The sequence below is a fragment of the Peromyscus maniculatus genome, chromosome 1 (assembly GCF_049852395.1).
Source record: "Peromyscus maniculatus bairdii isolate BWxNUB_F1_BW_parent chromosome 1, HU_Pman_BW_mat_3.1, whole genome shotgun sequence".
NCBI lineage: Eukaryota > Metazoa > Chordata > Mammalia > Rodentia > Cricetidae > Peromyscus > Peromyscus maniculatus.
This window is the reverse complement of record NC_134852.1, coordinates 117,822,614-118,110,971: the sequence shown is the minus strand read 5'-3', so window position 1 is coordinate 118,110,971 and position 288,358 is coordinate 117,822,614. Positions and strand designations below refer to the sequence as shown.

The window sequence follows — 288,358 nt, the reverse complement described above, 5'->3', positions numbered from 1 at the left end:
CATTAACTAAAAGTGTGCCATTGCTTGCTTTATAATAGACATTTCTGGATGTACAGAATCCTTGAAAACTAGATGTGTTCATATGAATTGAACTACTCAATATTCACTTGAGGCTGTGGTCATGTTCCCTGTTGGATTTGAATTTACTTTTGAATTTCTGGCATCTTTAGAGACCTATCTTCAGTCAAGCATTATAAAAGATGGCATGGCTACCATATAATAATAACTGTAAGATGAATGAATTCTTTTTTCAAGAGGTAAGATTTGAGCTTTTGTTTACCACTGAAGAGAACTATTCCTTCAAAAAGTATCTGTATCTAAAAGCCTTCCTTTAGCAATAATGCAGATAATAACAAGCAGTTAGGGAGAAAATAATTTCAACTGGGGTAAGTTAAATTTCCATCGTAGAGTGCACATGGACAAACCAGTGTGACCAGTTTTTGACCCCTAAGACCAGAAACCACATGGTCTCTAACTATGTAAATGTATCATTCTGCCATAAGCCTAAAATAGTGAATAATTTTTAAGCACTTGGAATTTACCTTTAGGGAGTTTCTTTTAGGACAACTTGCTTCCTTTATTGATTACACAGATGCTCTAGCATCCAAGACACCAAACACTTTGGGAAAAATAAAAGAAAATAAAGCCAAATTGTGGTGGGGTGAGGGTGGAGTAGCAGGGATGAGATTCAATTTGGACTCTAGATGAATGAACCTGAGTATGCTTCTTGACATATTAAAAGATTTGTTTTTATTTTATGTATTTATGTGAGTGCCTGTGTGTATGTATGTGCAACCATATGAGTGCCTGGTGCCCAAGGTGGTCAAAGGAGGGACCTGGAACTTCTAGAACTAGAGTTACAGGCAGTGAGATATCCAATCTGGGTGTAGGAACTAACCCTAAGTCCTCTGCAAAAACAACAGTGCTCTGAACCACTGAGCCCTCTCTCCAGAGCCACGTCTTAACTTTACAGGCTGGAAGTTTTATCATCTGCATACTATGTTAAAAATCATATTTAATTCCATCATACTTCAATTAAAACATTGTTACAGTAGGAAATAGTTTGGCATGCTTGAATAAAGCTTAATAGTTGTATTTGATTATTAGTCATGTGATATTTAAGATGATTTCAGAAAGCTATGGCTGAATTGGAAATATTGAAGTATTTTTTAAATTTTAAATAGTGACTTCATTTGTAACTTTGAAATCCTCTCTATATCTTCCTTGTTCTATGAAAGATATCTGACTTCTCAGTTTAATATTTGTCCTAGGACATAGTCTTGCTTAACCAATAAGCATTGTGAACTAGGCAGCAAAGGAGGCCCCCTGTGCTGTTGCATCAGAAAGCTGGGGAGTCAACCAGGTACTCCCATTTTTCTCAGCAATATTGTGACTGGTATTTACTTGACTGGTATTTACTTGATTTCATTTACAATACAATTACAGAGTGAATGAAATGAGTTCAGCTTGCCTGCGTCTGATTCCCGATCGCAATCTGCTTCCTGTATAAATTGATGTAAGTAGCTTAATATTTTCAACCTCAGTTTTCTTGTCTGTAGGATAGAAACAACAAAAGTACTTAATATTACCCCCTGAAAATTAAAATATATCTACATATGAATTTTAACTTCTAGGCTGGTAATTTAGTAAGCCTTCAGGAAGCATGACTGCTTCCTCTAATCTTTATCACCTAGATTTAGATACTGTAATTATTTTTGTTATACTTATGATTCCTTTTTAAAACCTTGTCTTTAAAGCTCTTTGAGCACATTTAATAACATTTAATTATATACAATATTATATATTTCATATAAATACCACTTAAGGGAATATTTTCCTACAAAGCTGTATCTACAGAGCCCACTTGAAACAAATTATCTGATGTTGCTGTTAAAAACAATTTTTGAAATATAGGAAGATTCATTGCAAATGAATATATAAATTCTAAAAGTGTGGAGTAAAATAACAGTTAAATAAAAATTAGTTTAAGTTTTTCTTCAATGAGTTTTCTTGAAATGTTTTCTTAAATGACATATTTGTTTATACTAGCATCCATATATGAGTTAATGAAAATGATGCTACATATTTATAAATCCTTTCCTGTAATGTCTCCATCACAGCCTGGTTCTGGCAGCAGCTACATTGACCCATGGCTTTCCTGGAGGATGGGAACCACACTGAAGTGACAGAGTTCATTTTATTGGGCTTAACAGATGACCCAGTCCTCAGAGTCGTCCTCTTCATCATCATCCTGTGCATCTACCTGGTGACTGTGTGTGGGAACCTCAGCACCATCCTCCTCATCAGAGTCTCTTCCCAGCTCCATCACCCCATGTACTTTTTTCTCAGTCACTTGGCTTCTACTGACATAGGGTACTCATCTTCTGTCACCCCCAATATGCTGGTCAACTTCCTGGTAAAGAGAAATACCATCTCCTTCCTTGGGTGTACCATTCAGCTTGGCTCAGGTGCTTTCTTTGGGACACTTGAATGCTTCCTTCTGGCCACCATGGCGTATGATCGCTTTGTAGCAATCTGTAACCCACTGCTTTATTCAACCAAAATGTCCACACGAGTCTATGTCCAGTTGCTTGTAGGATCTTATATAGGTAGTTTACTTAATGCTTCCTCCTTTATTATTTCCTTCTTTTCTCTTCTCTTCTGTGGACCAAATAGAGTCAATCACTTTTTCTGTGATTTGGCTCCTTTGGTAGAGCTCTCCTGTTCTAGTGGCAGTGTCCCCATAGTTCCTGCCTCATTCTGTTCTGCCTTTGTCATTATCGTCACAGTGCTTGTCATAGCTGTCTCCTACACTTACATCCTCATCACCATCCTGAAGATGCGCTCCACTGAGGGCCGCCACAAGGCCTTCTCCACCTGCACCTCCCACCTCACTGCAGTCACTCTCTTCTATGGCACCATCACATTCATCTATGCGATGCCCAAGTCCAGCTACTCCACAGACCAGAACAAGGTGGTGTCTGTGTTCTACATGGTGGTGATCCCCATGTTGAATCCCCTCATCTACAGCCTCAGGAATAATGAGATTAAGGGTGCTCTGAAGAAAGAAATTAACAGGAAAATATTCTCTTAAGTGATGTCTGTTATATTGTACAATTTAATATAGTAACAACATCCTACAGATAAAAATAATGAAAAAAACTAAATGCCTGTGGCTGAAATATATGTTCTGATACATATAATTAGCCACTTGGAAGCTTTTTAGTAACTGAAGAGTGTAGATGTTCAGATATTAAGTAATAAACCATATTTTATAGTGTTACACTCAATAAATTTAAATACACTCATAATTAACAAAGTAATTATTTTTATAAAAAGTAACTTCGTGAAAATATTTTTCACTTTCAGTCATTTGTTTATAAAAATAGTTATCTGCTATAAATTACAATCATGGAACATGCAAATGATTCAAATGATTAAGGGTGACTGCATTTCAACAGTAGCTCATTCTGCAATGTGCATGGTAAGAATAGTAATTTCTGGGTATACATTTTGAGAGAAAATGACAAAATTCCTGGAGTTGTTTTTAGATTTATTTTATAAGTGTTTTTCCTGCATCCTTGGAGTTGTTCTTCCTGGAATACAAGTGACTGCTGGGAATGGGTTTGTGGACTCATAACATTCTGGTCTTGATCCCTGCTCTCTGGACTGGGATAAGAAGCAGGCTTCTCACGGAAGAAAAGGATGAAAGATCCCTGATTAACCCACTCTCCTGAAAAATCTTTCATTTTCCTTTGTAGTGCTGGGAATGAAGCCCAGTGCCTGGTACTTGGTTACCAAGGTCTATATCACTCAGCCATATCCCCAACTCCTCCTGAGAGTCTTATCTGGGTTCATCGATGATCACCACTTTATTTATCATTCTCCATCCTCCCTTTCACTTCCAGTAAGGGACTCTGTGATTCAATCCTTTTATGGATTAGAAGCATGAGAATAATTTATTTATCTTCCTTCTCTGCACTCCTACATTTGGTTATAAAATTTTGCATGTTTGCAGGCCAAGATTTATTTACTTCTCTCTGTCTTCATTGTCAATGCCTCTGCTTCAGGCTGACCTCTTTCACAGTTAGTTTATTGTCGGCAGCAGTAAGTTTGCTGCCTTAATCTTAAATGCCCTTTTTTGTCCTGTCCCAGTTAAGTTGTTTGTGTGAAAAATGTGCAGTTGGGTTCCAGAGGGTGCTGGGGATCAGTTCCCCTGTGGTTTTTCCTGTTTGGAAAACAGTGTCCGGCTTGCCTCTGGATACAGAGTAACCATTCCTTGACTCCTGCTGTTAGAGGAGTATATAAGCCCATGTTGGTATGAATAAAGAGAGCTGCTTCCCTGACGAACTGAAACTGGGTGTCTAGAGTGCTGTTTAACCTCGGCGGCCCTCGCCAGGTTTGGTGCTCCAGCTGCACAGGTTGAGGCAGTTTATCACAAATAGTTCCAGTGAAATGGTTAACTTTAGCTGTCAACTTGATAAGGGTGTGGTGCCCAGGTGCTTGGTCAGACACTAGTCCAAATGCACCTTTGATGCTATTTTTTAAAGACATGCTGGACATTTCGACTAACAGTTGCCAAAAGAAAATTCCTAATATAGATGGTTCTTGTCTAATCAGTTAAAGGCCTTGAGAGAAAGCCTGAGGTCCTCCAAAGAGGAAAACCCTTGAAGCTCTAGACCTCTAGGCTGCTGTTTCAATTCTTGCCAGTATTTTCAAGCTGTTTGCCTACTTAACAGACTTTGTACATGCATATATAATTTGAGAAAAAAATTATATATATAGCACCTTTACATGTATAATTAAAATGAAATCATGCATATAAAATATGTAATATATATTGGAATAAATATATGAACATTTAGTAAATATGTATATAAGTATGTAAATGTTAATGTCAATGTATTTTTGTGCATATATACATAAACAGTTGTCCTGGGGGAAGCTTAATGAATACAATTTTTAATGAATTTTCCTATCTTTCCATCTTCCAAATCATGCTGCATATAACTGCCACAGTCATATATCCAAATAAATTATTTTCTTCACCAAAACTCCAAAAGATTCTAGCCTCTAACTTGGAAAGGGCCCATGAGACTTGGGGTAAATGAGGTTTTAAGAGAATGGGATGGTGAAGAACAAACTGGAAAGAAGAAATTGTGGCCCAAAGGATACAGTGGGGTAGGAGGAGCCAAGGAGATACAGGAGGACAGAGAAATAACCAACATGAAATATGTATGAAAACCTGTTACCTTGTTAATATTATTTTCAAAATATAAATAAAATATTTTAAAGACCTTAGACATGGCCTTTCCCCCTTCTCTCTCTTGTGCTATTTCCTTTTCTTTCAAAATTTTGAGCATGCCCACAGTCTTCTTCCTCAAGACTCTCACACAGCCCTGCTTGCAATGGCCTCTTCCCTTCACTGGTGCAGCACCTATTTAATGTTGCAGACACCAATACACGCTTTGTTAAGCCACTTCTAAAGAGCCTTACTGGATCTCAAAACCTAAGATCACCACTATACCCCACAGGACACTGTGTATTTGTTTTCTACTCCACTGGTAATTATAAAGTTAGGGTTTGATTTTCACCTGTGGATATTGGAAGCTTCTTATAGAGAGCTAAAGTGGTGCCCCAATGTCTAATTGTTACTTGGATCATAGAACATGGTAAACTTAAATGCAAGTTTGATACGAGTGAAATAAAATACCTAATAAATTAATGGGTAGATGAATGAAAGCTTCGTCTTATTTGAACTGTTGGTGCCACTGGGTTCTAAGCCACATTTGACAGTGGCTGTAACTGAGGCACACACAGCAAATATCAGGATTACAAACACAACTTTGAAACTGTGAATCCTTCTTTTGAAATTAGACAAAATGTTTAATATATCATGTTAAGATAGTCAAGTTTTAAATTTTTAACATCAGAATAGAATTACTAGATACCATTGTGATATTTTCTAACAAAACGTTGTTTTGAGATTCTTTTTGTCCTGTATCTTCCATTCCTTGTTACTTCTGTTGCCCCTTATAGCCCCAGCTACTGATTCTTTTCCTCTTTTGTGCCCCATCTGTCTTTTTTCCAAACTCCTTCCTCATCTCCTGAGCTGAGCGCCTTAAGAACATCTCACCACTAGGGGGCTCTGTTACAAAGTTCTTTCTAGCAATCCTTTTTATTTCTAAGTAAGCATAAGAGTTCTCCATGTCAATGTATTCTATGGTATAGACTATGTGCAAGGAGCCTAAAACAGAGTTGAGATCATATCTATGTCAAACAATCCATTGGAACTTCCTAATATTAAGGGAATTCATAATTTTCGACATCATACAACTGCTGTGAAAATTTAAGTGTTAAAACAAGGTATTTGGGGAAACTAAATTCTCTGGATTCAAATAACGGTCCCTTATCTTCTAAACAGAATCTTTGTGGGTTAGCTACTTACTTATGTGGGGCCTCAGGTTATTTATTTTTAAATTAAAACTAATAGGACCTACTCATTGGGTTGTTTTAAAGAATGGATGAACTAATGAAAGTAACATGCTGAGAATGATTTCTGATACATTGTTAAGTACAGATTATTGTTGCTAAGTAAACTAAATAAATACAGAGTGGATGGCATCTGAAGAAGGTCAATAACAGTAATTACAACTAGTTCAGATCGATAGATAGGTACGTACGTACATACATACAGAAGGACAGACAGACAAAGATGCATAGATAGACACATAGATTATAGGTAGAAAATAAATAGATAAATAGATGATAGATACAAAAATACATAGGTACATAGATGATAGATGATAGGTACAAAGATACATAGATGTATAAATTTTAGTTAGATGATAGATACATGCATACATATATACATAGATGGTGGAGAAAGAGAGAGAGAGAGAGAGAGAGAGAGAGAGAGAGAGAGAGAGAGAGAGAGAGAGAGAGAAGAGATTGATGAATGGATAGATCTCATTGCCTCCCAAATAGATAGATTACATACATTTGAAACTGAAAATTACTTTGTGGGGGTGACATACACCTTCAATCTCAGCACTCAGGAGGCAGAGGCAGGTGGATCTCAGTGAGTTCTAGGCCAGCCTGGTCTACAGAGCAAGTTCAAGGACAGCTGGGGTTAAGCAGAGAAATCTCATCTCAAAAAAAAAGTGAGAATTACAACAAAGAATGTTCTTAATTTAAAGAACCACATACATATCAATCGGCAGGTCAAAAGGATGATACTAGTATATGAAAACTTTAAAGGTTATCTTCAATTCAAAGAACATAGCCTATGAATGTATTATAACAGTTGCCTCTCTTAAAACCTCCTTTACCTCTTTGTTCTTTGGGCTGTAGATGGGGTGATTCAACATGGGGATCATCACTATGTAGAACTCAACCACCTTGTCCTGATCCACAGAAATGAAAGCAATCAATTCATAGTAGAAAATGACAGCAGTGGGGAGAGAGGGCCATCTGGAGAAAGCCTTGTGTGGCTTTCCTGTGGATCGTGTCTTCAAGGTTGTGATGAAGGATAGAGACTGAAGAGGGAGAAATGGAATGCTGCCCACAATGTTGGAGCCAGAAGAGATAGAGATGATAATTTCAGTAATGGATACACTGGAACAGAAAGGTTTTAATGAAGGAAAGGAGCCACAGAATAAATGAACTATCTGATTGAGACCACAGAACAGACTCGATAACGACACTAGCAACTTTTTTTTTTTTTTTTTTTTGGTTTTTCGAGACAGGGTTTCTCTGTGTAGCTTTGTGCCTTTCCTGGAACTCACTTGGTAGCCCAGGCTGGCCTCAAACTCACAGAGATCTGCCTGGCTCTGCCTCCCGAGTGCTGGGATTAAAGGCGTGCGCCACCACTGCCCGGCTAAATTTTTTTTTTCACTAGCAACTTTCTAAGCATTCATAAACCACCCACAGAGGAAACCACCTTGGGATACAGACCCTATAGGATATTCTTGTAGAGTACAGGTGAATAGACAGCTGCTTGATCAAGGCCATGGCAAGGAGAAGGAAGCACTTAGGTAATAACTCAAACATCACAAGAAACAGAGTTGGGCTTCAAAATGCAGAAGATGCTAAAACTGATAGAATTAAAGTATTTTTATTAAAAGTAATGCTGTGATGCCTTTCAGAAACCATGATAACATTTTAAAAATAAAGAAAAAAATGGTAAAGATGTAGAAGTTTCAAACATTATTTTAATTAATCCCACTGAAATATGTGTAGTGTAGAACTTCACAATATCCAGATGCATGATGATCCTGTGAAGGAGTTGCCAAGAGTTTCTGAGACAAGTTCCATCAACAGTGTCATCAATAGAATTGAAAAAGAATAAATGGCACTTGCCAAGATGATAATTAACATTTTTAAAAATAAAATACTAAATAGAAAGTAATCTGTAATCATGGACTACCTAAATAACAGAATGAAAGAAAGAATAAGTCTACATCATCCAGGTATCAAAACCATGAAATAGATACATTTAATTTGAGTCCAGATTTTAGTGCAAATAATCAATTTTATTAAAATCTTAAAAAGTACTAAGTAAGTTTTCATTAATCAGCATAATGCCACTGTACATTTGAGAGTCTTTTTTCATGTAAAACATGGCAAACAACTTGTAAATATTGCATATGTTTCCTTAAAAAGTTCATTTAAGTATTTATATATGCACATTGAATATTGTTCAAAATGAGGAATGTGTTCTTGCCATCAATTTCCTCATGGCCTCTTTTACCTCCTTGTTCCTCAGACTGTAGATCAAGGGATTCAACATGGGGATCACCACTGTGTAGAACACAGACACCACTTTAATTTGGTTGGGTGAATGGCTTGACTCTGGTATGACATAAACAAATGTAACTGTCCCATAGAACAGAGTGACTGCAGTGAGGTGGGAGGTGCAGGTGGAGAAGGCCTTGCGCCTGCCCTCAGTAGAGCGCATTCTGAGGATGGAGTGAAGGATGTAGAGGTACGAAACAATGATGATGAATAGGGTGATGACTATGATGGAACCTGCTGAGATGGCAGGAGACATTTCAGCAATGTAAACATGAGTACAAGAAAGCTCCACCAGTGGTGGGAGGTCACAGAAGAAATGGTTGACTTTATTTGGTCCACAGAAAGTCAGGCTCAACAAACAGCTAGTAAATGATGAAGAATTCACACATCCACCCACATAGGAAATAACCAATAAGATGAAGCAGACCCTGGGAGACATGAGAGTGGAGTAGAGCAGGGGTGAGCAGATGGCCACATAGCGATCATAGGCCATGACAGCCAGCAGGAAGCACTCAGCAGTTCCAAAGACCACATCAGAGCCAAGCTGGACTATGCAGCCAGCCACAGGGATGGTGGTTCTCCCTGTCAGGAAACTCACAATCATGACAGGTGTGACTGAGCTGGAGTACCCAATGTCCACAAAGGCCAAGTGGCTGAGGAAGAGGTACATGGGGGTGTGAAGCTGAGGGCTTCTTCTGATCAACATGATTATGCTGGCATTGCCCAGTACAGTGGTGAGGTAGACCCCAAGGAACAATACAAAGAAGATTGAACAAAGGGTGGGGTTCTCAGTTAGCCCCAAAATAATGAACTCTGTTACCATTGTGTGGTTTCCAGTTTCCATCTTTTCTGAGATGATTCCTATTGAAATAAAAACCAGTGGCTATCAGAATACATTAAATGACCTCATGATTGATATACTCCACTCTACATTTAGCCCATTAAAAATAAATATGGATCTCAGTTTGGTTTCATGCTTATTCTTCCCCAAGTGTTGCCTGATTTCAGAATACTAATCACCCTTTATCTTAAGGCCACAGATACAAACTGGACAGTGACTCAGATCAGAACACAGGACTCACTCACTCACAGATATGACATTTGACCAAGTCAGGAGTCTGAATGAATGCATAGAACACTGATGTTCTGAGATCCCAAATAGTTAAATGAATGCATAGAACTCTGATGTTCTGAGACCCTCAGTTGGTTGAAATGATGTTCTTATATGCTAGCATTTACAGTATCTAATTCAATTCCATTTTTCAGTCCCTCGGAGGCCACCCTTCCCAGTCTTTTTGTAGATATGTGCCAATGTGGGCATGCCAATCTGTTGTGAAAATGAATGTGTGTGCGTTTTCAAAATTAAATTAGAGTACTCAGACAACTCCCTCTTCCTTTCCGTGGTAGCATATTTCACATGCTACATCTACAATATACTGGCATCTTTTACCAGTCTGCACTTCAAGTGTCAGAACAGGGAATATACGGTACATACAGTGGAAAGTGAGACAAAGCTATTCTGTATTAGCTCACACTATGTTCCCAGGGTTAATTTATTGGGGCAGCTTAACACCACCTGGTTAATATAATTACAGATCATTAAAATGGAAGTTTCACATAGAGATTAATCCTGAGAAAAGCATGACAAAATCTATTTGGGGGTCATTATTTGTATCTTAAGAACTATATAGTAATGTTATAATCTTCTTTATCTTAATCTTATTTCGGTAAGGTAATACCTTATGTTAAGAAAATGCTAAATGTTTATAATATGCCAGTCATGTCAGACCAAGAGTAGGAGTAAACAAGTAGTAGGAATACCAAGAAGTCACTGAGAAAAAATTAATTAGAAGAATGAACAGGTAAACAAAATGAAGGCAATAGTCCATTTAAACAATACTGTCAAGAAAAAATATTCTAAAATATTTTAATACTTATACTATTAATTTATGTACTAAAAGTATGAAAAATGTTCAACATCTATAATCATTATAGAGATGCAAATTAAGTTAACAGTGAAATAGTACCTCACCTATCTTAGAATGTTATTCTAAAATGATACCTGCACAGAAAATATTGTGCTGTCTTAAAAGGAAGGAAATCTCATCATTGTAGTAATATAGAAAGTCCTGGAAGACACTATGTTAGAAAAATTAAGGAGAGAAAAACAAATAATGGACAATCCCATCCATATTCTGAAACTAAAGAGTCCATTTCATAGAATAAAGCAATATAAAAATGACAGAGCAGTGAAGTGGGGGGTGTGGTGAGCAACTTGATTTAACCTTTCTACAATGAAGATATACATCAAAACATCATGCCATGTTGTACACCATAAATATACACGACTACTATCTAATCACTTAATGATTTGATTTTTTTATTTAGAATTCAGAAATTGGATTCAGTGAAAAAAAAAAAAGACATTCTCACTGGGAGTTGATCACCAGCATTAAACTGGCTACAACAGAAACACGCTATCTAGAGATGTGAGCCCCACTCCACAGCTGAGGATCTGTGCTTTGATAGCTGTGCAGGCACTGAAGGCAAGAATGTGAGACAGTGGGGCATGGAGAGTAGAGGCTCCCATGCCTGCCTCCACTCCATATCTACTGAAAATGCAAGAATACCCCCATTCAACCTCAGTGCAAACATCCCCTTACACTAGCCAAGGAGGAAAAGGAAAGTTTTCTACCTCATCCCTTGGTCAAAAACAAACCCAAATAGAAAATAACAAATCCCTATGTGTAGTCCCCTCTCCTGAAAATTTTTATACTGATTTATCCTAATATAGGTTTTGAATTTGAATTTGAATTTACATTTCTTGTTTAGTCTAAGTCCCCAAGCTTTGAAGTATCTGAAGTAATAATACCTTGGTAATAATTGATTACTGTGGTGTTGCACTATAGATATTATAGATTATAGATTTATCTGTGATAGATGAAAAGTGACTGCAAATTTTGTTCCTGGGACATGTATTCATCAATAACAAAGACTGAATATTACCTGTAGCTACACATTATAAGAAAAAGCTTCAGGAATTATCCTCGTACTGCTGGGCTTTCTTATGCAGGACTCAGGCTCATTTGCAATGTAAGACCATAAGTACCTCACCACTAGACAGTCTCTGTCTGCTAGCATCTTACTGAAAGTCCAATGGGAGAAAGTTTAATGAGACTGAAAATTGAGTGTGTTTTCCTTTTCATTTATTATTGTGCTGACCAAATCCCAAGGGCTTTATTTATTATCTTCAGTACTACAACTTCAATGACCTAATTAATTTTGAGATTTGATTTGTATAAACACAATTAGCATGGGCTAAGCTGTGATCATTTGTGTCGTCTGTGAGAAATAGCCATCACCAGGTGCCTAGAGAACAAGAGGACAAAGAGAAGGAATAACATTTAAAAATAAGTAGATTTATTTTAAAAAAAAAAAAAGGAATAGATCAGAAATATAGATCAAGAAGTTCAGCATAAAATAGTCTCTTGAGAGTAGGAATGGTGAACTCACACTAAGTAAGATACTTGTAGGGGGAAGGGGCCTTCAGAGAGAAGGGGTCCTCTATGTACCACCTCAGCAAGTTCAGCAGATCTTGGGAAACTAGTTCAATGCGTTTCAGAATGCTTAGTAAGTTTAAAATGTCATAAATAAGCCGGGCGGTGGTGGCGCATGCCTTTAATCCCAGCACTTGGGAGGCAGAGTCAGGAGGATCTCTGTGAGTTCGAGGCCAGCCTGGGCTACCAAGTGAGTTCCAGGAAAGGCGCAAAGCTACACAGAGAAACCCTGTCTCCAAAAACAAACAAACAAAAAAAAATGTCATAAATAAAATATTATGTGGTATTTCATGAATCGGTGAAAGGAAATTTTAGTTTAACAATGCTGTCTCCTGTTTTTGTGTTTTTATTGGCCCCTCATTGTAACTGGAGAATTTCTTTTCAGCTCCTGTCAAGCCCCTCCAGTCTTGGAGCCCACTTATAAAATAAACACACCCACTGTTACATTATTTAAACTGTTTGGCCTAATGGCTCAGGCTTCTTGCTAGCTGTTCTATATCTTAAATTAACCCATTTCTATTAGTCTATAGTTTGCCACATGGCTCGTGGCTTACTGGTACCTTACATCTCGCTTGTCATGGCAGTGGCTGGCAGTCTCTCTGCCTCTGCCTTCCACTTCCCAGAATTCTCTTCTCTGCTTGTCCCGCCTATACTTCCTGCCTGGCTACTGGCCAATCAGTGTTTTATTTATTAACCAATCAGAGCAACACATTTGTCATACAGACTATCCCACAGCACCTCATCTTGAAAAGACTCATTCTGAATTATAGATGAAGTAATTTAATATCTATGATTTGTTTCTAAATAACAAATTTATGAAATGAAGTGTTGAGAATATCATAAAAGAAATGAGATGGGCTGAATGTAACTGTTGAGGTCAGATGATGGGTCCATAGAGGTCCTATATTCTACTCTCTACCTTTGTATTTTGTATGGGATTTAACTTGGTCATCATGGTTCATAATATTGTTATGTCCTCTAGTCTGTGCATAATTGATTGTTGTTGTCATTCCTCAGGCATTTGTTGGACTTCCTCATTCTTTTCTGAGCATTTAAAATTTCTTTTTCATTTTTGGGCTATCTCCACCCCAACCTTCACCAGGCTAATTCCTACGATCTATCTTCCAGCTCATTTGTTCCCTCTTAATTAATGTCTAATCTACTATTTATACTATCTTTCCAGAGTATGTATTTTGTGATTAAACTGTCTCTGTTTGTTTTGATTTGGGTTTTGTTTTATATATGGAGTATTTTGTTGTAGGTGTGAATGTGTTGGTTTGTTTTGTTTCTGTTTCTTTTCTTTTTTAAAAATAAATGACTACTACTTCTGTGGAAGAAACATGACCTGAGGGAGTAAATGTTACCTCTGTGAAAGCCCTGTACTATCCAGGACCGACAGCCCTCCACGGTGAGATCCTTCCACAGAAATTTCTTAGGGAAATGAGGATTTCTTTCTTTTTTTTAAGATTTCTTTATTTATTATGTATACAGAAGAGGGTGCCAGATCTCATTACAGATGGTTGTGAGCCACCATGTGGTTGCTGGAAATCGAACTCAGGACCTCTGGAAGAGCAGTCGGTACTCTTAACCTCTGAGCCATCTCTACAGCCGTGTTTCTGTTTCTTTATTGGAGTGTTTGTCCTTTCATTTCCTCAAAAGTATTAACAAAATATTGCATCATGACTATTAGATTTTCCGTTAGTTAGCCTCCATAATGATCTAAGTCTTCTCTCTGGCACACTGGCAAATATTTTCTTGGTTTAGTTTTTCTGACAACTGCTTTCTATCATTTGCTCAGAATAAATGTTGATGTCAATTCCTCTAGGAGATTTACAGATGTGATTCTGGCTTTAGAGTCAAGGATATAGAAAGGGGGTTATGGAATCTTACTCATAGCTAAGGAGAGCTCTGAGACAAGGGGTGTGGCAAGGGTATCCCTGCATAGAGGCCCAGAAAGGCCACTGTGTGAAAACTATGAAGGTGAAGCCTGGATCTCATGGGAGAACCCAAGATGTTGGAGATGCCAGAGTAGTGAGATACCTACCAAGGAGAGCTGCGTGTAGAACCAGCCAAAGAGAGAGAAGTGTGTTTCAGTCAACAAAGCTGAAAGGAGTTGGAAATCTGAAGAATCCATGGACATCAGACATGGAGATGCAGAATTTGGAGTTTGCCCAGGTGGTTTTCAGTCTTGCTTTTGTCCAGCATTTCCTCACAGCCATCCTCCCTTTTGGAATGGTAATGTATATGCTGTGCCATTGTATATTGGAAACGTGTGATCTGCTTTCTTATTTTGATTTTACAGAGGGTTACAGTTAAAGATTGCCCTAAGTCTCAGAAACTTTGAACTTTGGACTTTTAAACAGTGTTGAGATTGTGATCAACTCTAGGGACTTTTGAAGTTGAACTGAATGCATTTATGCATTATGATATAGCTACTAGCCTATGGGGAACAGGGAGTAGAATGTGATAGTCTGAATAAGAATGGCCCCCAGAGGCTCATATGTTTGAATGTTTAGTCACCAGGGATTAAAACTCTTTGAAAGAATTAGAAGGGTTAAGAGATGTGGCTTTCTCAGAGGAAGTATGTCACTGAGAGTGGAGTTTGAGGTTTCAAAAGCATATGCCAGGCCCACCCTCTCTGTGTGTATGTGTCTGTGGATCAGGATATAGCTTTTTGCCAGCACAACTCCTGCCTGCTGCCCTGCCTCCTGTCATGATCATAATGGACTAAGCCTCTGAAACTGTAAGCAAGCTCCAGTTAAATGCTTTAAATGCTTTCTTTTATAACTAGCTGCCTTAGTTATGCTATCTCTTCACAGAAGTAGAACACTAAAACAAAAATGTATCCCCAAAAATAAGAGCACCAAATTCTCAATTCTCAGCTTCATGTTGTACACGAGTGTTGATACATACTCATAGCAGAGTGTAGATATATATTCAATGTGTTGACAAATGAAGGAATACATAGAAGCTCATTACAGTGTGTGTGTATGTGTGTGTGTGTGTGTGTGTGTGTGTGTATTCTTACATTAAGAGATGAAATGTTTAATTTTTAGCCTATAGTTCAGTTCATTATCCTATGATCCTATAATGAACAGTAGGTCACAGCTTATAGATCTACTTTAGGTTCCTCAACTCTAAGCATTCCAGGCCCAAGTCACATTTTTCTGAACTTTTGGCCATCAGCAGCACAAAAAATTTAGGCAGAATGTAATAGCCTTTGGAGTCAGGAGAGCTATGAGCCAACTTACTCTGGAAAGGAGTTGGAAAAGCAACCTTCAATAACTCTTGTTGGAAAAGAAAGATTGAAGTTTGAATTATGGTTTAAGCACTAATTGATTGCCTTTTTCTTGGGGTGAATATCACAACCAAATTAACAGCCTCAAATTCAGCTTCAGGATTAAGGTATTTTGTGGACAAAGCTTCAATCAGGAATTTCATTTTCCATCTTTACATAAATATTTCCTAAGTATATAACAATTGTAAATTTGAGGGGTTAAATATTCTTTTTGCTCAGCCCTAAATGGAAAATATATGCTTCACCCCTCCTCCAAAGGCTTGGGGCTCATTGTGGAAGAGAAGATGGAAAGAATACAGTATCCAGAGGTGGTGAGTGACAAAAAGGAAAGTGTCTTCTGGCCACAGCAGAAGAGCTGCACAGATGAACTCATAGCAGCCATGACAGCATGCACCAGACCTGTGCAGGCTCAAGCCAGACCACGCCTCATATGCAAAGGGAAGCTGGGCACGAAGTCCCACCTCTAGCAGAGGAGTCATTGGCAACCGATAGATGTTAGAAGAGGGAAAGTCAACTTTCTCTGAGAACATAGCCCCTAGTAAGTTGACCATGCTCCAGAAGAAAGCCATATGCCCAAGAACATTTGTGCAACACAAATTGGTCTTGATTCTAGAAGGAAAAAAGGACACAAGTTGGGTGGAAAGGGAAGTGGGGGTAGAGCTGGGAAGAATTTGAGGGGAGGGGTGATGAAGATGATCAAGTTCTTAAATAACTAATAAAATGTTAAAAATTTTTAAAAATATGATTGCATTGCTTTATAGAGAAAAAAATCAAATTAATAAAATTAAATTTTTTGAAGAAAGAAATTGTCATTTTGCATTCATATTTGTGTATGTGTGCACATTGGTGCATAGATTTATTTTGTACAACTGTAAGTTTTGTCATAAAGGGGTTAGGAGACTTTTAATTTGTCGTTTTCTATTTTTGAATACATAATTTCTAGGAAGCTCACAGAAGCATTTCATATCTCTACATGGTTATGACACTATCAATCAATATCCATTTATTGCACTCTATGTATGTCTTAGTTGAGATTTCTATTGCTGTGATAAAATACCATAACTAAAAGCAACTTGGGAAGGAAAAGGTTTATTTTATCTTACAGCTCATAAACAGTCCATCATCCATGGAAATCAGGAACTCAAGCAGAAACCTAGAGGCAGGAACTCTTGCAGAAGCCATGGAGAAGTGCTGCCTACTGCCTTGCTCTTCATGGCTTGTTCAGCCTTTCTTACACCATCATGGACCACCTACACAGGTATGGCACTATCCTCAGTGAGCTTTGCTCCCCCACATCATTTGTCAATCAAGAAAATGGACTACAGACTTGGCTCTATGCAAAGCTTATGAGGCACTTTTTTTCATCTTTTTAAATGGCTATAGCTTGTGTCAAGTTGATATAAAACTGGCCAATACAACATGCCAAAAATTTATCCAGGAGAGAGGAAAATATGGAAGTAATTATAGCCACTTTTCTGTGTCTAGACATCTACCAGGTGTAGAAGTGAAGACTGTTTGCCTTCTAGAATATATTTTTAAATGGTGGAAAGTGAAGATTCACAAAACCCCAGCAGACAACATCCTAAAATCCTAAAGGAGTGTCTAGCAGTATGCTTTATGGAATGTACTATCCAGTTAGTTTTTTTTCTCCTTTTCCTCACTAACACATGGTAATAATAACTGTGCAGTTACACTTGGAAAAGAAGAAGAGTAAAGTATTTTAGTATATTATGGTGGACTATTTGTAAACAGCTAAGAATGTCTACACTTGCAAAGGGACAATGTTGATATTTGTTGTTAGCAAATTCTTCTGAGATAAAACATTCTATCATGGAGGGAAATTCCTTAAGACATAGGAATCTCTAAAGAGAGGATGGTTAAGGCTCAAGAAGTAACAACACAAAGGCTTTAGGAAGTCCCTGAAACTGACCAGATTCACTAGGCCCCTCCCATCCAAGTGTATGTAAGCAGTAAAGAATGCTGAAAGACACTCTCAGAGCAGCTGAGCTGTCTAGAAAAGGCTCAAACCAATAGGCCACCTACAAAAGACTCTCTCTAACTTGTCCAACTGTCTATAAGCTGTGCACTGTGCTCTAGGTTTTCATCTTTTGTGAGTTGTCAGCCATGCTGGGGTGGGATTTTGGTGGTGCAGCTGTCTTTGAGTCATTTCTGCTCTTGTGAGTAACCCCTCACCCATATTCCCGTAAGTAACTCCAATAAAACTCATTGGTCAACCAAGTTGGGCATTGGTGGTATTCTTACTTTAGTCTGTCATCAGTTCCCTATCAAGAGTAAGTAAACAGTTGTTTGCATCTCCCCGGGAATAGTGTCACACACCAATATTCAATCCTCTTATAGAAAAAGGAGCAAGTAACAATTGCAAATGAAAACCTCAGACACAAACCACTTTGCTAAACCAGAAACACTAGAGGAAGCAATTTATTGCTGTAGGTGGAATAGAATATGTTATGCTGTTCAACCAAGACTTTGCTTTTGTAGTTGATTCCCCACATCTTACAAAAGACATTTCCAAGAAACCACATTCAAAAACATCTTATGGACAAGGTTGAATGCCTCAAATCTCAGTTAATAAGTAAGCTTGTTTTTTATTGCTATTCTTCCAAAGCTTGCCACCCTTGTTTCCTTTAGCCTCTCTTCGTTTCTGGGAGAAGCTGTGAATCTCAACATGCCTATAAGCAAAGATAAGCTGATTTTAATACTAGGAATGGTCTGTTTGGAACAAGGTAACTCTGCAACCCTTTCTTCCATCAGAGGTAAGTTTCAAATTAACTCCATAACTGCTTTCTTTCTTTGTCTGATGGATTCACTCTTGCTGATTCCACTTCTTGTTCATGGGAATATAAGAGAAGCAAATTTTTTCAGAAATGTAATTGGTTTTCAAAAATATTTCTTTGGATTTTGCTCCTGTGCTAAGCATATAAAATTGAAGTGAAACATTTATGAGTGGGTGGGTAGTAAGTATTTTCTCTTAGTTTTACCAACTGATCTGGAATATCTACTTATTTGAACGCATTACACAATCCTGTATCCTTTTATGGAGAAATTCTGGGGATCATCACAGGTTTGGAAACATTTCAAATCCTCAGGGAAATTATCCTTCTCAGTGACATATAGTGTAAATCATTTTTTGGCCTTGATTATAACAAGCTGAAAACAGTTGTTGGCAAACTTCTCTGTAGTCAGACTTTGCCAGCCTGGAGAATCAACGTCTTTTCTGTCTCTGCCTCAGTGACTTCAAGGAATACTGAATTTTACGTCTAGCAGATTTATGACTCAGCTAAAGCAGTTGGAAAAGCTTTTGATCATACCTGCACTGGGTTCAGAATGAAAAGACAATTGGTTATTTCATGCTCTGTTTTCGTTAGCTACGTGTCTCTTTGATTTTTAGTTTTCACATCAGCCACATGAAGGTGAAAGTGCTTTTTTTGCAGACAAGATGTGGGGATTAAGCAATAAGTTTTATGGGTGAGCTTGTGTACTTTAACATTGATCTAATTAGCTGTCCTCATGGGGATATATTCCAAGGGAAAGTCACTTGTGCATTCATTCATGCTTTTCAAATGCAAGGAGTTGTGCTAGACCTTAGAAGTGCAAATACATAGGAACCACATTCCTAAGTTTCTCACTCAAGAAGTGGTCCTCCAGTGACTGAAGCTAACAATTAACTCTCACAATGTAGCTTAGAAAGAACTTTTAAAGGATGATGGAGAGTCAGGAGAGAGAGTGCTATGCCATGGGAGAGATCCAGAATGCAGTTTGAGGAAATCGAGGAGGATGTCTCAGTTAAAGTGGTAGGTAACGAGTAAAGAAGCTGAAGGATGATGAGGCAGAGTCGTATACGCCCTCCTGAAAACCTCACGGAAAAAAAAAAAAATCACTGAAATTGCCTAGTGCAAGAAAACAAACTTAATCTAGCCCCTTATACAAAAAGTCAAAAGCCCACATAAATACACACATATTGAAATGTTTTCAGGGGCAAAGTCTTCTTGTAAAGTTATTTCTTCCCTTTACCTGACAGGTATCTGTCTTAACACTGGTATGTGAGTTGAAGCTGTCTTTATGCCACTATCCCAGAACAATCTGTTTTCTGGCCTACATTAAATCTAATTAGATTTATTCGTATCTGACTGCGTGACAGGCACCACAGACCATGGTCTCAGACTCAGTCTCATGGGCAAAGCAGAGGGAGATATGTGGAAACAATTACAAACTGAGGCAAACTACAGTATCATCAAGTTAACCAAGCAACTCTGTACATCAGGACTTGCAACACCCATTGTGCATTTGCTAGATGTGGTGTTTCGTACCTGTAATCTCAGCATCCCAAAGGCAGAGGCAGGAGGATCATGAACTTAAAGTTATCCTGAGCACCATAGTGAAATGAACTTGTCTCAAAAATGAGAAAAAGGAAGAAAGGAGGAAGTGGAGGGAGGAACTGAGGGATGGAGAGAAGGAAGGAGAAGAAGGGAGGGAGGGAGGAAGGGAGGGAGGAAGGGAGGGAGGGAGGGAGGGAGGGAGGGAGGGAGGGAGGGAGGGAGGGAGGGAAGAGGAGAATATTAAATCCCCATGTTTGTGGAGTCCATAGTCTAGCTGGGTTGAAAGCCAGAAACAACTGCCTTGGTACACTGAGTGTCAGAGGGCAGAGAGCACTATGAAGAATCTTTTTTTTTTTTCAGAGATCAGAGAGCTCAGAAAGAAAATAGGCTGCGTTCCTGACAACCCAGTAGCAACCTATCCCTAGAGCCCTTAACCTTCACATTCGAAGTCATTCCTTGTTCTGGGGAGATGGTTCAGTCAGTAAAGTACAAACGACTGGGCTCAGTCCCCAGAAACCATTTTTTTAAAGCTGATATGATGATGTACATACTTCTGGGGAGGCAATGACAGACAGATCCCTGGGACTAGCTGGCTAGCCAGCCTAGGCCATTTGGAGAGTTCCAGGCTAGTGAGAGGCCTTGTCTCTAAAAACAAGCAGAAAGCAGCTGAGGAAGACTGTCCAAGTTGACCTCTGGCCTTCATATGTACACATGTGCTTGTGTACCCCCCCACACACACACACATAAAATAGAAATTGTCCCGATAGTGTGCATCTTATATGTGACAAAACCTGAGTAATCTCTTGTTTTTCAAAACACAGCTAATCCCAACCATTAACTTAAAGCCATGTTATAATTTTTCTATATATTCCATATACTGCATTTTGTTCTTGTTCAGAAGATTTTTCCATATATCTTAGTCCTAGAAACTGAACACTCAGTGTCTGTCTTGTCTTTTCCCAGCTCCTAACTGTGGGCAGAGTCTGGTTAAACCGCAGTCTCAGAATTACTTTAGCCTTTTCAGTCGCATTGTTGGGGGAAGCCAAGTGGAAAGGGGTTCCTATCCTTGGCAGGTGAGTCTCACAAACCCTTCTCTGGTGGGTGAACTATGATGTCCCAAGCTTGTATCTCCCCAGATCATATGCTACCTCTATTAGGTCACCCTCTCTGGAGGAAAAAATAAACTAACAACACTCCAAAGCTGTGCTTTCCTAATCTTGAAAGAAGATACTTCTCAACCCAATTAATCAAGATTAATATTCGTGGTTGAATTTTTGTTTAGCAGGTTGCCTGACTGTCTTAGTTAGGGTTTCTATTAAGAGAGACCATGACCACAGCAACTCTTATAAAGGAAAACATTTAATTGGATGGCTTACAGTTTCAGAGGTAGTTCATTATCATCATGGTGGCACATGGTGGAATGCAGGCAGATATGGTGCTGGAGAAGGAGCTGAGAGTGGAGAAGGAGCTACATCTTGATCTGAAGGCAACAGGAAGTGAACTCAACTAGGCATAGCTTGAGCATAGGAGACCTCAAAGCTCACTGCCATAGTGACACACTTTCTCCAACAAGGCCACACCTGCCTCAACAGGGCACACCTCCTAATAGTGCCACTCCCTATGAGTTTATGAGGACCAATTACATTCAAACGACCACAATGACTGTCATTGATAAACTTTACAAATACTTGTTTGAATAAATAATTGGTCACTTGATCAATTGGTTATCTGCTCAATTCAGAAGTTCATATTCAAATCATAATGGTGATCCAATGGCTTTTCTTTCATGGTTTTTTGTTCTATGTCTTCTATTCTTAGCCTCCTCTCAGTGTCCCTCCTTTTTCATTGCTCATTGTTTCTTTGTTTTGGTTCAAAGAATCTAAGCTAGAGCCTAAAAAGCTCTAAGCATTCACTGTACCACTGAGCTACACAACATTAGCAGTGTCACTTTGTGTTTCTTTTATTTTTTTTTCTTTTCTACTGTTCATAAATAATTTTTGGTTAAAAGGTGAAAAATTCTAATCAACTGCCTTTTTCTCATCCAAAAATGTGAAGCTATTCATTGAAAATATTTACTTTTCTATTATAAGTCACCTTAGAATCAAATCAAATATCATGAATAGATTGAGTTGAAAAAAGAAAGTATGTTTATAAGGGTCAGAGAGACATTTCAATGAGTAAATGTGCTTTCTACTAAGCCTGACAACCTGAATTTGATCCCAGGGACCTACATGGTGGAAGGAGAGAAATGATGTCCAAGATTTGTCCTCTGATCTCCACATGTGTATCATGCATGCATACACACACACATGCATGCACACATACACACATACAGAGAGAGAGAGAGAGAGAGAGAGAGAGAGAGAGAGAGAGAGAGAGAGAGAATACTCAAAGAGGAAGGAGGGATAAAATGAATAAAATCACTCTAAGTATGTTGAAGCAGAAAACTAAAGAACAGACTTGAAGTTCTAGGGGTCAAATAGTTCATTAAGCATGTGAGAAAACAGTAGACCCAAACTACTGTCGTATACATTGTCATAGTCCCTGACTCATAATCACTGTGGTTAAGCTATATGTATCTGTCTTTCATAATATGTTCAGATGTAGGTTTGTGGGGAACCCCACAGCATTAACTTTCACCAACTTAAATCTGTCATCTAGGTGTCTCTGAAACAAAAGCAGAAACACATCTGTGGAGGAACTATCATCTCTTCACAGTGGGTCATCACAGCTGCTCACTGCATGGCTAAAAGGTAGGAGGAAGTTTGGCTCATGGAGGAGGACCAGGTTACCCCCGTCCCCTTGGAATCAGAATCAATTACTACTCTTGTAAAACACAAGGAATCTTCCTAACTGGGTGTCACAAATGAGGCTCTGTGACATTGTAGGCTGGTCCTCATCTTAGGAAAGGATTCTTTGCAGAAGTAAAATGCTGTATTTACATAAATCCACTGAAGTCAACAAAGAGTAATGTCAAAAGACTGACTAGTGAAAGTTTCCTACTAGTTTTGGTGAAATATTTCAGTGAAAAAGCACTACCTGGCTCATTATACATCTTAAGAAGTAGATAAAAGAAAACAAAGACAGACCAGTAAAATATAGACTCTCAAGTCTTTCTTCCTGTCAGTCTTGCTTCTCTGATCTTCAACCTAAGAACTTCCATTTTTTTTATCAGCTTTCTAGTATGATCCAAATACTCTGCTGTCAGTGTCAGAACATTATCGTGGTTACACCTGGCTGTAATCAAGATAATTTTCCCATAGTTGTCTTTTCAATTTAAGTCCGAAAACATTCTTAGGATGCTCACTTACTGCCAGCTGCTAGTGAGTACCAAAGACACAAAAATTACTAAGGCATGATGCCTCCCAGAGGGTCCATTGTTTAAAAGGAAATTAGCCTGGAATTTGGTGCACATCTGTAGACACAGCTACTTGAACAGCTGAAGCAGGAAGAATGCTTGAGTCCAGGAATTTGGGACCAGCCTGAGAAACATAGAAAGACCCTGTATGTTGAGTAAAAATAAAAATAAACAATCAAACAAACAAATGAGTAAATAGCTGACGGTGTCCCTACAATATAGGTAGGTAGTGGTAACCTAGAGAGATATTATGTACTAGATTAAGTAGCTAACATACCCAAGATTTGGAAAAACATTCCAAGAGAAATGATGCCCTTTCCAATAGTATATAAAATATCACCATTGGAAATGAAGGGTCCCAAAGAATAGAAAGCTCAAAATGCTTACTCCATCCTATCTCATCCTATCAAGTTTCTTCTAGATAACACTGACCTGAAAAAATAGCATCTTTCTCATTTCATGGGAGAACTATAAACTACAAATATAAAGAATGTAAAGAGACATCCCCACTTTCCATTGTTGGAATTGGTGCCAAATCCTTGAGTATGTATACTCCCTAGAACATCAGAGTTAGGGTGATGTCCTTCATAATACAAACGCCACATGAGATTTAACACTAAAGCCACATCCTTACTGGGAATCACAAATAATTCACAAAATAATTCACTGGTATTATGACTGGGACAGTCTAATTCAGTGGTTCTCAACCTTCCTAATGCTGTGATCCTTTAATACAGTTTCTCATGTTGTCATGACCCCAACCATAAAATTATTTTTGTTGCTGCTTCCTAACTATAATTTTGTTATGAGCTATGATGTAAATACCTGTGCTTTCTGATGATCTTAGATGATACCTTTGAAAGGTTCATTTGACCTTCCAAAGTGGTCATGACCCACAGATTGAGAACCACTGGCCTAATAAGATAGTTGAATAAAATTTCATATATATTTTAGCTCCCTGAATTACAATGCATGTGTATCTCTCTAGCTAATTACAAATGACATTGACAAATACTAACGATATCATGTCACTATCTCTACACTTTACAAGCCCTCCCCTGGAACTCAGAGTCTCTGTGTTTTGTTTTTCTAATAGCAATGGGCTCATTCTCAGTTGCTTTGCTCGGCAATCTCATGCCTCACATTATCCACCCATGTCAATTTGAAGAAGCCAATTTGCCAGCATTTACAACCACACTCAGAGGCTCATTAAAACCCCATCTCTTTCCTTCTCCCTTTTCATAGAAACATTGCATTAACTTTGAATGTTACTGCTGGAGAACATGACCTGAGCCAAGCAGAGCCAGGAGAGCAAACACTAGCCATTGAAACCATCATCATACACCCGCAGTTCTCCACCAGAAAACCTATGAACTATGATATTGCTCTTCTGAAGATGGTTGGAACCTTCCAATTTGGTAAACACTTGTGGTGCACCTGATCGTCCACCCTTTTTCCCCCATAACCTTTGACCCATACTATATCCCCTACAGATCATGTTACACAGCCTGAAACCAGTTCTTCTGGGTCATAAACTGGAAGGCAGAAATTTTTCTGGAGGGTCCCCTACCTAAAATGCCCCCTGCTTATGGTTCTGGAGGTAGGGTTATATGGTGTCAGGAGAAGAAAGCTGACAAGTGACACCTGAAGACACCAGGCTGATATACCACAAACCTTAAGGGGGTTTGGGGGACCACCCAGATGCCCATAGGTGGGCAACTATGGTACCCTCTCCTGCATGAATGAGCCTAGCCCTGCCTTGATCTTTTCTTTAGGCCAATTTGTGAGGCCTGTGTGTCTTCCAGAGCCAGGAGAACACTTTAAGGCTGGATTTGTTTGCACAACTGCGGGCTGGGGTCGATTGGCTGAAGGTAAGGGCCCCCGCCTGACTCCTCTTAATCCAAATTCAAACTTTCTGGTGCGTAACCAGAAATCAGAATTTTAATTATTTTTTTAAACAACCAGGCAAGCATTCCAAAAGGCAGAGAATTTCAGTGCATTTAAGAATCTTGCCAGGCAGTAATGGCACACGCCTTTAATCCCAGCACTCAGGAGGCAGAGCCAGGGAGAGCTCTGTGAGTTCGAGGCCAGCCTGGTCTACAGAATAAGATCCAGGACAGGCACCAAAACTACACAGAGAACTCTGTCTTGAAAAAAACCAAAAAAAAAAAAGAAAGAAAGAGAGAAAGAAAGAAAGAAAGAAAGAAAGAAAGAAAGAAAGAAAGAAAGAAAGAAAGAAAGAAAGAAAGAAAAAAGAAATTATCATCTTTCCAAAAAGACAAAAACCTACATCCAGCTGCTGTTGTTGAAAGGACTGGGCGTCTTCACCTCTGAACAATAAATGGCTTACCTTGATGGGCCAATCTCTGTGTTCCAGGTGGCAGCCTCCCACAAGTCTTGCAGCAGGTGAACCTGCCAATTTTGACTCAGGAGGAATGTGAGGCAGCTCTGTTGACCTTAAGGAATCCTGTTACTGGGAAGACATTTCTCTGCACAGGATCCCCTGATGGAGGAAAAGATGCTTGTCAGGTAAGTGGCAGCAGCTATGCTCCAGGCCCAGGAAAGTTTATTAGCAGGGAGGAACCTAAGAATGCTGATTCCAATTGAACCTAGAATCTGCTTTTCACCAAAAATAATAGAGGTGGTGCCAAGGATAAGGTGTGCCAGGTTCTCCCACACCTTAAGGATTTCTCTTCTTATATTCAGGTTTCTAGATTAGGGGTGTTGGGGATGCCACTTTTCAATTCTTGGCATTTATGAAAAGTGCAGTCCGTTGTATCACTAGGCAAAACATCTCTGAGTCCACAGTATGAACAGGAAAGGGAAGAAATACTCTAGCCAGGGGTGGAGAGAAGGAACAGCAATGGACAGACTTTGCTGTTCAAGGATCAAATGGAAGCTATGCCCAGATGTTCTTCCAGAGCCCCATGTCTAAATTACTAGAGGTTGGGACATGTTATGCTTGGCATTGGCACCCTCATGGGGGAAGCGTGAGCACTTTGAGGCACCTCCACCAACAATCATGGTAACAGAGGTTTCCTTCTTCCTTCCTCAGGGAGACTCAGGAGGGTCACTCATGTGCCAGAACAGGAAAGGGGCCTGGACTCTAGCTGGCGTGACTTCTTGGGGTTTGGGCTGTGGTCGAGGCTGGAGAAACAATTCGAGGAAAAAAGAGCAAGGATCTCCTGGGATCTTCACAGATCTTAGCAGAGTGCTTCCCTGGATCCACGAACACATTCAGACTGGTAATGAAGCCATCCTGCAAGCTTAGAAAGCCACAGGTCTACGGGTAAAGAGCATCAACAGGCTAGACAAGTTAAGACTGGGGAAGGGCCATTTCTGTTCTTAGTGTAACACCTGAGGATTTTGAAATGTACAATCTAATACAAGAGCAAAACATCATATATATCCAAGTATTAAAATACTGAATGAAGAATGAATACATTCCTTATAAATTGCTTTGCCAATGTTGGAAACTCTGTTAACAGATGCATCTCCACCTACTTTTCTACTGTTCTAGCAAGATTCAGCAAGCTAAAGCATAGCTCAGTAATGATCAATTGATAATCCAACCACCCAGAGAATGATACTAGGAACTATTTTCAGATTTCTCAGTTAAAGAGAGGACACCAGCACCTAGTTGATAAAGATCACGGGAGCTGCTAAGCCACATATGGTACATCAGATAGTCCCCACCAGGATGCATATTCTCACTTCAAATTAGACAAAGATTTAGAGACCCTGGTATAGAAGCAACTGTGGTAAATCTGAAGGGTGGAGTCTACATAAACTTTTTGTCAACCAGCCAGGAGAAAATTGCAACTTTGTTTTTAACCTCCAAATTCAACTGTTTCCTTAACTGGTGTCTTCCAGTCTCAAATTGGCTTCCATCATTTCCCAACAGGATTAATTAAAATTAACTCATAATTGAGGGATTTTTTTTGAGAGTATTGCACAATGGTGGGTATCTGATCCTTGGTGTGTGGCTATTCAAAATTTTCATGGTGGGAGGAAGGTTATTTCTCTCTGGCCTCTATTCTCATGCTTTCTTGCCTCGTTTTGCTCTGTATAATCTCCAAGCTAATCACTGTTTCTTCATTAGTAAGAATAAACTAAGTGAAATCATTTCAAAACGCCAGGACCCCTGTCCTACTTTGTCATTTTATCCACCCTGCTGTTCCTTTCACAGATTAAATTGTCAGTATTTGCATATTGACTTTAAACGCTCTACTTTTGAGTCAGTTTTTTGTCAGGTACCACAAGCTTTGAATCGCATCTTTCTTTTTGTTTCTCAGGCTATCGGAGAAAGAGCACCAGAGGTGGGTACTCCTTGCAGGCTGCACTTGCAGGACCATGAATTAACATCCTAACATTTCAGAGTGTCAGTTCTGGTTATCATCAAAAATCTTCCTCTGGTAGTGTTTCTGTGGTCACTTGGTATAAAACTCTGAAGAGCACCCACAGATATCCCTGCCAGTCTGCCAATTCCATGTCCACAGAGCTCCGTTCCCTTCCATGTACCTTCTTGTCAAGCCATAGCTTTGTCTAAGTCATCAGACAGTAATTGACAAATACTCACTTTCAACTAGATAATAGAAGATAGGAGGTGGTGCAGAACTAGTTAATAAGCTACATACCCTCCCCTGAAAGTGTCCCTACTTACACAGGAGGCTTATCCCTGCTCACTGTGACTCTTCGGCGAATTCACTCTGAGATCTGGGGCAAGCTCCTTCCTCAGTTACATCCTCCATAAAGAAAGGAGATTGGATCTTAGCCTAACTCTTCACTGTGTCTTTGAGGCTGTAGTATTCTTCCTCAAAAAGCAATATGGCAAAGTAGACTTCCCAGAGCTAGGCTGATCGTAGATATAAAAGACCAATGTTGCAGGCTTTGGAGCAGATACATCCTTATCCAGGATAGACCACAAAGGATGAAGAAGGAAAAATATGGGGTGCAACCACAAGTCAGCCAAAGCAGCTCAAAGATAGGATGTGGAATGGATTCTCACAAGGGAAATGAATAGAAAGATAATTTGCAATCAAATTCTGGGAACTACACATTTCAGTCAAAAAGTAGGCTTCATTGGACAATGGGAAGTTGATTATTTAGAAAGATACATTATAGCTATACTATAAGAATATAAGAACAGCATAAAGGAGGTTAAGGGAAGAATAAGTCATGGGGAATTTGTTTAGATAAAAAAAAAATGAAGGATTAAAATAGAGTAAGGGCCAGAGAATGAAAAGGAGTTAGAAAGGAAAAAATTTTGAGCCAGTTTAGTAAGGACTGAAAGTAAAGAGAGGGAGGAATCCAACTTGACTCTTTATATCACCACAGCTTTGAACATTAGAGACTGAAAGCATACACATAACCAAATCAGAAGTAGCTGCAGTTTTGCTCATGAAGGGAAATTCCACTTGTACCATGTTGAGTTTTAGGGGAGATAACTGGACATTAGTGTAAGTCTGACCTAAAGTCCAGAAGAATAGAGTTAAGAGCTGAAACTGCTAGTATGACTAAGCTGATGCTAGGGTCCCTGATAGAAAGAGAAAAGGAAGACTGCGGTAGAACCTGGAAAATGCCTGCACCCACAGAATGAAGTCACAGGGTCAAAGTGAAAAGGGAAAATAGGTAACGGCATCTCAAAAGTAAGCCGGGCATAAAAAAGACAAAAATTCAAAACAATAAGGCATCATAGGAGCCAAGACAGGAAAACAGTTCATGAAGAATGAAAGTGTACAGAAAGGAGAATCAGTGGCTCCCCGTCCTCAGCTTCTGGAAGGTTGTAACAGTGGGTAGCATTGGCTGCCAGCCCTCATGCTGTGGCTTTCCCTCTCAGCTTCATGCAGTGAGCCTGATGGTCTAATCAGTGGGTCTGAGGGAGAGCTGCACTTCCCAGAAAGCTTCCACCTATACTATGAGAGCAAGCAGTGAGTACTCCCTCTGCTGTCCTCCCCCCGGACTCTGCCTCCTGCCTGCCTGTGCCCATTAACAGGACCATGACTGTCACTTTCTGAGTAGAAGTAACACCCTTTCCATGTATCTGCCTGCAGACTGTGTGTCTGGACCCTGCTGGTTCCAGAGAACATGCATATATTGTTCAATTTGTCCCACTTGGATGTAGAATCTTGTCACCACAATTACCTGGCAATGTATTCCTTAGAAGAGAGGCTCGTGGGTGAGTGGTCCTTCACACTGTCATATGGAAAGTCATGCTAAGTGGACTTAACAAGGTCTGGCTACAATATGTCTGGCCTTGAGCCATCTGTAAATGCCACATTTTCCTTTTCCAATTTTGAGAGTCTGCTCTAAAGTGGGGAAGAAGTGAGTCTAAGACTGCTGCGGGTACTTCAGCACCTGCATCCGATACTTGAAAAGCCAGGCTACCTGACCCAATTAGGAGTAAAATTTACATGTACTGCCTGGTCCCCCAGTCACCCCAAGCAGAACTCTGCTTAACTATGTGTGCAACTGGTTTTTACCTGCCTCGGTAGACTAGGAAGGATGGCACAAAGATGTAGCCATGGGAGGCAAAGCTTATTTACATCAGAAGCAGAAATGAAGCCAGACATAGTGGCACATATCTGTAACCCCAGAATTTGGGAAATTGAGGCAGGATTGCAAGTTCACGGCCAGCCTGGTGTATATAGTGATATCATGTCTCAAACAATCAAAATACAGAAATGGAGTAGTGTTTCTGTGATTCTCACCCTGAAGTAACTTTGCCCACCCCATTGGGAGATAGTTGGCAGTGTCGCAGAAGTATTCTTGACTTTTGCAACTGAAGAGAATATAGGAGATAATATAGAATGTAGGAGAGCCTATTATAAAGAATGAGACATTTAAAAAAAAATCCTCCAAAAGCCAAAAAGCAACATGAACACAGAACATTCTGTATCAGAATCCCAATCATGTAGAAGGTGAAAAGCCTAATTAAACAATATTTAACTCCCAGGACAAGATCAAATCTCCTTGGGGTATTCATATGGTGCCATTTTCCAGACTCTGAACAAAGACTCTTCTCACATTACAGGGAAATTCTGTGGAGAAAGCCTCCCTTCATCCATTCTCGTTGGCTCCAGTTCTGTCAGGCTGAGATTCATCTCTGATGCCACCGATTATTCCACTGGGTTTAATCTCACCTATAAAGCTCTCAAGCCAAACTACCTTCCTGGTAAAACCATTTACTTCCAATGCTTACCATCTAGGCCCTTTGCAGAAGTTTTGACATCACAGGAATTGGGTGAGGGGCTAGGGAGACCCTGCCTGAGGTCTGCTGGCTCCATAGTGGAGAAGGCAACTTGGCCAGCTGAAGGATGCAGTCTCTCCTCTTCCTCTGCCCTGAAAGTTCATGGTGATCACTGACTCAAGTGAGCTGAGAGGGCCTTAAGAGTTGTAAAAGCTAGTGTACAAGACTCTCCTTCAGTGTTGGCTCTGCCGAAAGGTGTAGCTTATCACTTGTTAGAGACAGGAGGGAGATACAAGAAGTCTTTCTTTGGTGGTTGCATTTGTTCTGCCCTCCTTTGTTTTAGATTCTGGCTGCACGTCTCTAACTATCCTCTTTGAAGAAGGCACAATACATAGTCTTCACTATCCTGAAGACTACAGTGACATGGCTAGCTGTACCTGGATTTTCCAAGCCCCCAACCATTGCCTCATTAAGGTATTGTGTTTGTACTAAATTAGACATGATATAGTCATGAGATACCTGACAGGCACTGTGCAGACAGAGGTTTTTATCTGATTTGTTTACAGCCATACATTAGTCCTCAGTCAGTACCTGGCACACTACACAAAATATTCAGATAAAGAACCAGCCTTGTTTCCCCTGCAGCCACCACTAGATGGCACTTACACTCTTTAGCTCTTGTTCAAAACCATGCAGTTTCCTAATCTTTAGACCTGATGACTTTGACAAGTCTTTAGCTCCCTTTAGAAATAAACAAGTCTTTATTATAAACTCAAATTAGAAAAAAAAAATACATTATGACTAATTAAGAAGTTGATAACAATCATGTCAGTGTCATTAAGAGCTCTAAACAGAGAAGACACAGCAAAGAGGAGCCAGCACAGGCCAACGCCAGGTAGTATCTGATTCAACAGAGTTATAAAGGGGACTTAGAAAGAATAAGGGAAAGTGAGGCTGAGGCCAAAGTATAGGCCTTTGAATACATACAATAAGAAGTTTATTGCACATTTGACCTCAGTAGGGTAAAAGGCCATTTGTTGTTGCCAAGTGAACACCAATGGACCCTCTGCGGAGATATGTCACTAGGTAGGTGAAGGTAGGTCAGCAGTCAGGATAAGGAGGAGACAGGCATTTATGCATCTTTCTCCTAAAATAACAAATGAACAAAAGCATGTGAAGAAAAGAAAGAAAAGGAAGAGAAAGGAGAAGGAGTAAGAGGCAACCTAACCCCCCAAACTCTTGCACAGTTGATGTTACTGGTCAAACATCTGTATTAGTTATTTTTCTTATTGCTGTGACTAAACCCCTGACAAGACACAACTGAAGAGAGGAAGGGTATGTTGTGTTTTAGAGCTGGAGAAGACGTGGGCCATCGTGGCAGGGAAGGCAGGTTGGCATTAGCACGAGGTAGACGGTCATATTGTGTTAGTACTCAGGAAGCAGAAAGGAGACAGGAAGTGGCCACAAACCCCTAAGGCCTGCCCGTTAATGACCCACTTCCTCCAGTGGGACGCCACCTCTTCAAGGTTTCACAACCTTTCAACACATCACCATCACCTGAGGATCAAGTATTCAAATAAGTGAACCTATTGGGGAAATTTCACATTCAAACCATGATATTATAAAGAATATTTACCTAAACTAAGGTAAGTACATCACTAGGCAGTACAATCAAGGAGATTGTCATCTTATGTACAGGCCTAGTTAACCACAGCATTGTTATTGGTGTCTAATTGTACCTGAGGAGAAAAGAGGCCTGGGATACATCTGATGAGTCCTTATGACATATCAGGAAAGAACATGGAGCCTTTAAAACACAAAGCAAACCAAACAAATAAACGGGTGTGGTCAATAGTTTGGGTTTATCACCAAAGTTAGAATTTAGAGAGAATTAGAATTGAGAATTATCCAGTACCCAACCCAACCCACCCCTTAAAAACAAGGCAGAATAATATGACTGAACCCTTGATTGTTTGAGAGAAGCTAGAAGCTAGGACTCGTAGAATCTGGGACAACAAATACAGTCAGAGGTTAGAAGCCTAAATAAATGAGATCATGCTGTTTTGTTGTTGTTGTTGTTGTTGTTTTGTTTGTTTGTTTGTTTGTTTGTTTGTTTTGGTTTTTCGAGACAGGGTTTCTCTGTGTAGCTTTACGCCTTTCCTGGAACTCACTTGGTAGCCCAGGCTGGCCTCGAACTCACAGAGATCCGCCTGGCTCTGCCTCCCGAGTGCTGGATTAAAGGCGTGCGCCACCACTCGGCGATCATACTGTTTTTAAGAATGAGTGAAGATGCAGATTGCAAGACAGAGAGAGCATCTGCCATGATTTCCAGAACTGAACCAGTGTTTTGACTTTATAATCATTAGTGCTGAGACTTATCTTTGCAAAAATACAAAATGACAGAAATACGTTTAGGTCTCTTTCAGAAATTACTGGAAATTTTGTCTTAATCCCAAGCCAAATTTCTTTTTAAAATAATTCAAGTCAGCAACTCAAACAGAAGTTCTTAAATCAAATATTTTAACACAATTTGATCTAAATTTGTGATTTGACTGATGCTGAGGAATGATGGTAGGAAAATATTTGAATCTTTGTTTTCTATAATAAAGCTGTTCTGTTTCTATAAGAGCAGGAAACTTTGTATGTGCAGCAAAAACTCCTGAGTTCATAACAGGCACTGGGCTTGCATCTGAGCTATGGTATTTCATGCAGCATTCACAGGCATTGCATTAGGCAACTGCATGCTTAGTGTCAAGTGTACATGTTATATGTTCAGAACCAAGGCTGTAGTAGAGTCACATGATACAACACAGGCAAGAATACCACAAACACTGTGGATTCATACTGTGAGTTAAATTTTGGTCATTGCTCCTTAAGAAAAATATACTGATGCCAAATTGTTCCCAATCCCTTCACCCCCGCCATATGAAGTCACAACCCACAGTTTCCTTGCTCTCCCTTCAAGTGCTTCCCTTTGTCTGTGTACTTCCCCTCCCTTTTCCTAATACAAAACAAATACCCCATATAGAAACCAGTGCAGAGGAAAGAATATAATTGCATCAAGATGGCTTCTGACACAGTTTTCAGATCACACAAAAGTACCATCCACAAGCAGAGAGGTAAATGAAACCTGCTTCCATTTAACATCAGGATCACAGAAACTGTCATGATTTGTTACTAGTAAACTGCTGGGGTTTATATTTCAGCTCAACACTCAAAAGCAACTGTCTCTACCCTTCACTAAGATTTCTGCTTAGAGCCATGAATTCTCCAAGTTCACTGTTCTGATTCTGAGTTCCTTTTGCAGATGCTTCCTGTAGCTTCCAGGCAACGCTTTGTTTGATAGCAGCTATTACGTCCATTTGTAACTGAGGCACTGGTACACATTGGTAGCAACAGAGAGTCAATGTGATGAGGAGACAGATACATCTTCCCAGGTAGAAAGACTTAACTTGTGAGAGATACAACTACCTTAAGCTTTCAGTCAAGTGAACTGGAAATTCACAATTAAATACCAAGAACAAGGGTTATAGTGTAAGATCTCTAGAAAAGCAGTTTGTGTCCAGACCAGCATTTACATGGTCAAGCAGCACAACCCAAAGTGTCCTCCAGAGAAGACAGTCTCTATAGGATGGTTCTTCCATCCCCTACAGCTGCTAGGGAGCTCAGATATTTACAGATCCCCATCCTTACATGCAGGCTGTTTGGTAGCTTCTATGTTTCAGTATTTGTAAAGAGTCTACTGTCTTTTCCTAAGTAACTTAGCCACTCATGAATATCTCTAGAACTTTCTCAACTAAGTTCTTACCCTAGAGCAGTGGTTCTCAACCTTCTTAATGCTGCAACCCTTTAATACAGTTCCTCATGTTGTGGTGACCCCAACCATAAAATTACTCTTGTGACTACTTCATAACTGTAATTTTGCTACTGTTATAAATTGCAGTTTCATATCTGTGTTTTCTAATGGTCTTAAGTGACCCCTATTTGAAAGGGCCATTCAACCCGAAAGGAGCCGTGACCCACAGCTTGAGAACCACTCCTTTAGAGCAAGGTGAGTAACCTAGAGTTATCTGCTCACTACTTGAGCTTCTCTAAATGTAACCAGGAGTCTTCTCAGCTGTCATTTCAGAGCCTAGAAATAGAAGAAAATGGGGACTGCACTTCGGACTATGTGACTGTACACAGTGATGTCGAGAGGGAGAAGGAAATAGGTTCGTATTCCCCTGAAGCCCTGGCTTCCCCTGGTTGGCTTTGGACTTGGTCTTGAGGTGAAGAATAAAAGGATTTGTCTTAATTTTCCTGTGTTCCCTGAACCTCCTCCATCTCTCTCTGTGGTCTCACCACCACTCCTGCTTTTGTGTAGTGGAGCAAAGAGCAGGGACCAAATAACTATTTAAACCAAAATGTAAAAGGCCCTAATGAAAAAGAATCAGATAGAGACACGCCTCATGGGCTGGGGAGGAAGCTCTGTGGTAGAGTGCTTGCCCAGCATGCACAAGGCCCTTAGTTTCATCCCTAGCCCTGGCACCTCAAAAAGTGTCTCAGTAAGTCTTGTGGCTAGAGGCAATTCCCTTAGCAGCACTTTGGGAGTATTTAGCAGATGAGACAAACCTGAAATGCTGGTGGGGTCAAAACACATTTTTGAAGAGGCAAATCCCTTTGTTTTGAAGAGGAGTTGTGGCACTTGTCAGAAAAGCTTGTCAACAACTATCTAAAGCACATTTGTTTTCTCTTTCTTTAATGTTGTATCTATTCACTTGGCTTCACTTACCTGCACGGGGGTCTCACAGCTCGCCTATGTGGCTATGTGGTACCTGACCCTGTGCTGAGCACCTCCAGTGTGATGCTCATCAGCTTCCAATCAGATGAGAATGGCACCTCCAGGGGCTTCCAGGCTGAAGTCTCCTTCATTTCTAGAGCAGGTAAGAAGTTAGAGGCATCAGCTCTCAGGTTCCCAGCTCTAATTATTAGTAAAGGGCAATCTGAGCAGTACAACATGGGTACCACTGATGCCCTTATAGCAATTGCATCCTATAAGTTACCAAGAATGATGAATATGGGACAGTAAACCATTTGATGTTCCTATTAATGGATGTGGTTAGGTTTTACAAACCTCTGGTGTGTGTATCGACCAGTCAGTATATAAGCTTCATTAAATCTACCTTATTTAGTATTATTTTTTACTCATTAACATTAAATTTATGGAGAACAGCATTATAATGCATGTCTAAAAGAAGCTTATCTAGCACATGTATTTTGATTTGTTGTTGTTTTGAGACTGGCCTAGAATTCAATGTAACCTCAGAGTCCTGCCTCCTTCCTCCACCTCTTAAATGGTGGGATTACAGGTTCTTACAGTCATGCCTAAGTCATTCATTTTTTTTTAGTGTGTGTGTGTGTGTGTGTGTGTGTGTGTGTGTGTGTACCTATGCACACACATGTCACAGCAGGCATTTTGAGGTCAGAGGACAGCTTGCAGGAGTCTCTTCTCTTGTACCACCATGTGGGTCCCAGGAATTGAACTCAGGTCATCAGGTTTGGCTGCCAACACCTTTACCAGCTGAGCCATCTTGCCTGCCTCAAGTTCATGTATTTTCTATGTGAAATATATTATGGTCTTCTTCTTGCACTAGAGAACACTTCAGCCCTATGCTTAGGAGCTGTATCAAACAGCTAAATCACCAATAAAAAACACAAAAGCACACACACACCACCACTACCACCATCACCACCACCACCACCACCAAAATGTCAGGGCAATAAATAGACTATGACTAGGACTTTTGTTTGTAGCATAAAAGCTGGAACAAGAAGACAGAATGAAGGACTGAAGAGATGGAGGTTGAAAACACTTTATACTTTTGCAGAGGGCCCAGGTTCAATTCTCAGTACTAGGGCAGCTTGTGACCATCTGAAACTCTGGTTCCAGGGAATCTAGCACCCTCTTACGACCTCCACAAACATCAGGAAGACACACAGTATGTATGCATGCATATACAAGAAAACATTAATACACATAAAATAAAATAAGTAAATTTGGGGGAAAAGGGGAGGAGGAGGTGGCAGACTGTGCCTTGTTCCACCTCAGCTGGAAATATGAGCATCAAATGTTCTACAAAAGCACCACGACTCTTGCCTGTGGGATTATGTCTTAGTTACTATTCTATTGCTATGAAGAGACACATGACAAGCAATTAAATGGGGGCTTGCTTCAGTTTCAGAGGGTTAGTCTATGATCATCATGATGAGAAGCATGGTGGCAAACAGGCAGGCAAGCAGGCATCGCGTTAGAGCAATACCTACGAGCTTACTCCTGATCCACAAGCACATGGTAGAAAAGGAGCATGACTGGGCCTGGAGTGAGTGTCATAGTTAATGTTCTATTGTTGTGAAGAGACAACATGACCAAGGCAATTATTAAAAAATAAAGATTAGCCGGGCGGTGGTGGCGCACGCCTTTAATCCCAGCACTCGGGAGGCAGAGCCAGGCGGATCGCTGTGAGTTCGAGGCCAGCCTGGGCTACCAAGTGAGCTCCAGGAAAGGCGCAAAGCTACGCAGAGAAACCCTGTCTCGAAAAACCAAAAAAAAAAAAAAATAAAAAAAATAAAGATTAATTGGGAGCTTGCTTATAGTTTCAGATGGTTAGCCCATTATCACAGTGGTGAGAAGCAGACAGGCATGGCATTGGAACAGTAGCTGAGAGCTTTACATCCTGATCCAAAGGCACCAAGCAGAGAAAGAGGGAAACTGGGCCTGGAGTAGGCTTTTGAAACCTCAGAGCCCACTCCCAGTGACACACCTCTTCCAACAAACCGATACCTCTTAAGCTTCTCCAACAGTTCCACTCCCTGGTGACCAAACATTTTAATATATGAGTCTATGGGGGCCTTTCTCATTCAAACCACCATAGTGGGCTTGTGAAATCAAAGTGCACCCTTAATGGCATACTCTTTCAACATGGTCCTACACCTAGTCCTTTCTAAATAGTTCACAATCTAGGAACCAAATATTCAAACATATGACCTACTCTCATTCAAACCACCACAGGTTACAAATAAACTTTAGTGGTTAGGCAGTCTCATATATGGACTCCACAAAGAATTAAATTAGGGTGCATGTCTGAACTTTGGCTAGTCCTTTCCAGATGTATGGTCTTAAGAATGTCATCAAGGACTCATTATTTACAATCTTATAATGGAACAATAATTCATGTATAAGAGTGGAGTGAGGAGCGGTGATCAGTGGTAGAGTATCTTCTTAGCATGTATGAGGCCCTAGGTTCAACTCCTAGCACAGCTAAGAAAAAAAAACAAAGAAAACAAAACAGAGTGAGAATAAGGGTTGAATCAGAGAAGAGTCACTTGGCTATGAGCAAATGTGGAACACATACCCAGTGGAAAATGTCATATATCACCTTCATCCATCCCAGGCCCTGGACACTTGTGCTACCCAACCTCCATGTCTTCACTTTCATGATTCTTCTTCTGTATGGGAAATCCAAAGAGCCAGTTATCTCCTTCCTGAGCTTCCAATTTTGTTTAGCCCTTAACAGCGGCTGAAGGGGAAACCAGGTTGAAGTTAAAATATTCCACCTCTCTAAGAGACCCATGTAGCCCTGTTTATTGAGGTGTCTCCACAATTCTGATAAGATCACCATAAATCATTTTTTGATGTTCCAAACTCGACAGTCTGTGAGCCACACAATTATATTATGTTTATACTCAGATTTCAATATCTCCATATCAGAGGATGATTCGGTGCTTCTGGAGACATGGGATGTGCCACCTGGAGCAATGAAAGCTTTCTGGTAAGCTGCTTTGAGGAGTTTGACTAAGGGCTCAGTAAGTGCTGGAATAAATTAATGTCTTCTAAAGTGTGCTGGAATCCTAAACTGCAGTACCTGAGAAGGCGACCTTATATTCGGAGATACAATCTTTATAGAAGCAATTGGCTTAAAATGAGGTCATTAGAGCATGCCAATCCTATATCACTTATATCTTTATAAAATGTGGAAATTTGGATGCAGAGAGAGACACACATAGAGGAACACCCTGTGAAGATGAAGACAAACATTGGGGGAGGGGGACACCAGCAACTGACAGTGACCTACCGAAGCAAGGGGAGCTGCATGGAAGGCATTGAGAAGCATTTCAACCCTCAGAAAGAATCAACCTGCTGACACACTGACCTTGGACCTCCCTCCTCCAGAAATGTAAGACAATAAACCTCTGCTATTCTAGCCACTGGTGCAGTTTGGAGTATTCTTTTAACAGTAGCTTTAGCAACTGATTTCATCAGAAAAGGCTTACACATTTGTCAGGGCTGACTAAACATCCACATCACTGACAATTAGGAAGGAAAACCCAAGGAAATACCAGAGTCCAGGGCTGAAGTTGTTCCCCACAGGAAGCCCCCTCTCTGTATGTCTCTCTGTATCTCTCTTTCTCCCTCTCTCCATTCGAGACAAGGTCAAGGATGAAGTAAGCAAGGATGATCTTGAGTACCTGATCCTCCTGCCTCTGTGTCCAGTGTGCTGGAATTATAAGGTGGGTACCACCATACTTGGTTTGTGCAGTGCTGAGTATCAAATCCAGGGCTCCAAGCATGCTGGGCAAACACTCTATCAGCTGATCTTTATACCTAGCCCTCCCAATAAGGGGGAACTTCAGTCCTGACTTTGAAAACTTTCAATGAATCAAGCCAAGCCAACCCAGATAGTCCAGGATGGTCTGTACCTGGAGTTAATAGGTTAGGGATTTTAGTTACATTCACAAGATGCCTTCTCAGCAACTCCTGCATGGGTGTCTGGTTGAATAACTACAGGTGGTAGCCTAGCCAAGTTGACATATGCAAAAAGCCATCACAGAGCTGTGTGGTATATAGTAGTTGTCCTTTCTGCTAACAACAGCACAAAAATATTTCCAGACACAAGAAGAAGAAAAAAATCCGATCCCAAGTTTGGCGAGGATGGTTCACTGTGTGTCAAGTGGTGGCCTGATTCATAAGACCCCTGCACTGAATACTATTAGCTGCTGTTGTGAGGGACTGGTCCTTTCTTTTATGTGGTTTCTCCATGACACCCAGGAACACATGTGTACTGTTCTATTTCATATGGAAGATACAGATACAGTAGAGAGGAAATGAGGCAGAATATGGAGGTAGGGAGGCTTTTATAGTTTGCCATTCTGATATCTTAGACAGAAACAGAGAGAGGTGAGAGAGGGGGGGGAGAGAGAGAGAGAGAGAGAGAGAGAGAGAGAGAGAGAGAGAGAGAAGCACATAGTTTTTATTTTACTTGCTTGTTGTTAGTTCTCCACATTCTTTGACACAGAGAGTCATTGGGTAATATAGTGTGGAGAGTGAAGGTGCTTTTAATGAGAAAGGATTTGAGTAACCTGAACCATTTTTTCTGGTGTCTTTGGCATTGACCTCTTGATGTGGAGAAGATACCCAGGGTAAAGCATCAATTGCAGTGTTTTCTTCTCTTGGCCACCAGGGGGCACATTCAGCAAAACCATTTTAGCATCCTAAACCAAAAACAGTATTTTCTAAAGTTGCATTACAATGATGAACAAGACATTCATCATTTTATTCCAACAGACTACTGGGATGCCCAGAGCAAGTTGGTGTCAAATAAAACTTTGGTAAATAAAATTAAATAATCCACAAATAGCCCCTGAAGTTAAATTTCAGTGAGAAGCTTTCCTGACTTTTCTCTCACTGAGCTCAAACCTTCTTCACAAATGTCTTGCTTCACATAAGCATGACAAAAACTTAAAAATAATAAGAAAAAATTTGCATGTGTCCTATTTAAGCCCCACATATTATACAGGTAAGGACCACAGCAAGGGGACAAATAGAAACTCTGGACCCTTCATCTGTTACCCAATGAAAGCATGCTTTTGACAGTTTTGCCATAAAACTCCAAATTAGGCCACAATGGCAGAGCGCTGGGAGACTAGGCAGTCCTTATAACTAGACTGAGATAAATGACACACAAAGAAGAGAAAGAAATTCCTGTAATATATTCTCAGCAGTTCTTAGAATCAACTCAGACATCAAGTAGTCTATCAGAGCAAAATCACAGTCCCTTCAAAATGAATCTCTCTCCTGGTGTTATCAGAAGCCCTCAAGCTTCATATAGTCCTAGGTAACAAAATCACTAAGCATGGAAGTCACTTAGCTGAGCAATGCATTAGCTTCCCACTAACTTTGCTGTAGCAACCACCTTTAACATGTGCATCTGGTAATGGTTCCCAGCTTACCATTTAACGTGTGGATCTGGTAACAGTTCCTGAGTTACCCTTTAACATGTGGATCTGGTAAATGTTTCCCAGGTTACTTTGCAGACACTTGAAGTCTTTGTCCACAACAGTAACACTTCACTAGAGCCTAAGATACTCAATAAATGACTAAATTGAAATGAAAGGCCCAGCATCTATGTATTCACATTATATCGGCCCCACTGCTCTCTCGACCCTTGGACTGGATTCTTCTAAGCTCTGTGTAGTGCACATTTAAATTGGTTTTACCAAAACTACAATAATTTAGGACTAACTTGTTGGAGCTGGTGCATGTTTCTCCTAAACCACCCCTATGCCTTCTCCACAGCTCAAACACCTAATGTGCCTCAACCTTGTAAACTCTGGGACTTAGTCCAGAGCAATCCATGAGGTCAGGCTATTTATGCAAAATAATGAGTCATTCAGCAGTTATTGGATTAAATCACCACCTGTTAGCCTACAAAGCCCTAGGCCAGAAAGCTAGCTCACAAGACACAAACATCTTCTGAAACTCTGCCCATTACCAGTAGATAACTCTACCAAACTTTAGCCCACCCAGAGAATCAACAAAAGCTTGCTGCTTCTGTTGCTCAGCATGCAGCTGTTTGACCTCTCTCCATCATAGCACCAGTTCACATCACTCTACTCCCTATCATCCCATCCTGTGGTAAGGCACCATGGAAACAACCAGCGGTTGTCCCTGTGCTTTGCATATAACTTACAGGTCAAGAAAAATAAACAATGCACTATGTTATTAGCATATATGAGAATAACACATAAACAATAATGAAGTCGTGTAACTTTATGGACAATACCTATCCCTTGAAAGTTTGAAAATAATTGTCTCAATTTCCTTCACAATCACTGAATTTTTATTTACAATTTTCTTCAGACAATTGGGATAATTTATCATCTCCTAGTGAGAGTTGCTCTGTTCAGGTTTTCCTATTCATTGCCTTGAACTGCATAAAACATTCCTTGTTAGTCAATCCCTCCTACTTTAGAGATAGTGTCTACCTTATGTTCCCAGTTCTATGTACTTTAAAAATACTTTTTGAAAAGTAGACTAGCTAATGTTTCTATCACTAATAAAGTTTGTTTGCTTTTCTTAGAAAAATGTTTCTAAATATTTAATAATCCTAATTCCTCTGACTGTGCCCTGTTAAGTAATTCCAGTTGACCTGAACAGGTAGATTGAACAAGGGCAGGGACAGCAATGCTGAGATCTTTTCTGTACATGGCTGACAGGTGCAGCTGTAATCCATGTTGATCTTAGAAGGAAGCTCAAAACTTGCTTGTGTTTCTGTTGGAGCTCTGAAATCTGTGTGTGGTGGCACACAGTGCCTGCTTCTGAGGCTCACTCTCTCCTGTACAAAGCTATAGTTTCAATGTCCTATCCAAATCTGCTATTAAATTTTTACTCTATTGTAAGAGGATTGAAAAGTGAGACCTCTAAACAGAGTTTGGGTCCTGAAAGTTCTACTCTCAAGAACTCATTAATAAATGACCATCAACAATTCTAACACAACAATTTAACAAAGGAGGAAAGACTTTGGTTCAGACCCAAAAACAGATTTTGGAGGTGTCAGTCCATCATGAGAGGGAGGGTGGACAGACAACTTATATCATGGTGGCTAGGGAGCAGAAGAAAGGGCTCAGAGCAAGAAGCCATAGCCAAAATACAACCCCAAGTTCAAGCCCCCAGTTAGTCCTCATCCTACAAAGCCATATTTCCCACCCTTCACCACTTTCATAGCTTAACCCACTGAAGATTGATTCATTCATTAGCTCAAAGTCGTCATGATCTACTCATCTCAAAATGCTACCAGAGATAGCACTAGAGGTAGATTGAGGATCCTAATCTCCTAGGAGTTTCTTAATTCAATCCAATTGATAATTAAGATTAACTGTCAGTATCACTTCATGATCATGGAAGTGATTTCGTGGTAAATTCTTGGGTGTTTGGGCCCCTTCCCCTCACTTGCTCACTCTGTCTCTTTCTGTCTTGCTTGAGCTCACTGGCCCTTCTATCTGGAAACTTTCCCCAGATTAAAAAACCATGGAACCATTATAAACTTCTGTTGTTTATAAATTACCAAGAGACTAGCCTCTGGTGTCTGTTGTAGGAATAAACACACATAAAAGACAGTCATTGCTTATAGCCCGACTGGGCTGCTGGAAGAACGGGCTGTACTTTCTTTGTGAGCATCAAAGTGGTGGATGGCTTACTTTCCCTATAATGCTAGAAGTTTTGAGACAGTCACCTCCCCTGTATATTTTAATGAAGGCTTATCTGAAAGTCTTTGTCTTCTCACTTTCCTTGGGCAGACTGCAGCTACCTGTGATCTGACTGAAGTTCTCCAAGGCCAGAGGACTCAAAGCCCTCCATCTCTCCAGCTGCCTTGTTCGCCAGCTTTTCCCTGTGACTGCTGAAGTTTCATTAGCTTCTATGTTTCCAGTGTTCACCAAGGCTGAGTCTTAGATGTTTCTGGAGTGACATGCAGGACTTTAACTGGGTTTGCTTTTTTTCCTGGTGTAGGTAGAATTTGAGTGCCAAGTCCAAGTTTGTCAATTAGCCTATGCTGAAATACAGGGGTCCTCTTCCTTCCACTAGGTGACTCTCCCTTTGTTTTTTGAAAGTCCACAGAACTGGCAACACTCACTTAGGAAACCCTCCCTGAGCCTCACCTTCTGCCTAAGGTGAGGTGGGGCATTTGAACCTCAAGGAGGAGCCAGGCATCATTCCCTAGAGTAGCACCAGGTACAGATACTGAAAGTTGGTTCACCATCAGAAGAATTCAAACAACCCAAGCCTTACATCCTTCAGCTCATCAGTGGGTATATTTAACACTTCTTCATTTTATCATAAAAGGTTTATCAAGCATGCAATTATCCACCCCGCCTCTGATAGCAACACCATGGGCTATGGCTTGGTACCACAAATCTAGCTGACCCATGTCAGTGCAATCAGCACACTCATCTGGATTGTCTGTCTGGGAGGAGCCCTGGGCTGCCCATTTTCCAGATATGTAGGGTCACAGGTTGGCTGTCCTCCAGGCCTAAGTCTTTCCACCATGTCCTTGGTACCTGACTTCACAGCTCTTCACAAACTCAATGTTTTAGTGTCATTTTTCTCTGGTTCCTTCTAAAATTTCTTTCACTGGTTTGAAAGGTGAGGATAATTTTCTTTATGTCTAAGAAAAGTAGATGAGCTGGTTAGATTGCTCAGTGGATGAAAGCACTTCCAGCCAGCATGATGGCCTAAGTTCAATCCCTGACACCCACATGGTAGAAGAAAACTCCCAAAAGTTCTTTTCTCACACACATACACTACCACCATTACCATCACCACCACCATCACCACCACCACCACCACCACCACCACCACAATGAATAAATAAATAAAATACAAAAAATTAAAATTGGGAAAAGAATCAAAGACTTTGTTATGGTTGAGATACAAAACCACTTACAAATTCTTGTGTTGAGGCTGGAGAGGCAGCCCAGTGGTAGGAGCACTTGGTACTCTTACAGAGAACCTGAGTTTGGTCCCAGCACCCACATGGTGGCTCACAAATGCCTGTAACTCCAGTTCCTGGGGATCCAAAGCCTTCTTCTGGCCTCCAAGGACACTGAATATATAAGGTGTATAGACATATACATGCAGGCAAAATAGTCATAAATATAAAATAAAAATACATACATCTTTTTTAAAGAATTCATTATTGAAGGCTATGTCCCAAGCTGGTGTGTCAAAATAATCCTGCCTCCCTTAAGCTGTTTTCTTAGCTTTGTCATAATGATGAGAAGTGACTAGCATAGGCTTGTATATGTACAGAGTGACACAGAGTCACACAACTGCTAAAAGTCAGCTGTCACTGGCTAATTCAAATGAAGCTCAATGATCTTTCCTCTGCCCCCAAACTACCTGCTCTAGGCAATATGACCATAACTCTGCCTGATTCTGACACCACCCTCCCCTCCCCTATCTGAATCCAAGCATGGATCACTTGGTGCATTCATTCTTTCACTCACTGCTGTGAAAATCTCCACTGAGTGCTATCTTCTTGACAGGGATCTCTCTTAATCATGGAGACACAAACACTAATAAATTCCAACCCCTGGTTTCGAACACCCAATTTAAGAACCAAGTGCAGTTGCCCCCCTAGATCAAGATGATGAACTCATAGTCTGGGAGTGTTAGGAAAGGCTTCATTGGGGGTCGGGGGTTGACATCTATCTGTGCTGTGTCTTAGAAGATCTTCAGGTTAGCAAAAAGGAAAGGCATGCAGGAGAGCTGGTATGAGCTAAAGATAGAAAACACCTTTTTATTTTACCTTATTTTTTAATAAGAAAAGGTCTCTCTATATAACTTTGCTGACCAGGAACTCATTATGTAGACCAGACTGGCCTCAAACCTTAAAAGAGAACTCTTTTTACTTTAACAACAAGAATTCCTTGTCTCTAAGTCCAACAAACTATAGTGACTTAGAAGTCCCATCATTGCCTCTAAAGCACACTGGAGATGTTGTATTTCCTCACCACGGGGATGCTTTGGAGAGCAGTAGTAGGTACTGGCTTCACTTTTGAAGGAAGCAAGTATCCCTGCTAAATAACCTGGTCATTAAGAGTCTTTCTTCACACCCATAATGCTTCTGGGGGCAAGAAACCCTCACCTGGTAGCTTGAAAAGGCAGCCTTTGGGTAGAGGGCCTATGACTATTAAGAATCTTCTTGGTGCCTGTGATGATTCTTTGGTCCCAGCAATTGGAGGGTAGACATATGTGGTCCAGACTAGCCAGGGCTATGCAGACAGATTCCATCTCTAAAAAAGAAATCTTCTCTATCTGTAGAGACACATTCTAAATCATTTTAAGAAAAGTATTTTAAGAAGTGAATATACCTCAGGCGGTGGTGGCACACTCCTTTAATCCCAGCACTCAGGAGGCAGAGCCAGGCGGATCTCTGTGAGTTCCAGGAAAGGCACAAAGCTACACAGAGAAACCCTGTCTCCAAAAACCAAAGGGGAAAAAAAAAGAAGTGAATACTCCAGTGTAAGAAGCTTTGTGTCAATATTTAGAAACCCCACTTTCAGTGTGAAATAAGGGGGCAAGTCCTCCACTTCTAATTTCAGGAGTTTGTTTCCTTCTTGATTCTAAACTGGTATTGGCCATGTATAGAACAAGGAACAAGGCAGGAAACCCAATGGCCTCTGAGGATCTCATCTTACTTGAGAAAGTAGAGTATAATCAATAAATCCCACATTAGTCATTCCTTCCCAGTACTTACCACAATGATTACTAACATCCAGATTAAGAAGTTAAGTTAACAGATAAAATATATTACCATATTCAATCTACAGCTTATATATATCAAGGTTAAAGACCCACAAGTCCCCAACTCATTAGAAAAGCTTGTCTGTTTTTCTTCACATTCAGGAAGCTCTGATGTTATCATTTCTGCCAAGTGTCCAAACCCTTCAGACTCCTAGCTATATCTTACTGTATCATCTTTGGGTTTGATTTTTGGGGCTTTTTAAAATATTTGTATTACATTTATTTACGTGTGTGTGTGTGTGTGTGTGTGAGAGAGAGAGAGGGGGGGGGGGGGGGGAGGGAGGGAGACTCACACATCACAGTCAGAGGAAAACTTGTAGGAGTCAGTTTTCTTCTACCATGTGAATCCTAGGGATCACATTCAGATCATCAAAGCTTGATAGTAAATGCCTTTAGCCACTGAACCATCTCATCCATCCTTGTTTTGGTTTTTTTGAAGCAGAATCTCATTATGTAGCATAGCCTGACCTAAAACTTACTATGTGCTCCAGCCTAGCTTTGCCTTGCAATCTTCCTGCTTCCATCTAGTGAGTGCTGGTATTATAGGCATGTGCTACCATGCCTGGATTACTGCATCATTAGAGGGACAATCAGCTGGAGCTTTGGCTGGGTACAGGTTCATACCTAGTTGCTTCCAGTTGCATCCATGCCTTTGTTGACTATTTTGGTTTGCATCTTCATGGCAACAAGACTTTAAAAGAATATGTTTGCTGCCAGGCAGTGGTGGTGCTCACCTTTAATCTCAGCACTCTGGAGGCAGAGGCAGAAGGATCTCTGTGAGTTTGAGGCCAGTCTCATATATACAGCGAGATCCAGGACAGCTAGGACTGTTACACAGAGAAACCTTGTCTCCAAAAACAAAAATGGTTGCTGAATTGATAAACTTCCTTCCCATAGTGTCCACTAAAGCAGCCCTTCTCCCCACAGGTGTCAAAGAAAGTCTTAGAGACTTCAGTTCTGAGGGAAGAATTCATCTCTGGTCAAAGTTCATGTGATACTCTGCAGACTCCTTTTCAGAAGAGATGAGCTCATTGGTGGAGCTAAAATGATGTTTTCTATCTGTTATATTAATAACCTAAAAATGTTTCAAGTAAATATTTGGAACACAGCAGATGATCCAATAACAGGAAGAAAGGCAGAGGAAAGGGGATACACTTTCTATTCTTTCTGAATTCTCTTCCACCATGGCAGCAATTCAACTTGTTTTTAACAAAGTCTAGGCTGTACAATGCTGCAGTCTCAACTCACATTACCCAATTATGGTCCTTTTTACAAAAGTGTCATTTAGCATCTGTCTCTAGGCCCCAGCATGTAACCATCCTTTCAGGAACAAAGATTGGGAAAGAGATTTCCCCACAGTTTTGACAACTTGTCAGACCACCTTGCAGGAAGAACTGGAGCTGAGACAATGACATGCCATGCATGTGCCACACCTTGACCAGGACTGCTTAATTATACATTGCCTCTTGTCTTCTTTTTAAATGTTAGCCTCATGTCAGGAGCTCCAACCAAAGATGAGCCTCTTTGTTTCTCTTCCCAGTATAGCCACATTCATTATTACTGGTTTCTTTAATTGGTCTGCTGAGGATAGGTTATTAGAACTGCCAGCCTCTGATAACAAACTATCAGATGAAAAATGAGGAAGTCAACTCCAGCCAGGGAAGCAGGTAGGCTAACTGCAGATACTCACCAATCTCTCTTTATTCCTCCAAATCAACCCCCACCCCAGTCTCATGCCCAGTTCTGCAACAGAACACCTGCTGGAGCCTTCCCCTCCTGGCCCCACCCCACCCCCTCAACCCCCAGCTGGTCCCACAGCTCTCCCCATTCATTGCATTATACCAGAACCCAAATCCAACAAGTGCTCCCTGGGAACCCATGGGTCATTCCTGCCAGGGAAGCAGGTAGGCTGATTGTAGGTCCTTCCCTCCCCCTCCATTCTTCCAAGTCCAATCCCGCACTCTCATCCTCAGCTCTTTCTTTAGCAGACTTTCTGCTATAACCTTTTGAAACTCACTGCCCCCATCCCAGAGGACTAACTAAGCAGATCTTGATGGAACACGAAGCTTTTCTCTCTCTTGCAAATCCCCTCAACTACCCTCAGGCCATCCCCATTCTTAAATCTCAAGTTCCAATACCCAGAAACACATTTTACCTGGAACTTCCAGTGGCCATACCTACCAAGATTCCTGAAGATTTTCCTATAGGCAAAACACAGCCATCACATTCTCCAAAATCCAGAAAGGAAACAGAAACTAAGGAACAAAACACCCACCCAACAAAAACAAAACCAGATATCAGCACCTAGAATTACAATCTTCCCAATTATAGATGCCTAGACACCAGCCTAAGAACACAATCAACTCAGCCAGGACAATGTGTCTTAACTAGAGCCCAACATGGCAGGACCTATTTGACACATTTTAATATTTGACACATTTGAAGCCAAATAGAAGACCTTAAAAAGCCTTTAGAATACACTAGAAATCTTTAAGGGGAAAACAAATAAATTTCTTTATGAAAACAAAAACAATAGAAGTGAATGAATAAAACAGTTCAAGATCTGAAAATGGAAATAGAATCAATAAAAACCCAATATGAGGGAAAATTGGAAATGAAAAATTTAGGAACTCAAACAGGAAACACAGAGGGCAGCTTTACCAACGGAATACAAGAGATGAAAGAGAGAATCTCAGGCATTGAAGACATAATAGAAGAAACAGATACATTGGTCAAAGAAAACATAAATCTAAAAATCCCTTGGCACAAAACATCCAAGAAATCTGGGACACTAAAAACACCAAATATAAAAATAATAGGAAGAGAGGAAGGAGAAGAAACCCAGCTCAGAGGCCCAGGAAATATTTTCAACAAAATCATAGAAGAAAATTTCTCTAACCTAAAGAATATTTCTACCAAAATACAAAAAGCATTCAAATATCAAATAGATTGGATCAGAAAAGGAAGTCCTGCACCATATAATAATCTAAAAACTAAACACACAGAACACAGAAAGAATATTAAAAGCTGCAAGGAGAAAAGACCAAGTAACATTTTTTTTAAGCAGATCTATTAGAATTACATCTGACTTTTCAATGGAGAGTCTAAAAGAGAGAAGGACCTGGACAGATGTACTGCTGAATCTAAGAGACCACAGATGCCGGCCCAGACTATTATAACCAGAAAATCTTTTGATTTCCATAAATGCAAAAAATAAGACATTCCATGAAAAAGCTATATTTAAGCAATATCTACAAATCCAGCCCTATAAAATGTGCTACAAGGAAAACTCCAACCTTAACAGGTTAACTACAACCATGAAAACACAAGGAATAAATAATCTCAGACCATCAAAGTCAAAAGAAGGGAAGCAACACACACACACACACACACACACACACACACACACAACAAAATAACAGGAATCAACAATCACCTACCATTGACATATCTCAACATCAATGGACTCAATTTCCAAATAAGAGGACACAGATTAACAGAATGGATGGGATTTCAGGCTCCATCCTTCTGCAGCATCCAAGAAATATACCTTAACATCAAAGATAGTCATCACCTCAAGATAAACGGTTGGAAAAAGACATTTCAAGCTAATGTATCTAAGAAACAAGCTGGTGTAGCTCTTTTAATATTGACAAAATAGACTTCAAACAAAAACTAATCAGAAGAGATAAAGGACACTACATACTCATCAAAAAAGAAAGAAAAAAAAGCCTCTATCAAGAGGACATTTCAGTTCTTAACATCTATCCCTCAAACACAAATACATCTAAGTTCACAAAGAAACACAACTTTAGCTTAAATCACAAATTAACCTCACACAGTGGTAGTGGGAGACTTCACACCCACTCTTGCCAATAGAAAGGTCATCCACACAAAAACTAAGCATATAAATGCTGGAGCTAACCAACATTATAAAACAAATGAACCTAATAAACACTTCAGAACATTTCACCTAAACACAAAAGAATATACTTTCTGTCAGCCCCTCATGGAATTTTCTCCAAAATTGACCACATACTCAGACACAAAGAAAGTCTCAACAGTACAAGAAAATTGAAATAACATCTTGTATCCTGACAACCACAGATTAAAGCTGAATATCAAAATCAACAGAAAGTTTACAAATTCATGGGAACTGAACAATTCATTACTGAAGGAAAAAATGTGTTAAACAAAAATAACGAAGAAATTAGAGACTTTCTAGGGTTGAATGAAAATGAATACACAACACACCCAAACTTATTAGACATGATAAAGGTTGTTCTAAGAGGCAATTTCATGGCATTAAGCCCCTACATTAAAAAAAAATTGGAGAAATCTCATACTAGTAATTTAACAGCAACCTGAAACCTCTAGAACAATAAATAAAGAATAAATGACACTCAAAAAGAATAGGCATCAAGAAATAATCAAACTTGGAGCTGAAATAAATAAAATAGAAACAAAGAGACATTAATAAAAATCACTGAAACAAAGAGTTGGTTCTTTAAGAAAATCAATGAGATTGATGAACATTTACACAAATTAACTAAAAGTCAGAGAGAAAATATTCAAATTAATAAAATTAGAAACAAAAAAAAGTGGAGGACATAGTAACAGACAGGAAAGAAATCCAGAGACTCCTAAGAATATACTTTAAAACCCGTACTCCACCAAATTAGAAAATCTAAAAGAAATGTATAATTTTTTTGATAGATACCACTTACCAAATTTAAATCAAGATCAGATAAACAATTAAAACAGACCTATAACCCATAGTGAAATAGAAGCAGTCATTAAAACCTCCCAACAAAAAATAAATAATAGATGATAGATAGATTGATGATAGATAGATAGATAGATAGATAGATAGATAGATAGATAGATAGATGATAGAATTTTTAAAGGGCCCAAGGCCAGATGGTTTTAGCACAAAAATCCACAGCTCTCAAAGAAGAGCTAGCACCAATACTCCTCATATTATTCCACAAACTAGAAACAGAAGGGGCATTGTTTCATCACAGAGAGGCAGGGATGGTTCAACATATGTAAATCAATAAATGTAATCCACTACACAAACAAACTGAAAAACAAAAACTACATGATCATCTCATTAGATGCAGAAATGGCCTTTAACAAAATCCAGTACCCCTTCTTGATGAAAGTCCTGAAGAGATTAGGAACACAAGGGATGTACCTCAATGTAATAAAGAGAGTTTACAGCAAGTCCATAGCTAACATGAAGTTAAATGCAGAAAAACTCAAAGCAATTCCACTAAAATAAAGAACAAGACAAAGTTGTCCACTTTCCCCGTACCTGTTAAATATAGTACTTGAAGTCTTAGCTAGAGCAATAAAACAACCAAAGGAGATCAAAGGGACTCAAATTGGAAAGGAAGAAGTCAAAGTATCTTTATTTGTGGATGATATGATATTATACATAAGTGCCCCTAAAAATCCATCAAGGAAATCTTACAACAGATAAACACATTTAGCAAAGTAATTGGATACAAAATTAACTCACAAAAACCAGTAGCCCTCCTAAAAGGTGGATGGACTGAGAAAAAAAATCAGGGATGCAACACCTTTCACAATAACCTCAAATAATATAAAATACCCTGGGGTATCTCCTACCAACCAAGTGAAATACTTGTATGATAAAGCCTCAAGTCTTTAAAGAAAGATGTAATTAGTTCCCATAATCTCATAAGGGAGTGACACTATTAGGAGGTATGGTTTTGTTGGTGTGGGTATGGCCTTGTTAGAGGAAGTATGTCATTGTGACAGCAGGCTTTGAGGTTTTCCTGTGCTCAGGATACTGTCCAGTGAATCAATTGACTTCCTGTTGCCTGCAAGATATAGCACTCTCAGCTTCAGCATCACATCTGCCTGCATGCTGCCATGGCCCCTGTCATAATGATAATGGACTGAACCTCTGAAACTGTAAGAAAGTCACCTCGATTAAATGTTTTCTTTATAAGAGTTGCCATGGCCATGATGTCTATTCATAGCAATGAAAACCCTATGAAAAACAATATGGAAAAAAAACACAAAAAACCTCAGGATAGCTAAATAATATCCTGAATAATAAAAGAACTGCTGGGGGTTTCACGTTTTACTGTAAAGCTGTAATAACAAAAACACCATTGTATCAGCACAAAATCAGATACATTGATCAAATTGAGGAGTCAGACATAAATCCACACACCTATGGACACCTGATTTTTTTATGAAGAAGCCAGAAATACACACTAGAAAAAAGATAGCATCTTTAACTAAATGGTGCTAGTCAAACTGGATGACTGCATGGGGGAAATGTAAAAGTAGATCCATATCTATCAATCTGCACAAAATTCAACTTCAAATGGATCAAAGACCTCAACACAAAATCTGATACACTGAACCTGATAGAAGAGAGAGGGGAGAATACTATTAAACTCATTGGGACAGGAAAGGACTTTCTGAACAGAATATCAATGGTGCAAGCAGCAAGATCAACAACTAATAAATGAAATCTCACAAACTGAGAAGCTTCTACATAGCAAAGGACACTGTTACTTGGACAATGGCCTCATACAGAATGGGAAAAGATTTTTACCAACTATACTTCTGATAGAGAGCTAATATATAAAGAGCTCAATAAATTAGACATCAAGAAAAAAACAGATTTAAAAATGGGGTACACATCTAAACAGAATTCTCAATAGAAGAAACTCAAAGGGCTGAGAAACACTTAAAGAAATGTGCAACATCCTTAGCCGTCAGGGAAATGCAAACCAAAACTACTTTGAGACTGAATTTTACACGTCAGAATGGCTAAGATCAACAAAACAAGTTAAAACTCAGGCTTGTGAGAATATGGAGAGGAACTCCCATTGCTAGTAGGAGTGCAAACACACAGTCACTTTGGAAATCAATATGGTGGTTTCTACGAAAATGGAAATCAATCCACCTCAAGACCCAGCTATACCACTCTTGGGCATATACCCAAAGAATGCTTCATTCTACCACAGAGACATTTGCTTTAATCATGTTCCTTCATAATAACCAGAAATTGTAAACAACCTAGATGCCCCCCTCAATGTAAGAATAGATAAAGAAAATGGCACATTTATACAATGGATCATTAATCAGCAACTAAAATAAATGACATCATGCAATTTGCAGGCAAATGGATAGAACTAGAAAAAGAATCATCCTGAGTAAAGTATCTCAGATCCTGAAAGACAAATATGGCATGTATTCATTTAAACATGAATATTAGTTTTTAAGACCAAGCTACAATACATAGAACCACAGAGGGTAGGTATAGAGTAAGGGACTAGAGGGAACAGATAGGTCTCCTTAGGACAGGGGAGTAGAATAGCTATTTGTGGATGGGTGAGGGGATCTGAAATGAGATGATCAAGTGAGGATGGGAAGGGGTGAGGGGAGAGTGGGAGGGAATATGGGAAGAGCTAAAATTAAGGGATATTTGAGGGGTGGTATAGAAACCTAATACAACAGAAACCTCCTAAAATATATACAAATGTGAAGGCAATCTAAATGAAATTGCCAAATGATGGGGGAGACAGAGACCCAACTGGCCATCTCTTGTCACCAAACAACCCTTCCAGTACTGAGTTTGGGTTACATCTAATTGAGTTGTTGGCCAAAAGGGCCCCACAGGAATCCCCAAACAACCCAGGCTGTTGCCAAGACTATAGATTGCTCGACACAAACTGACAGCAAGACCCCGCTGCAGAAGACAATACCTGAATAACTCATTGAACATGAAAAACTGGATCTACTGCCTACTTTAAGCCTTCACCCCTACATTCCAGCATCTTTGTTACAGGAGAATACTCTGCACGCTATCAAAAGAGAAACATAAACACCAAGCTGGCCATAAGCCCTTTATCTACAACGGTGTCCTAACTGCAAGATATGCCAGGGCCAGTGGGACCAGGATTTATCCCTGGTACATAAACTGGCTTTTTGGATCCCATTCCCTATAGTGGGATACCTTGCTCAGCCTTGATGCAGTGGGGAAGGGCTTGGACCTGCCTCAATTTGATGTGCCAGACTTCATTGACTCCCCATGGGAGGACTTACTCTCTTTGAGGAGTCAATGGGGTGAGGAAGGTTGGGGGAAGCAGAAGGAGGAGAGGGAGGAGGAGCTGTGGTTGGTATGTAAAATGAAAAGAATTTTAAAATAAAGTAATAAAAAATAAAACATTTTATGTACGCTAAAAAAAAGACATGCCAGGACAATATTGGCACAAAACTTGTGGGAGTAACCAAACAATAGCTAATTTGACTTAAGGTCCACTCCATTACTGCTTGGGTAACCAAGAACCTGAGACTAGATAGCCCAGGGACCTGGGGTAAAACCAAATAATCCTGGTCTTAAAAAAGAAAAAGAAAAAAAAATGTATCAATGAATAACTCCTAATGGTATTCTCCTATCATGCATCAGTGCCTTCCTTGTTCAGTCATCATCAGAGAAGCTTCCTCCTGCAGCAAATAGGAACAAATATCACAGCCAGACATTACTCAGAGAATGAGAGACCTTGGAACACTAAGCCCTAAACGGGATGTCTCCCTCAGAGCTCAAGGAACCCACAGAAGAGTAGGCAGAAAAATATAATATGATCAAAACATATTTAAATTTTAAAATTGTTTTAAATGATAAAAATATTAAAAATAAAATAAATTTTAAAAGAAAAATAAAGAAGTCTTAAACTAGAAATCAAGAGTCTAGATTATAATTATAACAGAAACCATTTTGTTTGTATATTTACTGCTTGACAGGATGATGTGGTGTAAGGATGTTATGATATAGGGATGCTATGAAAAAAGGATGTTGTCATATAGAAATGCTATGACATAGAAGTGGTATGATATAGGGATGCTATTATAGGGGTGTTATGGTATAAGGATGCTATGGTAGAGGGATGCTGTGATGTAAGGATGCCATGATGTAGGCATGTTGTGGTGTAGGGATATTGTGATATAGAGATGCTGTGGTAAAGGGATGTCACGATGTAGAGATGCTATGGTAGGGGGATTCTGTAGCATAGGGATACTGTAATATAGGGATGCTGTTGTATAAGGGTGCTATGGTATAGGGATGCTGTAGTATAGGAAGACACAAGCCTGATTCAGAAACTTGGGAATGCGTTCTAGCTTTGGTATTTGACCTGAGAGCTAGCATAGAATCTCTCTGAAAATCATCTTTTAAAATCAGGCAGTAGCAGGAAGGTTACAGTTTCTTAGTGAGGCTTCACTGTGGAGTCTGCACCTCTATGGAAGTAAAGACTTGCAAATTCCTCTTAGAATTGTCTATAGTCCAATTTGCTGTGTCTTCACTTGCTCTTGCCTTTAAGCTCATTTCTGAGACAGATATTGTCCTTACAACGAAACTTTTTTCTGAAAATCTCCCACATCTGTGCTTTTAAGAGATGAAATAAACACTAGGCTAGAGCTGTAACATCTCAAGTGCGAGGAAGTAAAATATCCTGCTCTATACATATTTCCTTGGCATATGAAACTACAGATGGAAATAGCTCTGAAAATGTCCTTTTTATGAAAGCAATTTATATCTATATTAGTAAAGTAAGTGGAGGATGAAGGCAAAGATGTGTCCTCTGAGATGCACGTGCTTGTCTATCCTGGAAAGATCTTTTCACAGGAAGAACAGATGGGAATCCTAACACCTGCCCAGTAGAGATCACCACAGGTTTTCCTATGAGAGTTGCTATGTGGGTAACTGCCTTAGAAGACAACCACTGGAGTCTTGTGTTGTGGGAGTTTTTAGGATAGAAGCCTAACAAACCCAACAGGCTAGACTTGGATAGTGAGCCTCAACATGCTAACAAAAAAGACACCTGATAGTGAAAAGCAGAGAAAAGTGATTTAGGGCAGCCACACTGGGAAGAACAAGTAAGGAGATCCAGTAACCACCCAAGTCCAATTTCAGGGCCCTAACATGAGGTTTAGGTTTAAATTGAGGGTACAAGGTATGTGTAACCAAATAGTCATGGTCAAAATATAGTCCCATCATTGACCTGTTACTGTCTCCTAGCTCCATGCCCATCCTGCAAATTGTCACAGTTGTGTGAAGTCTCTTTAAGAGACAAGCTTCCTTTCTAGATTTTCCTTCCCCATCATGGCACTCCTGGAGAAATTCCATTTCCTTGAAGTCAACTGTATCCATAGTCTGAGAGCCAAAGCATAGGTGTCTCTCTCCAGAATGTCTTTCCTCTTGCCAGGACAGTTAAACACATACTTCTTCACTCTCCTTTTTAAAAAAGAAAAAGGTTTAACTGTTTTAATTTTTATTGTATGTGTATGAGTGTTTTTTGCCTGCATGTATGTCTGTGCACCACATGCATGCCCGGTGCCCAAAGATGCCAAAAGATAGCATCGGATCCCTTGGGACTGGAATTTGAGATGGGCACTAGGAATCCAACCTGGTTCCTATGGAAGTGCAACCAGTGCTCTTAACCATTGAACCACCTCTCCAGCCCCACACTTCATCCCTGACTATCCCATAGCTTGTATTGTCACCTCACCACCTCAAATAGTCCCAAGACCCTCTTCCTTTGAGTCACATATAAGTGACAATTGTCTGGCCCTTTCCATGAGATTCAGATTTTGTTGATAGTTTCTGCGTTTCTGTAAGCTTTTTGTTACCTATTGTGTGTCTCTTTATTTCACAGAGTGTGGGAGCCAGTTTTTAGGTTCCTCGTGGCTTTACCCAGCAGGTCTGCATAGAGGATGATTAGGGCCACAGACCTGAGTGCAGGTGTCTGAGATGGTCTGCACTTGGCTGTGCTGGGGGAAGAGGTCTTTTGCGCCAACTCTTGGTATCTCTATAAAAACCCTGGGCCAAAGACAGTCGGGGCCCCTTGGAAAAGGTTCCAAGCTCTCTCGAGGCTCTCCTTTATTTTATATCTATTTATCTCTGCAATCTAAATCCTTCTATCTAATATTTCCTACTGCTCGCACTCAAGAAAACTCTGGGGAACTGTGGAATTGGTGGGTAAATGCCCCACAACAGAGTCAAATAACCTGCATTATAGGGAGAAGAGAAAAATGTTAAGTTTTCTACACCAATTCCAGCTGTATTGAAGTGGGAGTTGGGATGTATCCCCTCATTTCTCTTCATACATCATCCCCCTTCCTCCTTCTCAGCCTCCCCACCCCTTGCTCTGACTGACAGCCTGAAGCTTTCATTCCCAGATGGCACAACCCTGTGCAGGTGGCAGGTTCCCCTAGGAACAACATTTGCTTTCCCATCGACTCCCGTTGCTCCAAGCTGTGAACTCAGTCACTACCTTCTGGAGGCTGGAACTCAGCCTCTGTCACAACAGATGCTGTTTGGGAAAAGTTGAAGCAACTGCTGTAAATATTGGTGGAGAGCTTGACTAGCACCGTCGGCATAACTCAGCAGACATAGCTGTTAAGGAAGGAGATCCCTGGGAGTGGGAAGGACAACAGGAATAGGATTCTACAAGCTGTTCTTTTCACTCTCCGCAATCTCAGTTTCACACAAACTCTCATCAGTCAGGAGTCTCAATCCCCTTTGCCTCTCTGCAGATCGCTAGGGTTGGTCCCACAGAAATGTGCAAAGTTTTCCATCGCCACCTTCATTTTGTTTTGAGATAGGGTCTCCTGTATCCCAGATTGGCCTTGAAGTTATTACATAACCTAAGGTGACTTTGAACTTCTGATTCTTCTGCCTCCACTCACTGGCACCACAGCTATATATCACCATACCTGGTTTATGTAGTTAGTACTAGGGATCGAACCCAGGGTTTCATGTACACTAGGCCATCACTCTACCAACTGTGCTACATCCCCAGCCTACCACAGTCACATTTCTGTGTGATACTATTTTATCTGTGCTCTAACAAATAAAGCTTGCCTAGAGATCAGAGTGAACAGCTAGCCACTAGTTGACCATAGAAACCAGGCAGTGGTGGCACACATTTTTAATCCCAGCACTTGTGATCTCGTGCCTTTGATCCCAGTACTTGGGAGGCACAGGCCTTTAATCCTAGCACTAAGGAGGTAGAGACAGGAAGTGATACGGCTGGGCAGAGAGAGGAATATAAGGCAGGAGGAGACAGGAGCTCACCCCTTTAAGCTGAGGAGTTGGCGAGGTAAGAGGTATCCGTGGCTTGCTCCCTTGTCTCTCTGATCTTTTAGCATTTACCATGATATCTGGCTCTGGGTTTTTATAATTAAGACCAATTAGGATTCATGCTACATTTCTGTTATGAATATCTAGGTTGAAGACATTTCAAAAACTCAAGTACAGCCACAGTTCTATCCCCATCTGCAGTGCTCAGTGGGGAATTCTGGCCAGGCAGCCAATATACTTTAGTCCCAAATCCTTAAAGAAGAAACAAGGGGAAAATCCAACCCTACCTTGGTCAGTGTCAGAGCCTAGAGTAGTCTAGGCTATCCATGTGTCTCATAAAGCTTACTCCAGTCAAATAAACGTGGCTGCTGCAATTCTTTGTCCTGAGTGACATTTTAGCAGAATACACAAAGGATGGGCCCACGCCAGGGAAAAGAGGAAAGCTGCTTATGTGGCCTGGCAGAGACAATGAGCTGGAGTTGTGACCAGGCAGGAGGCAGCTTTTGAGAAAAGAGGTTGGCCATGAAAGCAACTGGGGCATTAGGAAAAGCAGAAAGAAACTTCTGAGACAAAATATAGGAAAAACACTTTTTAAATATTTTAAAGATTGCAAACAAAGAAGTCCATATAGATTAAGAAGTCGATAGAGATTAAAAAATAGTTCATTTGCCGGGCGGTGGTGGCGCACGCCTTTAATCCCAGCACTCGGGAGGCAGAGCCAGGCGGATCGCTGTGAGTTCGAGGCCAGCCTGGGCTACCAAGTGAGCTCCAGGAAAGGCGCAAAGCTACATAGAGAAACCCTGTCTCGAAAAACCAAAAAAAAAAAAAAATAGTTCATTTAATGTATTGCTGTCATAACTAATTATTATAAACTTCATGGCTTAAAACAACATAAATTTATTCTCTTACAGTTCTGGAAGCTAGAAGTATAACAGTTACTCAGGATAAAGTGAAGGAGCCAATGGGGTTCATTCTTCTACCAAAGGTTATAGGAGAAATTTCCATTTCCTTGAATTTCAGTTTCTAGTGACTACCTAGACATCTTGGCCTGTGGCCACTTCCTCCATCTCCACGGTTCATCACTCCACACTGCTGCTCTCTTCTCACTGCCCTGACCTTCCACTGTCTTCTCTGAACCTCATATGTGGACCCATTATCTCAGGCTCCACAGACAGTCTAGGCAAATCTCCCTGCCCCAGCATTCTTCATCACAGTCTGAGACACAGGAAAGAAAGTCAAAGTATTTTTACTATCCCCCATTCAACAACATTTCATGCTGTTGTAGAAATATAATGTTCAATTATAAAAAAAAACAAAGAATTATTATTTTTACACCATCATTCACATAGTATCAGATCAGATTCTCTTTGGGGCTGCATTGTGTTGCAGGGTTTGCTTTTTAAAATTGCTGTTTGAGGGTGGTGGTGGCACATGCCTTTAATCCCAGCATTCAGGAAGCAGAGGCAGGCTGATCTCTGTGACTTTGAGGCCAGCTTGGTCTACAGAGTGAGTTCCAGGACAACCAAGCCTACACAGAGAAACCCTGTCTTGAAAAACCAAAAATAAAAAAAATAAATAAAATTGCTGTTTGAGTTACCAACTTGAGTTTCATAATATAGATGAATTTTGGCTTAGGACTGGGACAGAATTTCAAACAATTTCTGACAGGCCCTAAATCTACTTTTGTCTTTTGTCCTATGTATTTATGAAAAGTTGAGTCTCAGCATTAACAATTATAAAAAACTTCATAAACTCTGAAAAATGTTTAAGATGCTTCTGTTACCTCATGTGGAATCAAATATTCAGCCAAGAGTTGCTTCTTCTTGTAAAAATCTAGCCTTGAGGAAAATTCAGCCTCCCCAGCTTGTTAACACCCTGGCAAGATGGAGAAAGGGGTTGCTGTAAACTCATTTACGGTGCCAACTGAAGAAATGAGAGCCACAGCCTAGAGGAAGAGCACTACCGTGACTACATGTCTAATTTAACATGTCTCCTGAGCTGCTACCCTGAGCCTCCCAGAACCAAGTGTTGGCAGGGTGGGGCTGACTGCAGCATGTCGTGCCCTCACTAGTTGGAGACAGGACAAGAAACATGTTGGGAGAAAACCTTTATCACTCATCTGACAAAGGAATTCTGTCTGATACACATATAAACCTCTTAAAAATGGGTGTGATGTGGATAACTCAATGAAAAATTGAGCAAGAGTCCTGTGCTGTCATAACTTCGTAAAAAGGTAGGGACACCGAAGATCAAAATAGGCAAGATATCCCTCGACAGAGCATATTGTGCAAAGCACAATCCCTTCATGAGATACCATTGTACACTCTGGATATTTTTTCCCCTCCATACTAGAGACTGAACTCAGGGCCTCACACATGCTGAGCTAATGGTGTCCTGTATCTTCCGCCCTTTTCTTTTTGTTGTTGTAGTTTGGTTGGGTTTTTTTGCTTTTTGTTTGTTTGTTTGTTTGTTTTTAAGTTTTGAGACAGAGTCTTACTAAGTTGCCTTAAACTCACTCTGTAGCCAGACAGGTCTTAAACATTTGATCCTCCTGCCTCAACCTCCTAAATAGCTGGGGTTTCAGGCAGGTACCACCAGCCCTGACTTTATATTTTAAACACGTAAGCTGTCAAAAAATCAAATTATCTGGCAATAACCTGAGGGCCCAGGAAGATATCATGGAAGATGTCAATATGTGTGCCTACTGCAGCATGGTGCTTGGGGTGGGGGTGGTCTCGTGATGTGAGCTGATTTCTCACATTCCTACCTTACACCCTAACTCCCAGCAACATGTCCTCGTTGGAGATAACTGAAGTAATGAAAATAATCCAGGATGCCTGAGGTCTTTATTACAAGGGGAAACTTGAACACAGGAACATGCACAGAGAGGGGAGATGAATTAAAGAGGAAAGCTCAGGAGAAGGGCAAAAGTTCTCTGTTCCCCAACAGGCGCCCAAAAGACCACAGCTGGTCCATTCCTTGATTTGGGATTCTCAGATCCTTTTGCCTAGACAGTCTGTGGTCCTCCATTATTGTGGCCCTAGCTGATAGGGACCTGCTTCTTGGCCTCTCTGGCTCTCTCAGGTGGAAATCAGTTTACTTTTGCCATTGGCAAGAGTGGAAAAGGAAACCAAGGTTCTGAAGTGCATTGTGAAGAATCTTCATAAGCTGTACTTCTCATCCTGTCTCCTATAGAGTCTTACCTGTCTCCAACTAGTGAGGGCACGACATGCTGCAGTCAGTCCCACCCTGCATACACTTGGTTCTGGGAGGCTCATGGTAGCAGCTCAGGAGACATGTTAAATTAGACATGTAGTCACGCTAGTGCTCTTCCTCTAGGCTGTGGCTCTCATTTCTTCAGTTGGCACCGTAAATGAGTTTACAGCAACCCCTTTCTCCATCTTGCCAGGGTGTTAACAAGCTGGGGAGGCTGAATTTTCCCCAAGGCCACTGGGATGCGCAGGGACACTTAAAGATACAGAGGGAGCCCTATCATGAATAGGAAATCTGGAGGCCAGTATGCAGTCCATCCCCACAGGGCCAGCCGCGGAGGCTCAGGGCTGGACCGGTGCCAGAGTCACAGTCAGGAGACACAGAAGCCTGAATATGTCAGATCGAGGATTTAGTTGGGCATCTGGCTCCTGGTGGGTTCCGCTGGAAAGGCGCCGGCAGGAAAGAATCCAAGGTTGGGGGCAGCGGCAGGCGATGGCTTCAGCAGGACTCACAGGCGGTTTCCCAGCTGGTGGGAACCCTTGGCCTTTCGGCCAGAGGACTGGGCAACAACGGACCTTTCTGGAACAGGTCCGGATGTGAACAAACTGGCCTTGTTAGGGAAGGGGCGGAGTTGAGGGCTGTTGTGGAGAAGTTGGCCACACCTCTGGCAGATGGGTGTTGGCCTACATTGCCAGCCCTGGAAGGTGCTGCTGAGTCCCAAAGGCACTCAGGACTCCACTACAGCTGCATCTGAAGTGAGTGGGAAGTCTCAGGAGAGGTAAGCCCTGTCTCCAGCCTTGTTGTTAGCCACAACCACCTAGCAAGGACAACACAGCTATCTCTCAGATGGACCTGTTATAACTAATGTCATCACTGCTCCCCATCGTTGGCTGTAGCCAGGATGGAGGCAGGTGGGCAAGAAGGGCCTGAAGAGACCAGCACTCTAGTCAGGTGTCAGGCCTTGTCCAGGAGGCCTGTTGGACCTACAGCTAACCTCTCGTCCTCTGGTCCCCACAGGCAGCCTTCTGTGTTAATACCTTTCCTTCTGTTATTCCTTTGAGACATAAGACCAGCCATGCTTGGAGTTGTCTAACCCAGGAAGGGTGAGATCTGAGGTCTGTACTCACATTATGTCTGCTAGGACAGGTGCCTGCTGTTGGCCCTTGGTGTCGTCAGTGTCACTATGATTCTCACGATCCTGAAGCAAATAAACTTAAAGAAGAAAGGTCGCATCACTTTACAGGACCCTGAAGCCGAGTACCCTCTGCCCTTGATTGAGAAGGAGGTAATGGGTCACCTAAACTTTCCCCTGGTTAGGTGAAAGAGGACAGGGGGGTGAGAATGCTAGCTGGGAAGGTGGGGTGAGCAGTCACCTCGGAGACAAATGGATCAACTTTCTAAGATCTGGGCCACACAGTAAAACTCCTAGAGAGCCAACAGAACCTTTTTTTTTTTTTAACTAGCAAATCAACCACAACACCCGAAGGTTCCGCTTTGGACTGCCCTCACCGGACCATGTCTTAGGGCTCCCTGTAGGTGAGCAGTGCTTGGTGGCAATCCAGGTGTGGGTCTTTGGGATGCTCAGTTCCTATTAGAAATGGATTCTCATTCTCATGAGATACGGAGGATACACTGAAATAACCCTGGATCACATGAATGGAGGGAGATAGGCAGAAGGACTTAAGGACAGTGTCTTCATTGTTCCATTTGCCTGTCATAAAATTAGTATCTTGAGGAGAACTGAAAAGAAGTAAGCCTAGAGTCAGAGGTCTAAGACTTTATTCTGAGTTGTCCCATTTTTCGTTTCATCAGTAACTACTCTAGACAATGAGTCCACTCTCCTGAGGTGGAAGACCTAAGGGACAGGTGTGGGGCAGAGAAGCCTTGTTGCCTGCCTCTTAGTGGACAGTCTGATTGATGGCCTACTTTTTAAAGAAAGTCGTGACTGCAACTCTGATAGGTGATGAAATTATAACACAAGGAAGCCTGTTGGCCTTCACTGCTCTGTACATGAGAGTGCTATGTCACTGGGCTTTCTATTCCTCTACTTTAGCCTGTCACCATCCTGTTGGGGGACAGTATGAAACCAAAAGCCACTTGAGAAATAGAATTTCTAGAGACTTCTCTGAGCTACTCTCCCTTCAGCCCCAGTGGAAGCAGCATGGTCAGTGGGACAAGGCAATGCAGTGGCCTCTAAGAGTATGCCAGAAAAATGGCGAATGCTTCACAGTTCAGCTGAAGTGAAGATAGTTATAGGTAGGGCTCTGGGTCAGGAACACAGCTCCATTCTGCATAGGGATGCAGTAACTCACTTCTAGGTTCTCAGTTTCAGGTGAGCTTTTGGAAGGAAGTTGCTGCTTTGGGCCTGTGTTGTCAAGTGTCCCTGGTGTCCAATCAGGCTATGGCTATTAAGTTTGCACCTCAGCTTCCAGGAACTCCTCCAAGACCCAGATGAAACTGCTTAACATCTTGAACTAGCTACTCTGTCCTCAAGCACCCCACTCCCCCTCCTTCCTTTCTGCCTTCTCTTCATCTCTGTCTCTCTCAGTTTCCACTTCTAGCTGTATTTCTAATTTTCCAGGCATACTTAATTTCTACTCCACCTGAAGTAGAAGCCTGGAGCCTTCTTTTGCCTCTAGTTTTTAGCATCCCTTGATGCAGCTCCTCCCCTCAGTACTAATTGCTTTGGTCTTTGAAGTCTGGCCTTCAATCTGGCTCATTATCTGACATTGGGCTACAATCTCAACTCCTAAGTCTTCAGCCCTCCAGGCCCATAGAATTCTACTCTGGACAGGCAAACACACAGTGTAAATGTCCCTGTTGCTTCTCAGCAGAACCAATGGCCAGGATGGAACACATTGTTGCTTTATTTGAAACAGAACTGTCTAGGTCTTGAGACCCTGCAGAACCCATAAGGCTAAGCCCTGTTCTAAGCTGAGACGGAGATGGGATACTGGTGACTCCCTCCCAGACTTCAGGTTAGGAAGAAAAAACTTTGTGAAGACTGTAGTTTTCTTTAAATGGGAAAAAAAAAATTCTGATTTCTTTTGTGAGACAAGTTCTTGCTCTTAGCATAGATTGGACTGCAACTTACAGCCCAGGTTACTTTTGAACTCAATTCAATCTTGTCTCTGATGCCCAAGTGCTAGGATTATAGGCATGAGCTACCACACCTGGCTCCTTTCTGATATTTTTAGTATCCATTTCCATCTTTAATTAAGTCTTACTCCAAGAGTTATAGTGTGATCATAGCTAGGCAGCTGTTATCAAAGTGAATCTTGGGGGATTTCTGGGTTCTATTTGATTATCAACATTTGATTTTTTTTTTGTAGGTAACTATGTCCATTTCTTGGCCCAAATTAATGATCAATGGGTAATCAGGGCTTACACTCCTGTTTCTAGTGATGATGATCAAGGCTTTGTGGACTTCATTATAAAGGTAAATAATGCCCACCTCTTATCCAGCTATCTGGAGCCCCCAGGTATCCTTAGGGTGGTAGAATGGAGAGTAATACTTTTTCTCTGAGAGGACTTATGGCCTGGACAGCACTTTCCAATAGTCTAATTTATCAGCAATGCTACAATTAACCCTGTAGTGTCTCAAAGGATTGCTGTGGTTAGTTTAATAGCCAACTTGACACAATCTAGAATCACCTGAGAAGAGTCTTAATGGGGGACTGTCTATACCAGGTTGGTCTGTGGAAGTGTCTTTGGTGGATTGTGTTGATTATATTAATTGATGTAGAAAGACCCAGCCCACTGTGGGTGATACCATTCCCTAGGCAGAAGACCTTGAACTGTGTAAGCATAGAGAATAAACTGAGCATGACTAGGCATGCATGCATACATTTTTTGGATGTGATGTGGTGAGCTGCTTTAAGTTCCTGTCTTGACTTCCCTGCAATGATGGACTTTAACCTTGAATTGTAAGGTAAAATAAACCCCTTCTCCCATGAGTTGTTTTATTAGGGTATTTTATTGTGGGGACAGAAATAAAACTAAAACAACTGTTCACAGTGAGTGTGGCAGTGTTCACTTGCATGACTTCTGAAGGCAAATGTACTTTCCAGCTGTGTGCAACCATAGCCAAAGGCCTGGGAGCATAAAGACCTGTGCTTGCTTTTCAGATATACTTCAAAAACGTGCACCCCAGGTATCCTGAAGGGGGAAAGATGACTCAGTACTTAGAGAACATGGAAATTGGGGACACCATCCTTTTTCGAGGGCCCACAGGGCGCCTGTTCTACCATGAGCCAGGTACCAGGTGCTGTTCAGTGGGATCTCACAGTTGGGCAATTCCTCTCAAAACTGGGAGATTCCTGCAGTGATCTTACTGTGGTCTTCCTCAGCCCTGGAGCACATGGGCTTGTACTTCAAGTCTTCACACATTCATTCACGTGAATGCATTTATAATGACTTCTATCACTGCTCATATTTATTTCACAAGCTTTTATGCTTCATCTAGAATGTCCTCATTACTGTCTCTGGCACAGATAAATGAAAGGTGCCTGCTGATGTAAATGGTGGAAGGACTCCACATTGATTGGTTCATCCAGATTTTCCATTTACTCACTCCTTCACCATTGTCATGGAGGAGGCTCTACAAGGCTCCAAGCTTGCCTAAGAAAAGACCCAGATAGCCAATGGATGCCTAGCCTCAGTTTCCACTCTGTACACTGGTGGCCAATGAAGATACTGTGTCTGATTCTCTGGCTTGGAATGCTACAACCTTAGCTGATCTTGCCTCCTAAGAGTCAGAAGTCTTTTGTAGGCAGCCAGCCAAAGGCTATAGAAGTCATAAACATCCTCTATGTTTCTAGGTTCCCTTATAGTCAAAGTAGACGAAATGAGTGAGCCTGAAAACAGACTGTTTCATCACCTGGGAATGATTGCTGGGGGAACAGGTAAGAGGTTTCTGGGTTCCTCTAAGACCATTCTAATTTGGGAGTCATTTGACCCTATGAGAGGTGGTACAAGCAATTGCTCCCTAGCTGTGGTAGTGTCAATGTGGCAACAGATACTGACTCTGACCTTGTTCCTCTGCAACCATCATAGTGACTCCCCAGGAGCCATGGGAACCTTTCTTGAGAAGCCAGGCAGGGCAGGCTTTGCTGGGTGGTTCCTAAATAGTGGAAGATCAGTTCCAGTCTGACTCTCCAAATCCCTTGAGAATGAACCCTCAGGGATTAATAACCCACAGGGTGTTAGGCACCATCACAGGCAATTATAATACTATCACATTTACTGGCCATTAATTCTATTATGTAAGCAAGGACAAGAACTAACACACAGAATGTTTTTGCCCTCTTGCAATAGAAAAAGGGCTGAGGATATGGCTTAGTTGGTAGAATATTTGCCTAGCACACACGAGGCCCTGGGTTCCCCAGCACCACATAAAAACAGGCATTGGTAGCACATGCCTGTAATCCCAGAACTTGAGATAATCAGAAGTTCAAGGGCATACTTGGCTACACCGTAAGTTGAGGCCAGCCTGAGATATGTGAAACCCTGTCTCAAAAAGGGGGCTTTTGACCTTCTGCTGCATTAAAAAGGAACACCAAAATGAAGGTTCTTCCTTACTTTGGGTTTTGGGGAACAGAAGGGAAAATGGTAGAATCGGGGTTAAATGATATTGCTAATCTGCTGAAGGCCAGAAATGGAGGCATTGGAGATGGTAGAAAGCTGGCCTGCCCACTGTTTTCCAGGCATTACTCCCATGCTGCAGCTTATTCGCCACATCACAAAGAACACCAGTGATGGGACCAGGATGTCCCTTCTCTTTGCCAACCAGGTCAGTTCTGCAGAGTCAGCCCAGAGCTTGCTACAGTAGCATGGAATGTTCCCCGAGTTGGGGCTCTATATGAATTCATTCCCCTCCCACTGCCTGGAAACATGCTGCTTGGGTGCCTTGGGCTGTGGGAGGCTTAGTAGGTTCTGAAAGTCTGCTAGTGGCTGAAGAAGCTGAGGCCAGGCCTGTTTTGTTTGTTTCTGCTGAACTCTGGCATCTTCCCTATAGACCCACTCCACACACTGAGCTTTCTCCTTAATTCACTGAGCTTTCTCCTTAATTCCCATTCTGTTTCTCTGAATATTAAATAATGGATGTTCCTGCTGGAAATTCTGAGGAATTCAGAAGAATATGAATACTTTTATCTTTTCCCCAATATATACTATGTGTTTATATATGGGTATATATGGATATATCATATATATAAATACATAGTATATATATGTATTTATATATATGATATATCCAATCATATATATCCAATCCAATAAATACATAGCATATACTGGATATAACATATACTTTTACACTTAGTAGTATCACATATGCATCTTCCACTCACTAACTTTAAATAGTCATATCAGAATCAAAGTGAAATTTTTCCAAAATTTCATTCAGGTTCTTTACAGATTTTGTCATAAACAATAATTATGAGTAACTGGGCCTGACCTGATAACTTTTACTTTATGAAACCATGCCAGAAGTAGCATTCCTAGGAGAAGAGACATGGAGGGTTTGATGATCCAGGCCTAGGCATTCTCTTGGAGACTTGTCCCCCTTTTCTCACATGTAAACACAGACCACCTTCTTCTTCTATACATCACCAGCACCATCCTCCCCTGGCTCCTTAGGGAAGGCCAACCTGCACTAAGCCTGTGTCTGTTGGGCCTGCTAGACCTGATCCCTGGATGCAAGAAAATGAGTGGAGACTTTTGCATGCACAGGGTCTATGCAGCCGTCCTTCCAGCTAGAGGGCAGATACGCTGTTGGTACCTCTACCTCACCCTTCAGCCCCACCAGCTCTTTATATTGACAGAGAGAGGGTGTAGTGTGCAGGAGGAACAGGACCTTGTCTGCCCTGGAGTCTGGCAAGCTCTCAAGCTAGGACAGTGGCAATGAAGGTGTGAATGTACAGGCCCACGTGTTCAATCTAGGTGGGCATACTGGCTGTTCCTGGACGGACCATTGTAATGTTGCTTCTTTTCTAGACAGAAGAGGATATCTTGTTGAGAAAGGAGCTGGAAGAAATCGCTACAACTCACCTTGACCAGTTCAACGTGTGGTATACCCTGGACAGGCCTCCTGTTGGTATGCCCATGTTACCCTCTCTTATTCTGAGCCATTTCCACCCTGTGACACACCTACAGACTAGTCTCTAGGTTTTGTTTGCTTGTTTTTGCCTTTAAGGTTTACTCCAAAAGAGCCTTAGAGCTTTGGGTCTGTATAGAGCATGCAAGAATCTGATGGGAGGAGATTGTGTGCAGCAGGTTGTAAAGGGGAGTCAAGGGTAGGTGCTAATTCTACACTCCCCACACTGTACTGAGTATAGACCCTGAGCCACCAGGCTACCTGAACACCTGCCCCCCACAGTCAGCACATTTCACCTAATATGACCACTGGCCCCTTACCCTTTTGTACTGCTCATGGCTACTCTGCCATTTACCACCAAACTGTTCTGGACAGTCGTCTTCATATGCTCAGCCTCAGCCAGCTGCTGCAGCCCTCAGCTAGCACCCAGGAACAACCACACACCTTGTATCATGCAGGGCACATCACCTGCTTCCTTGATCTATATCTGTCTTGGCATATTTCAAGCTGCCAGCAGACGGTGCTGCCCAACTCAACAAACACCCCACCATACCAATATGACCTCCTCACCCACCTCTACCTAACATCCCCACTCAACTCAGTGCTTAGAGCAAAGAGACATCATCCTGAGTCTAAGTCCAAGGCTTGAGCCTGGAATCTGGAGGCAATGCTGCAGATGGCTGGAACCCCCTATCTGTGGGAACCAGCAGTGTGGACTTCTCAGCTTCTGTAGGTCACCCTGGTCTCCAGCATCAAGGGCAAACGCAGAACCATGCATCTTCCCTGCTTTGCTTCATTTCAGGATGGAAGTACAGCTCTGGATTTGTTACTGCTGACATGATCAAGAAGCACCTCCCTCCCCCTGGGGAAGCCACACTCATCCTGGTGTGTGGTCCACCACCTATGATCCAGGAGGCAGTTCACCCCAGCCTGGAGCAGCTTGGCTATACCAAGGACATGATTTTTACCTATTAATATCTCCTATGCTCCTTGGCAGGTCCCTCTTCCTGTTTCAGAGTGAGTTTGCCTTCACATTATTCAACTACAGTATTTTCTAAGTGCCTCTCCAATGTACGCTTGGGCATGGTGCTGGTCTCCTGGGTGTGGACCTAAGAATTCAAAGAATGTTAAAAGACAAGGTAGTTTTTGAGCTTCCAGGCTTGGAGGCTGGGGATGATGCCTTTCTCCATGGCTTAGTGTAATAAACTGCACTGCTCTGCATTTAGTGCACAATGTATGAATATGTAGGGACTGGGCAGCCAGAACTTGCCTGGGTAGAATTCCAGCATGATCCAAATGGGGTTCCATCACTCCCACTAACCACTCATGAACCTTCTTTTCATTTCTCCACTTTAAAGGCATGACTCACAAGAGGGCAAAGGCCTTGTGTGTTCTTCCTTCCCATGTGGGACACTTTGAGACACAAATAGGATTAAAAACCTGTATGTAAGGGCAGTAAATTCACAGTAGGTAGTAGGAATCCCTTCCTTAGTCCCTGAATTTTGTACAGCAGATGGAGACATGGGGAAATATTTATATCTTAGCATTCTCTAGGTGACAGACTCCATCTTGGTACTGGGCCAAGGTAGGCATGGTTAGACTTAAGTTTTACAATTCACCATACCCAGCAGCTGTTCCTCAAATCCAACCTACATGATACAGGACTGCTACCGCCACCTGCTGTTCAGAGTGAGAATAACGCACTGCTGCTCTGCTTCTTCAGTGGGTAAGCCCACTGCAACTTCTTTTCATATATCCTTCCGAACAGGCCAGAGATTCTGTGGAGATTTTGTTCTCTAAGTCACACAGGAGGAAACAGACACAGTTAGTTACATGTCCCCCAAGTCATTCAGACAGTGGGTAGCAGAGTTGGCTTTAAACCTGGGTCTGTTTAATTCTAAGTCTGTTCTCCTTTCATAAAAACTAGCATAGAAGCAGCAGTATTAGAACTCACTGCTGGGTCTGTTGCTCAATGTGCATGGGTGAGGAGGGCGCCAAAAAGAAAAAAAAAAAAGAGAGGAGAGGAATATGGCTCCAGGGAGCTCTGCTGTACCCCTGAAGCTCATCCACAGGGGGCCAAACAGTTTCAAGGCAGGCCTGGGAGAGACACTCACACTTTGATCCACTCAGTCGAGCTTAGTGTATCCGTGGGGAAAGCCCAAGGGAAAGCACTCCTGTCCGTTCACTAAATTGCCCCACTTGACACTGAACTCACTCGGTAGCTCAAGTCGTCTGTGAAGCCACAGTCATCCTGCCTCAGCCTCCCAACTGTTAGTAGCTGGGATGACAGGCATACGCCTCCAGGCCCATTGGACTCATCTCAACCTCATGGATTTTTCCTTCCCTAGGCCTTCCTTCCACTCTGACCTTATTTTTCTGTCTAATGGTTCTTAGTTGGGAGGGGGTGATTCCCCCCCCCCCAGGGGACATCTGACAAAGCCTGAAGACATTTGGGCTTTCTGAACTGGAGGAGAAAGGGCTAATGACCTCTGTACGGAAGACCAAGGATACTGCAAAAGCAATCCGACAACTGGAACTCACTTAGCCCACCCAGACTACAGTGGCTCAGCGGGTTTATGCAGAGGGTACCAGTGCATGGCAAAATGGCACATAACCTCAAAGCGGGCTGTGAACATCTCGGCGGCAAAGGCAGACAGCACCCAAAGGGCAGAGTTGACTTGGAACCAGAATAAAGAATAAACGGGGTGAAGCAAAGACAAATCAGTGGACTCAACAAAGGCTGGTGGAATGATGGAACGGGACTGGCATGCCCATCTGTGAGCATTCTGTGACTAACGAATTCAAAGCAGAATGGTGACAAGGTGACAGGCGTGGGGAATGTCTGGCAGGGACCAACTAAGGTGGTGAGGGACCAGTAGAAAGTCATGGGCAGCGATCAGATAACAAAACAGGAACTGGAACAGCCACAGCCTGGGAGGGAACGAGGGTTTAGTGGGTGCCTCCCTTGGAGGTATCAAGGTAACAGAACTGGCTTGTATAACAGGGGGGGAAAGTTTGTGTTTAAGACTGTCCACTAGGGGAGGTATTTGATCAGCCACTACTTGAGGCTGGTGAGGGAAAGTGTGTCATGTCACCTTGGTGTCTTGGGAACGCTTCTGCTCAGACACCCACTGCAGATACAGGTGGACAGAAGCTGCTAGAGGATCGAGACAGGAGTCCTGGTTGTCAGGGCCAGGCTCCCGGAAGTGAAAATACATACTTCTTATGAAGTAGCCCCAGAGAATCCCCTACCCCATCCCATCCCATCCGCAACTTCAATCAGCCACTGCAGGACAATCAGAACAATTTGCACACCTTTTTTTTTCCCTCCAAGCAGAGGCTTTTATGAACTAACAGCTCATTGCCTTTGTTCTGCATTTAATACCTCACTTCCCTCTCTACAAGAGTGTCTGCAGTTTGTATATAAAAGTACAAAAGGTAGAAAAGCTCCATGTAGTGAAAAGCGATCATTGACGATGCTGAAGTACACAGGGAACCTCTGGGCACCTGTCTCATCCTTCTGCCTTTGCTTCTGCCAGCACCTACATCTGAGGTACCCCAAAGAGCCACATCTGGGTTCTGTAGATGGCTCTGTGCCAACTCCCCACTGAGGCAAACATTCAGGTCCCACGCATGCCTCCCTGGGCTTTCTTTCAGTCATGAAGAATGTCATCTGTAGTCATCAGCATCAGGGACAGCCAGGAGAGTCATTCAGTAGTTGGTCCTGGCTCAGTAGAGTCTGTAAGAACATAGCCAAAAGGACAGTTTAACCGTCTATAGGGCAAGGCTATCCTGCAGCGTCTGCACAAGAAACAGAGGGACAATGGGAGTGGCCCATCTCCACACCACTGACCTGCAAAGCTATGATGTCCCAGGGAGTCTGCGCACTGAGTGCTGAACAGACAGTAATGTTAAGGTAAAAATGGGGTGGGGGTGAAGCTTGGTGTACACAAGTACACAAGTACTTGCTTTGCTTGCATAATGTCCTAGGTTAAATCCCCACCACCAGTACATACATATACACAAGATAAAACTAAGCCTTTCATCTTAGAGGTAAACTTATTATTTCAAGACCAGCAAAGGTTTGTTGGAGATCACACCCAAGACTGTACAGAGACATTTCCCTGTATGAGCCAAGGGACAAAGCCTGTTGCATTGACGTAGTCTTGCTTAGATATAAGAGACTCTTCCATCCTGCCTTTAGGCAGTTTTTTAACCAGGGGGAGCGGGGGGCATTTGTTGGTATTTCTGGTCTTCTCATGTGGTTTACAAGAGGGCTATCATTATCCCTGCTTTACAGATAACTAAAGCCAGTCTCAGAGGGACAATGGCATACCTAGGCTCCTAGAGCTAGTAAAAGGCAATGACTTGGGCCGGGCGGTGGTGGCACATGCCTTTAATCCCAGCACTCGGGAGGCAGAGCCAGGCGGATCTCTGTGAGTTCGAGGCCAGCCTGGGCTACCAAGTGAGTTCCAGGAAAGGCGCAAAGCTACACAGAGAAACCCTGTCTCGAAAAACCAAAAAAAAAAAAAAAAAAAAAAAAAAGGCAATGACTTGAACCACTCCTACACCCACCCCCACCCCCACAAATCTGTTCTTCTTTCCTTGGGACCAAGTTGCCTCGCCATGGACTGATTAGTATTCCTGGGCATGGCAGGCTCTCCCAGCTTGCAGAACATATTCATGATATCAGAGGAGTGGTAGGAATGCATGTTTCTCCTGTGCCAAGAAGGCAGGACATTAGTCACTGGGCTAGAGGTGAGCCAGCACTTTGATCTGGCTGGACAGTTGACCCAGAACTTCTTGAGCACCATTATATCATTACCAGATCTGAGACCAGGGAAAGGATCCAGCACCTTGTATGTTCAGGCTGACTCTGATGAAAGACCTGTGAGCCTCCAATGCCCTGTGGTGGCTCAGAGCCCAGCAACGGGCCAATGGAGGAGGCCTTTCAGCTGCTGTGTGCCTCAGGGCTGGCTCAGGCTCTGACCCACTATCAAGCATCATCCTTTCCTGTCCTGTGGCCATGATGAATATCACCCCACCAAGCTTACTGGGCTTCACTAGTAAGGTGGTTGGAATCTTACCGTGAGGCGGTGGATGTCTTGGGAGAGGAGCCCTATTTGTGTCACGGTGACTTCAGAAGGTACCATCTGTAAAATGGGCAGCAGCCTGATCAGCACACAGGAATGAAGCCTATGCTTTGCAGGGACAGCAGCATGCAAAGCCCCTTCTACTCAGGCCTGCCCTCTCCAGGACATTCTTCCCTGGAGCGTGGGCATGGTGTGCTCGAGGCCCCAAGGAGTGACAGCTGATGAGACACATGCAGTTTCAGTTCCTGCACTGTATGTACATGCTCTGCTGAAGCCACACTCAGCATCAGCACTCTGTGTGGAGAAGCAGGGCACAGGCAGAACGTGTCAGAAGCAGCCTTCTGCACATGTCCAGTGGTCCAGCTACTTCTCAGGGATGAAAGCCTCCAAATTACTACTAGACAGAGGATGATTTCTAGGCACAGGACCCCCAGATATCAAAGCTGTGGTCTAAGGACATCATCAGGAGGCTGCTGCCTCTTCATGGCACAGGAGCCTCCTTTTCTTGCCTTCCTTCTCCTTGGGCACTGCTGGCCTACTCGGTCTTCCTTATCTGGATGCTGCAGACTTGGAGGCATCAAGGGCAACCCTTGTAGCAGGGAAAACTCAGGTCCACTAAGGGGACGGGAGTTGCAAGAGGCCACACAGAGATTCAACAGCAATACAATTCCATGCAAGGTCTGAAAACAGGTACATGCAGTTCCTCACTAGGACATGACCAACAGGGCACAAAACCTGGCCTGAGCTGCTCTCCAACAGCATTGGCCATTCAGTGGCCCTGGGTCCCAGAACCAAACACTAGTATTGCCACCTGGCAAGCTTGTGCCCACTTCTCTCACTAGCTAGACTTCAGGGGACGTGGCAGTCTTGGATAACAGACCATGGCTGAGTCTTCTGTGTATATTAAGAGCCAAATGTTAAGCATTGCCTGTACCTGAGGCAGAATCAGAATGCCATAATGGGCCAGTGGCCCTGCCCTCACTTCCAGATATTTGTAACACTGCTGTTATTCTTCTGTGGAGGAAGCCCAGTGGACCCAGGAGTCAAATGCCGGCCAGGCCCAAACTGGAATTTCCTGAGCAGGAGCTCAGACTGGCAGAGTACACATCTTTCCCTGGTTAGTCTCTGGCCAGACACAGCCCATCTGGCGGGCCCATTACCAGCTAGTCAGTGTCTAAAGCAAGAGAGCAGCTCTGTTTCTGCTCTTCCGGGAGACAAAAAGTGGGTAAGATGGGAAAAGCAGAGTCTTGACAGAAAGGCTGCCTAGTCACCTCCCCACCCTTCACTCTGAGGCTCATGCTGCTGAAACGGAAAACCACCTAGGGTCTGTGTGACAGATGTGACCTCTAGCCAGGGTGTGCATGACACCCAAGCTGCTTCTAAGCATCACAGAGGGAAATGAAGCAAGGTAACAGGGCCACAGACTCCTCTAACAGATGCTCCACTCCCTTGGTTGAATCCTAAGCTATTGGCCCTTAATTGGTGTAGTTGTTATCACTCTACCCCCAGCCATGCCGGGCTCTCTTCCCCCAACAAAATTAAAGATGTTTCATGCTTTCTACATAAATACTGTTTTTATTACCAGAAAGAAATGGCCACCCATAGTAAGGTACAATCAAATTATGTTATCATCATGGCCTACAATACCCTCTGTTGTTGCTTTGATCTCAGCTAAGACTCTATGGGCCACAGGCCTAAGGCACTTGGATTCTTCCCTCAGCTGGAGCATAGGGGCAGTGTCTGAGAGCTGAGCCTCTTGGGGTTGCCCAGCATCTCTGGGCCTCCCTCTGCTCACATGTTTCCAGCTGAAATATGGATATTAAGAATTACTCAACATGTACAAATATCTTCAGGTGATTTCCCCTCAGTCCACATTTGGCTATAGTCCCCAAAGTCTGTCCCTTCTGTAGCTGTGTAACTGCATATCCTGGCCATCCTGAAGGGGTGTAGACAGACCAACCCAAAGGTACACAAATGCACAAGGATGGAGGTGAAGTGCAGTTATGTGGTGACACACGGTGTTACTGCAAGCTCTCCGTGCACAAAGAAGGCAGTCGGCAGGGCATCAGCTTATCTGTCCCACCTGGTCCAGCCCATCTAGTTCATGGTTATCAAGGGGACTGAGGCCCCTGTAGACACCGTAGACCCTGTGGCTGTCATTAGTCACGTCGCCAGGCTCCATGGGGCAAATGTAATCTGTAGACTCGTCAAACTTCTTTTTTCTCATGTTTCCAAAATGTGAAAATCCGAGTTTCCTGGGCTGAAACAGCAAATACAAGATGATGAAAAGGAGCTCCCAGGTCAGTGTGCAGATGTGACTGACAATATATTTGGGAGCTAGCTCAGGAGGAAAGAAATGAAAATGCTTGTGGGAAGCAGAGTTCTTGATGACATGTTTTCTGCTGAAGCAAGGCTGACAGATGAATCACCTTGAACACTGAGAGCTGCTCTTCCAAGGTTGTGCCCAAAACTCAGGACTGCTGCCCCCTGCAAAGTGACTTCCTATTTCCCAAGATGGACAGAGGGGTTTCCTGGAAAGCTACTGTCTGCACTTGAGGTCAAGCACAGGGGACTTGTCTGACCACAGCTGCTAGCATATGAGTGAGGAACACCCAGAGCCCCGAGGACCTCTGGACCCTGGAGAGCCCAGGGTTGGTCTTCTTCCTTGCCTGAGTTTCACCTACCTTACACTGCTTCTGCTGGACTCCCGAAGACATACTACCTATCCTACATCCTTAGAGAGTGGAATGTGAATAGGAGGCGTGGCTAGTCCACAGGCACCGGATGATTGCTCAGGAAGAGTTCAGCTAGGCCTCTGGAGTTATCTGTGGACCTGTGTTTAGTTTCATTCAGACTGAGGATGGTGTGACTCAAGCTGGACTTTGTAAAATGCAGAGACCAGAGAAAGAGACAAGTGCTTGGATGATACTAGGTCAGCTGTATGGTGGCTTCATCACAGAACACAATAAGCAGGACCAGCTGCTACGGGAGCACTCCCAGTGCTAGCAAGATGGCAAGACCCCAGGGCATTGTGGCACACAGATGGGCCTGTCTGAAGGGAACCCAGCACTCATCTGCTTGGCAGAACTCGAGTAGAGAACAGCTTCTCAAGAAGAGCTCCTTCTTGTACATGTTTCCTGTGTACAGAAACCTGTGCTCTTTTCCTGGGGACTTAGGCCAAGAAGGGAATGGATCTACTAAAGACAAACAGACCTCAGGAACAGACAGCAAAAACCAAGCGTGCTCCTCATATAGGGCTGCACTCATTGGTTTGGGTCCAGGCACTGAACTAACAGTTGCCAAACACAAGGCTCAGAGGCAGGCCACAGGAACCCACCCACAAAGGCTCCGACAGCTCACCCGGACTTTGGCTGTGGTGGTCAGAGGTGTGTAAGCTGGTGAGGCCATTTTATCTCGCTTTTCCTGTTCGGCCTCAGGACCAATCAGGGCGTTGAACTTGGTGGTCAGATGGCGCCTGAGGAGCGTCTTCTGTGGGGGGATATTAAGAAGCATAGCCAGAGTGTCTCCAGTGAAGCGTGGCTCTAGGATCTAAGAAGAAAACACAGACAAACTTAGACAGTGACCACTGTAGAGGGCCCTAGAGGGGACAGCAAGAACTTGTTCCCTGGGCCTTGGGCGCCTCTGGAATGTAAGCTGTGTTCTGTGTCCCACCCACTCTGTCTCCCCAGCACAAGGCCTGGCTTTGAGCAGACTAGCACATTTGTTGACAGACAACCTCATCTTCACAGGCGAGCAGGGAATGGGCCTCTGTGATAAGGCTCTTTTCCAGTCTTCTCTGATGGCATCTAGGCCACCACCTCCACACTTCCCTTCTGGCCTTGACACTTGACAGAGCTAGGTAGTGATAAAGATCATATCATGGCAATCAGGAAATTGCGTATGGTGACCTCCCCCTCACTTCCCCAGCCCCCGTGCTCCTCTGGGAACAGGTGGAGTTGCCTTGTTCAGGACTGAGCTAATGCAATCACCAGACTAACTGGAACCCTCTGGACTGAAGCTGAGGAAGTTCGTGCAGAAGCCATCTTGGTCCTTTCTGTAAGGTACAGTAATGCTCAACCAGAAATACTTTGAGATCTCAAATTCTGTAAAATGGTTCACATGAAGTACCTCGTTTTTTTTTTTTTTACTAGACTGCCCTGCCCCTACAAAGTATTAGGGTTAGCTTTAGTCATCAACTTGACACAGTAGAGTCACCTGGGGAGAGTCTCAAGGAGGGGTTGCCTAGAACAGGTTGGCCTGAGGTGGGAAGACCTATCCTGAACGTGGATGGTACCATTTCATGAGCTAGCTTCCGGGTGGTGTAAAAGTTAAGAAAGGAACTGAGCAGAAGTATTCATATGTTCACCCTCTCCTCTGAACTGCAGATGTCATGTGACTAGCTGTCTTGAGCCCCTGCTACTTCGACTGCCCTGGAGTGATGGACTGAAGCCGGTAGTCGAGCTAAAATAAACCCCTTCTGCCTTATGTTGCTTCTTGTCAGGGTATTTTTAATACAGCAACAGAAACAAAACCAGGACAGAAAGGTGGTTTGGGAATGCCCCAGTTCACACCAAGGCATGTGGGCTAGCCCCAGAGCCACTCACAATGAGGCCGCCATGGACGCCACTCCCTCGAAGGTTGGGTGCATACTCTGCCAGGTCCACAGATCGCAGCCACTCCATTACCCTGTGGTTGGACCACTGCACAACTTCTGAAGCAGAAAGGTTGCTCTGTAATAGAGGAGAGTGGAGAAATTAGGCTTCATGTTGTCCTGTGTGGGGTCAGCACCTCTCAAGAGTCTTGTCCCAGATGCTTCACCAGAGCAGCAGGTTCTTAGGCCTAGCAACCCAAGCCAACCAGGCCACTTGCCTGAGAGCCTGCCCAGTTCTAAAGAATTAGGATCCTATTGAATCTTGCTGCAATGTTTAAACTTAAATATCTGACTCCATTATCGTGTTATGCCCTAATCTTCTGGCTAATTTTGGCAGAAATACATAAAGACATATAGGGTTTTTTTTTGTTTTTGTTTTTGTTTTTGTTTTTTTTTTTTTTTTGGTTTTTCGAGACAGGGTTTCTCTGTGTAGCTTTGCACCTTTCCTGGAACTCGCTTTGGAGACCAGGCTGGCCTCGAACTCACAGAGATCCGCCTGCCTCTGCCTCCCGAGTGCTGGGATTAAAGGCGTGCGCCACCACCGCCCGGCCGACATATAGGTTTTTATTCAGTGATCCAACAGAATTTTAAAGATCCAATTATGAGCCAAGTGTTTTCTAGGCAAAAGTACTCCCTGGCATGGGCAAATCTTTTAAGGAAATCCATACTAAGATATTGAAGCTGTAGGTGCTTACTGTTCTTCTAGAGGACCCAGGTTCAGCACCCAAGCCAGGTGGCTCACAACCATCTATAATTCTACCCCCAAGAGATCAGACATCCTCTTCTGGGCTCTGTGAGCACCCACATATATGTGACATATACACACACACACAAATAAAATCAGTCTTTATAAAATACAGTAATGTTTATATGTTTTCACATGGCCTTGTGGGCTTCAAAAGACTCAGCACTCACGAAGAAGGCTTGCAAGATTTATTTGTTAAATAGCAAGGAAGTAAGAGGACACAAAGCAAAGGTAGGCATTTTAAATCCCTAAAGAACTAGAGTCAGGCCAGTTACCCATAACAGAGGAGGTCTGTTATGTGATCCACAGACCTTCAGTTTGGGGCCCAAAGGGAAGTCCTGAAGTTTATAGAACATTACTATGTGTACTACTCATATGTGGTCCTTTGCATTTGTTGACACTAGTTCCCCTCTAGTAAGATCCTTTATGTCTAGCCTAGCCTGAAGGCTAGTTAATCTTGCACCAGCAAGAAGAGTAACACACTCTGAACTGTTGAGTACTTTCGTAACCCTGTGCTCTCTGATCCCCTGGACCTTGCTTCCTCTGCCTCCTCTGACACCATGTTTCCTTACTGTCTTTCCTTTTCCCCATGTTTTATGTCATAACAAATCACTGGACCATTATGATGACTTGGCTAACTACCCTGAGTGAGGGTGGGGGATCAGCAGTTCAGTGACAATACCATTAGACACAAAGTATAGGCAATAGGGGACTTATAGGTACCAGAATCTTAAGCACCATTGTGCATTCTATGATGATGCCATCCTCATTTTCTCACACAGGATATTTCAGGTGTCCTGACTCAGGGCCTCCTAGACAACTAGTACACTCACTCACCTCATCAGCAGGCCTCCTGTGCAGACAGTGGGGGTTGAACTTATTGACATGTAGCACATGAATAGCACATTTGATGCTGAGATGATGTAATTGGCTGGTGACTTTTAAGAAGAGTAGATCATTCTGGAAGAGAAAGGTTCTGGTTGATAAGCTAGTTTCTAAGGTGACACAAGAGTCCAGCAATTCTTTCCTGACCAAACACAGACACACCTTCCACATCTCAGAAAGGTGCTCAGAGACATCTCAACATCTTCACTTACCACCATGGTTTGTACTTTGGCATTTGGCATGCCTTATGTAATAGTGATACTATTTTAGGACCTTAAGAATGTGAGGAAGGGAGGAGAACCAAGTTTAAAATGACTACCATCGGGACACCTGGACTGAAGGCTCACTACAACAACAGAAATACTGAAGGGAAAATCCTCACCACAGTTAGGTATTGCAGCATTCGCCCATCAACTCTCGATTCATGAAATTGGTCTTTGTATTGGGGTAAGCCAATATCATCAAGCCACCCTACAAAAACAGATGTGTTAGGATTTATGAGAACAGACAATGTGGGTGCCAAGGGGAAAAGCAACAAATGACCATTCTGAGGCCCTTGTTTTATCCCAAAGCATTACGAATCCACCCGTCTTTCATAAAAATGCTGCCATCTTTGGGGCATATATTCAATGGGAAATTCTTTTGCCCTTCAGAATGGCCAGAAACATTCTTAATAAATATACACTTGTCCTTACGTGTCACCCAAATGTGGTCTAGCAATGCGGACTTCTCCTCTTGCTTGGCGTTGATAGCTTTCACTGCTAAAACCAGCTTCTTCCTATGGAGGGGGTGTTTAATCCCTAGCTCCTGAAAGCAAAAGATGAAGACCACATGTCAAGTTTTGGCAGACAACTTGATCCTCAGAGGATGTCATGTCAGGATACAAAGATGGAGGGTGGTGGTCGATCTTGGCACAGTGCCCTGGGATGTTAATCTATAGCAGTAGGGAATCTAGGCCTTCCCTGTCCACCCTCTGTGTATATGGAGTAGATGGAAGCCATCACCTACACATGCACTAGTCCCCATGCACTGTCAGCTTCTCATGCTCAGCCCTTACCTTCTCCATGTCCTGAGGGGTAGCTGTAAGTAGTGTATGGCCAGATGTCACCCACTGTCTGGCAAAAATCACATACTGAGCTAGACCGAAATCCTCTAGCCACGCACATACACGTTCTGTGTTCCACTGGGCAAAAGGGGCATTGGCATCACTGGGAAGCAGAAGAAGAGCATGCTTCTGTTATAAGGAACCTGGGGCTTAGCATAGTACAAAGCCTCAGATAAAAACTCTTTTTAAAAAAAGAACCAACAAGGTGAATGGCATTCTAGCACAAACCACCCATGTTTGTAAGGCTCTAGAGCCACCTTAATAACAGGTTTTATGTTTCAACTGCAGCTTTTCTGAGTATGGGTTAGCCTCCATGATCCCTAGGGGACTGTTTATTGCGCACAGGTCCAGAAATGCACAATGAACACCTTATGATCAAATCATTTTGTCTGTAAGACTCAACACTCTGGGAAATGCTTGGGAGACTAGGAAAAGACAACCTGTTCTCTAACACAAAAAGAGGGAAAACACAAGCCAAAGCTCTTCTAACTTATAACAGTGAATACTTTATTTATTAATGAAATACTAGAGGCATTTCCCTTATAATCAACAGAAATGCATACATGTACATATCTGACTATCAGTGCTTATTAATAACATCAATCTGAGAGATTACTCAGGTAAGAACAAATAAAAGTAATACAGCTTATACTATAGCTTTTATTAAAACAATGAAAAACATCCCTATCAAACCAACTAGAATCATAACCTCTCTAGGAGCTGCCTTAAGGAGGGTGGACACTCTCTGGCTGAGATGGAGGTTCAGTGGGGTGATGGTGCTGCAACACTCAACAGAGCCACATAAAAGAAGACATGAATAAATAAAGAGCTAGGTCATGTTCCTAGACAAGACAACTAGGTATTAAAAACCATCCATTCTTAAGGGCATCAATTTTTCATTTGAAGTGTGAATGTAACGGCAGAATTGAAATCCCAACTGAGTCATGGAAAAGGGCGGACAAAAAAATTTCATATTCGGTTTTAAATATAAATGGCGATTTATGGATCTAGAAGACTAGTTATTCAGAGATATTCCCTTCTAGCAAAGAACAGTTCTCCATGGTACCATACTCCATCCCCAAATATAAAATGTAGTGTTTATGTTATATAGAACTTACACACATCCTCCCAAATACTTTAAATAATACCTGGATTACTTGCGGCACCTAATGTGACACAAAGGGCATGTGAAAATGTTACATTTTATCGTTAGGGAGTAACAAGAAAAGAGTCTATGCAGATTCAGTACAGTGAGTCTATGCAATTGTTGTAGGACTACCTACATTGTCCAGCCTCATTGAACTGGTAGACACAGAAGTCCTGGATACCTAGAGCCAGCTGCCCCCTACCACAAAGGAATGGTTTTAAGAACTTTTTGAATACCTGGCTAAGCTGTCCTTAAACAGAGAATTCCTTAAAGGACCAGAAAGAAGCCAGCATTCTAAAATCAATACTGGGATAGATACTGAACACTCCTAGCCTAGAGCTTAGCTTTCAGCAGGGCTCAAATAGGTACAGATTCAGGTTTTATAAGACTAGAATTTGTACAAATCGGGGTACCCTCTGAATAGAAAATATAAAATTTGAATATAGAATTAGGGATTATTTGGAATGAGAAAACATTGTAAAAAATTACAAATTTAACATAATGAAATCTGCCACAAAATTCAAAAATTTTAAATGAATTCTGAAATATAGCTCTGTAGTACTTTTTCACTCTGACCACTTCTTCATATACCCATAGCTCTGTAATACTTTTTAAGATATAGAACTTCATTCACTCTACTTTCTAGCTTGACTGCTAATGCTTATCTATTTTTTTTTTTTTTTTTTGGAGACAGGGTCTAATGCAGCTTATACTGACCTCAGACTCAATATATTCAAGGATTACCTTGAACGTCTGATCCTTCTGTCTGCTCCAACTCAGGACTGCTGAGATTATAGGTGTACACCACCATGCCTACTTTATGCAGTGCTGGGGATAGAACTCAGGCCTTTATACACGCTAGGCAAGCACTCTACAATAGAGCTACATCACCAGCCCTCATTTCATTATAAGAATTAATAAGACAGAATCAGCTCCACAATTTACAACTGGCACTGTCATGTGCATTTTCAGAACCACTGGTGGCATTTCACAACGTTTCTATTAAGTTAACATATGAATGGTAACACTACACAGCTCAGGTTTTACGGTGTGGTGGCCAATCTTAGACTCTGAGTTGACAAGACCCCTTAAACAGTATGTCTACGTCCTTCCAGCAGGGGCATCAGATTTATGCTGTCTTTATTGATGTCAGTACAGTATATAAAATAAGTAAGAAATGACATCCTTTTTACAGTGAGTTCATGTGTCTCACTTTATATTAATATACATCTTCACTTCTGTATGAAGTCTATCTCTTCTTGCCTTTACTGCTCTTGATGGGTTCTGGCATTTTGGCTTATAATTTGCTTTGTTTTATTTCAGTGTTTAGAAATAAGGCCTCATCCTGTGGTCCATACTGGCCTTGAATTCTTGGCAATATACCTTTTAAATGCTAGCAATATAAACACGAGCCACCATACCCAGCTTTTTAACTTGACTTTTTTACATGTGCCTGTACTCATGTGTGGGCATATGCATGTGTTTGCACTGTATATTTATTACCTTACATTTTGAGTCAGGGCCTCTCACGGAATCCTGAGCTCACCAACTGGTTAGACTGGCTGGCCACCAAGCTCCAAGGATCTGTGTATCTCTATTCCCCTCCCTCCAGCACTAGGGTTGCAGACAGACATGTGCCACCACACTTGGCTTTTATGAGGGAGCTGGGGATCTCAATTCAAGTTCTCACGCTTGCGCAGCAGGCCTGTTACTGGCTGAACCACACCCTCAGCCCTATGCTTGTTTCTTAACATGAGAATTTCTCTCGATATCAATGTTTACTTTATCACTTTTGCTTCACATGTGTATAGGTTTTCGTTTTATTCACTTTTTTATTTCTGGAAACTGAGGAAAACATTCTATGTATCAGAGGGACATTTCCGTTCTGAAGGAGGGAAGTTAAGTGCTCCTGAGATTATAATTGGAAAATTCCTGTTCTGTGGCCTTTTCAAGGCAATCAGGATATAGGGGCCTTTATCTTGAGGATCTTCCCACCCACTCCTCTGTACATCTCTCCACTCTGCAGAATCAGACCCAGACCTGCCATCTTTCAGAGGCAGGATCTCCCATCTGCTCTGCCAGGGCCATGGCTGAGCACACTAGAAAAATCCTTCTGAGAAGAGAAAAGATGTGAAACCACATTGTCATGCTCAATACACCTTTCCAAGCTGCAGTAAAGCAATGTAACTGAGATGATCAAATGTGTCATTCCCAAGGCTGAGGAGAGCACAGGGCTCATTCACAATTGTGTACTTTATTAGCAAGCACATTCCTGACAGCAGGGGATTTCTGTTTTGACTAAACATTCAAGAGAACCAAACCTCCTGCTGAGGACTGTGCATGTCTGATGACTGTAAGCAGTTTCCAGACTGGATTCTGGTATTGTACATATTCACCATGGGCATATTCCTACTAGGGTGTGACCTCTGATTTGCCTCCTCATATTAGCATGCTGGGCAACTAGCTCAACAGGGAGTAAGAGTAACCAGGGAAGACTAACTAAGCCAAACCAAACACAGCATGAGGTACCTTGGGCCACATATGCTCAGCCTAGTAAGTACAAAGTAAGTGGCTCTCCAACTCAGCGTTCCTTTAACCAGTTCCCCAATTGGGAGGCTGAGGCAGGGGCATCTGAATTTTGAGACCAGCCTGCCTATCTGACTAAACTCTGTTCCCCAAACAAAAACAAGTCAATGAACCTCATTATATATAAGTAGAAAATTTTCACTTATAAAGTTATCACTAGGGGTTGGGGATTGAGCTCAGTGGTAGAGTGCTTGCCTAGCAAGCACAAGGCCCTGGGTTCGATCCTCAGCTCCAAAAAAAAAAAAAAAAGTATCACTAACAAAGGTAAAATTCTGATACAAAATAGCTAGCTCTTCTGTTATTATCCAGTGCAAGGGATAGTTCAGAGTTACAATTAGAGAAAGTGTGAGTAAGAACAGTCAGTAATGTTTAAACAGTTTCAAAGCACCTGGCTCAACACTCTGATTGGCTCCTCTCTAATTGATTCTCTACCTTTTGAATGAATCTGACTCTGACAGTAAGTATGGGAAGGAAAAGGCAATCAAATATGTCTGGCGTAGGGAGCATCTGCTTAGAGATGTCTCATAACGTCAAAGTCCTGAAGGACAATGTTCTCAGTACATCAACTTGGCAAACCTCCATAGATGGTGTGGTGTTTTGAATGAGAATGTAACCCCCCTCCACACACACACACACACACACACACACAAATTGAGAATGTGCCACACAGGCACAGATTTGAATACTTGGTCCCCAGTTGGTGGTGCTCTTTTGGGTAGGCTTAGGAGGCACAGGCTTGCAGAAGGGAAGTGTGTGGTTGGGGATAGCTTTCTCCACTTCTTGCTTGGGCTGTTCCTCCTGCCTTGCCTGCCACAATTTCCTACCCCGATGGACTCTCACCCTCCTGAACCTTCAGCCAAATGAACCCTTCCTTCTGTACATTGCCTTGGTCATGATGTTTTATCACAGCAACAGAAAAGTAACTGATACAAATGGGATCCAGCATATGGCTCCAGAAACTGTCTGCCTTAAACATGACACACTTCACTGCCCTTTTCTTGAGGAGGAAACAAAACAAAAATTCACACTAAACTCACATGCTCAAATGAATCCCCAAGTAAATCATTTAAATACAGCTTTTAAATATTGTGAGAAAAATTCAAACAAGATAATGAAAGCCAAAAGAAAAGTTGCTGTGTGTGCTAACACAAGCCTGTAATCCCAACACTTGGGAGGCTGAGACAGGGGCATCTTCAATTCCAGACCAGCCTGGCTATCTGACTAAAACTCTGTCCCCAAACAAAAACAAGGAAATCAATGAACCTCGTTACATATAAATACAAATTTTTCATTTATTGAATCTCACTAACAAAAGTAAAATTCTGGTATAAGCCTCTATCTCATCTATAATTACCAGACATGGCTTAACCTCAATATGCAGAGAGTGGACAGAAAACAATAATAAAGATATTAATGAAAACTGGCACACAACACAGAAAATTCAAAAACTAAACCAAAAAATGTGAAAATTAAATTGACAAAAACTGTAAGCTTGTAAAGGTCTGTAAGAGCAGAAAAAATTAAACAGAAAAAAACTTAAATGAAAATTTCGGTAAGGCTATGGTGGCAATAGACTCTCTCTGTATACAGTTAGTCATGGGATAAAAATCAGTAACATTTTTTTTGTTTTTGTTTTTTCATGACCTGAAATTTTCTATAAAACATTGTCAAATTTTTACAAAATACATTAATTTTCATTGGAAAAAGAATTGGTGCTGGGAGCTCTCAGGAATCAAGCACTTTCCCCAACTGGCAACTTCTTGTAAAAGATTATGCAAATTACATGGCAGAGGGCATTGGCACGTAATTACATTCTCCTTAAGGGTAATAACAGTCTTTCTTTCCATAGGCATTGTTACCATAGGCATTATAAAGATAAACAAAGCAAGCTCACCAGGACCTCCTCATTCTTCAACCCTACATCATGGTCGACAAAGCACAAAGACATTCCAGCAAATCAGCCCCAGCAGGGTAGCTCCTTCCTTAGGCAAAAGGAGTTTCTAACATTGCTACCCCAGGCCCTGAAGTGATAGGAGCACAGCCAAGGGAAATGCCTGCTGGTCTTATAAATGTTCTTCCACTCTGGTACAAGGATTCCCTTGCTACACTCAATCCTTAAAGACACAGCACTGAAGCTTTCTGTACCTTTACTTTCTCATCTCTGAAAATCCAGAAACAAATAACAATATCTAAATATGGAAGAAAGTAGTAGCCAGAGAAGGAGGAGGAGTCCAGGGGCCAGCCACCCAGCTACACAACAAGCCACAGAGTAAGATTTACAGAAGAAAGAGAAAGGTAGAAGCCCTGAGGAAAAAGTTAAACAGGATAATTTAAGTTAAGGAAAGCTGGCAAGCAACAAGCCAAGCTAAGGCCGAGCATTCATAATTAAGAATAATTATGAATAATCACATGTGTGTGATTTATTTGGGAGCTGGGTGGTGGGTCCCCCAAAAGAGCAAAAACAAACAACAACAGGGCATGACGGGACAGTCATGTGAAACCCTGCAGTTTGATGTTCATGCCACTCACACATTAGCAGCCCCCTTAAGTTACCACCATTCAGTACAGTTTGCTACAGCGCAGTTATGAGGAATACTGGCAGATGCAGGCTGCTTCCTCAAGACTCTCCAAAGACAAGAGGATATTGACCCTTGAGTGGCCATGTGGATATTAACCCTTGAGTGGCCGTGTGGCTGATGCCTGGATGAGATGTGCAGTAGCTCACATAATTCTCACAAAAATTTTAATACTTATTTTCCATCCCCATTTCACAAGTGGGGAGTAGAGGGGCAGACGTCATATAACAGCATGCAGCTTGCAGTTATGGGTGGTTAAGCAGAGATAACAACCAAGCTTTGGGATTCCAGAATCTGTTCTTATTGGCTTCACAGGAGCTTCACAGTTCAATGTGAAAGGCATAACCGAGAATGAGTGACAGTGGAGCATAGCCATTAATAGCTTTTCTGATGGCTAATATTGTCAACTTGACAGGATCTGTTATCACCCAGAAGACAAATCTCTGGACACTTCCGTGAGAGAGTCTGGGTTGGGTTAATAGAGGGAGTAAGACCCACCCTAACTTTAGGTAGCATCATTCCATCAGCTGGGTCCCAGGCTGGATAAAAAGAGGGGAGTTAGCTGAGCATCAGCATTCAGCTCATCTCTTTCTGCTTCCTGGCTGAAGATGTGAGCAGCCACCTCAAGCTCCTGCCACCATGCCTTCCCCATCATGCTCGGCAGTAAGCCAGAATGAGCTCCTTTCTCAAGTTGCTTTTGTCATGTTTGGTGATTTTCTGTTTGTTTGAAAAAGCTAGAAAAGTAACTAATACAGCTTTCTACCCCAATCATGTCTAGCTGCAAGGAGCCTCATGCTTTACCTCAGTACCTGTGAATGTGGGCAATAGATACATTCTATATGAAAGACTCCTGCCTTTAACCTCTGAGGCTGTGGAACATCCAGCCTTGCTCACTCACACTGCATCCTGGATAGGATTTCACAAAGCTCTTTGCAGATGGGATGGATAGAGCCTTACCATTTCTGTCCCTTGGTGTCCCTGGTCCTAGAAAGTCTTGGCCCTGCAGTCGCCCGGAGCCCACCTCGTCGAAACTCTGCCATCCCGGGTGCATCAGTGTTGAAATTTCCTGACTGAGTTCTTCGGATTCTGTATGGAAAGGAAACCACAGAGACTGTGAGGGCTAGTCAGGCCAGGCTCAGGGCTTTAGGCAATACCCTTCCCAGTGCCCGTTCTGAAGCTAGGGAAAATGACCTATAACAGTGCTTCCACTAGAATCTGAGATTCAATACTAAGCCAAACTCTGGGCTTTGGGCCACTCCTCACAGGATCAAAGTGCAGGCTGATGCCTTTGAGGAGACTCCAGCTTCTGCCTCTGTCTAGAATGAATCAGATGGACTAGTAAGTACTCAGCTTTTGGTCTTTAAAAGATTTTATGAGACACAGACTGGCTCCCAAGAAAAGAAGAGCCCATTCTCATGCCTCTCCAGGAGCTCAGGTAGTGTAACCTGCTGAGAATCGGAGCAGGTTACACAGGATATACGGATGCCTAGAATGAAAGACACATGGCAGCTAGCTCTCTTTAATGACTGCCTGTCCCACTTCTCTGGGTCCCACAAAATAACTCACATTCTTCTCCCTGAATGTGACTACTCTGCTTTTGTACATATGTGAGGGAGCAGGGGCTCAGACGGCCTCTGCCTTGTCTAAGCATGTGGTTATGACCATTACCACCAACTTACTTTCCCCAGAACTTCTTGATGCCTTTGGGGCTCCGTTTGCCATCTGGTGTCAGGGGAGACTGGGGGCTTGACTCAGTACCAGATGAAGTAGATGACAGTTCATTGGCCACGACTATATCTTCCCAACCACCTTCTGTGTCTCCTGAGGTGGACAGGATGGAAAGGTATGTGAATGACAGTGAGGGGACCTTGGGAACCCCACCCTTATACCAGAGCTATCCTTCTGTGGGAGTCCAGAACACTCTTCCCAGTGCTACCTTTAGGATAGAGCTTTCTACTGAGGTACCAGGAGCTTAAAGAGCTCAGGACACCTCCCAGGGCTCTCACTAAAAACTGCTGAGGCCAGTGTTTCAAATCTAAGTGATTTAATGTCTTCAATTCTAAGAGTTTGGGGTCCAAGCAATTGAAGACTATTTTAACAAGGAGCTGACTATTTAATCAGAGGGAGACTCTGGAATTCGGGCAGGGCAGCAGAAATGAAAAACAAAGGACTTCTCACATCCTACCTCATCTGGAACAGTCACAGTACCTAATACGGGAGCACTGACACTCCAGCCGCGATCTCCAGCAACCCAGAAGCACAGAAGTCACATGAAGAAGCAAGAGAGGCCAAAGTCCAGCCCAACAGTAACGGGGAAGCAAAGAAATAAAAAGAGTATCATCGAGCAAAAGAGAAAAACTTAAAGAGAAAGGAAAACACCCCACAAAGGACAAGGCAGAGGGTGACCAAGATGGCCCACGGGGTCAGCATGCTGACAGAAGCATCAGGCCAATGGACCCTAGTGCCACTTTCTTATAAGCTGAGGTGTCCACAGGCAGGGAGGGAGGGTCAGCAGCAGGTGAGGGGGATACTCTAAGTCATGCCCCTGCACCAGTGCCAGGACTCACACGACAATGACTTCAAACAGTGTGAGTAAAACTGAACACAGTTATTTAAGGGTTTATCTGGAGCTGTGGAAGTCCAGAGCAGAACTGGGTTTTGAGAACTCAGGGCAGGGGGAGGAATTGGGGGTAGGTAGGGGGAACTCTGTGAGCACCAAAGCATTCACTTCTGGACCACATCAAATCCTCTGCTGCTGACTGAATCTGAAATACTCTAACTTGGGAGCCTGCACAGTGTCAGCCTAGTGGTAACATGGGCTATATCAAAGGCAGACATGGGAGAGAGAAGACCAGGATGACAGATGAAGGAAGCAGGGCAAGAAGAGTAAATGGAGATGTCTAAGAGGGAGAGAAAAAAAGGCAATGGTGGGGAGGACAGGCAGGGATTCGAGGAAGAATGGACGGAAAGGAGAATGGAGGTGTAATAACTTGGGTAGCAGCTTATCCAGACAGGGACTCTTGAAAAGTGGAGCCACTTTGGGACACAACTTGCCTGGGAACAACCCCCACCATTCCTAATTGTGAGCTGCAGTTAACGCTACAGTGACTGTAAGTGCTAAGGACAGAGTTCCTGAGGCCACCAACCCAGGGGCTGGACACTTACTCAGCCTCAGCAGGCTGCTCCCTGAAGAGTCAGGCTGGGAGGAGGCAGTGGGAGGAGACTTGGCAGCTTCTCCATTGGGTGTGGCTGCTGAGAGCTTCCCAGGTAACGTAGGGTACTTCTGCTCCACCGGGAAAGAGCTGTCCTATTGGAAAGAGAGATGCCAGACTAACCGTTAGACTGTGGCTCAAACCAGTAGGAAATCTGTGTGTGCATAAACCCTTTCTGCAAGTGTCACTTTTCATTTAGCTTGTCTCAAAGATCTTTCCAAGGTCATTTCTCCTAGTCCAGCAGAAAGGTAAAGATCTACCCACACAGTGAGACAGAGATAGCATCAAGCCCAAATCCAAAGAGTCCTGTGCCATTTGCCCCATGTTAGAAGTTTAGTGAATTCATAGTTAGGAATTCTCCCTGGGTCTTTAAAAACACAAGCCACGGTTTGCTGATGGGAGAAGAGAGCAGTCTGGTCCAGCTTTCCCTGCTCTCCCCGTATTTGCTTTCCTGTGGTCAGGAAGGAGAGGCTTTTGCTAAGCAAGACCCTTAGTCACACCAGACCAAGGCAGATCTCTACAAGGTCACAGCCATGAGCACAGATTATACTGACCATGACTGATGGAAGGCCATGCTATAGCAGTGATACGAGAGTCTAAATCTGAAATAGTAGCAGGAAAAGTCTGTGTTATAATAATGGTCCTTTTGTCCAGTATCATAATAAGACAAAGCAAGAACCTAAGCATACATTGGGGGGAGCCTGGAGGCTACAATCCAACCCAGTTCCATTAGGAACTTAGAATCATCCTCTTTGAGGTACCACTTTGGTGCAACAAGCCCTGTAATTGGATCCTGGCTAAAAAGAAACCCCAAAGAAGTAGGCCGATTTAAAGAGAAAGACTAGCACTTATTCTGTCAAGAAGTATATAAAGATCACTAACGCCACAAACCTGAGAAAAACATATAGAATGCATTGCAAGTGTGAGAACAAAGAGAAAATGAGATGACATCACTGAGAGACTCAACTATGGATCACTTGATTACACCTAGAAGAAAAGCAAGATGAGAGGTGGAACCAATTTTAAAACTGGCGAGTCAGAATGGGACTGGATGACTGCCAAGACCAAGATGCCTTTTGAAGCTTCGTTCACTGAAAGTCAAGTGAGCAGTACATTTCAGCAGAATTCAGTTTGCTTCCGTGTCCCAGCAGCTGTTTGAAAATCAGTTCATTCTCTGCATATTGACAAAAGCCTCCACAGATGAGCTTAGAAATGAGAAATATGGGAGAGAGGAGGCAAGATTGTTAAAGAAATCTGGTCTGTGAGTAGCCATGTCAGAACCTCCAGAGATGAAGAGCATGGCATCTTCAAGCTTGTGATGACCTGCAGGGCAGAGAGGTCAGGCATGATCAGACATGTGGACCAGCCCAGCAGCTTCCCAGTGCTAGCTCATCCACTGCCTCACTCTCACCTGAGGCACTATCAAAAACACCACCAACTCCCAGGCTCCTCCCTGGCCCTGTGAATCAGGCCCTCTGAAAACGCACCCACTTCAGGAGTCTGTATTTTTAACAAGCGTCTTGGATTATTCTGATACTCAGTCAGACTCAGACCATGGGAAGGGAGTAGTCAGAACAGAACTGTGGGCTGGAGAGATGGCTGTGCGGGCAAAGGCGCTAGCTGCACAAGCCCAGTGACCCAAGGTCAGTTCCTAGAACCCACATGAGGAGCCAGATGTGGTGGCACGCATCTGTATCCCAGCAGTTTTGTGATGAGATGTGAGGCAGAGACAGGAGACTCTCCCAGAAACTCGAAGGTCAGCTAGCCTGCAGTGAGGAGGCAACAACAGGAACAAGAGAGCTCCTGCTTCAGAGAAGGAGACGGTGAAAACCAACCACCCTAAGGTGACCTCGGATGCATGCAGACACAATAAAATAGTTGCTTTTGTTTTGGTTTTAAGTTTAGAGAATCAAAGAATCTGACACCAAGTTCCATCTTCCATATGAAATACAAAATGGGGAAGGACTTTCAATATGGTTTTTGGTTGTGTCACGTAAGACCCTAATATAGGGCCAGGACAGCAGAAAGCCCCCGTCCATGACCACCCAGAGAGTACGCTGAAGAGGTGAGGTACACCCAAGGGTGAGTGAGGCTCCAGCCCCATAAGGAGCAGAGGACAATGGAATGGGCTCTCTGAGCTCTGCTTCAGTCGAGATACAAAGCTGAGGGAATGACTCACTGTTGAAGAAACAAGTGCCATGGTAAGGCCCGACAGGAAGGAGACAGGAACACATGACTCCAGTTCTATTTCCTGTCTTCAAGTATAACCCAGCAGTGGACAGCCAAGGAGCAGAGCAGAACCTATCACCCACCTGCTTTAAATCAGAACAAAGGGTGGCCTGCCAGCTCAGAGAGGGCTAAGCTTTGGGTCAGAGAGACTCAGGGAAGGCCCTTTCTTTTTAACCTCTCCAAACCTCTGTTTGGTCATTTCTAAGAGGAGAATAGCAATTCCACCCTTAGGGAATCTGAAAATAACAACATGCACAGAGCCCAGCGAATAGCTTTCAGCAGACCAACAGAAGCATAGAAACATAACAGGTCAGGTCCAAAGGGGCCAGCAATCAAGAACAGACCCTAGATCCAGAAAAGCACACCACAGGTTGCATCTGGAATATCATGCCTATCTGTCCCAGGGCACAACTGAAAGAATCCACTGAGAAATGAGTGCTTTCAAGTCTGCTGATCCACATACAAACATACACACACACACACACACACACACACACACACACACGAGAAGACAAGGTACAGCTCTGAGAAGAAAGTACTTACAGAGGGCTGGAGGACTCAATTCTAGAGTGTTGGGAATGGGAAGGACTGACTCATCCCACAGGAGACAAGGCTAACAGTCAGAATGCAAGGGTGACTGGGACATAAAGAACACTCCAGCATGAAAAGCTTGAGTTTAAGGCCAGGGACCACAGTAAGGAGATGCTATGGAAAAACTACTGTACTTGTGGAATGGTGCTGGGTATGTGTGGAGGGAAGAGGTGCTCATGTTGAACTAAGTGAAGTTTCATAAGACTGTAATTATGATCAAAGGTGTGGGAGAGCTAGTTTCAAGATGGAATATGCACTCTTTGTAAGCACTCCTACATCACTCATCTTCCACAGTAAGCAACTCGATGTCTTAAAGCATGAATGATGAACCAGCAGCATCCCCAAAGAAGTAAGTGGCCACTTACATCTGTTATTTAGAGATAAGTGTGAATGACTTTTCTGAAGCTGAGGCTGGAAGAGTGATGGCTAGGCCCCAGAGCTTTGCCAAGGGGCCACAAAACACAAGGGACTGTGTGTCCAAAGCATTAGGACAGAAAAGCAGCCAGGAGACATTTGCTCAACAATCTCCATGGCCCGAGGAATGGCTGGCTAACCAAAGCACTGACTGCCATAAGTACAGAAGTGAAAAGAAGCCTTTTACCGAGATATGAGGGTACAGATGAGGTCTTTCTTCCACAAAGAGTTAGAAGAGCAGAAATGCTCCATTCTGCCATAGTGGTGTGAAAGTATAAAGAGCCTTCTCAAGGCACATGTAGTGAAGCCTCGTGTCTCCTCTGGAAGGCAGAGGAGACCGAAGGGCAATGCACAGTACATCCCCCTTTCAATGCTATAGATGATGGTTGGGTGGGGCTGACACTAATTATAGGAAGCTTCAGTTTACCGTGGGCTCAATATTGGTCTACCAGCCTAGAACTGTAATCACCTGCCACAGCAGCAATCTAGGAGAAAATGGGATTAATGGACTTTTTATAACATAACTTATTCACTGAAGGCAGACTGAGTGCACACCTGTGTTTTTAACCTGGCATCTCAGCACAGAAGAGGAGTGTTGCCAACATTCTTCTGTGTCGAAGGTTACACCTTCTATATAGTAACTAAGCCTAGACTTCTTCAAAGATTAGTCTCTCTGAGCCTACAAAGCAGAGGTGATCTTGGTAAACGATACACCAAGGATAATGATTTATGAGAAAGTGATTTATGCATATGGACTACACTACAACGGAATTTTCCCTTTCCTCATTCCTTAACTCTTACAGTTAACTTATTTTAAGGCTACAAAAGCTGTACCTGGTTAAAATACTCTAGCAAACGTTACAACCAAGGATAGGCAATAAAGATATAAATGAATGTACCTTGGGCTCTCCCACCAGGGACAGCTGGTTCCCATCGACACACTGTGGAGTGACAAGAAGGATTCGAACATGAGGAGAAAAAGAAAGCTGTGTTAGTCACCATGAGCAGCTCAGAACCACGTGCCTGTTTACATCTGATGCACTGAGATGTAAGTACACTGCCCCATCCTTCACGTTAGATGATCGCCACTCACAGCAGCAAACAAGCCACTGTCTGGCCAGGGAACAGATACCCTGGGCAGTTGCCAGAAGACTGACCAATGGAGCAAGAGGCATATGGCTGCGGATTGGCTCCTGCCAACTCCAGCTTCCGTGGCTCTCCACCATGTCACTCTGACGGAGAGTTGGGGAAGGGGGGGGGGCAGTATGAAGCATGGCTCACCAGAGGCTCGTTCAGGGCAGGACTCGGTGCTTAGTCATTGCTAAGCTCAAAGCCTTCCACTGTTCCCTCCAACACTGGGCCCAGTCACATGGTCAAGTCCATTCTTACACAGGGGGCCACAAAGCCCTTCTCAGATCTTTCCAGACTTTTTTAAAGCTACCTCTCTAATGTTCTTGATTATCCCAGGCTGTGTTCTGAAATTACCCCCTTTACCTATGTTACTCCTTCATTCAGAACCCCTGCAGAGATCCCAGAACATTGGGGAGATGAGGCCAGAATCCTATGATCTTCTCTGGCTTGATGTGGTATATGGCTCGGACCTTGTTGTTCCTGCTCCCATGTTCCCCCAAACCTGCTTGTGCCCACCTGCACATCCCAGCACTGTGCTGGGCCTAAAGGAGTAACTCAGTACTTGACACAGCCAGTTAATGAGCTGACCTTATCCCCAGATTCACGTCTCAAGTCTTCCAGACTACAGGAGAGTTTCTTCTGAGCCCTGGATAAACACAGAAAAAAGAACTCATAGTGACTATGGTGATACTCATAGTCACTTGGTGACACTCATGCACCGGGCATGTCAGATGCTTAACCAGAAGCCTGTCTTAGGCTTGGAGTAGGTAACCCCTGTGTAAGATAAGACCTTGGGGGAAGCCTGGCCCAACAGTGAGTGGTACTGGTAATATAACTACTGGGTCTCCCAAGGGAATCCCAATCCCAGTGTCTGCAAAGTCAAGTGGAAGGAAAATGCCGGTACTGGCTTGTCTTTAAATCTAAGTGATCTGGGCAGGAAGCTGCAGGCACCCCCCTTAAGAGGAGGCAAGCACACCAGCCAGCCACAGCTTGAAGTATTGCCTAGGATCCTCCAACCCTCCATTCTGGCTCTCCCTGCCCTGAGTAGTCAGCTCAGGAGACTCATGTCTTCATAGGGGCTATTCTGTTGAGGATATCCAATGCACAGTAAAGGGGCAATGCTACATGCGGCCACAGAGGGAACGGAGGGATGATAGCCAACGAGTCCTGACTAGGCCTTTTCTCAATGTCGGTGACTCTCGGCCTATGGGAGAGAAATCCCCTCAGTAGCCACGAGAGGTTGGCTTGAACCTGTGCCCAGAACCCTGTGGCTATCTCACCACACCTGCCCAGTCACCATCTACCTTCTGAGCCCCAAGAAGAGAAAGGCGTTCAGTTCTCCTACCTGGTCTCCAGTGATTTCTGTGGCAAAGGAGGTGGCCCTGGGGAGGGAGAGCTGCATCGCGGTGATACCTGTTTCACAAACAGAAGAGCAGCAATGGAAGGCAGTTACCATTTAGGAACCAAACCTTCCCCTTGATGACTCCTCTGAGAAAAATATTTCTGTTCCTGGCTACAGCCATGGTAGGTGCACTCTTATGGATGTTTTGCTCTTTCAAGAAATCCTTATCAGGGATTAAAGAATACACCAAGCTCTGAGAGACACTAGGCATATCAAGCCACCAGGGTCAAATCATGCTTTGTCCCTAAGCTCTAGACCTTAGACATTAAGTCTAGATCCCAGCAGCAGACTCCCAAAACTTGGGGGCTGTCATTGCCTCTGCCCTTGCATAGCTTGTCTCTTACCTTCTTTGATTCAATGGGTCACTACCCCACACAACCTAAAACACCCCCGCTGTTTGGCATAAGTGACTCTCACTGAGAGGACTCTAGCGACACAGTCACTCAGCAAGCATCCGCACCATCTGTTGCCTGCCAATCCTATGGTAGGAATGAAGCATAATCCACACCAGGAGACAGATCAATAAGCAAGGATAAAGGAACTGCCACCTGCTGTGACACTGACACCAATGATATAACATGGAAAGGGGAGGAAGAAACTTCCCTCTCCGTGGGTAGACTGTGACAAGGCTTCAGAGGGGAGAACACTGGGGTTGAACGTTGAGAAGTGAGCAGGGGTTCATTAGGAAGGTAAGAAAGAAAACATCATCTCAGGGTGAGTCAGAAATAATGAGAATGATAGGATACAGTTCAGTCTTCACTGATGCACTGACCACAGAACCCTGTCTTTTTCCTCAAGCCCCAGGTCTTTCTGGCTTTCTCTAGGAAAATTTTCTAACATCATAGCACAGGTATTAAAAACTGGAGCTTGCTGGTCAGACAGATCTGGGTTCAAGTCCCGTTCTGCTACCTACCTACAGTGTGACTTAGAGAATATTACTCACCCCCTCTGAAACTCAGCCTCATTGTAGTAAAATAAGAGCCCATGTTGGATGTCATGAGAACTGCGCCATGCACACTGCTCATAGCAACAACCACCAAACAAACTGAGCAAGTCCTGATTACTGCTCAGATACAACTACCAGCAACAAAATGTACTTTTATTGAGTCAATGGGGTGGGGGTGTCACTGGAGGACATTTGATCCTTCTTTAAAGAAGTGATTAAGCTGAACTGTTAAACAATCATTTTCAGTTTGATCTTTCTAGAGTTTGTGAATCTTTTAGTCCTGGTACAACCCCTCCCCTCCTCCCCAGGCCTCCGTCTACAAACTCGTTTGTTTATCTGTGTTTAACCAAGTTCTAGAGAGTGATACAGTAGGGTCATATTCTAAAGCAAGGAGAAGAAAATCCATGTGCCGGTTAGAGGGGCTGACACAGGCATGTGTGAGGCAGGAATGCATTGCTATGGAAGGCGCCTGTGTCTCTTTATAGTCAAGACAGATTCACTCATTCATCAAATATGTTCAAGTCCACTAGGAGTAAGTCATGACAGCAAGCTCTGGAGAAGCCTTTGTAAATAAAAAAAACAAAACAAAACACTACCCTTGTTCTGTGCTACATGCCAGAGAAGAAAGATAAACAGAAAGCCAATTAAAGAGGAAAATTCTTGCCCTCCAGAGTTCCAGTGGCCCCCATGCTTTCCCTAGCCAGAGCTCAGGCCTTGTTCCCCAAACCATCTTGCCAGAGCTTAAGGAGCATTTCCTGGACTGAACTATTCATCAGTTAAGATGCTTGATGACAGGCAGCTGTCAGATGCCTCTCTAGGTCAAGGCAAGCTCCCAAGGACAATTGAACCCCACACTGTGGGAGGAAGTGTGGTACCTCTTGTTTCAATACTTCCTCAGGGTTTTTATTTGTGGTGTTCCATTTTCTAAAGCTTCCCTCTATTTCATCTTCATTGATTGAGAGGGTTCTCTCCGAAGGCCCTGGAAATAGTAAAGCAATGTTGATAAATCACCACTGTGAGACTTTCTCAGAAACTCATACCACAAAACCTTCATAGTGTTTGTTCTTCATTAACAAATACTAAGGAGGATTGCTTCACCTTGAGGGTTTCACTTCATCCTGTCTCAAAAACAAAAATACTAAGACACATGTAAAGTGCTGTGGTTTGAGTATGGGATGTCTCAGATGGCATTGCCGTTTTGCAAGTCTGTGATGCCTTTCAGAGGTAGAGTCTCATTGGAGGACATGGGCTGCTGAGCTGTATGGTGGTCCTTGGGAGTTACTGCTCTGCCCATTTCTGTCCAATCTTTCCACTTCCTGGCCCATCAGAATACAAGGAGTCTCTACATACTCCTGCTGATATGGCACACTGTGTCTTTAAACTGTGAGCCAAAATAAATTCTTCCTCTCTTAGCTAGCTTCCTGTTGGGTATTTGATCAGACCAAAAAAGTAATTACTACATAAAGAGACATTAATAGTGTGATTGGGAAAATTCTTCAGGACGCAATCAAGGGCTGCCATGAAGGTCACTTTAAGGTCAAAGTTCACCCCTGGAACAGAGGTAAGCCACTTCTTGCTTCCAATTTTCTTATTTCTTGCTCAAGGGCAATCAGGTCCTATGAGGTATTTGGCCCAAGGTCACAAAGAATTAGAGAAAAGAGGCTAAGGCATTTGTGTGGGGCTTGGCAGATTCCTTGGGCAGGAACCAGTCAGTTCGTATCCCAGCAGAGACAAGGTTTGTTTCCAGAGTCAGTAGCTCCGCCAGAATCAGATCCCCTTCAAACAACCCTCCTGTGCAAAGTAACTGCTCCTGCGGGATCCGCAATGGGAGCCAGCTCCACTGCACGAGGCACGTGAGCACAGTGCACTAATATGAATATACACACTGCTTGTACGCTGCCCTGGTCTGCATGGTAAATATGAAATACATGACTTTCTATGGCAACCTGGGCACCTGGAAACTCATGGAAGTCCCCAAGGTATCTTCTCCACCTGTAGGGAACTTCAGATCCTGTAAGAAACTCACAGGCTCTGAGGCCCATGAGAGCTCTGACCGACTCAGTGTAATTTCTGTCACTGTCTCTAAGGTGGATCCTAAGAAGACAGATTGGAGCCCCTCTAATGGGGAGGATTCCCAAGAGCTAAACCTAAACACTGTATTTTCTTAGGCAGTCCCTATAAGTTTCATTTGATGAAATTTCCAGAAATCACCATCTGCATCATCCAAGAGTCTACACACAGATCCACTCTCCAGTATATCTCCAATCAGGAGACAGAGGATCTGATAGCAGATTTCTCCTGCCTCTGATACAGTAGATGAAATATCTTTCAGGGGAAATAGGGTTCCTCCTCCTCTTACCCTGAGTGGCCATCACAATTTCCTTCACCCTTAGGCACTGGTTCAACAGCCCTGTAAGCTCCTCTATCCGACGGTCCTGTCATGGTATAAGAGCAGATCAAGATTACCACCACCTCCAGTCCCTAGTTGACTTCATTTGGAACACAATGGAGAAAATCCCATAGAAGACCTCTGAGGACCCCCAAAAGAGAAAGTCAGGGCCCAGCTGGGCCTAGTGGTCTGCCGCACAGGCATCTATAGACACCCATGGCACTATGTGAAGGTATGGGTCAGCAGTCACTGACATACCCTTGAAGAGGTCCACATGCTGGCAGAAGTACAACTCTCTGCCTCCTACTCTCTGAAAACAGCCTGCATGAAGAATGCCTCTGATTCCTGAGTCACTCTCTGGAGCTACACACATAAGACATATCCTAATCTCCTCACCTGTCCCTTGGTAGTCTGAAGTACTTAACACAACAGAGCATATCACAAGAAAGGACCATTCTTTCAAGGTCTGGGGACTTAGGTCACACAGATCCTGGACTATATGGGTAGCTCTGCTATCTACCTGTGCAAAATTATCCAAGCATTCTGAGTCTCTTTCTTTAGCTAAGAATGTGGGGCTGTGACTCCCAGAGACACTATTTATACTAGCTAAGGGCTTCTCTATGTAAGTATGAGGTTATATATGATTATGCAGGAATCAGAAAGGAAGAATGTAAGGTAGCAGGATAAACTGACGCACGGCATACTGCTAAGTGTCTCTATGATAGTTCTATCAGGAGGAATAAACTGCACACACAGGGGCTGTTGCTGTTTTGCTACGAGTTGTGACATTAGTGAGGATAGGGGTATTTTTCAGCACACCACCATGAACAGGCAGGGCTCTAAGGTGCCTTTGGGAGATTCAGTTTAGGCAAAGTTCTCAGGCATATAAACAAGTACTAAAGTTGAGTCTCTCGTGAAAAGCTGTTATCTTAACATATCCTGCCAATGATGGCATGCCATTGTCCAATAGAGTGGAGACCAGAAGGGACCGAATTAGTTAGAGGTGCCTGCAAGGAAAGGACAAGGTGTCACAGTGACTGGCTCACCTTATCCTCATTGGCAACCAGCAGTGTTTCCATCCCCATCTTCAGACGGTGGATTTCTTGGTCTAAAAGAATCAAGGTATAGAAGGAATTATTTGTACAAATTGCTGACAGCTATTGCCATATGCTGATGACCCTCAGGTTCAAACATAAAGACTGACAAGTGAGTGTGGCTCCTTTTTATTTGTTGAAAGAACCTGGGATGCGGTCTTGCACAGTGAGTCTCATTAGACATTTGTTGGTTATATTTGTGAATAACCTAGTGTTTTGTCTTCTCTTTCTAGATAGGTATCCAGGGGCAAAATAAAAATAGCATTTACTCAAAAGTGACAGCGAGGAATCAAAAACCTTTCATAAACAGCATCTCTTAAGAACATAAATATTCATATTCTGTATAAGCATATGCCGAGGCTCCTGACTAGTTTGGGAAAAGACCATGCAGTCAGACAAACTAGAAGCAGAGGAAAATTTTATAAAAGAAAACTCAAAACAATTTATGGATGATAAATGGACACTGGGCATTAGTCAAAGGTTTGGTAGTTGGTTAAATTTAAAATTGTAAAATCTGACTAAAGAAATGTTTACATATGGGCATGGAGTTATGGGCCTATAATCATAACCATTCATGGCAGAGGGAGAAGATCCAAGGTCTGAACCCTGGCTGGGAAACTTATGAAGACCCTAGTTCAAAATGAAAAGTTTTTCTTTTCTTTAAAAAAAAAAAAGGCTATAGGTATGGTCCGGTGGCAGAGTAACAGGTCTTCTATGCACAAGGCCTTGGGCTTAGTCCAAAACCAAAAGGGAAAAAAAATTAAGGGGGAAGGGACAGCAAGATGGCTCCATGAGTAAATGCAGTTGCCATTGAGCCTAATAACTTGAGATTGAGCCTCAAGATCTACATGTTGGAGAGAACTGACTCTCACATATTTTCCTCTGATATCCACACATATAATGTGGCATGTGTACACACACATACACACACAAAAAATAAACAAACATAATAAAAACATCAAAAACAAAAGAAATAACTATTTAGATTTAATAACAAATACACAAAGCAAATGTTACGGTTAACGGAGAGCAATGCCACTTCACCACAAATACACAATGGCTCTGTGTTGGTCCATGGTAGAAAAACAATGGCTTTCTCCAAGTTTAGACTCAAATGGGGACAAGCCTGGCTTCTTCCCAAACAGGTCTGAAGAGTAAGAGTAAAGGCCAATGCCTGAAGAAGAAAGAGGCCATTTTTGAGATTCTTAGAGGTTTTGGAATTGGCATGGACCTGGATATGCTAGAAAAAAAAAAAAAAAACTTGTGCTTAATTCTAAAATGAGATAAACAACAAGAAGAAATGTTGAGTAAGAACAGTACAAGAAACAAGGGATCCCAAGTACAGATATCCTGTTTCCTCTGTGATAGTTAATAAGAAATAGCATTAGGGTATGTGTGGACTTGGTGTAAAGAGTTACTGGAGCTCATTCTCAGAGCAAGTGGAGTCTTAGGCTTCTGGTACCAACATCAGTTCTACCACTCAGTTTTTGGGGGGGTGTGGCATGAGGGTAGGGTAGGAGGGAAATTTCATATAAAGACTGTTAAAGCTGGATGCACGGGTCAGAACCCAACCTGACTGGGCATAAATGATAGCGTAAGCATGGGAAGATTCCTGTGAAAGGATGGGAAGGGATAAGTCTGATGGTCACCAGTATCTTTTTCAAGCTCAGTCACTATTACAAGGATATAGAATGTTCTCACTCCAGCTGGAGACCCAAGCCAGGTAATGCTGAGGCCAAGATAAGGCTAGACAGTGGCAGCAGCCAAAGGACTGACCTTGGTCAGCATCCAGGTGGCAAGTGGGGGAGCTGGAATGTGTGTGTGTGATCTCTCTGTATCCTTGGAGAATGCCACAAAGATACTATGTATGTTAAGAAGAATATTTGAGGGTTTCTTCTGTTTTTAATCGATAAGATTTGAACTCCCCATGGAATATCCAGTATCCATTACACTTACTCAATGACTCAGTTTTAGGGTAGGCCAAATACTGTGCTAGGCTCTAAAGTGTTTTTAAACAAAGACAAAAATCCTTATCTCAAGACCTCCCAAAATACAGCACTGCTAAATTATAGTATGAGCTATGTTGGGAACTCAAGAATAATAAGACCAGAGTCACCCACTTGAGGTTGGGTGGCCAGGAAGAGCTTCCTGGGAAATATTTAAGTAGAGCTCTAAGGATGGCAAGGAATTGACTTTCTTTTGTAATCTCGGGGCCTTGTACAAATGTCAGGCGGGATGAACTGCTAAGCCTCCTCTTTGGGGGGGAACACCGAAGCAAGGCCTTTTAATTCAATGAAGTCAGATGGTTTTTAGGGGGAAAAAAGCTCCAGAGGGGGCTGCCTGGAGCTGCACAGAGCTTCAGTCAACACTGTGAGAAAAGCCTTCAGAGCTAAGTGTTCTAGATAAGGGAGAGGCATGACAATGATACAATGTCAGAGCTCAGTTTCACAGGCAAGCACGCATATACACATAAGCACGTGCTCACACACACACACAAATGCATGTATGTGTATATTAGCACACTCACATATGCAAGCACACACAGTCATCCACAGATACATGTCCACTTATAAGAGTGGGCCAAGAGCCTAAAATAATGTGTTCTGTCACAGTCAATTTAGTTACCTCGCTCTGCATGGTCACTGTGGAGAGCTGCACTCCGGGAGAGTTGGCTGTGAAGACGCTCAATTTCTGCATCTTTTAGGGCCACCTGTTCTTGCAGCTGGGCTACCTCAGCCTGAGGAAGCAAAAGAGAATCCCTTCCAGGTCAGAGAGACTACTGGCTCATAAAAAAACACTTTATGCCATAGCTTAGAGCCCATCCGGCCCCAAGAGGCAGGAGAAGTGAAGGATATAGGTAAGGAGTGAGAGTGTAATTCACCTCCCCACTGGGTGGAATCCTGCAGAACAATCTCACTCACTTACCTACCATCACCTTGCTCTGTCTCCTCATTCCCTTATCTGACCAAGCTCTTTCTCTTCGCTGTTCTGTAAAACTCAGGTAAAACTGAGGCCAGGGAGCTGGGACTGCATAGTTGGATCATTGATTTTGCATGTGGTCTTTCCTCTCCCAAGGTACACATACTCATTTAGATATGCCATTGTAACAATTATATGTAACTCCATCTTTCCACACACTTGGAAATAGAGTGGAAATAAAATAACTACTGCTGATTTTGAGGTGAGCCAAGAGTTCCCTCCTTAGATACTCTCTTTTTCTGCAGTCAATGCTTCTGGCCAACCTCCAAACACAGTTGCATGTTTGCCCATGTGTACACATACAAGCTTTAGAGTGTGCTCAGTATGTATACTTTTTTTTAAGGGAAAGCACATAAGCACACTGCACACAAATCCACAAATCTACACACACTGGCATTGGCAATGGGCAGTTCCCACATCTCCATTATGCCTAAAGTTACAATTCACACACAGCACTATGCATGGTTAACCATACTTTCCAGACTCTTTAGAAATTCAGAGCTCTTTCTGTCTCTCTCCAAGAGGCTCATTGGAGCCAAACAAATCTAGAATCTCTCATGTCCCAGTTGGATGACCTTGGACAAGTAATTGTACCTACCCTAGTCTTAGCTCAATAGTGACCACTTCATGGCCTACAGGAAAATTACATAACATAACTTATGAGTGACTAGGTCAAATACTTATCACATATTAAAGGCCTAGTAAATACTACAATCATAGTAACACTTCTTTCCCATCCTGTTCCTTCCCTTAGGAAAAAGCTCCATTCTGAACATAAAACCAAGAAAGGGGTTAGAACTGAGCTTTGAGCAGAACACACAGCACAGGCATCTACCCTGCCCATGGCCTTCCATGTAGGAACCTAATTATATTCCAACTCTGGTTGTCAGAGTATGATGGGGGTTGGGGGGAGGGAGAGATAAGTCAATCACTGGACAACAAATGAGCACTAGTCCTACTGGTGACTCTTCTGCCTGCCAGGTCTTGGTTAGACTGAGTACCCACCCTGAAGCCACTGTTCTCACTACTTATAAATCTCATGTAGTCCCATAAGAACCCATGGGAGAAAGCAAATTCCTGAAAATACTGGGAGAAAACAGGAGCAGTACATGACTCCAAATGAAATCAGCCAATGACTGACTGTCCAGGCAAGGATGCTGTCTTAGTTACCCTTCTATTACTGTGAAGAGACACTATGACCAAGACAAATCTTATAAAAGAAAGCATTTAATTGAGGGCTTGCTTACAGTTTCAGAGGGTTAATCCATTATCATCATGGCAGGAGGCACACAGGCATGGTGCTAGAGCAGTAGCTGAGAGCTTTACATCATGATCCACAGGCAGCAGGCAGAGCAAGAAAAAGACTGGGCCTTGCATGAGTTTTTGAAAACTTAAAGTCTATCCCCAGTGACACACCTCCTCCGACAAGGCCACACTTCCTAATCCTTCCCTAAACAGTCTGGCAACTAGGAACTAGACATTCAAATATATGAGCCTATGAGGGCCATTCTCATTCAAACCATAGTAGATGCCAACCTGAGACCATGTGTTCCAATGCAGAATGCCTGCCACCCACCCACCCTGCTGCTCCAATGGTGCTTCACACACCTCAGTCTCCATGCTTCATCCCAGGACATCATCAGCCAGCCTGCTGCTCCAACGCAGAGTTTCCTTACTCACCTAGTCTGACCACATGCAGAACTGCACCCTCCCGGCCTGCTACTCCAATAGAGAGCTCCAGCACTCCAGGCTGCATGCTAGTATGTTAATAGGATGAATGAAATCCACTCTTGTGAGACTCAACCCTTCTCAATGGTTCTGAATAAACCTTCCCTGACATCCTCTAAACAGGACAGAGATGTAAAGGAAAAACAGGAGATAAAAGGTCAGATTTCTTTCCTGTAAAGCTTGCTATGGAGCCTGGTCCCTCCACTCTGGGCCCTACCTAGAATCAAGAGAGCCAAGTCTGGCTATCCCATCCAGCTTACTGAGATGAGCAGCCACAAACCATCATTTGGGGTCCACATGTCCATTGGCTTATGGATAATGGTGACAATGGTTTCTGACAACTCTAGCCTTAGGATTATCAACTCAAATGCATTGCATTTCCATGAGGGTCAGGATATTCTTTGGAGATAATCTCTCAGCTTTTCTTGCATGGTTTCTTGCCTGTGGTTCTTTACTGTTAGAAATCCAATGCTGATGCTTATCTGTTGGTCTCACAGAAGACTTCAGTGAAGTGGGCCTACTGAGAAAGAGTTTATTTGAGACTTACAGTTTCAAAGGCTGACTCTGAAGAGACACTAGCCCACTAGAGTATGTGGCTCTGGCAGGCCTTGCCCTTCTCCCCCATTTCCTTTGCCTTGCTACAAACCGTTAGATTACATTTTTAAAGCTAGCCACCAAGGTCTATTCCCTTACTTGACCACCTCTTTCTCCTGAGGCTGACAACCAAAGTCCAGCTATCAGAAACACCTTTTGGCTTACCTAATTAACATGCCCAACTTAAATTCAACACCTTATCCTAACATGGGGTTCCTCCTTTACCTTTATAAACCACCATTCGCCTATGTGCCTCGTCTGTCTCCTCTCTATCCAGAGGCAGTCCTTCATCCTTCCAGGACATATATCCCTGCCCTTTCCCCTTCTCCCTGTCCTCTATCTCCTTTCCCACTGCACCCTAGCCCATTCTAACACAGACCTCCCCTTTTTCTCTTAAGAATGACACATGCATGGTCATAGGTTGCTGTTTTTCTGCCTGAGTCAGAAAGCAGTCACTTAATTTTTCTTTGCTGCTTAATAAAGAATCTCTCTGTAAAAAGAGGTGTTTAGGTGTGGCTTTCATCTGATCTGGGGTCTGGAAGAGAGCCCCTGCTGTGCAGAAGTCCTTTCAGACTTCATGGTGATGATGGTAGGGAGCATGGGAGCAGACAGGCAGGCATAGCACTGAAGCAGTAGCTGAGAGCTTATATCATCTCCATAAGAATGAGGTGAAGAGAGATAACTAGGAATTGCATGGCTTTTGTAACCTTAAAGCCCAACCCCAATGACACATCTCTTCCAACAAGGCCACACCTTCTAATCCTTCCCAAACAGTTCCACCAACTGGGACAAAATATTCAAAATATTAGCCTATGCACAGACCTGACAGACCAAGTGACTTGCCTTGACCTTTACTTTGGAATGGCCACAAAACAAGGAAAAAATACAGGTTGTCTGATATCCTTAGAAGGTTATCTGACCCACAGGTAGATGGGAAGCCCTATCCAGAACCATGAGAGCAATGGCTATCTCAGCCATAAAAACCAGCACTCTGTTGCCAGAGGTCCAAAACTATCTGAAGCCCGGCAGTGAGGCAGAGATGGGTACTCTGGATACCCTCAGGGCAAGGAACGATATTCTGCATCCCTACAGGGCTGTGTCTTACTAAACTCAAGGAACAAACTCTATTGCTGATTGCACTGAAGATAAGCCACCATTAGGGTCTGAGGAGGCTTATGCAGAAAACTGAACAGCTTACAAACATAGGGAGCATTTCAGGTGGAGAAGCAGCCACCACAGGAAGAGGGGGAAAAACACAGAAGCAGGAGACCCAGACCTGAACCCCACCCTTGCCACTTGAAGTCTCGTGGTCCTTACCAGCAAATCAGCATCAAATGCACCCACTGCGTTATTGTCTGACTTATGAGGAAAGTGTGCAAAGGGCTGGGTGGGTTCTGGCAGGAGGTGTTCCACACCTGGTAATCATTAGGAACTCCTCAGCCGGCATCTCACAGGTCCACATGCCAAGGCAGAGCGCTCCGGTGAATTAAAAGGAAAGGGTTTTCTTGTTTTTATAACAAAGGGTGGTGTGTGCAACTTCAAAGGTTTCACCTGGGCTGGACTTGCAGGAGTGAGTGCCGTAGTGGAAAGTTTTGAGCTCCTGGAAAAACAAGGCTTTTAGAATTGGTGACACCAAAGCATGGCACACATAAGGCTGTCTGTGCTTAGACAACAGCCGGTGGCCAGGCTAGGCCTGACTGGCAGTGAGTGTGGGAAGAGCTATTCAATCTCTCTAGGCCTCTATTTTATCACCTGTGAAATGGCTAAGTGTGGGTTTTTTTATATTTGTACATGAGAATATGATTATATAAATACTAACATCATGTTCAGTATTTTTCTTTTATTAAAATCATAAATTAAATCATAAATTTTTAAATGGAAAAGAGCACAATAAACATTATAAGTTGTCAGAACCAGAAACTGAGGAAGACATGGAGGGTACAGGAAGAGAAATGAAAAGGGAGAGAAAAGAGAAGGGAGGACCATAGAGAAAAATACCTGGAAGGAAATATTAGCAAGGGTAGTAGTGGCTGGGTGATCTGGGTGGTTTTTATTTTCTTTCTTTTAAAAAAAACTTTTTAAAACTTGTTTCATATGTATGGGTGTTACATTTGCATTGTGTATTTATGTACCACACGCAGGTAGTGATAGCAGAAGCCAGAGGAGGGTTTCGTATGGCCTAGAACTAAAGTTACAGATGGTAAGAGCCACTGTGTGGGTTCTGGTAATTGAACCTGCGTATTCTGGACAAGCAGCTGCTGCTCTTTAACTGCTGAGCCATCTCTCCAGACTCTTTATTTTTGAGACAGAGTCTCACTATGTAGCTCTGGATGGCCTGGAACTTACTCTGAGGACCAGGCTGGTTTCAAATTCACAGAGATCTGCCTGCTTCTGACTCCTGAGTGCTGAGATTAAAGGTGTGTATCATCACACACAGCCCTCCTTTAATTTCTATTTTATGGTTTGAAATTTTTTTACAATGAGCATTACTTTTAATAATTAACAATTAACTTTAGGAAAAGCAAAGATATAGACAAACTCACAATAATTCTAAACAAAGGTGTGTGTGTGTGTGTGTGTGTGTGTGTGTGTGTATGAAAGAGTGCATGTGCACTAGAGGTTTGGTTGTTCCTCAGGAGATGTCACCTTCTTTGAAAGAATACCCCACTAGGATCTGAGGCTCACCAATTAGACTAGGCTGGCTAGCCAGTGACCCCCAAGGATGGGGTCACTGTTATGAGAGTCACCACACCTGAATTTTTACATGGTATTAAGACTGATTTTGGGTTCTCAGGCTTGCTTCACAAGCATTTTGTTGACCAAAGTGAACCATTTTCTCCACCCTCAAAAGTATTGTTTTTAAATCTCGAACACCAACTGAACACTAAAATGCCCACATGCATCACCGAGTGTCACCTGTGGATGGTTCTACAGAACATAGAGAAAAGCAGATGCATTTCTTCTTAAGGGGCAGTAGCCCAGGCTTCCTCCAGCAGAAACTCTATCCAGGATGGTTAGAGAGTTTCCTTCTTCTTCCTAATGCCCACATGAAGCCCTTTTTTTTTATTGAATCATACTCTCTGTCCCTTCCCAGAGGACACAGTACAATGTGATACAGGCACACAATGCATAGTGAGCAAATCAGGGTGATATGAACACCCATCTGCTCCAACAGTCATTTCTGTGAGTTGAGAGTTTTTATGCTCTTCTATTCATTTTGAAATGTATAATATATTTTTCAAACAACAGATTCCCAGGGTGGCAAGACAAATCAGCACGTAAATGCTTTTGCCACCCATATTTAACAATCCAAGAGAACTCACTCCCCAAGTCATCCTGACCTCCACAGGTAGCCAAACCACATACATGCATGCTCACTTCCTCCCCTGCCGCCCCACTCTAAAAATAGCATAATTATATTTTAATGTGATTTTTCCTAATGTTCATTTGATAACTAATTTGGCATTTTAAAGATATAATATGCAAGCAAAAATAACTAAATCAATTTTATGTGTGTTTGTTTCTTTTTGCTGTTGCTGTTCTTTCCTGAGACAGAAACATGCTATGTAGGCCAGGCTGGCCAGGAACCTGCTATGTAGTCCAAGATAGCCTCAAACTCCAAGTGATCCTCCTGATCCCCTGAGTGCTAAGATGACAAGTATTCCACCGTATCCAGGTAACCCACTACTTTTAACCCCTGCAGTTCAACTAGGAAGAACTAAACAAGAAAGAGAAAAAGTTATCACTAAAGAATTTATTCTTGGTGTCCTTTACACAGTAAGCTCCCCAATTCAGTAAAATGCTTTGACTGAAAAAATAAACCAAAGGCTTTATCATTTTAGGAATGCATTCATTTCTAAAGCTAAAGCACGATTATGATGACGATGATGATGATGATGATGACGACCATGACAATTTTTTTTTTTAGAAAACTGACTGATGAGTTTCAGATGATGTCCCCAACAAAACACTGTTACTCACCCTCCCTCATTCTGTTAGGATTTGTCACCTGCGGCTATCACTTATCTGACAGCCCACTCACTCACTCACCTAGGAGTGGGCAACCTTGGCTAAGCAGCAAGGGGCAGCAGGACGCTGCCAGAGGAAGAAGACATGGCTGGGGTACCTGAGCAGCTCTCCCTTCAGGTTGCCAGGCTCTCAGGGGAGCCTTTCTATATCAGATCTGCCTGCACAGTGGGCACTGTGTGGGTTGGTTTGCATTTCCACACTTCCTGCTGTAGGGAACCCCAAGAGTGAACCCCTTCCATCAGAGCCCCCACTCTCCCCCCTCCTCAGGTGCCTCATACTGCCTTTTACCTTAGTGGCCTTCAGCTCCCACTCATACTGGTTCCGTTCATTCTCCAGCTCCTCCACTTTGATTTTGAGGTGCTTGAGCTCTTGCAGTAACTCCTGGAGAGAAGGAGAATGACAGAGCTGTGACAGGTAAAGAGCATGACAGATCAAGACTCCAAACTGGATAAAACTCATGCAGGCTCCATGACTACAGCTTTGAACTTTAAACATGGTCCAGAAAATGCCATGCAGCCATTTAAAAATGAAAGCCAGGGAGTTCCAGACATAAGAGAGAAGAAATTGCTGTGGGTGTACATGTGTATGTGTGCATGTGTATTTGTGTGTTCAAACATGTGTAGGCCAGAGGACAACCTTAGGTATATTCCTCAGCCATCATCTTTTTTTTTTTTTTAAAGAACAGGTCTCTTAGCCCCAGGATCCACCTGTCTCTACTCCCCACCCCCAAGTGGCAGGATTGCATGCGTTTGTATATGTGTGTGTTTGTTTGTTTGAACATTGGTTATGGGGATGTAACTCAGATCCTCATGCTCATCATTTTACCCACTGAGCTACCTTTCCAGACTAAAACTCAAAATTACCCTCTTATTCTTAGGTTCTGTCGTTTCATTCTCTGACACCTGAACCCCCATGCCCAGCTCACGCACAGGTGTGTCACAAGCCGACAGGTCAAGCTTGTGAGTGGGAAGAGCAGAGATGCTGAATGGAGACAACTTCCCTGATGGTGCAGAGGGAAGGGCAGGAAGCAAGGAGCATCTCTCTGCACTGAGGGTGGGGAACCCACAGGAGGAAAGCGGTAATCCTCTGAGGCGTCACAACCATTAAGATTCAGGAAATAAATGCTAAGTGCCAAACACAGACGCCAGTGTGAGTGCCCTGTTCAAACAAGGAGGTTAAGCAAGAAGAAACAGGGAAGACATGCGGAGAGGTGTCAAGACAGGAGGCAGACGGTGAGACAGCCCCTTGTGGTGGAGCAGAGATTAGATGTTGGCATGTACTGAAGATGAGACTGGGGAGCTAAGGCAGGGTCGGGCTCTACAGATGAGGGTACTCAGGGTGACACTGTGTGGACAGGAAGTCACTGAAGCTTCCTGAATGGAAGCTTACAAGTACACATTTGTACTGGTTGTGAGTGGGACAGGAACTCAAGTCTGTATCTAGACCCCTGATTGAAAATTTCCTCAATAAAGGGGTAACACTCAGCAATGCTATTTTTGTTGGTTTTTACCTTCCAAACATTGAAGATTACAACATGTACTACCAGTGTGCTCTGCCAACATTTTCTTGAACCAAAATTCACTTAATGGACAATCATTTTGGGTAACAACTATTTACTATCAGAAGAACTGGCATAAAGATCATTAACTGGTAGCCTGAGTATCTTCAAATGGTTTATCCTTTGTGACCTTGGCCCTGTGTTAAACACTGACTGCTAAATATCCACAGGAACAATGGCATTAGCACACTGATCTGAGTGGCACTCCCATGCTCTCAAAGCTTCTAAACTTTAACTCATGACCAGCCTGTCCTGTCCCAGGTAAGCTCTAACATGTCACACTGGAGAAGTTTCAACTCCTCTTTCCAATTTACACCTCAATACACACAACACTCCCCTCTAATTGGCCACCATGTAAACTCTTGCCTATCCTTCACCCCCCTCAGGCAAAGCTACCCAGACCTCCACATCACATTAGGCCCCTCTGCAGGACTCTCTGGTGTTTCCCACAGATCTCCTATATGGTTTATCTGTAGGGTTGCTAATGGCTTGTTCTGTTCTCTTCTGTAACGTCTGGGGAGTCCTTGTGAACCTCTTACCCAGCAGGTCCTGGCACATAGCTGTTGACGAATGAATACCTGATACTCAAGTCATTATTTAATTGGCTTAGGTGTCTTTGCATTCTGAGATAATCTACCATGAAGTAACACTGCTTCCACTTGAATCTTATAAGATGATTTATGAAAAATGACTTACAGCTGGGGTGAGTATTCTTGATACCTTTTGAAAGAAAAAAAACTTCTCCAACCTAAGGTGACCATGGATTTGATTTTCATCACTGGGCTTAGAGACCTTTGGTCACCTATTTGAGCTTGCTACAGATTCAGAATCATTTTCTAGTAATGTTGTCGGCCCTGCCCAAGCTGTTCCAATGCTCAGCAGGTAGGAAAAGTCTTATCTGTTTTGCTCCTGTCTTAGGGGCTGCTCAGTTTGCTGTGAGAGACAAGCATGCCCACAGTGGTGGAATCAAGGAAGCACAGGCTACAGCTCTCTGGGTTCTTGAGACTTCTTTGGCATATGGCCTGAAAGGTCATAAACTCATGATACTGTGATTATTATGTGGGCATTATTTTTCCTGGAAATGCAGATGATGACTTAATTGTTCACAACAAATGAAAACCCTAATGCTTGGTTTATTCTCTGAGGTGGGGGTAGGGCTAAATGTCTCTAAACATAGATTTGAAAAGATTTTTTTCCCATGATGCTGTTTTTTTCATTAAAGAGAATCATACAATGAAGCTTCATTTAAACACCCAGTCCAGGAAGACTCCAAGGTAAGTGTCTGGATCATACATTGGAAGAAGGAAATCCTGACTCATCCTTTGGCCCAACACCACTCAGAGCCCGTGACAAACCTCCATCCTATTCCTGAAGATGGGGAATGTGGCCTTCTGAGGGCTATTCTCACCTGTTAAAAACCCTGCTTGATGAGAGTTCCAGAGCCTACCTCATATCAACAGAGGCTTGTATAAGCCCAAGTTCTGTCTGAAGTAACAGCATATCCATGCAAAGCCACTGCACACAGTTCTGGTTAGGAGAAACTTCAGCCTTCCACAAGTGAGATATCACACACACACACACACACACACACACACACACACACACACACACACACACACACACATGCTCTGATATACTTAAGTGTAGTTCCTACAGGTGACCCCTCCCAAGGGGCACAGTCCTGGCTGCAGGGCTGTGGCTTGGCTTCATGGTCATCGGCCACCACCTCCTCAGGGTGGTCCCTAGTGAGTAACAGGCGCTCTTGAATTTGCCTGTGGATGTCCATCTGCAGCCTACACATCTGTTCCTGCAGCTCACTGATCACATTCAGAACTGACTGTGGGAAGGAAGAGACAGGAGAGAAAAGCACTCAAAGTCAATCACCTTCAGATGCAGACCTCCCTGGGAGAGTAGCTGAGAAGAAAAGAAAGTTTGAAGAGGGTAAGCACAATGGGGGAGGGGGAGGGTGGCCCTCAGTCCATGGCCAGGTCCCGATTTGATGAAAAATATACGCATCATTTTTTCCCCCTGAGGCCTGGTTCATCCTTGGACCTGTCTTGAAGTTTGACATCACTTTCTGCATAATACTGGATGGCCATTCTTCTAAGTCAACAGCTGAGGTACAGAGAGTTTGGCAGATCCCTTCTTCCAAGCAGAAGCAGCAGCAGAGGTAGATGACACACAGCGCAGACACATTCCCTCCACACCTGCATCCATCCATGCTACACCTGCCAACACCCACCCACACATCCAAACATGTCAACACCTGCATATGGGTGAGCTCCACAGCACACACCATGTTTACACATAATAATGCACCCCCCCACTCTAATTCCATTCAGATGCTAATTGGCTCATTTTAACATCCAGCCTATATTCCTCTATCTTGTCAAAAGATGTCCCAAGCAATGTTTTTTTAGCACTGCACTGGAGTGTGGGTGTTTCTGATCTATCAGGACAGAAACATTTCCAGCCACATTTTTTGAGGCTAGGCTAGGTTTCTCACAGACCTGGAACTCACTAATTAGGTAAGGCTGGCTGGCCAGTGAGCTCTGGGGATTCTCCTGCCTCAGTCTCCCCTTGGGATCACAACTGCATGCCACCACACCCAGGCTTTTTTTGTTGTTTGTAAATTCTGAGAATCAAATTCAGGCCCTCCTAATGGAGCTATCTCCCCAGCCTCAGATGTGACTCAATCTTTTTTTAATATAAAAAAAAAAAAAAAAACAGTGAGTTCGAGGCCAGCCTGGACTACCAAGTGAGTCCCAGGAAAGGCGCAAAGCTACACAGAGAAACCCTGTCTCGAAAAACCAAAAAAAAAAAAAAAAAAAAAACCACAATCTGTTATTGTGTGTTTGTATATGTATAGGAGTGAGCTAAGATGCACATATCAAAGCCAGCAGACAACTTAAGAGGAGTTGGTTCTCTCCTTCCTCCTTGTGACTGGGGTCCAGGGTTCAAAGGCAGATCCTCATGCTTAGTAGTGGGCAGCCTCACCCACTGATTCACCTCACTGGCCTAAGACTTCCTACTTTGTTTTCAAGGTTCTCACACCCCTCAGAGGCTTGGCTCTAACTTTACAGAACCCACCTAATCTTTTTCTGCCAGTTTTAAAATTAAGAAGACAATGTTTCATTTCCAGATTTCCTGAACTCACTTCATTCCTGATTTCTTACACAGTGACAGACTAAAGCTCTGTGGTACAGCACTACCTAACAAGTGTATGCACAAGGTCTAGGGTCAGCTTCCTAGCACACACAATAACTTTAAAAAATGTTAATATTAAAAAAAGATTGAGTCACATCTGGGGCTGGGGAGATAGCTCCATCAGAAGGGCCTGAATTTGATTCTCAGAATTCACAAAAAAGAGGAAAGAAACAGCAAAAACCTCACTGGCAACATGGAGTGTGGGGACTGAGGTCCCAATTCTCTGCACCTGTTACGAGCATTGCAAGAATCAAGCGCACTTTTTCTTTCCTCTCATTAAAAACATACCTTTCTTTTAAAAGGCTATTGTTCTCAGCAGTGTCCTTTGTTTGGGGTCTGCCCTTCCTCATATGGTTCATACAGGTGTACTTTTGTCCTTAGTAATTGCCCTTTCCATGTGTTGTGCGGGTCCCTATGAAACCTAGTTTCCCTCAAGGCTGGCTACTCTAAGCCCTTCAACCTCTTACCGATACTGCATCAGAGACGATGCAGTCAGAACTACCTTATTATGAAATCGTACAAGCAGTTCAGGATGATTGAGTTCTCTTTTCTCTAGAGTTCCCAGCCTCTTCGTCACTCAACTCTTCAGAGTACTCTGCCTATGCTTAGTTTTGTCCTCACTCAGATTCATGAGTTTCTGGCTAACAGTGCCCACTCACTCTCATACTCCCACTTTTACTGTGTTAGTCTCACCTTTGCTTCAAAACTGAAACCAAGTCACAGTTCCCCCAGTTTCTGTTCCCTAGTCTCTGAGTGAGAAAAGTGAGAAAAACAACTAAACCTGTTTGATCCCTATCAGCTTCGGCTGTGGACTTGAGAGATCCAGACAGCTGCTGTTCCCTCCCCTCCACTTCCGTTCTTATCTGCATCAGGCAGTTCGCAGATGTAGGTCGTAGGTTGGGTCCACACCTGTTTTCCTCCCTCTGCCTCAGCAGGATCATGTGGTACACTCCAGGTCTGCTGGGCCATTTCCCTAACCACGTGCTGTGGTTGTTTTTTTGTGTCTCAGTTCTCAGACTTGGCAATGAAACTTAATGCTCTAACTCCAGGGCTGGCCATCTCCTCTTCCCAGGTCTTTTTCTCTCCTATGGGGCAGAGTCTTTGGCAACACTGCTGCATCCTTGGGCTACTGATCATGAAGTGCAGGTGACATTTATGAGGCTGTAACTGCTACTGTGTATTGTAATCTCAGCTGACTTTGTAGACTCACCCTGCTGCGCCAGACATCCACTCCCCTTTTCAGGGTTCTCACTCTCTGCAGCTACCAAGCACCTCCCATAATTATCATCTGCCCTACCCCTTCTTACCTGTCAAACCTGCTCACAAGTACCCTTAGTTCTTTCTCCCTCTCTTCCTTCATGCTGGGTTTAACAGTGGCCTGGCCCTCTCCTCGCACACACTGCTGATGAGTGTAAAATCTCTATATTCTATAGAGGGAGATTTGGAAATACTTCAAAATTTCAAGTACAGGTGCCCCGGCTCATCTGTTCCATTGTGAGGGTCTCACACATGTATAAGATTACTTACTACAGCATCATACGGAACAGCAAAAACTTGGAAACAATTTAAATTTCCATCAAAAAAGAATTTTGTTAACTACATTAGGGTATAGTCAGATGTTAGAAAATATGCAGACATAAATACAAACGAGGAATGTTTTGTTGTTTACTATTCTTGCCATGGAAAGAAGTGTAGGAGCATTCCTTTTTTAAAAAGAAAAGTATGAAAATAAAGGAAGTAGAGTATGTGTGTGCACATGTGGTATGTGTGTTTGTGTGCATATGGTTTGTCTGTGTGGGCATATATGCGTGTGGTGTGGATATGTGCATGTGGTGTGTCTATGTACATGTATGTGGTGTGTCCATCTGTCCACATGTCATTTGTCCTTGTGTAAGATAACTCTGGAAGACTACAAAACAAACTAATAGCACGGATCCTGAGTGCTGGCTGGAGCACAGGTGTTAATGAGAGCTTTGGTTAGACATCCTTATGAACTTTTGATTTTTTTTAGCAGTTTCTTTCATATGCATGAAAACATAAATTTATAAAACAAAAACAAAAATATTAACAACTCTCCTCAGCAGGCCAGTTCAGCTCTGAGCAGATACATTACTCCCTGTACTTGTTCTATGGTCCAAGTCCATCATTCTGGTTGCTCTAGTTCAGAAATCAAAATTTCTCCCTCTCAAGTATGGCACAGGAAGAAAACAATGTGTTGTAAGGCACTGTGTGTTCTGCAAGAAAATCCTGAAAATTATTTCTCGTTCTCAGTCAACTGAGATAACCCCATTTCCTGGAATCCACAGCCTGGACCTCTGCTCTCCTTTAGCCAGACTCTGACAACTGCTCAAACCTACGGGGTGCCCTGCTACGACGACGCTAGTGTGGAGGGACTCAGACTCCCTTCTGGAGGATCCTTCTGACCATATGCTTTTAAAATGCCTTTGCTCTGGGGTACCACAAAGAGGTTTTCTTTTGCCTCTGAAACTTTCTTTGTGTTCCATCATCTCATTTCTGATACTTCCTTCTCTTGGCAGTCACTCTACTACGATCCTGCCTTTCCATCAAGTAAATCTAATATTCAACCTGGGTAGCTTGAAATGACCTGGGAATACTGTAAAAGGCTAATGAGGAAAACTAAAGCAAACATCTGTATTCACCCACATCTCAGATGGACCACTACCGACCCAATCCTTGGAAAGGCTGGTCATCAGGAAACCAGCACCTCCAAACCCCCAGGTTTCACAGACTGGCCAACAGTAACCATCTGTACAACTCAAGGACAAGCAGCAGGGTGCTGACTGCAGCCACATGACTTAGGGTATGATTAGAACCATGTGTGTTCTGTTCTGTTAAGAATTGGCCCTATTTTCATGGAAACACTGAATCTGAGGATAATGGCCAAGCTGCATGAAAGAAGTGTTATGGCTTGAATTTGAAATGCCTCAGGAAAGCTCACGTGTTAAAGGCTTTGTTGATGTGATTTTGGGGGAAGTGATTTGATCATGAGGGCTATGACTTCATCGATGGATTAACCCTTGATAGGTTTGATAGGTTCATGATTTCATGGTGAGATTGGGAAGTCATAGGAGGTGGAGCCAGGTTAGAGAAAGTATGTCAATGGAGGCATGTATCTTGCTCCAACCCCTTCCTGTTTCTCTCTACTTCTTAGCTGTTATGGCTTAAACAACCTTCTCTGCCACATGTCCCTATTGTCATGGTCTTCTGCCTCACTGCAGTGAAGCCAGCCTGGAACTTCTGAAACACTGAAGTCAATAAATCTATCTTCTTCAAGTTTATTTTCATTTTTATTTGCACAGCAATGTTAGAGTTTACATATGGAAGCCCCCCAGACTCATGTAGTTAAATACCTGGTCTCTATATGGTGGTGCCCTCTTAGGAGGCTGTGGAATATTTAGGAGGTGATGTCTAGCTGGAGGAAGCAGGTTGCTTAGGACTGAACCAAGCCTGGTTCTTAATCAGAGCTCTCTCTTGTCTCCTGATCTAATGATATGTAACAAGCCTTGTCTCGAGCTCCTACTACCAAGGATAGAGTCCCATTTACTATGCTTTCCTGACCATGACATACTATATTGTATAAACTATGAGTTAAAGATAAACAATAAGCCAGATGTAGTGGTGCATACCTTCAATCCCAGCACTCAGGAGACAGAAGCAGGCAGATTTCTGAGTTCTAGGCTAGCCTGGTCCACACAGTGAGTTCTAGGATGGCCAGGGCCATACAGAGAAACCCTGACTCAAAAACCAAATTATAATAAAATAATGTTGATGATAATGAACAATTTTTCTTCCCTTCTTGCATCCATCAGGGATTTTGTCACAGCAACAAATGTCTAACACAGTGACAAAAGCTATCATAAATGTATGTCCCATCTGTCTATCTCAAAAAGAAAACCAAAATCTTGCCTTTTCTAAACCACAATCAGTCTTGGACACAAGCATTCACTGGTAAAAGCCATGCAGGATAGGAATGGAAGAGGCATTCCCTTTATTCATGCAATTCCAACCACAAGTGACCTGAGCTAGCAAAATGGCTCACTCAAACATTTCCATCACATGCCAACAGTAAGGCTTCAGCGGCACTCATGGTATTCAGCCACTGGTGCTCCAGATAGATTCCAACAGAGGCTGAGGTCTTGGGCAGACCAGTAGAGTATGCTCAATTACAAGAAGGAGGAATGCATTTCAGGTCATGTGGCTGCTCATCGCCTCTCACAGGTTTGAACAGCCTACCAAATTCCTCCACATGGAAACCTAATATTTGTACTGGCAGCTAGGAAGGGCAGTGATTTGGCAGGATGGAGGCCAGGAGCTGGAGAGCTATGTTGCCTCATGCGTGAACACCCTGATGAAAAACAACCTCAAACTCGGATTTAAAAACCATCCTACAGAGAAGCAAGCAAGCAAACAGGGAAGTAACTGCTTTAGTGCACATATCACAGAAGGGAGCATTCACCTCCTCCCTGAATTTCCAAAAAGGAACTGAGTTACCTGGCTCCACACTAGCCCTGCATTTTCTTCACAGATGAACTGACTCTCACTTCCACATACTCCAAGTGGTGTCAACCCGAGTGCCAGGCCCAGTCAAGCATGAGACCCATAATGACCCTACAGCTTTTGCTGCAACCATTAAGAAAGAGTATCTGTAGATGTCAGTCTAGAGCTACTGATGGCTATCTTTACCATGAAGGGGTCAGCCTCCCTGAGAATAAAGCAAACAGAGAATCAAGGACTGCCCTAAAATGGGCTTTTAGAGGCACGGTGAGATTGTGTGGCTCTAATCATGCTGTGCTCTAACCCTAGACTTTTCAAGATGTGTCTTCTAACAACTCCTTTCTCTCCTCTCCCAACCCCCCCCCTTTTTTCCATTAATGGCTTTAAATTATGTCTCTGACAATTTACACCCCTCACAGAGCTCCCTGAATTCTGCCTCTAAGCACCTAATGCATGCTCACATATATCACAAACCCTAGAGCACTGACAAAATGACTAACCCAGGAGAGTTGACTGTTTCTCTACAAACAATGAAGAAGCAGTCCACACAGGTCAGCTTTCAGTCTAGGTGAACTTTGCAGCATGTGACTAATGTGTCATAGTCCACCTTTCCATGGTCAGTGTGAATAACATTGTCAGTAAGGAATCATAAAAGCTGGCTACTACTACATGACCCACACTATGCTAAGGGCTACATACACAAGTTCTCCTTAAATCCTCAGAATGACTAAGGAAATAGCAAGCATCACCACCATCTTATAGAAATAAATAAGCAAGAATAACTAGAGATCCAGGAGTTAGTTAAATTAACAGCCAGGAACTCAAAGCTAGGGAATATCCAAGCATGACTCAAAGCCAGAGATGAGCTCCAATAACTGGCACTCTTATCAGGAGCTCCTGTCCATAGCTCACTACAGATCTCATTCTTTGACCACCACCCATCTTACTAAGAAACATGTTCTCAAAAGCAATTCGAGGAATGTCTCCTGGCATATTAGAAGTGGCCCAAGCTCTGTTATCAACCCAGAAAAACATGGCAGATGTCAGTATAAATAATGTTAGCACTTATCAGGACCAATTTCCATCTTTTGACTTTTGAGAGAGCTAAACAGAGGGGACTAAATAGAAACCAAGTGTTTACAAAAATGCCAAATACCATGATAGCACTCCACATCTGTGATTTAATTGGTCTTGAACACATTCATTATTGATAGCACTCCACATCTGTGATTTAATTGGTCTTGAACACATTCATTATTGATAGCACTCCACATCTGTGATTTAATTGGTCTTGAACACATTGATTATCCATTTTTATAAATAAAGAAATTGAAGTTCATACAAATTATATAACTAGTTTGTTGAAGTCCAGAGGGCTACTGAGTAGAGCAGTAAAGAAGCCAAAGTTTCCCTAAACTTCAAACTACCCTTCTTCCATGTGTCACAATGCCAGGTGTGAACACAGAACACGGAGGTGAAAGTTAAAACATGCTGCTCCTGTAAAGAAGGTGTTCTGGGCCTAAAATTCTCTGAACTCTATCCAAAATAGACTCTGGCATATTCTGACCAATGATATATGCGGTCTGAAGAACAAAACAAAACAAGCAAACCTTCTTTCAGAGATGGCCTGCATGTGGGCTCACCCACCCACCCCAGCAAGAGAAAAAAAGCCCACAAACTTGGGGGTGTAGGCAATGAAATGTGTATCTGAAACTGTCCCAGGCCTGCTGGGAGGCTAGCTTCCTTCCCGTTGTTGTCATTACCTTAGTTTTCACAAAAGATGTCTTGTGTCCCTCCACATGTGCCTGATCCTTCCCTTTCGACTGCTTCCCTTTCCATCCCTGTCAGCAGTTTGAGGAGAGAGCCCCAAAGCCAAAACTGAGTGGTTTGGGCATTGCTGAAATGTGCAGCGACAGCAAAACCTGATAACTTGGTATTAAACAGATCATTGTGTCTCTAGTCCATGAATATTCCTGGTACCCAGCAGCTGCTGGGACTGCAGTCGGCCAGATGGCCTAGGAGTCTAGTACAATACAGGGCCCACCCCTACCCCACCCTGATGTGATGCATCACACTCACCTCTGCTTTTCTCTGTTTTTCCTCTTGTTCTTTCTGTTCTTTCTCCATACCAACCAGCTTAAGCTTCAGCTCAGACACCTCAGTCATCAGATCCAGCTTCTGGGTCTCCAAAGATGTGCGACTTAGCAGCTCCTGTAAGCAAAAATGGATCTCAGCATCATAAGCCACCATGGCCACAAGGTCAGCTGCAGCTCCATCCATAGCACATGAGGCAACATCTACACTGTGTCTTATACAGCCTGGAGTAAGAACTACTGTATAGCAGCCATGGGTCTATCAGGAGCGGTTTGGCGACCCAAGGTCACTTGGGGACAGCACAACCCCTGACATCACCCAGTATGCTTTGAAAGACATTTCTCAAAAAACATATTTCTCCATAGTAACCATTATTAATTATTTTCAGAGAAAATGAATGGGCACTTTCAAAGGATGAACATTTCCCAGCTCTGTTTTCAAGGCGAAGCAGCAAGCCTTCTCAATCAGAACAAATGAATATGAATTCATGTTGACAACAGTTTTTGAAAATAGAAATTTCTAGACCAGCTCCTGGGTACAATCAAAGATCAGTCTAGTTTTCTACAAATGTCAACATAAGACATCATCATAATGAATCTAGAGAGAAGTCAGAGTACAGAGTGGATTCCTGATGAGTGGTTCTGTTAGTCGGGTCTTTCCTGAACTATACCAAAATTACAACTGGCTATTATAGGATATAGATAAATTTATTCTCTACTGATTATGGAAAGACCAGGTACATTATTTTTAGTCCTGCTGTTACTAGAACAGTGGCTGACAATTAAATACCCCAGCTCCTGGACACCAAGCCTGCCATAAACACATACACACATTTATTAAACATAAAGAAGAGGAAACAACAGAGGATATAGGCAAGACAGTGCTGAAGCACTATTAAGGACCAGAAATACTTCCAGTGGTACAAGGCAATACGGTTTTGCATCAGCAAATGGCGATGTCATGATAGCCAAAAATCCTGGCTCATGGTCGACTTTGTCCGCACAGGTTCTAGCACTGAGGACCTACAAGGAAACCAAAAGAGCATCTGGAAAGAAACAACCTCGTGCATGGTCTGAACACTGTGTGTCATCTCAGCCAACCCAACTTTGGCACACAGAATGATGGTCTCTGATTTCTTGGTCTCAAACTGTCCTGCCATCATGAATCAGAGGAGTTTGACAGACGCTTTCCTAACCTCCCCCTGAAGGTCACCAATCCCTGACAAATCTGGGCTACAAACTAACTGGACTGGATAACGAAAAGCCCTTCTGAGTCCTGGGCCAAGGCAACAGGCTCCTCCTGGTCAGCCGGACTTGAGGCTGGATGACAGGGCAGAAGCAGGAGCACTAAAGCATTTAAAACCCTGGGATACTTGGCCATGAGGAATCAGTCAGATGAGATATGTCCAAGGTCATTATTTGTTGAGTGCTTCCTTTACAGCAAAGACTGCTCGCTGTTTTTATACATATCCTCTTCACACTCCTCCCCAGGGACTTGGCAGTAAATACTGGTATCTGAATTCTACAGATGAGAAAACAGGCCCAGGGAAAGAAAGCAAATCTGCTAACCATGGACATAATGCCAATCATAAGCAGAGTTAGTTTGCAAACTATCACCTGTTTGACTTCAGAATTCATTTCTGTTGTATTTATCATCCTGTTTTCTAAGTTGGGGTGGAAGGTGTGGGCTGTGAGTCAAAGAATTTAAAGAGAAATAACAAAATGTTGAAAAAGGCAGTTAACAAATATTCACTGAGCCCAGGAGATGGCCACTTAGATTGACAGGGCTTCACTGAACACATACAACATAGAACTCTGTTGTTGGGGCTGAGCAAGCTGTAAAGCATCTTAAGCAGTTCTTCCCTGGGTGGCAGGACACACCAAAATGATGATTTCTCTTGGCCTTGAGTATGTGAAGTTTATATGATGTTCATAATCCTCTCTTCTTATCATTTATTCTCTTCTACATCCTCTTCCCTCTTCCTATCTCCATCTTTTTCTACACTTCATTCTCTTAATCTCTCTATCCTCACATCTGCATGCCTTATTCTAAAACTAATTTTAGGCAGTCTGCAAAACATATATTTACAGTGAAAAATATATCAAGGCTAGCAAAATGGCTCAATGGATAAAGGACTTGCCATTCGAGAGTGGGGACTTGAGTTCACATCTGTAGAACCTATGTAGGAGTGAGCTGGACACAGCAGCAAAGGACTATAATGCCAATTCTATTCTGGCAAAATGGGATGCAGACACAGAAGAGTCCACAGATGCTTACACAAACCTGGCCTGATACACACAAGGCATGCTAGCTGTCTCAGAGAAGGTGGAAGGCATGAAATAACATCTGAGGTTTTCCTATGACCTCCAGATATATGTCATGGTGCACATGTACACACACACATACTCATACACACACCCACTGTACATGCCCACACCAAAAGAAAAAAAACATAAAAATTAAAAGTAGGTAAGATAATAGGAGACACTGAAGACACACAGCTAGTAGAAAACTGGTAAGTTACTACAAACAGCTGGGGGTGACCCACAACATGTGGATACACAAGTTTCTGAGCTGCCTATGCAAAGGGACAAAAACATAATTCCACAAAGTAAAATCCATAAGGACAATTTCTCTGGTGTGCTGAGATCTAAGAAAAAAGGAGTCTTCTGTAAGACTTCATTTGTTTTTAAACACCTAACCCGTAGGCCAACATTTAGAAACATGACAATTGAAAGCACAATCCCTGTGGGATGCTGGATGATCTTAAGATGATAACCACACACTTCTGTCCAGGGATCAGCATTCCAGACATTGCTTTGGTGAACTTTTAAAAAGCCTTACAATGTATCTAAGTCTTCTGTGCTCTCATCACTGTCAAAGCCCTCCTAGTCATTTAAACTCCCAGGTTGTAATTAGTCACACCAATGTTGCAGCTGATGAGGACAGTGCTGTAATTAGTTCCAATAGCCATCCTCATTAGTTACGCTGGTGTTTAAATTGGTCATGCTAACATTCCAAATGTACATTTGGGGCTGGACACGCTCAAATTTTAATCTGAAACCTGAGGTTGTTTAATTGATTACAATTCGCTGATAACAAAGCTTTACTGGCTCCCTAGTGCTTCTACCACTTTCAAGCCTTTTGTTGATATTCCTGCCTTATCCTCGCCATGAACATTACTAGTCTAGTCCATGAACTCAAAAAAGCCAGCCTTCAAGTCAACACATCACCGAGATCCTCTCACATCTGTGTTCACTGCAGCAATGTTCACAACAGCTGTGTCATAGACCCAAATTAGGTGTCCACTGACTGACGAATGTATAAAGAAAATGTGTACATACATGCAATGCAAAGTTTTTTCAGCCATAAAGAACAAAGTTAATGTCACTTGTTAGAACTGGAAATAATCATACTAAACAATTAGATCAGTCACAGAAATAGACATTTTGTCTCTCAGTTTGGAACCTAGGTTTTACATAGCTACATAAAGTTGTATGTGCACATGATGTAAAGTACAACTGAAACTGTGTGGAGGAAGAAAGGGGATTTATAGAAGGGACAGGGATAGGGGAAGGGAGGGCACCAGATATGGGGGAGGTCCATTGGACTACAGTTTATACCTGTATTAAAAGTTTTTGAAAAACTTATTGGATCATAAAAAGAGATATGAAAGCACAAGTTGTTAGGAAAGGGATCAGAAGTGGGACAAGAGAGGGTAATGGGTGGAATATGATCAAATTACATTAAATACATGTGTAAAGATGTCATGAGACTTATCACATACAATTAATATAGACTAATAAAAAAGACAAAAAAAAAACCCAGAAAATAGAATTTTAATGATGACTGTTGTTGGGGGGAAAAAAAGTCAAGCTTCAACAAGTTTAAGCCAACCCAGCTCAGTTTCCCTGTCTCAAGACCCAGTGAGGTCCCTGGTCACTATTAGGAACCAGGTTCTCTAAAGTGCATAACTTAACCTCAATGTTGCCTTTCCACCTCCAACACGAACAGCAGTTGCATCTGACAATGTATGCTTCCCTCTCCCCTGTCATCTCAGATGAAGAACACTCTGATCCCACCAACCCCACTTACAGAACAGCTCCCATCCCAGGCCTGCCTCCAGACCATTGCGTGTTCCCATCAATCGTCCACATTTATCCCAAGGCAGCACTGTTCAGCTACAGCACATTCTCCCAAATACCCAGAAGCAAAGCAGTTTCCACTCCCCCCAGGCATTTGTCTTTTGATCAATGGCTTTTCTACGTACATTAGGTGATGTGCGTCTTCTCAGGAACTTCAGCATCCTTGTAAATGACCGTTCCGTTCTGAATCCTGGTGAATGATCGTTCTGTCCTCTATCTGCTTGCAGGCCTTCTGTTCAGCTTCACACTGACCTCAGCCACTGAGAGCTTTGCTTCTCACCGGTAGGGTCACAACTAGGTCCTCATCTGCACCCAGAATGTGTTTGCTTTGTCTCCAAAGTATTCACCTCTTAAGTTCTCTTGTCTGACCTTTTTCAACTATCCCTCTTGCTCCCTCAACCTAGAATTTCTTCTTCTGTGTCCACTGGTTACTTAGTAACTCCCTGTTTTCCTGGTCTATCAACTTTCTTTAACAATATTTGTCTCCCTGGCCACTCTGTACGTGGAGGTTTGTCGTTTCATTTGTATTTATATCTACACCAGAAAACTCCTTCCCCCAATGTCCCCTACCCCAGACCTGATGGCCTTTGTTTACCAGGGCCCAGATGGAGCCAAATCTGTTTGTATTTGCTTCCACTCCTGATGACCTGAGCATTGCTACTGAAAGTCATTTAATCGTGCTCATCGGTCTCAATACAAATTCACCATATCTGAATACAGCTTATCTGCCAATAGTGCCTGGTAAAACCTTACACATCCCTGGTTTGTTCTCTCAGTGACTGTTCCAAATCTTTCCTGTCCCTCTAAGCTTTAGACTCCACAATGTCCTCTTGCCAAATAACCTCTCCTCCTATCTACCAACACAAAAAACCCCACCACCACTCACTTGATTTACATTCTTTTTATTTCAGCATTTTCCACTATCACCTCCTTCATCTCTCTTAAATCCCTATCTTAGTGGGAGCAAACATGCTTGTGTATGTGCGCATGCGCTTTCTCTCCCTCTCCCTCTCCCTCTCTGCAGGTTCTCTCACTTTCAGGAACTATTTTGTATCACAGAAAGCTGGGTGTGTTGACATCTGTAACCCTAGCACTCAGAGGCTGAGTGAAGGGGGAACCCAGATTGGGCTACCCTGTAGGCCTCCCCAACCCCTGTAAGAGAGAGAGACAGACACACGCACGCACGCACGCACGCACGCACGCACGCACGCACGCACGCACGCACGCAGAGACAGAGAAACACACACACAAACACACACACACACATACACAGAGAGAGCTAGAGAGAGACAGAGATACAGAGAAAAGTAGAGACAGAAACAGAAATATACATACAGAGAGAGAGAGAGAGAGAGAGAGAGAGAGAGAGAGAGAGAGAGAGAGAGAGAGAGAAAGAAGTGCTTCCAGAAATTTGTTTCTCAATTACACCATTTTGACTGACCTTCCCACTTCCGCCCTTCAAGGTTATCCTCACAACTTGGTAAATATCAGTTACCTGGGCAGCTAACCAGTAAGTAGTCTTTGTTGGTGTCCCTTGATCTTCTTCTAGCTAGTAACTCAGATGGACTCCCATTCACTGGGACCTAGCCACTCCCTCACCTTTGTGCTGCCTTGGAAGGAGCTCCCACCAAGCTCTGCGCTAGTCTGGGATAGGACCATCAATCATGCACTCTGACCGGCATTTAATCTCATCCTCACCATCAGCTCTCATTCCTTGGGCTATAAGCATGATCAAATTTCTGACATTCTAAAGAAGCCTCCCCTCTGAACTCCCTTGCCTTTAAAGTTACCAGAAACTCATAGGTCCTGTCTCTGCATAAGTAAATGTGTGCTGTGTGTGTAATACATACATATACATCATTACATATACATATATGTGTGAGAGAGAACCCTCCCTCTACCCCTCCCCCCTTGCTCCTCTTCTTCGCACTCCTCAACAAGATGTCTGTCTGCCTGCAGCCTGCTTGCTGCCTTCGCCTAAGTAAGGGGCACAGCCTTACTTCTAGGATCCAGTGTCTAAACTTCAGCTGCAACTTATATTTCTAGGCTTTTACAGACTCCATAGCATTGATTCAGCATAAGTTCCTGTCTGTCACCTCATCTTCCCTTTACCATATGCCCCTAACCATTCACTTTGCTCTCTCCTCTCCTTTGCTGGCTGGCTGCCTTTATTCTGTCTTCTCTAAGGAAAAACGTTGCTGTGTCACTGCTAGCTGTCACTCCCAGCACTGGAGTCAGCTCTGGATGCAAACTGCCTGTCTGAAGCTGCCCAGGCTTCCTGACCTACAGGGTAGGACCCCACTGGGCAATGCTTAGAGTCCTGCAGCTACCGTGATGGATGCAGGGAGGCAGCAGCAGGGGGGCAGTAGGCTGAGGGTAAGGGAAGGAAGCTTCCCAAGCAGCACTGCGCCTCCTGCTCCTAACTACTGCAAGGCTGCCTGCAATTTAAATGACAGGGGGCAAGGAGGAGGGAGGGGCATGGACAGCTTATTTCACTTAGTGTGAAGGACTGTGAAACTGGGTAAGGACACTTTAAAAAGAAGAATGAACAAAATTATCACTTGCTCCTCTCTTTTCACCGCCACCACTAACTTCTTCCAGAAGCACAAGAACATCTCCTTTCTCAGAGATGAAAGAAAGTTTACATCTCAGAGCAAATGGCCATTTCCTTTTTCCCAAGGCTCAGGTCCTGACTGGAGCTGATAAAAAAGAAATCTGCCTTTCAACTCATTCTCTCCTTGGAGGACCACATCTTGAAGCAATTACCTCCATCTTTAAGAGTGGAACATGACCCAGGGAATTACTAACAGGGGACTGCAGCCAGCCTGGCAATCTGAAACCAGAATGAAAGAATGGGCTGGGGAAAGACAAGAAAGCAAAACCCTGCCACTTTGCCCTTTGAAGTCACTGGCTCTGGCCTTGCCATGGAGCTAGGATCATGAGGAACACTGCAGAAAAGAGATTTCCAAACCAACTCTGGCTCCATTCAAGCCTCATTTCCCACTGACTGAGTCTCTGAACTCTCAGTCTCACTTGTACGTACACTACTATGCATCACTAATAATAATAACAATAAATTCAAAGAAATAAGAACAGATTTATTGACCTTCCCAGATCAACATCCAGGCTCCCTGACTCCCAGTCACTCCACACCTCAGTTGGCTTCACATAAACCCTGGGGTTCTATAGTTTAGGCTGGAGGCTTGAAATACACTGATGTTGTTTCCTATTTCTCAGAGCAGGGTAGTGCCTTCACAAACTCGGGACAATTTGCATCCTCCTTTCCTTCCCAAGGTATCTTCAAGCATGTTGCCGTCTAGGTGGACCTGCCCCTGTGTTGGTTCTGTATACTTCTGGTTTTTCTACTACCAGGAGAGGTCTTTGTATTTTCTCCTGGAGACTGGACGAGTTCATGTTTAATTGCAACAGGTAGGAGATCAGTGATGAGCAGGGGCTGGGCTGGACTAGTCTGGGGAAGTCAGAGGAGGCCTGCCTCATGAGATGGGTGAGAAGCTAATCTCTGCCTCCTGGACTCCTGGAAGAAGTCTGACACTGGTACACCAGCTATGAGAAAAGACATCTCAGTGGGATTGCTGGAACTTAACAAAGCACTAGTTTTGGGCTATGCATATTGCATCTGGGTTTTCTTAAGTCTATGTCATGGATTAAGAGAATGGCCCTCACAGGCACATATGTTTGAATGTTTGGTCCCCAGCTGTTTGAACTGTTTGGGGAGGATTAGGAGATGTGATCTTGTTAGAGGTGTACCACTGGGGATGGGTTTTGAGGTTTCCAAAGCCCACACCATTCCCTAGTTATCTCTCTCTTGCCTCGAGTCTGTGGAACAGGATGTAAGCTATTGCTCCAGCATTATGTCTGCCTACCTGCTATTATTTGTTCCCAGCCATGATGATCATAGACTCTAACCCTGTGGAAATATGAACCCCTCCAATAAACTCTTTCTTTTATAAATTACCTTTGTCATGGTATCTTAACTAAGTAATTAAGTAAGTGGGAGAGTCTCCCAGTGCTATTCCAGCCCGTGGGTGGGAGACAGTCTAGAGCATACAGTGTAGGCTAGAGATCTCCAGGCCAGGCATGACCTATAGTAACTTACTCTGTAGTTCACACAGGACATTTCAAAATGGAAATGAGTTGTTAAAATTTTAAGATATCTTTAAATCTTTAATTTTTACCTGGGAGGGGGAGAACAGCAACAAACTAGACTATCTTGCATTACTGAGTCCACAAAGGCAGTAAACTAGCACTCAATAACAGTACCTTTAGATAAGATGTATCAGTGTGCAGTGTTATCTGGACCAGCACATTTTGGGGAAATAATGGGTACCAGGCAAATAGAAGGCCCTACTGGAGACAGGGAAAGATCTCATCCAGAGCAATGGGCCAGGTCTGGCAGGACAAGAATGGTCTCCCAGGCTAGCAGAAAGAAGCAATTGTGTCCATTCTCTGCCTCTAGGCCATGAGTCATTCTTGTTCCAACCACCAGAAGCCAAGAGCCCTGCAGCCAAGGATATCTCAGCCAAACTAGGCAAGTCTCTACCTGCCCCCAGCTCATAGGACATATACATATTCCTGGCTATAAACAGCATTGAATCAGCACTGTGGTGCAAGAACCAAGGGTCCTCACAAACAGCATCGAGCAGATTCCACAACAGCAGCAGCACTGAACTGAAGATCTAGAGCTGGAATCACCAAATCCAACAAACATCTAATGGGAGCTGAGGTTCAAATGTGTCCCATAATTTGAACTTGTAACCTTTATGAAATGCTACCCTGAAAAGATTGAGAAGCCATACTGAAAGTTATAGACACAGAACTTGGTCAAATTCTAGAAGTGACAAATGCTGAGCCACCCTTATTCTAAACTGTAGAAGCTGATGGGTGACATCACATTTACTATGTAACAAACCGATGCTTGATACCTCACTCACAGCACATGGCAAAGAATTAGAATAAATGGGATACCAAAGCTATCAATCTAAGATTTTAAAAAAGTCCAAAATGCTTTCTTTGTGATAATGCTGACAGACAGATAAGCCAACCTCTGCCTAGGCAGTGCTGGCCCTCTCTATCAGACTCCTCCACAGACAGAAACACTGCCATAGTAGAGGGAAGTAAAGCAGTTCAGAAGACAGCACAGTCAAACACTCAACTCCAGCACTACAATGTAGCCATTCTCTAACCTCTGAAACTGTGGCTTCCAGCCAGGTGCCACCTTCCTGAAATGTCATCCCTCTGACATTTTCTCATTTATTCACTTTCATGTTCTGCTTTCCATGGTCTCTTTTTGAACTGTTTACAATTGTCTATCATCTTCCTTCCTTACCCTCCCCCATCAAAACCACACCTCAGGCAACCTGTGTGTGTTTCATGCAAGATTTTTTCCCCCATCAGACTATTTTCTTTCCTAGGTAGTCAAAAGATAGATTCATTTTTTTCTTCTAAAAAAGACCTGTTGTTGCTAGTCATAATTTCTCAGGAAAAATTATAAGTAAGAAAAATGGTATGTAATCTAAACAAAAGAAAACTGAACTGTGTAATTTATTAATCAGGAGTGAGAAGATAGCAAATTAATTATAACCTCCACACTGCTGCAACTAGTGTTTTGTTTTGTTCTTTGAGACAGGGTTTCTCTGTGTAGCCCTGGCTGTCTTGGAACTCCCTCTGTATACCAGGCTGGCCTTGAACTCAGATATCCACCTACCTCTGCCTCTGCCTCCTGAATGCTGGATTAACAGCATGCACTATCACCTGGTAACTAGTATTTATAAAGACATGTCCATCAAGATACTGATTTACCCTTTCTTCCCTTAACTTCTTCAAATGAACCCAAGCAAAACTAAGACACCCTGAAACTATGACATTTATTCTAAGATCCACAGTAGAATGCAAAGACTGTTTATAGGCTGGTCTTGACAGTTTAATAGAAAAAAAAAGTGGAGCTCTAAGGAAAGGATTATAATCAGTCATTTAAGTAAATCCACTCATTTTAAGGGAACAGCTTTTGTTCTCTGAACAGAGGATGAGACTCTACAAAGCACACACACATAGAAGCTTCCTGCACTCTTGAATTTTCAAAATAGCCAGTGCAAGGATAATTTTAAGCAAAGGAAATCTATGACTGGATTGAATCAAAAGTCTAACGGTGTGCTCAGCAGACCTTAAAGATTTTTCATGACAATTCAGGACCCCTTTGTAATAGCCCCAACTCATTTTTTACATATGATACAATTATTTGTGGAAGAAGGATGGTTAGGTCAATTCTAATATTTTGACTTACAATAAGTGTAATTCTTAGTAGTGATGGCTTCACTGTTACATTTTTCCAAATGGAAAAGAGCCACCACACCATATTTAAACATACAAACCCTAAGGACTAGACGATCCCTCTGTGGGACCACAGCTTTGCAAATCATGTGTACACACACTGGAACTACCAAAAGGACTCTGTTTACAAAGCAAGGAGGCAACTAACTATTGCTTTCCTTTTTGATATCTACTAAATTACAGTAAGGTGGTATTTATGTCATAGTTTTTAATCAAAAGAAACTACAGAGGGAATGACTAGAGTGAGGGTGGGGAAAGGGGCAAAAAATAAGCTGACACGTTGACTTTCTACAACCCCAGATGCCACCCCTTGGCAGATGACAGCTTCTATGATAAAATGATATGACATGGCCAGCAGAGAGAAAGTGTTCCTGGGACTCTGTCTAACCAGCTCAGCAAGTTATTTCCCACCGGCCAGCCCCGCCCCACTTCACCCTCACTGTTCAGGTTGGTTTCACCTGCTGTCTAAACATTGCACAGTGCACAGCCAACCCCACCTCCAGGCATCATAGGAGAGTAAGTAGGAGCCCATAAAGGGGCATTAACATCAGAGCTGCTTCAGGCCCAAAGCCCTCCACTCCGCCTGCCCGTACCTGCTGAAGCATCTCTTCGGCAGCATTGAGTTTCACCTGGTGTCCTTCCAGACACACTTCAAGGTCCCGGATCTTCTCTCCTTGAGCTTCCACTTGGTCTGTGAGGACACTCACCTGTTGCAGAACATAAACAATAGTGGAGGACTGTGTGTCAGGCAGAGAAGTCCCCACTATGGGGTGGGTGAGCTGTGAAAGCAACCTACTGTTGAAGGCCTTTCTTTAGGTGAGTGAGTTGAGGAAGGATCCCAGAGGAAGGCAGTTCCAGTTAGAATCTCACCTTACCAGGCAATCGTGGCCACTGCCTAAATGCCTTGGTTACATTTCCTGCTCTTGACAGACTTGAGAGGAACGTTCCTACCCAAGAGTCATGAGAGCTGCCTCTGAGCTGGACTCCTGCCCCTATTCCTCTAATAGGGCAGCCCGACTTCAATGCATATCTCAGCTCCTGCCAGGGCTCTGCCACCTCATGGGGAAGAGCAATCCAAACCTTTATGGAAACCAACCAATGACCTACCTCTCTCATACGGGTGTGGGGACTGCTCACCTATCAAGTGAGTGTTTGGAAGTAATTAAGGAATGTGGGACGTAAAGGGCATGTATTAGCACTGACAAAACTTGGCTCCGGAAAGGTTTCTGTGCTTTACAGGCCAAAACATGACTCTTAAGTCATATAAACACCAAAGCCACACTACACACACGTGGCAGAAAGAAGTCATTTTTTTCCTGAGGAACCCTGAGACTGTCTATGGAAATACTAAGAAAACTTCATTTATACCAAGTCACTTTAATTAATACTCTCTCTCTCTCTCTCTCTCTCTCTCTCTCTCTCTCTCTCTCTCTCTCTCTCTCTCTCTCTAACTGTTTTGGTAGGCTTCTCTATTAGCCAAATGACCCCTAGGATCCTTTCTATGTTTTATTTATTATGAGACAGTTCCATCCAGGAAGACGAAAGAGAATGGGTAACCTTCCAAAAATGAAGGAATCAATGAATAGTAAATCATAATCTTCTTGGTCCTTTATATATAGGTTATTTTAGTTAATTTCCAATTCTAGTGATTAATGAAGCATGAAGAAGTTAATGTAAGTTCATTTATGAGTGTTTAGATGAATTTTATGAATTAGAAAGTTCCTATTCTCAAAGGCACACATTTAAATGAGCCTGTCAACTTTATATATTGTACTTCTAGACCCAAATAGGAGTGAATGATTGAAACATTCTTGAAGCTGATACAGGGTGTGCTGACATCTCAATAATGTCAAGATGGGCTCCTTCCAATGACTAGGCCCATTTAAACAACACATTTGTGAGTGTGTTTGTGTTACTGTTAATATTCCCTATTTTATATGCATGGTTGTTTTGTCTGCATGTGTGCCTGCATGCATGTGTGTCCAGTGCCTGCAGAGGACAGAAAAGAGTGTCAGATACCCCAGAACTGGAGTTGTTAGTTGCCATGTGGGTGCTGGGAATCAAACCCAGGTCCTCTGGAAGAACCACCAGAGCTCTTCACCTCCGAGCCATCTCTCTAATCACATGTTTTTATTTGGTTTTGATCCTTGTTCCTGAATACTATCAACAGCATTAGTCTTTTCAACTAATAACTATACTTTCAAGAGAGTGGGACTCTGGGGGAATTATTGTACTTCCTAGACTTCAGGGTTTCTGTTTTGGGAAGGTGTTTTGTGGCTGGCCACTACAAGGATTAAAATTTATAAAGCTGTACTACACTTAGGGACCATGTGCTGGTGGGGGTTTGTGGAGTAGGCCAGGTCATAGGTCACCTGTACAGGAGGCCAAAGACAAAGAGCTACAGGGGTCTTCTGAGCTTCAGGTCAACTCTATTATGACTCAGGAGGTAAGGAAACTGACACTAAGATTTCAGAATCCTATCTTCATTCCGTAAGAACAAATACTTTTCAGTCCTATATTAAACATAATTTTGGGTATTGGGAGGGAACAGAAACTAATCTTGTTCTTCTACAAATAGACCCAGAAAACTTTATTCTGGGTCAAGGGCTCCAACTCATTCAGTCTGACTCAACCGCACTGTGGATTTTGCAAGAGGCTGTGCCCTGATGAGAATCACAGAACCAGCTCCACGGGCCACTACTGAACAGGGCAGAAGCAAGAAGTTGCCCACAGCTCCTGGTGGAACAGAAACCATGAGGGTCAACTTTCACCTTTATTATGCAACAGCTCCCCAATTGTGTTTGGATTATTTAAACAGGGATTAGTCAAGAATTTGGTAAGAACAGAAATGGCTGTGAAAGGGGGCATTATTACACTGGACTTCTTTATTAATTGTAATCCCCTCAAAATAGCTATGTGTTGTTTCAATCATGGACGGACCTGGTTCAAAAGTTTGCAAATTCATACTGCGTGCTACACAGTTCTAAATTGGATTGTCATTTCATGAATCATGTTTTGGGGATGAAGTTTCAAACTGTCCATCCTTCAAGGGACCTGTTCTATAAAAGCAGGCCCCTGCTACCCCCTCAAGGGGGCTTCCACCCCTTCTTCCCAGGGACTCCAGCCACAACAGCCCCCTGCTGTTCTGTCTGCACACCAAGGATACTTCCATCTCTGTGGGTGGGCTGGGCTGACCAGTTCCTTTGCCTGGAATGCACTCCTCCAGGTATCTGTGATTCCCTCCCTCCTGCCGGGAGCTCTTGTCTGCACACTCTTATCTGGATTTATTTTTCTCCATGGTACTTATCACTACCTGAAGTATTTTAGGTATTAGTTTGGGTTTGTGCACTCTCTCTCCGTCTTATTCACTGCTACACTTACAGGATCTAAAACCAGTATCTGACAAATCTGATAGTCAATTACTTTATAATGATTTAATTATTCAAAAAGTCAATGAAGGAGCTGGAGAGATGGCTCAGTGCTTAAGAGCACTGATTTTTCAAGAAGACCCAGGTTCAATTCCCAGCATCCACATGGCAGCTCACAGCTGTCTGTAATTCCAGTTCCAGAGGATCTGACACCCTCATACAGTCATATGTGCAGGCAGAATAACATGAAAGAAAGGAAGGAAGAAAGATAGAAAGAGAGAGAGAGAGGAAGGGAGGGAAGACAGGAGGGAGGGAGGGAGGGAGGGAAGAAGAAGGAAAGAAGGGGAAACAAATAATAAAACTAGCCTATAAAATTCTATGTTCGGCATGAGCTCAATTATTTAAAGGAGGTGAGAGATACATAACCAAAGGACAAGAAGTTAACCTAATCTGCTTCTTGAAATGCTCAGAATTTCCAGTTTCTAAAGGAATTGATTAATCCCGTGTTTTTAAAATAAAATATAAACATAAAGTAAAGTGAGAAAGAAATAAGCATACCTCCATCTCATTCACAATCTCTGGTGCTCCAATCTAAGGGCTACACCTTGGGGCCAACACCAGACCCCACTTCCCCCTCCTATCCTTCCTCCATTTCAGCACAATTTTTATGTTCAGTCATTTTTATGTTCAGGTGGGGGAGGGGGGCTGTCTCATGTGCCTGGTCTCAAACCAACTTTAAATTTCTGGACCTCCTGTTTCCACCTCCCAAACACAGGGATTACAGGTGTGCACAATGCCAATGTACCAGGGATGGAATCCAAGGGCTTCATGCATGCTAGGAAAACACTCTAAAGACTGCACCCCCAGCCTCCATCACCAGACATATTCACCTCCCTTCAAGCTTTATAAGAAGCTGATATTAGAACATTGATCTCTGCATTCTCTAAACCATCAATTGGGATGTGATGCAGAGCAGACACTGAATACCTGCTTGCTAAATGTAGCTGTGCATTTGAGGACAACACAGCAAAGAGCTCCTGCTGCAGTGCGGCTCTCTGGAGAACACCCAATGTGATGGCCAACCAAGGAACACTGACTTTTGAAAGCAAGAGGCTGTTTTGGTGTCCTTTTTCTGTGAGAAGTTTCAAATCTCTGCTCCTCTAACAGAGTAAGAGAGCCAGCGAAGGCCTAGCCCATGCTACCAGAGCAGGGGATCTGGCATCCAAGTGGATCCATCTGGATCCAGCTTCAGACTCAAGGACCGGATTCCATTAGCATGCTGCCTGAGGCCTGTGTCACTCAAGGTTCAGTTTTACTAGTGACAAAGGATGCACTCATCTCCCTCAGCAGACTTACAGGCTCCCAGATGACTGGCCCCAGTTTGCTCATTGCTAATACCTAGTCTCAGCCTGCCCACAGGGGTTTATAGTGTGCAAAGAGAGATGCTTGGAAGCACAAGATAAATGAAGGATTCAGAACCTAACACTTGCCAACAGAGGACTCCCCCTGTGCCTCCCTTTCCTGGGGAAGCTATGGAGCAAGAGGACTTACCTGGAGTATGAGGGACTCTTTATCTCCTTCTAGCCGGGCCAGGCGTTCCTGGTAGGTTTCATTACTAGCAGCCGTGTGGTGATTTACCTGGGACTGAGGAGCGGGGGAAAGAACACACTTAAAGGCCTAGAAACAAAAACACTGCCCATTTCCAAATGTATGTCATTTATAAGGACAGTTTCGGCAATGCTATGTGCAAACCCAAAACAGGAAACCTGATTTCAAGACAGCCCAGAGGACCAGACTACATGCCACTACAAGGTGTGTCCTAGAAGATGGTGAAACCACCCCTGATGACCTCACCCTTGGCTGGAAGGGCCTCAAAAGAGCTTCCAACCAACCAGCAGGGCTTGACCTGATTGGCTGGGGGCATGCTGGGTCTGGTTCAGCTGGAGACACAGCCTATGAAGGGTCTGCTCTGGAAGGAGACTCGAGTCAACACCACTTGCCAAGCATATATGTGGGAAAAAGTGGGACAACAGTCTTGGAATCCTCAACGTTTCCTGCTAGATTTCTGCAGATTCACTGCATCCTAAACAGTTAAATGGAGAACTGAGAAAACCAACTGCAAGGTCCACCCCAAAGCCAGCCATGACGAGAGCATTGCCTTACACCACATTTCAGCAGTGCTCAGCTGAGAGCAGAAAGCTTCAACGGCACCATTTTGACAGGAATCTAAACAAGTAACACCCAGAGGATCTCAAAGAGTGAAACAGGGAAAACAGTAGATGTAAAGTAACTAGGAACAAGAAAAGAAAAGAGAGGAGGTGCAAAACGGCCGAGCACGACAGACTCCTGAGCCAGACAGACACAGGAGCGGTCACTTTCCAGGGTTTGCCTAACCTGATTTGAGAGGGAGTGAGGTAGGAGCTCCGAATGGCACACAACTGGCCCCCAGCCCACCACTTCCTCCATGCCAAATAAAAGGCTGAAACCAGGGGTCCACAAGCAGCCATGCAGAGGGTTGCTGGTCTGAAAGACTAGATCTCACTGCTTAGTGGGAAAGTTGTTATCCTGATAATCTGGGCTGGTCAATGATCAATTCCTGAGGGAGGTGTTTGTCACCAGAGAAAAGCACAATTGTGCAAATGGGCAGGTCAGAGAGGCCCAGGGTGGGCCCACCTTATCATGAAGCTTATCTCCCACATTTCAGCTACCAGAATAAGCTCTCCAACCTCTCTGTGCGTGAGGAGAAGCACCTCCTCTGCCCTTCATTCCAGGTGATGGGCAAGTGACAGAGCCACTCCCATCCGAGAACAGCATGAGGAATAAGCATTTTGTAAATTGGAGCCTCACTAGAGAGAGCACTGGGTTTCTGTGGAAGGGACAGTAGTGGGCTGAGCCTGGGGCACTTCCCAGACAGCTGTGCCAGGCATAGTTGAGATGGCTCATGGCACCTGGTGACACCACTGCCTTTCCAGTCCAGCTCAAGCCTGCACCATCTCATCCTCTGTGACAGAATCTCTTTCATGCCATAGACAAAGGGCCTTCACAATCACCAATGGCTTCTTTGTGGATGGCAGTTTACTGTTGCTAGAGTAGTTAATATCCAGGTACTGCCATGGCAGACTCTCCTCTAGCATCCAGAGGTGGGTTAAACCAGCATTTATTTTTCTGAACCGGTAAGAGACAACTCTTAGGAGCAGGACACATTCTCCCGTGGAAGGGCTCAAAATGAATGGGGATTTTCAGAAGACAGAGAGGAAAGCAGCTAGTCTCCCAAATGACAATGCATGTCAGATTTCAAGGTCAAAACCATCATTATTTATAAATGACACTGTCCAGCCGTAGAATCACAACTTGTCCTACAGTTAGTTGGATAAGAGAAGGCCAAGGGCTAAAGGGCAGATTTGACCATAAGACTCCAGCAAGTCTCCATGGCCACTGTGCTGTATTCAGTTATTTATGGTCTGCCCCTGCAGTAACTGCTACAATTTTATGTTCCCTTTGCAACATCATTTTTGTTTTGTGTGAGACAGGGTTTCACCATGTATCTCAGTCTGGCCTTTACCTCACCTTGTAGCCCAAGCTGTCCTTGAACTCATAACAACAATCCTTCCTTAGCCTCCCACGTACTGGGATCACAGGCATGTACCACCATATCCAATTTTCATGATACCCAGATCCTGCCTCATTCTCTCTGCCTTTGCTCCTGCATCTTGCTGTGATTCCCCTAGGTGTGCCCCATACCCCCATCCCTAAACAGAAGCTCTTACTCTCCCACACTATGTTTGCACCACGGATGCCATGCCTGAACTCTAACCCCTGACAGTGAGAGACCTAGGAAACCTATGCAAGTGGTTCTCATACAGGTGGTTCTTCCACAGCTACTCTTCCATCTAGACTTTTGGTGGTTTCTGGGAATAGTAGCTACCAGCTGAGTTGATAACAAAGCTCATTCAAACCAGTGCCACAGTATAATACAATATTATAATATTATAATATAATATATAGTCACCCACTGCAGCAGCCATTTGTACTAACTGACCCAAAAGTTATGGTAAGAAGATAAGTTAGAGTCCTAAGTTCAGAAAAATGCCTGCCACAGAGTTCATAGCACACAGTAGGAAATGCTGATGGTGCAGGCTCCATTCTAGCAGCCAGTAGAAGAAGAAGGAGCTTAATGTGTTAAAAGATGAACACACAGGAGGCTAGGAGGCTAAGTAAGGAGGATCACATGAGGGCAGCCTGGGCTACATAGTGAGATTCTGGCAGATAGGTCAGTTCTAGAAAATCAAACTGACTACTTAGGAGAGGTCTACCTATTCCTGGGCAAGAAAGGAATTGCTCTTGCTTTCACAGAGAGACTTTATGTATTGGGATAAACCACATCTATGATGATACTGTAAACAGAGCTCAGTAAAACTCATTGCTTTCCTGAGATGCTTACAAAATAGACAGAAGGATAACACACACAGCAAAGGTCACAGCAGTTCTGTGAGATCAACACAGTATTGTCCAAGCACAGCACCCTCAGCACACAGCAAGCATTTACACAGCATTCGACAGAAGCCAGGCACTGCTCAGAGCACTTTCCACACAGTCATTCATCTATTTCATCCTAGGAACTTGTGAAATGAATGTCACAGATGAAGAACTATAGAGCAAGCAGATCATGCTCAAGTTACTATGTAGTAAATTAGTATGCTTTCTGTTTGGGGGGATTAATTCAGGGTCAGCTCAACTATAAAATTTGGTTTTTGTATTGTTTTATTGACTGTATGACTAGTCTCACAGTTGGAAAGTGTCTCTAGGGGAGTAGTTAAACAAAAGATAGCTTGTCCATAATATGGACCACTTACTTGCAGCATCCACAACATGAGGCTCATATTTATGCCTAGCATAGAAATACTAGATGGGTCTTGAACAAAGCAAGCTACAAAAGTGGCCGTGGCATGACGATGAAATGCCACACAATTCCACAGCTATTTACCTATGTGTGGGGAAACAGAGACGCTTCTAGAAGGTTACCTCACAGTCTTTTCACAGTATTTTCTTCTGGGAGAAGGGCACGGATGAGATAAAAGGCCAATGCAATGGGACTTTAGCCATAATAGTTGAGTTTCTTAAAAATCCTTTTTCTTGGACTGACAAGGTGGCTCAAGGGGCGCAAGTTCCTGCTGCCAAGCCCCTTCGGACCCACGTGGTAAAAGGCAGGAACCCTGACTCTTGAAAGTTGTTCTTTGCTCTATGTGCACCATGGTGTGTGCACACAAAATAAATAAATAAATAAATAAATAAATAAATAAATAAATAAATAAATAAATAAATAAATAAATAATGAATGTCAACGGTTAAAACTGTTTTAATACTCTAAGTCGAGGTAGCTATCTAAAATTATTGGGAGGAGGGAGAGCATGTGATCTGTATGAAGCTTGGCCCGTGGAAGAACATTCCTACATCCCTTGCATTTTAACTAAGGAATGCCACAGTGAAACACACTATCTCCCTCATATCACAGAACTGAACTGGAACAAGGAGTGAAGGGTCTCTAAAGATGTCTTGTATGTTGGTCATCAAGAACTTGTAAAATTTCACTATCACAGTTAAAGACAAAACAACCACATTTGTTCCTTTCAAAGCATGCCTCTCCAAAGACATTCTTTGTCCATCCTTTAAAATTCAAATCCCAGGGGCTAGAGAGATGGCTCAGTGGTTAACAGTACTTGCTGCTCTTGTAAAGGACCCAGGTCCATTTCCCTGCACCAACATCAAGAGGTTCACTAACTCTTATAACTGTAGGTCTAGGAGATCTGCCAACCTTTTCTGGCCTCCACGTGCCCCTTCACTCACATGGTACACAGATTTTGATGCAGACGCTCACACATACACAAAAAAATACAATTTTAAAAATCTTTTAAAAAACAAAAAATTCAAATCTCTCAGAAGCAAAGTACAAAATGAGAACAAGAGCTGTCATTTCAACACCTTCCCAAAGTCCTTGGGAACAGGAACAACACATTCCTTTGACTCTTAAAGGTCATCCCATTTTCAATAGGACTGGCCACCACCACGAGAGTTGAGCAGGCCTAACAAACACATAGCTTGTGTAATCAATAGCCTAAGGGTGGGCTGTCCCTGAACACTAGTACGACAGGCTTTATGAAGATGTAGTGCCATGGATGGTGTTTTTGGTTGGGGATCTTGTGATGTTTCCTGATAGTTAATCAGCCTCAACTATTAGAAGAGCAGTCAAGGGATGGAGAGAAGCCTATGTGTGTTTAAAAGGGATGTAACTAGCTATCAAGATCCAGCAGGAGTAGTAGTATCTGCATAAAGTAAAGTTTGGGTCTATACAAGAACACTGACCTAACATGCTATTATTAAATCCCTCACATCTCTCCCTGGGGCTTTGAGATGTTTATCCTTTTTTAAAAAGAATTATTTAATTTATTGACTTTTTATGTGTATGAGTATTATGTCTGTATGGATGTCTATGCACCATGTGCATGCCTGGTGCCCACAGAGATCAGAAGAGGGTGTCAAGGTGCCCTGGAACTGGAGTTACAGATAGTCGTGAGCTGCCATTCAGGGGCTGGGAATCAAACCGAGGTCATCTGCAAGAGCACATGTTAAGAAACCACTGAGCCAACTCTCTAGCTCCCAAGTGTTTACTCTGGATAAGTTCCTCCTGCACAGAAACCCTGAAAAGTTAAAGGCAGATTCAAGAAATAAAATGGCTTCCTACATCTTGCAGGACACTACATTTTTAGTTAGTGATGAGCCTATCAGGAGATACTTAGGTCTCCAAAAAGAAACCTTACACATGTGAGAACCCCAGACTATTCAACTTGCTCCTTGTTGTTTTGCTAAGGAAAGAAATGAAGAAAACTCGAATTAATTACTCTTGGCAGAGGATCCTTCTCAACCCTTCCTTAATGGAATTATCACTTGTCCAGAGTGGGCCAAGATCGTCACTTATATTGTAGCCAAGAGTCATGAGTGATACAACGAACATGCACAAAAGAAAAGGAAGGGGGGAAGGAAGAAAGGGGGAAAAGAGAGGACACAATAATGACAGAGGAGAAGAAGGGACAAAGGGAGGAGCAAGAGAGAGAGAAAATGAATGAGAATCATCCCCAAACCACGATAGCATCTTCCCTGGTCTATGCTGTCTAAAAGCAGAGATACATACTGAGCCTTCCTGTTAGTCCTATCTGGGCTTGAACTAGATCAAACTGAGTTTCTGCTATTTGTGACCAAAAAGCCTTGTCTCAGCATGATCACTGAAGTTTATTCCTCTGGAAACAGATTATAGGAAAGAATTTCTGCAATTTGCATATAGTACTGAATTACAAAGGAATTCTGCCTTCCCTTGCTTGATCTGCTTAGACTGGCAATTTTTAAAATCAGGCAGTCAGTTCTAAACCGACTGTAGTTAAAACCAGGATACTAGGATTATCATATCAAGGGCTAATGTGTGGCTCAGGGCGTGTCTGTGTGGGATGTGCTGTGATTAAAAGGGCAGTGAGTCTCCTTTGTGTGTGGCTTTCTATCCACCACCTGTCTGCCTCCAGGAAGGTGAAGACAAGAGATGAATACAAGAATAAACTGACCCAGGGGCAAGTACTAGGGTGGGGTGGGATAAGGAAAAAGAATATAAAAGAAAACACGAAATAAACAGAAACTGAAATCCAAAAGGTAAAGATGAAATGGGATGTGTACAACGATAGGTAAATAAGAATATAAGCCTACCTACTTAAGAGGCTTGGTTGAAAGAATGTATATGTCCCACACAGCTGTTCACAGGTCTGGGAGCTGGGAGACTCAAAGCTGCAGGTTCTCTGGGCCCCATTCATTATCCAACTGGACTTCAAGGCAGAGAACCCTAATATGTTGCTGGGGGCTTCAACATTCATTTACAGAGTTTCTACAGCATCCCCCTGAGCTGTCAGAGGAAAAACCAAAAGTTTGAAGAGCCAGGTTGCCACCTCAGGCAGGTCACCTCATCTCAGGCATCCAGTTCATTCAGTTAAAAAAAATGATTGCCCACAGAGCAGCGGTGAGAGCTAGCTAGGTCTACATACATAAAAATTTGTGAGACTAGAAGCACACAATGCTTTTCAAAGCAGGATGCTTTTGCAATTCCTAGTGTTATAAACAGCCTTTGGATGCCCAAAAGGATATGGGAATCATTTACATGGCTTTGTCTAAGCCCAGAGACCAAGGTTCAGTCAGAAGCAGTTAATTCCCACTGAGAGTTTTAATTAATTCCCCCATTTTGTTCAAGAGAACAAGAGGCAGTATTTCTGATCAGTACACATCTAAGAAGTATCTATAAAGATCTGTGCAAACAACACACAGAACAATAACCAAAATGTTTTCAGACTGGAAAAATAAGAAGAGCCTGACTGACCACATAAAATGCACCGTTGGCCAACAGGAGTGGAGTCACGCCTTTGGCACACACAGCTGAAGGCATGTTCACTTTTCCATTGCCCCAAAAAGGTACCTGTGGTTTGAGTCAGATCTTCATGGCCACAAGTTTTTCCTTTTTACAACTATATTGCTGTGCACTCTAAGTACTCTGTGCTACATACATGTTTATAATGAATACAGAAAGAATTTCAATAGTCACAAAAGCCTAAATTTGAGGGGCTGGAGGATGGTTCATGGAAATCCAGTTTTCCATGAAAACATGAGGGCCTGAGTTCAAATCCCCAGAACTCATATAAAAAGCAAGGAAAGGCTGAGCACATACCTACAACCCCAGCTCTCAGAGGCAGGGGTGGAATGGAGACAGGAAGATTGCTGGAGCTTGCTGGCCACCAGCCTAGATAAAGCCTACGAGCTCCAGGTTCAGGGAGGATGCCACCTCAAGGGAACAAGGGGGATGAACCAAATAGAGAGCAAGACATCTAACAACATCATCTTCTAGCCTCTAGCACACTTCAAAAAAAAAAAAAATCTGAGTTTCACTCTGTTCCAATTTAGACATTAGGCTAGCTGAATCCATCCCCAGAAGCCTCTTAAAAGCCATCACTAACCATAGTGGCTCATCAGATTCCATGTTTGCTTGTTCCTAGCCTGCCACCTCTACTGAATCCTGGCCAAGGAAGGGATAGCTAGTTATGCACAGCTCTTCATGGAGTTCTGGGCAGCATTTGAGTGCTTGATGACATGGCTGGGGCAAAACAGAATCCCAAGAACATGGCTGCTATAACCTGCCCAGTATCTACTGGGAGAGCACAGCCTTCATTAGATACATACTCTGGTACATTCTCTGGGATGCTGGGTGAGAGCAGTTCTTCATCATTCCTTGATTGACACACCCAGGAGACTACTGCCAGTGCTGAACTTGACTGAACTTGGTGACAGAGTAGGTTCCAGATCAAATCCAGCAAGGGACATGCTATAATGAAGTATCATTGGTATGCAGGAAAACACTAAGGTGTTTGGGGAAACCCTAAGATAGACCCCTAACAATAGCTCTGGCCTTTCAGAGCCAAAAACTGCTTTCCAAAGCTACTGCTTTAAGGTTGTCAGAGTATATCTGTCCTCTTGTTTTGATATGAAGTATCAAGGTCTTTAGACTTAGCAAGATAGGGTTCATTTCCTTCAGCACTTCCTATCAGCCCTGGATTCTAGTTCCAAGATTTTTGTTATAGAGCACACACTGTTCCAACTGGTCAGACTATGTTTATTTATATCAACGTACTTTGTCTGTAAATATGTTTGGATTTGAGTGTTTCACACTGGGCACTTTCTTGAAATGCTTTTTTCCCCCTTTACTGAAATAAAGTCTTGCTGTATAGTTCTAGGCTGGCCTTGAACTTCTGATCCTTCTGCCTCTATTGGTGAAATTATTAAGGCCATTCCACGTAGTTAAAAGGGAGGTTTATTTTGTGGAGTAACTTACAAGTGAATGGATAGTTTACAGAGTCTGGGAAAGGCGTGGTGCAGTCTGGCAGTGTTCTCTGGAGAACTCTGCTGGGTCTACCTCCAGCATCCAGGGTCCAGGAACTAAGAGCGCCCGCGCATGCGCATCTGGAACCTGGATCTTCAGCGTCCTCTCTCAGCCCCACCTTGTAGGCGTGACAGTTACTGAAGCCTCAATGGGGGTTGGGGCTTCCAGGTCAAAGCTGGAATGGCTACCCACAACATGCCTCATCTCCCTGAATGCTGGAATTACAAGCACGTACTACTATGCTTGATTCTTTCTTCATTAGCCACTTAGATAAGTTATGCTTTTAGATGAATGTGAAAGTAAAAAAAAAAAAAAAAAAAAAGTTATTCCTTCCAGGCTAGACATGAGGGCATGTCAAATTCCAAAGACCAAGTGTCAGTGAGCCACAAGTGCTAGGCATAAGGCTTCAGGAGAAATGTCAAAGCCACTAAAACTACAGCTGAAGCTCAAAAGTACCACTAGAATGACTAATACTATCAGCTCCACAGGGAATAGAATCACTCTGGAGATACATCTCTGGCATGTCTGTGACGAAGTTCCCAGAATGGGTTAACTGAGGAAGGAAGACCCACCCTACCTAACTGTGGGCAGCACCATTCCATGGGCTGGGGGTCCCAGACAGAATAAAAAGCAGAAAGGGGCTTTTTATGTGAGTTCTTGTAACTTGATCTCAGGTCCTCAAGCTTTCATTGACAGCCTGATTAGCCATTGAGCCATCTCCCCGGCCTCCCAATTCAGGCATTTGTGACTGGTTATTGGCAGCTACTGACATCCTAACTGTAATCATTATAGATGACACTCATCTCTCCCTGCTTCCTGACTTTAGATACAGTGTTTCCAGCTACGTCATTCTCCTACTGCCAGGCCGTCCCTGCCATGATGGATGACACCCTCAAACTGTGAGCCAAGAGAAGTTCTTCCACCCTTAAATGGCTTGTAACAGGTATTTTGTCAGAGAAAAAATAAAGAAAGGTACCAAATACAATCACTCCATGCAAGCCTTTAAAAATAGAAAATATAGACCTTAGGGAATGCCTGCCTGGTACTGAAACCTGGTCAGCTGCTGAGGCCATAGAACCAAGAGAAAAACCTACTATTGTCAATTATCTAGACCAATATTAATTCCCAACTATATCCTAAAAACCTACCTTTATACCCATAGATAAAAGTAGCTCTCTTCCTTTATCAAAGAAACTTCTTTGTACAGTAACCAGAGAAATTCACAACTGTTCAAAGAGCACAAACACTGACTGTGTGGTACCCATCCCCAACTGATATATCTATAACACGACCTCTACAGCTAAGACTCGGGGTACATAGAAGAAGGAGTGGAAAGATTGCAATACAAAGGGGACCAGGACGTCTGCTAAGAAGAGACAGACTCTGATACATATGGCATGGGGCTGCACCCATGAAATTTTAACAATATAGCTGCTGAACAAGACCTAAACAGTAACACCACCAGCTGACATCTCAATGTGAGCAGGGGAAATCCCACAAGACCCCACCCTTAAATCATGGGTGGCAATTAATGGCTGCTAAGAGGAGGAGAACCCTCTACCCTCCTCCATTAGCTTTCAATTACATACACTGGGGAGGGGGGTAAGTGTTGCTGGTCAGTTTCTCATCATCCAGTGATCTAAAAACCCACCTTTAGGAAACCAAACGGAGTCCACAAATAATGAATTAAATAGCTTCTTGGTTAACCAACAATTGTGTCATCATACTTCACTCATTCATTTATTCAATGACTAAGATATTACTGAACTTCACAGCAGGTATAATAAATACTATCAGAGAAAGTAATGTGTGTACATGAACAACAAGGATATAAGGAAGAGATGAATAGACTTTTACCTTCAAAAGGCAGAAGAGACTTTATAGAGCAGGCCCCACTTCCAGGATTAAGTCTGAAAGCTATAAAAGACTTCTTAGGGAACAACATCACCCTTGCAAATAGCCTTCCCAAGACAGATAGGCTATCTTTTGAGACCATGATTAATTACTATCCTTCAGACATTCTGAATTCCATAAGCTTTCCAAGCAAAGGGTGGAGTGAGGCTCCAAGATCATCCTCCTGGCAACATGCATATCTCTTCCTCAAATTATGAACATGGCTCGGCTCTAGGTAGTGCTAAACATCCATTATAGGTGGCTAGATACATAAGGAGCTTAAAGCACTGAACTGTAAAAGTGGTATTTGTACATTTGTGCCAACAGCCAAGAAAGAGTGATGCTACAACCAGGAGGAAAGGAAGAAGATGAGACTCTGAAGAATTTCCTCATCTTGCCAGTTCTAATAGACACAGTGACTGATTACTGAAAATGCCATCAGACCCAGGGCAGCATCACTAAGTATTGGGAGTTGGGGGTGGAATGAACACTGTGATTTAGCTATCTGGAGGCACTAGAGTTAATTGACTGGTGCCTCTTATACAGCTAGTGTCTTATAGAAAGGCCAGTAGCCCTATAAGATCCTCAAGTGGGTGAAGGCGGAGGGCTGGACTATAGGTCAGTTGGTAAATGCTCACCTAGCATGCACACAACTCTAGGTTCAATCCTCAGCACTGCATAAACAGGATATGGTGGTCCACACTTACAATCTCAGCACTCAGGAAGTAGAAGCAGGATGATCAGAAGTTTAAGTCATCCTCAGTATTTAGTTAAGGACCAGCTTGGGCTACATGAGACTTCAAAAAGTGGCAACAAATTCAGGAGGAAATAGATAAGAAGGGTTGCTTACGAAGTACACAATGGCAAGGACATTCATTGCAGAGGGGAATTTTAAAGGTGACTTCAGGGACAAAGAGAGTGTGCTCAGGAAGGGCAGGGAAGGAGGAGGATAGACAGTAAGTTTTTAACTCCTCCAAGAACACTGATAAGAGGAAGGTGAATTAGAAGGTGCAAGTACAGAGACAAAGATAGTTTTGTTTTTTCCATGAGAACTAAAAAGAAACTTTTCTCCTCCAAGAGCAATGGAGTACACAGGGAGCCAATGAGAGAAGACTAGGAAGAGTCAAGCAGGATGAGGTCAAAAAGACTGACTAGACACTGCGACAGCCCTGGCTATGAGAGAAGACCCCCAGCCACATGAAAGAGAAGGAAGTTCAGAAGTAACAGCTGTGAGCATGATTATACTTGGTGAAGGGGAAGGAAGATGAAAAATTCATCTAAATTTGCCCCTCACCCTGTCCCCATCAAGTCAGTAATGACATCAGTTGAGAATAGAGTGCAAAGTCAGAGTCAGAGGGAAAACACATTGTCAGGAGTGCAGAGTTGAGTCACAGGATGCCTAAGGGCTGCTGCCAGTTCATCAAAACTACCAATGCCTATGCTTCTTTGAGGGCCCCACGAGCTACTCAACCAAAGACCCTGGCAAGATGTCACATCACAAGATTCCATGGAGTAAAGGTTTAGGAAACCTACTCAGAGTCAAGGATTAGGCATGTGGCTCTGACGTAATCAGAGGTTGTCAAATGATGCTGATTATCCCACAACTAACATTTACGATGTGTATTCCAAGTACTGAATACACTGAAAAATTTATTTCTATTTTACAGTCAGGGAAGTGGAGTTCCAGGGAAGTTATACACATTGTTCAATGTGCCCAAAAGGTAAGATATGAATGCAAGGAGCCTGGACTCCGGGTCTGTGCGGTTAACCGGTAGAAGAGGTCTATCACAGGAGCTGTTGGTTATTTCTCTAATGACCATTATAGATTAAGTGAATGAAAAGGGAGTCAGATACAGTATCTGATTGTCTTTGAAGCTCTTCTGACCCAAGTGGCCAGGCTACTAGATCAACCATTTGAGTTTGCAATGGCATAGAATAAGATTTTAAGTTTGCAGCTTAAATATATTCACATTTTACTACAGAACTAAGGTAAACTGCATGGTAAACTCAGGTGGCTCTGTTTTGTGACTGATTGTAGGGTGGAAATTTTCTTAGAGTCTAAGTGCTGAAGCCATGCAGCAATGTGAAGATACTGCTATTTGAATACATTTTCAAAAACACCACTGTTTAGTTCTCTTCCTGGGAAAATGAACTCCTGCTCAGGGAGCAGAGGGCTGGTACTACAGACTCTGCTAGGAGCCTTCTTCAGAGACTGTTTCATGGTTATGTGGGTTGGATCTACCGATCTCAGTGCATGACATGGAGAAAATGTTGGTGAGTCAGGAACTAGACAGCGGGAAAGGATGAGGGCCTCTGGGTACTTGTAGCAGGAGTTACCTAGTGCTTAGGTTTTATCTGCTCAAAGAATGAACTGGAGGGTGAGCCCCCAGCAGTTTCTACTTAGCAACCGGAGATCAGCTGAGCAGTCAGCAATCAGTGGGATGCTGGGCCAGGTAGAGGCCACCTCTTCTAAGTCTTCAGTTTGCTTGGTTTAAAACCTTGATCTGGAACATGAGAAGTCTAGAGCTTGAGGAGTCAATGGCCTAGCATGCACTTCGAAGAAGAAGCAGTCCATTCTCACCTGCTCCTTTTTCAGCTTCTCTTTCCTACTAATAACATGAGCAGTTAAACATAAGCATGCTGCTGAATGCTTCCTATACACAATTGGCACTATGCTAACCATTTTATAAGCATTAACCTTACTTGATCCTTAAAGAGACCTGTGTAGAAAACACTAGTATAAGCCTCCTATTTTATAGATTTAAAAACAGGTTCAGGCTTTTGAGTACATCAATCTAAGATCACATACCTGGTAAATGTGGCAAAGCCAAGATTCAAATCCAGACCTCACTCCACCTGTATGCCTGTACCTATAACAGTACACACCACTCTGTCATCCCTCAAAGGCCCCAGTGATGTTTATTTTCCACGTAAATACTTTCTTCCGGCTAGCTCCTCCCTCATCACAGAGCCCCTCTTTGTTCTGACTCCTCTTGGGCTTGGTAAATGAGGGATTAGTACTAGCTGACACCTGTAAGACATTACCCTCTTGTCTCAAGTCAAAGGGCAAGGCTCCCACTATGTGCACTAGCTCACCACTCATACAGGAACCTCTTGTTCTAGAACCGAACTCTTATGCATGGAAGAATGAAAGAGACAGTGTTTCTACCTTCAAAATCGTAAGCTCTGAGAAAGCTGTTTTCTGCATAAGCACATGAGAAGGTAGGTGGGGAGTGGTGACCGCCTGGACTGGAGGGCCTCTAGAAGGACTAGATCAGTAAAGGGATGGCTGCAAACAAGGGGCCTAATGGAATCAGGTAGAGAAGGTAGGAATTAGAGAAAAGGACAGCCGAGATAAAGCTTAAAAAATAAAAATTAAAAAATATTTTAAAAAACCAGGAAATATATACTTGAAGGTTACTAAAGAATTAAATGAAAAAGGTATTGATTGGAACCAAAGGCAGAAGAAGCTGAGGAGGCTGCATTTCCTCTTCCAGACTGAAGATGAGTCCCAGAGGCTCACAGCTACAGACAGAAGCAGCGTCTTCTGGTTTGGGGAGATTAAAAAACCTGGCCCAAGGATTTGGGGTAAAGAAGGGAACCCACCACTACAAAATATATTTTACCTATGACACATCCAATATTCGATGTTTGATTTACTGTTGTTAATAACTCTTAAAATCCTAAAAGCAGAGAAATATATTTGCTATGGGTTCTGTGGGGGTTCTAAAGTTGTTGCCTAGCTCAGAGAGTCTATCAGAGCTCACATCCTGCATCTTGGAGGAGACAGAACCTTCTCATGTTGCCTTGTGGGCAGAATTGGTACCTACAGACAGAACCTCTGTCCAAGGACCTGTCACAGCATCTGTGCAAGGCTATGATTACAGTTCCCATACCAGGCATATGGTGACTTGTAGACCCTCTCAGTTAAACGCTTCCTTTTGGAAACAAGGACACAAAGACTGAGTGTTGGGAAGTACGCTTTTTCCTAGTTCCCTCCAGCATCTCCCTAGCACAGCTTTTTAAAAGCTTAGGATGGTGCTGACCTTTACCAGAAGGTCCAGGTGTCTCAGCATGCTCTCTGGTCGCTGAAATGCCCTACTTGCTACAAAGCAAAGGCTGAGTACAGACAGGATTTCTATTGCATTCTGAACCAATCATTTTCTGCGTATTTGCCAAAACTGAGGAAGGAGCAGGACCAAGAGACAGAGAAAATGGCTCAAGACCAGGCTGCCCGACCACTAACTAGCCAGCACTCACAATGTCCTTGGCCTGTCTTGGGTTTTACTAAATGAAGTCTGGTACTAGCTGACTCCTATAGGCCATCCAACTCTCTAATCATGTCTCAGATGCCTCAATTTCCCAACACAGCTTACTACACACCACATCACAGTTACAGGGATTTTCTTAAAATACAAATTAGACCCCACGATAGATCCCATGTTGCTTCCTCACTACAAACCCAGTCATGACAAACCACTGTCACCTACTGCCCCTACATGGCCTTCGCTGTTCTATGTGATCTGGCATCTGCCTGCCTCTACCCACCATGACTGAGTCCAGCAACAATGGCGTTCTCTGTCTTGAAACCCTCCCGACTCTCCTGCCTTAGGACCTTTGCACACGCGCCACCCACCCTGGCTTTGGCCTGGAATGCTTCTCATCCCATATTCCACCTGACTCATTCCTATTATTCTTTCAGGTTTCCATGAAGTACTATTTCCTCAAACAGGGCTCCTGACCCTCTTCTTCAATCATCAACAGCCCTCCTGAGCCTTCCTTACTGCATGCTTATAGTTTGACATTGGTTTCCTGGGGCTGTGAGGCCTCCTGTTCCCTCTCAGGTTGGTTCAGCTTTGCTCACTACGGTACACACTGTACCAAGAGCTCAATATTTGCTAAGGAAGCACTGCAGCTGCAGAGGGTACACACAAAAAGCCAGCCAGCCCAGTGCCTGAAAGCTGACAGTCCAGTTCTATGTGTCCCTTCCAAGCAGGACACTTCCTGTCCTTCTGCAGTTACAATGTCAAACCTCTTATCTGTCAGGTGCTCCTTCCCTTCCTCCCTCTCAAACATATTCAGCCTAGAATTTCTCAATACGAAATGAACGTGAGGCCATCTTACATGAGAAGAACACTAAAGTTCTGAGTACAAAGCCCGTCTGGCCCCCTAGGTTCATTCATTCCTCACTCACACTCTACACAAATGCCCATGCCCTAAGAAATTGCATGAACAACGTGCAAGTGAAATCCTGGGCTTCAGAACACTGCAAAGAGAACTACCCTGGAGCCTTCCTCCGGAAACACAGAAGCTCACTGGGCTGGCAACAAATATACCCTCTGCCCCGGATAACATCAGGCCTGAGAATGAGTTAAACGACTTCCGAATTGAGGCATTTAAGACAGTAGCAGCTTCCTCTCTGTGTCCTGGAATCCAAGAACAGTGGACAGAATTTTCAGACCACGGTGTATGGAGATCCTGAATGCTTAAGAGCCCAAGTTAAAATAACTTAACTCTCCTCACTCTATTCTTGCCTTTCAGTACAGAGGCTCATTCACTAGGCTGTCAGGGCAGAAACAAAGGCAGCTGCCTGTTTTCTCCCTTGGTGTCTATAATTAGATTCTCATGAAGAACTTGGCCACAACAGGGTTCACTGGACAAATGCCTCCCCCTATCACTCACACACACACACACACACACACACACACACACACACACACACACACGGCCAAAACACCCCAAAGTGTCTCTCTCCTTACTCATTTCCAGAGAGACCCAGACAAAGCAGCCAGTCACTTACCCTCTTCAGCCACGAGAAATGCTTGTAAACATCAATGTCCCCATCCATGCTGGGTACCCATGTCAGCAGTTAGAGTCCTTGGTTGAGAAAAAGCCCTTTATTCTGGCTGGAGCTCAAGCCCTCTCCTCCTCCCTGCCTCTGCCCCCTCCCCCGCAGGAACAGCAAGCTGTGTTCCAGTTTCCCTACTACTTCCCTGGCCTGTGTCCTATAGCCTTTCTTTCCCTAAACAGGCTCAGATACACAAGACTCAGACTTGACGGTGCTGCTCCAGGGTCCTCCCCCACCGCCCCCACAGGAGGCAGGCAGGCAGGCACACAGACAAACGGACACACACACACACAGACCAAGACTGACTTCAGAGTTCTTCAGAGCAATCAAACCTCATCAAAAGGGGAGGCAGGAGTTGTAAACACACTTGAACGCGTACACTCACTCACACATGGGCAATGGGAACCTTCTCAGTGATAATACCAGAGCCTGCCAGAGGGAAACAGTCCGGAAGAAAATGCCTTGTCTGGCTTCTCCTTTCTGGCGTGGCTGGAACTCATTACCAAGAGCCCCCGATTTCCTGTCTCTGCTTCATTCTGCATTTACCCACAGGCTCCCAGCTGCTCTCAGTTTATTTGGGACTAGGGAGACAACTAAAAATAAGCACTACTCCCAGAGGAGCTTGCTGGTTCCCACACACAGACACACACACAGACACGCACACACACACACCCTCCCTGAAGCCCACACCTACCCCTCTCACAGATGGGCCATGGGCTGTGCCCCAAGGAAAGCCTGGATTTCCAAAAAGGACAGATTTAGAAGCAGCTCCAGATCCAGTTCTGGGCTCAGAGGTGTGCCAGGCTTAGGTAGGCTGTCTGCTGTCCTTGGCACTGCTGGCACTATCCACCAGAGATCAACTGTTACAACCTTGAGACCTTTACCACTGGCTCCCTCAGGGAGTGCTGCTCTGGGCTGTGAGCCACCACCACTGGGTTCCCTGGAGGTCACATATCACACCAGGGGGTTACTGCTTCTGTCAAGTCTCAGGACTGCTTCCTGGCTATCCTCACCTCTGGAGGTACCTTACAAAGCAGGGAGCTAGAAAGGGTGAGCTTTCATGAGACTTGGGGGGTAGCTCCAGGTAAGGAGGAGTCTAGAAAGCTTGGAGGAGAGAGAACTGTGTGTTTTCCCATTGGTGGGTCACATATGCTGGCTTTCCAGGGTGCCCCTCTAGCACTCCCCAGATGCCAATACCCCTCCTCTCCTCGTACTTTGACATCTCCTTTGAGAGCTCCCCCTAAAACAGCTTTTCTCCCTTGCCCAACCCTTAATGTGTGGCCTTTGGCTACGACTGATTATGAAAGTGATCTTTGATGTGGGTGCAGTGGGAATGGTGGTTACATGCAAAGGCTCTGCACTCAGCTGTCTGCTGTGAATGACTTGCAGACACACATCATGGGACTGCTAGGCCTTCCTGTGTCTTTCCTGGAAAGCCCAGCATGAAGAAAAGACGCCACTGGATGACAACAGCCCCCTCAACATAGATGGCATCAATGCTCACCACAGTCCACAAGCAAAGCCAGAAAAATAGGACACAAATAAGGCTAGCAGCACAGTCACAGATCAGAGGCCAGGGGAGGAGGGCTCCAGCAGGCAGCTGGCACGAAGGGAGGAGTAAATTCCTGCTGCAGACACACCCAGAGCAGAGGCCAGAAGGAAAAGCAGGCTCACTGCCCTGCTATGAGCTCTGGATCCCTCCCCTCACTCTAGCCTAGTGCCACTGTGGTCCAGGACCCTCCACCCCTAACCAATCCTGTTTTCCCAGCCCAGACCTCAATACAATGTGAGAAGCACGCAGGGGTAGAGAGGACTTTAAAAAAAAAAAAAATTATTTTCTAGGAACCTGAGAAAGTCAAATGAAGAAACTCATTAGGTAAGCAAACACTTTCTCTGCACCAAGACAAATGAAATGTACTTCCTGCCCTGAGTAGATAAAAGAATTCTTTCCCAGTATGTAATAAAGGTGTGCAGAGGCTAGGGAGCTGATTTGGAGACAGAGTCCCACTCCCTGAGAATAAGGGAAACTCACACTTTCCACTGAGGAGCTCAGTGCCTGCCTTTACTTCTGCTAGGAGATGAGTCAGGAATGAAATGGTACAAAGCTACTTCTCATCGACCGACTGACCTAACCCCCTAGGAGAGGTGGCTCAGATGCATCAGGGCAGAAAGCATCCTCTGACAACTCCTCCTCAGCACCTTCCTGGTACATCCTAAGTCCTCCAGTGCTGGTTAGAGGTCTCCTCCCCAGACCTGAGATTTCCAGCCCATGGCATCTATAGCTGATGGTGGACAAGGCTCTACTGCGCCGGACTGTGGCAAGTGCATCATATTTCTGATTCACTTCTTTTCACTTTCACACCCAGTATAATTCTTGCTACACAGAAGAGATTTAAGCATTCTCAGAATGAAAGAACGAGGCTCAAATACTGAGACAAGCAAAGACTAATATTCTATTTAAGAGAAAATGAGGGTTTAATGCCCTGTTTGCAGAAAAGAAGCAAAACCAGAGCCAATATTAACTCAACTCACAAGTGATGACTAGGGGCAGGGGTGGAGAGGAAAGGAGAGGGAGAAAAGCAGAGGGGCTGAGCTAAATTCTTGTCACTTACATATGTCCTCAAGCAGCAGTTCTTGCCTGAGTCTTTACCTGTTCTGTTAAAAACACCAAAGTATGTTCTACTTCACGACACTTACTTCACTTCAACCGCAAATCCAAAAAGTAGCACTCCAAAGGATCTGGAGCAGAGCATGTACATGTGGCCGGCAAGAAGGACAGGGTGGGGATGAGTGAGATGCGACAACACAGCAACTTATGCATCTACAACTTCAGGAACCTCCAGGGGCTTGGCCAGAGCTCCCTCACAGTACTGCAGGTGAACCCCAGCTGCACCCACCCCAAAGGCCATCCTGGTCAAGGATCCCTTCGGGGGGCAGAGGACGGGGGGGGGGGGGGGACGCGTTTCACAGACTTCAATGAATCAGGTAAGTCCATAAATACATTCTGACAAACAGTACTGGCTCATACCAACTATCAGGAGCCAGTATCATGTTATAGGGCAGAACTATCCACCAACCCACCATCTGCATCCTGGGACAGGGCTCAGCTCTGAGCCATGGTGACAGCTGTTAGGACATTTGGGCCATGGTGACAGTTGTAAGGATACCCCCAACGCTACCATCAGTCAGACACAGGCTGTGCCCAAGCAAAGAGGGACCCCATGCTTTGACAAGAAGGTACAGGGATGAGCTCAGGGGAGAAAGTCCTGACTATAAGTTTGCATCCTGGCCACCACTATCACCCACCGATGTCCCCATAATACACAAGCTTGGAGAACAAACCTCCACAATGGGTCAGGATAAGAGACAAATGCTAAAACATTTGTAGCCCAGCAGGAGGAGCCAAGCAGTCGTCAACATTTTTGACTGCTATTTTTACCATGAAGGTGGTCACAGCCTAGTGTGGCTAAGTTTTGGTAAAACCTTATCTTTAGATGCAGAAATATGATTTTTTAATCATTTCTACATCATAAGGTATTCTTGTGACTTTTTCTTCAGTTATTAAAATGTGAAAATCATTTTTAGCTGATCCAACGGCATAACAAACAGGCAATAGGCCAAATATAGGCCAGAGTTCACAAACCTCTGGGTTAGGACTAAGCTGCCGCATCTTGGTTGAAGGGACTTGTACTGAAAATGCCAACTCTGACCAGCACAGTAGGTCTGGAGCCTGCATTTAATTGCTAACAGGCTTCCAGGGAGACAGTCACATAGCTACTCCCAGGACCACACCTGGAGTAGTATAAAATAAGAAACCCACTTCCAGAAGTTCCTCAAAGAACTTAGGACTGGGAGAAGGGATTCCTGTGGCTGGCTTGTCAGCCACAGCAGAGCTGAGGGAGCCGAAGGCTCCGAGCGGTGTATCTGACAGGCCCTCTTTGCGGGCTGAGGGTAAGTGGATGTCTACATGCTTAGACCTCAAGTCATGCTAACCTGGCAACATCCTCTACCACGTCCCCTGGGCCTGAGGCAGGAAACTCAGAGGGCAAGATTTATTTGCCATTTCACCAATGTTTGTACATTCTTGGCCATTTATAAACACTGGTTCCTGGGGGCTGAAGCAGTCTCTTTTGGTCAGGTCCTGAAAGGATCCAGATTGCTAGAATTTACTTGCTTAGGGAGGAGGGGGCAGCAATAAAAACCCAGGGAGAAAAAAAGTACAACTGTTAAATCTGCAATAACTGAGAGTCCCTCAAACATTGGTTATTGCGCCAGGAAAACTGTGTTCATAACCCCCCAAGGCACAAGGAGTGTTTCTAGGGCAGGGCTGACAGACACCACGTGGCCCTGGAAATGCCCCCTGGAATGTGGAGAGCCATCCTCCGGTGCCCTGGTGAAAGGAACAAGGGTCAAGGAGCCTGGAGAGGCTTTCTTGCTACTAACAAGGGAAAGGTCAAATCTATGCTCCTGGGCCCAGGCCTAGGCAGCCCGTCTCTTCTTCCCCAGCCCCACAATGGCACCTTCCCTGCCAGCTGTTTGTCCACTGGTTTCTAAGGAAAATGAGAAAAGAGTCTTGCTTTCGGCTGACCCAGATGCACTGCTCAGCCTCACTGGAAAAAGGAAAAACAAAAATCCAGACTATTTTCTCTTATAAAACCCATGATCTGATGATCCCTCATCCTCAGCCTTTAGACAGTCTAGCTTTTGTCCCTGACTCCCACCTACTGGTTTCCTGAAGTACTGCACATGGATAAAGCACCATCAGGGCCCTCTGTCCACCATGGCCTGCCCAGGGATTGGGGTGGGTGGGAGGAGACTGATCCCTACCTATTTCTGATAGTTCACTCAACTGCACACTATATCTTGCCATAGGAGAGGTACGAAACACACCTTGGAAATTAGCTCACGTATGCTGCACCTTTTTTGTTCTACAAAACTAAGTACTCCTCAAAGTGTGTGTGTGTGTGTGTGTGTGTGTGTGTGTGTGTACACCAATCACACTGAGAATCAAGCCCAAGGTCTCCTACATTCTAAGCATGCACTCTACTATCAAGCTATAAGTCACTGAATGGCATCCCCATGTCCTCTTTTTAAAACCCAGGAGAAAAGGTTTCCCTATAAATCCCCTCTGCCTGTAGCTTTGTACAATTAGAATGTTCAACAGAAACATATCTAGACCTGTATTTTGGTCCTGTTGGAGAATGGTGACAGAGAAATGAATCACGTGGCAAGAGAAACCCAGGCTCACGTTTTATAAGCCATGAAGCAGCTTTCTTGCCTACCTTTCCTGAATCGCCTCTAGCTTTCCAATGTGGAAAACAGACTTTGCTTCTTTGGCCAAGTGAAGGATTGCAAACTGAATGTGGCAGGGAGGAAGCTCAAGGTTCTGTGTGAGGAGCTGGAACTGAAGAAGCCACATCTGTAACAAGGTGGCTGGGGGCTGATGAGGGAGGAGGCCAGGCCTCTTCCAAAGCCTGATCTCTTTCTTTGTTGAGAGACTAATTCAAAAGCTATGTGAGGGGGCCTGCACTAACTAGTTAAGATTTCAGAGGTGCACACATACCCTACATGGGGCCTGCCAGCGTTCTCGGCAGAGGCTGCCCACGCAAGCAGAGGCTACCCACACAAGACAGGTCTCTGCACTGTTCTTGAGATACAGGCCTCAGCTAAGGCTCCCTAAACTGTCTTCACTTTGGAAACTAAGAGATCTGGACTAAGACCAAGGCTGGTGTTTCAAAGGAGGCCTGTTGATCCAGCCCCCAGAATAAAACACTGCATAAAATGCTTATTCACGGGGGCTGGGGAAACAGCTCAGCTGGTAGAATGTTTGCCTGGCATACATAAAACTCTGGCATTCCCACCACTAAATAACCCTGGAATGGTGACACAGGCCTATAACCCTAGCATTTGAGAGGTGGAAACATGAAGATCAAAATGTTAAGCTAATTCTCAGCTATGCAGTGAGTTGCAGGCCTAGCATGGGCTACATGAAACCCTTCTAAATAAATGCAGACAGGCAGGAAGAAAGCAAGCTAGCTTGGCCAGATCTTACAAATATTGAAACTAGGTTGCTATTTCCAGTAGGGAAACTGAGTCTCAGGAGACAGTGCACTGACCTTTTAAACTTCCTACCTCCTATACTCACCTTGCCTTGGTTCAGCTTGCTTTCAAGTGCCTAGGCTCACTTACCTGAACACCTGCTATATTACAAAGGAAAGCTAGGGCTTCTGGGGTGGGGTTTGGGGGTGTGCATGTGTTCCAGTTCCAAAGAGAACAGCAGTTGCTTGGAGTCTCTGCCAACCACTGGCCCACATCCTGCAACTTGGTGCTGCCTTGACTTGTCCTCACTTTGCTTTGCTGTTGCCGGGCTTCCCTGACCCTTCTCTGACTTCATCTTGAACATTCACCAAGGATCTCCTTGGCCCATATCCACAATATCAAACAGCAGGATATACCAGCTGCTGGCAGATGAGGGGTGTTTGTGTACCAAAATGTTAGAGAAACACCCACTGCTGCTCCATCTGGAGACGGCTGGCTCTGGGGCTCACATCAGCTCTACGGTAGCAAATGGGTCTGTTCCCCTAGCCGAATGCTTGACTCTGGATAGCTAAGCTCTTTAGAAGGCTACATATAGAGCCAAGCTGACCACATCAACAAAACTTTACCCAGCCAAGCAAACAGGTATGAAATAGACAAGCCCCTTGCAGACCACATGAGCGCTTTCTTGAGGCACAGCCAAAAGTCCCAGGAGCAGCCCGAGTGATACCAAGCCTTTCTCCCCTGTGGTATACCTCAAGTCTCTAAGGAACATCTCCTTTCTTGGCTTCAGGACTTTCTGGTGAGGCTTGGGAGCTCTTATAGCCCCATCCTCCTGAGGGGCATCAACTTGTACCTCACCACAGCATAGAGAAAAGGACGGTGCCCTATATGGAAATCAGCTCAATTTCCATCACAAGACAGATTGTTCAAATTTCCAGCAGCAGGTCCTGGCTGCATCTTCTGTGAGCACTGAGCCCAGCTTCACACTGTCCACCAAACATAAATGACTACCATCCTATCTCCTGAAGGTAACATTTCTGTTACCCAGAGGATAGCTGGGAGCATCTCACTTAAACCTCTCTACAGACAGCTTCAACATGCCTCAGACTCCAAGAAATTCCTTGTACAAAAGCCTTGTCAATCAGCTTTCCACAAGTAGGTCCAGAATTCAGACATGGACTCCAAGGAAATCCAAACCTCTTGCTCCTTGTTTCACTGAGACCCCAGAGACAAATCCCGGTCAGAGAGTTCTGCACATGCCCTTCCAGGCCTGGAGCCCACTTCCCAACCCACTTCTTGCCAAGAGTCTAGGCCAGAGAGCTCTAGAAACTTACAGCTCAGTATTCATTAATCTTGAGCAGGTCTGTTACTCTTGGAGGTAACCCTGGCAGTCTGGCCAACAAGGTTCCTGCTGGCCATGTTGCTACAGCTGTGTTTCAGCCCTAGTGAGACCCAACGGGGAGAGAACAAGCCCTACATTCAAACATACCCAGTTGTCCACTCTGACGCAGCAGAACCAGGAATGCCCTCTCCATCTAAGCCATAAAGGAAAGGCAGGCCCAGCTCCAGTCAATTGGTCCTATTCTAACTAGCAGTCATTCCTACACACACATCGTTACACGCTAGCAAGCCCCTTTATCTTAGGGACCCTATGGTGTCTGGAGAGCTAGCATCCCTGAAGAACAGCGGCAGAGACCACACTTCCCATGACACAACCCTTCCTCTCTGGCCAGAGTTCACTGAATCTTAGCAAGGGTCATTTGACAAAACAGTAGCTAATTTACAGCTCTGTTGAAGTTTTACATTTGGATCAGGGACATGGCTCAGGGGAGTAAAATAGTTTCTGTGCAAGCCTGATGACCTGAGTTCAGATCCCCAGAACCTATGTAAAGGCCAGATACGGTATGCATCCGTAATCAGAGCACATCTATAGTGAGATGGTGAGGCAGAAGAGAAAAGAGAATCCCTTGTTAGCTTATGGGTCAGAAAGCCTGGGGTGTTCAGCCAGTGACAAGCAAGAAAGATGCTGTCTTAGAAACAAGACGAAAGGTGAAAATCACTGCCCAAGGTTGTTCCCTGACCTCCACATGCATGGTATGGCACACACACACACTTACACATAAACATGCACACAGGCACTCACAAATAAATGTAATTGTTTCAAGTTTCACATTTCTATTTCATTGGTTCCTAGTATTTTTATGTGCCTGGAGGATATAGCTCCAAAGTTATTTAGCAAGCCAATGAGTTTGGGATTTGAGGTTTTGTTTGATTGTTTTAATGGAGGAAGGTACTGGGGATGTAGCTCAGTTGGCAAAGAACTTGCTAGTATGTACCAGGTTCTGGGTCTAATAACCAATATCACCTAAAACTAGGTTTGGTGGTACATACATATCATAAAAACCTGTATCAAAAATAAAATATAAAGAGGAAAGACAGAAATGACTTGTTGGTTAACTAGAAGAATAAACGTGTGTGTGCACATGCGTGCGTGCGTGCGTGCATGTGTATTTGCCATAGACATTTGGGGATGTCTGCCTAGAGGCCATTCTTTCCCTCTACTCTTTTCCTTTCTGACAGTAGCCATCCCTCCAATTCGGGCCTCAGCTCACCTTGGACTACTTATTATGACTAACTGAAGTCAATGGAGGGTAAATTAATTGTTCTTGTCTGAAATGCTTAGGACTGGCAGTATTTTAGTTGGTTTTGATTTTGCTTTTTTAAAAAAAGGATTTCTTTTTATTATTTACACAGAATTTACTGGTCAAGCATCCCTAATCAAGAAAAGTGAAATAAGATTTCAAAAAACCTGAAATCCAAAATACTCCTTAACTGAAACTTTCGGATTTCTTGATGAGGGTTACCCAATTTGTTCTTGGTATAATGCCCTATTTTTCTTTCTCAGCTTCTTCTGATGCTTCAGCAGCATCCTGGCCACTGAACTAATGGGAAGCCTGCTGGAGGGATTCAGAAAAACATTTCCACCCTTAATCAAAAACAAATAAAAATGGACATACTCTTCAGAAAAATAAGAAGAAATTGATCAACTCTGAACAGAGCTATATAGTTTTGTCTATTTGAAGACAAGGTACTTGAGCTCCATCAGGCATGGATGGAGGATACACCTAAGGAAAATCCAGCCCTGAGACATGGTGGGACAGGAAGATGGGAGGAGTCAGAGCTTTTGAAGTTATCTAGAGCCGGTGATTTCAGAAGGGCAGGCCCAGCCTCTCTCCACTTTTTTAGTGATCCAAACCCTACTATTGGCACTGCTTTGTTGAAGAAAGTAAAAAAGATAGTGATGTTATCAGACAGAGATGGACCATGTCAGGTGGCTAATTGTTCCAACAAAACAGGAACTCTGAGGCGTGTGACAGAGTCAGTCTGTCTGCAGAAGAGAATGGTACAAACACACACATGCTGCACAGCCTGTGTTGAGCAGGAGGCATGCGTCAGTCTTGCCTTGTCCCTCAAATTACCTCTCATTCTGACTCCAATCCTAATCCACCTAAGAGCATACACACAAACAAACAAACAAACAGACAGACAAACAAACAAAAGCACCTGGGTGTGATGGCACACACCTTTAGTCCCAGCTTTCAGGAGGCAGAGCAGGCATATTTCTATGAATTCAAGGCCATCCTGGTCTACATCACAAGTTCCAGATCAGCAAGGATTACATAGATCCTGACTAAACAAAAAGGGATCTTAAAATAAAATCAAGTGGAGTCTCAGTGATTAAAGCAAAGCTTTTTAAACTTTAATGAATCACTTTAAGGTAGTTTAGTGCCTGATCTAAAGTCTACATTTTTTCACAAGTTGCTTGTGAAAAATAGACCAAAAGTTGTGTGGCAAGTTTTTCTCTGAAAGAACCAATCTAAAGCACTTACGGAATTGTTCACTGCTCTGAATTTTGTGGCTGTACAGGGAAGACCTAGTGTGGAATGTGTGTAAAGCCAGAGTGTAAACTGTCTTTAGGTCAGCCAGACCTGAAATGCAGACAGGTCATTTCTGCTCAGAATCAAACCCTTAACATGCAGCTCTGGTTTCTTGGAATGTTTATATGAACTTCTGACCCCTGAAAAGTACACCATTCATATGTGGCTGATGGGCATAATTACTCTAAAAGATTTATGAATGCAATAAATAGCTTTTAGGGAAATCTGTCTTAAATAGCAGATTCTGCAGTCATTGTAAATAATCAGCCCTAAAAACTGTGCAAATCTGAAAACACAAGATGTTTCCCCCAAGCAACACATTGACTACATTTAGAACAAATTATTTTTAATGTATTCCCCCAAAATATTTTAAAAGTTAGATCAACTTTTTTCATGCCACTCATTAAAAATACTGATGAATTTAAGTGAACAGTCACATGGAAGTCAAACCATGAACCTACTGGAGGGAGGAACAGGTGCCTAACAGCTATCTGAAGTGAGATTAAGTCAGGCCTCTGTAGGGCTATGAGGAAAAGAAGGGACCCCAACAGTTAAGAATGATGGATTTAATAACTAGAACCTTCTAAAACCCTATGGTTTGAAAAGCACAGCACTTAAGAAAATCTATGTCTAAATAAAACAGGTCATTTCAATATGGTAACACCAAAACACCTATAGAACAATGAACACAAGAAGTGAACAGAGAGCAGAATAGCCCTGTCCAAGGGGTTAAGGTGATAGCAAAGTTGTGTGGGAAGAACATTTAGAACTATTTTTGGACTTATCCTTTCAATTCCTCCATTTGAACACCTCACTTTGATAATTTAACTACATTAACAAAAAAATCATATGTGATCATGTATATATATATGGATTTTTTTCATGCAGGGTATGAGATTAAAAACTTAGAAACTAGAGGATACTCATAAGCTAATAAAAAGCTTAGCCTTCTCACTAAAGAAAGAAATGTACAAAAACAGCAGTAAAATAATTTCCCTTATGAAACTGCTAAAACCATTTTTTAATCTTGGTGATTATTTCTGATGTCAGGATAACATGGAATAGACTTGCTTCCAACTTGGCCAATGAAAATAAAGACAATGGGCTGGGCGGAGGTGGTGCATGCCTTTAATCCCAGCACTTGGGAGGCAGAGGCAGGCAGATCTCTGTGAGTTCGAGGCCAGCCTGGTCTCCAAAGTGAGTTCCAGGAAAAGCACAAAGCTACACAGAGTAACCCTGTCTTGAAAAAACAAAAAACAAAAAAGAAAGAAAATAAAGACAATGAAATTCTTCTGAAAAGAGATTTGGAAAAATATATCAGACTTAAAGATATTAACATTCTTGGATTATGATTGCCAGGTTTAGCCAACTGCTCGGGGGCATACTTGATCACTGTCATTCACTGTTTATCTAAAATCAAATTTAATTGGACATTTTATATTTTAGATGATGACCCTAGTTGATCTCTGCAACCATACTGCTAGAAAATTCTAGATCAGAAATGGATAGTCACATATGGTGAAAGACTTAAAATAATCTAAATGACAGTATCAGAAAGACTGTAATGTAAGTGACAGTGCAGCCATTTAAGATGATCAAGGGACACTTATGTTCATTGTAAACTGTACAGTGAAGAAGAAAGACAAGAAACTGCTGAAGTATGGACAGACAGGACTTCTATTCAGAAAGAACTGACAATAAATCTCCCGACTCTGTGATGGTAAACTTCTAGACGAAGCTGAAAGGGAGCCAGCAAAAATAAGGCCCTGGAGACTCATAAAAGAACTTAGAGGACAGAACAGGATGTGTTTATAAGGACTCTTGTGATTACACTGGGCCTACCTGAACAGCTGAAGCTGTGCTCCCTATTTTTCAGGTTAGTTTATTTGAAACTGTTCCTACTTCCCTTTCATGTTTAAGGTCACAGACATATTCACAGATCCTGGCCATTGTTACAAAGGCATCTTTGGGAAACCATTATACTGCCTACGACCCTGGTACAGGTACATGATACAGGTAGAAGCTTATATAATGAAAATACTGAATAACACATGTAATGGAGATAATGAGGAACTGTTCAGTGTTGACGAAGGCATGAGATGCACTGACAGATCCCTCTAGAACAGAAAGGAGGTTAGGACATCTGGAATGGAGGCTGTTCAGTCATAAATGATATGATTTATGGATAAGGATGTCTCAACTTCCAAGATCAACCTTTCCCTCCCAATTTGATGTTGTGTTCCTACCTCCTACCTCTGCATATTTTCTAATTCTGAACAGGTCTGCAGGACTCTAGCATTTAAAGACTGTGCCCCAGCCTTTTTCCTCAAATTGAGCTTAGGTGGCCAAAATAGTGCACCCTCCTTCATTCCCTCTTATTCCTTCTCTGGCTTCCCAGCATCCTTCCTCTACCCTCTCCAATGGCTACGTCCCAGTTGACCTCAATGACCTAGCTCCTTATCTTACCCATTCCCAGGTAATATGAATTCCCTACACATTGACCTGCCCATCTCTATGGGAAAGCAGTTGGATACATTCCATTGCTACATAATTATGTGTCCCATAATTCCCTTATCAGGCTATGGACCCACACTCACCAAGCTGTCCTCAAACCACTCCTTTATGTAAGCAGCCGTTGGGCCAGGGATTTGGCTCACAAGGGCTTCTCTCTCCTGAGGAAGGGCCAACATCTCCAAGGCCAGTCTCAGGTCCTCAATGAGATGGAGCACTGGTATAGAGTTCACGCAGGAGGATGGAGAAGACAACCCAGGCTCACAAGTACCATCACTAATATCTGCAACTGTTTTAGTGCCTGGAACAAAAAGGAGAAGAAGATCTTGTTTAAAAAAAGTGGATGACACAGTCAGTGACTTTATCAAGAGCAAAGACAGTGAGAAGTGGGGGAGAAGAGCTGGAGGATCATTCCTGCCTCACCATGGAATGGTAGGAAGAGAAGTCCATAGAGGTGAATACAGCCTATTGAGCCTGACATACAAAGCTTGCACATGAAGACAACTGACAAAATACAGCAAGCCCTCACCAGTGACCAAAATCAATATGACCCAATTCTTTAGTTTTTACAAATATATTAGTTTTCTTTTAAGTCAGTGTCAGACTGCACGGATGACCACTCCAAACCCCTCCCATTCCCTTAAGGGCATTCCTCTCCCTGGGCTGGCCTGGTCACTACTATTACTAGAACACCATGGCTAATGCTGGGTTTGGGGTTTAATAGGACTGACAGTTCCTGCTCTTCCTCTCCAATGCCAACCACCTTGTAACAAAGGCCACCTGTTCTGTAGAAAAGACAGCCCCAACTGTCACCGTGAGTCATCCCACTGTGGTAACAGACAGACTTGTGAATGAAGACATCCTGGGTCCTCCAAATCCAGACGAGCCATCCCTATGGAACACTATCACACAATTAAGGAATTAGAAAGAAACAAACGGTAGAGCTGATCTGAGTTAGTTGGGTTAGTTGACCACAGTTATGGACAAGGATTACTATAGTCATTGTGGTGATGGATTATAGAGAAGTAGAATCTTTCTAGGTGCCGTAATTGGGAGATTGTTGTATTAAAACTGTATTAGTTCCTATGCACAGCCACAGCCCATCTCCCCATGACGGACTGCATGGACTCTGAGAACAGAGTCTATGCCAGGCATAGCTGAGTTCCCAGCACCCACTAGATGTTGAAATGCAGTTCATGCAAATGACTCCACATATACTCAAGTGGATAGATAAAGAGAAAGAAATGAGTGCCTGGACTTCCTCAGAGATCTGGGATGTGGGGTCGGTTCCTTTTAATTTAGTATGTCTAAAATAAGACTGTTTGTGTCTTTCTACACCCTATCATTCAACTACAGAAAAGCCCAAACTGACCTCACAGAGTCTGACAAAGGAATTCTGTGCTTTCAGCTATAAGAGATACTGTGTAAAATGTAGGTTAAAGGATGATTTTTTTTAGGGCATTTGGATTGTAAAGGACAACAGGATAAGCTACGTAAAGTTAGGACTATCCTGGAAAATGGGAGCTGATGGGCCACTACGGGTATGGCATCTAAATCCTGGTCCCTTTACACTTTGAGAAGCCACCATAGTCCTTGCCAAGCAGTTTGGGAAGGAAAAATCCACACAGAAGGAAACAATTACCACAGCATTTGATTGCCAGTTTGCCTTCTGAAAATATATGACAGAAGGAATCGTAGGTCACAATCCACAAACAAGTCAGGCTCTGGGGAACTAGGAGACAGCACAAGTATCCATGCTCTGGTGTATGCTCAGCACTTTCTGGCTCCTACATACCCAATTTAGAGCTGATTGGGAATTGCACAAGCCAAACCTCAGGGAAGAAAACGGTTAGAAACTCAGCAAGCCCTCCAATCTCCACACAATTGCTCAGTAATGATTCCTCTGCGTTCTGAATGCATACTCTTTTTCTGTTTTTAAATTAAATTGTGTGTGTATGTGTGTGTGTGTGTGTGTGTGGTGTGTGTGTGTGTGTGTGTGTGTGTGTGTGTGTGTGTGCATGCCACGTGGCATTTAGTGCAACAGTCAGGATAATTTCGGGGTGCTCGTTTTCTCCTTCCACTGTGGGTCCAGGGACTGAGCTCAGGGCCTTGGGCTTGCACAACAGGTGCTTTTACCCACTGAGCCATCCTGCACGCCACACAGTCTAACTGCAGAGTTTTCCTACAGGTGAAGTATATTTGAGTTGGGCTGAAAGAGACTGAAAATTCGGCGGCTTTTACTAATTTTACATGATGATGTGACCGTTGGGTATTTTATAGCACATACAAAAATAAAAATTTAGAGAGATGAGTATTATATATAAATATTAAAGTATAAGAGTATAAAGGAATAGATGAAAATTGGGTTAGATTAAGATTTGATAGACACAAGAGTAATTGAGCAAAATATAACAAAACACTGCATGCCTATTATATAAAATTAATTTCTGCTACATAAAACAAGTCTGAAAATACTACTTGTAACAATTATAATAAACATTAATAGATCCTTCATATAAGAGACATGGTATAAATCAGTTGAAAAAAAAAGGTCCCAATTCACTTCTTACACACAAAACAGGCATAGGGATTTACACAGCTAACTCTGAGACATCTACAAAAACACAAATAGAAAATTAAAATATAGAAATAAAGTGTTTTCTGGGTAGTTCATGGAACATTTAAAAATGGGAGTTCAGTTTTTCACTAATAAAATAATTGAAGTTGAAAATGCAACGATCAGTGTTGACGAGCACACACTGAGAATGCTCAGAGCCTGCTAAGGGACATAAAAATTGGCCCAATTCTTTGTAATATGCAGTTTGTCGGATACTGTAAAAATATTCATACTTTTCAACTAGCAATTCCAATTTTACAAATCTAACCTAAGGAAATTCAACCAGATGTTCATCAAAGATAAACACATAATAATGATCTCAATAGTGTGCTAATTCTGGAAACATGGGGTGTATGAAATGACTATCCAAAGAACCAGAAACATGGAGCCTTATACTCATTTGTAAAATATATCATTAAATGGGTAAAGAGATGGCTCAGTGGTTAAAAGCACTGGCTGCTCTCCCAGTGGACCTGGTTCAATCCCCAACACTCATATGACCCCTCACAACCATCTATAACTCCAGTCCCAGGGGATCTGATGCCCTCTTCTGGCTTCCATGGGCACAGCATGCATGTGGTACACAGATGTACCTGTAGGCAAAACACCCATACACAAAAGATAATTTAAAATTTTTTTAAGAAAATATAATTACTATCTATAGATATTTAAACATATATACATAGATAGAAAGAATAATTTTTTAAATGTTGGCAATGACTTTCATAAGTGAGAGATTGCAACTTGGCATTTAGCTTATGCACAGGTACTCCAGGTTTAAACATGCTTTCTAAATCCATACTGGATATTACACAGTGCCAGCACAAGAGATTTCAATTGTGTGTGGGGAGGGGTGGTACATGTGTGTATGTATATATGTATCAAGTGTGCTCATATGTGGGCCAGAAATCAACACTGGGTATGTTCCTCTATTGCTTTTTTTGAGCTCACCACTTCAGCTTGACTGGCCAGCCAGTGAGCTCTGGCATCCACCTGCCCCTCTACCTCCTCACCCCTACCCAGCACGGCAATTATAGATGTGCATGAACTATGCCTGGCTTTTACATGGGTGCTGGAGATCTGACCTCAAGTCTTTATGCTTACCCATCATACATTTACTTGCTGAATCATCATCTCAGCCCTCCAGCCCTTCTTTAAACACTTTTGGAGTGAGTGAATACGGACACATTCTCTCCCTGTGCCCTGATGACCTTTATTTCACTCAGTAATTGTACAAGTGAAGAACTGATATATTTTCAAACAATCTCAGAGATCTGTGGCTGGGTCACATGATCTGTTGGAAAGCATGCAAAGTCTGAGGGGATCTCCTGGCAAGTGGGCAGACCAAACTACCAGGAGTCCCCTTCACTCACAATGAACAAGAAGAAAAGCTGAAACAGCCTCCCAACTCAGAGCTATACTCGAAAGAAAAATTAAAACCTTGGGGACCGGGGGGGGGGGAACCTGAATGATGAAATAAGTTCAAACTGACTCTAGGACATCTCAGAAAAAAGACCCAGACAGAGGAAGGGCCCAGGATTAGGGCTGGGGCTTCTGTAAGGGGTGAGAGCAGTAAGCTGAGTGAAGTCTGTAAAGACAGTAGCCATAAGTATTATTTGTTTCTTTCAGGGTTTCTGAAAAAAAAATCGCCCATGGCAGAGAAACATGCAGAGCCCCAGGCATGTCTGTAAAGCCATGCATACCCTCACACTGTGAGAAATGCAAACTACAGGTCTCTGCATACCACAAGTGCAGGCCAAATGCCTACCATGCATTCTTTCCTAAAAATCCCCCAAAAAGAATCAGTACACAACAAACACAATGGTCCAGAGTGTGTGCTAAACACTGCCAAAGGCACAATCTCCCAGAGGGCTCAACTCACCATGACACACATATTCCCTGCATATTCCCTAAACAAAATTACAACCACACGTCAAAATAAAAAAACACATACAGCAAATAAGAGATTGTGTGCCTTAATCCTGGATATGCCCGTTTATATGGCAAAGGATTCCCTCTTGAATTATTTCTCAGAAAAATGTGATTCAACTTATATTCAAGTGCTAAAACCAAGTGTCTCTCTGGGAATGCAGTATTACATTATCTTGAATAATGAAGTCCTAGATAGGGAATATAAGTCAGCACAAAGGTGGAACTTTGGATGCTTACAGAATTCATAGGGGAGTTTTGCCAACTCCAGATACACTTCAGAGAGCTGAATTTCATTGGTCTCAGATAAGATCTAGAGTAAGGAAAAGGTTCTCAGCATTCTAAAATGAAGCCAAAGTGGAGACTATTGCATTTAAAGGTCACTCGACCAATGCTAGTTTCTGATGACTATAGAGGCTAGCTGAGAATTCTTATTTTAAGAAGCAAAACCCAAATCTACTATATAGTAATTTTATTTAATTTAATGTTCAAATAATTGTTGAGGATAAGACAAAACAGAAGTATAGAATTTTTAATCACATAAAAATATTGTTAAGCATTCTATTTTTTTTATTAATTGTTTTTTTCCAGCCCAATCACAGTTTCCCCTCCCTGCAACCTCCCCTCCCTGCACCCATCCACTCCTCCTCCATTATCTTCAGAAAAGAGCAGGCCTCCCATATATATCAGCCAGACATAGCATATCAAGTTGCAATAAGGCACCTCCTCTCCTACTGAGGCTGGACAAGGCAACCCAATAGGAAGAAAAGATCCCAAAAGCAAGTAACAGAGTCAGAGACAGCCCCAGCTCCAATTGTTACAAGTCCCACAAGTAGACTAAGCTACACAACTGTAGCATATGTGCAGAGGGTTTAAGTCAGTCCCATGCAGGCTCTCTGGTTGGTGGTTCAATCTCTGTGAGCCCCTAGGAGCCCAGGTTAGTTGATTCTATGGGTTTTCTTGTGGTGTCCTTGGCCCCTCTGGCTCCTACAATCCTTTCTCCCCATCTTTGACAACGGGCTCGACAACCACCTATAGCAGCACTGACTTTTTTTTTTTTTTTTCTGGCCAGTTGTGTTTGGCAAAATCCTGGGTCTCTGGGCTGTCCACCCCTGGGTCCTGGTCCTCCAGGCAGTGTCATGGGTAGGCCCCCACTCATGGTGTGGTTCCCAAGCTGGATCAGTCACTAATTGGCAACTCCCATAATTTCTGTGGCTTCTTTACACCAGCATACCTTGTAGACAAATTGTAGGGTAGAGGTTTTGGGGTTGGGTTGGAGTCCCAACCCCTCCACTGAAGTCTTGCCTGGTTACAGAGGATGGCTGATTCAGGCTCTATATCCTTCACTGCTAGGAGTCTTAGCTAGGTTCACCAGGATTGTTTTAGCTATCTTGGGTTTTTTTGTTTGTTTGTTTTTCCATATGAAATTCAGTATTATCCTTTCAAGGTTTGTAAAAAACTGTGTTGTAATTTTGATGGGACTTGCATTGAATATGTAGATTGCTATTGGTAAGATAGCCATTATTACTAAGTTAATCCTACTAATCCATGAGCATAGGAGATCTTTTAATCTTCTGATATCTTCTTCAATTTCTTTCATCAAAGACTTGAAGTTCTTGCCATACAGGTCTTTAATTTGCTTGGTTAGAGTTACATCAAGATATTTTATATTTTATATTATTTGTTGTTATGGTGAAGGGTGCTGTTTTCCTAATTTCTTTCTCAACCCATTTATTGTTTGTATATTGGAGGACTACTAATTTTTTTTTTTTTTTTTTTTTTAGTTTTTTGGTATCCAGCTACTTCACTAAAGGTATTTATCAGCTGTAGGAGCTCCTTGGTAGAATTTTGGGGGTTGCTTATGTATACTATCATATCATCTGCAAATAGCAATACTTTGACTTCTTCCTTTCCAATTTGTATGCCCTCCTTGATCTCCTTTAGTAGTCTTATTGCTTTAGCTAATAACCAATGTTGGTTTCTGATGACTACAGAGGCCAAGAATTTTAAGAAGTAAAATCCAAACTTAATATAAAGTAATTTTATTTATTTAATTTAATGTTCAAATACTTGTTGAGGACAAGACAAAACAGAAGTATAGAATTCTGTTAATAGTGTTTAATGGCACAATTTCTATTAGTATATATTACCTACATACAGTAATGGATGTTATATGTAAACACATGCATATTTGAGTGTAAGGGTGTAATTGTGTGTACCATACATCAGAATAGGTACTTTGATCCAACTTCTAAAAACAGCCACAAGAAAGAAATAAAAATTATCAATAATCCTATAACAAACCAAGAATCATCAATAATCTTATAATTATATAGAGCAGTTTTGTTGCTCTAATCTTTTTGACAGAGAAAAGAGTAAGTCAAATGCTTTCACAAGTTAATTCTATCAAACATTTCAGAACTGAATAGTTAGCTAATCTAACAGACTATTTAGTTTAGCCTAGAAAAGAGGAAACTTACTTTATAAGGACAGAGTACCCAGACAGGTTTTAGAGAAAATGGTGAATTGTGACTCCTTACCCACCCCAGAGCTGTACACCTCAGTCATCTTGATTACTAACAAAGAAAATTACAGCCTATCTCTCTCTGTGAGCTCAGATATATAAATCCTATGCAAATAATTCTGAAAAACAAATCACATAATATATAAAAACATGAATCAAGCTCATCTCTGTTGGGAAATAATAGACCAAGCAGACACAACCAGACAGAGAGTAATGACAGATCAGAGTTTCATAAAGTATGTAGAAACCAAAGTTTCCCCCTCACTACAGAATGTTTCATTAAATTACACATATACAGAATGCTTTCCCCAAAGTAACCATATACTAAGCCATAGGGAGGTCCCAACAGAAAACCAAGAACTCATAGGGAGTTCATATGGTTTGAAGGTTTCCCCAAAGTTCATCCAAGGGTGGGATGTAAAGTGCTACCAAGCCCTAGGTTTGATCCCCAGCATTAATTCTGATAGTGCATGTCTGTAATCCCAGCACTCCAGAAGTGGAGGCATGAGCTCAGCCCTCATTCCTGTTCTCTCTCAGAAAGTTCCCTTGCCTTCTGCCTTCTACCATGGGATGAAACAGAAGACGGCCCTTATCAGATGTTACATCCTTGATACTTGAATTTTCTGATTGTGTTTAAAATGGTGAGAAATTTCTTTAGTTTATGAATCACCCAGTCTCAAATGCTCTGTTACAGTAGCACAAAACTGACTAAAACATCCCTATTTCCATACTTTCACAGGAAAGTAAGACAGATTTCCCTAGTGCATTTATGGTCTCTATGCTTCCCTCTTTTGGTTGATTTCCCCCACAAAAAAGAATAGTTCTCTGACTAAAGAGTTGAAGGAATTCACTGTTTCTCTCCACCATTGCCCTTCTTCTGAATGGTGGCTCCCTCCTTGGGGAAATCTTTCTGAGAACAGTCTACCTCTGCAGAGTGATGTCTGCAGTCAGATACTAAGTTCAATTTGCTATTGTGTTTGGGGTAGTGTGTGTGATGGACAATGTTTATGACCCTAACATAGCTTCAGGTCAAGCCATCTTCTCAAGTCAGTATACCATAGAGTTAATGTTTTCATCTCCATCGGTATGAACTATTCACCCCACCCAACCCTGTGTCTACATCCCAGTTCCTGGATCCTGTCAATGTGTCACTTCACACATGGATCAAGGATTTTACAGGTGCAACTGAAGTAAACCAGGAGATGCTTGGAGAGTTGTGATTAACCATTTGTTGGTCTAAAGAAAGAGAGAGAGGCCATAAGCTTGGGAATGCCATAGAATTCTGACAGAACATACAAAGCAAGCTATACAAAAAAAAAAAAAAAAACCTCCTAAGACACCCATAGATCCATAGATATAAAAGCACACACATACATACACACACCCCTCTCAAAGTAGTAGAACTGAAGGGAGCCTTTGGAGCTCAGAACCTTTGTGGTACAAGCAAGTGGGTAAGTGTTTGGCCTGTAAGTTACTGCCAAATTCTCCATGGGCTATAGTTTTATGATTTTTATTTGTAATTTTAATTATATGTATGTAGGTACATCTATGTGAGGCTTTGCGCATGTGAGTGCAGTAGCTTCAGAGATCAGAAGAGGGCAGTAGATCTCTAGGTAGCTATTAATGCATGATGCCCTGGCTTTAATCTCTAGCACCACAAAAAAAAAAAAAAAAAAAAAAAAAAAAGAATAAAAAGTCCACCATCTTCTAGGAGTTCAAGATTGCTGAGATCTAGAGGACAAAAAATAATCACCAACAAGAGGGAAAATACACACTCACAAGTTAATGTAATATGTGTTGCTCTGATTGGTTGAGAAGTAAAGCTGCATTGGCCTATGGCAGGGCAGGATGGAGCCAGACAGGAAAATCCGAGAGATAAGAGGAAGAGAAAGGAGAGGCAGAGAGACGCCAGTCGCCACTGAAAGAACAACATGCCAGCAGACTGGTAAGCCATGGAACACATGGCAAAACATCGATTAATAGCAATGGGTTAATTTAAGATATAAAAACTAGCTAGCAAAAAGCCTGCCATAGGCCATGCAACCAGTAATTAATATTAAGCCTCTGAGTGGTTATTTTATAAGCAGCTGTGGGCTGCAGGATGTGGGTGGGAGAGATTCATCCTGACCACAGGGCTGGGCAAGACCAGAGAAAACTTCCAACTATAGTGCCCATAAGTGCACATGAAACGGTAGTGACCAGAAGCAGTGGTATAGGCTATCCGTCATGCAAGCATCAGTAAACTTCACCAAGTAAGTACAGGTCACTACAACCAAATGCAAGATAGAAATCAATTTAAAATATATATGATTGTTTCTGTTTGAAAGTGAGATTGTAAAACAGAAGATACATCTAAGAAAGAAAATGAAGTTATCAAAGAAATTAGAGACAGAAAAATATAGTACGTAGTACAGAGCTATCACTATGTACATATGTAACAATTCACAGAATAACATACACAACCAAGCACACACAATACATGGCAACTGATTGATAAAACCAAAAGTAGCTAGTTCAGAGTAGTAACAGAAAGATGATCTCTGGCAAGACTGATCTGAATATAAAAAAGGCACTGACGGTATTAAGAATAAAAACAGAGCCCGGAGAGACGGCTCAGTCAGCAAAGCGCTTGCTGCGCAAGCATAAGGACCTGAATTCGAGCCTCAGCGCACACATAAAAGCCATGTGTGGTATCACGTGCCTGTGTTTACAGCGCCGGGGAGTCAGAGGCAGGAGGATCCCTGGGGCTTGGGGCCAAGCAGCTTTGCCCAACAGCAAGCCCAAGGCCTCAGTGAAGGAGTTCATCTCAAAAAGCAAGGTGGGGACTGAGGATGTGGTTCAACTAGTAAAATGCCGGCCACGAAAGAATGAGGACCTGAGTTTGGGTCCTCAGTACACACATAAAGAGCCAGACGTGGTGGTCACACCCACAATCCCAGCACTTGGAGGAGACAAAATGAACCTATAAGCTTGCTACCCTGCTGGTCCCGTCAACTGGAACTCCAGGCTTAGTGCCTCAAAGATTAAGCTTACAAGCAACAAAAGACACTGATGTCATATGCTGTTCTCTATATAAATGTGAACCCACATATATATGCATATACACATATAGCATACACAAATATACACAGGTGCTCAGAAAGACCAAAGATTAACCTCTGACCTATGCTTACACAGACACGTGTACATACACTTGTACATGTGTATGCACTTGTACCTGCATGTGTGCATTCACATGTGCACATGCACACACACAAATAAAAACAAATGTGATGGACAAAATATAATAACCATCTATCTGCCAGCAAAATTTAAGACTTCAGTAAAATGAACATATTCCTAGAAAACTGTAAGTTGCCAAAAGTTAAACTAAAACCTAAATATCCATAACCAATAACAATAACAACAACTATAACTACAACCACCCTTCTAACAGGAAACCATAGGCCTTAAGTTCCAGGCAGGTCTATCCTATCCTATCTCCAACCACAATGTTTAAGAAGAATCCCTCACTTATCCAAACTCTCTCAGCAACAGAAAATGAGACCACACTATAGTGTAAAGTGGACTCTGCCAGCTGGGAAAACATACACTGTTGGCTGCCAAAAATCAGATGCCACAATGGAGCATTCCGACACTTTCACACTTAAGGCAAACACTGACACGTCAGTCCCCAGAAACCTCTAACTGTACTCCACCTCTCCCTGTAAAAGAAGGTGGTATGGGGTAGCAAGATGGCTCAGCAGGTAAAGGTACTTGCCACCAAAACTAAAGAGTGGAGTTGGATACTCAGAACCCATACTGTGGAAGCAGAGAACCAACTTCCACAGTTGTCCTCTCATCTCTACATGTATGCATACCATGTGCACACATGTACATATACATACAAACACACACAAAAAATGATTTTTAAAACTTTGTATGCATGTATGTATATATTTATTTTACTTAGAGACACTATCTCCCTGTATCTGGCCTCAAACTCACAATCCTTCTGCCTCAGCCTCCTGCATACTAGACATGTGCTACCATATACCCAGCTTGCAAATTTCTCCTGAACAAAGCTATTACAGGGCTCTCAACATAAATTCTGAATGGGAAACAGGCAGTAGATGTGGTGTGCTGTTACTGATGACTGGCTATGCTGATGTACCTCAGAAGAGCAGACAAGACCAGCTAATAAGTTCTGGGACGACAGCCACATCCTCAGCCACAACCCCCACAGCTGATACTCAAGGGCCAAAGGAACTATCTGTCTTGACCAGAACTTTTCCACCCCCATGAAATCTTTGTTTTATTCCTTCATCCAAAGCCAGACACTAATCAGGGCTGGCAGAAGGCCCAGAAGATGGGTAACCTCTTTCTTAGCTGTCTTAAAACAGTCTTTATCCCTTATCAATAAGTACAGCTTAGAGAGAACTGCATGAATGTCCTTCTGCCAAAGCAAAGAGGAATAAGTGGACCTCTGTGTCCTGACCATGGGACACTGGTCCTATGCCCAAAGGGGCCTGACAGAAGCCACTGACCCTGTGTGTGTGTCTACACAGCAAAGCCCTATGTAAACTTAGCATCCATGTCGGCTGCTTTGTGCCATCCACAGCAATGTAATTAGGCAACACATGGCTTGATTTCCAGTGCCAACAACACAATTCAATTACGGTATTATCTGCAGATGGAGTCATGGGGACTAATGAGAAGGAATATTGGATGGAAAGTTAACACCCTACTGCAAGCTGCAACAATGGTCTTTGTATTAGAAACGAATCATTAATGACACTGGTCCAAGGGTCTTTAACAGTCACCTCCTCTCTACTTCCTCTCACAAACATCTGCGATTTCCATCAAATATCTTCATGCCTATGGTATACCCATTCAGATTTCAAGAACTCAAGTTTATATGATTAATAGTCCTGCTCTTTGCTTATGGGCATTTCTTTTTGCATTTGCAAAAACCAGTTTTTGTCTTGCAAACCCCCCACTCTCACCACTGCCACTGATCACCTAGAGATGAACATCATCACCTTGAGGCTCTGCAGAGGGTGGGGAGCATTCTTGCTGTCAGGACAGAATTGTCCAGTAGGGCAGTCCTACTGTCCTCATCAAGTATAACAATGGCAATTCTCAGTATTATCTCTATTAACTGAACAGCAATGTACCTTTTGATGGTGAAAGTAACATCAATACTAATATCAATGAAACAGAGATACTGTAGAACAGCCAAGTACTTACCAAGTGCCAGGCACTAAGTCCTGGTCACTATTAATTTAACCCTCACAATAATAAAAGATAGACAGCATTGATCCCACTGTTTCATTTACATGAAACTGAGCTGCAAAAGGGTTAAGCAACTGTCAAAGACACCACAGAGGAAGTAACTGGCTGAAGGGGAATTCAAACCCAAAAGCTTCGCTCTGTAGACCATACTGATAATTATACAAGTTCTAAGCTCTTTGCCCCAAGAAGTCCCACCCAACCTTCTTGAAAGTGTGGGTGGTATTAGAAATCTTGAGGACACTTTTCAGTAATTATCATTCTCTTTACTAAGAATATCATAGAGGTGCATGCCCTCCAGACAGTAGAGAACTCAAAGTTGAACTGCGTCATATGCTGGTATCGACTAAGTACGACTAAGAAACTATTCACAGGATTTAGCAACTACTGGTCTTCAAATATAGTGAGTGATCGTCTTAAAAAATAAACTCATGCAAAGGTCCAAGTCAAGAAAATAAAAATAAAATTCAGTATAATGCCAGAAAGAAAACATATACAGAAACTAGTATATGCCTCCTGACCAATGAAAGGATAATTTTGTCACAATAGCAAATAAAATATGGACGTGACAGATGTTTACTAAACAGCTATTATGTGTTACAGACTAATGGAGAGATGCCATGGGACAGGCTCTGTCCTCTTGAAACTGACATTCTGGTGCAATAAGAAGAGCAATATACCTGGGTCGTGGTGGCACACGCCTTTAATCCCACCACTTTGGAGTCAGAGGCAGGCAGTGAGTTCGAGGCCAGCCTGGTCTACAGAGCAAGTTAAACAAACAAAAACAAAAACAAACAGCACAGCAATATGAATGTAACAGGAGATTATACATGTGCTATAGAGAAACATAAATACAGCAGGAGAGATGGCTCAGTCCATACATAGTGTGTTTGCTTCCTCCTGCCTCCTGATTTCCCACACGGCGATCTGAAACAGTCCTCTCTGTCACTGACACATTATATAACTGGATCCTCAAGGCTTCCCTTGGCTCAGGATCTTCAGGTAAGAATCTGGGACAGCTTTGGGGGGGATGTGGCTTAGTATAGCCTGTATGGAACATAGGAAACGTGTTTCTTTACTTTCCAGGACAAAGAGCCCTCTTTTTTATCCTATCCATAGCCCTCCATCCTGGAAGGGTGAAGATTTTTCTGGGCAGGTGGATAGAGGGGAATAACTGTATGCAGACTGATTTTGATCCTAGCTCTACAAATTGTCTTCATGATATGAGCATCTGTTCCCTCATACTTAGGCGTGGCTAAGAACAGCTCCCACTTGAGGAGGGGGCTGTGTTACCCACATAAAGCACTTAACATTAGTTCTTGACACATAATAAGTACTATAAAACAAATGCTATTTGTTAAGACAGGGGCTTACTATGTAGTCCAGGCTGGCCTGAAATTTGCAGTGATCCTCCTGCCTCAAATGCTAGGATTACAGGTGTAAGGCTTCATATCTGGCTAAAATGTAAGCTCCTGATAAGTTAAAAGAGGGACAGAACATCTTTGCCATATTGAATCTGTTCCTCAAAGGTCAAGTCTGTTTCTCACTATGGAAGCTCTGTTTCACCTATCCAGGTTTTATGGTTTCTGTTATATACAGTATGCACATTCATCCATGGACTTTCCCAGGGTCTGTAAGATTGACATATTGCCCTGATTGGTCTCTGCTTTTCTTATTGCCCCCTTATAGACTGTCTCACCCACAGAGCATCCAAGTAAGCCTGAGAATGTAGCTGAAGTCACTCTTCCCATAAATCTCTAATTCTCTCCCACACCTTCATGATAATATCTGTCTGAAGTTCTCCCCATACCAGCCATGCCATAATATACTGTCTCTTCTGCATCCGAGGCTGTGTTCCTTTTCCTTCCCTGGCATATCAACTTTTAGCATATACACTGACTCTCCCCAGCCCATGACACTTTCAGTCTCCTTTCCTGGAAAGCTGTTCTCCAGATCCCCTCAGATTTCTAATAAAATGTCACCAGATCAAAAGGCCTCACCCAGTTTTATCTAACACAGGATTCCCTTTGTGACCTGTTTATATTTATTTTGTGTGTGTTCATGTGTCCTCTAATGCTGTCTATCTGATGTTTTGAGACAGGATCTCTACTTGGCCTAGAACTCGCTGGTTAGGCTAGAATGACTGGCTAGTGAGTACCAGAGGCGCTCCTGTCTATCTCTGCTTCCCCAGTGCTGGATTAGTAAGTCAGAACCACCACGTCTGGCTATTTTATATGGTTCTGGGGACTGAATTCTGGTCCTCATGTTTACCCCACACAAGACTACCCTCTTTAGGAAGCAGCTTATTCATCCCTCAAAGAGTCAATACTATCAAGACATCAGCTCTTGCTTGCTCTGTTGAGCAGAGGTGGGGATTGAATCCAGGGCTTTGTACATGCCAGGTAAGTGCTCTGTTATTCAGCTTCATCTCTAGGTCCAATGCAATGTGAAGATCAACACAATTCCAACCATAATCCCAACAAGTTCTCTTCTGCATTTGGACAAACTGATTCTGAAGAAGAGAGAGACGGGGTAAGGGAAGGACCACTGGCTCAAGACTCAGGCTGGCCAACACAATGGTAACTAACAAAGCTGCAATGCTAACATAACAAGATCTAACTTTAAGGCTTACAATGGAGCTACTGTAATTAGCACACTGTGACACTGGTAAAGAACCATACAGAAGCCTCAAAAATACACCTATGGAATTGCAGTCAATAATCTTTGACCAAGAAACAAAAGCAATACAATAGAGAAATAGTTATTATCTCATTCATCCCTCACAACCATTCATGAATTCTGCCAGGGGAATCAATCCTCAGGCCAGGGCTCAAATGTACATCACAGACAGCCCTGTGGCTTTTATCTCAGCATATGCAAGAGCTTCTAGATGAGACTTTTTAAGTGCATTGCTAGACAACCCACCTCTTGATGATGTCTTCTCAGTAAGTTAGCACAGACCCTAACTTAGAACAAGACATCCCAAACTATGGAGACTTGGAAAAGCAGGACATTGGTCATAGCCTCTCAAGGACACCTCTGTTCACGGAGAAATTGAGAGCCTGCCAGATGACAGCTCGGTTGAGTTACAGTGGAGCCTGTAACATGAGGAGGCTGTAGGATACAGACAGCCTCCCTCACCCCAGCTACGAATCCCAGAACCCTCCGTGACTCAGATGTATTTCTGCAATGGGGAGAAGCAAACAACAGGAAAGGGGCAGTATCGGATGTCCTGAGCACTTCCTGCAGTCAAGCCCCACTCAGCCATGTACCTCCTTTCTCCATCTCCTCCAGCCATACAGTTCACACCGTGGGGAGCAAAGGCCTGAAGCATGAAGCGGCATACTCTGCAAATAGGCATACCACTGAAGTGTGTCCAGTAAGGACAGAAAGAAAACCTGGAACCTTCTGGTAAAGTATGCAATAACAACCTTGTTACAACGAGCCAAGCTTCCTGATTGCTCCTGTCAAGGAATCAATCAGCCAGAACAGCCTACTGGTAGACTTCCCCAAGTATTCACAATTATACTGCAGCCTTTTTAAAGAAAGCCCCTACTGACTAATGCAAATATTTAAACCAAACACTTACAGTAAATTTAAAAAATGATAGGAGAAAGAATGCCGTAATCATGGTGTAAATCAAAACTGCCTGCCATCTCCTCAACATACTGACAGCTAGGGAAATGAACAGACACTGATTAGGGAACAAAGTCAGCTCAATTTCAAGCTTCAGTTCCACAGTAAGCCACGATGCACTCTGAAAATTTTACAACACAATCAATCTCATTGCACCCAAACTGCCTCGCAGTCAGGATCCAAACTCTAATAGAGCTCTACACAGCCACTGGTACACCCACCTAGGCCAATAGAGACTCCTTAACTATCATACCAGCAGAAGAGAGTTCCATAAGAAAGAGAGAGGGACATGGACACTAAACTACTTAAATGTAAACTACTTAAACATTAGTCTAACAAAGGGCCTTTCTCTATGCCAACAAAAGGAACTAGGATCTGAGATGTGGGGGATGATATATCAGTCCTAGGGACCCCTGAGCTTACCTGCAATGATCCCATCCATCTGCTCTAGGGCAGCTTCCAGCACATGACTAGCATCAGAAGCCATAGTTTCTTTTGTCCTCTTAGTCTCCTCCTGCTGCTACTGAAAATTCAAATACAGAACAAAGGAAAAATTATAGAAGTTATGCATTATAGGTGCAAGACCATGAAAGAGCTTTAGATGCATCATCATATATTTCTAAATGTTTAAAACAGCAGCTTTACTGAGGTATTATTGATAAACAAAGAACTCCATATATTTAATGTGTTCTGTCTGGGCATATACAAAACCTCATGACACCATGACTAAAATAATGGTAATAAACATAACCAGCCACTTTAAAAGTTTTATTTGTTTGTATTGATGCTAAGTGCAGTTATCATGGGTGAGAAAGTTACTTTTTCCACAAATGCTTAAGTGTAGAATACTGTGTTCATTGCACATACAACACACCTTCATTAAGAATCCATAAGGGGCCAGCAAGGTACCTCAACAGTATTGGCAGATTGGTGTGGCCCACATGGCAACCACTGCTGCTTGACAAAGTTCCAGCATTTCAACATTGCAGACCACACTTCTCCAGCACCTTTTTCTTTCATTTTTAATGATTCTCAATATTAATGCCTTTCCCTTTGGGAAATTTTGTATTGCCTTTGGTAAAAGATAAAAATGTGTACAATGGTAGCCTCTGTAAACAAAATTATTCTTTGGAAAAAAATCCCCACCACCATGGAATCAGGAATTCCATTGTACCCTCCTAATTACACCAAGAACAGGAATGTTAGAGATTTACTAGACACACCTGATCCCAAGGATAAAATACCTACAGTTCAGATCCAGAACCTGAGGCCAGTAAGGGCAGGAATTCAGTTAATATATGTAAAGAAATCAGAATGGTACAGTATAATGGGAAAAGAGTAAGACATATGGACCTTCCCTTTTACGAGTGTTATGAGGGGAACAGGCCCATAGAGTAAGATTAAGAAACTGTAATACAGTGTCTGCTCCCCAGAAGTCCTTTTCTCATTCCCTTGGGAGCTTGAGGAAAGTTCCTGCTTGATAAAGCAGTCATTCTTATCTCTAGCAAGAGGAACTTGTGGCCGTTCCATCAACATTATGACTGGTGCCTATTGTCAAGGTCAATGCTAAATTCTTCTACTCATGATCTCAAGCCACACCCCAGCTCACATGCCCTTTGTCTCTCATTTAATCCTATGTGCAACTATACAGTATAAAAGGTGTCATCTTTTCTCAATTAAAGGCTGCTGACAGTCAACCTGATTCACCCTCAAATCGTGTCTGTCTTCTCTTTCCCCCAGCCTCGGCCCATGCCACCACCGCCAACTCCACACATTTTCTTTGAGATGTGACTCCCTGCTGAGCTGAAGCAGGTCTCAGGCAGCAGATCTTCCACAGGACCTGGTTTAGTTCCCAGCACCCACATAACAGCTCACAACTATCTGTAATGGTAACATTAGTTCCAGAGGACCTAATGCCTTCTCCTGACCTCTGCATACATGCAGGCAAAATACCCACACACATAAAACAGAAATAAAATCTTTTTTTTTTTAAATCCAGGCCAGGACCAGCAAGATACCTTAACATGGAAAGCACTTGTTGTATAAGTCTAACAACCTTAGTTCCATCCCCAGAATCCATGAAGAAGTGAAAGGAGAGGAGATTCCAAAAATTGTCTTCTGATCTACACACACGTGTTGTGGCACACAAAATAAGAATAATTGTAATGGTGAACATGATAATGACTTGTAGGGGGAGGGGACCTAGCAGTGGGTATTTGGTTTCCAACATCTCCATCTCCATGCATTCTCTCTCCTGGGAAGAATACTTTTTCAACATGAATCTTGAGCATTCACGTTTTTGTAAAGAAGAGTTAACAGCCTACCCAGAGCTGCCTGCAACAGCAAAATACAGTTGCTCCACCTCTCCATGCCGACAGTCAAGGCCCCAGAAGCTCTAAATACTGGGGAAGGCCCTACTACTGTCTTAGAGCCACGTGTAACCCCCACCACAGTCCTTCTTTCCTGGATGTGTGTGATCCTGGCTGAAATGCTCCAACTGTCATTTTCCTTTTTCCAAATGACCAGCGTGCCCCCTCTAGAAGGGTCACAAGTACAAAGATATGGAGAGAATGCTGTCCCAAGAGCACTGCCTCTGACTATCTCAGCTATTTACCCAGCACTATTCAAGGATAAATTCCAGCCTCTCCAGGCTAAAGACCACCTCCTAGGATACACAGCCCAGCCACTTCCTAATGCTCACTCCCTTTTCTCAGGGCCCATCACTAGAGATGATGGACTTCCTCCCTTCACTCCCATCCCTGCCCACCCAGGCAACTACTTCCGGGTCTGGAGAAGTCTGCCTCTTAGACACTGAAGCTACACTGCCTTCTTGCTGCCTCCTCTATCGTTTCCTGCTTCTCACCTCCTTGGACGACAGGAGAGGTCTTACAACAGCATTTGTCATCATAAGAAGATACTGAGCTCATGTCTGTAAACCGGGAACAAGAGTCATTGTTTGTTTGCTCATTCAGCAAAACCTACGCATGTGCCTAATGTGCATCACACTTTGAATGACCCAGGCAAGGCATAGTTCCCACGCCACAGCATGAAACAGATGGTTCTGAAGGGCTCTAATCACTTCTCTTGTGACATGGACCTCTAGAGGAAATTAGGCCCCACACAGGAATGGCTTGGGAGATGAAATAGTTAAGGAATTTAAGACCACAAAGAACTGGTCTGAGTCCAGGCCCGGATCTACCATTTAGTGTGATCACTGAGCCTTGGTTTCCTCATCTGCAAAATGAGGACAACAGCATCTAACACACAAGACTGGTGTTGGGACCAGAGAGTCGGTAAAGTCAGATTGAGCGCTCCTTGCATACAGTAAAGGTCTGATTTTGCTGTTTTGCTTTTAAATTGAGGACATAACTCTGGACATACCTTTGTCAGACCAGTTCACAAGACAAGATTTGAAGCTACAATGCAGTGGGCCAGGGAGGAAGAATCCAGCCACACTCAGAGGCTGGTTCCCCTGCAGGAGGTCATGACAAGGGAAGAAGGCCATTCTGCACAGGGAGGAAAAAGCAGCATTCCACAGGGCCAAGGTCCATGGAGAGTTCAGAAACAAGGGCACGTGGCTGGGCTAGGGGTGGGATGGAAGAGTGGGAGGGAGGAGAGAATCTGTCTGGAGTCAAAAACTAACTTACGGGAGTAAGAATATTCACTCAAAGAGGAGAACAGGGGACCTGACTTCCAGGTCCTAGTACAGCGGCCACACACTCATGAGCCAGAGCTGCCATGAAGCAGGAAAGTGGTCTAGGCAGACTCCAAAGGGTGGCATTACTGGAGTCTGAAAGGGAAGTAAGCTTGGGTCCAGACAGACAAGGCAGCGGGAAAGGGGAGGTAGCAGAAGCAGGGCTTGTTCAGCCATAGGGACATGAAGTTTGAAATAGTTCCCTCCGAAAACCATCTCACTGCTCCTAGAAGGGAAAATGACCACAATCCTTCCCATGACCTATGACAAGAGCGTTGGCAAGCCAGCTTGGCACTGTTCTCCCTATAGCTCTGGCCTTCCACTTGCTCCCCAAACACTCTAAGACCACATCCTCCTCTGTGAGTTACCATCTGCCATCCTCTCTGCTCTTGAGTTCACTCCCCAGCTTTTTCCAAGGCTGGTTCACTCTCATCCTTAGGTCTCAGCTCCCAAGTACCGTCTGGAAGAGGCCTTCCCTAGACATCCCTCCTCTAAAGTACACAATTCCTAAGTATCTTATCCATCTGTGTGTTCACTTCCCATCCAGCCTCCTTCCCAATGGAACAAGGGACTCTGTCAAGCCTTATTACCCCTGTTGTCTCAGTGCCTTGCAGGGTACCTTGGCATAAGCAGTTTGTAAGTAATTACTTGTGAGAAAATGATGAATCCAGGCAGCCATCATCCCCTAAACTCTGCCAGGCTTGGCACTGGGAGGTATTGATAACTGCTCCCATGGGCCACATAGTCTACTGGAAAAGACAGAAATATGAACAAATAATTATGGCACACTGTGAGATGTACTGATAGAGGCGGATAGGCAGTATCACTGAGTCTTGACAGATGAGTAGGAGCTTTCTCAGAAGGTAAGGAGGAGAATGTTCTTTCAGACAGAGAGGGTGGTGCATGAGGCAGGGAGGCATGTAAGGGCAGGACATAGTTAGTTAAGGTCAAAATGGTTGATGAATTATGCAGAAGCAACCAGCTAGCTCTCCGTGAGTCAAAGCTTTCCACAGACTCCCATTAGCAGGATCTGGACAATTTAATAAGAGGATCCAGGGAATCACTACCTCCCAGCTCTGAATACCAGAATATAATATGTTAAATGGTCTCAGCTGGAAACAGTGAAGATTTTTCAGGAAAGCTCTCATATTTCAGCAGGCAGGTAGGCTCCACTGATGAGTCATGGGAGGGACCAGGATAAGTCCCAGGTTGGGACCAGGATGAAAACTGATGGGGTCAGCTTGGTGAGGGACAACCCCCAAGGGGTCATATGTTCCCCTGCAACAGAGAGGCCTTAGAAGAACCACCTAGAATGTCTGCCCAGTGACGAGTTTGTACTTGGCAAACAGCAAGCGGGTGGACCCTGGGTGCACCCTGGGAGCCCACAGAAAGAGGAGCATGAGTCAAAGGTGTATCCTTGCCACAGCCCAGGAGCTAGGGCAGTAGGGCTGGGGAAGCTGCTCCAGGCAGAACTGATGAGCTCACTTCTAGACCTGCTGGATCTGAAGCAACAGCAGGACACGTGAGTAATGACAGGTTCCTGTCAGCTCTGTCACAGGGCCACTGTGAGGCATTATGGTGTCAGGTGTACAGGGAATAATATGCCACAGGTACCTCCCCCAACTGTGTGAACATGGGCAATCTTGCTGGGCAATCTCACTAATTGAGGGAAACTAGGAAGTCTCTAGCCATTCCCCTTCTGACTGCTAACAGCCATTCTCCCACTTCCTAACTGTCTAGGATAGACTTTGTGTTAGCAAAGAACACACAATGGTGCAACCTTTGCCTCTAGAATCTTGGGTTTCAAAAAAAAACTTCACTTCTCTTTTCACATTTATGACATTAAATGTATATGGTCTTCCTACACTAAACTTTTCTTTAATTCTCTGTGAATTACATGAAGTATTTTATGTAATTCAAATCAATTTTAACATTACATACCAGGATATGGTCTCAGATCCCACAAGTTGAGGGCTCAGTCCCACAGGCTTACCTGCCCCCCACACACCCACACCAGATGTCAGTGAAAAGTTCAGGCCTCTGGGCCAACTGACTAAAACACAAGGGGTCCACAACCCCTTCCTCAGATATGATAATCTGCTAGACTGGCTCACAAAAGTTAAGATTCATATTTTGCAAAGGGTTAAATATGGAGTTAAGAGTTCTAACCCATGGGGTTCGAGAGATGGCTCAGCAGGTAATAATGCTTACTGCTCTTGCAGATGACCTGGGTTCAGTTTCAAGCACCTATGCAGCATCTCACAACCATCTGTAAATCCAATTCCAGGAGACCCAGTGCCTCTTCTGACCTTGGCAGGCTCCTGCACACACATGGTATACACATATATACCCAGGTGAACACACATATTCACACTACACACACACACACACACACACACACACACACACACACACGAAGTTAGTTCTAACTCGCCCTTGGTCACCAGCCTTCATTCTCTAGGCATCGTTATCATCTGCATAAACTTAGATATGATTGAAAGGGTGTTAGCATTTAGACATTACCTGGCCAGCCCCTGGGGACCTAGCCAGTAAGTAGGCAGTACGTCATCCTACATAGCCCCATTGCGCATGTGCCAAGCCCCCTTTAAGAGGTGGGCTCTGCCTACCTTTCTCCCTCTCTCTCTTCCCACAAGCTGCATCTGTAACTCCTTTCTTCCCCCTTTCCATCTCTTCTTTTTCTCTCTCATTCCTCCTCTCTCCTCAACCTTTATCTCCAGAGACGCACTAAAGCAAGAAATCCACGGAATCTGCTTAAAGGGCAAAGGGATTAATAAAGGAAAACTCACAAGACAGAACAAAGGAATTGTCATAGGGTCCTGGAAAGGTGAGGCATGATCTCACACTGTCCCAGCCGCATCCAAGTCCCATGAGGTAGCAAAGAGAGAAGTCTACATGCCTCTCAGGTCTTAAGGGTAGCCCCGAGCCACACCCCAGGGGCAGGTACTTCAGTATCATAGGTAGGTGGGACAGTTACCTGCTACATCTGTAGGGGTAGTGTTTCGAGGTCATAGACAGAACAGCTATCCACTACATCCCCCCCTTTTGTCTAAATAAGGAAGTTCTAACCTAATACAAAACTATATATAATAGAGACAATTAGCAAGTATTATCCAGGAGAAGGGAAAGGTAATAACATAAACAAAAATAGTAATATAATCAGCAAGAACAACATCAAACAAGAGACACATACTAAAATCCAGAAATGTCCAGAACATAGGCAAATGGCACGATACAGAGATTGCCCCAATCAATAGCTGTTCTATCTTAAAGAATTCAACTTTATGGCAATGAGACATGTCTGGTCCTGGCAGCACCATCTACTTCAGAGAAGATGGTGGACATCAAAGAAACTCCACATGGAGTTTACTTTCTTTGTGGCAAAAGTTAGCCACTGAGCAAGAAAATGCCCTTACTTCAACTGCTGACAGTATGCTATCTGAAATGAACAAGCAGGACACAAAATAAAGGACTGCCACACTTTGCCAAGACAAGGTAGGACAGCTCTTTTGAAAATCCTGCTTCACAGAAAAGTCTGTTAGATATACTAGGCCTGTAGGCTGAAGATGGATGCCCCATCCAATGGTACAGAGGAACCTTGGATGACTGTCTAGGCAGCCAGCTGTTTCTGTCATTTCTCACATTTTTTTGGAAGTCACTTGTTTGCACTTCCTGCTTACTCAGTTAATATTATTTCCTTCATGGGTCTCTGATAGAATTAAAGACTAGACAATTATAGTTCTAGTTTTCCTTGTTACATCACTAAAAAAGAAACTCACTAAAAAGGTGTAAAGTGAATAAGTTTGAAAGATATCAAAAGATAGTTTTCAGTTAGGATAGAAAGTGAATTAGGTACAACACTTTGGACTCATCAAAGTAGGATAAATAATGGAGTATTTTCTCTGAATTTCTCAAATGTTAATGGACTAGACATTATTAAATAATTCTTGACTATATATATCATATATAGTTATTTTGCTTATTGTATATAGTTTTCCTTATATTGGTTATAACCTTCTTTTATTATTGTTAGACAAAAAAGAAGAAACGTGGTGATATTTTGTTGTACTCTAATAAAATCTGCCTGAATATCAGAGGACAGATCCAGCCAGAGTTAGCCACGGAGGTCAGGCAGTGATGGCACAAACCTTTAATCCTAGCACTTGGGTCACACACCTTTAATCACAGTACTTGGGAGTCACAAGCCTTTAATCCCAGCGCTAGAAAGGCTCAGACAGGACGTGATATGGGTGGACAAAGAAAGGAATATAAGGCTGGAGGAGACAGGAATTAGGCCCTTTCAGCGGAGGATTCAGAGACATTCAGACTGAGGATCTGTGGAGACAGGATTTTCTTTTTTCAGCTGAGGAGTTGGTGGGGTAAGACGTGGCCATGTCTTGTTTCCTCTGATTTTTCAGCATTGACCCCAATATTTGGCTCCGGGTTTTTATTATAAGACCCTTTAGGATTTGTGCAACAATGCACTCTGCTTCCCTTCTTCCCTTCTCTTAAAAAAATCCTCTATGTGAGCACTGTCTGTATGGTGTGAGTGACTTTTCCCCATGTTCCTTGGCTTCCACCCACCATGGCTGCCACCTGCTGTTTTTAAATACAACAAAGGGGTCTATTATAAATAACAAGTTATTCTATATACACCTCTAGTCTTAGCTATACATTTTAAAAGTTAATCTATACCTCAAGAGTTTTAGGAACCTTGTGCTAAGAATCAGGGAAAACAATCACATATATCATTTGTGTTATCTGATAACAGACAATGATATGCTATGTGTCTTCCTTGCCTTCTCTGTTTCTCCCCATAGGGAAGTGTTGTGTGACAAAACTTTTCCTGGAGTGATGAACGTAACATCTACTCACCCCAGATTGGGAACCTACAACAGACCAAAGTGCAGATACCACCGAAGTCCAACTTGGTGAACCAATGAGTTTAATTGGGGTTACTTACAGGAATATAGGTGAGGGGTTACTTCGGCAGCAGAAATGACTCAGAGACAGCTGCATCACCCAGGCCCATCCCAGGATGGGTGACAATTCACAAAAGCTAGGAATCTGGAACACACTACACAACCTGCAGGCAGCCCAACAGGTTGAAGAGAGTCCTTTCCAAGTGACTCTGGTATGCAACTTTTCCTTGCAGCTTGGCTGGTTTCTGCTTCTTCCAAGCAAGTTGGTCTGATCTCAGAACAGCTTTTTTTTCCTCTGAGAGTTGCTTGTCTGTCTTCTTGGCAGTTAGCCTCCACTGGGTTTTTGTTTTGTTTTGTGGGTTTTTTTGTTTTTTGTTTTTTTGTTTTTTGTTTTTTTTCCAGCGTGATTCTGCTTACTCTGGTAGGGAGGGTCCCAGTGCATCTGTCAGTTTCAGGGACTTCCTGAAGCTATTTTGAGTTGTTTACCTTCCTGTATAAGGAGCTTCCTGCAGGATGGGTTGTTTTTAATCTCTGAGGAAACTGTTGCACGACACTCCACCCCTTCCTCTAGATCTTCTATTCTTTTGGCCCCCCTCTTTCACAATGACCCCTGAGCATTGGAGGGGGTGACTACAGATGTCCACCTATAGCTCAGAAACAGGCCACCATGTAACAGTCACTTGTTCTCAGTAACTTTAAAGGTGGTTTATGAGTTGAGGCTGATAACAGTGATAAGCACATCACATCCATCTACAAAACCAAAGAAATTACTTTCCTAACCCATCCTATGACCTCCACAGACACAGGTTTTATTCTAGTTTACAGTACTAGGCTTCAACTTCCTCTTGTGGAGTGGGTCTTAAATCAAACTGGAAGGCTGTTGGTCTTACCCAGAATAGCCAAGCCACTACTGCACAGAGGCCCATCCTGCCTGGCTTGCTGGTGTTGTAGCAATCCATAGGCAAGCAGGAATGTTGGTCCACCAGCAGCCTGCATGTCCCCTTTAACAATACAAAGCCAGCCAGAAGGGTCTGAGTTTCCAGTTCAAACCTAGCTTAATTTCTCCACATTCTATAGTCAAAACCTGCACGTGTGTACTTCAGCAATAGGTTTTACCTTCCAGTTGTAGCATACAACCAGCAGCAGTAGTAATAGCTTTTATGATTTGTGGGGCCTCAGGGGCTTCCCTGACTAACAACTCACAGGAAAGCAGCCTACTTCTGGCACTGGGTTTTTCATTCAATAACCTTATGGCCTCTAGGAGTGTCCTTTTTCATCCACGTAGGGTACCTTTTGAATTTTAACTCTTTAGCTGTTGTTTTAACAACCTATTTTTCCTTTTAATTAACCCAGCCCCGGTAGGACTGTAAGGTAGACAGAAGTACCATTGTACCTCGCTGTTGTTAGCTCTTACAATTACCTGGTTGGCCTCTTGGGAACCTTGTCAGTAAGCAGGCAGTACCTTAGCCCACTCAGGGTCCTGACAACATCATCCTCTGTAGCCTCATTTATGTAGCCCTTTGGGGCATGTGTCAGGCCCCCTTCAAGAGGTGGGCTCCGCCCACCTTTCTCTCTCTCTCTTCCTCTCCCTCTCTCCCCACGAGGCCTCATCTGCACCTCCTCTCTTCTCCTTTTCCTGTCTTCTCTTCTTCTCTTCTTCCTCCTCTCCTCAGCCCCTATATCCAGAGGCGCACTCTTCATTCCTCCCACCCTTACCCCCAGTAAATTCTTCACGTGAGTTCTGAGGTGTGGCGTGGCTTTCTAGGGCACCTTGGCTCCAAACTGCCAAGGCTGACTTTCCACCATTTTTATTACAGCTTTCTCTTCAATGGCTTTCCAAATGTGCAAAACACTGTGTCTATATAACCAAACGTTTTCCAGAGGATGGGCAGGATAAGGCAACATCCCAACCACCACATAACAAAAATAACACTAGTGAAGCTCTCTGAAAATCTGTGGTCATCTGTTCTGAGCAAGTGTCAGCTGATCCAAGAGGCTCACAATTAAGAAGATACTAAAGTCAAACATAAGCAAGGTCTAATAATACAGCATGGAAAACGTTCCATCTGTTAGTATCAATGGCTTCCTCCACAGATCGAAGTTGGGTACAAAGCATGAATAGGAGGTGTTAAATTAACTAGCTCTCTGTAACCCCCAGCCATTCCCTCTGAGCTCATATCCTAGAGCTCTTCCATGGAGCCTCCCTACATTTTTCCATACCTGATAAACTCAATGGGCTCAATTTACTCAGATCTACCACCCAGGGCCAAAAGGAACCATGATCCTGTTCTCCCTGTCATACCTACTGGCTCCCTGGGTCAGACAGGCCTTGGGTTGGCACCGTAACTGTTGCCTTCCCATTCACCATACCTAGCTGTTGGGGAGTTCCCAACTAAACAAACCATCTCCACCCCTAGTGAAGGGGCTCTGGCCAGCTCAAGCACTGTGAGCATGGCTCTGGCAGGCCTTGCCCTTCTTTCCCCTGATTCCCTCTGCCTTGCTAAAAACCATTAGATTACATTGCTAAAGCTAGCCCCCAAGGTCTATTTCCTTATTTGGTCACTTCCTCCTGGGGGCTGACCACCAAGGTCCTGCTAACAAAGTACTAAGTCCAGCAATCAAAAACTCCCCTTTGGCTCACCTAATTAACATGTCAAATTAAAATTAAACACCTCATCCTAACATGAGGTTTTCCATTTTACCTTTATAAACTGTTTTCCTATGTGCTTCGTCTGTCTCCTTTCTATCCAGAGGCAGTCCTTCACCCGCTGGGACAAATACCCCTGACCCCCTTCCCTTGGTCCCTTCTCCTTCTCTCTTATCCTCTACCTCTTGTCTTTGTCTCTTATTCCCTGCCCTCTGTCCCTGAGGCAAATGAATCTTTGTGTTGAGAACCTGGCCTTGGGGGTCCTGAACCAATACTTTTCCTTTCACCTAGCATAACGCTTCCTGGATGGAAATGTATAGTCCTAAGTAAGGAGGTACAATTACCTACCCTGGGACAGGTTGATCAGCTTCATCTGTATTGTTCTATCATGCTTGTCTTCTGGTTAACTGCTCCTCAGACTTTAAAGCAGTGGTTCTCAACCCATGGGTCTTGATCTCTTATGGGTCAAATGACCTTTTCAAATGGATTGCATATTAGATATTCTGCATATCAGATATTTACATTACGATTCACAACAGAAGCTAGCCCCATCTCCCTTTCTTGTTGTAATTGCTCCTTTACACAAACAAATACACAACAGAGGCCAGGCAACCTCTGCCTCTGCTTGAAGACACTCTTGACCCCTGTGCAAAGACTGAAAGATTTCCTCTAACCTTTAGCTATTTTCAGGGTACCTCCATATTCATGTGGAAGACCCTACTCATCAAGTAGGCATGCTACCTCATACTGCATAGATGAAGGCTGACACCTGGGATTCCTTCCACAGCCACTCCTGATCCTAATGGCTCAGCCTTAGCTGCCTGTCTCACAACCATAGCAAGAACCGTGCAACTGCTGTCATAAGACAAAGGCACACTAACACACACCACACAGGAAAGGACAACTCTATTGGAATTTCCTCCACAGATGCTCCTCACTCAGGTCTCTCAGCCTCAGCTGCATACCTTGCTACCCATTGCCAGGACCATGAACTCACTCCTCCTCAAATCATCTTTGGTTCTGCTGGGTCCCTGTTTGGGCACCAATTATGTTGTACGACAAAACTTTTCCTGGGGCGATGCAGCATACACGTCTACTCACGCCAAATTGGGAACTAAAACCAAACCAAAGCACAGTTACACCAAAGTCCAACTTGGTGAACTAATGAGTTTTATTAGGGTTGCTTACAGGAATATGGGTGAGGGGTTACTTCAGCAGCAGAAATGACTCAAAGATAACTACATCACCAACGTCCATCCCAGCACGGGTGACAGTTCACAAAAGCTGGGAACCTGAAGCACACTACACACACACACACACACACACACACACACACAAGACAGAAAAATAGAGAGACCTGGGCTCTTCCGAATTGTGGTTGTGGGTCTTTTTATACAACTTGTTTAACTTTTCCAAGGCTCCACAGTGTCACCTTCAACTCCATATAAAATGAATCTTACTGTTAGGGGCCAAGTAAACAAGGCAGACCTCAAGTAAATACAGGCAACTGAACCCAAACATCTAATTTAGCTGCCCACTAAAACAACAGCACAAGCATTTACTCTGGAAAACAGAAGCCACAGGAACACGGAGAATGCAATAGGAGTCATAGAGGCGACGCCTGAGTTCCAGATATGTACCAAGCATGGAAGGATGTCAGCCCTGAGCTCTGGGAGAGATTTCTGCTGTAACATGAAGCTGAGAACACCAGAGGCATCTGAACACTGTAGGAGGTGTTTATATAATTGGTGAAATTTTTGCTTAATTCAATGATAAGAAAAATACAAAAACAAGCAAATAATAGAGAAATGCTACAGAAACAAAAAATGTCAGAGAAATCACAGTCCTTACAGTGAGCCACACACACTGATCCCACTGGAACTGCACTGGTGACATGGGTAGATGGAAAAGTGCTGCTGGGTTACAGGGTAAAGCTGGAAGCACCCCAGCACTGAGGTAATAGAGACAGGGAGATCCCTGGGACTCTCCATCTATCCAACTTAGCCTAACGAATGAGCTTCAGGCCAATTCAAGATCCTGCCTCAAATTAGGACGGATGGAACCTGAAGGGACAAGATCCAAAACTCTCCCAGGCCTCAAAACACACATGCATATTGTGATGGCCCTTTTTGGTTGTCAACTTGACTATATCTAGAATGAACTATAATCCAGAAATGGAGGGCACACTTGTGATCTGGACCTTGAGGCAAGAAGACAACAAGCCTTTGATCCGGATCTTGAGGCTGGAAGGCACACCTTTAATCTGAGCCACACCTTCTGCTGGAAGGACAATGGAAGAAGGAAGGGGATGTGTTCCTTCTTCGCCTGCTTGCCCTCCCCTTGCCCTCCCCTTGCAGAACATGCATTCCTTCACTGGCATAGGAGCCTACTTCCTACTTCTCCAGGACATCCAGCCTCATGACTGAGCAACTACTGGATTCTTGGACTTTCCATTCATGCTAGCCATTGTTAGACTGACTCAGTCTGTAATTCATTCCAATAAATTCTGGCAGATAGATAGATAGATAGATAGATAGATAGATAGATAGATAGATAGATAGATAGATAGATAGATTCAGTCTATAAGTTCTGTGACTCTAGAGAACACTAATACACACACACACACATACACACACAAATTTAAAACAATCAGGGCTGGGGTGTCGCCTAATGGTAGAACCCTTGCCTGGATTTGAGCTTCAGAACTAAAAGTAAAATTTGTTTGGCAGGTTGTAGCAGTGAACGCCTTTAATCTTAGCACTTGGGAAGCAGAGGCAGGTGGATCTCTTAGTTTGAGACCAGCCTGGTCTACATAGAGTTCCAGGACAACCAAAGCTACAGAGTCAGACCTGTTTAAGAAGTAAAAAAGACTGAGAAGATGTGTGGTATGGCTGGCACAAAACCAAAATTTAATTGATATGAAACCCAATTCTTCTTTATACTTTCTTCCTTTGTTGGGCAGGAATTTGTTAGCTACATGGATCAGGATTTATCCAACTTTACCTCATTTAATCCTCACAAACCAGTTAGGAATGATTCTCCCTCTATTAGATGAAAAAAACAAGGTAACCTACCTAAGAATGAACACTCTTCCTCCCCATTCCTGAGACAGGAAGCCACAGAGGGGTTTGGAGCACACGGTGACAGATAGGATTTATTTAAAGGATTTACTGGGGCTGCTGCTCAGAAAATACACAGCAGAGAAACAACTGTGAACACAGGAAAGCCAAACTAGAAGGGAAGGTAGTGTGGGTAGGGACGGCTGTAGGAGATTGCCTTAAGTCCTGACCAAAGACAGGGGCAAAGCCAGTGAAATTTACTGACAGACTGCACTCAGGCCCGAGAGAAAAGCTGAGTTTGACTATGAGGTTCCAACCCCAAGTCCACAGGAGAACAGAAACAGCAAAGTGGCATCCATTAGGATACCTGAACTTCTAGGAAAGTGTGCTAGGAGGCCACCTGGAACTCTGAGTCCTGTGTTCACAGAGACGTCTTGGCAGCAGTTTAAAAGCTGTTTACAGAAAGACAGTATTTAAAGCAATCAAACAGAGAGGATTCTGAACAGGCACCGAGTAAAAGAGAGTGCCTGGGATGCTCCAGAATATTCCAGCACAGAGAGAAGCAGCAGCCAGGGAGATTCCAGGTGAGAAGAGAGAGTGTCACCAGAGGCATGTGAAAAGACAGAACAGAATAACCAGGTGTGCCTACACTACTGTGTAAAGCCAGGCAGCATTTTCTCTCCAGACTCCGGCCAGTGGTGAGCTCATCTGCTTCCACAGCCTCAGCTGGCCCTCCATTACCTCACCCAGAGGATTACAAAAGCTGCCCAACTGGTGGCCTCCCTCCCAGCATCCCTTACTACTCATCCTACACTGAAGACTCACCCATCTCAGCAATCCTCAAACTTTGATGTTTATCAGGATTACGTGGACAGCTCTTTGAGTTGAGTGCCAGCTTCTCTGGCACTGAGGAGGACCTAGAATCTGCTGGGCACTTCTCAGCAGCTCACCAGCAGACAACAGTGTAAATCTGTGGCTTTTTAACATATGGACTCAACCTACTAGGTTGAAACTTTAACTTCCATCATAACCCTTGGCAGCCTTCTGCCCCATCCTAACCAAATGCCTTATTACTAGTGGCGTGGCCCTGAATATCTGCCCGACCTCTCTCTTTCCTGCTTTTATGCCCATGACAACAGCTTTCCCTGTTAAGCTCCAAAGTTTCTCTCAAGCCCATTGTTCCAGGAAACTGAGCTCTATCCTGCCCACCTAAATGTGATTTCACCTATCTCTTACATCCTGCAGAAAAGGAATGATAGAGGCTGTATGCCCAGCCTCTTTCCCTCCAGCCCTATCATGTGTCTGGACTCTTAGTGTCAACTCTATACTCCATGAAGAAGTGGCTACAGATTTACTGCTTAAAATAAGCCAACTTATTATCAGTGTGACAGATAGTAGGAGCCAGTGCCCCACCAGCCCATGCCTAACATCCACCTCCCTCCCTGTATCTTCACACTGGGTAGCCCCAAAAGATCACAGCCTCAATGCTCCTCATCCCATCTCAGAGATGCCAGCACTGGTACCAAGTCAGAAACCTGGGAGTCTTCCCTGAGTTTTCCCTTCTTTCTACATCTGGCGGATCACCAAGCCTGGCAAAGTCTCCTCCCTTGCCCATCTCCAAGTTGTCTCCTCATCGTCATGTCAGTATCTCCAGAAATGACACTGCCTCCTAATTAGCCATTCAGTCTCAAGCCTATTTTTGCTCTATATAAAACACTTTTTGCTCTACATAAAACAGAAAGACAAGGCATGACATCGTAAGTCATCATTCAAAAGTAAGGGGTATTCTCACACCCATAGCTTATCACATCTTCAGCTATATATACTCTAGAGAAAGTGGGCAGACAACGTTATACAAGTTACAGCAGCTACAGCAATGACAGCAGATGAGGAGGCTACACAATGGCCTGTGTATTCAAGGTGAAGAAAAGGTTCTGTTGCTCCACACAAATGAGTGAAAAATGATTAAAGGACCCGATGACTCATGTCACCTGGAAAGAGAAACATTAACTGTTCTAGTCACTTATGCCTTTCAGAAATGGACATAAAGTCCACAGTCCAAGAAGTCATGAGTGCCTGCCTGCTCCAGCTCTGTAAGAACCCACTGTCTTCTTAGCCCAGTCCAAAGGAGAGGGACTTTTTCCAAAGAAGACTGGCAACTGGATTTTACTCAGCTCTTGTGATGTGTGCTGACACCTTCACAGATAGAGGGTGACCCCCTCCAGGGTCTAAATAACAAAGAAAAAAAAAAAAACTCAAGAAATTATTCTTTAAAATAAAACCTGTCCCTTCTGAGTTTCACAGACTCAAGAGCATCCTGAAGACAAGGTGTAAACTGGACTTACAAGTTCTAAGCAAAGATAAGTTCCATTTAAAAATCTGTACATAATTCTAGTTTTGTGTTTTAATTTGCTTCTCTCTTACATTTCCTTTAGACACCATAAACATAGTCACATATTCTCAATCATAATGATTACAACTTTATAGTATTTTCCTTCCAATCTATGCCACAACTAAATCCCTAGGCCCCCCACCGCGCCTCCCCCTCCCCGCCGTGTGTATGTGTGTGTGTGTGTGTGTGTGTGTGTGTGTGTGTGTGTGTGTAAGTGTGTGTGAGGGGGGGCATGTTTGGGTATGTGGGGGGCACGTTTGTGTGTGTATGTAAGGGGAGGGCATGTTTGCATATGTGGGGGGGCACATTTGTGGGGAGCTCATTTGGGTGTGTATGTATGAGTGGGTGGGCATGGTTGGGTGTATATGTGGGGGAGAAGGCACATTTGGGTATGGGGCACACGTTTGGGGGGGCACGTTTGGGTATGGGGGGCACATTTGGGTGTGTATGTATGAGTGTGGTGGCATGTTTGGGGTGTGTGTGTGTGTGTATGACTGGGGGCACGTTTGGGTGTGTATGTGTGTGCATGTATGAGTGTGGGGGCATGTTTGGGTGTGTGTCTGTGTGTGTTTGTGTGTGTGTATGAGTGGGGGGCACATTTGGGCGTGTATGTGGGGGGGAAGCTTGGATATGTGGGGGGCACATTTGGGTATGTGTGTGTGTGTGTTTGTATGAGTGGGGGGAGCATGTTTGGGTGTGTATGCTTAATGTACGCACATGCACGTAGGGCCATTTACACACAGGCATCCAAAGACCAGAGGATGTCGGATGCCTTCCTTTCCCTCTCACTTTATTTTTGGAGACACGATCTCTCCCTGAACCTGAAATCTGTCATTATGGTGGCTAATCCACCTGGCCACTGAGCCCTCAGAGCCCCATCTATCCCATGCTGGCCAGTGCTCTGGGGTTAAGGCTTGCAAGCCCATGCCTAGCCTCAACATGGGTGCTGCAGACCTGAGCTCAGGTTCCTCTTGCTTTCACAGAGAGCATTCTGACCCAGGAAGCCTCTCCCCAGCTTCCATATTCCTTCTGTAAATTGTTCTTGTATGTTTCGACACAGTGTAAGAATACAATTACCAAATGTGCTCTTTTTTTTTTTTTTTCTTTTACTTCATGGCTCTCAGACACCTTAAAAAAATGTTATTCTATTTTTAGTGACAATACTAAAATTAGGAATAACAATCTGCTGAATGCTTTATTGTTTAATCAGTTTGATGCTTCAGTTAAAGCATCTTTTCTTCTAAATTTCCAACAAATAATGCTCCTTAGATCCACAACTCTCTTTACATCCCTGTCTCAATCAGAGATAGCTTCAGAAAATAAGTCTTCAATCACAATGACACCTTCAGATTAAAGGAACATAGTCTTAGGGAGATTGAAACAAGATAGAAAGACAGGAGAATTTAATGAGACATGGAAAGGGTTAAGAAGTCCCTCACACTGGAATCTGTTTAGTCAGAGATTTCAACAAGCCAAAATCGCCTACAGAGACAGTGCATGTCTTCCTAAAGACATCTCAAACAAAGACATTAAAAGCAGCAAACTATGCTTACACAGGGCCTTGTGTTTAATTGTGTTAGCCTTCCTCTCTCTTCCCTGAACCTAAACAAATGTACCTAGTAGAAACCACCTGAAATTTTCATTTACCAAAGAAAAATCTCTAAGAAAAATAAGTAAATCAGTTTCTATGATTTTTTTACTTAATTTTTAAACTTTGATTATCATTCTATAAGCCTTGTTGTTTAGTAGCACATCCCTTATACAAGATAACTCAGAAAGCCAGAGATTCATGCATAAAACCAGTTTAAAAACACTTGTGTGGGTTCTCTTGAGAGCCAACACCAATAACTTGGGGGTGCATACTACCCTTTTCTTACACATTTCTCTTGGCCTCTAATCCTTATGCATAAGTCCAAAGCATGTGCTATCTCTTTAATCTACATAAAAAATTCAGTACCTCTGCTTCACTCTGGCTTATCCTGTGGCCTAGTCAAGGGTCTGCTTTTCTGTGCCTAGAAGACCCTTAGGGGCAGAGGAACTCTCCTTGGGCCCCTGGCTGAAGTGCTGGGCTGTGTCTCTCCACTGACAGTGACTGTCCCCCGGGTCTTCCCTTCTTTCATCCTCAGCTGGTAGATCATCAGGTCTGGTCACATTTCCTTCCTTCTTCCATCCCTCTAACTTCCTGAGCTGTGTTCCCTGGTCAAAGCACTGCCTTCAAAATGACTCCCCTGTCTTCCAACGGTTCTTTCAAGTCTCCAGCCTCATCTGTCACTGCCACCACCCCAACCTTCCCCAAAGCAGCCAGGAGGATGTGTCCCTAGAAATTTTATAATGCTTCACTGCTTCCTATCACACAAGGTATGAATGGAGGCCTGGGAACCCACAAAGGAAAGCGAAGTACCCATGGAGTATGTATTGGTTAGGCCACATTTGTACCCTAGTTCTTCCATTAACAGCTGTGTCCTTGAAAATAATTCTTTAACATCACTAAGCTTCATCTTTGCTATTTAGAAGATGTAGGAGTCATTGTGGGGCCATAGGAATTCAAACCTATGCTTGGAAGTTCACAGTCACAGTAGTTATTCTCCCAGCCACATCTGGCTCCTGTCCTGAGCAACAGTGAGGCCACTGTCACCAGCCTGGTCCTGCTCTCAGAGGTGACTCTCTCAGTATAGGATGTTTAGTTAAGATCCTTCTTCCCTCTGTTCAACCTCTCCTTTTTCAACATCCAATTCTAGCATCTTCTTCTCCAGGGCCCCTTTCTTAGCACCTACTCCATCCCATCACAGACTTCTCCAGGGTACTGGCTAAAATTTATGTAGACTTCTTTGGGTCTTAGTTCTTAGTGGTAAGCCTCTCAAGGGCAAGGCCATATTTCTGACCTTGGATCTCAGCTCACATGGTTGAGGGAATGTACAGACCAAACAGACACCTGCAGGAGATAGGGGGAAAAAAATCCTTCCATTTATGAGCTTGTGAAACAAGTTATCTGCTTCCATACCATGATGGTGGGACAGGCAGAGGACACATATTCCCATTCCTAAAAGGAGAAATTGAAGGAAGAAGAGGGTCACAGAACTACCATGGAGAGACTCCGGATGGTGGCAGGCCACATCACCCCTGCCTTCTCCTAAGTCTAAGGCCCGGAAAAGCCCTGAGGTCACATGTTCCATAGGGTAAAAGCCTGACTGTGAAGAGAAGCATAGTCTACCTAGCCTGAGAAGACTGCCCCAGAGCTCCAGACAAACTCTGTGTCATAACCCAAGGACAAGGCCACAGGCATTGAGTTCCCTGAAGAGAAAACAGCAAAACATTCTCTTGTGACAGGAGTCAAGGCATTCCAGAGGCATGAAGTCCAGAATGTTGTTGCCGAAGGCCTTTGGTGGATTGTATCTGGGTCTAGTAAGAGGGGGCTTCTTTCTTCAGTGACAGCACCACTTTACATGGTCTAAGAAAATCTGAGCAGGGGGAAATGAAAGAATGAAAGAATGCCACTCAAAGTAAAGAAGCTTGCTTTACTTGGCCCCACCTAATCACACCATCAGTAACTCCTAACAACCAACACTAGGGCCTTACAACATCAAAACCACTGGCTTCTCATGCAGGGCTGGGAGTTCTGATGCAGCACTGCTCCCTTACCGTCTTTTCCTGCTGTGTCAGGTTATCGGGCGATGTACACGGGGCATTCCCAGCCGCTCTTTAATGGGTGACTTCTAAGAGACTGCTATGAACATTTGTGCTGCATGCAAGCCAGCTCTATGAAGCATATTGGAAGGATTCCTTTGGCTTTCTGGAAGTTCCATTTAAAACCCAGCCCAGCTCCCATCACATGTCCTTGCCGCCTCACCACCAGCCTTTTTTGGCATAGCCCGACCCAGATGCTTCCACTTAAGCACTTACCCAAATACTCAGGTCCTTCTCACCAAACCACAGCCCTTTAAAACAAGACCATAATCCAACACCATGTAATAACAACAGGACAGTCACACAGCTCAACACCCTCCTCTATAGGGCACAAAGAGCATCCCAGGGCACCTCCAAGTGCCATAAAGCCATACTTCTGGCCTTGCTGTCCCCTAAGTATTGGAAACAGGACAGATATCTCCCTCTATATTAAAATGCAAGCCACTTAGGAGAGACACCACCCAAGAGAGCAGGAGACGCCACCCTGTGGAGCTGAGCCCAGCCCACAAGGAGGAGTCCGGTCTGGTCAGGAAACCAATGACTGGGGTGGCTTATATCCAGACAGCATATCTGATCCTAGATGGAAGACCATCCAAAAGGGGGTGACATTTCCCTTCATTTGGCGACTTAATATCTTCAAATGGCATCTTCACCTTCCTCTGACCATTCACAACTCCAAGTCTGCTCGTGGCACTCTGCTCAGCACCCAAGCTGGTCATCTCTAATTTAAAGCGTAGTAAAGAGATTCCAGTGACACTGGCGACTGAGGTCATGGTCCTTACCCTTGTGCCCACTCTGGGTTGTTAGGGCAGATCTAAGAGCAGACTAAACAGGCACTGCACCAAGGGAAGGACTCAGGGGGGAGTGAGAAGTGAGGCTGGAATGCGTGCCTCAGGAAGAAGCAAGATGGCGAGCCAAGCAGCACTCTCTGCAGAGCCCCACAGCCTTCCATTAATCTGCCCCTTTGTCACACCATAGGACGAACTGATCTCGCTCCAAGGGGAGGGAAGAGCCACTGTAGCCACGTAGAGAACTTTGGATGGAGATTTCCTTGCTTCCTTCTGAGAGCCTCAGAAAATGCTAGTCTGAGAAGTAAATGTAAATGTGATGGCTGAAATGAAAAGGACCAGAACAACTCAAAACTGTTGCCCTCCTCCAGGCTGGTCCCCATCCCCATGGCTGTACACAATGCATCACAATGATGGCAAATGACTTCCTGCCTGGGCAATTTCCACCTGCCTGTAAACAGGGCCTTCTGGGAGTTCACAGGAGGTTTCCTGCCTCCCAGGAGTGAATAGACTTTGTCTGCGTTATCTCATTAGTGAGGGATACATTACAATTATCAGCTCTGTTTTGCAAAGTCTGTGACTAGAGACCAGAGAAAGAGTGACAGCAGGTGAAGCTGAGGCCAACTTGAGAACAGTCTCACCTCCACTCACCCCCTGAACTTGTCCTCCAGGCAACCGCATCTGTGAAAGGAGCCCTTGGAAGCCACCTACTCTTCCCAGTAATAGTGTGGGAGGATGCAAAGAGTAAAAAAGAAAAATCAGGGAGCAGTCTATGGTGGTGTTAAGTCTTAGCTGGAATTAGAATGCCTGGGTGAAAACCCCAACTTAGACACTCTGTCCACTGGAATCCCTGACACTCAAGCTGCAGGAGAGCATCTGTATACCCCTGTGTCTTTTGCATGCTGTCTCCTCAACCTAAAGACCCCTTTCTCCAGTCTCTAAAAGACATTAAAAATTATTTTTCAATGTTCAAACCATTTTATACCCTCCATGACGGTATCCAAATAATCTCTGCTGAGACCCACAACAGGCACTCACACCTTCATTTAATGTTTCGTGTTGCTGTGGAGATATCCAATGGAAGATGGGCATCTTCTCTTGCATGGCTAAGAATCTGGCTGGTAAGCATGAGAGAAAGAACAGAGCATGTACAGCTTAGCCCTGTCGTTCCTCTCTCCCTAGAGATATCTTAATGAGGAAGGTGGCCTGTCTCTAGAGGAGACTACAATTACATATGCCCACACTAGAGGTGGACATGTTAACTCTGCAGAGGGATGCGTAAGGACCCTATGGGCCACATTCTCTATTAATAACTCCATCAGCTATAAAGCTGATAGCTTAGTCTCCCTCCAACTTCCGGTCCTGTTTTTCAGCTGTTGCCAATTTAAGTAGTATGAACAATTAGCCTATCTCAAATGAAGGCAGACCACTAAGTGAAGGACAAAGCAACAGTGTCCATAGAACTATTGGTTCTCATGCAATTGGTGACCAATACACCATCTCCAAGGGTAGAAAGAAGCACCCTAGGTAGCTACCATGTGGGTTATAGCCAACGATGATGGACCTACTTTCCCCATGTGTTCCAACTAGGAGCTCAGCTCCTCAGAAACCTGATGTTGGTGCTGTGATTCATTTTCCCACACAGGGCAAAGCAGAAAAGGTGGTCTGGGAGGAAGGTCATCTGGGTTGTGGCCACTGGACAATGCCTGCCAAAGTGAATTATCCCTCAGTGTCTGGAGTTTGGATAAGCCTTGTCAGGTCTGTCAGTGTGAATCAGGTCCTCAACAACGTGAACATTCCAGCGGACACTGGTGGTGTCTTACCCGACAACCTGCCCTCCCAAAAGTACTTATCTCCATTCTGTCCTCCACTCCACACACCTACCTCCATGTTAGACAAACCCTTACTCCACTGACAGGTTTCTGTGGGTTATGCATCTCCTCAGGCCTTGAACCCACCTTTCAAAAAAAGCATGCTCTCTTTTCTTCTTGACAAGGCAAACACACATTTGCACAAGTACATGCTTACACAATTCAAGTCACCTTCAGGGATGAATACATGGACATGACATCATTATATTGACCAAAGGGCTGATTCAGAGGAAAGCTTCAAATACAACTTCAGTTGAACACTTTCCCAAAGGTCCATCTCAAAATCCATCCCTGAAGAATACACCAGCAAGGAGTGATTGCTGAAGCCATGTGATGGGTGACAGATTTGGTGGGCCATTCCTTCAAGTCTGTGGCTGTTAAGAGTTTTATTTTAAATAATAAACTGTAAAAAGAAAAATCCATCATGTAAGGCTCTGGGTTTTTGTGGCAGGTGGGGGTGCAGGGTGAGTATGTTGAATTCTACATTCTCTTCCAGAAAAAATTCTGTGCCTAAATTCCTTGTTACTCATTTGAGCTCTGCCCTGAATAAGTTCTAGCATCCAACCCGACTCTCCCTCTCCTCATCATCTCTCAGACAGACTGTCAAAGTTGCCTCTTCTGGGCTTCTGCCCTCTAGCCACCAACTTCTCTTCAATACATCCTTTCCAGGAGAGTAGGAGGAGCTGCTCCCCAACCTTCCACAGCTGGCCCCTGACTACTTGCCATTAAAAAAAAGCCTCAGCCAGGCAGTGGTGGCACACGCCTTTAATCCCAGCACTCGGGGAGGCAGAGCCAGGTGGATCTCTGTAAGTTCGAGGCCAGACTGGGCTACTAAGTGAGTTCCAGGAAAGGCTCAAAGCTACACAGAGAAACCCTGTCTTGAAAAATCAAAAAAAGAAAAAAAAAAAAGAAGAGGAAAAAAAGCCTCATTTTTTTAGCATAACGAAAGTCCTGCACCTCCCAGGTGCACTATCACCAAGCTGTGAGCCCAAACACACCAAAATACTTCCTACCCCTGAAAGACATAAAGGTTTTCTTGCCAATGGGCATGCAGCTCTTGCCTAGCATGTACTCAACCTTGGGGTTCAATCTCTAGCACAAGGCATGGTGGTATACGACTGTAATCCCAGCATTCAGGAGTGGAGGCAGGAGGATCAAAAATACTAGATCACCCACTGCAATGCAGTGAGTTTAAGCCTAGTATGGGATACATGAGACCCTGCCCCCCCCACACACACACACACACAAAATCCTACACCGAAACCTTTCCTATATCCATATTTACTTTAAATGCTTTTTCCATAAAGTCTTTCCTATCTCCATATTTACTTTAAATGCTTTGTCCATCTGTATTTCAAAATCTCACCTACGGCCTTATGCAAACGCACCAGGGAGCCTTCCTATCACTAACACCTGGTCCCAGTCCCTAGGGATGCTGGATGCCTCCTGTCTTTGCCCCTGCCCCACATGGAACCCACATTAATCACTGGAGCTGTGTACACTGCTTTTAAGAATGACAGTCATTTATGTTTTGATGCATTTGTCCCCATTTCTGAATGGAGTGATTTAAGAGCAAGGATTATAGTCTATTCATCTTTCTCTCCGAGGAAGCATGACAGAGGTGGACACTTAGTAAATGTCTGTGTATCTTGGAGATGGAAAGCAGTATTTTGTCAGCATTCTGAAATAAGGGTTGGGGGCTGACCATGATGGCCTCTCCGACCTCTAGCTTTTTCTCTTCGGCCTGACTTTGAGAGGTGATGGCTACACTACCATTAGGGGTGCGTGGCTGTGCTTGGGTCTGGCATGGATGAACGACTGGCAAATGATAGATGCAGCTGTATTCCCAAAGGACCAACAAGAGCAGAGGATATGGCTTACCCTGCAGATAATAAAGCCAGGCATTTCTCCTCATTCCATTAGCTTAGAATGCTAAACAGCAAGAAAAAAAAAAAAGCAGGTCTGAAAAAATTGGCATGCTCTCTTTATTATCTAGGGTATTTAGGGCCTCGTGTACAACTAGAAGCTACAGCAGCTACCTCCTACAAGCCTCTTTAGCTGCCCATAGGGGGCTGAAGCCCTAGAATTTGGCATGCACAAAGTACATATTAATTGTGTCACTCAAAAATTGTTTTTTATTTGAAGCCTCATCTTCACATTTGTTGAACAACTTGAATCTGACACAAAGGCTTTCCTTTTGCATTCAAAAAAGAACAGGAGTGCTGTATGGTGGCTGTTGTTGTGTGGTAGGTGCTGCATGGTTGGTGCTATGTGGTGGGTGCTGCATGGTTGGCGCTGTGTGGTGGGTGCTGCATGGTGTGGGCTTACAGCTCTAGAAACTAGGAAGACCAAGACAGAAAGATCACCTGAGCCCAAGAGTCTGTGACCAGACTGGACACATAACAAGACCCTATTTTTTAAAAGATATACATATTAGTGTTGTTGTCAGCTTTGGTCAGAAAAAGCTTCTTTTTGCAGTGGGTAGGGTGAACTGCAAACTTGTATCTGGTCAAAATGATGAGAATAAGTGATTTCTGAATGCTCTTGGTACCTCTCTATCACCCTGCCCAAGGCTCAGGGTAAAATGCAGAAGTGGGGTTAGAAAGAACATAAAAAGCCAGGTGGTGATGGCCCATGCCTTTAATCCCAACACTGGGGAGGCCAGCCTGGTATAAACAGTGAGTTCCAGGACAGTCAGAGCTACACAGAGAAACCCTGTCCTGAAAAACTGGGGAAAAAAAGAAAAAAGAAAGAATATAAGAGCCAGAGGAAGGAATGGGGTATCTGAAATGATGTCTTCCAGGCCTTGCATGGCCTTCACACTCTTGGACTCATAGCAGCTGTGGCCACCTGCACAAGCTTGACTCTAGCAAGATCCTATCATAAAAGGGGGAAGAAAGATTCATGATACCCTCCCCCCACACACACACACTCTCCATGAAGATATGCCAGCAGTTAATAGTTACTAGGGTAGAGGGGTCCATAAGGCCTCACCCCTCTCTGAGGATCTGTAGGCAGATAATGGTTGCTGGGAGAAGAAAGAGACATTTTCTTCAGTGATGTAGCCAACAGTAAGGTATTCAGCTCCTGTAATTAACATGCTCCTGTAAGCAACCTCAATGAAATTCATGAGGTCACCAAAGAGGAAAAAGATATCACGGATGAGTACAGAAATGCTTTTTCTGGAAATGCTCTTTGAAACACACCTTTACAAATCAAACTTTCTCCCAACCTGTAACCAAGTTAATAATGTGCTTTCAGATCATTTATAACTATGTTATTATTTTGCTAACATACTGGGGACTCCGCTTGTCCAGAATTAACCTTTTAAGAAAAACTAGGTTTTAGACTCCTGTTGTAATCAACTTCTATAAGCTAAGCTAAATGCATAGCTTCCCATTTCTCCTTCATGACCCATTCATGCCCATGACTCAGAACAGTATAGGTGTGGTACCTAGGCCTTAAGAACTAGAAGCAGTGAGGTACTGAAAACAATATGTGTGCCCCTCCCCAACACCGGAGCATAGACTGATGACACATCTGATTGTGACTGTGTACCTTTATGAGTCAAAAGAATCAGAAAAACAATTTCTTCCCTTAAAAGAATCCTGTAAAATACTGATTAAAACAAAAGTTCATCACTCGTTCTAGAGACCATAGTTGCTGTGCAGTTCAATACGGAGGACAGTCTTTCTTTGCTCGGGGGATGGAGGACAGTCTTTGTTCAGGGGATGGAGGACAGTCTTTCTTTGCTCGGGGGATGGAGGACAGTCTTTGTTCAGGGGATGAGAACTCTACAGAACAAACCAGGCTCAGCTCAATCTTGGGTAAAAGACACCAAGATTAGTCTCTTATCTTTCAGGCAGCTTTGCCTGAGAGGGGAACTAGATGAGGAGAGGGTATCTGTGGGAATGGAAGAGGGACAATACAGGGCAATAGGGGATGAATACAATCAAAATGCATTATATACATATATGAAAATGTCATAATGAATCCATTACGTATAACCAATAGATGCTAATAAAAAATAAAAAAAAAAATCAGAAGAAAACCAAAGACCAAATCTTTCCAGATTCAGCCTGCAATACTACTCGGGCTCTTGGCTTCTGTTAGAGGAAAAGGGGGCTTCCCCACCACCAGCCTGGACTTCCTGGGAGCCATGTAGTCACTGCAAAACTCACTACTGTCATACAGCTCCAATGGCAAGTGAAAGCCTAGGCCCTGAGCATTCCCACATGAGTCTTTGGACAAAGTCAGTCAAGCTTCTGCTATTGGCTAGGTCGACCTTCTTTGTCAGGATCAGCAGTGAGTGCCTCTGTGTCCTTTGCCATTACACTGATGCTCGTTTGCTGAGGATTCTGAAAACACTCTATTATGAGCTTAACTGATCTCCAAAATTTGTATGTTGAAGTCCTGGCCCCCATGTTATTGTCTTTGTAATATGACTGCTTTTGGACTACTAAAGAGATAATTACATTACTGTGAGACCTAATCAGATATAATGGGTGTTCTCAGAAGAGGCTAACCACTAGGCATAAAAGACCATGCAAAGGCACAGCTAGAAGACAGCTAACTATAAATCAAGGAGAGGGGGCCGACAAGAACCAATCCAGAAAACAATGTGATTTCAGACTTTTAGCATCCATAATTGTGAAAAATAAACTTATCACTTAAAGCCCTTGATTTCTGATACTTAGTAATGGCAGCCTGGGCAAACTCAGGAACACTCTCCTTTGACCTTGGATACATAGTCGGGAAGCTCATGTGAAGAAGGCTATAACCTCCCTGGAGCTGGTGATTTTATCATCCTGATCCAATGGTGTTTGCCTCTCTTAGTCTAAGGGGGAGTTCTGCTTCACACTCACACATTAAATATTAAAGTGCAGGCATTTCCTAACATCTATCCATATTCTTTGTAAGTCAGCTCTTAGGTGAACTGCACTTAGGGACTAAGACGGACCGGGACAGACTTCAGGTTACAAGGAGGAGGAAACTATTAGCCCTGCAGAAATAGCAGTTATCAAGCTGCATTCAAGAAACCAAGAGCCCTGGGCCCAGCCCTCTTTTCTTCAACCCAATGCAAAATTTCCTGCATAGCATTTGGGCAGGAAGGGTTGGAGCAGCGCCTGTCCCCTAACCTTAGGTATCACAAGATACTTGTCACTTAGATCACTTCTCTGCCTGTGAGTTCTTGGGCGAGACAGTAATTTAGGGACTTTCCCAAGAATAGGGAGCCAGGAATCCCCTACTTGTTCATGTGCTACAATACACTAAAGAAAGAAAGGGCTGTGCTAGTTAGGTTTCTATTGCTGTGATAAACACCATAACCAAAAGAACTTGGAGAGAAAAGGCTGGATTCCATCATTGAGAGAAAGCAAAGCAGGAACCTGGAGGCAGGAATAGGCAAGCAGAGACCGTGGAGGAATGCTACTCACTGGCTTGTTCCCCATGGCTTGCTTGCTCAGCTACCTTTCTTACACACCCCAGGCCCACCTGCCTGGGAATGGCACCACCTATAGTGGGCCAGGTCCTCCTACATTAATTAACAATTAAGAAAATGGCCAACAGATATGCCCACAGGCCAATGTGATAGAGGCAATTCCTCAGCCAAGGTTCCCTCTTCCCAGGTGACTCTAGCTGGTGGAGAGTTGACAAAACGAATCAGCACAAGCCGCTGGAGCAGGACCCTGCATGGGATATCCCCTCTCTTGTGGGCCCACGTAGTCTCATTCTTCACAGGGAAGTGAAAATGTTTTGAAACCTGCTCTCCTTAGCTCTTCTCTCATATAAAACAGCCTTTAGTCCCCACAGAAGACATGCCAACAGTTCCTCAAAGTGAAAGGTATTGAGACCCCTGTGACTCAATTCAAAAGGGCCACAGCAAAGACAGACATACAAATTCTAGGTTCCCATATACCACTCCGCCCTACCCAGAGCCTTTGGAAGTTCCTTTATTACCAAGTAAAGATGGGCTTTCCCTCCTCCAGAAGAAGAGGAACAAGGTGCAGTGGAGGGATTCCAACTCTGTCTTTGTCTGAGTTGCTATAACGATGTCACCATAAACTGGACAGGTAGCTTATAAACAACACAGATTTATCTCTTAATAGTCTAAACATGGGGAGTCCAAGACAAAGAAGATTCAGTGTCTGGTGAAGATCCACTTCCTGGTTCTAGCTGCGCAAGCACACAGTGTGAGGGACTAGCTTCCTTTCCCAGGTCCCTTTTCTAACGGACTAATCCCATTCATGAGGGCTCAGCTCCCACATCTAACCACCTCCCAGAGCCCTGCTTCATACCATTACTTTATGGGTTAGGATTTGAAAAAATTAATATGGATGAGGATAACATAAATGTTCAGGTCACAGGGAACTTGGATGGACAAGTAATTAAATGCTAGCTCTGCTCAATTTTAGGTAATATGCATCAACATCTCGAGTTATTGCATACTGGAGATATTATTATACCCGATTCACACAAGGCTGGACAGTGTGATAAGAGGACAGAATAAGCCACTCAAACTCAGTACCTGGCCCGATAGATCCCCAACACCCTGCCTCACCCCACTCAAAGAGCACATCTTTACTGCATACATTATTCCAGAAGATGGATTTGGCCAAGACTCTCCGGGGTCTGTTTGAGAAGTGACCAAATACCTCCAGGGCAGCCCCAACATTAAGTGGACACTGAGAGTACCAGAGCTCAAACACAGTACATGTGTTCTCAACTTTCTGGGTCTCTCTAGCAGTACCAGAAAAACAGCAAGACCATGGCCTTCCTGAGCTAAAAGTCTCTTACAGATCACATGTCTACTCTTAGAGATCATATGTCCACTCTTACACAGTCCGGTGCTTTTTACTCAGCCATTTGCCAGAGACTTAGCAGTTAACCCTGCTGCGGGAAAGTAAGCAGGCCAAGTTTATGATGCTCAGGGGCCACTTGGGGACTGACTTGAGAGAGAAGTCACAACCAGGGGAAAAGATCTGGGAGGTATCCATCGTGGAAGCTAAAGCTGAAGCTGGGCTTTATAGATTTCGGTGGGGAAAGGGCCATATTCTGATCTCATTCACAGTGAGTTTAGTCTTGAAACAGCAGGACCTCTGTCCTGTGCACTGGTACCAAGAGTGCCCATATCAAGTCCAGTGATGACTTTGAGGGAAGACAGCCAAGTGGAACCAGCATCCTAGAGAAAACCCATAAATGCTCTCAGTGGATGCCATACTCTGAGGGAGACACATCAGTACCAAAGAAGGAATCAGTCCAGGAGTTAGGAAGACATGGCATATAACAGTGATGTAATGGCATACCTTTCTCACATACCTTATGGCTCTTTTCATCAGCACCAAACCTCATTCAGTTACCATTTTATCTAAAACTGTCTTTTAAATGTAAGTAGCCCTGACACTTGAGTGCTGGACTGTGACAGCAGGACATCCCTCAACATTTTTAATTTGGTCCAATTTGGTAGGTAAAACATGGAAGTAGAGATTCTCCCTCCCCAAAAAGTAGCTTGTTAACATGAGATCTTGAGACATTGTAGCCTAAAATTTCCCAAGCCTTCTTGATCTGAACAGCCCCTGTATTTACAACCTCCCAGGCTGATCTTCTCAGACTTTCAGGGCTGATGGGCAGCTTTCACAGGCTCACGCAGAAGACAGCAAATAGCCTCTAGGACTAGAGTTGAGTCCCGAGCTGCAGGAGGCAGCTGGATAGAGGATGAGAACCAGGGCCCATCCACTCAGTGATAAGGACCAGCTGGCTCTCCAACAGACTCAGAAAGATCCCTGACTTGAATGGACAGCTCCCATCAGCCCACCTGTTCAGAGCCTGAACATGCCATGCACGGGAACAATGTTGTCCTTTCATGCACGGATCCTAGCACCCACTCCAAACCTCTGCTTGGGCAAGTTCTGGACAAATACTTACCACGTTGTATCAGCCAGTCTTCTCCACCCCCACAGCTTCACCTGGGTTACTGCCCAGGTTGTCCTGACTCTCTCATCACTCACTATGGCCTTCCAGCCCACTCCAGAGCGCCACTCTTGCTAAATATCCCAGGGTCCTAAAATGATGGAGTTGTTGCAAGCGATGTGACTAACGATGAAGTAGCTAAAGCTAAGATGCTTTTTGAATACACTGAGATGATCAGGATCATCATGCCCTATTTTAACATATTTTCTTGAGTGGGAGAAAAATAGAGGAATTTAGGTCAGGAATTCAAAAATTACCTATAGTAGTGAGGGACTAATCGTTTCTTTATACCTAACAGCAATGGAGGGGCTGGAGAGAGGGCTCCACAGTTAAGAACACTTGTTCTGGCATAGGGCCTATGTTTGGCTCCTAGCACCTACACATGTCCCGTAAACTCCAGTTCCAGGAGACCTGAAGCCCTCTTCTGGGTTTGGTAGGCACCAGGCACACATGTGGTATACATTACACACATGCAGGCACTTACACACACACACACACACACACACACACACACACACACACACAGAAAGAGAGAGAGAGAGAGAGAGAGAGAGAGAGAGAGAGAGAGAGAGAAGAATTCTTAAAAAGAAAAGATCATCAATGTGTTAATGGTTTTGAGCTCTCCTAACTAGGACTAGAATATGCTTCATGACAATCTAGCCACATCTACCAAGTTCCTCTGAAGATTAACATAGCCAGGCACATGCTGATTTGACTATCTTCCTGACTTGTCATCATTAAGGGAAAAAAGTCTTCAGTATAATCAGTTGTTTAATCTGGACTCTAAATGTGGTGGCAAGGGTAGAATCAACATGAATTTAGGATCAGGATGACTGAGTATAAATGTGATGCTAGTCACCAGTTAGAAAACCCTGGGAAAGTCACATGTCCTGTCAGAGTCAGTTTCCTGCAGAATTCAAGTTTGAGAGGCAGCCAATAAAGTTTAAGTAAGTACATAATCTCCACTCAATGCCTCAGGCATGGTGAGTGCTTACTAAATAATAATGGTCCATCTTTGGTGCTCTAGTTAACCATGTTGTCTCTTTGGTCAACCTAACCACTGGCTGTTTTCTAAATTACACTCAGGCAGGGGAAGTGACCTCCTCAGCTAGAGCCCCCACTATGCCTGAAGAGAATGGTCTGAAAATTATCTAGTGACTGAAATAATGTGGCAAGAGAGCTTAGGAATTATACTCTATCTCTGTTCCTTAAACGGTGGGAGTTTCCCCAGACCCGGCAAATAAGCTCCTACTCTGAGCCAAGCTCCCTCCCTGCCTTGTAGTCCAGGCTACCATGCCCCTCGGGCATCCACATTGCTTAACCACAGCACCCTTCATCTTGCCATCCACCACACCCCACCCCAAACCTCAGCCTACTTGTATAGGGCCCACAGCCCTTCCCTGCCTGCTCTTGGGGCTGGAACCTCACTGTGGCCCAGGCTGCATTAAGTCACATTTCTCAGTGCTGTTACTAGGGCCCTCTACACCAACCATTACCTAGGAGTCCAGGACCTCAGGTCACATTGTCCCTTTTCCCTTCTACACCTGTTATACTCTCTTGGATGCTGGGAGGCTAATGCCTCAGACCACATGCCATGGCTCTCCATGTCCTAGAATGTCATGTTTTTACAATCTTCACATGGGACCTTCATGCCTGAAGAAACATTCAAAACCTAGTTGTGGTGAGGCCAAAGGTGGTATAAGCAGAGAATATACATGGGACTTAGGTCTTGGGGATCCTGGCTGCAGAGAGTCAGCCTACAAGGCATTTCCTCAGAGGATTTCCACTCTCCTGATCCATTAGCCTGTGACTTGACATGTCGAGAGGAGCTTGATGACTGCCCTTCTCTAGCCTCTTGCCCTTGGTGGACCCTACATTCCTTGCTAGTTGTCTTTTCTCAAAAGCCATCCGACATTCCCAACCCTAGAAGAGATAAGCCCAGCTTATCTTGGTTTAGAATTGAAATCCACCCCCCACCTCCCATCCCACTGCACAGTCCCAGATTCTTGTTTTATGGGACAGAGTCTCCCTCTGTAGCCCAGGCTGGCCTAGAACTCACTCTGGAGGCCAAGCTGGTGAGGCAGGAGGCCACTCATGGTGATCCTCCTGCCTTAGCTTCCTGAGTGCTGGGATTACAGGCACAAACCACCATGCCCAGCTTCTTTGTTCCACTTTTAGCAATGGAAGGTTTCCTCCTTATTTCTTGAACCCAGTTTTCTCAATTATGCCTGCTGTTCTCTTAACTCAGGGCATCTGATTGACCAAGAACCCCTCTATTCTTTCTTCCCTCACACTGAACCCTCTAGCTGCCCAGTAGATACAAGTCTTATTTTACTGACAACCCAGAAGATCAGTCCATCATTCCTACTCTTCAAAATCCCAAGACCATTTCGGTTAACTCCACAATGCCTTTAGCAGACCCTGCCTCTCCTCTTACTTCACCTACTGCTTCCTAATGGATACTCATCAGACAATGTCCTTGCCGAGAGATTCTAACACATGCTCTAAGATAGCTTCTGGGTCTAGAGATAAGCTTGACTTACCCGGATTTTTGTTATTTGTAGTATTGTTTAATGTAACACAGGTTGGCCTAGAGCAAGTTAAGGTGAGGATAAGTATGAAGTTCTTATCCTCCTGCCTCCACCTCTGGAGTGGTTAGGATTACAAACTTATGTACCTCAACTACCCTATCTTAGGTAAGGTTGAAGACTGAACCCAGGAATTCTGGTATGCCATGCCAACCCTCTACCTACCAACCCTCCATCCACTAAATTGTATCACCAGCACTTACCTGGAATTTCTTACATCATTTCAAACTAATACCTGCCTCCTCTCTAGTTTTCTTTACCCTCACTACCCAGAGCCCCTAAATCTACCCTAACAGAAGCACAGAATACAGTAACTGCCTCATTCACATGTGTCTCATTCCTGTCTCAAGTCTTGCATAACAAGAGCACTAATTTTACAACATTTGGGGTCCCTCCCCTGACTTGTCTCAATGTGACAAGTCTAGGTAAATTCAAGGAAAAATCCCCTCTATTTCTATTTCTTCTTTTCTTTTCTTTTCTTTTTTTTTCTTTCTTTCTTTCTTTTTTTTTTTTTTTTTTTTTTTTTTTTTTTTTTTTGGTTTTTCGAGACAGGGTTTCTCCATGTAGTTTTGGTGCCTGTCCTGGAGCTCACTCTGTAGACCAGGCTGGCCTCCAACTCTCAGAGATCCGCCTGGCTCTGCCTTCTGAGTGCTGGGATTAAAGGCGTGGGCCACCGCCACCCCGTTCCCTCTATTTCTATTAATGAAGCCAAGCTAAGCAAATTTACATGGGCTTTCCCACCTGGATAGTGAAGAAACACACAAATCGATTCCAATGATTCCAAGAGCCTTAGGACAGGACTTTGACCAGAGCCAGCCGCATCTTACTGAGCTGGGCTCCATGTGCTTCCCTTGTCTGGTTTGCTGATGACCAGCCACCTGAGACTGACCTGCCACAGTCCCCACTGTGCGCTTGTCTCCTGGACCATGGCTGTCCTTTCAATGTTGCATCTGCTACTTTCCTCTTCAAAGTTCAGGACAAGGAGGGAGACTGCAACGTTACTTCATGTGCACCGCTCCTTCTGACAAAATGCTTTCCTCAGGCTTCTTGAGAAAGGAAAAATAATGACAATACCATTTACTGACTGCCTGCGCCGTGCCAAGCCCTCTAGCCAGCAATGACTGCACCATCTTATTTAATCTTCACAACAATCAAATGAAGTGGGCCTCTATTACTATTAAGCCAAATGAGAAACTTAAAAACTCAGAAAAGTAAGCAGACTTGCTCAAAGTGGCAGCCTTGACCCTATGTAGCACAGGGACTTGAATGGAGAATGGTCTGATTCAAAGTCACATCCTAGAACTGCCAAGGTCTTAAGAATGAGGGAGACCAAGCCTTCATGATGGAGAAACCCAGCTGCCTGCTATAATGGACAGAGGGGGTGGGGAGAGCAGGCGGAGTTGGTTTCCTCCTTTGCAGAAGCAGGACAATAATCTGCGCCCCAGGCACTGTCTGCACCAGTGAGCTGGCACAATGAAAACCTAGACAGACACAGGGATGTTGTTGCTGTTACCAGGTAAGCAATGCTGCATCGAAGAACCAGATGTCTTGGCGGGGAGCAGGAAAAGCTTATGTAATAAAACCTTTTCATGACATCCAGTCAAGGTCAGGTGTCAGAGCCAAGAACTATTCCTTTGTTCTGGTAAAATGCTGAATGAGCAGAACTTGCCACTTCCTCCGGAAATCACAATTTACCTTCTCTCCTCTAGGCATGCACTCTCCCCTTTCTCCTTTCCCCCTGGCTGCTCCTATCACTCACAGAATTCAGGGTATAGGATAAGATTGATGCCACACACCCCCAGCATGTCTGAGGAAGTCCCACCATGCTAGGCTTGGTGGTGCACTTGTAATCCCAAAGCTAGGAAGCAGAGACAAAAGGATTTCTGGGCCTAAGCAGTGCAAGAAGTATTAAAGGTGTGTGCCACTATGCCTGACAAGAAAAACAAAGTGGATAGATAGCTCCTAAGGAAAGAAACTCAAGGCTGACCTCTGGCCCCTACATCCACCTGCACATACATGGCCCCACATGAACACACAGAGAGACAAATTATTCTTGTTGCAATATATAAAATTAAATCTAGTACTCGAGAACCTTAAAAAATCTGTTGTTTCCAAGAGATGGAAGCACTAGATCACACTATGCACAAAATTCTGAGTTGGAATCCCAGCATGGGAGTTTCCCATAAAATTAAATAACACTACCTCTGCTTTATGAGATAAGGCCTTTGTCAAACATATCAAATGGGTAATTCCATTCTAGCTCCTCTGGAGGAGTCTTTTTGTTATGCATGGCTGTACCTCAGTTGCCTCCAGGAAGCAGTCCAGTTCTAAGAGAGATTCATGAAGAAGCCTCTTTGGTTTAAGGGAAATTCGGTCTTCTGTTAGAGGATAGGGCTGCTGGGAGGGGTCGTCCTATACACAGACAAGACACAGAAGTCTTCTTGGTTTGAGTTGTGGTTCTTCCCTGTTTCCTGTCCTTTCTTTCCTTCTAGGGTCCTATACTGCTCTCCTCCACAACACACACACACACACACACACACACACACACACACACACACACACACACAATCAACTAAGGAGTTACTTTTATCAGGCAACCCACCTTGTCTTTCTACCAAAAGCAGGCTGGAGACATTTGTTAAGAAGGCCTCTTGAGACTAGGAAACAAAGGGAATTCAAGGGGGGATACCCAGATGTCCCTGGGAAAGGCAAATAGAAGAGATTTTATGAAGTGGACTGAGGGCAGGTAGGGATGGAAACATGAACAATCAGGTTGAGAGGGGAAGTACTAAAAGAGACTGGAAAGGGGAGCATTTCGGAGTCGGGTAGAAACCTGGCACACTCTAGCTAAGAGTCCTAGGATTATTGAATCCATAGCCTGAACTGGTCATTGCCTGTGACCAGGCAAGACTTCCAGTGGAGGGACTGGGACACCAACCCAGCCATATAACCTTCAAACTACAGTCTGTCCTGCCTATGGGACATGCTGGGGTAAGGGTGACTTAGCGATTGAGGGTGTGGCCAACCAATGACTGGTCTAGCCTAAGACTCATACCACAAGAGTAAGCCCACCCCTGACACTGCCTAGAGAGCCAGGACCCACAGGCTGGATGACCCAGAGACCTAGGATAGAACCAAACACAACTGGAGAAAAAAAATATCAATGTAATGATGTCTAACGATATTCTGCTATACTCTTTAGATTGGTGCCTAGCCCAAATGTCATCAGAGAGGCTTCATCCAGCAACTGATGGAAACAGAAACAGAGACCCTCAGCCAGACATTACGGTGAGATGGGGGAATCCTGCTGAAGAGAGGGAGGGAGGAAGGATTGTAGGAACCAGAGGGGTCAAAGATATCACAAGAAAACCCACAGAATCAACTAACCTGGGCTCAAAGGAGCTCATAGAGTCTGAATCCTCAACCAGGGTGCCTTCATGGACTGACGTAAGCCCTCTGCATTTATAGGTTAGTTACGAGCTTGCTTAACTGGTGGGATTCCTAACAGTGGGAGCAGGGGTTGTCTCTGACTCTTTTACTGGCTTTTTGGACCCTATTGCTCATACTGGGCCACCTTGCCCAGCCTTAATACAAGGGAAGGAGCTTATGCTTACACTTAATGCAATGTGATACGCCATGTTTTGTTGATATCCATAGGAGGCCTGCCCTTTCCTGAACAGAAATGGAGGAAGAACAGATGGGAAGAGGGGCAGACAGGGATGGGCAGACTGGAGGCAGGGGAAAGGATTGGAAGGAGAGGAGGGAGGTAAACTAGTTGGGATGTAAAATTATTTAATTAATTAATGTCAAAATCATGATTTAAAAAAGGACTTTTGGAGGAGAAGAGATGACTCAGCAGTCAAGAACACACACCGTTCCCGCAGAAGACCTAAGTTCGATTCCCAGAACCCATGCCAGCGCACTCACAACCATCACTCACTCTAGCTCCAGGGGAACCTGACATCTATGACCTCTAAGGGTACTTACACTCATGTGCACATACCTATATGAACAAACATAATAAAAAAACAAAAACAAAATACTGAAGAGGAAGGAGACGACGATTTCTTGGGGCACCTTGTGCAGTCACAGGAGCAGCCCTCCTGCTCAGAGGTCCTTGCCCAGGCTGAGATGCCCAGCTGCATCTGATTGGCACAGTCCATAGTGCACTGTGAAATTACATCTTCATCCTGGAGAGTGAGACAGGCTTTTTGACCATTCTTGCTAAACACCCTCAGGCAGTCAACAGGGCTCTGAGCATCCCCATGAAAGCAAAGAAATCCCAGGATTTAGATAACTGCCCTTCCTTTAGAGTCTTTATCTCTGGGAGGAGACAGTTACACTCAAAGAGGAGCCCAGGGGACTGGAGAGATGACTCAGAGATTAAGAGCACTGGCTGGTATTCCAAAGGTCCTGAGTTCAATTCCCAGCAATCACATGGTGGCTCACAACCATCTATAATGAGATCTGGTGTCCTCTTCTGGCATGCAGACAGAACACTGTATACATAATTAAAAGAGAGAGAGAGATACACACACATACACTGAGGCAGGTGGATTGGTAGATCCATACATACCAAGATCCAGCCACGATAGATAGATAGATAGATAGATAGATAGATAGATAGATAGATAGATAGATAGATAGATAGAAAGAAAAAGAGGAGCCCCTTGGGAATTCCACAACAGGGGAGAGGCCAAGCATTCCAAAGTCACCAGGACTAACTAATCTTTGTTAATGGTCTCTCCTCCCACCTTTCATCTGCATAAGTCATTCCTAAGCCTTGGGCAACCCAAGTCTGCTGTCTATGACTCCCTGCTACATTACCATGGGTGAGCAGGCTCAAGCACATATTTAAGTCTCATTAGATGACAGGACAAGGAGACTAACTCAACCTCAGAACAAGAGGAGGTAGAAACAAGCAAGAAAAAGCTAGGAAGGCTAGACAAGTTCACCTTCAAAGTAAACTCCCAGCACAGCTGAATTACTGTTTGGGTTTGCCAGCTGTCACATTCTGATTGTGTCCCATACCATTAGCCTACCTACCTGTGCCCTAGCAGATGGAAGTGACCTCTGCCTTAAAGTCCATGACAAAGGCAAGACTGTCCTGGGAAGCCAGCAGCTGGGAAGCCTGGCTCCTTAGAGAAGTGTAGAAGGGATGGGTGAGGAGGGGGAATTCTGGCCCCAGAACCACTGAGTCTCTCCTAGATACCTCCTCCCATCCATCACTCAATCATCAGAAATCCCTGCCCTTCTGAGGACAGGAAGTCCTTAGGACTGGTTTGCTGTCCCCAGCTAGCTTTCATTCCCATCACCTTCCTCTCCTTTCTCTATTCATCACTACAACAGTAGCAACATCTTATGGAATGTTCAATGTGTCCCTAAAGTTTGTCTGGGAGAGAAGAGAGTGTTATGTCCTTAGAATACACATTTCCAGTGAATTGGTAAATTGATTAATGGTTACACTCCCAGAAAAACCTGAATATGCACATAGCAGCAGCATATACAGAATAGAGTTCTTCTGAAACCATAAAAAGCACTTCTCTACTTAATATGCTAGAAGCCAGGAGGCTAGGAAGCCTGGATCTACAACTAAGAACGGGGTGATTTTGGGTACACTGCTTTGGGCTTTGCCATCCTCTTCTGGTTTTAAAATGTGTCACCAACCTCTTTCCCTTCTCTCTTCTAAGTTAGAAGGTCCTCCATGGCCCCACATCTATTTACAATCACCTCATTCTCTGCCAGTCAGTGTCCAGTATGACTCTTTTCTCTTCCTCAAATCCAATCAGTCATTTCTTGGCAAGCTCACTTCTCCACTGCTATCACTACCTTGATTCAGGACCCAAGATTCCTCTATGGTTTTAACTTGTAAGTAGTCCCACAAGTCTACTCTTCACAGCCCAGAATCCTCCTGAAGACAAACTTGCACAGAGCCTTTTCCATATTACCCATACCTTTCAATGTCATCAGTTCAAAGAAAACAAATTTTAGATGACTTTTACCATGCTGCTAAGTACCTGAGATTCTAAGTGTGTGTGTATATTATCACACAGGTCAAACTCTGAATTCTTTAACTCCAACCTTCAGGGTCTTCCACCAATCTTCGCCTTTCCAAACTCCAGCCTTTCCTCTCCAAATGTGTCCATTGATGTAGAGCCATTTATTTCCACAGAATTGAAACATTACCTCCTGGAGAATGCAGGGAGACTCATACAAATCAGGAAGCTAGTGAAACTTACCTAGGGGAGACCTGGGAGTCTCGGTTGGGAAAGTTACAGGACGAATAAGACCCCACCCCCACCCCCACTCCCACCCTCCACCCCCAGTTATAAAATCAGTAAATAATTGTTGGAGACAAGAGACTATCTAGCTGTGCTGCCTGCAAGTTGAGCAAGGAGCTCCAGGGGTGCAGCCTTTCTGCGTTCTCACCCACACTAAGGGATGAAGCTGCCCTCAAGTCACCCACACTCCTGTCAATAACTCCTCATAAAATCCATTGGTTCACCAGGCTAGGCTTGGGTGGAATCATTTCATTAGTGTGTCATCAGCATCTTATCTGGGTTGAATAGACATCTGTTCATGTCTCCCCAGGAAAGTCATACAACACCCCACCACACCCCATATTCTAGCCATTGAGCCATTCTTCCTTGAGCCTGCCCTTCCTGTCTTTTAACTTTTGCTCCCATTCCTTCCCTTCTCGCTCACAAAACAACCTGTTCCTTTCCCTCTTTACAGAAGCAAAAACCGCCGGGCAACCCAGGACCCACGCACATGGGAAACTCTTGCTGATAACTGTTAAGTACTGGGCCTCACACAAAAGCTGGTATAGCTATAGCGGCTCAGAGTATGGACAGGGAGGTGGAGGGAACACAGCAGAGAGCACTTTCTATTGTATGGCATATATGATACTCGTGGAAAGAGTGAAAGGACTCGGGAGTGAGGGGGTTTCTAGAGTTCTCACACATGTTACAGAGCAGAGACAACAGGTACCTCCAGGAAGGGGAAAATGTCATATCTTGCAAAAGGGTTTAGTCAATGTTTGAACACTGCATCTATTCTGTTTGTATTCACTCTCCTCATATTTTGCATTAAGGGATCCACCAGGAGATTTTAAGCAGAGAAGGATCATGAACAGGTTTGTATTTCAGACTCATGGCCAAGCAAAAAGCAATGTCCAGAGATTATAATCTAAGAAGCATACATTCCTCAGACAGAGAAGCACAAAAGGATGGGGAGAGTGTAGCTCCTCAGTTTGGGGAAACAGTGGAGATGGAGTTAGAAAACAAATTAGCCTAAAAGTTCACAAGGATATTATAGTTTATCTTATCAGAAAGCAGTTTTATCCTACCTATGTCGACAGGTGTGTTACAGACATGTACAGATGAGTACAAGATTACTATATAACATGGGAGTTAATAAAAGGCATCAAATGCAATGAATGCTTTGCTTTCATGTGAATACATGTGCACAGGGACACAGGGAGGAAATGAAAGCAAGAATTACCAAGGAGCACCAGACCAATGATGTTAAGGCCCAGAGACATTTTCAGTTTGCTGCAGACAAAGCTCAGAGTCCCAATACCTCTGGCAGTCTGAGGCCTTCTGGAGATCTCAGCAGGAAGCTCACCTGGTTGCTTTAGGGGAGGCATCTGCTCCTGTAAGGCTTTTTATCACAAGTATCAGAGATAATAACAGCCCCTGGGGGAGAGCCACTAACAGACTGCTCTTTAAGATTTTATAAAGGAACAGAGCTCACCTCCCCTAGACTCCAAAAATAAACACACACAGGTGCCTTCAAGGACAAACAAAACAAGATACTGGGATAGCAAAGGGCAAAGGAAGTGGAGCTTCTCCAAGGAAGGAGGAAGCAAGAAGCAAGAAAAATAGTGACTCAGGAAAAGCCAAGCCCAGAGCTTTAGTTTTAGTTTTGGTGCAGTTGTGCACATTGAGGGATGACTGCCATATCTTACATGGCGGCAGACAATCTGTGGGGCTTAATAAATGTTTAAAAGTGTCACCTGTTGTGCTTGCATTCATTCTTTCCCTCATATGTTTTACTAGGAGCTCAACAAGGGGATTTGAAACAGGAACAAATCATGAACACATTTGTAATTCCGGAGGAAAAGAAAGACCTTACGGACAAGTACAAATGAGCTGCTGACGATTATCGTCTGAGCAGCACACTAATCCTTGCATCCAAAATTGAGTTAGAATTCTCCAAGAATTGTTCCTTTTCCTAGTGTCTAATTCTGCCGAATCAATATGATTGGGGCATACTGGGCTGGTATCTCCCATTCCTTGGCCCTGGTCCTAAAGACTCAGTATTCCCAGGGTCTCTTCTGTCTGCTCACACTTCACTCTCATCACATTGACCTGAGTGGGCCTGCTAGTCTCCTAACTGGTCTCCCAGCTGTGGTCCTCCAAGCACTGCCAAGTCCTGAGGCTTATCCCACCTGGCTGTTACTAGGGAACTCGGTAAAAATGCCTTGGGCCTACTTAACCAGAATAATTCGAAAAACTCCCCCAGGCACAGGTTTGTAGATCACTACTTTGAATTCTTTTTTTTTTTTCTCTTCGAGACAGGGTTTCTCTGTGTAGCTTTGCGCCTCTCCTGGAAATCACTTGGTAGCCCAGGCTGGCCTCGAACTCACAGAGATCCGCCTCCCAAGTTCTGGGATTAAAGGCGTGTGCCACCACTGCCCGGCACTACTTTGAATTCTTGATACAGACAGGAGAGAGATAGGTTAGACATGCAGGAAGCCAGGCTCTACCCCTGACCCACATTTGAAGAGCACTGGGTGATTCTCAGGCTTGTGTTTGAAGAGTGAAGCTCTACAGTGTCACCTGACCACTCACTCCACAAATGTTTACTGGATTTCTGTTAGTCTGGGAGTTGGGAAGGTCAAGGGTCAAGGCCTCTAACTTTGATAAGCTCAGCTGACCACAAGTCAGTCTTTCCTTAACTTCCCATTCGTTGATGCCCATGGCCTCCCACCTGCCTCAGGCGCCAGCTGGGATATCAGTTTTGTTTGTTATTTTGTTTGTTTGTTGTTGCTTTGTTTACTACTCAGGCCAGGAACCAAGAATGACCAGTAGCCACTTCTTCGAGCCAGACTGAGTTTGCCTTATAAGCCGTTCCGTGGCCCAGGCCAAACGATACTTTCCTGCGAGGTACCTCACATAGATTGATCCTTCTTAAAACTCTCCTAAATTTTCCTATTTCTGATGAAAAAAACTAGGATTTCTGCAAGTTTGTTCCCGCTTTCTCCTGCCACTCTTACATGTATTGCTTACATTACCCACTTACTCTTAAAATCATAGCACATCTGCCTTAGTTACCACAACACACACGATAGAGCATTGTGCCTGTCTCAACCAGAAGCAATAAACTAAAATTGGCACATTATCAAATATCAAAGTAATACCACTAATATATTATGTGAGGGCTGGGAGGTGTTGCTCAGTGGTAGAGCATTTGCTTTGCTGGCATTCACAAGGTCCTAAATTAGTTCACCAGTCCCCATCACCACTAACATTAAATAAAATCCCAAATAAAAATAACAGCAAAAGACTTAACAATATTCCACTTTAAAGTCATTTAAATATGAAAGTAAATAGAATATGAATGGGCTGGTTCTCCCAAAGTAAAGAACGAATTTCTAATCAGATAACATTTTTGATATACCAATAGCAATCCAAGACTATATGTTAATTAGGTCTGTGGTAGACTTCCTTCCTGTAGTTGCGCATTTAACTTCACAAAATACACGGTAATCTTATAAACACTCCAATATGTAGTATAATCAGTTCAGGACCAAGAGAGAGGAAGACAGATAATTAGCCCAAAATATGGAAGAGGAAGACTGATCCATATCAAATATCTCAATGCTCTGAAAGGAAGAGTTGAATATCTATTTGAATCTTACTTGAACCTTGAAAGTGCTTGTCTTTAAACATATAAACTTATTTTCATCGGAAGGAAAACTACGGGTCTGGAGTCGAGATGGAAGGAGGGAGAAGTACCCGCTTTTTAAAATGTACGTATCTTGACATCCCAATCCCGTTCTACAAAGATTCCCTGCCTTGAGCCTTTGGGAAGCATGTTGAACTTAGCAATTAGTGTACACAACTGCTCCTGGCCAAGGCGCTGAGGACCAAGGCTCTATAGATCAGAGAGATTAACCTGGATAAACCGTCCTCAACTTCCTCACCACCTTGGGCTTTCCATCTGACGCCACTGCTGCTCTCATGGGGCACCAAGCTGGTACATAATCGCCCGGAACTCGGAGATATCGGAGCACCCCATTATCCCGGGACCACCCTAGCACCTGTAGAAGCGCGAGGCTGGTGGCACACTGGGAGCAGAGTGCGGTGGGAAACTCATGCAAATCCACAGGAGGTATACCCTGCTTCCAGTCTCCCAGCCAAATAAGCGGATCTCCCAAGTCTTGAAAACGTTCGGAGATCTAAAGGCCCACGAACCCCAAAACTACTCATGTGTCTCCTATATCTGGGGGCGCTCAGTTCCCGGGATAGCGGTGATCCGGGGCCAGGAGAGCCCACTGACCTGGATGCCTGAGCGCAGCTTCTTCCCCGGAGGCTCAGGTGTGCGGGTCGCTCCCGTGTTCCCCTCACCTTCCAACATAAGAGCCGAGAACTCAGCGACAGGCCACTAGCCTTGGGACCAACTGCCAACCAACCAGCCGACCCGCCAGCACCGACCCGGTACGGCGCACACGTGACGGAGGCGGGGCCCCGGAGAGGCTCGTCCCGGAGTGTGGCTCTTTGGCTGCTGGGGCCTTCCCCTAGGACCGCCCCTCTGTCACCCCTCCTCCCTCTCCCGCTGTGGCCCGCTGGGACCCAAGAGCCACAGTTCCAGTTCCACTTGCCTGGTCAGCCCCGCCCCCCGGCAGCGCTCCGCGTGCGGGTCTCAAGCCCCACCCCTCCCAGGAGACCACGCCCCTCCCTGCGTCCTACCCACTGTTTGCACCTCGGACTCTCGCACTCTTCCGGCGCAGGGCGGCCCCTAGGCATTTCTCTTGTGTCCCACCGTACTCAGGTCCCCTGAGCTTCTGCAGTCTGTCACTATTGCTCCCGGGACGTGGAAAATGACAGCGTGGAAGCAGGATACTTGTGCGGAGAATTGCAGAGAGGAGCACCGAAAACCACACACATACACCGACACACACCCGGAGCCGTGTGTGATCCCATCGGGATTGAGGGTGGCCTAAGGGCTGCATCATTCCTTGTTTCAGACTAGACCACCCTCATTTTGGCGGGCTCCGCTTCACCCTAAGGTCTGACTGCGCTCCAACCCCCGCGACCTCTCATGACCTCTAGTGGCTGACAACCTACGGAAAGCTCTGGTGCCCTGCCTTGTGAATAAACACTTCCTGTGTCCAGAGAGGTCAGGTACAAGTAAGCCAAAGAAAATTGTGGCAGTGTCTGCCCATAGGGGCTGGAGTTTCAAATCCCAAAGGACTGTGCCCTGGAGACCGAGTCCCAGCACCTACTTCCAGTGTGCAGGTCTGCTGCATCACAGGTGCTTGCCCTACTGGGGCCTCCAAGGGCTGGCTGCTCAGTTTAGCTGCTTAAAATCCCCAGGACCTCAGATGACAGCGACACCAGGAACTCTGGCAGGAGTTACTACTAAACTGCTCAGTTGCTTACACCCGAGTGTTGACAGATACTACAGGACACGACTTTTTTTTTTTTTTCAAATCCTGGTAGTCTAAAATGACTGGGGTGGCCAGAGGATTGCACGTGTGAACAGAACATAAGCACTCTGGCAAACAGGTGTGTGAGCACTGCTGGGACCTAGCCAGCCGCAGAGCAAAGGCAAAGCCAGCATCTGAAAAGCTGGGGCCCAAGAGACTTGTGTCACAGCAGGACACCCTTTGGTTCTTTCACTTCCTTAAAATAGCGGAGAGGCCTTTGGAGACAGAGCCTGTGCAGTTCACATGAGTTCCTGTGCGTTAGTGGGCAGTTCCAAATCCCACTGGTAACCTAGGGGTGCCCAGTTTCTTGCCCGGGCCCCCAGAAACTGCTAGTATTTTCTCAGAAGTATACAATTATTTGCAAAATGTTGTATGAAATTGGCTTTCTCAAGCTTATGTGCAGTTTGGGAAGGAGCTTTAAAAATACAGATGCTTTCCTCCCACTCCAGAGGGTCTGATTTAATGGCATTGGAGAGTATAGCCTGAATATTGGAATTCTTAAAGCTCCTCAGGTGATTCTTATGTGCTACAATATAATAACCATTGATGTGGGTCATGGAGACATCATCAATCCTCATTTAAATCCAGCCAGACTAGAGCTGAAAAGCAGACATGTGAAAGATACTGAAGCAGATGTCCCAGGGCCTGCATGCTATTAGGAAACGTAGCAATGAACAGGTTCTTCCTGAAGAACATTTCTTCACCTAAAAGAGATATTCTACCTGTGGGGGTTCTGTGTACCAGGGTGAGCAGTTTGGGATAGGTGTATCCTGCAGAGTTGTCCATTCCAAGCACTTCCCAGATAGAAGCCAGACAGCACACTACAAGCAAACTATTCTCTTGACTTCAAAGGAGCCATGTATACAGGACTCACTCCTTTGATAATGCTCCTGCACCCTTCAATGTGAGTAGGTCACTTTCTTTGTCAGAAAGGTAGGTAATGTACTTTACCCATAGAGCAAGTATTGATTCCTGGATTCATGGAGCAGTTACATCGTTTATTCATTCATTATTCTGCAAAAGGTTTGGGCTCTTGGGGACATTTCATCAGAGCTGTGGGTCATTCCTTTCTGCCAAAGATTTACTCAGATGGTATATGGTGTTGGTGGTGGGGATTTCTCTTCACTGCCTGTGGTCCCAGACTGGACTTGGCAAAGACAGATAGACAGCTGCAAGTATACAAAGCAAGCCTTCTCATGTGACCAACCTGGAAAGGCAGAGACCTCAGCACATGACTGAGGCTGGCACTGCAGTCTCACTTGTGACCTGGACTCAGCCAAATGGGACACACATGTGGGAAACACTTTGCAGATGTCCCTCTCAACTACCCTCTGCAATGCCCAGCATGCCTGCTGTGGCAAAGCTGCTTGTCTGCTACCTGGCTTCCATCCAGACTAGTGTATTTACCAAGGGCCTCCGAGTGTTAGGGAATGTTTACAGTAAGCCCAACACAGATAATACTGGAAAGCTTTCGTGCTGGGGGGATATAGGCAAATATAACCCGATGAGGTTATTTGCTAAATATCACTTTTATTGTATTTAAAGCAAGAAGAAAGAAGCAGGCAACAGAAAGACAAGATGAGGCTAGACTTTTGTCCTTATTCTTGGGCTGGTTTTCTGGAGAAAGCTGACTTTGAAAGACCTACAAGAAGACCTTGTGCAGACATGAGAACTGCCTAAGGGTCTAACTAATTATTTTTAGGCTGAACTGTGGACATAATGATTAAGGATAGGTCGGCAAAAGTATATAATTGAAACTTCCTTCCTTGGATGATGGAATGACTATGATATTTGCAATCTTTTCTAGCTCTTTCATTTTGTAGTTTCTCTGGCTTAGCAACTATAAAGATTTGCAAGCACCTACAAAGGTAAAAAGAGAATTAAACAATGTTAAAAGGCCTTGTAACTAGAAAGTAACATCCAACTATTATTGCTTTTATTTTGTTACTGTATCCACTTGGCTTAGCAAAGGGCAAGGCTAGAGGAAATAAAAATTAAACATCAACAAGAAATAGTGCTTCCTGAGTGTTATGGCCTCAGTGTGAAACGTGCTGAATAGGCTCATGTGCTTGAACATTTGGTTCCCAGCTGGGTGCAGGCCTAACTTGAGGAGGTGAGTACTATGAGGGTAAGCCTTTAGGTTTCTTAGTGCAGCCCCACTTCTGGTCTGCTCCTTGCTTCTGGATTGCAGATGTAATATGAACAGCTGTCTCATGCCACTGCTACCACCCTTTGACTACTACGGTGATGGACTATATCCATTTTTTTTTAAGATAAGGTTTCACTCTGTAGCCTTGGTTGGCCTGGAACTTACAATGTAGATCAGGTTAATCTTTAACTCACAGAGATCCACCTGCCTCTGCTTCCTGAGCGCTGGGACTGAAGGCATGCACCACTGTGCTCGCTCCCCTTTAAAACTATATGCCAGTACAAACCTTTCCTCTCTTAAGTTGCTTGCTAGGTATTTGGTCATAGCAACAAGAAAATTAACTAATAAAGTTGGTCAATGAAAAAATATTTATAAGCATTTGAAAAAGAGGACAGAGCCTGAGTGAAAGCCAAAGAAGAAATCAGTGAGTGTCAGGGGTGGCAATATCCTAATTGCTGGAAGAGGAATAGAGTCAGAGAAAATTCTGGAATAAGGAAAGATTGGGACTAAGATCAGATGGAGGAGGCCTTAAGCCCCATCAGACTTGGATGAGGATGGGGTATTGGTCAAAACATTGGAACAATGGCCTCATCTATGCTCTCAAATGATACCTAAGGCAATGACATTTGGGAAAGGAATAATATGTATTTAAACTTTTACATTCTATTTTTGTGTGCCTCTAGAGGGGTACTACACTCTAAAGGGGCTGTGACCTCAGTGTTCTGGAAAACCACTGCTCAAGCCACACAACTCCCCGCCCCCCGCCCCCCAAGCTGCCGTCCATTACTCCAGAGGCAGCCTTTTCTTTGTCTGGAGTTTGTAAATGATCTGATTGCCATCATTCCAGGCATACAGCTGCTTATCTCTAGGGTTGTAATGAATCATGGAGTGACTCCTAGGCCTCCTGGGGAAGAACAAATTGGGCAGATGCTCTTCTCTAACAGTGCCCAGTGGGTCATAGACACAGGTGATACGATGAGGGCCCTGACCGCCGGAACTGTAGACCACATAGAGGACCCCACATAGGAGGAATGAAGCTTCAGCATCCTGGCTTCTACACGGTGTGTCCCATGAATGCTCTACCCCCAAAGTGTCTGGCTCAATTTTCGTGAGAACCAAATGGCCTTGGATACCCGGTCCTGAGTGGATGGCCCAGAGCCCATGTTCATCCACAGCAAGGTCAATGTAAGTGGATAGGGAGTGTTGATAGATGGGTGCTCGGCCTGCCCCTCCTGGGAGAAGCATTCGATCCTCCACAGTCTTCTTCTGCAGATTGTATTTAATTATCTCATTAGAAGTTCCTTGATTGTGAAAAAATAGAAAGCTTTTGTAGATCACTTGCCCTGACCCCTGCCAGGAAAGTGGTAAGATTAGCTTCCGGGGGCCAGGCTTGCTGCTATCTTCCATGAATGCCCGCAAGTTTGCAAATTCCCAAACTGTGTTGTGTCTAGATCCAATTAATAAATACACTTTTGCAGAGTTACCACCAGCATCTTTCATCCAAGAGCCATCTGGGTCCATGGTCTTCTTCACTATTTTCAGAGACTTTATACTCATCAGCATGTTGTCACAGCCTAGCCAGACAGGAGAAAAAGAACAGATTATTCACGAACACAAGCTGTCTTCTTTCTAGAACACTTGCCATACCTAAAGAACACTGCTTCCCTTCAGATCTAATACCAGTAGAGAATGTCCTCCCATCTCTGCTATGATACCATGGTCTATGACAGAAGAGTTTCACTCAGAAAATCCTAGAGCAAAAATGGAACACAGGCCTGAACTCTTTCGAAGAAATAAATACAGTTAGACATGAACGTTCTCCATTACCTGTCCCTTAATTGTAGAATTTTCGTAGAAGAAGCTGTGTTCTTTCTCCTTTCCATGAGTAATATAATCACTGTATTTTGATCACATTCTATCCTAGCTTCTAGATGCCTCAATCATCTCATAATTTGTAATTTTTTCTTCATAACTAGCCCCTTAGTCTTAACTTATATTTATCTTGCTTATTACTATTTTTAAATCTCATGATGAGGCAGGGTGTGTATGCTCAGCACTCTGGAGGCAGAGGCAGGCAGCTCTCTGTGTCTCTGAGACCAACTTAATCTATATAGCAGTTCCAGGCCAGCCAGGGCTACATAGTAAGATCCTGTCTTAATAATAAATAAATATCTACAACTAGTTAACCTCTGGATACTATGTTATCTTTCCCACCATCTCATCCTCAGCTTCTCCTACAAAACAGTCTATATTTTTCCTACTTACTTTCTCACCTCCCACTCTCACTGTACAACACAAGCTGTTCTTGATAATGCTACCAGGGAGCTCCTAAAGGAAAATTCCTGCCACTCTTTTATGTGGGTCTGTTACTTCATCTTTTTGTAGTATGACAGCATTGATCAGTTCCTCCTCCTTGAAGATGCCTTCTCCCCCATCTCTGTTTCTGTGTGGTTCTCCAGTTTCTCCTCTGACAGTGTGGCAGAGATCATGATCTGTGCTCCTCCAGTTCTATTGCAGTTCACTCTTTCTCATTGCACGTGAAACTACATTTCATAGTCTCCTTTGTGGTTAAGCTGCATGCAGTTGTTTTTCTCTGGTGGGATATAGACAGGAGTGGTATAAGCTTCTTCCACCTGGCCTTTAAGTGTGTCATCTTCCAGATGACCTTAGGACCTTGGAATCATCATTGTGACCACGTTCAAGAGGTTGCCACTACTAGTCATTTCAGGAAAAGTAGGTCATTAGTTCTAATTTGGGACTTTTTGGTAGATCTCTATAAATCTGGCCAAGAACCCATTGTTAGGGATCTCACAGACCACAGGGGTAAGTCAATTATTATTTTGCTAAATGGGTATAGATTCAAACTTCTCTCCAAACTGATATCTCTATACTCAACCATTAGTGCATCTCTCAGGCATCACCAGAGTAGTTTCTTAGTGCAGCAGAAGACAGTGAATTTACAACTTGTCAGTGTGCAGAACGAAAGTGTCTGGAGAGTGCTCAGCCACGAATGATACATCTATGTTATACTCCCTCCCCTCAAGGCTCAGGGACCACACAGAAGATGGTCCAGAAAGATTATAAGAGCCAGGGCTCAGGGAAGACTGGAAGGAAACCTTATCATCAGGACTAAACAAGACTACTGCACTCACTCTATCTGCATAAGATCAATCCAATCAATATTCCAGCTGTGGTGTGTGTGGCAGGGGGCTAGTGCTTGGGGTCATGAGCTACATCCCTAGCTAGAGAGCTATTGATTGTTGATGGTATCTAGGGGAGAGAATGCCAGTTTTCTTTATGGGTGTGGTTCCTAGTAGGTCATTCATGCTCCAGTGATGGCCCCATATCCATGAGCTCATGGGCAGTACAAAATGGACTTGGTGGGTTATAATGATTTTTTAAAGGACATGAGGAGGTAGGTAGGGAGTGGGTCTTGGATTGAGCTGAGGAGTTTGGAGGAGTAGGAGTGAAAATAATAAAAATACATTGCATGCATGCATATATGAAGTTATCAAAGAATTAATTAATATATTATATTTAAATGTTTTTTTTTTGCGAAATTCAATAAAAATAGTCAGCTATATATCTTACCACCTACTCTTCTCCTGAAAACCATGAGTCATAATTTCTTGCCTAGATCACTACAAATGTTATATGATTTGTCTCCCTGATTTTACTCTTGCTTGCTCATCTACATGTCAAGTATACTTTCCACGGAGTCAGAGGGATCAGACATGTTAAACATTTTCTCCCTCTCCATCACACACAAGATAACATCCTAATTCCCTACCATGGCTTATGAGACTGTGCAATGTGGCCCTTGTTTATCATCAGTGAGCCATCCTCTGTGTATCAATGTGTTCTAATTACATAGTTTCTTTATGTTCTGTGAGCATGCCAAATTTCTTTTTTTTTGCCTCAGGAATCTTGCACTTAGAATCCTTCTACCTGGAACATTCTTTCTCTTGAACTTTGCACAATGGATTGGATCCCATTTGTTCGTCAAGTAACCTACCCCCCTGCATACTCTCAACTCACTATGTAGCCCAGAATGGCTTCAAACTCACAAGTGGATTGCATGCCTGCACTACCATACCTGGCCAAGTCTTACTTCCAATATCATCTCCTTAATGGGCTTTTTCTTTCCTTGAGATCACTCAGTACACTGTTAACTGTTTTATCTGTTTCTTTACTAACTTATTATCCACCTCCCTCATAAGACTCTCCAAAAACAGGGCTTCATCTTCATGTTTAGTATTGTACCCAAATACTTAATTCAATGCCTTGAAGATTCAGTAAATGGCAGTTGAGTGAAGAAAATAAAAATCTCAGATGTTTTGCTGGGATCTAAACAGACTAGCACTTTCTAGGTTCTGACTGCAAACCAATCTTAAGTAAATAATCATTCATAAAGCACTTCAAAGCTTTTAAGATACTTTAAAATCCATTATTTCATTAAAAAATGGACCCCACATTTTCTGAAGAAAACACATGGAATGGAGAACAGGCTTAGCTGGACAGAGCCAAGTCCCAAGAAGTCAGTTCTTTAGGTAGAGAGACAGTGGCCTCACCTGGCTCATACTGTGCCGGAGGCCAGATTTGGAGGAGAACTGCCAAAGTCTCTCAACTACCAGGCGCTGCCATGTCCTCCTAACATGCTCCAGCAGCATGATGGTTTGCTTTCATGTGTCACCATTGTTGTGGGTGACCTGACTATAAAAAGCTAGACACTAGAAAAGGCACCAGGGACTTTAAACATCTCAGGAGCACATGTACATCCTGCTGTATTGAGTGAGCTATTGCAGGATGAGGGAATGTGTGGAAGAAGTGGAACAGCCACCCTGATTCCCAGGGTGCCATCTCTACTCTAACACAGCCAAACCTGGCTGAGCTGAAGCCACTGCTCGCTCTTCCCTGATCCTATGCTGATCACCAAGGAGAAGTGGGTGAGACTTCAAGCTCTTAAATAAACATAGAATGATTGTACAGGGGACGGGGATGAAGGTCCATGGGTTCCTAAAGCTACCCATATGATATTCCATGTTAAAGAACAAGTCCAAGCTGGGCGGTGGTGGCGCACACCTTTAATCCAGCACTTGGGAGGCAGAGACAGGTAGATCTCTGTGAGTTCGAGGCCAGCCTGGGCTACAGAGTGAGTTCCAGGAAAGGCGCAAAGCTACACGGAGAAACCCTGTCTCGAAAAACCAAAAAAAAAAAAAAAAAAAAAAAAAGAACAAGTCCTTATTAAATATCTTACAAATACATAGAATCCATTGTACTGCATAACTTTATAATAATTTATGTGATTCTCATAAGTAGCCATGACATATATTTTAATCACTAGTTAACAAGTGAAGAAAGTTAAGGCGTGCATTAGTTTCTTGGAAAGGTCTCACAGCTAGTCAGAGGTGAAGGGGTCTTCTGAACTCAGAGGTAGGAGCCAGGACACTCCCAGCCAGCCTTAGATGCAGGGTATTGTGTGTGTTAGGTAGGAAGGGTTGGGAGCCATGTGTACTGGTGTGCCTAGAGAAAGACCAGTGGAGTGACAGGACATCTACTTCCAGCAGGTGGTCCCCACAGTGCCTGTCCTTCCTGCCAGGGAAGAATAGACTTGAAGCTGAGCTATGTAAGGACTGTGTCTTAGAATGAGGAACATGTGTTTCTTGTCTATAAGAAAACATTCTTGTGGGTTGCCTGTTTTGTGACATCCAGGCCTGGGCTGCTACCAAGGGCCAGGTCTGTGGCTCTTGTTACCATTGAAGGCCATGCAGATGCTCAGGGTCTATGTGGACACCTGAGGCCATGTTGGTGTCTGAGGGGCTGCCGCCAGAGGGCATACAGATCTGGGTGACTTGTGATGCCACCCAGAGCCACGGTGAAGTCTGGGCTGGAGCTGCAGTCGAGGGCCATGTCTGGGTCTATGGCCATACCACCGCCAGGGTCTGTGTAGATGTCTGTGGCTCCTGTTACCATTGAAGATCATGTGGATGCCTGGGGGCTGGGTGCCACTTAAGTCCATGTTCTTGTTCGAGGTCCTTGCTGCCCCCAGGGCCGTGCTGATCTGAGTGACCTGTGCTACCACTAGGGCCATGGTGACAAATGGGCCCAAGCTACTGACGAAGGCCATGTCTGGGTCCCTGATCCTGCTGCAGCAGGGGTCTGTGTTGATGTCCGCTGCCCCTGTTACCACAGGGGTTGAAATGAAAAGGCCATTCTGGGCTTTTCCTGCCCCTCATAGGAGAGCTGTCCCCACAACTCAGGAGAGCTGGGTCCACCCTTAAGCACAGTTGTGGGAGAAAAGGCTGTGTTCCTTGCCTGAGGGGGATGGTCCCAGAGGCCAGACTGACCAACTCAGCTACCACCCAGGCACACATCCAGGGCTTTGAGTTGGTCCACCCCAACATCCACCCCATCTATGATGTGCTGGAGTGCATAAAGAGACTGGTTCTGTGGAACCACAGCCACGGGACCTCCATGACTAGGGGCAACAGCACGTTATGTGAGAGGAGTTTTGATGAGGGTCAAGTAGTGATGGTGTATCAGAAGCCAGAGGCCTTGAACCAGACCAATGATTCATTACACAATGAATATGTGCAAATAAATTTGTTTGTATAAAAGGGTTTACTGTGCAACACATCACTGCTCTTAGTGCCACTAAGATGAATGAGGAGGTAATGGAGAGACAAGAAAGACAGAGGAGCAGAGGTGGGTTTTTTGTTGTGGTGGTTTGATTGTTTTTGTTTTGTTTTTATTATTGTTTTGTTTTAATTAATATTTTTATTTTTATTTTATTATTTTTTAAATTTTTCCTTTGAAGAGATGCTACAAGGGTGAAGGGTAGATACGGAGGGACTGGGAGGTGAATGGGATTAGAGTGCATGATGTGAAATTCCCAAAGAATCAATAAAAATTTACATTCAAAGAAAAGAAAAAAGAAAACATCCTTTTATAATACAGAAGAGCAGGGATTAGGGATGAGGTTATATAGGTACGGTACCTGCCTAGTACACATGAAGCCTTAGGTTGGATCCCCAGTGCTGCACAAAACTGGGCATAGTAGCATAGGCCTGTAATACTAGAGGTAGAATCAGGAAAATTAGTTCAAAATCATCTTGAGCTCTACAGCAATTTGGATGCCAGTCTGGACTACATGAGACCCTAGCTCCAAAAATGCAAATAAAATAAAAAACAGAAGAGAGGGTGTTATGGAGGGGCAGGCTTATAATCCCAGCACTTGGGAGGCAGACCCAGGAAGGTTAGAAGTTTGAAGCCAGCTTGGCCTACATAGTAAATTAGAGGTCCGTCTATGCTACATTATGAGTCCCAGAATAGCCTGTGTTATATAATGAACATATATATGATGGAGCTTGGGACTGGGTATTAGAGACTTGGGGGCTCTGGAATCCAGTCTTTGAACTTCCTTTTGTCAATCCAGCCTTTGTTGTGCCAGCCCTAAAGCTATGAGTTTAGGATAGGTGTGCTCTATCTTTTTATCAGGGATAATCTTCTAAAGTTGTCTAAGTTTCTCTAGAAATTAGTGAGCATACATTTCCAGTGTCCCAGTAAAAGAATAAATTAAAATTTCCTGCTGTGTTTTTTTTTTGGGGGGGGGGGACAGATACTTAACAGGAGGAAAGAGTTAAGGAAAGATTGGAAATAATAAATTAAAAAAAAACTTGAGTCCAACTAAGATGCAAATTACTCAACAGAGAAAATGTTATGTAAAGTTTCCATGTACAAACCAAGACATTGAAATGTGTGGTTCCCCCACAGGCAAAATTTCAGACAAGCTATTAGTGTAGAATTTAGCTTAAGGCCTCTCAAGAAATTCATCTACAAATATCACTTATTTGAATCTCTTAAAATACTTTCCTTCTTATTAATAACACTTGCTGGACTTGTTCCTCCACTGTGACTCATTCTGATTATTAGAGACTTTGGTTCATCTTTGGTAGAAAAGTGGCTGGGGTTGGGGACTTGAGGGTGGGGTGATGGACACAGGGAAGTTAGGCACTGGGTTTATAAGTGTAGTACAGATTCAAGATACCAAAGAGTGGCAGGCAGAGATTCAAGGGACAGTTAGAAAGAGAGGAGTTGATTAGTTAGATTGGGGTAGCCAGGTGATGATGATAAACCAGGACTCAAGAAGGGAGACAGATACATGAGACACTGGCAGGAAAAGACTAGTAAGTTTCCTTGGTAAGAGTCCATTAAAAAGAAAATTCTTCTAAAGTCATGAGCATTTTCCACCACATTATGAAATTTTGTTATAAATCTTCACTTTTTAATGCCTTACTCTTGCCCCAGTTAATGAATGATTCCATCTGTGTAGCCCTCTTTCAAGATGGGTAATATGGTAGTTTGATTGCGAATGGCCCCTTCAGGCTCACATGTTTGAGTATTTGGTCCCCAGTTGGTGGAACTGCTTGGGAAGAATTAGGAGATGTGCTCTTGTTGGAGGAGCTGTGTCACTAGGCTTTGAGGTTTCAAGAGCCCGTGCCATCCATTCCCAGTTAGTTAGCGCTCTCTCTCTCTCTCTCTCTCTCTCTCTCTCTCTCTCTCTCTCTCTCTCTCTCTCTCTCTCTCTCTCCCCTCCTGTTTGTGGATCAGATGTGATCTTTCAGCTACTGCTATAGTGCCATTCCTGCCTGCCTGCTGCCATGCTACCCACCATGATGGTAATTGACTCACCTTCTAAAACTGTAAATGCCAATAAACTTTTTCTTCTAAAGCAGTGGTTCTCAACCTTCCTAATGCTGCCACCCTTTAATACAGTTCCTCATGTTGTACAGACCCCAACCACAAACTTATTTCATTGCTATGTCATAATTGTAATTTTGTTACTGTTATGAATGGTAATGTAAATATCTGATATGCAGGATATCTGACCTGTGACCCCTGTGAAAGGGTCATTCAACCCCCCAAAGGTTGAGAACCACTATTCTATAGGTTTCTGTGGCCATAGTGTCTGTTGGCAGCAAGAGAAAAGTGCTAAGGCAGGCATTACACTGGACTAGATAGTTCCTTGCAAGGAGTCTCCTCCTCCTCCAACACCTCCTCTTATTCCTTGTCCACCTTTTCTTCTTTCTCTTTCTGTTTCTCACCTTCTTCTTCCTTTTTTTCTCCCCCAGTGCCTAGGACACAATATGTACCCGTCTCACTATCCAGACTTTTTCTGCTTATGCTCGACACTCAGGAACTAGTGTAAACAGTTAGGTTCAGACAGTGCAGTTGTTTGTCACTGCCCAAACTTGTGATCTCAATTTCTACTCTGCTAATTTAGAAAACAAATAGATTAGCAAGGGCTGTCTCACTGTCTGAGTGCTTCAGTGGATGGATGGCAGGAAAGCAGAAATGCTGCCTTGTATAGGATGTTCCTTAGTGATCCACACTGATTTAGTGTTGCTAGAGAGCTATGTATCTTATATTAGGGCTTAATCAGGGCCTAGCATACAATAACATTGTACATGTTGATCTTGATGACCACACAGAACCTCTCATTAAACACTTACTGCAGGCATTTCTAGGTTCCTACATTTTCAGTTGCTAAATTTAGAATATTCTAAGGTACCTAGAACCAAGCCTAGTCAGCTGTATTGGTGATTAGCAATAGCATATGAAGAAGGAAACAGATTTTATTTAGGTGTATGTCATTCACCAGCAACAAGCAGAGAGCACCAGGAGAATTCCTGAATGCCAGGAAGATGTCTAAGCTTTGAGTGAGAGTCCAGCCAGCTTCCACCTTGGGGTTCCTATAGCTGTACCCCAACATGGGCAAACTTCCTTCTGACACAGTATTCTAAAAGAAGCCAGCTCTCCCTAACCTCCTTGTCATAATAGATTTTCTTCCCTTGAGTGTCTGTTATGTTTTTATGATACATTACATACTCATCTGCAGACTTATTTGTTGTTATAGTCCCTTCAGTAAACAGGAACTGTGGTGAGATTCAAGACTTTGTCATGTCTGTTTCATTCATTACTTTGTGTTCTCCCTGGAAGAACATCTGGTACATACTACAGCCTCACTAACTTAATTATGAAGGTGGCAAAGTCAGTATCTGTAACCAAATTCAGCATGCCCTCTTTGGAGCGTTGAATAAGTTTTAAGATGGCAAAGGAGTTTCTGTGACTGAATGTTTGAGAACTGCTGCTCTAGAGCATTGCGGCTAGAAAACATTCATGGGAGGCAAAGCAGGGGATTGGCCCATCATCTGGGGGATTTCTGATCTGAAACAACTGCCACTTTACATCAGGTACCTGCCTATTGCAACATCTCAAGCATTCCAAGGTTATAATGGTGAACTCCTTGATTGGATCTATTTCTCATTTGTAAGCCCCGTTTTTAATGTTTTGATTTAAAATCCTTTTAGGATATATTTACTCTATGTGTATGGGTGTTTTGCCTGTAAGTGTATATATGCACCGCATGTATGTCTTTGGAGGTCAGAAGAAGACATGGGATCCTCTGAAACTGGAGGTTACAGATGAATATGAGCCATCCTGTGGGTGCTGGAAATCAAGTCTGGGTCCTCTCCATGAGAAACAAGTGCTCTTAACTGCTGAGCCATCTCTCTAGCCCACGTCTGTTCATTTTTAAACAAGTTTCTTGGTAAACTGAAAAAGGGTAGACATGTACTCCATTTCTAGCTGTGACACTGCCATTCTCTTACATTTTTGGATAGAAAACAAAGTCATCTACAGTCCTATAAAAGAAATGTCACTTTCTTCTCTCCTCTCCATCTTGTTTCAATGTGTGGTCATCTAAGACATACTCATCTGAATCTGAACTCTAGTAGCATTCTTGCTGGTTCTGTTTCATTTCCTCAAACCCGTCAACCAACAGATTCTCTGTTCTCAGATATATGTTTGCATAACTAAAAACTGATCTTGATTGCTCCCTGCTTCTGTGAGCATCAAGACCAAAACCACAATATGGGATGCAACTAGAGTTTCTAGAAGAAGTATGAACCCTGGAGCCAGAATTGAAATTTGCTTTGGCCAAAAGAATGTGATGAAAATGGTGGGACAGTGGTGGCACACACCTTTAATCCCAGCACATTCAGGAGGCAGAGGCAGGCAGATCTCTGAGTTTAAGGCCAGCCTGGTCCATATAGCAAGTTCCAGGAAAGCCAGGGATACACAGAGAAACCCTGCCTCAAAAAAAAAAAAAAAAAAAAAAAAACCAGAAACAAAACAACAACAACAAAAAACCAACCACCACCACCAAGAATGTGGTAAAAGTGACCAAGCTAAGTCCCCTTCTGTCTTCTCTCTGAGACATCTGCATTCATCATAAGAATGAGCCTCCAGGAGAGCCAGATGGCATGTGGAGGACAACCAAGTCATCTCAAAAGAGGTCCTCCTTAACAAGTCATTCCTCATCAACATGTCAAGAATGGGGTATGTGCAGGCAGTCAGTCCTGGCCCAGATCAATAGAATGTCCTCCCACCCTGCAAACTACTGAGAAATAGGAATTGGGTGTTGCTTTAACCCAAATTTTGGAGTGGTTTGGAGTTAAGTTAATGTGGCAACAGATAGATGATATGGAATGAAGGTGTTCAGGAAGGAAGCTTCATGTCTGGGGTGGTATGGACCCCTGGGTAAAGCAGGAATGTGGGGGAAGATTCTCTAAGCCACAATGTTTTTATCTGAAAAAATTAAAAAAGTTGTGATAATATCTATAGAATAATAGTAACTATAGAATGAACACTGGACAACAGAAAAAAATGGCTTAGTGTGATCCCAAGCAAACAGTTGCCTCCAGTTTCTAATAAAGTACTTCAGGTCTGAGCATACTGATCTCACATTCATCCTAGGCACTGTGATAGATGTTGGAAAAACAGCATTTGAAATGTGGGCATGCGTGGATTATGCATTATGTTTTTAAAATAGCAGGTAAAATAAATAGCATGGAACATCAGGGATGGGTGGAAACAAAACTGAGAAATACTAAACATTGCTGTGTTTGATTGCTGGCTTCTAATCTACCTTTACAATTAAGGAAAACAAAATAAATATAGTTTCAACAGTATTTGTAGTTTTTATTTCATCATCAGGTATTCCTTTGTAGAGAAAAATTAAGTATTTAAATAAAGCTATGGTAAGATAGAGCTATACAGGGCATTTTTGTTTGTCCAGGGGTTTGCAGTTGCCATTGGGGGAAAATGATGTTATTGGAATTCTAGTAAGATGATCATGATGGCTGTACAAGTCGGAGTGCTGGGGCAGGAGTAGATGGGGCAGCGAGGTGAGTGTTGGGGATGGGAGATGCTTGTAATCGTGGGGAGAGGAAGACAGAGCAGTACAGGTAGAATGAAGGCATTTGAGAAATAATGGGAAGAAAGCACTCTACTGAACTGATGAGAGGTCAATCGAGGGCCACAGAAGTGAGAAGGGGGCAAAGCAAGGATATTTTCTTGCTTAAAAGTCAGTGAAGAGGTAGCCGGGCGGTGGTGGCGCACGCCTTTAATCCCAGCACTCGGGAGGCAGAGCCAGGCGGATCTCTGTGAGTTCGAGGCCAGCCTGGGCTACCAAGTGAGCTCCAGGAAAGGCGCAAAGCTACACAGAGAAACCCTGTCTCGAAAAACCAAAAAAAAAAAAAAAAAAGTCAGTGAAGAGGACCTGGAGTGGTAGCTGAGTTGGTAGAGTGCTTAGTAGCATGCACTAACTCAAGCACTGCATAAAACCAGACATGGTGATGCCTGCCTGGCATCCCAGCAATCCACAGATAGATAGAGGTAGGGGGATTAGACATTCAAGGTCATCCTCAGACATGCAGTGAGCTCAAGATCATCCTAGGCTACATAAATAAGACCCTGTCTCAAAAAATAAAATAGTAAATTAAGAAAAAACAGGGAAATAAATTGATTTTTCTTAGCCAGGATGTAAGTAAATCAATCTTTTGTGAGATGGAATCATAGTCTTCATACTGTGACCCATATTGAGATCAGAAACTTCTAGCATGAACATCTACTCTTAGAGCAGAATGCTCTCAATTTATATCTCTCTGTGATCACCCTTGACATTGCTTTGCTGGCTCTAGTCTTTACCTTCTATATGCTCCCAACCTCTCCTGTTGCTAGGCTGTTCTGTACCCTGTGTCCAGAGTGACCTTTCCCAATCCTCTGTCTGAGCTGTGGCACTCCCATACTGATCATTGCTCAGCTCAGCAGTGGGATGATGGGAGGGGCTGGCATGTGTGCAAGCCAGGGTTGGTTTGAATGTCATCCTGGACATTTCTTTAGTTGTGTGAGCTTGGGCAAATTGTTCTCCCACAGTCTTGTTCTTCCAATATATAAAATGAGGTGGCAGGGTAATGGTTATACCTAACTGGTGGGGTTGTTGTCAATGACATGACAATTGTCATTAAGGTACACACATCACTTGGAGACGACCTAAAATGTATTATCAATAAATATTAGCTACCATTCTCATTCCTCCCATTTGCCCAGCTGGCAAATGGAAGATTGTTTAGCATGGGGAGCTCAGCTCAGCACTCCTTTGGATTCCCCCCACCCCTACTTTCCACAGCATCCTGCTCTGACTGCGTTCTAGAAAATGATTTGCTCCACATAGCCCACCAAGCATCTACCACTGTGCTGCTGCATGTGGCTGCATTTGCTGAGGATGCTCTTAACTCCAGTCTCCAGCTAAGGAGCTCTTTTCTATGATTAAAACTGAGCCTGAGGTTACTGTCTAGTTTTATAGTCCCATCACTCCTAGCATCAAGGCAACCTTGACCCTATGACCTAACATGTTTCTGTGACACCTCATACATGGTTCCATCAGAGCAGTCCTCACTCTGGACTGTTTCCTCTGTGTCTAGATTGCTTCTTTACTATAAGTAGTTTTGAGAACAAAAATTACAGCCTGTGTTCCATCTCTAATGCTAGTACAAGTCTAAAATGTATCTGGAATTTAGTCAGACATTTGCTGAACCTATGAACAAATGAGTAAGAGAGAATGAATGAATGTTCATACCAATTGGAACCAAAAGCTACCAGATGACATGTTTTGGGAACTTTTGGTCATATCCACAGTACCTAGAAATAGCCTCACAAGAAACAGGATTTTTAGATGAATGAACAAAAGAAATTCTATGTACATAGACTTTTCTGAACTTGTGGGCATGCACTCTCTAGGGAATATACAGGAGCAGCTAAACTGTGTTGCTGGCCTTGAGAATGCAGCAAAACTGAGTTGGTGCACACATGCACACACAAGCACCCTTATGATCTCCTACATTTCTGCCGGCAGACAGGCCTTGAGTCTCCTCCTATGTAGTTAACACATCTGTTACAAATTAGTTATTGTTCTCTTAATGTTTTGCTCTACTCATCGAGAACCAATGGACCTTGAGAGTTGCCTCACAGACATGCTTTCTTTAGTTTTCAGTGAGTGAGGTGTTTGTTTAGTTATTTGTTTTGTTTGTAGTGGGTTTGAATATAGGCATGCAGCTGTCGACTTGAATGTATTCCAGAGGCATTCAGATATTCAGCAGACTTCTTGGAAACATGATCTAACAAAAGATATGTGTTATCTAACAGCAGCAGGGTGAAGGTTACATGAGGTTACTCCCATGCTTCCTTGCAATAAAAGGAGCTGGACTGGAGAAGGAAAATAAAATCTGTCATAATGGCTTGTTTTGACTGCCCTGAGAATTCTTCTTCAAAAGCTACTTAGAAGTTAAAAGGAGGTCAATACTTTTATCCACTCAAGAATGCAGCCTGTGGCCTCTCAAAGGCTTCAGCTGGATAAATTCTCAATCTACGTGCCAGTGGTGCTGTGTGATAAACTGGCAATTACAACGAACAAAGTTTCATTTTAACAATGGTCTTTGCACCAAACATTGGAAATGACTTTAAAATCTGTCACTCGCTTCTATTATAAACCATATATGTGTGGGAAAGGGATGGGGATACAAAGTGGGGGAGTTAAGAGTCTAAGAATTTCACTTAATCTCAACATTCCTCAGACTGGGGACCCATATTGACCTCATCTGTGAAAACACCTCAAAATAAAGGCTGAGGGCTTTAGAAGAGCTCGATGGAGAATGGTTTAGCAAACAGTCATCTTGGCTGTTCCTCAGGACATGCCTCTTAGTCGTTGCCTGAGAAATATCTGAAAGAAGATGATCATTCTATCATGCATTAGAATTTACTTGTATCTTGAGGTACAAAATGGAATTTTCTAAGGTGCCTGTACTGTTCATTCTCTAAAGCTTTCCCAAAGAAATGTTCTGAGACAGAAAGTCTGAAGGAAACCCTATAGCCTGAGCCCTCTCTGACCCATGATCCCAAGGGGTTTGCTTGCAGAAGGTGCTGACTTCAGAGTTTAGGATTTTAGTGAAAGCTGTTCCACTGGCATAGTCCTTGTAGCCCAAGGAGATGGGAATAGTGGGATCTTCTAGAAAGACAAGTTCGGATAATTAGTAGCAAACTAAGACATGGTGGTAGGTGGAATTCCCAAATGGTCCCTGTGATGGCTAACTGTGACAGTCAACTTGATGGGATTTAGAATCAAAACGGAAGGCTGGAGAGATGGCTCAGAAGTTAAGAGCACTGACTGCTCAAGCAGAGGATCCAAATTCTATTCCCAACCAACCCAGTGTTGCTGCATTCTCAAGGCCAGCAACACAGGACCTATATGTACATCCACATGGAAGCTCACAGTCATCTGGAAACTCCAGTTCTGGGGGATCTGGCTGCCTTCTGACTTCCTCAGCATCAGGTGGTACACATTCATACATGCAAGGGGAGTACTCGTATACTTAAAATAAATAAACAGTAACATAAAATAAATAGAATTGAAATGGAGACAAATTTCTAGGTATGTCTGTAAGAACATTTCTAGATTGAGATCACTGAAATGGGAAGACTCACCCTTAAGAGGGCAGTACCATTCCATTGGCTGGGGTCCTGGACTGTATAAAAAGGAGAAAGCAACCACCAGGTGATACAGTTCAGGGGTAGAGTGATGAGATCCTAGGTTCAATCTAGCATTCCAAGAGATGGGAAGAGAGAGAAAGAGGAAAGGCAGTGGTAGAGAGAGAGATTGATTGATGATTGATTCGCTGTTCTCTACTTTCTGACTGATGACATAATATAACCAGCTACCTGCGGCTTCAGTCTTTGCCATGATGGACGGTATCCCCGGAACTATAAAATAAACCCTTTCTTCCCAAAGTGGCTTTTGTCAGGTATTTTGTGGCAGCTGTGAGTCAAATAACTAATGCAGCTCCCAAGATCCCTGTCCTGTACAGACTTCACATAGCTAACTCTGTCCCTGGAGCATGGACAGGGCCTGGGCATATGAGAGGGTGTACACTGTGATCACATGGTACTTTAAGACAAATGTTCAGGGATGCTGTCATTAATAAGGGTCCAAATCAGTTGACTCTGATTAATCAAATGGATGATAATGATAGAGAGACTTGATGTGATCAGATAAAGAACTTCTTAAAAGAGGTGTGGAGCACCTCTTGAAGAAAAAAATTGTCTTTTCAGTGCCATACTGTGAGCAGCCTACAGAACCAGAGCCTCAGGAAGCCCATGGCCTTGGTCATACAGTTAGAAGAAGCCATGTGTGAACTCTGTAATAATGGACTCATATTGTTTTCAGCTGCTGAATTTATGATGATCTGTTCTACAGAGTTAGAAAACTGATCTGGCACAGTATCTACCAGAAGAGTCAAGCAAAAACCACTACCACCACCACCACCACCACCACCACCACCACCACCACCACCACCACCACCACCACCACCACCACCACCACAATAAAATAAGGTCAAGCACATTATAAAATATGTGCAGGACAGGGGACTAAGCTAGCATTCTAAGTCTAGCTTTGTCTGAAAATAATATATCATATGCTGGTTAGTTTCTGTCAACTTGACACAAATTAGAGTTACCAGAGAAGAGAGACCCTCTGTTGAGTGATCAACTCCTTTAATTGGCCCGTGGGCCAGTCAATGGGGGCATTTTTTGATTGATGGTTGATGTGGGAGGGCCCAGCCCACTGTGGGTGGTGCCACCTCTGGCCAGGTGGTCTTGGGCTGTATAAGAAAGCAGACTAATCAAGCCATGAGGAAAAAGACAGTAAGCAGTGTTCCTCTATGATTCCTGCCTCTGCTCCTACTTGAGTTCCTGCCCTGACTTATCTTAGTAGTTGACTGTATTGGGATGTGTAAGCCAAATAAACTCTTTCCTCCCAAACTTGCTTGCTTTTGGTTAGTGGTTTTTTTTTTGTTTTTTTTTGTTTTTTAATCACAGCAATAGAATAGCAGACCAGAACAGGCCAAGTCAGGAGACCACTAATCACATGGCTGTGACTGTATTTAGAGTCACATGTCCTTTATCTGTTCTTCAGACTCTCTCCCACCCATTTCTCTTCTAGGAATAATTTCTCTGGCCTTCTTCCTCTATGCTAGGTCCCTGTTGTACACCCCATGAACACAGAGAAGATGATGCCAGGATATTTATTCATGGTCTGGTAGAAGAATAAGATGTACATAAATAAAATATGTGTGGTTGAGTGTGTTAAATGCTCACATATTTGTCTGTATGCATATGATAATATATATTTCTTTATTTAAGTTATAACTATACATGTATACTTTGGGAGGAGCAGCAGTTGAGATTGGTTCAAGTCACTTTGCAAAAGGCTTTTTCTATATAAAAGGATTGAAGAGTAGAGTGGACATTTTTGCTGCTGCTAACAAATGGTGAAGAATTATGAAAAATACTATACAGTGAAGTAATGTAATCTATGCTGAGTTGTGCGAAGGTGTGTGTGACCATAATGGGGATCTAGGAAGCAAGAGAAGCAGTAAAGAAACTAGCACAGGGTGCAGACTTGTCCATCTAACAGTGAAAGGCAATGAGGGTTGGCTAAATTTTAAATAGCTATCGTTGAATCTGTGCTCCAGAAGTGACAGACATGTGAGTGGCAATCTCCAGTGTCTGCAGAGTGGGACAGAGGATGGAGTTGACAAAGCATGAACTCCAGTGTTGGGAACTCTGCTGCACTCTAGCTAGAATGGGGAAGGGTTCACCTCAAGGTCTGCAGGTCTGAGAGTACCCCAGGAATAGGAAAAGCTCAGGAACACAGCTCCACCATTTGGGCTTGGTGGCCTGCCTGTGGCCCTCTGGGAAAGTTCAGGCACATTCTAGCTCAGACAATTTTAGCACATCATTTCCCTCATCACTTCCTTACTGGAGATATGAATCAGACTCAAGTTCTGTACATGCTGGGCAATCACCCTACCACTGAGCTACATTCCCGTCCCTCTACCATGTATGAAAAGTCCCTGTATTCACCCTGCAAAGATGATTTTAGCTTATTTCCCCTTTGTATTCTCATACTCATTGTTACTCAAAGACATGCTCTCTCAGAGGGGCAAGTTCCCTGCAGGACAAGGCCAAAGCTGAAAGGATCTCTCACTTGACCAACTAGATCAACTGATTCATATGGTAGGAAAGGCACCCTGCTCTTTCTTCAGACTCAGGACTATGATGTTCTTTTTTCTATCATACTCTAAATAAGCTGTACCGACATTCACTCCATCCACTCACTTATTTATTTACTTACTTCTTTACTGACAATTATTTGTTTGAACAAAGATCCTATTTTACACCCTGCAGTGGAATGTTTAAGCTCTCATGGAGCTGGCACAGATGGAGGAGAATATGAGCAGTGAGCCAATAAATGAATGAGAAAACTTTGAAGTTTTAAGTTGTTACAGCTTGAATGTGCCTTCCTCAAAGAGCATATATTGGAGGCTTAGTCTTTAAAGTCATATGTTCATATTACTTGGAGGTAGAGCCTTTGGGAGGTAAATAGGATTAGACGATGTCATGAAAATCAAGGGTAGCATCTTTTATGATTGTATTAGTGGATCTTTAAGAAAAACACAGAACAGAACAGGGTTGGGAAGATAGTTCAGTAGAAGTGCTTGCCTTGCAAACATGAAGACCTGAATTTCATTCCCAGAATCTACATGAAAAATAAACAAACCCCCCGGTGTTAGGGTACATCATGCAATCCCAGTGCTGTGGAGGTAGAGGCAAGAGGACGCTTGGAACTCAATAGTCAACCAGTCTAGCTTAATAAGTAAACCCCAGGTCTCAGTGAGAGACCTCATCTAAGAAACAAACAAACAAACCCAAGATGAATGACATCTGAAGAATGTCATTGACCTCTAGGTTCCATATGTGTACACATACAACCCTCCCTTCCTTATGCACTCACACACACACACACACACACACACACACACACACACACACACTAAATAAATAAAAGGGGCTTCTGAGCTAGCTTGCAATGCCTTTTGCCATGTCGTAATGCAGCAAGATGACTCTCCCCTGATGCCAAGTAGATACCTATATCATGTTCTTAGACTTCCCAGCCTCTAGAAAACTTCCAATAAACTAAGTAAATTTCTATTCTTTACAAATTACCTTGTATGATTCAGTTATAGCAACAGTTTCATGCATGCTAGGCAGGTACTCTACCAACTGAGCTACATCCTCAGGCCCAAGACCCTTCTTATGACCCATAATTTCTTAAAACAATTATATTGAGAAGGTACGTAAAGCCCTAAAAACAAAGATGACCCTGATTATGTCTTATATAAACTTGCTGAAGTTCCCCAAATTTGGAATAGTCTCCCTATTTGCAGTGAAGTCTTTCCAGAATACAAAATACAGGTGGGGGGGGGGCTTGTTTTTCTTACTGTTTTAATCAAATGGACACATGCACAGAAAAATCTTCTCAGCTGTGATGCTTATCATTCTATGAGCTACTAGATACTATTATTGACAGCCTAGAACTGATACTGATGGGTCGCAAGACTGGGGACAAATTTCTGAAAGCCACCATCCCAAATAGTACACAATAGCGATATAATGTAGTACTCAGTCCTGAGGTTTGGTTGTCACAGTTTCTAGTTTCAAACTGTTGCTTGTTACACTGGCAGCAGTTCTCTGTTCCCAGGGCCCTTGGTGTAGCCCACACCAGCCTGCTACTCTCCCTAGAAGGATCTGGGACCACATGTCTCCATTAAACCAATGTCTACCTCTCAGACTGTAGACCTGGCCTTCCATGATGTCTTTAGAAACTCTCTGAGGAAAGAAAGCCATTTCCTTGCAGTGGGATTCTATTGGGATGTAAGACCCCTGCCAAGTTGCTCACACCTGTACACACAAGAATGCCCCCCCCCCAGTTCTCACTCATCACCACTGATCACACTTCCTAACTGCACAGAGGCTTCATCTCTCCAAGTGTGTCAGGCCCAGAAGGGGTGGTAGAAGAATCCCTTACTTGCGTTCAACAGAGCTCGGATCTTCTTTTCTTCTTCTGCTTCTTGAAGTACCTTCTCAGCCAGTGTCTTCTCCTCTGATTCGATGCATATGTCAGCTTCCCGGAGGTATTGCAGGTAGTCGATCTCCCGCTGGGCACGTTCCACTCTTAGTGCCAGGTTGTCGACTGCACTCTTGTATTCACTTGTGTGGGTCTGACACTTCCCCAGCATGATGGAGATGTTTTTTGAGAATTCCTGGAAGTCTTGAATGTATGCCCTTGTTGTTTGGGTACATTTTTCCAGCCCTTTCTTCAGACAGGAGATAAATTACCAAAGTTACCAAATTACTGCAAATTATTTCAATTATTCACATAATACAAATAGCTATCATTCATAGAAAAAGATTATTAGAAAAGTATAATAAAAAGGAGCAAATAATCCATAATCCTAAATTCATAGGTACTACTAGTTTTTAAATTTTCCAATTTAAAATGTATTTCATGATGCATATAAATATATATTTGCACATAATTTTACTAAATATCTGTTTATTTTAACTTGCTGATATATTGTTATCATTTAAATATCGTTCTTACATTATGATTATGTTATATTATTATATATTATCATATCATTATAGTACACACTATAATTTTATTGTGTTGATCATGTTTTTCTTATTAACAAGTGAAACTCCTATATAATTGTTGTACATGTGATATTTTGATGTAGAATGATTAAATCAAGCAAGTTAAGACATATATATTTACTTTTGAGGTAGTAAAAAATCTGTTCTCTCAATATCTAGGTATGCAGTGTATTGCTATTTTCTATGGTAATGACAGGTACAATAGATCTCTTAGACATGTTCTTTCGTGTGTGTGTGTGTGTGTGTGTGTGTGTGTGTGTGTGTGTGTGTGTGTATGTATGTGTGTGTGTTTGTGTGTGCATCTGTGTGTCTATGTGCATATGCAGGTGTACACGTGGAGGCCACAAAGCAACATCAGCTGCCTTTCACAATTGTTTGAACCCCTTATGCTTTGAGGCCGTGTCTCTCATTGAATCTGAAGCTCATTAACTGTCTAGCCTGCCTAGCCAGCAAGCCCCAGAGAACTGCCTGCCTTTGCCTCCACAGCACTGGGCTTACAGATGGACATCACCACACCTTCCTTTTCATGTGGGAGCTGGGGATCTGAACTCAGGTCCTCATGCTTAGGCAGCACACTGTACTGACTGAGTCATCTCCCTACCACCAGAACTTATTCTAATGGAAACTTTATATTCTTTGATCAGTATCTCCGTACTCCTCAGGCTTCTCTGTTTTTATGAGTTCAACTTTTTCAGATTAAATGTATACTGAAATCTTTCATTTAGTGTTTATCTTCTCATGGCTGGCTTATTTCACTCAGTAGAAGATCTTGCAAGTCCATCTACAGTGTCATATATAAGCTTCATTTCAAAGGATGAACAACAATGTATTGTGTAGATATGCATTTTCTTTACCCATATGTAACATAATTTTAATAAAATGCAAGCTTTTTATTAAGTTGAAATCCCATTGTTTGTTCTATTAAACACCTTTAAAGAAACATTTAGTTTTCCGTTTTTTCCCCACTCAATGTTAAGGAAAAAAACTATGTATTTACATTTTTATGTCCTCAGTTATTTTATTAGGCTAGATTCCCAGAAATAAGTTCCATTCCTTTATATCTGGCACAAGTTAAGGATATAGTAATACTCAATGAATACTTGGTGAATGGAAAAATACATGAATGGAAATGGGGTTGCTAGGTCACAGAGTTGGTAGTTAAAGCTCACTTGGTGACATTGACTAAGATCCTCTTCACAAATGTAAAACTTTTTACTCCAAACATAATTGTGTAGGGCACCTTCACTTGGAAGAGAAAGAGATAGAGTCATGAAAAGCAGCAGCAGCAGCAGCAGCAGCAGCAGCAGCAGCAGCAGCAGCAGCAGCAGCAGACAGAGACAGAGATGGATAGAGAGAAATAGAGAGATACAGAGACAGAAAGACAGACCTTGAGAAATAGAGAGAGACACAGACACAGACACAGACACAGACACAGACACACACACACACACACACACACACAGAGAGAGAGAGAGAGAGAGAGAGAGAGAGAGAGAGAGAGAGAGAGAGAGAGAGAGAGATTGAAATAGAAACAGGGAGATAATGAATATTAATAATTCTCAAGTATCTCAAGTATCTATTTTCCCTTTTCCTACTCTCCCACATGCCCCTCTCAGGACAAGCCCTGCATGCCTGAGTTGTCAAGCCTCTGCCTTGACAGTGCCTGCCACCTGGGACTTGGCTTCTCCTCCAGGTTAGAACCTAGTGGTCAAAAAAGGACATATTTTTATCTTCTACAGAACATATCTAAGCATCTACAGAGCATATCCAATTTTCCAAATCCACATCCAGGGCTGTGAATGTCTTACTTTGTGCGTTATTCCCTTGTCTGTAGACAAACTCTCACAGTACAAGGGGACAATGCATACCTAGGAGTTTAACTGTTGCTGAAGCCTAAGCAAATTTTTGGCATTTTAAGCAGATGAGGTTGGCAGTGTGTCCATGATGGAAGCAGGAGCGCAGTCAGAGGCCTGGGACCTGGGGATGCTTCAACCACAGCTTCCAGGCCCCCACCTGCTCACTGGCCAATGTGAGGAAATGTGTTTAGATTGCTCTGTGGACTTACTTTACTGAGACTATAACTAGGCAGTACCATCATTTGGATTTATAGATTTTTTTTTTTAGGAAAACATAGAAAATAAATGTTTGAGATAAGAGTGTCCTTGAAAGAACATGCATAACATGCCAATTTAACTTGTGCAAGAGCCAGGCATTTTAAAGTGGAAGGTTATATTTGTGCCCAAGAACATGGCTAGCCTATAAAAATATGGAATTTTGTTCATTTGTTTTTGTTTTGAGATAGGGTCCTACATAGTCTAAACTGGCCTCAAACTTTCTATGTAGCCAAAGATGACTCTGAACTCCTGGGTCCTTCTGCCTCCACCTCCCGAATGCTGAGATTACAGGTACATGCCAACACCTGGCTTACTCCGTGCTAGGCATTGAATCCAGGGCCAGCCCTAGTGTTAGGCTGGCACTCCACCTACTGAGCCACATTCCCAACCACATGTCTTTGCCTGTTCTAATGAGGTGGAAGCTCAAGTGCGTCCCCTTTGTTTAACATTACGAAAAAAACTCATTTCTAAGCCTAAGTCCAGCTAAGATTAAAAAGTAAAAATTCACAATGAGCTTCTGTGTATACTACCGAATTTTATAGTCACTTAACAGTTTACCATAAAAAGGGAAGAAGAAAAAAGCTGGAATCAGTTAGCATCCTAATACAATAAAAGATGAAGAAAATGTGACCACAGCTGTGATTTCATACTTTGAAGACTGAACGGTTAGGTTTTAAATGTTCAACAACCTGGAAATTTACTCAGTGGACCAGGCCATATTCTGAGTATGGATTAATGACCCAAAGTAAAACACCCCCAATTTCTCAAAGTTGAAATCTCTTCATTAAATTTTCAGAATATCATTTGAAGTTAAGTTCTATCTCTATGTCCATTTTATAGGTGAGAAAAACTGCCAGGGCCAAGTGTAAAATGAAGCCTTGCTCAAAGTCTAGTGATAGAGTGGTCTGGACTGGAAGCGGCATCCTCAACTGCTAGGCTACGCACATCTGTAATGGAAGCATAGCGATGATTCATTCTGTAACTGGAAGACATGCATCCTAGCTGACAGGAAAGTGCGGGTACAATAGAGTGACTTCCAAGAGACATTCTCCGAGTGAGGGGAACACACGTCACCTACCTCCAAGACTTGGAAGCGCTGGTAGATGTAATGTACCATAGCTGGGTCCTGGGCATGTTGTGGTGGGGGCAGAAATGCTGTGAGGAAGAGAATCAGTGAACAAGCTCTCCGAAGAGTCATCATCATCCTGTACACTCCCCAGTAGCAGAATTTCTTACACTTTGTTTCTCTAAAGAGACTTAAGGGTCCAGGTAGTGTGATCTCTGGTTTTCTGTCTGCCGCTGTGGCAATTCCTTGGAAAACAACGCTTTGCACAGCCAGAGAACAAAGTCCGCTTGTTATTCTACCCAGTGTATGATCTCAGTTTCAAGCTGGTGATCAAGTCCAGCTGTTGGCAAGTCAGTCCCTGGAGGCCTCGCTTGCTCATTTGGTGCAGAGAGCTCCCTGGGTCCAGCATCTGCTGCTTGGACATGCACAGACCCTTTCCAGGCAAGTGGCTGGCTGCATATTGCTTGTAGATCTAGAGCGTATGAAATGGGGTGGGGGTGGGAGGTCTTTCCGCCCTTCCCCTCCCCCAGCTTTTTTACTTTTGTTTTCCTCCTCCCTAATGGACTGTGCAGTCCAATCACAGGCCTAGCTCAACACAGGCCACCCCCTAGTTCTCAGTGTTGGAATTTCAGTTCAGTTTCTGGCAGAAATTCCAAGGATCCTTTTCCAAGAAGTTCTGTTAGGAGACCCCACCTCTCTTTCTAGACTTCCCTTGCATTCTTGTAGCTCTTAAAGGCGTAGCAAGGAAATGTGAACACTAATCTATACCATCTCACAAAAGCCAGTGTGCAGCGGAGGGGTACATTGATTGGGCCACAGGCCTGGCTACTCAGGCTGACAGCTGAGAATTGTCAGGATTGATCTTAAAAGAAATTGCTTTCTTTTTATTTTCAGATGTATATTAAAAATTCATGTGTATGTGTATACATATGAGTGTGGGGCCCACAATGACCCATAGAAGGTACTATCAGAGATTCCCTGGAGCCGGAGTTACAATCTCTCTATGTGGCTGCTGGGAATTGAACTCCAATACTCTGCAAGAGCAGCAAGTGCTCTTAATGGCTGAGCTATCTCCTCAGCCTTGGAAGAAATTTCATAGGAGGAGAATGATTGACACAGTGGTACTTGCAGCATTGAGCCATCAGGAAATGAAATTCATTGTGAGGAAGTCTTAGAGTTTCCTCAGAATTACCTTTAGCAGCAGGCTAGAAGTCCAGCTGAAGATAAATCACACTGCGAGAGCAAAGACATAAAACCTTCCAATTTTATTTTTCCTGTTCTGCTGCTGTCTGTCTATCTTGACCTCTCTTTCCATAGGCAGACCTAGGACCCTACCTCCATGTTTTTTTTTTTATTTTTTTTTTATTTTTTATTTTTTTTATGAATCTCTTTCAAAAATATGGAAAGTTGGAGCATCTGTAAAGTATGGAAAGGCCCCTGGCCAGGAGTCAGAAGACCTGATTTTGCATTTGGTCCATACACGAGAAGCTAAAATTGAAAATCTGAGAATTGTCCATTGGTAACTCTTGAATCTCCTTGTTCCTAAGTGATGTTCCTCTCCAGTCTTCTTTGACATGATTGTCATCCTAACTGGTTCTCCCCTACATCCTTGGTAAAATCATAAGCAGTAGTTCCTTATTCTTGAGAATAATTGCTCCTGTTTCTGAGAATCATCTTTGAACTCCTCCCCAAACTAGCTGAACTTTAGCTGACTTCTCTTAAATCCTTATTAAAAACAAAAACAAAATACAACTGCCCTCTAAATCTGTGTCTTTGTACCCTTAGATTAGTACAGCTCCTAGACAGCATCAGAGAATTTTTGTTTTGTTTTGTGGATGGTGGTTGACACAGAAACTGACAACAGATCAAACTACCAAAAATAAGTGACTGTGGCATACTCAGTTACTAATGGGACATTTACATCATAGATCCCCAAGGCTCAGTACCATCAGGAAAGAGGGGACAGAAGGAGTGTAAATGCCAGAGGTTGGAGTATCTTTTGGACATGATAGGACCTCTGCATCTATTGACTCACAGAAGGTATGGTTTCCTACAAAAGATCAAGCCAGACAACTCTCCAAATGGAGTAGGGAGGAGTTCATGAGCCCCCACCCCTGAGGAGCTAAGGACAGATGATGACTTCTGGGGAAAGGAGAGTCAGTTTTCTTTAAGGGTGTGGTTCCTGGTCAGTTGACCATGTTCCAATGGACGGCCCTAGACCCAGAGCTATATGGACAGCACATATTGAAGTTGATGGGTTATTTTAAAAAGGTCTGAAAGGCTGAGGAAACAGTTTAGCAGTAAGTATTTGCCAAGCAAGCCCACAGCCCTGGGTTCCATCTCCAGCGTCTAAAAAAAAAAGTCTGCCTGACATAATCTTTCCAAAGTGAGAATGCTCTCTCCAAAGCTGCTGCTGCTGCTGCTGCTGCTGCTGCTCCTCCTCCTCCTCCTCCTCTGTCCAGGACCACCACTGTTCAGCTCCAAAGCTCCTTGTACAAGGCATTTTTAAATAAAATGCCCCATACTGTGCTGATTTTCTTTCACTAATGCCTCAAGCTGTATCCCTGGGGTTGTGAGGTAAGGATGCAAAAGGATCAGTGAGGAAGACCTTGAGTGTATCACAATTAACACTGGTGGTGTGACTGTGCACAGCCTTCCCCTGGCTTTCCTATACCATGCTTACATTTTGTATTTTTTTAAAACAAGAAAACACACATATAGTGAAGGCTAAAGAACCTCCAGGCAATCAGTGAAGAGGTATCCCCTTGCTTAGCTCTCAGGAATTTCCAAATCCTCAGGCTGCTTCTTGCTTACTGCTACTCCCAGGGTTTTTTTTTTTTTTTTCTTTCTTTTTTTTTTTGGGGGGGGGGGAGTTGACTCCAAAGAGCCTGGCTCTGCCTTGGCAGGGACTCGCATTTCTTTTTGCGAGTGACTCAGGCCCCTGCTCTCTCTGAAGTCATCAGCATCACATGGAAAAGTCTGACTTCTGACTAAAATAGCTGTTCAAATACCAAATGGAGGCAACAAATCTTTTTTTTTTTTTTTTTTTTTTTTTTTTTTTTTTTGGTTTTTCGAGACAGTGTTTCTCCGTGTAGCTTTGCGCCTTTTCCTGGATCTTGCTCTGTAGACCAGGCTGGCCTTAAACTCACAGAGATCCACCTGCCTCTGCCTCCCAAGTGCTGGGATTACAGGCGTGCGTCGCCGCCGCCGCCGCCGCCGCCGCCGCCACCACCACCACCGCCCGGCTGGAGGCAACAAATCTTAAACATCAGAATGGATGAGCTGGGGGACAGATTCATGTTCTTGTGACTAGAGGGTTCATAAAGAAAAGATAAGCTTAGCTTGGAGACAATCCCTACTTTGACTGACACCCATTGGCCTGCCGTGTCTACTTTTGCTCACAGCAATCCTACTTAGTGGCTGCTGTGTTCATGAGGCTGTAAGACAGCCTGCTGGACCTTAGCCTACAGCAGGCATAAAGTCATTCACCTTACTCTGTGTAGTGTTTCCTTCACAATTAACGTCTGGCCTTGACCCTAAATTTATGAATGAGGATAGTGACCAAGTATTGTGACCCACCTTGTTCCTCTACAAGCATCAAGCTCTTCTGCTTCCTGGTAGGAAGCTCTCCAGCTCTTAGAGACTCACTGCTGTTTACTCAGTGTGGGTAGTCCTGGATCTGAAAGCCCAGTTAGCCACCTTCGTTGTTGGTGACTCCTTTTGTTACATTTTCTTCATGTTAACTAACCACTCACTTGACTTCCAGGGCCTTCTTGGCTCCCAGCATCTTCCACTGTGCTGAGAGATGTTGGGCAACTCTGAGAAAGTCTGTAAGGAGGAGAATCTACCTTATCAAAGAGGAAGAACCCAGCTCAACAGAATCTCCCTAGGAGAGAGATTCCTGATTCAGGAGCGAGTGGTGAAGTTTTCTGCTTTCTCTTCTCTCCCTTTTGATTCCTTTCTCTTTTCCCCAGCCTTATCCCTTTATCCACTACTCCCCACTCCAGCTACCCTCCCCCACCTAATAGCTATTGCCTTAATGTCTTGCTCAAATCTTTCAACCTCTTACAAGTAATTGCCTTGTTTCCTGCATGAGTGATTGCAGTGGCCTCTAATTCCCTGTGTTCATCTCTAGATGAAGCATTGAGTGATTTATGGCAAAATGAAAGAAGCTCTTTACAACATGACCTTAGCCAACCTTGCTTACTTCAACTTCTACCACTGCCCACATTCATCCTCCACAAGAGCCATGTCTGATTGTCTCCAAACTCCAAACATTTGATGATGTGGTGGTTTCTATGCTTGTGTTGGGGGTTGCGGGGAGGTACAACCTAGAATATTTTCTCCTATTGTAACTACAAGTTCTTGCTCATCTTTCTTCAGGTCTTCCTACCACCTGACTGCCACCCAGGCAGGATAGTCCCCTCTTCATCTGTTCTAGAACACTGAGAATTCTGACTTCTGGGAATTTGAAGGAAAGGTTCTTCTGCACATGGGTGCTCTGGTGGAGAGGCATGGGTGGGTAGCCTCTGGGGCAGTGGGTGTAGAAAGAGGAAAGGATGTACCATTTTTATGAGCTGAACTGTATCCCTAGATTCCTGTTTGCATCCTAGTCCGTGTGGTCTCGGAATATAACTATATTTAGAGACAGAGGTGTTATATTTGGAGACAAAGGTGGTTAAATGAGAGCCAGTTCCTGAGGTCGACCCTAAACCTGTCTAACTGATGTCACTACAGAAAGAGCAAATTTAGACATAGGTACAGATACAGATAAAAGACTGTGTGTGGGAACAGTGAGAACATCTGCAAGCCGAGGAATGTGGCCTGAGAGAACCAAAGATATGGACACTTTGATCTTAACCTTCCAGCCTCTGGAACTGAGAGAAACTAAACATCTATCATCTAAGTTGCCTGGTCTGTGGTATTTTGTTCTAGAAACCCACAACAACTAAAGTAAGCACTGATTTATAAAATACATTGAGAGTCTAATAATGGAGTACAAGGTGTTATTGGTCAGAAGTGAATTGACAAGGGACTTCCTGGGTGACATGCTGTTGAGCGCCAACTCCAGCCATCCCACTGGACATTTGTGCTTGGATATGGGCCAAATACCACATGTGTGGCCTGTTTTCAATGATCTTTTTCATCAAACTTCCTTTGGAACCATTTCTTTAAGCTAACAGTGTCATATTTTATCTCTGACAAATGCAGAAATGGAGGTATAATTCTGGATTATATCTATTTAGTCAGTCACCAAAAAATAAACTTGCCACATGTATATATATATATATATTCCTTTCTTTTTTATCCTGCTAATTCCTCACTTAATGGCATTTCCTACTATTTCATTTGTTTAGCAAATGTTTTTTTGCTACTTATTTGTGTTCCAGGTATTCGACTATACTCTAGGGATACAATGACAGACACAGTAGACAAATTCCCTGTCCTAATAGGTGAGTCAATCATATGGGTTCATAAGTATAGTGTACCATAATTGTTATAATTACATGGTTATAAGGACAACACTAATTGCCTCGACAGCACCAAGGAGGGCTCAGTGAATCTGGGGTGACTTCTCAAAGGAAGAAAATCTTAATTAAGACCCAAAGGATACATAGACATGAATTCTACAAAGTGGATAATGAGAAGGAGAAGTAGAAAATGTTCCTAAAGTAGAAGCAGCATTTCATGCAAAGAACAATGACCTAGGGAGGGCTTAGCAGACTTGGGGAACTAATGTAAAGGATGTATGATGGCATTTCTATGGGGATAGGAGAATGCTATACTTTAGAATTCCCAGGAAATAGACTCTGAGGCCAATTCACATACAAGATGTCTCTGAGGGTGTGCTTTTTGGAACAATCCTATGAGGGAGGAAGGGAAGAAGACCAGGCAGAGAGGGGAGTTGAGTTGCACTACCATTGTAACACAAATCCCAACTGAGTCCACAAGGAGGTTGGAGTCTGGGTGGGCTATTTTAGTTATGTGTCTCGTTGTTGTGGAGAAAATGCCCTACAAAAGCATCTTAAGGAAAGAAGGGTTTATTTTGATTCAGTTTGACTTACAGGGAAGTGAGGATGGTGGGAGCATGACGTAGCTGGTCACGTTGCATCAGCAGTCAGGAGACAAAGAGATGAATGCTGGTGCTCAGTTGCTTTCTCCTTTTTATTTAGTTCAGAAACCCATCCGGTTCAGGGTGACTCTTTCCTCTTCACTTAAACCTTTCTGAAAACATCCTCCTAGACACACCCAGAAGCATGTCTCCATGGCGATTCTGAACCTAACCAAGTTGACAGTGTAGATTAACCATCACAGAACCCATTAGGTATGCCCTAAACTGAGGCAAGGGGTCCCTGCCCTGACACTCCAACATCAATCAATTCCTTGATGAGGTAGCTTCCTTAGCTTCAGAACAATTCCCACAGAATGCCTCAGCTGGGAGCTGGGAGTGGTTAACACTCAAAGAGCTGCAGAGATGAGCATCTTTGTCTTCAATAGTAAATTTAGGCACTGCATTGATTACTCCTTCAGCATCATAAGGAGAACCCAGACATTGCCAAGTGTGTAGGACAGGATGGGCATTGTAGGAGTCATCATAAGAGCAATAAGAGAACCATAGAAGCCGGGCGGTGGTGGCGCACGCCTTTAATCCCAGCACTCGGGAGGCAGAGGCAGGCGGATCTCTTTGAGTTCGAGGCCAGCCTGGGCTACCAAGTGAGTTCCAGAAAAGGCACAAAGCTACACAGAGAAACCCTGTCTCGAAAAACAAAAAACAAAAAACAAAAAAAAAAAAAGAGAGAGAGAGAGAGAACCATAGAATTTGAAATGAGTAACCTAAGTAGACCTGTGTTTTAAGGAGACCCCCTCTTTGGAGGCCAGGCAATAGTTAGATTGGACAGATACAAGACTAAATTCAAGACACAAGATGTATTCTAAGATTGTTACAGAGATTTGTGGGAGAATATGAGAGCTAGGATAGTGTCAGTGCAGAAATTTCTAAATGGATGTCTTTCATATATAGGATGTAGAACTGACAGAACTTAGTTACTGATTGGGTGAATGAGTGACATGGTGAAGAAGGAGTCTAGCTGATGGTCAACCTCCATTCTGACCCCTTCTGTCTATTGTTTACACTGTAGCCATGGTGATGAGCTAATGTGCCAACTTACTATGAATTTTCCTGCTTAGGAGCCCCGATAGTCTGCCAGTTCTTTCCCAATAAAGTCAACATTCCTCAGACTCAGTAAAATCTTTGCAAGTAAACTGTATCTTAGCTGAGATTTACAGGAGTAACTAACTGGTCATAAAAGGGAAAGGGAATATTTATGAGATATACATCCCAGTGGAGGGGGACCCACATATGCGGTTCCACTTAATGCAGCTTTGGCAAGAAAGCTTCCCTCTTAGAATTGGGTACTCTTTGCAGATCCAGTCTCTGCAACACTGCCCTATCCTTATCACATGTCTCCCACTCAGTCTTGGAGCCTTGTTTGAGCACCACACCCTCGCCTTCCTTTATGGTCTGGGCTAAGATTTGCTGCTGGAACTGACTCTTCTTGTAAGTTACAATTTCTTAAACTTTGGGCCACACGACCCAGTAAGACTCATATTACGAGATATGGGGGTGGTGAAAACTTGGGCAGAGGTAGAAAGTTTGGAGTACTCAGACTCATGTGAGCTGTCTTACCATGCATGTCCACCAGTGCTGCCTGAGACATCTCTGCTCAGACTTGACACTGTTGTGTGCCAGCACTTCCATCTTTTATTCTATATGTTAAGATTTCTGCTCTCATGAAACATAATGGTTTCATTAGAGAAAAGACTACTAACTGAAAGTGGAAATGTTTATATGGAATGGAGGTGGGGGCTAGGAAAACAACAGGTACGGGAAAGGTTAATAAAAATGAAGACTGTGAAAAAGCCTGCTGAGTGGTGGTGGCACACGCTTTTAATCCCAGCACTTGGGAGGTAGAGCCAGGCAGATTTCTGTGAGTTTGATGCCAGCCTGGGCTACAGAGCAAGATCCCGGACAGTCACCAAAACTACACAGAGAAACCCTGTCAAAAAAAAAAAAAAAAGGAAAAAGAAAAAGCCTGTGGAAATCTGATATTTTTTGGTAACGTAGTTAAAAACATAATTAAGAAGTTTGAATAAAGATACCTTTTATGAGTGGGAAATGCTGCTCCCAGAAGCCACAGGTTATTAAATGAAAATCCCAGTGCTAGATGTGAGATACCTACTTATGAGTTGTTGCTTAGGGAGGCCTCAAAGACCCTAAATAACACATGGTATTGCCATTGTTCTTGGCTGTCCACCAGAAGGAGATGGTAAGACTCTGTTGATAAAGAGACTATCTTTGGTGGCAGAATATAGAGAATCAAATTGAAACTGAGATGGAAGCCTTGTTTCTGATGTCTAGATTTCAGAGTATAGGAAGATGCTATTCAGGCTGCTGGAAGAGCACAAATCAACAACCACCTTACCGAGCTGTGAACTCTGTGGACTACAGTACCAACCTGAGAGGCAAGACGTGCCCACTGGAGCAATACTGGCATGACTGTTAATGTGGGTAACTAACTATTTTTATTTCTATTTGAGGCTTGCTCCACAGGAAGAGATTCGTGCCTGGCACTGTAAACCTGGTCAAAAGGACATCATTCAAAAGATAATGGGAGGGGAAAATCTACTAGCATTGTTTTGCTAAATAGACACAGGGCCAAAGTGCCTTCTAAATAATCTATGTTTATACCCAAGATTAGTGCTGTTCTCAGTCTTTACCAGGGAAGTTTGTGTAGTGGATGATGGGTAATGTAGAGCCTCAAAACTGGTCAAAGAAGTGAGAATAAGTGACCATTGAATGCTCTGCCCTGCATGAGACAACTGTATCTATCACCTTCTTGGAACCTCAAAAGGAATTTTGTGGAGAAGAGGCAGAAAGAATGTGAGAGCTGGAGTATGCAGAGGGGTTCTGTCAACACAGTCTCCTGGACATAATATGATTATTGCACTCATGAACTCACAGTAGCTGTGGTTACCTGCACATCTGTCTATGGCTGCTGGGGAATGAATGAGACCGGCTCCACAAATAAATAAATTTTTGGGAGACTGGAGGCATTTTTCCCCCACTGGAACATACCAAAACATTTTTAAGCTTCTGTATTTTAATAAAATTCCTCCTAAGCATATTTCTGACTTATTTACTTTTTAAAAGCCATTATTGATTTCATTTTAAAAATTATTATTGTTACTGTGTTATTAGTATTGAGGAGCACACACCATAGTCCATTGTGGAGGTCAGAAGACAGCTTGTAGGGTCAGTCTCTCCTGCTTCCTTTACATGGGATCTGGGGATTGACTCAGGTCCTCAGGCTTGCTTGTCAAGTGCTTTACCTGATGAGTCCTCTCATTGGCACATTTGTTGTTTTCTTTATTTTTTATTGTGTCTTACCTATATTGGTGTTTTGATGGCTTGTTGGTCTGTGGACCACATGTGTGTAGTGCCCAAAGAGGCCAGAAGAGGGCATTGGACCCCTGGGATGGAAGTTATATAGATGGTTGTGAGCTGCCTTGTGGATTTTGAGAATTGAAACTGGGTCCTCTGGAAGAGCAAACTGTGCTCTTAACTGCTGAGCCACATCTCCAGCCTTACCACTTATTGTTTCTTAATGACATAAAATCTCTGAATATTTGCTACTGTACAGGGCTCTTTCAGAAATGGTTAAGGTGTGTAGAACAATTTGCAAGGGTGCTTACTGGGTGAGGACTGCCAGGGAATTTTAGTTTCTGGATCTGTCTTTCATATGTTCTCTGACATTCTGCCTACCTTGTCTTCATCCAATTCTTTGAAATGAAATGATCCAATGCTGGGCTCATTCCCTCCTAGCATGTAAAATAGCCCTATTTGGGATTAGGTTGAGACATAGCTTCAGAAATTGTTAGGGACTGTGTACTCCTTTTCTTACTCAACTGCTCTATTCCTTCCTTTTCCTGGACCACACCTTGATTTGGTGACTGGTCCCTGTAACAGGATTTACAGTAGGATTTGGGCTGATTGTCATGAGGGCCGCCCCAGAAAGGATGCCAAAGACCCATGGGGCCCACCCACACAGGTGGACGCTCACCTCTGCTCTCTCCTGAAATCACACTCTGTTTTGAATTCTGTGTCAGCATTTCTTCATGCTCTACCAGGCTGCAGCACACAGTTGTCCCCAAGGAAAGAATGAAATTTTGACAGAGAAGGACTTTGCAGGGTTTAAGTTTTCCTTGTTGCCTCTGAAGATATACAGAATTCCTTCCCCAAATATTGGGTACATTTTAGGTCCTGTTACACTTCAAGGGGAAAACATCCTCCCTGCCACCTCTCTGCCACCCTGGAGAGACAGGAAAAGACCACTTGAGCTGATGGCCTTGGTGATAGCTGTGCAGAGAGGCCCTTTTCAGGAAGAATCAACGTTCACACTCCAGCCTTCTTCAGGTCAGTGTGGCAGATATCCTAAGAAGCTTTGTTGACTTAGAATACTAAATTAATTCTTTAAAACGTTTCACAAGGCTGGGAAGGTGGCTTGGTCAGTGAAGTGTTTGCCATGCAGACATGAAGACCTGAGCTCAATCCTTAGACCCCACAACTTCAAACCCCTGCTTCTACTTCCCCAGTGCTGAGATTGCAGGCGACTCCTCTACCACACCAACCTAAGTACAACAGCATCCATAATCCGCTACACCCATCTTTTCAAATCTTTGCCAGGTATACCTTTATTAGCTCTGTCTGCAAAGTCCTTGTGCTGTGAGTCACCAATTGTCTTCACTTTGCTGCAGCAAATACTGTAGACTCTTAAATAATACGCATGTATTTCTCATGGTTCTCGAAGCTGGGAGGTTGAGATTAAGGTGCTGTTGGATTCAGTGACTCATCAGGGCTCATGTTATGGTTCATAGACAGTTGACTCTTGGTGCACCCTCATGTGGTGGGCAGCATGCTTTGTCTACTCTTCCTATTTTATGGACATTTTTTATAGACAAGGTCTATTATGTATACCAGACTGGTCTTGAACTCACAGAGGTCAGACTGCCTCGGCCTCCTGAAGGCTAGCTTTAAAGGTGTGTGCCGCCATAATAGGCTCTCTTCCTGTTTTATAAAGATGTGAAATCTACTCATGGTAGCCCTACCTAATTAACCCTCAAAATGCCCAAGTGCCATCACATTGGGAGCTGAGGATAAAACATAAGAATTCAATGGAACATAAACATTTAGTTCATGGCATCAACCTCCATTTATCAGCAACATTGTGAATAGAAATGAGGGAAACTCTCCAAGATGATCTTGGCATACATTTAAAAAAAATTATGTGTGTAGGCACTTGCACACTTGCACGCACGCACAAGTGTGTGTGTGTGTGTGTGTGTGTGTGTGTGTGTGTGTGTTTGTCATGGTGTGCATCTGGAGATCACAGGACAATTGTCCTGTGGAGTTAATTTTATGCTAGCTTGTGTAGTTCTCTTCTGCTCACACGTATGTGAATTCCAGGAATTAAACTCAGGCTGCCAGGCTTACATGGTAAACACCTTTACCTGCTGAGCCATCTCACTGGACCTTCAGCTACCTCTTTTAACCCTATTCTTTTCCTCTGGCTGAATCTGTTCAGAACAGCCTTTCAATTCTGGATATTTAACCCCAGCATTGACTCATGTTTTACTGGAAATGCTTTCTGCCCAGTACTTTCTGATGCCCAGCAGTGGTGCTGTTTCTTCTCTGTCAAGCAAAGAGCCCAGTTCTGCTTCGCTCCAGCCCCCAGAATGAGGCAGCTGCCTACCCAGCATTCACGTGGTAGAACAGCCTCCCTGTGTTCTTTGAAATTAAGACCGTGTACACCAGAGTTCCTAGAACTCTCACACCTCGTCATGATCTTTCTGCTTTGGCTTTTGAAAACCACCTGTGCAGTTAGTTTCCTGTTAGCTGGTTCTCTCTGGAGGCTGAGTCCTGTCCTACCTGGCATTAGTCAAATGCTGGGTACACCAGGTGTGTCTGGCTGAGCTTCAGAGTACACGCTGAGTCTGTTCCTTTAGCACCCCAACACCACCACTCTGCCAAGAGCTTCTGAAATCTTTCAGATTAGCATAGAGCTCGGGTATCTTGAGAATAGATGGAGATTGCAGGGGAGGGGGCGGATCAAGGAGAACCACTGACCTTAGGATGTGGATTAGTAACTTTCAAAAGCATGGTGTTTTGTGTCTTGATGATTACCTGAATGGGGCTTCTTTGTAGGTAAAGCTCAAGGTGGAAATGGCTCTTACACAGCCTGTGTCTACCAGGTAGGACTTACTCTTGGTCTCTGCTGCGCAGGTTCCCAACTGAGGTCTCTGGGGTTCTATGAATTTTCTATGAACACACGGGATTCCCTGGGTGTTAAAGCTGAAGTTGGCTTTCCTGATTCTCTCAGAGTGCTTCTCTGGGTAGTGTTAGTGTTCCCTGCCTAAAGACTGAGTCAAATTTTGTGTGAACTATTTGGAGCCTTCCACCACTAGAGAGCAGACTCTTTTCAGGTAGTCATTTGACTTTTTAGACTGAATGAGAAGACATTCTATCTAGAAAACATATACTTGGCCATGATGGCTCCTGCCTGTGTCCTCTGTGTTTGTGAGCCTTGGCAGTGTCCTCCAGAGGGAGCCCCAAAGAAGACCTGTGGGCTCTACCCAGACAGGTAGATGCTCAATCCACTCTCTTGGAAACATCCCTTGGCTCTGTCTACCCACTCTTCCACAAACCTTCTCTCTTCTCCTCCAGTCTGACTGATCTTGACTGAACCGAGCTTTGAGTTTTCGTTTTTAAAATACTGGCTGAGGTAGGAGGAGGATGGTTCTTGGAGTTGACAGAACATCAGGCCCCTGACATGTACATCTCAATCCAATGTACACAGAAATGGATACTGTGGCCTTGTGGGAGCTGTGCGATTTGCGGAAGTTTGTGTTTTGACATTGCCAGGCATCTCTGCCTTGATGCTATCAGTAACATAGATGGTGAGCTGTGGACAAATCACAGCTTCCTGGAATGAAGATTTCTATCAGAGCCTTAGGTGAGGGATTACAGGCTGGTGCTTAAATAAGTAGTCCAGGAAAGAGTGCTCAGTGCCCTCCCTTCTCCTTACCCTTGGCTATGCCATCCGCAGAGACACAATCACTCCTTTTCATCTCTATCTAGAGACACCCCTCCCTGAGAGCCCTCCTTGTGGCTCAGCTTCCCCTTTCCTTCCTTTTGGCATACTTGTTGGACTAGGACAAGCCCTCTTTAGAGTGGTTATAGGGAGCACATGTTTGAGCATTTAACTCAAGATGGAGTATATAAATCCTAGTTTTATGGTCTGCAGTACTCTTCAGTGGTTATTATAGAGGCTTTTTGGACACTCAAAATCAAATTCCTTTCAGATTACTTGTTAAAAATGAAAAGCCATTGAAAAGGGGACAGAAAAAGAAAAAAGAAAATGAAGGAATACAGTAGAGAGGCAGTTGATATCCTTTGACGATCTGGACCCTCCCTCCCCTTGCAGAGACAGACTGAATGGGGAGTTCTGGACCATATATGTCTAAGGCTGCACAGCTTTGCCCCAACTCCATGCCTTTCCCATTGTTGAGCACAAGAAGCCCCCAGATGCAGAGACACAAACTTTAAAGGTGGAAGAGCACAGAGCACACTGTGTTAACCATTTCTCATGGGAGAAGAAACAGATTTTCCCAGAGAAGGCCTAGGAATCAGAGGCAAAAGAGAATTCTAGACCCAGATTCTACCTGTAGCTGTTTTCCATCCACAGCACATAAGGTGTGTCCTGGTCCTTGTTCAGTGCTCCTTGCAAACATTACACATGAATGGCAGCCTTTCAGATGAAATGACAGCTCTATAAACAGACACATTGATGCTGGAGTCTCTGACATCCCTTAAAAATCACCTATCATGGCCTCGAAGAGGTGAGATCAACTAAGAGGTACCTATTCTAGCTGCAACCAGATTAAGAAGGCATTACGTAGAATCTCATCTAAAATGAGAAGTGGAGGCTGTCGTGGCTGCAGGTGGTAAGTATTTAGGGGACTAGAAGTTTCCTGAGCAGACTGCCTACCTGTGCTAAGTTGGCAGGCACATTCATAGGCCCTCAACTTATTTATACAATTGCCATGAAGCAATTTCTCTAAGACCTAGAGAGCTCCTTGCTGCAAAAGAGCCAGAGCTCCTAGCGCTGACAGGGCCATGATTTCTATGTTCCCCTTCATTGTTCTGAGAGGAAAAGGAAGCCCTGGACTCCATCCATGCTTGCATGTGCGTATGTGTACAGCTGCATGTACACTAAGAAGCTAAGCACCATAATGCAAAGAACAGTGAGGAAGTGGGTCAAGAAAGAAAGTTCTAGATAAGGGGTTCCCAGAGCCATACTTCCGTTGTCCAGCCCTTTGGGGATAGCTGAAGTGCTTTTTAAACTTAGAAGAGCAGGAGCCAGGCACTATTTGTTTACTTGCTTTTGTTTATTTTATTTTAATTTTATTGTTTGTTTGCTTGATTTTTGTTTTCCCTCAGATCTCTGTGAGCTGGCCCCACTGGGATTGACAAGGGTCTAAGTGGGACCCCTGATGATAAGGAACATATAGGAAGGTGAGGCCTGGAGCTTTTTGGGTTGGCCAGTGGCAGAGAAGTCCTCAGCTCCCAGCTCCTCCCAGAGCAGGGGTGTCTACAGCTCACATTCTGCTTGGAGATAACTGGTTCGAAGTATTGTTGTTGTTTTATTTCCCATTTTCTGGGAATTAGTCAGTGCCAACCACTGTGTCCACCCACCAGAAACTGAGTAAGGATTTTATGGCTAGAACCCCAAACACCAAGTTTATACACTGGAATAGTTTCAAGTAGTTTAATCTCCCTGCCTACCCCATAACCCCTGGGTAATTGTATCTTCAGGTCCGGAATCTGTCTCTAAAACTGGCGATTTCACCTTGTTCCCTGGAATCAACAAAGGTCATAAAATGAAGGTTGGTAAAGAATCTTTTCTCACCTTCCTCTACCAGGACCTTCCGTCCTTTCAAAAACAGCAGAAAATCTGAAGGCCATGCTGTTGTCCTGAACTGCTCATCTCATCTCTGCTAAGCCAGAAGAGCCCCACCCCCACTCCCACCCCGCGCCCTCACATCCCCGAGTGTCATACAGAAGCTTCATATGTAGGAATGGTCCTTTATGAAGGCAACAGCTGACAGCTGTCTTCACAGGGGCTGGAAAGACTGACATAACAGATAATCCAGGAAGTGCCAATATTTGATTTACCAGCTTTACTGGCTTTATAGGGTTCTTTAAAGGCACAGACATGTCTCTTCGATTTCTTTTTAGTTTATAGGTATGTGTGTGTGTGTGTGTTTGTGTGTGTATTTGAAACAGGGTCTCTCTACAAAGCCCTGGATTTCCTGGAACTCTAACTAGATTGAACAGGCTGACCTTGAACTCACAGAGATTCTTTTGTCTCTGCTTCCTGAGTGTTGGGATTAAAGGCCCGTAGGGGCTCGGAGGGGACCACTGATTAATTTTCACTTTTGTGTTATAAGATAATGTTTAGCCAGGCAGTGGTGGCACAGGCCTTTAATCCCAGCACTCGGGAGGCATAGCCAGGAGGATGTTTGTGAGTTCAAGGCCAGCCTGGGCTACCAAGTAAGTTCCAGGAAAGGCGCAAAGCTACACAAGAGAAACCCTGTCTCGAAAAACCAAAAAAAAAAAAAAAAAAAAAAAAAATTAGTAGTGCTATTTAAGATAACATGACACTCAACTTTGCAGAGAGCATGGTAAAACTGATATATCTTTTATGTATTTACTTTAATTTGAAATACTTTTAAGCTCTGGAGTGTAGTGGGTAGCCATTCCAGCTTGGATCTGGAAGTTCCAACCCCCATTGAGACTCTGGCAACTGTCATGCCTACAAGGGAGGGCTAGGGGAGGCGCCTGGAGACCCGAGATCTGGATGGGTGAGCACTCTTTCTGTTCCGGGACCCTGAATGGTGAAGGTGGACCTAGCAGAGCTCCAGAGAACACCGCTGGACTGCGATACACCTTCCCCAGACCGCGCCACCTACCTATCCCTTAATTTGTAAGTTACCCACTAAATAAATCTTCCTTTTAACTACGTGGAGTGGCCTTAATAATTTCACCAATAGTGGAGTTATAATTAGGAAATAGAATATTGCAACTTTCCTTTCATTTTCTTTTTGTCTGTGGTATATGTGTGTATATGTTCTCATGTATGTATGTGAGTGTGCACAAGTGAGTGTTACATGCAAATGGAGGCCAGAGATTGAAATCCAGATTTCTTTCTCAGTTACTTTTCATCTTAAAAATTATTTTATTATTATTAGTGAGAGAAGCAAGCAGTGCCTGCCACCATCCTAAGAAAGGCTTGTGCAGTCATGTGGGAGACGAAGGGGCTCCTCATCTGCCATCAAGGAATCCCATGCTGGCCCATGGTATTGCCCAGAGCTGCTTTGCTGCCGTTCACCTTTTATGTGTCCTTGACTTTGAGAGGAGGACCAGGGCTCACCTTCTGCACCTCCCAGAGTACCAGGCTGCCATCTCTTTGTCTGCTTTTCCTGGGTTTCTGCTGCAGGTTTTCCCTGGTAGGGCAACTTTCTTACTGGTGGGTTAATTTTTTTCTTTGATTATTTTCTTTTTCTTTTTTCCTCATGTTTCATTTAGTTCTTTCATGAAAGTTTCTTGTGAAAGTTCTAGCAAGGGAGATGAATTAAGATAGGTCAAGGAACAGAGGTGAGCAGTGAATTAGACCATTCCATTGGACAGGACAACTGCAGGAGAGATGCAGCAGAGGGTACCATGGCAACACCAGCAATGTGAGAGCCTCCTGCAGAGGGGCAGCTGACAAAGACTTTTAAGTTCAAACTAGAGTTGGTAAAAATCCCTCTCTTAGTTAGCCACATTGATTCTTTGTGGAGTGTGGCGATATATTATGTACCCTAATAAAATTTGCCTGAATATCAGAGAACAGAACAAGCTACTAGATTAAACATAGAGGCCAAGCAGAGGTGGCACACAGCTTTAATCCTAGCACTTGGGAGAGATACGTCTGGATCTCTGTGAGTTCATAGCCATCCTGGACTACATGAGATTGATTCAGTCTAGGAGAGAAACAGAGTCAGGCAGTGGTGGCACACACCTTTAATCCCAGTACAGCACTTGGGAATTACATGCCTTTAATCCCAGCACTAGGAGGGAAGTAATGTGGCTGGGAGGAGAAAGGTGTGTAACGTGTGAGGCTGCAGGAACTAAAGGCTTCCCAGCTGGAGCCTCTTTTGGCTGAGCCCCTTTCAGCTGAGGACTCCAAGACATTCAGTCAGAGGATTAGTGGAGTTGGTGAGGTGAGATGTGGCAGTGGCTTGTTCCTTTGTCTCTCTGATCTCTCAGCATTTACCCCACCATCTGGCACCAGGATTTCTATTAAAACACCTATTAGATTTTGTGTTACAGTGGAGTCTTCTAAAGAGGAACAGACAACTTCTATCTTCACTTCTTTCTCTAGGGACAATCCCAAGCATGGCAAGGTCCTGTCTGCACCTTCGGTTGGTGCAGAGATGTAGGAAAACTTAGGTATCCACTCTAAATTCTTTACTGTTAGAATAGTGATAGTAATCATAGTTGTCACCCATGTTTCTCACATCTGTCATGTTCTATCACTTATAACCAGTTGCTTTTTTTAGCTTATGCCATTGAATTTGCTATGGATAGCCCTTTCCCTTTTTATATCCTTTCCCAGCCATTGTCCATGCATTGTATGTATGGACATACATATGTATTGCATGTGTTTTTAAAGTGGCAGCCATCTAGGCTGGGGATGTAGCCTGGCAGCTGAGCACTAGACTGCCATAGTCAAGGATCTCGGTTTTACCTCCAGTGTCAGCTGCCTAGGGAGTTCTTTGACTCTGTCACTTCCCTATCCCCACTCCTATCCCTACTGTCTCTCAAGATGACACCATTGGGTCATACCATTTTCCATCACTGTTTAACTCTTTCCCCTTGAATTTGGGCTGGTCCTATTACTTGTTCCCGACACACTGTATGTTGCAGAAATGATTGGTCCTTCAAATGTTATTGAGAAGAGCCAGGGCCTCCTAAAATGTTAGTTCTGGCTGCTTTAGAAGTCTATTGGGAGAGCTCCATGATGTGAGGAAGCCCAAAGTTAACACGCAGAAAGAAAGGCCCATTCTCCTGCTATCTTAGTTACTGCAGCTGAGGAGCCAGACATGGCCTCTAGCCCAATCAAGCTTTCAGATGACATCAGCCCCAGCTGCCATCTGACAGAGGGGGAGGGGGGAAGCAGTCAAGCAACCTACAGAATCAGAAGAGTCAGTACATGACCATTTAAGCTACCATAGTCTGTTATGATAGCAGATGTGTCTATTTCCAGCACTCATGGAGCTGAGGCATGAGACCTGTAAGTTTGATGCTAGCCTGAGCCACAGAGAGAAACTATCTAAAATACACACACACACACACACACACACACACACACACACACACACACACACACACACACACCAGAACATCACTCTATCTTGTTTTTATCATGTTTTCTTATACAGTAATGGATATTTAGAACACCCATCATTGCAGGAAGCCATTCTCCATATCCGTCTGTTTGTTTTCTTTGAGTGTAATTGATTTTTCTTCTTTTTATATGAAAAATTGGTTACTAATGGCCACAAAGAGTTAAGATCCCTAGAGAGTTTCAGAAACACACACATTAGAGAAACACCCATCTTGTCAGTGCTAGTTCATGTGCTGGACATTATACCCTTGCTGAATGCTCATAGTTCATTAGTCCAAGAGACATTTTAGTGGCAACACACCTAGGGCAGATTTCCCTGAAGTTGGGGCAGTAAGAAGAACTGGGAATTGTTGGGAGGACACCTGGTCTCTTTCTCTTACTCAGCACCAGATCTCCCCAAAGGGTTTCCCTAAGATCTGATCAATGTGTTTCTCTTTCCACCAAGGTATTGTAGTATCCTTCTATCCTGGAAAAAAAATGCCAAAAAAACCATCCCCTCCCCAATTCAACAAGACAACCATTATATTTTTCAAAAGGAATATTTACTAGGAAACTAAAGGGCAACCAAACAAAACACAAGAGAACAGAGGCAGAGTTGCAAATGAGCTGAGGGAATTCAAATTGATAGCCAGCTTCTGGCCACAGCTGTACTGGCTAGGTAAAGCTATCCACACACAAAGCCATCTGTTCACCATGTGGGCAGTTTTCTTTGCCTGAATGCCCCTGCAAAGCTATCTTTGAGCCATTAGCTTATTCACTTGTATCCCAGGGCTGCTAGCTCAAGGCAAGGAGATCCTGAGCAGGGAACAATAGGCTACCTCAGGATTTCCAGCTTGGGCTCCCATTGCCAAGGACATGCCGAAGCTTAATGAGATGGCTGCCTGATAATCTTTTGCTGGAGCCATTCTGGTTTCTTTGGGACCATTCTCCTAGGCGCATCTGCCTGGATCTAGTGACAATATTTCTGTACACTATCCTGTTGGCACTCGCCCTTCATACTTTGGTTCTAAACACTGGTATGATGGAGGATGTCTGAATGGGAAGGGATTGGGTAGAGAGAATCCATGGGGAGAGAAAAGTATGTTTTTCTCATTTTATTACACATAGACAGAACTGGGGTTCGCTTTGAACCCCTTGCAAATGGAAGTTGGAAAGAGATGGGAGTTGATCAGGCAGGCTGGGGAATACACTAAGCTTGAGTGAATTAACATTGCCTTACACAACCAAAGGCCTCTACCCTTTCAAGACCTGACAAGATCTGACACTGGCACTAGGATTGTACTAGGTGTGTATGGCAACCAGAACTTTCCAACATGTCATGATGCTCCATCTATCCAGTGCAACCTACATTGAAATGTGAGTGGAAATGAAGAGAAGGCTTTTTCTAGGATGGTTAACTGCAACCCAACTCTGGATTCTGTTTCAGAGACTGTATGAAAGGTAAATGCAATCATGGAGTAGTGATGCAGGTGTGTGGAGAAGGTGCTTTGCACCTAAAATGAGATAGGACCTCTAGGTAACAGCTCCTGGTCCATTCAGGGTATGCTGAGGCCTTTGGTTTCATTTTGTGGAGGGAGAAACCAGGAGGATGAGGTGCAGAACTGGCAGTAGACTGGTTGAGAAGGATGCTGGGTAATGGATGAAATACCCTGGGGAGAGCCCTTGGCCTTCATTCTTGTAGGTATTTCCATTCCCCAAGTGCTGTAAAAGTGATATGTGTCTGAAATGGGAAAGAGACTCTGTCTGTGGCTGCCCAAGTCTATACTATGGGCTATTACATATGGAAATACCCAGAAGGCAGTTATGTCAAGAAAAACCAAAAGCTATGTCTTTTCTTAGTGGATCCTGTGTCATCTCTCAGTGATCTTATCTCATAACACACACTCCTGTGCCCAGGAAATAATATTCCAGAATGCATATGCCATTGAAGGGAGTGATTCTCTAATAAGGAGGACACATTTCATTCTAGTAATACCACCGCTGGAAACAAAGTAGCTGCTGGCTACCTGGAAATAATGTTCTAGAATTCCAGAATCTGTGATGAATGTGAATGAAGTGAAGAATAGCCATGGCTAAGTGGGACTCTGCCATGTGCATGGGAGGGGTCAATGAGTTTGTTATGAACTAACTTGCCTTGCATGAGACTTCTCCAGGCTTGCCTGACCTAATATTCTCTTGAGCCATTCCTTGGAAAATTGGAGCACTTTTTGGGGTAGAATTATTCTCTGAAGACAGTCATTAGCTCACAAGTAGTAGAGTTTAGATTGAAATCTGCTGCCTATTTAGCACCTGGATATATTTTTAAAAATATTCTGTCCTTTCAGGGCATTCAATTAAATAACTTCTTGTTAGACTGACCACTACCAGGACCAGTATCATGCCCATACAACCAAAGGCCTTCCATTAGCCACTAAGAGTCTTGGTACTCAGGACTTTCACTATGCCACTTGCTTTCTTCCAGAGTCCATTTTGGTTTTTGACAGTGAGGGATGAGCTTCCCTAGAGCACATCAGCTTGGACCACCTGAAGAATTCACCAAATCCAATTTGGAAAGAGGGCCAGTTATTGCTGTGGTTACAGCTGAGTATGACATCACTGGAGTCATCTGGGCATCGCTAGGTGGGAAAGTTACTTAAGATCTTTGTTACATAGTTGTTCGACTGTGTCCTTGGCACAAGCAGTCTTCTTATCCATAGTCATCGTTTCTGTAGGAAGAAGAAGCAAAGAGTGATTGGTTTTCATGTGTACATCTCTAATGTGTACCAAACAAATACCAGGCACTGTGACAGATGTTGGGAACACAAAGACTGTATGTGAGGTATTCATCCAGATCTCAAAGGATGCATAAAGGGATAAGAGAACCATAGAGGTATGCATAAACATCTAAAGAAGTCTTTGAGATGACTAAGGGGATTGTGAAGTATAGGTATCACCTAGACTGAAGATGAACTTGGGCCATTTGGCCAGAAGAGAGAGCTCATGCAGGGGCAGGAAAAGAACCTGGAGCTATGGAAGGGTTATCAGAATTGAGGTGAAGGGAATGCATTGTGAGGAATAGAGCAGTAGCACGTATGACCAGGCTGGAAAAAAGGGTTTTGAGTGATGAAATATCATAATACTCAATCCTTGTTTTCCAGCTGCACAAGGTACACAAATGTATGTACATGCATGTGTGTATTTTGCTGGGGATACAGCCCAGGTCTTTGTGTTGGACAAGTGTTCTATCATTAAGATATATCCTCAGCCATGAACAGTGAACTTTCTTAGTAGAACCTCAGACTTAGAGAAGCAGGTTCTCTTGTGTTGCTCACTCAACCCAGTATTCTACTGAAATTCAACTCATGATGTCACCATTTAATACAGATCAAGGGTATGAATACAGCAGACACACAGCGAGAAGGAGAGAAACCAAAGTGACTTCTGAGGATATAGCAACAAACCTTTATGCACAACCTGAGAGAACAACAAATGTTCTCAAATTGGAATGTACGGACTACATTTCAGAAATCAAAGGTCTGCAATAAAGCTACAACATAAGTGAAGTAATTAAAGCCAGACGTTGGAAACAGAAAGCCACATCTGGCTTTGAAGTATGTACATTCTTGTATACACACAAATCCCTCAGGAAAGCTGTATTTATTTCTGAAGGTAGCAGGGAAGGGCAAATAGATATTTGTCATTTGAACAAATCTTAACACATTGCCTTGGGTACATAAACAAGCCAGTACAGAGGTGTTCAGACCCAGGAGTCACCTCTCTACTGGTCTGGTTATGCCCTGTCTGGAGTATGTTCAGAAGGCTAGACATTTTTCCCCCAGCCCTCTCCCCACTTCCCCTCTCCCCCAAATCTAAACTCCCTCTACTCCTTTCAGGAAAGAGCAGGCCTCCAAGGGACATCAAACAAATACAGTAAACATGCTACAATAAGACCAGGCACATACCATCACATCAAGGCTGGATGAGGCAACCCAGTAGAAGGAAAAGAGTCGCACAAGCAGGCAAAAGTGCCAGCAACTCCCCATCCCCACTGCCAGGAATCCCACAAGAACACCAAGCCACTCAGCCATAATATATCTACAGAGGACCTAGGTCAGACACCTACAGGCTCCCTGATCTCTGCGAGCCCCCATGAGTCTCAGTTAATTGATCTTATGGGTCATGTTCTTGTGATGTCCCCAACCCCTCTGGTTCCTTCGATCCTTCGCCCCCCCCCCCTTGCAGAATTCCCTGAGCTCTGCCTGATGTTTGGCTGTGGGGCTTTGCTTCTGCTCCCATCAGTTGCTGGATGAAGTCTCTCTGGTCTCTTTGATGACAGTTCTGCTAGGCTCTGTCCCAGAACACTCTTCAGGAAGGACAAAGTGTAGGTCAAAGGTTTTGTGGCTGGGTTGGTGTCCCAATCCCTCCACTTGAGGCCTTGCCTGGTTAGAGATGGCCTATGCAGGCTTGGCATCCCCCATTGCTAGCAATCTTTTCTAGGGTTACTCTTGTAGATTCCATGAGGCCTAGACTTTTAAAACTATTTCCCATATCCAGGGAATCAACTGACAGAGGCCAGTCTGCCAGCGACCCAAGTAATAGCATCGCTCCAGCTGGACACTGGAGCTGCAGTGGACTCATCTGGTGCCTTTCTTTGTGTGTGTAATAGTGGTCTCTGGCATAGCCTCGGGGAATGCTATGGAGTGGTCAGCTAGTTTCTCTCCTGTTTCAGATGAAACCCTCCTGCTCAGTGAGTCTTCTGGGACCAGCCCTGTCAGGGTCTAATGTCCCTTGTTTTTCTTCCCTTGGATACTGTCACTAGGTTCCAAAACACTTGTGGCCAGGGACCAAGCCCACAGGCTGACAGAAGAAAGGAGTTTTGATATTTCTGAAGGAATTGCTGGCCATCTTTATTAATAGTCTTACAAGAGAAAACTTCTAGAAACGCACCCATTCCAGGGAAAGTCAGATGTCCAGGTTATGTCTGAAAAAATGTAGTTTGGTTATCTCAGGAGAATCCTGAGTTTGACATGGATGGCTTATGCTCCCACCCAATCCCCTTTTGTCTCTCCTTGAGATGGGGGGAGGAAGACAGGCTGGAGAGATGGCTCAGAGGGTAAGAGCACTGACTGCTCTTCCAGAGGACCTGGGTTCAATTCCCAGCACCCACATGGCGACTCACAACTGTCTGTAACTCCAGTTCCAGGGTACCCAACACCCTCCCATAGACATACTTGCAGGCAAAACACCAATGTACATAAATAAAAATAAAGAAATAAATTACTTTAAGAAAGAAAGAAAAGATTGATACAGTTCCATCAAACAAAGCAAAGTAAACATATTACATCTTTCTGACTTATATCATCCAATGAGTTGCTTCTCACCCAATCTTTTTATAAAAAGATCTTAGGGGAGAGTTTTCTCTGGCTCAGAATAGCACTGACCCAGTGGGATGTGGTAGGGATGGGAGGGTGGAGACAGAAATGGTGGTTTAAGCACTGTGTGTCCAATATTGCCCTCGCTGGTTCCAGGGCTACCACACTGAGCACAGCTTCTTTCTCCTTGTTATCAGACCCAATGGCCTTCCAGGATGTGTCATGGGTTTGGAAGGCTTCAGAAAATTCAGCAGTATGACAGGAAGTGGTGGTTACAATCCAATCTGACCAGAAAGATTTCTAAGTGAATTCAATTGTCCTGAGACATAAGGACTTGATTGGAATTAAATTGAATTGAAATCAAAGATGAGAACTGTCTCAATGAAAACCGTAATGTGCAATGACACTTCAATCACAAAAATGACAGCTGATGTGAGACAGGGCATTGGAAATGACCCCAAATTAAGAACATAGAAAGATTGAGTGGAGTATTCGACTATATCTTCCTGTGAATTTGAAAATGGGTTCTGATTACAGGAACTTTCCAAGGGTTTTGAACTAAGAAGTCTGTCAAAAATGGAAATGATTCTTATTGTCTGATCTTATATGTACTTAACATTGTATTTAAAATTTTTAATCTAAAAAGTGCAAAATCCTCAGCATTTTGTTGGTTACTGATTAATACAGCTTTACAAATATTTATATAAAAAAACCACTGTGTACACTTCTCACCTAGAATCAGGTGAGCACCTCCTTCCTCAAATATTGCATTCTTCTTCTTTTTTTTTTTAACTCTTGTTTTTCCACTGTAAAGCTAGCATGTTAAAAATAAGACAGTGTGTGTTAACCTGTGGGTGGGGAGGTCAAGACCTAAAATAGGACCTACTGCTATTGTACTTGCTAGGTGGACACAGTATCAATGTGACTTCTAAGTACTTTCTTGAAACCCTGGTGCATCTCTTGGCCCTCCTCAGATGAGCTTCTTTTATGCAATTGACTTTGGTTTATACAGAGGCTACAATGAGTCAAAGTGCAGAGAATGAGTGACCTTGGGGCTCAGTTCTAAATGTGATCTCTACATCAGCCCTGTCACTAGGGAACATGGTGGGAGAGAGATGGAAAGAATGCATGTCAGAGGTTGGGGAGGAGTGTGTGAAGCAGTGTCTCCCGGACATGGCATGCCTGATGAACTTGTGAACTCACTGCAGCCGGATACCTGTATCAGACCTGCACACCTGGTAACCCTTCATTACGGAAGCGGGAGGGCTGATGAGGCCTCACTCCTCCATGAGGGACTAATGAGATATTGGTGGCCAAGGGAAGAAGAGTCACTTCCTTCAGTGGTAAGTGATAAGCTCCCCTGATTAAGTAAATAACCTCATGTCCATGCCCAGGCAACCTAATTAAACTTAGTGGATCACACACAGCAAACATTGAAGAAATGAGGAGGGGGGTGTGCTGGGAAGAGTTTTAAGAGGAGGAGAGGGGATGGGATGTGATAATAGGGGGGTAAAAAAAAAAGACTATAATTCATTATATAAGCAAATGAAACTATAAAGGAATAAAAAACTAAAACAAACAACTAAAGAAATCAAAGAAATAAATTAGTATAAATAGAATGGCATTTCCCATCAGGAGCTTAGGGTAACAACTTAGAAAATGGAAATGTCCATTTGGGTAAAGATGTTAAGTACCCAGGCTCCATCTTAACAACTTTGTACACCCTATCTCATTTAATCCTTTCTCCAAACCTTTATGTCAAATGGGCAATTACATTTTTCCTCCAATGAGATTAAGGGATCTGATGAAGGTAGGAAGCAGCAGGGCCAGACTCTGCCACCATAGGCCTAAAAGCATGCTCTGGAGGAACACACTAGGCTTTGCCTGCTACTGCAGAAACTTTATTTAAAAAGAGGTCTTAGGGGGCTGGAGGGATGGCTCAGCAGTTAAGAGTGTGTAGAGCTCTCATAGAGGGTCAGTTTGGTTCACAGCATCCATGTCAGGTGGCTCACAATAAGTCCAGGAGAATCCAATGTCCTCTTCTGGTTCCTATAGGCACCTTCTCTCACATGCACATTATAAAAAAATAAATAAATCTTTAAAGGAGTCTCAATCTGGAAAAGAACTGGAATAGTTCAGATGTTACAAGAAAGTGAATAAAATCCATTGTCAAGTTGGCTGTGAGGTGAAAAGTGGCACGCACACGTGTGCGTGTGCGTGTGCATGTGTGCGTGCGTGTGTGTGTGTGTGTGTGTGTGTGTGTGTGTGTGTGTGTGTGTGTGTGTGCTACTCCTACAGAGGAACACACAGAGGCAAGGCTCCAGTAATAATGCCATTTAGAAGGTAAATATTATATTTTTTCAAATGAGGTAGTACAATAGATAATTACTAAAAGGCAAAAATGATTACTTATTAAGGTTAAGTGGAAGATACATGCAGTGTGTTGCTCCAAATTTGTATATTACATTTACTCATCAACAAATTCAACAAACATTTACTGAGCACCAGAACACAAAGATGACCCATGCCTATTCACCTCTTAAAGAGTTCAAAGCAACAACGAGATAGCAAGGATAACGAGTAACTCTCAGCAGAAGCTCTGACTGTGTACTCCACATGTGTGTGGGACACATGACACCGTCCATCCAGATCACAGAATTGGAAGGGAAAATATTAGGATAAAAATTGTGTCAGGATGGAAGTTCAAGGATATACGTGATATACTGGATTACGAGATTAAAATAAAAAGTCTGAATTGTCTTCTAGTAGAGGGACATGGCTTGTTAGTGCCTAGCATTGGTAAAATTCCCCCAGGAGACAACTCATGCCCCATCCCGTTTCTATGCAGTTATTTTACCGCTTCAGTTTGAGATGCAAGTGTCTAGATGGCCATATGTATTTTCCATTGCTATTGAAGACCTAAACTGGTAATTCTATTCTTATTAACGGGAAAATTAACTTTGCAGCAACAGACAGGTACAAAGCATAAAAATCTGTGAATGGTGAGGTAATTAAGCTTTTGTTCAAATGTATTTACTCAGGAGCAATGCCTTTTTTGTGATACTAATTCTGTCTTAGGTTTTACTTTAAACTTATTTATTGAGCTCTTTTGAGACATGGTCTCATGAAGACCAGGCCAACTTCCAACTTGACACATAACTGAGGCAAGCCTTACATTCCTGATCTTGCTGCCTCCACCTCCAAGTACTGGAAGTACAAGCCCATACTTGAACCATTATGCACAGCTTATTTGTTGTGTAAGCCACATGCTTAACAATCCATTGTACTAGAAAAATGACAAAATTCATCATTTTAAAGGATATATTTAGGATAAATTATTGTTTCTCTCCTTCTTTTTGGGTGTGTCTATGTAGCTCAGGCTAGCCTCAAACTCTTGGCAATCTTTCTGCCTTAGCCTGTGGAGTCCTGGGTGTGCACCACCATGCCTGGCTTTAACTAGATAAAGTCAAAATGCTCAGGAAAGCATCTTCTAAGCTGATTTCAAAGATATTGATACTAATTGAACACAAAGGTTTGAGATCTTATGTTTTAAGCATAAGAGTTAGGTGTTTGAAAACCACTTTGTTTAATACATACTATGTTTGCTGCTTGAGGCACGTGATGGAATCCCATTTTAATTCAGCAATTACAGTTCAAGGGGCTTCAGCCTACCAACTGCTTAAACAGTACCTGAATATTTAGGATAATTTGCTTGTTAGATTTGTAAAATACTGTTTCTTTATATAAAAATGCTTAGGAGAATCATGAAATTGATTTTTAGAAGTTTATGGATATTAATCTGTTAAATTAAGGAGTTGAAAAATCTAAAAAGTAAAGTGAATATTTTAGTGTAAAGACAAAAACAATTATCTCACTAGTTCACACTGTAGAGCATGTGCTAAGGACTGCTCTGGGACTTTCACAAGTAATTTACTCACCAGAACCATACTGAGGCATGCATTGTTAGTCTCCCTATTTTATAAGCAAGCTCACCACACCTGTAATCATCCCTATTTTATTTTTATAAAACTACCTGAAATACTACACAATATGTTCCTTGATAATGTTTATTTTCTATTTCTCCCATAAGAACGTAAGTTCCATTAGGGTAAGGATTTCTGTCTACTCTCACCCTCAAATGTGTCGTCAGCACCCACTGTAAGTGTTCGGTTGACATCTGATGAACAAATACTTGAAGTCAGCATTTCTATCCTCAAAGTGATTGTTTCAAAGGAAGTCTGGCTGATATTTGCTTGAACAGAATGTCACAACACAGCAAAGTATGCCACGCAAACGGGAGTCTTGAATGATCAGGGAGATAAGCTGACAGCTATGCAGAGAGCTGTGATCCTAAGCCAGGACTTCTGAGTGTTCTAGAGGAAGTACCTGGCCCACCCCAGTCTGCCTTTTAAACTATGATAAGCTGATGAGGACCATCTGAGGCATTAGGCTTGAAGCTGTAAAAATCTCATCTACAAATAGGACCTTGGCTGCTGTTGTCTTTAATGTGTTGTCCAAGACTTGAAGAAGTAAGTGTCTCAGAGAAAGCAGGGCTCAATGAGTGCCAGAGATAAGAGAACATCAGTTTGTACAGTAGTACTCACTCATTTTTATGTATTAAGAGAACCATGACACTTGCAGATTTGAAAGTTGGCATGCAGAGTCTGTAAGAACTCAGCAATCATTTTACATATCATAAGATGGGAGAGATTGGTATTCCACCCAACAGGAATGTACTCAGTGCTGGCTCAACCAGGCATTGGGTACAGATTACACAATGATGAATAGCATACTCCAGCCTCAAGCAGCAACTGGAAGTGCTGGGGATGACACAGACACAGATGACACCAAATACTATGTCAGAGTTAGACACAGCAAGCTAAGAAAAGAAGCACAGACAGAGACCATTTACTCAGACTAGAGGGTCTTCCGGATATTTCCAGAGAATGGCAGCTAATCATATGCTAAAACGATGATCTGGATCCATCCAGTAAACAGGGCAGAAAAGAGAGAACAGAAAAGTAAAGCAGGAGTGAGGATGTGGGGGAAATAAAAAGTAGTAAGTGGACCAAGAGCAATTAGGCATGGCCCCAGTGAAAAGTGTAAGGGAGAGAAAGACAAAGGTCACAGAGGGGCTCAACAGAAAAGAACTCTGACTTTCAGCTTGTTCAGGACAGAGGACAGTTACTAGAGAATTTTAAACAGTGTGGGAAGGGGAGGGATCTGGGATCAACCAAGAGCTTTGGGTAGGTCTTTGGGGATGCTTCCTGGAAGGACACTCCTCAGTGGACAGTGCCTTCTGCTGGCTGCCCAGTGATAAGGAAGTCTGAGGAGATGGCAGGGCTGGCTTTGTCTGCTCACCTTCGCTCCCTGCTGGTGAGTGCATGAACTCAACTGTTGCTACTCTCCTTCTCTAACATGAGAATCTAGCTTCCTTGGTCTTCCAAGATGGACTGAAGACTAGCAGCCCTCCAGAAACCCTCCAGCATTCTTCAGTGCCACACTGGGACTTTTGAAGTATCCAGTCTCATGGACAGAGTAGCTACCACATTCTCAACCTCCTTAGCCTGCAGACAGCCACGGCTGGACTACCTGTCCTGTCCTGTGTAAACTAATCTAATAAATCCTCTTTGTAATCTATATTCATTCATTGGTTCTGTTCCTCTAGAGAACACTGACTAATGGTGCTGTGCTAAAGGAAAAAGTACATTGTGTCCAGTTGTCCTATTTTTAGCCATTTTAAGATAGATCACTGAGTTCAGATGTACCAGTCTAACCCACCTCTCATCACATCAAGTTCTTATCTCAGCATTCCCCTATTTTCCTAACTGGGGCTGGGCCCGATAGCTGTTTGGGTGATGCAGGATTTTTACAAAGAAGTATATAGATCCAAGAGAATACAAGAGCCCCACCACAGAGGTCCTAGACACTGCAAACTTCTAAATTAAAATAGCCTTCTCATCTTTAATTTGCATGAAGCAATGAATCCACTTCACTCTTCAAAGAAGTTTGAACTGAGGTTTCTGTTCCCAGAAGCCCAAAGTATTGCTTGTCTCAGGGTGGGAGAACTGTCCCATTCAAAGTCCCCTGGACTATCTAAGGACAAAGGTTTTTAGTGTGGGGTCTGCTGGCTAGACTGTGTGGGATTCCCACTATGCTATAGACCAACTCTGTATGAAAGGATTCTGTGTAAGGCAGGTATCAGGGTTTGAATGTCTTCTCCAAATCCCATGGGAATGTTAGCCTTAAAAAGTCATAGTTAATGCCATATGAGAGGTGAGCTCTTTGGGGTATGATTGGTCCTGCAGGTTCTTGTCTCATGAATGAAGTTATCCATCATGGATTAACAGGTTAGTAGAGTAATGGGCTATTGTGGAGGCTGTACTGTAAGAATGAATTCTCTCTTGGTCACCTGCACAGTCTTGCTAATATGATGTCCTGTATAGTTTCAGGACTCTGTTATGAAGTTTTCACAAACCAGCAAGCAGGCCTCTGTAGATGCAGTTCTTTTGAGATGGGCCCTACCTGAGCATGGAGAAGTGTGATCTTTCTTTCTTCCTTCCTTCCATCCTTTCCTTCCCCTTCCCCTTCCCTTTCCCCTTCCCCTCCCTCCCTCCTTCCCTCCCTCCCTCCCTTTCCTTCTTTCCTTTTCTTTGGCAGTTTCAATAACGACTCCTGGGCCTACTGGGTCATGGCCTTACCCTAAAGCAGTCCTGGGATGTGCTAAGGGAAGGGGACAGAGACACATAGGTTTGGTTATCTTTTTCCAAACTACTTGTACAGAGGGATGGGAGGCTGAGCCCAGAAGGAAAAGGGAATCCTTTTATCAGAACAGGAGTACTGTATTAGCAAATTCCAACTTTTTCCCTTCAGGGTGTTGCAGGCTAAGATGACTAGGGAAAATCAGGTTCTGCTTTAGAAAAACCAAGCCTTTGCATCTACAAAGTCAGGACTGATCAGAATACATTTAAAATGACACTAGTGGGTGGATGGGCGGGGGACTACAGAACACAACATAGCACTAAATTAAAAAAAAAATCCATTAGCTTTTAAGGTTTTAAAAACAAAGGGCTTTTGGTTCTCCAGTTTTACTGCATTATTGTTCACAATGTATCCTACTGGGCTTGGAAATTATGGTGATATTGCAGCAGATGATTAGGTGGGAAAGGAAATAGCAGGATCAAAACAACTGAAAGTAAATTAGCATAAAACCCTTACATCACAAACCATTTGGGAATGTGAGGTCATCAGGGGCTATGAATCCCTGTCAGCAGGATGGAAACAAAAGAATTTTACTGAGAATTCTTAAGCTTTGTTTTCCTCTCACACTGTTAAGTGAGCCAAATAATAATAATAACACAGAAGGGGAAAACAATTTTTAGAGCTAGTGTAATTTTGTGATCTCTAAACTGTGCAAAACCCTGTTTGGGCTCTGAGTGGTATAGCCACATCTTCTGAACAGCTGAGCTATGGGGCTGCACGTTGTGAAGAGATGTGTAGGCATCTGCATACTTTTTTGAGGAACATGGTAACAAAGAAAAAGGCAAAGTTCAAATGTAAATCTACAGGTTGTGAGATTCATCTCAGTGATCGTGATGGTTAATAATGAGTGTCAGTTTCAAAGGATCTAGAATTACCTAGCAGACAAGACTCCAGGCATGTCTGAAGGATTTTCTAGTTTAGGTTAATTGAGGAAGGAAGAGCCATCCTAACTGGGCAGCACCACTCCCTGGGTTGGATCCTAAGCTGAGTGAAATGGAATGGCAAAACCATTCATCTTTCTGCTTCCTGACTGTGGAAGCAAGGACACAAGACATTGCAAATTCTCCCTGCTACACCTCCCCAACCTGCAGTGTTAGGAGTTAGGGTTAGGGAGCCAAATAAACTCTTCGTTGTAGTTAGGATTTCTATTGCTCTACAGAGACACCATGACCACAGCAACTCTTATAAAGTAAAACATTTAATTGGGGTTATTATACAGGTTCTGAGGTTTAGTCCATTATCAAGCTGAGAAGCATGGCGGCATGCAGGAAGACATGGTGCTGGAGAAGGAGCAAAGAGTTCTACATCTGTATCAGCAGGCAGCAGGAAGAAAGAGATATTGAACCTGGCTTGAGCATTAGAAACCTCAAAGCTGGTGGAACTCCACTGCTCTGGAGCAGACCCCAGAAGCCATCCAACAGGTGAGAGACCCTCAGGCAGACCGCACCACCACCCCAGAGACTCACTGCATTCCATAATCACTACGACCTACTCCACTGCCTAAACCCACCAACCCCATCATCCTCCCCTTAGCCAACCGTCCACTGCAACATCAGCAGCCCCCATACAAGCACCACCTACTCCAGCTGGAAGAACAACAGCCCCTATATGCACAAGCATGATCTACACCAGTTGGAAGAACAGCAGACCCTACAGACACAAGCACCACCCATACCAGCTGGAAGAACAGGCAAAGGCATAACCCACACCAGCTGGAAGAACAGACTCCACTGGCACAGGCATAAGTAAAGTAGGAAGAACAGACTCCATAGGCATAAGTGAAGCCCACACAAGATAGAGGAACAAGAGGACATGCTGCATTTAGGCACCTAAACCCCCACAAACCTCAGCTGAGACAACCCTACTGGACCTGAGGACCAGCCAACCAACAGAACCCTTGGCCATTCAGGCCAAAAGCCAATAATGGAAACAGACAATAAAGGAACAAAAGACCCATCTAACAAAGACATCACATGAATCAACACCTGTACCTATAACTATGCCAAACCAGATGGGTAAATGGCAGTCTAAGAATACATGCAAAAACATAAAGAGCAATATGGTACCACCAGAACCTAATGGTTCTACAACAGCAAGGCCCAAACATCCCAACACAGATAAAGCAGAAGAAAAGGATCTTAAAAATAACTTTATGAAGATGAAAGAGGCTCATGAAGAGGGAATGAAAAATCCCTTTAAAGAAATCGAGGAAAACACAAACAAAAAACTGGAAGAAATCAATAAATCCCTTAAAGAAAGCCAAGAAAAAAAAACCAATTAAACAGGTGAAGGAAACAGTTCAAGACTTGAACATTGGAATAGAGGCAATAAAGAAGACAAAAATGGAGGGAATTCCGGACATGGGAAATCTAGATAAGTGAAAAGAACTACAGATGCAAGCATCTCCAGCAGAATACAAGAGATGGAAGAGAGAATCTCAAATTACAGAAAGCCCACAAACTCATGGAAACCGAACAACTCTCAACTGAGTTACCACTGGGTCAAGGAAGAAATAAGGAAAGAAGTTAAAGACTTCCTAGAGATCAATGAAAATGAATGTATGACATACCCAAACTTATGGGATACTATAGAAGCAGTGCCAAGAGGAAAGTTCATAACATTAAGTACCTACATAAAGAATTTTGAGAAATCTGACACTAGCAACTTAACAGCATACCTGAAAACTCTAGAGCAAAAAGAAGCAAACTCACCCAGGAGGAGTAGATGGCACAAAATAATCAAACTCAGGCTGAAATCAACAACATAGAAACAAAGAGAAAAATACAAGGAATCAATGAAACAAAGAGTTGGTTCTTTGAGGAAATCAACGAGATAGACAAACTCTTATCCAAACTAACCAAAAGACAGAGAGAGAATATCCAAATTTATAAAACCAGAAATGAAAAGGGGGACATAACAATAGACAACAAAGAAATCCAGAGAATCATTAGGTCATACTTCAAAAACCTATGCTCCACAAAATTGGAAATATGAAAAGAATGGGCAATTTTCTTGATAGGTACCCCGTACCAAAATAAAATCGAGACCAGATAAACAATTTAAATAAACCTATTACCCCTAAGGAAACAGAAGTAGTCATTAAAAGCCTCCCAACCAAAAAAAGGTCAGGGTCAGATGGTTTCAGTACAGAATTCTATCAGAATTTCAAAGAATAGCTAATAGCAATACTCTTCAAATTGTTCTACACAATAGAAACAGAAGGAACAATGCCAAATTCTTTTTATGAGGCTACAGTTACCCTGATACCCAAACCACACAAAGATACAACAAAGAAAGCAAATTACAGACCAATCTCCCTCATGAGCATTGATGCAAAAGTACTCAATAAAATACTGTCAAACTGAATCCAAGAACACATTAAAAGAATCATCTACCGTGACCAAGTAGGCTTCATCCCAGAGATGCTGGGATGGTTCAACAAACGAGACTCTATCAATGTAATCCACCATATAATCAAGTTGAAAGAAAAAATAAAACCACATGATTAGTTCACTAGATGCTGAAAAAACCTTTGACAAAATCCAACATCCCTGTATGATACAGGTCTTGAAGACATTAGGGATAAAAGGAACATACCTAAACATAATAAAAAGAATATTAGCAAGCCAATAGCCAAAATTAAAACGGAGAGAAACTCAAAGCAATTCCACTAAAATCAGAAACAAGACAAGGATGCCCACTCTCTCCATATCTATTCAATACAGTACTCAAAGTCCTAGCTAGAGTAATAGGACAACAAAAGGAGATCAAAGAGATATAAGTTGGAAAGGAAGAAGTCAAACCTTCTCTGTTTTCAGATTAAATGATAGTATATATTAGTGACCCCAAAAATTTTTACCAGGGGACTCTTACAGCTGACAAACACCTTCAGTAATGTGGCAGGATACAAGATTAACTAAAAAAAAAATCAGTAGCCTTCCTACCTACAAATGATAAATAGGCTGGGAAAGAAATCAGAGAAACAACACCCTTTACAATAGCCACAAATAATATAAAATATCTTGGGGAAACTCTAACCAAAGAAGTGAAAGATCTGTATGACAATAACTTTAAGTCTTGTTTTTTGGGGGTTATTTTGTGGGGGGGTTTGAGACAGAGTTTCTCTGTGTTAACAGTCCTGGCTGACCTTTGTAGACCAGGCTGGCCTCGAACTCACAAAGATCCACCTGCCTCTGCCTCCCAAGTGCTGGGATTAAAGGCATGTGCCACCATGCCCGGGAACTTTAAGTCTTTAAAGAAAGAAACCGAAGAAGACACAAGAAAATGGAAAGATATCCTATGCTCATGGATAGGTAGGATTAACATAGTAAAAATGGCAATCTTACCAAAAGCCATCTACAGATTCAATGCAATTCCCATCAAAATCCCAACACAACTCTTCACAGACCTTGAAAGAACAATACTCAACTTCATATGGAAAAACAAAAAACCCAGGATAGTTAAAACAATCCTGTACAATAAAGTAACTTCTGGAGGTATTACCATCTCTGACTTCAAATCTACTAT

General features: G+C 43.3%; 7 protein-coding genes and 1 long non-coding RNA gene across 11 annotated transcripts in view; 4 read left to right on the top strand and 4 right to left on the bottom strand.

The window, feature by feature from the left end:
- The first annotated feature begins 1,021 nt into the window (after positions 1-1,021).
- Positions 1,022-3,197, top strand: LOC102906250 (olfactory receptor 5P50). Of its 2 annotated transcripts, XM_076566631.1 has the most exons (2): positions 1,022-1,038; positions 2,149-3,197. In XM_076566631.1, exon 2 carries the CDS (start codon positions 2,150-2,152, stop codon positions 3,092-3,094), a length of 945 nt encoding a protein of 314 aa, XP_076422746.1. In that variant the 5' UTR covers positions 1,022-1,038; position 2,149; the 3' UTR covers positions 3,095-3,197. The 2 variants fall into 2 exon arrangements, with proteins under 2 accessions (XP_076422746.1, XP_015865448.1); XM_016009962.2 differs by lacking the exon at positions 1,022-1,038 and having other exon boundaries at positions 2,150-3,197.
- A 5,504-nt stretch (positions 3,198-8,701) lies between these two features.
- On the bottom strand, positions 8,702-9,655 carry LOC102923760 (olfactory receptor 5P4-like). Its single transcript, XM_006991776.2, has one exon. The coding sequence runs from the start codon at positions 9,638-9,640 to the stop codon at positions 8,702-8,704; it is 939 nt and encodes a 312-aa protein (XP_006991838.1). The 5' UTR covers positions 9,641-9,655.
- An 8,682-nt stretch (positions 9,656-18,337) lies between these two features.
- Ovch2 (ovochymase 2) lies at positions 18,338-26,685 on the top strand. The gene is made up of 7 exons (XM_042279155.2): positions 18,338-18,425; positions 20,952-21,061; positions 22,650-22,741; positions 24,592-24,764; positions 25,122-25,217; positions 25,724-25,875; positions 26,402-26,685. Exons 1-7 carry the CDS (start codon positions 18,338-18,340, stop codon positions 26,615-26,617), a joined length of 927 nt encoding a protein of 308 aa, XP_042135089.2. The 3' UTR covers positions 26,618-26,685.
- Positions 26,686-61,903: 35,218 nt separating this feature from the next.
- Positions 61,904-71,869, top strand: Cyb5r2 (cytochrome b5 reductase 2). Of its 3 annotated transcripts, none has more exons than XM_076549847.1 (9): positions 61,904-62,085; positions 62,639-62,782; positions 62,961-63,033; positions 64,830-64,936; positions 65,625-65,754; positions 66,318-66,401; positions 67,203-67,288; positions 68,494-68,593; positions 69,396-71,869. In XM_076549847.1, the coding sequence occupies exons 1-9, from the start codon at positions 61,990-61,992 to the stop codon at positions 69,566-69,568; spliced, it is 993 nt and encodes a 330-aa protein (XP_076405962.1). In that variant the 5' UTR covers positions 61,904-61,989; the 3' UTR covers positions 69,569-71,869. The 3 variants fall into 3 exon arrangements, with proteins under 3 accessions (XP_076405962.1, XP_042137448.1, XP_006991833.1); XM_042281514.2 differs by lacking the exon at positions 61,904-62,085 and adding an exon at positions 62,118-62,275 and having other exon boundaries at positions 62,644-62,782; XM_006991771.4 differs by lacking the exon at positions 61,904-62,085 and adding an exon at positions 62,149-62,275.
- Positions 71,870-72,085: 216 nt separating this feature from the next.
- Positions 72,086-225,987, bottom strand: Ppfibp2 (PPFIB scaffold protein 2). Its single transcript, XM_076549819.1, is given in 28 exon segments — positions 72,086-72,296; positions 72,298-72,332; positions 73,681-73,746; positions 75,770-75,946; positions 77,047-77,235; positions 78,291-78,416; positions 79,920-80,042; positions 80,350-80,438; positions 80,663-80,774; positions 81,025-81,175; positions 88,339-88,467; positions 89,061-89,202; positions 89,590-89,622; positions 90,547-90,688; positions 94,727-94,768; positions 95,547-95,604; positions 96,304-96,371; positions 98,182-98,285; positions 99,666-99,741; positions 100,742-100,803; positions 103,415-103,526; positions 110,408-110,500; positions 121,479-121,610; positions 132,580-132,693; positions 136,906-136,998; positions 165,628-165,842; positions 181,942-182,038; positions 225,716-225,987. Coding segments are annotated over 28 exon segments (2,892 nt in total). The 5' UTR covers positions 225,794-225,987; the 3' UTR covers positions 72,086-72,262.
- A 1,855-nt stretch (positions 225,988-227,842) lies between these two features.
- Positions 227,843-253,668, bottom strand: Olfml1 (olfactomedin like 1). The gene is made up of 3 exons (XM_006991770.4): positions 253,162-253,668; positions 249,341-249,629; positions 227,843-230,588 (listed from the first exon to the last, which is right to left on the bottom strand). The coding sequence occupies exons 1-3, from the start codon at positions 253,285-253,287 to the stop codon at positions 229,798-229,800; spliced, it is 1,206 nt and encodes a 401-aa protein (XP_006991832.1). The 5' UTR covers positions 253,288-253,668; the 3' UTR covers positions 227,843-229,797.
- Positions 253,669-256,922: 3,254 nt separating this feature from the next.
- LOC121830971 (uncharacterized) lies at positions 256,923-258,908 on the top strand. The gene is made up of 3 exons (XR_006074333.2): positions 256,923-257,068; positions 257,533-257,667; positions 258,540-258,908. It is a non-coding gene; the product is annotated as an uncharacterized LOC121830971 (long non-coding RNA).
- Positions 258,909-272,238: 13,330 nt separating this feature from the next.
- The window catches only part of LOC102921805 (synaptotagmin-9), a 186,117-nt gene continuing 169,997 nt past the window's right edge, over positions 272,239-288,358 (bottom strand). Inside the window, exon 7 of the mRNA XM_006991769.3 lies at positions 272,239-274,423. Coding sequence (XP_006991831.1) covers positions 274,415-274,423 — 9 coding nt within the window. The 3' untranslated portion in view covers positions 272,239-274,414. The remainder of the gene's footprint in view (positions 274,424-288,358) is intronic.

Excerpts from the sequence above, each read along its gene's own strand:
- LOC102906250 (XM_076566631.1), top strand. The coding sequence starts at position 2,150 with ATGGCTTTCCTGGAGGATGGGAACCACACTGAAGTGACAGAGTTCATT.
- LOC102923760 (XM_006991776.2), bottom strand. The coding sequence starts at position 9,640 with ATGGAAACTGGAAACCACACAATGGTAACAGAGTTCATTATTTTGGGG.
- Ovch2 (XM_042279155.2), top strand. The coding sequence starts at position 18,338 with ATGCCTATAAGCAAAGATAAGCTGATTTTAATACTAGGAATGGTCTGT. Across the intron at positions 21,062-22,649 it reads GGGGTTCCTATCCTTGGCAG|GTGTCTCTGAAACAAAAGCA; the intron begins GTGAGTCTCACA and ends TCTGTCATCTAG. Across the intron at positions 22,742-24,591 it reads GCTCACTGCATGGCTAAAAG|AAACATTGCATTAACTTTGA; the intron begins GTAGGAGGAAGT and ends CCCTTTTCATAG.
- Cyb5r2 (XM_042281514.2), top strand. The coding sequence starts at position 62,169 with ATGGGTGTTGGCCTACATTGCCAGCCCTGGAAGGTGCTGCTGAGTCCC. Across the intron at positions 62,276-62,643 it reads AGTGGGAAGTCTCAGGAGAG|GTGCCTGCTGTTGGCCCTTG; the intron begins GTAAGCCCTGTC and ends CTGCTAGGACAG. Across the intron at positions 67,289-68,493 it reads CCCTTCTCTTTGCCAACCAG|ACAGAAGAGGATATCTTGTT; the intron begins GTCAGTTCTGCA and ends CTTCTTTTCTAG.
- Olfml1 (XM_006991770.4), bottom strand. The coding sequence starts at position 253,287 with ATGATGATGACTCTTCGGAGAGCTTGTTCACTGATTCTCTTCCTCACA. Across the intron at positions 249,630-253,161 it reads AGCGCTTCCAAGTCTTGGAG|AAAGGGCTGGAAAAATGTAC; the intron begins GTAGGTGACGTG and ends TCCTGTCTGAAG. Across the intron at positions 230,589-249,340 it reads CCGAGCTCTGTTGAACGCAA|GCTGTGACAACATGCTGATG; the intron begins GTAAGGGATTCT and ends CTGTCTGGCTAG.